Source organism: Rana temporaria, chromosome 4, assembly GCF_905171775.1.
Source record: "Rana temporaria chromosome 4, aRanTem1.1, whole genome shotgun sequence".
NCBI classification, from domain to species: Eukaryota; Metazoa; Chordata; class Amphibia; order Anura; family Ranidae; genus Rana; species Rana temporaria.
Genome location: NC_053492.1, coordinates 37191646 through 37480003, shown reverse-complemented (window position 1 = coordinate 37480003; position 288358 = coordinate 37191646). Strand labels below are relative to the sequence as shown.

Here is a 288358-nt window from a genome sequence, read left to right as displayed (position 1 = left end):
TGCACAGCACCCCGCACCTCTGGACCACTTTACATTGCACAGCACCCTGCATCACTGGACCCCTTTACATTACACAGCACCCCGCACCTCTGGACCTCTTTATATTACACAGCCCCCTGCATCACTGGACCCCTTTAAAATTACACAGTACCCTGCATCACTGGACCCCTTTCAAATACACAGCACCCTGCATCACTGGACCCCTTTACATCTCACAGCCCCCTTCACCTCTGGACCCTTTTACATTACACAACACCCTGCACCTCTTTACATTACACAGACCCTGCACCACTGGACCCCTTTACATCACATAGCCCCCTGCACCTCTGGACCCCTTTACATTACACAGCACCCTGCACCTCTGGACCCCTTTACATTACACAGCACCCTGCATCACTGGACCCCTTTACATTACACAGCACCCTGCATCACTGGACCCCTTTACATCTCATAGCACCCTGCATCTCTGGACCCTTTTACATTGCACAGCACCCTGCATCACTGCACCCCTTTTACATTACACAGCCGCCTGCACCTCTGCACCCCTTTACATCACATAGCCCCCTGCACCTCTGGACCCTTTTACACTACACAGCCCTCTGCACCCATTTACATTACACAGCACCCTGCATCACTGCACCCCTTTTACATTACACAGCCATCTGCACCTCTGGACCCCTGCATGTTACACAGACCCCCCTTCAGTGCAGACCCCCCTCAGTGCAGACACCCCCCCTCAGTGCAACCCCCTCTCAGTGCAACCCTCCCTCAGTGCAAACCCCCTTGGTGCAACCCCCAGTGCAAACACCCCCAGTGCAAACACCCCCCCCCCCTTAGTACAAACCCCCCCCTCAGTGCAAACCCCCCTTAGTGAAAACCCCCTCAGTGCAAACACCCCCTTAGTACATCCCCCCACCCCTTCAGTGAAATCCCCCCAGGTGCAAACACCCCCCCCCCTCCCCATTCAGTACCTCAGATCATCGCAGGCAGCACCACGGCACATGGACAGAGGGTCCCCTTGGCCCCTCTCCCTCTGTACACCTAAACAGAGAGGAGGGGGCTGTGCCTGTGTGCCGACTGCCGACCACCGCTAACAGCCCGTGGCTGTGAGAGGAGGGGATGGATGGTGCTGCGGTGTCACCCCGCAACCCCCCTCCTCTTGTACCGTGGCGCTCGGCGCTCCGATTCCGCGGCGCTCATCGCTGCAGTCGCGGGGGGAGCCGCCCCCCCCCCCCCCCCCCCTCCCCACATGTCGGCAAAAAAAAAATTTTTGGATGGTGTCACCCCTCTAGCGGGTGTCACCCGGGGCGGACCGCACCCCCCGCACCCCCCTAGGAATGCCTCTGCCTATCTCTAGCTCCTCATTGAGCCCCTCAGGTGTCATGTAATTTAAAGTAAATATCCAGAAGGACTACCGTTTACATAAACGGGTAAACCTTTCACCTTCTGGAATTGACATAGGTATAGACTCTATGCCAAACAGCTTCAAGCCTTTTTTTCTACCCCCGTGTGAATGTTTAAAATGGTGTGGAACACTATTCCTCTCTATTTGTTTCTCTATAAATCTCTGGTGTTCGCCAAAGCATGTACGCATGGCTTGTACCGTCCTACCCACATAGCGATAACCACATGGCTAACTCAACCTGTATATAACAAATTGGGTGCTACAGACCATGGCTTGTATGCATGCTCACCACGCAAGACTCCATTGCTGATGAAAAAGCCAAATCCAATAGAAAATCTATGGAAAGAACTAAAAATCAGAGGTCGGGATTCAGAGAGATTGTCGTATCTTTAGTGCGGCGTAGCGCATCTGATATGCGCTACGCCGACGTAACCTAGAGTGGCTCGTACTGTATTCAGAAAGGACTTGCTCCCTTTCTTACGCCGCCGTAACGTAAATGGGCCGGCGTAAGCCAGTGTAATTCAAATTAGCAAGGCAGTGGGCGTGTTGTATTATAATGAAGCGTGACCCCATGTAAATGCATGGCTGATCGAACTGCTTTATGAGGGGTAAACTTACGCCGGACGTACGCCTTACGTAAACGGCGTAGCTTAATGCGACGGGCGCAAGTACGTTCGTGAATCGGCATATCTAGGTCATTTGCATATTCAATGCGTAAATCTACGGAAGCGCCCCTTGCGGCCAGCGTAAATATGCAGCCAAGATACAACGGTATAAGGAGACTTACGTCGGTCGTATCTTGCAAAATTCAGGCGTATCTCAGTTCCTAAATACGCGCATAGATACGACGGTGCAGATTTGGACTTACGACGGCGTATCTGGAGATACGCCGTCGTAAGTCCTTTCTGAATCCTGGCCAGAGTTCATAGAAGAGGCCCACGGAACCTTCAAGATCTGAAGATTTGTGTGGAAGAATGGGCCAAAATCACACTTGAGCAATGCATGCGACTAGTTTCTCCATACAGTCTAGGTTAGGAAGTTGAAGATAAATGTGATTTGCCAGTCACTTCAGTCCTTTTCTCAGATGCTTTATTCAACAACTTAGTAGTAAAGGATAGAGGGTTAGGGGAAGTTCAGATACCTTAATTTTGCAGATCACTGAGGAACTTTAGGATCCAACAGACAATTGCCACTTTCTGTCAGCGGATCTTGCTCACCCGGATAGGCCTCTCTCACTGACCTAGAAGCCAGTGTGATGCACGGACAAAAGGCTCTGCCACAGACTTGAGTGATAAATAGAAACTCCTGGGTAATCCTCTGCCACAGGATTGTTTAGCCAGCAGTCAGTTACGTAAATCAGCTGCACAGTATTAGACCCCCTAGGCCAGGGGTGTCAAACTCAATTTCATCATGGGTCGCATCAGCATTATGATTGCCCTCAAAAAGGCCGGTTGTATCTGTAAGATTAGATTCTTCAGTGCATCCCCTCCCCTTAGAATTTAAGAGCCAACTCACCATCAGAAGTTGAGTCCCCCACTCTCCCTTACATCACAGTGCACCCCCCTTTCCTCATGCTGCTGCTGGGAAGAAGCTGGATGCATTGCATTAAAAGCAGAAAGTAAGGGTCTGGAGGAGGACCAGAGGAGGGCTGGAGCTCTCCTGCAGCTGCAGGAGAGGTGCGAGGGCCACATGAAATGCCCTGGAGGGCCAAATTCGGCCCGCGGGCCTTGTATTTGACACCTGTGCCCTAGGCCATCCGGCAATACTGTGAGGTAGGTTAACATGAGTGCATCCTTCAAGCAAGTCACCAGGCCTTGCCCGAGATACCAGTCTTTAGCTTGGTCCTCTCCAGCAAGGTCCTCCCCTGGAATGTTCTCCGCTTGAGTGGCTTCTTCCCGCAGGACAGACAGCACAGGACCACCTTCCGTTAAAGGGTCACTAAAGGATTTTTTTTTCCAGCTAAATAGCTTCCTTTACCTTACTGCAGTCCTGGTTTCATGTCCTCGTTGTTCGTTTTTGCTCTGATGTTGCTGTAATTCTTCTCTGTTCTGGACACTTCCTGGTTGTCTGTTTCCTGATGACCACAGTACTGGGAGATTCTGGTTTTGTTTTCTCAACCATCACTGCTCTATGGCTCTGTCTAGCACAGAGGCAGGATAACATGCAAAAACGAAACTAGATGCAAAAACTAAACTAGAGGCACATTATATGATTGATTTTTATCAATTTTTAATCAATTTTAAAAGGAATCAGTTAACTATTATATCTCTATACCCTGTAAACAGTAATTTCAGCAAAAAAAAAAAAATCCTTTACAACTCCTTTAACCACTTAACGACCCCTTCACGCCGATATACGTCGGCAGAATGGCACGGCTGGGCACATCAACGTATAGGTACGTTGTCCTTTAAGCCCAGCCGTGGGGTCTTGGGCGCGCTTCTTTTACCCAGTCCGAAGCTCCGTGACCACGGGACTCGCGGACCCGATCGCCGCTGGAGTCCCACGATCGGTCCCCGGAGCTGAAGAATGGGGAGAGCCGTGTGTAAACACGGCTTCCCCGTTCTTCACTGTGGCGGGGTCATCGATCGTGTGATCCCTTTGATAGGGGGACACAATCGATGACATCACACCTACAGCCACACCCCCCTGCAGTTGTAAACACACTTGAGGTCACACATAACCCCATCAGCGCCCCTTGTGGTTAACTCCCAAACTGCAATTGTCATTTTCACAATAAACAATGGCCCAGATTCAAGTAGCAATTGCGCCTGTGTAACCATAGGTTACGCAGCACAATTGCTGACTTGCTCCGGCGTAGCGAATGCTCCTGATTCAGGAACATCGCTACGCCGACTGCAGCCTAAGATATGACAGGCATAAGCCTCCTTATGCCTTCATATCTTAGGCTGCATTCTTGCGTTGGCCGCTAGGGGGCGCTCCCATTGTGATCAGCGTATAGTATGCAAATTGCATACTAACACCGATTCACAAAGTTGCGCGGGCCCTGCGTACGCAAGTTACGGAGTTTCCGTACGGCGTCTTTAGCGTAAGGATGCCCCTTCTAATAGTAGGGGCAGCCAATGCTAAAGTATACCGCCGTTCCCACGTCGCGACGTTCAAATCTTACGTCGTTTGCGTAAGTGGATCGTGAATGGCGCTGGACGCCATTCACGTTCACTTTGAAGCAAATGACGTCCTTGCGACGTCATTTGCCGCAATGCACGTCGGGAAAGTTTCCCGACGGAGCATGCGCTCTACGCTCGGCGTGGGAGCGCGCCTAATTTAAATGGTTCCCGCCCCCGGCGTAATCATTTACATTGCGCGCGCTTACGCCGGGCAATTTTGCCGGCGCGTCCTCGCAATTTACGGAGCTACTGCTCCGTGAATCGAGGGCAGCGCAAAATATTTGCGGGGGCGCAGGGCAAAATCGTTGCCCTGTGCCTCCGCAAATAAAGCGCAAATGTACCTGAATCTGGGCCAATGCATTTTAAATGCATTTTTTGCTGTGAAAATGACAATGGTCCCAAAAATGTGTCAAAATTGTCCGGTGTATCCGCCATAATGTCGCAGTCACGAAAAAAATCGCTGATCGCCGCCATTAGTAGTAAAAAAATTTTTTTATAAAAATGCAATAAAACTATCCCCTATTTTGTAAACGCTATAAATTTTGCGCAAACCAACCGATAAACGCTCATTGCGATTTTACCAAAAATAGGTAGAAGAATACGTATCGGCCTAAACTGAGGAAAAAAAATGTTTTATATATTTTGGGGGGATATTTATTATAGCAAAAAGTAAAAAATATTGCATTTTTTTCAAAATTGTCGTTCTATTTTTGTTTATAGCACAAAAAAATAAAAACCGCAGAGGTGATCAAATACCACCAAAAGAAAACTCTATTTGTGGGGGGTAAAGGACGCCAATTTTTGTTTGGGAGCCACGTCGCACGACCGTGCAATTGTCAGTTAAAGATCAGTGCTATAAAAATGCATTGATTACTGTGAAAATGACACTGGAAGTGAAGGGGTTAACCACTAGGTGGCACTGTAGGGGTTAAGTGTGTCCTGGGGAGTGCTTCTAACTGGGGGGGGATGGGCTGTGTATGACACAACAGTGATCACCGCTTCTGATTACAGGAAGCTGTGATCACTGTCCCGTCACCAGGAAGACTGGGGAAATGCTTGTTTACAATAGCATCCCCCCGTTCTTCCTCACTGTGAGACGATCGCGGGTATCCCCACAGATATCGAGTCTGCAGGACCCGCGGTCTGGCTTACGCAGTTCGCTTCTTAAAGAGGACGTATATATACGCCCTTCTGCCTGCCCATGCCCTGCTGTCGACATATATCGTCGTGCGAGCATGAAGAGGTAATCAAATGTGGAAAATTGTGTATTACCGGCACCAAGATACTATTATTAATATCCTTATTGAGTTGCAACCCTATGGGTTGGATATAAATTATGTATTGTAACGTGAATTGTGCTAACTTATATCATAATTATATATGAAATGGTGTAAATCAGTGGTCTCAAAGTACCGGCCCGCGGGCCATTTGCGGCCCGCGGACCAGTTATAAATGGCCCGCAGGCAGGGTGGAAGTGAGGGGAGCAAAAAAAAAAATTTTTTTTTTTTTTTTGAGCTGGCGCCATCTGGTGGTGAGCCATTGGTATTACAAGTTATTACCACCAGATGTGAGCTGGCGCCATCTGGTGGTGGCCGTTGGTATTACAAGTTAAGCATTACAAGTTAAACAGCAATTCTAATGTCATTTTACACTATTTTCACTGCCATATTCTTCCCTCTAATTAGAACCCCCAAACATTATATATATTTTTTATCCTAACACCCTAGAGAATAAAATAGCGATCGTTGCAATACTTTCTGTTACGCCGTATTTGCGCAGCGGTCTTACAAGCGCACTTTTTTGGGGAAAAAATTACACTTTTTTTAATTAAAAAATAAGACAACAGTAAAGTTATCCCCATTTTTTTTAATATTATGAAAGATAATGTTACGCCAAGTAAATTAATACCCAACATGTCACGCTTCAAAATTGTGTCCGCTTGTGGAATGCCGACAAACTTTTTTACCCTTTAAAATCTTCATAGGCGACGTTTAAAAAAATCTACAGGTTGCATGTTTTAAGTTACAGAGGAGCTAGAATTATTGCTCTCACTCTACCAATCGCGGCGATACCTCACGTGTGGTTTGAACACCGTTTACATATGCGGGCGCTGCTCACGTATGTGTTTGCTTCTGCGCACAAGCTCGTCGGGACGGGGTGCGTTTTCTGGCTCCTAACTTTTTTAGCTGGCTCCTAGATTCCAAGCAAATTTGTCAAACCCTGACTTACACCAGTGCTGGTGGTAATAATGCGCTCGCTGACACCAGTGCTGGTGGTAATAATGCGCTCGCTGACACCAGTGCTGGGGGTTAATAATGTGTTCGCTGACACCAGTACTGTTGTTTTTGAAGTTTGAAAGTTTGCATGCGGCCCCCCATGGCATATGAAAACTTGTCTTGTGGCCCTCAGGTAATTTGAGTTTGAGACCCCTGGTGTAAATTAATCCGCGCAATGGAAGCAAATATTGCCAGTGATTAATTAGTAATGAATATATAGGGTTTTGACACCCTTAGGCCCCATACACACGACCAAACATGTCTGCTGAAACTGGTCCGCGGACCAGTTTCAGCAGACATGTTCGGTTGTGTGTTGGCCCGAGCGTGCAGGATTCCAGCAAACATTTGCCCGCCGGGCCTTTTCCCAGCGGGCAAATATTCCTGGACTTGTTTTAAAACAGTCCGCTGGAATCCTGCCCGCTCGGACATGTTCGGTCGTCTGTACAGACCTACCGTACATGTCCGAGCGCCCGCCATCCCTCGCATGCGTCGAATGACTTTGACGCATGCGTGGAAGCATTTAACTGGCAGGCCCGCCCACGTCGCCGCGTCATCGACGCGGCGACACCACAGACACGCCCCGCGTATTGTTTACGCGCGGATTTCTGTACGATGGTTAGTACAGCCATCGTACAGAAAGCCCCGGGCAGACATGTACGGTGAAAACGGTCCGGCGGACCGGTTTCATCGTACATGTTTGCCCGTGTGTACACGGCCTTAGAAAAATTTAAAGCAGCTGCCTCTACGTAATTTATTTCACCTAGGTGAAATAATGAATTGAATGGAGTGTGGAAGTAGGGGTGGCGCTAGCTTAAATGATACATAAATATAATAAAAATAAAAAAGTGCAAAACTGATAATATTGATGATATAAAGTGCACTTGTGCTTGATATGTGCAAAAAACAAATAAATAAATGAATAATAAATATTAGAATAAATTAATAGGATTACATATACACTACAACCCTAGTCGTGCCCTCCGGTCAACTAACCAAAACCTCCTCCACATCCACAAGACCCGCTACAAATCTAAAGGAGAACGAACATTTGCAAGGACCACGGCTATGGAACGCTCTACCCACGGACATCCACGTGGAACAAAACCATCGGGCCTTCAGTGTTGAATTGCCGGTTTTGCCTGTGTAAAAGGGTGGATTGAAACACAGGCAAAACCAGCCCTTCAACACAGCCACTAGCCGCCCTCCGGCTGGGTTCACACTACTACACTACTTTCATCCTACTTTGCTCTGTGTTCAATGTTTCCCTATGAGAGCGTCTTGTAGCGTCCTACACAAGTCGGTCCGACTTTGAAAATGCTCCCTGTACTACTTTTGGTCCTACATTGATCCTACTTCAGGCCCATTGAATATCATTGAAGTCGGACCAAAGTAGTATCCTGTTCATGAAAGTAGGATGGATGTAGGACCAATGTAGGATAAATGTAGGACCGACGTAGCAGAGCAAAGTAGGATGAAAGTAGTGTAGTAGTGTGAACCCAGCCTCCAGCAGCGATGCACAATCTGAGGACTACGGCCTCCCCAGCTGTTTGTACAGGTTTAAATTGTGACTTTGAAATGGTATCTCCCATCAAGAGATACCTCCTATGATGTGCCCATGCGCCATGGTTACGTAAGCCCAGCTGATCGGCAAATCAGTTGTTGTGCTATGACGTACGGCGCATGCGCAGTTTGGCCGGACATTATTGGATGGGGGGCACTTCTCAACAGAACACCGGCCCAGCTAACAGCTGTCTTCATAGGAGAGAAGAAAAGGCCCCGTTGGTCGCACTTCTGAAATCATCTTTATTGTACAAATATTTCAAAAATGTTAAATGTAACATAATCACAGCAGAGGGAAAAGAAAGAAGATAACACTTTTCATGCTTGTCTAGCACTTATTCATAGCATTATAAGATATAAATAAACGTGAGACAAGCATGAAAAGCGTACGCTTCGTTCTTTTCCCTCTGCTGTGATCATGTCATATTTGTCATTTTATTGAAGGATTGTACAATAACGGTGATTTCGGAAGTGCGACCCACTGGACCTTTTCTTCTCTCCTATGATGATGTTCATATTTAATGTAATATTAAGTGATAACATCCAGGAGGGCAGATCAGTGACACGTTGTATGAGAGAAGGTTGGAGGATGTTTTCAGTGATCATACAGGAGGGGATATAGAATATTACATTCACAGTTCTGATTTAGGTTATAGAATTAGCTCTATCAGAGAAGGAGAGAGAGAGACAGAGGGCAAGAAAGAGAAGGGGAGAGAGAGATAGAGAGTAACTAACTGTTTACCTGGCACTGCAGAGAGACTACAAACTGTCCCTGTACCTGGAGATGCTATAAGACCTCAAAGACAGACAGACCCTGAGCGTGTACAGACTGAGAAGAATGTGAAAATTATTTTCACAAACTTACCCCTATTCGCCTTTATATTACCTATTACCCATACAAACTCAACTGCTTTAATCATGCTAAAATGTATTTGGTCCTAACAATAAAGCTTATTTGAATTTAATTGAGAGAGAGGGAGAGAGATAGAGAGGGGGAGAGGTTGGAGACAGGGGGAGTGGAAGAGAGGGGGAGAGGGGAGACAAGGAGAGTGTGTGTGAGAGAGAGGGGGGAGAGGAGAGAGGGATGGAGAAAGAGACAGAGGAAAGGAAAGAGAGGGGAAGAAAGAGAGAGAGAGAGAGCGAGAAAGAGAGAAACATAGGTAAAGAGAGAGGGGAGAGAGAGACAGAGAGAGGGAAAGCAGGAGAGAGGGGGGGGAGAAAGAGAAGAGAGAGGCAAATGGGAGAGAAAGAGGGGAGAGAGGCAAATGGGAAAGAAAGAGAGAGGGAGAGATGGGGAGAAAGAGAGGGAGGAGAAAGATAAAGGGAGAGAGAGAGAGAGAGACAGACAGAGGGAAAGAAAGATAGAGGGAGACAGATGGAGAAAGAGACAGAGAAAAGAGAGGGAGAGAGAGAGAGACAATAGAAAGAGAAAGAGAGGAAGGGAAATGGGGAAAGACAGAGAAAAAGAGGGATGGAAAGAAGAGAGGAGAAAAGAGATGGAAAGAAATAGAGAGGGGAGAGAGAGAGAAAGAAAGAGAGAGGGGAAAAGAGACAGGGAGAGGAAGACATGAAGAGGGAAAGGAAGAGAGAGAGAGATGGGGAGAGAGGGGGAGAACGATAAAGGGAGGGAGAGAGATAAAGGGAGAGAGACAGAGAAAGGGAGAAGGAGAGAAAGAAAGAGAGAGGAAGCGAGATGGGGAGAGAGAGAGAAAGAGAGGAGACAGAGGGAAAGAAAGAGAGAGGGAGAAAAAAGGAGAGAAAGAAGGAAAAGGAGAGAGAGAGACAGAGGGAAAGAAGTAAAGGGAGGAGAGAGAAAGAGGAAGGGAGAGAGGGAAAGACAGAGAAAACGAGAGAGAAAGAAGAGATGGAAAGAAAGGGAGAAGGAAACACAGAGAAAAAGAGGGAGTAAGGCGGATGGAGAGAGGGGACGAGAGAGGGAACACAAGAGGAAAGGGGAGAGAGAGAGGAAGGGAGAGAAACAGAGGGAAAGAAAGAGAGAGGGCGAGAGAGAGTGAGAAAGACTGAGAGACAGCAGCAAAGAAAGCGAGAGAGAGAGAGGACGAGAGAGAGACAAGGGGAAAGCGAGAGGGAGGGAGAGAGAGAGTCATAGAGAAAGATAGAGGGAGAGAGACAGAGAAAAGGAGAGAAGGAGAGAAAGAGGATGGGAGGGGGAGGCAGAGAGAGAGACAATAGTATGTATAATGTATTTAGAGTGGAGTGGATGTAGGTGTGCAGAGTGTGAGATGTAGGTAATATGTATGCTGTAGATGGAGTGGAGTGGTGTGTGGAGGTGGGTTGAAAGGTGACTTACCTGTCAATGTGGAGGTTCTGTCTGTCTCTGGCTGTACACTGACATAGGAAGAAGAGATCCTCTTTTTATCAGTCTTCTTATCATTATTTCTGAACGTAAATACATTTATAGTTTTGCACTAAAAGAAAAAAAAAACTAAACTAAGCTGCTGTGCTTATTTCCAATTAGATAATAAAACTTGACATATATAAAGTGCACTGCGCTACAAAAACCCTGCTTAATAAAATACTGATAAAAATGTGTTTATATTCTATATACTTTTATATGCGTTTTGGTTCTCTCTTTGCAAGTTAGGAAATTCAAAATTTTGGAAATTTGAATTTCGGAATATCAAAATTTCAGAAATTCAAAAATTTGAAATGAGGAAATTCAAAATTTTGGAAATTCGAACATCGGAAATTTGAAAATTGGAAATTCGAGAAAATTCGAAAAATTTGCTAAGGTGGAAATTCAAAAATTCTGAAATTCAAAAATCAGAAGTTTGAAAATCCAACATTTGGAAATTTTACAAGTTAGGAAATTCGAAAATTCTAAATTTTTAAATTAAAAAAATAAAAAAATCGGAAAAATCGAAAAGGGTTAATTTGAAAATTTGAAATTGGAAAATTTGAAAAATCGAAATTCAAAAATTCAAAAATTTGAAGTGAGGAAATTCGTAGGGTTAGGGTGTTTGGCCCCGTACACACCATAGAATCCATCCTCTGAAAAATCCCAGCAGATGGGTTTCAGCGGATAGATCCTATGGTGTGTACACGCCAGCGGATCTGTTTCCGCGGATATTTCTCCCATGGGATGGATTCCAGCAGATCGAATATTTGCTGACATGCCAAGCATATCCATCTGCTGGAATCCATCCCAACGGATGGATCCGCTGGTCTGTATAGACTCACTGGATCCATCCGTCCGAAGGGATCCCCCGCATGCGTCGTAATGATTCGACGCATGCGTGGAATTCCTTATATGACAGCGTCGCGCACGTCGCCGCGTCATAATCGCGGCGACGGCGCGACACGTCATCGCCAGAGGATTTCAGCGCGGATTTCAATGCGATGGTGTGTACACTCCATCGCATGAAAATCCGCCGAAATCCTCGAGAGCGTATTCGCGGATAAATTCTCTCGTGTGTATGGGGCCTTAGGGTTAGATGGTTGGGGTTAGAGGGTTAGGGTTAGGGTTAAGAGGTTAGGATTAGGGTAGGGGTTTGGGTAGGGGTTAGGGTTAGCAGTTAGGGTTAGAGGGTATGGGTTAAGGGTTATGGTTTAGGGTTAAAGGGTTAGAGTTAGGGTGTTAGGGTTAGGGGGTTAGGGGTAGGGTTATGGTTTCCCCTTGAAGAACAAGGCTAGGACTCAGGAATTGGAATAGGGACCTCCCCCAGAGGTTAAAGGTCAGAATGCGGGTTTCCAGAGGTCATTGGTCACAAGGCATGGCTGATCAACCCCCACCAAAGTGTACCACCTACCCCAACTAAGTCGGGGAATGAAAAAGTTGGAATACCGAAATTTCGAAAATTAGTAAATTCAAAATTTCAGAAATTTGGAAATTCAAAATTCTATATTTTGGAAATTTGAAGATAAGGTATTGGAATTTCCTTTCAAATTTGTCTGTTTGTGAACAGAACGAATACGAATTCATCCGAAGTTACAAATTATCCAAAATATCAAATGCTGCATCTAAACGAATACGGGATATCATTTTGCCCCTGTACAAATCATTAGTAAGACCTCATCTGGAATATGCAGGCCCCAGTTCTCAAAAAGGATATCGGGAACTGTAGAAAGTGCAGAGAAGGACAACCAAACTGATAAGAGTCATGGAGGAGCTCAGCTATGAGATAAGATTAGAGGAACTGAATTTATTCACTCTTGAGAAGAGGAGATTAAGTGGGGGATATGATCAACATGTACAAATATATAAGGGGTCCATATAGTGAACTTGGTGTTGAGTTATTCACTTTACGGTCAACACAGAGGACACAGGAGCACTCTTTACGTCTAGAGGAAAAGAGATTTCACCTCCAAATACAGAAAGGTTTCTTCACAATAAGAGCTGTGAACATGTGGAATAGACTCCCTGCAGAGGTGGTTCTGGCCAGCTCAATAGATTGCTTTAAAAAAGGCCTGGATTCTTTCCTAAAAGTACATAATATAACTGGGTACTAACATTTATAGGAATAACCGATTGCCTCTCGGGGGATCAGGAAGGAATTTTCCCCCCTGCTGTAGCAAATTGGATCATGCTTTGCTGTGGTTTTTCGCCTTCCTCCAGATCAACTGTGGGTATAGAATTTGTTATATGGGATTGTATGATATTATTATTATTATTATTATTATTATTATTATTATTATTATTTTATGGTTGAACTGGATGGACTTGTGTCATTTTTCAACCTGACTAACTATGTAACCCATAGGTAAGAATTCATTGTACCTTACTCCACTGACAGCCTGCATTTGAATCGATTACTTACCTATGATATTTGCCCAAGCTAGATTTCCAATGTTAGATAATGGATGCCATTGGTTTACTTATGATTATTTCTATCAATATTGATTGCAATTAGGATTATAGTTGAATTTATTTATTTATCTATTAAGTTTTTCCTAAAAAAAATCCCTCTGACTTTTGTGTTAGCAGATATTTAAATATATACAATCTAAAAAAAAAAAAAAATATATATATATATATATATATATATATATATATATATATATATATATATAATAAAATCAACCAAGTGAGTGTATTTTCCTACAATATTACCTTCCACACATCTATGTGATATCACGTATCATCTGCAGGTATTTATCGATCTATGTACAATACAATAACAATAATTAAAAAATATATATATATATATAAAATCAAATTTGTTAATTAATTGAATATATATAATCCCTTTAAAATTACATATTCATAGATTTTACTTCACATCCACTGGGTCTTTTCCCTTTTTTCAGCCCCAGTGGGTCTTCGGGCTCATCCCCCTTGGTGTGTGTGTGTTGGGGAGCTGGTTTAGCGTCTGGGCTCCTCCTTTTTGATGCCAGACACCAACATCTTACCAAAAGAACGCTACTACTGTTGTATTTCTGGGTTGAGAAATTGCAATCACATGTTTTTAAGTTTAACATTTTGGAAGGTTTGCTATACCATCACAATGTATGTAAGTGAATTTTTATGAACTCTACCTGATTTTATGTATATTTATAGACATTGTCAGAATATTGTATATTTATTTTCTTCAACACTTTATTTTAGAAGACAATCTCTTCTTGCTAACATTTAGCCCTGAAGAAGGAGACACACCTGTACTCTGAAACACAGTGGGTACAAGAATTATAGATTGTATTACAATGTAATGATGGTGACAAAATTGTAGACATGTCAAGCATTTCATGTTTTTTATGTTTTCTACCTATCATGTTTAATATATGTTTAATAAATACTTTAAAACTTTAAACATATCTTCAAATATATTGTGCCTCTAAAGTCCACCACAAGGGGATTGTTTATTTTCTCCTTAACTACTGCATGTGGCACTAAGAAATTTTTAGTATTGCCGACTTACAAATTTTATGACAGTGAGATGGTACAATTACTGCCTCCCCCTTCGCCCAAACAATGAGTGGGGTTTCCTGTTAAAATACATACCAGACCCATATCCTTGGTAAGTGTGCTTTTTATTTAACTATTTACTATGTACCCCTTACTCAATCAAATGTGGGGGGAGGTATCTGAGTGCCCCCTTATTGTTAAAGGAGGATTCCGGATTCTAATTATCCCCCAGTCTGCATACACCCACAACCACGGGGCTAGAATTGTGTGGGAAAAGTCCCTTGTCCTCAACAACATCGCGACAAGGTGTTTTATCAGGTGAAATGCTATTTGCAAGGAACTATCCCCATGTTAAGGGCATGTGGCCTTGTATGGTTTATGGGAGTGCACACTTGTATAGAATATGGGACTTGGGAGGGAGCCCATCGTTTTTTTTGTTTTTTTTTTCATGCACAGTGTATGTAAAGACCCGCTTCAGAAGACGTAAGAGAACGAAACGTGCGTAAAGCGGATACACGCACGCCCGCACGCACTTCCTGGATCAACCAGCTGATCATCTGGTGGAACGCACGCCGTTCCCATGCTGGCTCTGATCTTTATCTGTGGAGTTTTTGCTGTGCAGGGAAGCTTGACACTATACAGATAACTGTCTGCTTGCTTTCACAAGCATTCTATCTGGCCCCTGTTTTAGTTTATTTTTATAGTATATTTTATTTTATGTTTTTATGCTCATATACATTTGTATATACTGTTTCAGTATAAGCCTACGGCTGTACTAATAAAACCTATTCCCTGAAATTTGAACCTACTACCCTATGAGACCCTTTTTTTCCCTTTGGAGGAATTTGGCCACCCAGGACCTTTTTGCACCAGCTGGACTATAGGATCTATCTGGAGAGCGAGGACCCGAGTCGGTTGGATACATTCTACGTTCATGCACTTTACCCCTGCAGGGGTGAGTGTCTCTGGTGAGTAGGGACCCAGAAGGGGGAGCACCGGACCCACTTCGCATCACTGCACTATTGCATACTGTGATCACCTACCTGCTTGGAAAGTCACATGCTCACCTATTATCACCTTTGATACATCATTTGGACTGCTGTCACTTTATTTAAATATTGGTTCATTTATACGGACTGTTGCTATTTTAATACTTTTATTTTTATTTTTTGATTATATTTTTTGCATATTTTTTGGATATTTTTCATTACTGGACACCTTTTGGACACTTTTTCAGCACCCGTGCTGTTTGTTATCACCTTATATTATTTTCATTCAACGTTGATCATATTTATTTGCATTTTTGCATTAATTGATGTTATGTGTTGCATGTGGTTCTAACAATACCCATGTCATTTATTTTATCGCTGGTACATCACTTACTAACACTAGGAGGCACTATATCTTAGACACTATAATCACACACGTTGTTGAGGTCAATATAGTCTGTTTCATACCACCTCTGGGTATTACCAGCCTCCATATAGACAGCGCCACTACCCCCACACCATTGCCAATATTTTCTGTATCCTCTAGGGGATCACATTCTTGGGGGGGCTGCAGTCTCATATATTTTTATCCCTATTTTATGTTTGGTTTTTAATACTGTCACATATTTCCATTTAGTGTTTCCTAAGCGCGGCTACTTTCTATTCATTCAGTGTATGTAAAACCCAACTCAAAAATAACATATGTATGTGCTGCTGTATATATTAGTGAGTATATACTGTATTTCACACTGTGGGTACTTAAGGGGTACTTTTCTTATAAATTTTGTCTGGAAATCCTGCCAGTCATGTACTGTGTAAAAGTCTGCCACAGAGTGACAACGCTAAACCAATGATTAACATATCATCAGTGGTGTTGTCACCCTGCCATGCATGTTCCATCAGTGAGACTACAAGGCAGCATGCTTGTAGTCTCGCTGTAGTCAGCGCATGTAAACCTGTCTATCAAGTCTATACATGCCTCCTCAACCGTCCTTCCATGCTCAGTTTATGGCTTCCCACTGCAGTGACAAGGGTAGCCAATAAGCCACTTCTTCCACCTCCTGCAATAGAAACACTGCAATAGAGCATGGAACTTCGGTGTGAGCATGGAAGTTTTTCGGTGTAAAAAAGGGGGTTATTTACTAAAGTCAAATCCACTTTGCACTACAATTGCAAACTACAAGTAAAAAATGAACTTGAAATTGAAAACTTGGAAGTGCAGTCACTATAGATCCGAGGGGGACATGCAAGGAAAATAAAAAACAGCATTTTAGCTTGCACATGATTGGATGATAAAATCAGCAGAGCTCCCCCTCATTTCAGATCTTCTCCTCAGATTTACAGCGACTGCACTTCCAAGTGCACTTTCAGTGCAATTTCAAGTGCACTTTGCACTTGCAGTTTGCACTTGTAGTGCAAAGTGGATTTGACTTTCATAAATAACCCCCAATTTCACAAACAGTGATGATGCCTTGAGAATTCATACCTTGTCCATAGCCCTGGTTTGCCATAGGCTTTCCTATAGTGGTCATGTGATGCAATAGGCACAAAATTTAGAACAGTTTAATAAAGAGAAAAGTCATCATATTATTAGGGCAAGCTCCCATGATACCCTGCATGGTTGAAAAAGGCAAGGTCGACATCTGCTTCAAAGCCCAACTCTGGGAAACCAAGAAAACAAAAAATGAAAGTGTTACTAAACCCACAACAGTAAAATCAGTCTGTAAATGCAGTAAAGCATGCTTGTATATCTCACTGTGGAACCTAAAGGGATTTCTAGATTGTAAGCTCTAACGAGCAGGGCCCTCTGATCCCTCCTGTATTGATTTGTATTGTGACTGTACTGTCTTCCCTGATGTAAAGCGCTGCGCAAACTGTTGGCGCTATATAAATCCTGTTTAATAATAATAATGGGCCAAATCCTCAAAAGGGATACGCAGGCGGAACTGTTCAGCCTGCATATCCCTGTGCCTATCTTTGGAACTGATCCTCAGAAGCAGTTTTCCAAAGATAGGCAGAAGATCTGACATCTGTAAGACACTTACACTGTCAGATCTTAGGATGCAGTACCGCATCCGCCGCTGGGGGCATTTCGCATTGAAATGCCGCTTTGCGTATGCAAATGAGGACTTACGGAGATCCATAAAGCTTTTCAACTTTGTTTTTTCTGCGTAAGTTTACGTTTGCATACGTAAAATTAGGGCTGCTTTTACAAGGTGTAAACTGTTTACACCTTGTAAAAACAGACCTTTTTTTCGATCGCCGCGATTTTTTTTTAAATTTGATTTTTTTTTTTCGCCGTATCTTTTTTTAACCCGTCGCAATTTTTTAACCCGGCGCGATCCTCAAAACTCAGCGTATCGTAAAAAACACGCGATGCTCGTCGGGAAAAATGATGTCACGGGCATGCGTAGTACGTCCGGCGCGGGAGCGCGCCTCATTTAAATTGTAATCGCCCCCTGGAGAAGAGGAGCGCCTTGCGCCGGGAGAATTTAAGTTACACGGCCTGAAATTTCTAGGTAAGTGCTTTGTGGATCAGGCACTTAGGTAGAAATTTTAAGGCAGTGTAACTTAAATGGGAAAAGATAAGTTAGGCAGGATCTTTGAGGATTTGGCCCAATAATCCTATGCATTGTGTAAAAAGGCTGAGAGATAGTCCCCTCCCACTGCCTGTAAAAGCAATTCAGTGGCTGATCAGCCACTAGGATAGCTCTTACATTAGATGAAATTGCAGGTTGAAATTAAAGATATCTGGATGATGCCTGTAGCTAGAGTTGTGGCGAACGGTTCGGTCCGAGCTGAGTGCCGGCTGAACATTGGCTGTTCACCGATTCAATGAACACCCGAATAGTGTGGGCGTGCAACAGTTTTTTCGGCCTGCTGAGCGACCACTTTGCACTATGCCACCGCACAGTGCATTGGAAGCTATGATTGGCTGAAGCAATGATAGATTTGCACAATCAGGGCACAGAGCACTGTCAGAGCCATGATTGGAGAAAGTAATGATGACTGTGCCCAATCTTGGCTCATTGCTCTTAGTCTCACTCCACACTATAAAAATATCCTTCCCATAACGGCCATTTGCATTGTGATATTGGCGTGGAGATTGATAGAAGAGGTCTCTGTTCAGTGCTACTAGCGAGGAGTTAGTGTGCTATTGTGATTCTAGAATATCAGTTTAGTGTGAATCTAGTGAAGTGCAGTCTGAGTGTAGTTTAACCATTAATTTTTTCTTTAGTGTCAGTTTATTTTTTCAGGGCAGGTTTCCTGCAGTATATTTCAGTGCGTCAGTGTACGTTAACGCAGTATATTTCAGTGCGTTCGTGCACGTTTAACGCACTATATTTCAATGCATTACTGCACTTTTAATGCAGTATATTTCAGTGCATTACTGCACATTTAACACAGTATATTTCAGTACATTAGTGCACATTGCACACAGTATATTTCAGTGCTTTACTGCAGTATATTTCAGTGTCTTAGTGCGGGTTTAATGAAGTAAATTTGAGTGCGTTACTGCACATTTACCACGATATATATTTCAGTGCGTTACTGCGCGTTTAACGCAGTATATTTCAGTGTGTTACAGAACGCATTATGCAGTATATTTAGTGCATTAGTGCACATTTAACATAGTATATTTCAGTGCTTTACTGCATATTTAATGCAGTATATTTCAGTGCCTTATTGCGCATTTAATGCAGTAAATTTCAGTGCGTTACTGCACTTTTACCACAATATATTTCAGTGCGTTAGTGCACATTTAACGCAGTTTATTACAGTGCGTTAGTGCACATTTAATGCAGGATATTTCAGTTCATTAGTGCATATTTAATGTACTATATTTCAGTGCATTACTTCATGTTTAACACAGTATATTTCAGTGCATTAGTGCACATTTAACGCAGTATATTTCAGTGCATTATTGCATGTTTAACGCAGTATATTTCAGTGCATTAGTGCGCGTTTAACATAGTATTTTTCATTGCATCACTGCACATTTAACACAGTATATTTAAGTGCTAGTGCATGTTTTACGCAGTATATTTCAGTGCATTCGTGCAGGTTTAATGCAGTATATTTCAGTGCGTTTCAGCACGTTTAACGTAGTATATTTAATTGTGTCACTGCATATTTAACACAATATATTTCAGTGCTTTACAGCAGGTTTAACACATGGGGCCAGATTCAGGAAGCTATTGCGCCCGCGCAACCATAGGTTGCGCGGCGCAATAGCTGTTTTGCTCCCGCGTAGCGAATGCCCCTGATTCAGGAACATCGCTACGCGGACTGCAGCCTAGGATATGACAGACATAAGCCTCCTTATGCCTTCATATCTCAGGCTGCATTCTTGCGTTGGCCGCTAGGGGGCGCGGCCATTGTGATCGGCGTATAGTATGCAAATTGCATACTACTACCGATTCACAAAAGTTGCGCGGGCCCTGCGCACGCAAGGTACGGAGTTTCCGTACGGCGACTTTAGCGCAAGGTTGCTCCTGCTATAGCAGGGGCAGCCAATGCTAAAGTATAGCCGCCCTTCCCGCTCGTGAAATTTAAATTTCACGTCATTTACGTAAGTGATTCGTGAATGGCGCTGGACGCCATTCACGTTCACTTAGAAGCAAATGACGTCCTTGCGACGTCATTTGCCGCAATGCACGTCGGGAAAGTTTTCCGACGGAGCATGCGCTGTTCGCTCGGCGCGGGAGCGCGCCTAATTTAAATGATTCCCGCCCCCGGCGGGATCATTTACATTAGGCGCCCTTACGCTGGGCTATTTAGCATATCGCCCGCGCAATTTACGGAGCTACTGCTCCGTGAATCGCGGGCATATCAAAATATTTGCGTGGGCGCAGAGCAAAAATCGTTGCCCTTTGCCCACGCAAATATTGCGCGGATCTAGCTGAATCTGGCCCAGTATAAATAAGTGCGTTAGTGCATGTTTAACGCAGTATATTTAAATGCATTACTGCATATTTAACACAGTATAATCCAGTGTGTTAGTGCATGTTTAATGCAGTATATTTCAGTTCATTACAGCAGGGGTTGACAAATTTGCTTGGAATCTAGGAGCCAGGTAAAAAAGTTAGGAGCCAGAAAACGCGCCCCGTCCCGACGAGCTTGCGCGCAGAAAGCGAACACATACGTGACCAGCGCCCCCATATGTAAACGGTGTTCAAACCACACACGTGAGGTATCGCCGCGATTGGTAGAGCGAGAGCAATAATTCTAGCCCTAGACCTCCTCTGTAACTCAAAACATGCAACCTGTAGATTTTTTTTAAACGTTGCCTATGAAGATTTTAAAGGGTAAAAGTTTGTCTGCATTCCACGAGCGGACGCAATTTTGAAGCGTGACATGTTGGGTATGAATTTACTCGGCGTAACATTATCTTTCATAATATTAAAAAAAAAATGGGGATAACTTTACTATTGTCTTATTTTTTAATTCAAAAAAGTGTAATTTTTTCACCAAAAAAGTGCGCTTGTAAGACCGCTGCGCAAATACGGCATGACAGAAAGTATTGCAACATTTGCCATTTTATTCTCTAGGGTGTTAGGATAAAAAATATATATAATGTTTGGGGGTTCTAATTAGAGGGAAGAAGATGGCAGTGAAAATAGTGAAAAATGACATTAGAATTGCTGTTTAACTTGTAATGCTTAACTTGTAATACCAACGGCCACCACCAGATGGCGCCAGCTCACATCTGGTGGTAATAACTTGTAATACCAACGGCTCACCACCAGATGGCCCCAGCTCAAAAAAAAAAAAAAAAAAAAAAAAATTTTTTTTTTTTTTTTTTTTTGCCCCCCCTTCCAAGCCAAGTCGCCAGGGCCCCATTTCTAGTCGCCATGGCGACCTGGCGCCCGGGATTTGTCGAGCCCTGCATTACAGCATGTATAATGCAGTATATTTCAGTGCGTTAGTGCACATTTAACACAGTATATTTCAGTGCTTTACTGGACATTCAACGCAGTATATTTCAGTGCTTTACTGCACGTTTAATGCAGTATATTTTAGTGCCTTAGTGCGTGTTTAATGCAGGACATTTCAGTGCGATAAGGCATATTTAACGCACTATATTTTAGTGCATTACTGCATGTTTAACGCAGTATATTTCAGTGCATTAGTGCACGTTTAATGCAGTATACAGGGAGTGCAGAATTATTAGGCAAATGAGTATTTTGACCACATCATCCTCTTTATGCATGTTATAGCTGTATAGGCTCGAAAGCCTACTACCAATTAAGCATATTAGGTGATGTGCATCTCTGTAATGAGAAGGTGTGTGGTCTAATGACATCAACACCCTATATCAGGTGTGCATAATTATTAGTCAACTTCCTTTCCTTTGGCAAAATGGGTCAAAAGAAGGACTTGACAGGCTCAGAAAAGTCAAAAATAGTGAGATATCTTGCAGAGGGATGCAGCACTCTTAAAATTGCAAAGCTTCTAAGGCATGATCATCGAACAATCGAGCGTTTCATTCAAAATAGTCAACAGGGTCGCAAGAAGCGTGTGGAAAAACAAAGGCGCAAAATAACTGCCCAAGAACTGAGAAAAGTCAAGCGTGCAGCTGCCAAGATGCCACTTGCCACCAGTTTGGCCATATTTCAGAGCTGCAACATCACTGGAGTGCCCAAAAGCACAAGGTGTGCAATACTCAGAGACATGGCCAAGGTAAGAAAGGCTGAAAGACGACCACCACTGAACAAGACACACAAGCTGAAACGTCAAGACTGGGCCAAGAAATATCTCAAGAATGATTTTTCTAAGGTTTTATGGACTGCTGAAATGAGAGTGAGTCTTGATGGGCCAGATGGATGGGCCCGTGGCTGGATTGGTAAAGGGCAGAGAGCTCCAGTCCGACTCAGACGCCAGCAAGGTGGAGGTGGAGTACTGGTTTGGGCTGGTATCATCAAAGATGAGCTTGTGGGGCCTTTTCGGGTTGAGGATGGAGTCAAGCTCAACTCCCAGTCCTACTGCCAGTTTCTGGAAGACACCTTCTTCAAGCTGTGGTACAGGAAGAAGTCTGCATCCTTCAAGAAAAACATGATTTTCATGCAGGACAATGCTCCATCACACGCGTCCAAGTACTCCACAGCGTGGCTGGCAAGAAAGGGTATAAAAGAAGAAAAACTAATCACATGGCCTCCTTGTTCACCTGATCTGAACCCCATTGAGAACCTGTGGTCCATCATCAAATGTGAGATTTACAAGGAGGGAAAACAGTACACCTCTCTGAACAGTGTATGGGAGGCTGTGGTTGCTGCTGCACGCAATGTTGATGGTGAACAGATCAAAACACTGACAGAATCCATGGATGGCAGGCTTTTGAGTGTCCTTGCAAAGAAAGGTGGCTATATTGGTCACTGATTTGTTTTTGTTTTGTTTTTGAATGTCAGAAATGTATATTTGTGAATGTTGAGATGTTATATTGGTTTCACTGGTAAAAATAAATAATTGAAATGGGTATATATTTTTTTTTTGTTAAGTTGCCTAATAATTATGCACAGTAATAGTCACCTGCACACACAGATATCCCCCTAAAATAGCTAAAACTAAAAACAAACTAAAAACTACTTCCAAAAATATTCAGCTTTGATATTAATGAGTTTTTTGGGTTCATTGAGAACATGGTTGTTGTTCAATAATAAAATTAATCCTCAAAAATACAACTTGCCTAATAATTCTGCACTCCCTGTATTTCAATGTGTTACTGCACGTTTAATGCAGAATATTTCAGTGCATTACTGTATGTTTAACGCAGTATATTTCAGTACGTAGTTCATGTTTAATGCAGTATATTTCAGTGCATTAGTGGATGTTTAACGCAGTATATTTTAATGCACCTGTTACTTCTATCCAAAGTCTGCAAAACTGATCTCCTCAACAGCCGCTGAAATACAGGCCGGAGAGTACCTGAGGGACCAAGATGACGGCGGCAACGCAGCGAACAATTATACAGCAGCCTTCCCCACAGTCACAGCCTGATGATGTCTCAGCATACAGCCTAACAGGTGAGACAAATAAAATAACCACTCCCGTAGCTTCACTATCGCCTAAAAGTGTCATATTCTCCTCACAATCTGATGTGGACAAGGCTCTAGGGGACATGTTATTCAGTCAGGGGAGCCTGGATAATAGCCCTTCTTATGCATCCAACACGCAGGGTGCTCCACCACCCACTGAATATTCAGGGGACCCCATACTTCTATCCAGATTTTCCGCATTGCTTAACCAAGGCCTGGAAAAGGCCAGTAAATGCATAATTTATGATATTAAAATTGAATTCTAATAATTGGGAACCCGCATAGGAACTCTGAAAAACACATTAAACAATACTATTGCCAGGACCAACCAAAATTCCGATTGTATAGAAAATATCGACAGGAGATTGAATGATGCCTTAAACAAGATTGACGAATTGGAAAACTACAACTTCGGTGTCCGCGGGATTCCTGAAACTTTCACAGCTTCTGAGGCTATAGTCAAGGAACTGATTTTACACCTTATTCCGGATATACCTCCCCCAGATTGGAATTAGACCAAGCTCACTGGACCTTTACTGCACCCCAATCAGATGGTCTACCACGAGACATCATAGTAAAGTCTTACTACTATGCGATAAAGGAAAAAGTGATGGCTAAAGCAAGAGACATTGCAGACTTACACCTGAGAGATCACTCTATACAAATTTTTGCTGACATTTCGCCTACTACACTACAAAAATGCAGAGCAATGAAACCCCTCTTACAACCACTGATTGCTAATAATATCAAATATCATTGGGCCTTCCCGTTTCGACTAAACTTCACCTTCCGTAATAAAAAACACGCTTTTTCAACATTTTCTGAAGGTGAAACATTACTAAGAAGCCTGGGCTCGATCTCCACTGAATCTGGAGGTCCTCCCCACATCCCACAATTCAAAACCTCAAACCCCGGATCTCTACAGAACCCTCTGTCCCAAGTGCAACATTCTACAAGAAAACGCACCAAGTTCAAGGCTCAACCTCGGGATTTAATTTACTTTAATTTCCCCAATTGATCCTAGGGCGGGATCACAGTTGGAACAACTTTTAATAGTTCCTAAATCTAATGTTATATTTAGATCTCTCTATCTTTAGTACTAAAACTATCTATTAGTTTAATGTACAACCAATAAGAGACTTCCGTTCCTCATTATAATTTTTTTTTATATATTTTTAAGTTAATATTTTATTTTATTGCTGACAAGAGGTTTATACCTCTTTTTTCTCTTTTTATTTTCTGTTTTCCTTCTTTTTTTTTTTTCATTGTTGTTAAGATTCAATTATTACTAATAATCTGAGTGACTAATTCTAAAATTATTCTTTGCATTTTATAGGACTATATCTGTTCTGAATGTATATCCTGTTCCATCTCCCCTCACCTTTCTTTTCTTCTTTTCTCAAAACTGCATTTTCTCCTAGGCTCTAACCACTAGGTGAACTTCACTGGTTGGGCGATCCCACAACCATCCTCTGAGGTATTGGTGAGTGTGTTTATTCACCATGGTCACCCAAACTACGGACCTCCCCTTTAAAATTGTTACACATAATGTCCAGGGATTTAATTCTGTGGTAAACCGCAGAATGGCCTTTCAACACTAAAAATCCCCACACACTGATATTCTTTTCCTTCAGGAAATTAAGTTTTTCTCCAGATTATAATCCTAAATTTTTACACCATTACTATCCTCACTTCCTAACAAATGGTCCAAATAAGACTAGAGGTGTGGCAATATGTTTCTCCAAACGGTCCTCACTGGAAAAACAAATAAACGCCCCCGAAGGCAGATACCTGGCATTAACCACTTGGCGCCCAGAGGACCTGGGCTTTGTGGTACTTTGTGGGGCTATATCTGAATGATGCCTGAAGCTACAGGCATCATTCAGGTATCGGCATTTTCAGCCAGCGATTCCCTACACCATAGGAATGATCATAGTGGCTGTTCCGCCGCTTGATCATTCCTACGGGCGGTGAAAGGGGACGTCCCCCCCTCCCGCCGCCCTCCGGTGCTTCTACTGACTCACCTGTGCGATCGGTGAGTCGGTGACAGGAACCGCCGGCCCCCGGATGCAGATCACAGAGATTTCCGGCGGACCAGATGGTCGCCGAAGTCTCTATGATCGTCGGAGGCCGGGAGCGATGTTATGACGTCACGCCCGGCCTCTGCATTCAAAAAAACGGTGCCTCTTCGGCTGTGAAGTGGTGATCGTTTTTTTTTTGTTTTTTGTTTTTATCCTTCCCAGCCTAGTGGTGAGATGTGGTGTTTTATTGACCCCATATCTCACTGTAAAGAGGTCTTGTCATGCATATTCCTATTACAAGGGATGTTTACAATAAGAATAAAAGTGATTAAAAAAATGTTTTTTTAAACATGTCAAAATGTAAAAAAAAAAATATAGAATTAACAATAATAATATTTTTTTTTTAAAGTGCCCCTGTCCCCATGTGCTCGCACGCAGAAGTGAACACATACATAAGACCCGCCCACATATGAAAATGGTGTTCAAATCACACATCTGAGGTATCGCCGCGAACGTTTGAGTGAGAGCAATAATTCTAGCCCTAGACCTCCTCTGTAACTCAAAACATGTAACCAGTAAAAAAAAATTAAAGCGTCGCTTATGGAGATTTTTTAGTACCGAAGTTTGGCATCATTCCACGAGCGTGTGCAATTTTGAATCGCGACATGTTAGGTATCTATTTACTCGGCATAACTTCATCTTTCACATTATACAAAAAAAATGGGATAACTTTACTGGTTTTTTTTTTAAAACGCGTTTAAAAAATTGCTGCGAAAATACTGTGCAAGATAAAACGTTGCAATGACCGCCATTGTATTCTCTAGGGTCTCTGCTAAAAAAATATATATAGTGTTTGGTGGTTCTATGTAATTTTCAAGCAAAAAATTGCAAAAAAAGATGATCTTTACATGTAGAAACGAAGTGTCATGCCGCGTACACACGATCATTTTTTGGCATGAAAAAAATTTTGTTTTTCAAAAACGTAATTTAAAATGATCATGTGTGGGCTTCACATCATTTTTCAGGTTCTGAAAAACGACAAAAAAAAATTCGAACATGCTGCATTTTTTAATGTCATTTTCCAGGTTGTAAAAAATGATCGCGTGTGGGCTAAAACGACGAAAAAACCATGAGCATGCTCAGAAGCAAGTTATGAGACAGGAGCGCTCGTTCTGGTAAAACTACCGTTCATAATGGAGTAAGCACATTCATCACGCTGTAACAGACAAAAAAGCACGAATCGTCTTTTACTAACACGGAATCAGCTAAAGCAGCCCAAAGGCGAATGGAATTTTCCCTTTAAAGTGCAGTCGTACGTGTTGTACGTCACAGCGCTTTGCTAGATCATTTTTTTAAAACAATGGTGTGTAGGCAACATCGTTTTAATGATGAAGTTGGGAAAACTTAGTTTTTTAGACATGCTGAAAAACTAATATTTTTTTTCATGCTGAAAAATGATCGTGTGTACGCGGCATCAGAATTGGCCCGGGCCTGAAGCAGTTAATAGGTACCTAGAGGGCTCACAAGTTACCTTAATTTCTTACTATGCAGCCAACTATCTTTCTTTTGTAAGTTATTATATGCCGTGTCCCCTGACCTAAGGGGAGTTATTCTCTTTGGAGGAGGCTCCAACGTGGCCCTAGACTCTATCTCTGACAAAACAGGAAACCCTCATCTGCTCCACGACACTTCCCCAAGATTGGATCTAAATTAGCCAAAATGTTGCATTACCACAACCTGATTGATGCTTGGAGAGAATTAAACCCATCCAGGAAGGATTGTACATTCTTCTCCCATGTCCATAATACCTATTCCAGAATAGACCACATTTTCTGTCTGTTTTGATGTAGAACAACACCTCAAGGAATATTTCTATTTGAACAAATCAGAAGACACTTTCCCTGTGACTATTTGGGAAGCACACAAGGCCACAATTAGAGGCTATCTCAAACAAATAGCGTCCCAAATTAAAAACACTCCAACTCATTAATAAAGGAAAAAGAACGGGAACTGACTGATCTACTGACCCAGCACAAACAGTTCCCCGATCTAGACCTTAGAAACAAAATAGATTCCACTCGATTGGAATTGTACCTCTGTTTAACTACTAAAGCAGAAAAAAATCTTGGGTGTTGAAAGATAAGCCTGGTACAATATTAGCTTGCAAACTTACGCCACGGATTCGTCGAACTGTACTCCCAAAATTTAGACAGCACAATGGAAACTTGACACAAAACCCACAGATTATTATAGAGTTATTTCATTTCTACTATTCCTCCTTATACTCTGCACAGAAGGACTCTCCTCCCGGAGCCCTGGATGACTTTTTTAAGGATATGACTCTCCCATCTTTTTCAGATTCTCACCGTGAGATCTTGGAGGGGGACATTACCATAACAGAAACATTGGCCATAATAAAACAAGCCAATGCAGCCAAGACTCCGGGACCCGATGGCTTTTCAGCCTCTTATTATAGGAAATTTGCTCCACTGTTAGCTCCCCATCTACTAAAATTCTTCAATGCCCTTCACAACGGAGTGTCACTTGACGAAAACTCTAATAAAGCCCACATAAGTCTAATACCTAAGCCAGATAAAGATCATAGTGATGTGGCGAACTATCGCCCAATATCACTGATCAATAGCGACTTGAAATTACTCACATAAATATATACAAACTGATTTAATAAATTTCTAGCGCAATATATTCATATAGACCAAGTGGGATTTGTTATAGGACGACAAGCCGCTGACCAAATCCGACGGGCCATTGACTTGATCTCTATCTTACGCTCTAATTGGGATGGGCTGGGCACTAGACCAGGAATGCTTCTGTCATTGGACCTTCACAAGGCCTTTGACTCCATTTCCTGGCCCTTCCTCTTCCACATATTGAGAAAATTGAATTGCGGACCTACAAGTCTTATTAACACATTATACTCTAATCCTTCGGCTAACATTATTGCATATGGACACAAGCCAGATCTTCTACAGATAAGGAGAGGTACTCGACAGGGATGCCCTCTTTCACCTCTACTTTTTATTCTGACTATAGAATCAATAGCAGTGGCCATCCGGGCTAACCCCAACATTCATGGTATCTCTAGTGGTAGCAAGACACATAAATGTGCTTTCTTTGCCAACGACTTGTAATTATTTATAACAGATCCCATCACAACTCTACCCATCTTTATTTGCAACTCCATCTAAGTTTGAAACTGTTCCTGGATTACGAGTTAATCAATCTAAATCTGAAGCGCTAGACATAAACCTTCCTACCTCAATACGAGATGTAATACAACAATCTTTTCACTTTAAATGGTGTGCACTAGCACTCCCTTATCTTGGAATTAAACTCACTCGAGACGTTTCCACGCTATTTCAAATTAATTATACCCCCCTTTATAAATCCATTGAACTAGAATTAAAGGACTGGCAGACACATGGTCTTTCCTGGATGGGTAGAATATCAGCTATTAAGATGACAATACTCCCTCGATTCTTATATTATTTCTGATCATTGTCAATTCCGATACTATTCACATTCTTTAAAAAACTTCAATCACTAGTTTACAGATTAATTTGGGGTAGTAGAGGTTGTAGAGTGGCTCACTCCACTCTTTACATCTGCAAATGGAAGGTGGACTGGGAGTTCCCCACTTCTTGAAATACTATAGAGCTGCTCAACTGGTACAACTATACCAAAAACATACCAACCTGACTGGATACAATTGGAAGCACAAACCAGTCCCTCACTGCCTATGGACCTCCTGTTGTGGCTTCCAACAAGAGAATATCGGGCCATTTTAAGCCCTACTTTATCCCACTCCCTGCGTCTATGGGACACGGTGTGCAAATTATACCCACTGAGATCTCCTCATTCCTCTGTGGCTCTTATACTTCATAACCCACACTTTAAAAATCCCCAACAATTTTCATGGTGGGTTAACAAAGGCCTTTACCGGATAGCACACTTTATAGATCACAAAGGGATCAAACTACAAACTTACTTACGGGAAACATTACAGATGCCCCAGATGGAATCTTTTCGTCGACATCAAATTACTCACTTCATAAAATCCTTGTATACCGATCTGACAGATATAACCACTAGGACCTTGTTTGAAAATAAATGCTTAAGCAGACCTGATTCACAGGGAGGGATCTCGAACTCTATAACCTCTTCAATAGTCAACAGACCAAGCCTTCATACCAAATAGCATCTGAATCGGATCTAGGCGAAACTATAGAAAAAGAGGTTTGGGGACAGTGGTCGACCATGGTGCACAAAAGAATACTCAATACTTCCCTAGTGGAAGGAAATTACAAGGTGCTGTCTAGATGGCATTTAGTTCCAGTGAAACTAGCAAAAATGTATCCCGACATTTCACCCCTTTGCTTCAGAGGATGCAGACGAGAGGGAACCATGTTCCATGTCTGGTGGTCCTGTCCCAAGGTCAAGCGCTTTTGGATCAGAATTTTTACCCTGATCTACTCTGTGACAGGACAGAACATACCTAAAAATCCTTAAACGGCACTATTTGCAGACCTGCTAGATGAGACCCCTAGACATCTTTGAACTCTCATTTTTTAATTTTTCAGCAGAAAAAATTACAATAGCAAGAGCATGGAAAACTCCAGTAATCAATCTTGCACTAGTAAAACATACAATTTCTTGTATCATGGTCAATGAAAAATTGACCAGCATCCTTAAAGATAAACAGACCAAATTTGACAAGGTGTGGTCCCCCTGGATTAAATACCTCCAAGTCCCATAATCTCTGGATCTAAATAATGGGGAGATCTGGACCGAGTGAAATGACTCCTACTTTAGATTACTGACCTTTACTCTTCTCCTTTATATTTCCTTCCCTTCCTCCCCCTCTTCTTCCTTATTTTATCTTGATTAATTTTGTTCTACTTTATTTCCTCTTCAAGATAAATGTGTCTTTATATCAATATACTATTTGTATCCCAACAATATTTTTTTAACTTTTAAATAAAAATCTATTGAATCAAAAAGTTCCTTTTTTGCAGTTAAGCAGCAATGCCCATGTGGACTGTGCACTGTCTGTTCTGTAGGACTATATAGTTTTACAGAATTTCTAACAGAGCAGCACAGGGGACAAAAACTGCTGCCGAATTCTTATTTCTAAGTATGGCCTGATTCCAGTGTAACAACCAGACATATTATTGGCATTGTCAAAACTGTCTTCTGCAGTCTTAAAAATGCATATCTTCTTTTTTTTTTAATTCTAGCAGAGATGCAGACAGTACTTCAGCCTTGTGAGTTAAAAATCTTTCTGCCAGCTTCCCATAAAGGACATATACAATGCCTGCTGTTCCATATCTTGCCCCCCAAAAGCCTCCTTATAAATCCAGCACTGGTGGCATATGTATGCTGTGTATACAGTGAGTACACTCAGGTCCCTTAAAGGCCTTCCACTGTTAGCACAATTTTACCACACTCACAATTCAGCTTTTTGCTAGTTGTTTAGTTAAAGTCATCAGTCGGCATCCCTGTCCATTTGCTTACATTCAGCTGGCCCACTGGAGAATCTCTTGGCTAGCAGCAAAAATAATCTTGCATTATTGGCTGCTACAATGCCATGGGCCACCGGCATCCTAGCAACCTTCCATACAGTATTTATTTTCAGCCCCTATATGTCCTCAATCTTCTAGGTTAGATGATGGACAGCATAATTTAACCCACTTCCATACCTCCCAACATTTTGAGATGGGAATGAGGGACACCTACTAGCAAACATATGTAGGCCCCTGCCACACACCCTTAAAGGAGAATTAACCCAAAAAAAAATTAATTAAATCCACAAGGGCTTTTTGTTACCACTACTCTTCCTTTATATTGGCTATATTAAAATTTACAAATGCAGCAATTTAGAAATTGAATGAAAGGTTTAGCACTGGGAAACACTTTTTGAAAGATAAAAAGTTCATTTTATATAAAACTATATAGATCAGACCAAAATGAGGAACGATGAGGTGGAAAGAGGGACAGAGGGACATTCCTCCAAATCAGGGACAGTCCCTCGAAATCAGGGACAGTTGGGAGCTATGCACTTCCTTTGAGCCCAGGCATGAGCTCATCCCTCTGTCACTCTACTTTCTCCTCCTATTAGCATGCTTCTCGTTAGTACATGAACTGATTGGCTTATTATGCTGCTGTTTCCTTTCCCAGTCTGAGGTCCTGTTCACACCAGGGCGTTTACAATCCCAAAACGCTTTTCAAAACTGTCAAATCATACGACGCTTGTTCAGGTGCCATTGATTTTCAATGGTACCTTAATGAGGGTGCAATTCTGTAAACCGTATTGTGTGAAGCTTGACACTCAAAAAGGAGCAAGCTTCATGCGCTGCGGTTTGCCATGATTGCAGCACGATTTATCACCAGATAATGGTGGCAGAATTGCACCTGCGATTAGGTGCCATTGAAAATGAATGGCACCTGAAAAGGCATGGTGTGATTTTTCAGTTTTGCAGAGTGTTTTGGGATCGTGGGTAGAATCGTGGTGATGCCTAGTTGTGAATGGGGGTTGAGCTCTGCCAAGCACTGGACTATAAGAGACTGATACCAGGTCAAACTTGGGTACTTACACTGCTTCCATTAAAAAAAAAAAATACAGTCAATGATATATGAATGAATTGTGAGCTGCATTAAACTGTGTCTTTTGTATTTGATCTAGGATTTCATACATAAATTTGGTCATTCCTTGTGCCAATAATGTCACATTATTTATTTTCTCAGGGAATATTTTGACAAGATGGGATTTTCTCATGAGAAATATCCGGACAAAATACAATTAAATTGTCATCCTCTAATTGCTGCATCCATTACACCTTTGGAACAGTAAAGACCTGCAGCCACAGGGCACCTACTCCTGCCTGACTACCAGTAGAGTCAGCACTCCCTGAAAAGGGATTTCCAGCGAGGACCTGTCACATCACATCAGAACACAGTGACTGAGCAGGAAGATAAGGGTTCCTCTGAGGATATGGGAACTGGTGGAGTGTACTGCATGCACAACACTGGGACAGATGCGATCATGACACAATGTGGTATACTTTTATACTTACATATCATGAAAGAAATGGAAATTGGGTAAGTGGATTTAATGCCTGTATTTAAAAAGGTAAAGTGGACATTCACCCTTCCCACCCACTTTGATTGCTCTGAGTGAGTGAGTGAGTGAGTGAGTAACTTGTATAGCGCAGCAAATGCGAACTTAATCGCCTCAAGGCGTTTGGCATCCAGAGTTGTACAGATCTTTCAGAAGAGGTGGGTCTTTAGCTTTTTCCTGAATGCCCGATGGTTTTCTTCCAAGCGGATGGTCTCTGGCCTGGCTGGGTGTACATGGAGCAGCAATGTGACAAGGCCTGAAGTCTAAGGCCTAACCATTTGCTCATGGCTCTGTGATTTGGAGCTGATCAGAGGACACGAAAGGCTCTGATGTACCTGAGAGGAAGTGTTATGCCGTGTACACTCGATCGAAAAATCCGACAAGAAACTCGTGGATTTTTTTCCGACAGAATCTTGGCTCAAACTTGTCTTGCATACACACAGTCACACCAAATTCCGACTGTCAAGAATGCGGTGACGTACAACACTACAACGAGCCGAGAAAAATAAAGTTTCATGATTCCGAGCATGCGGAATTGCATACAGACAATCGGAATTTCCTCCAAGAACTTTTCTTGATGGATTTTACAAGAACCAGCTCTCAAATTTTTCTTGGCAGGAAATTCCGACAGAAAAAATACGATTGAGCCTACACACGGTCTGAAATTCCAACCAAAAGCTCACATTGGACTTTTCTTGTCGGAATCTCCGATCATGTGTACACGGCATTAGAGGTTACCCTGCCAAAGGGAGAGACTGTGGAAAACATGGGAAAGCGTTAGAGTCGGTTCACACTAGGGCGACACGACTTCCAGCGCAACTTTCAGATGCGACTCCGACACCACTTGAGCATGAACCACAGGGCGATCTGGGGCGATTTACAACACGACTTGAAGTCGTCTCCAGGACAGGAGACTTTCCAGTGGCCAATCAAACAACAATCAGCTCTAGGGGAGGGAGGGGGAGGGAGGGGGAGGGAGAGGTTTGCCTGAGAAATGTATGTTATCTTCCTGGAAAGTCGCTTCAGTTAAGACAGTGATCAGACTTGGATCAGACTTGGAGGCGAATTCTATTGAAATCAATGGGTACAAATCGCCTACAAGTCGGATTGAAGTAGTACAGGAATTTCTTTTGAAGTCGGAGCGACTCGAGTCGTGTGTATTAACACCGCTCCCATTCACTTGCATTGTTTTTCTCGACAGCGCGACTTGGGACGACTTGAGACGACTTCAAGTCGGATCCCAAGTCGCCCCAGTGTGAACCGGCTCTTAAGATGGACTCGTCCAGTCTATTCCTGCATATGCTGTGAGTGATGGTTGCTATTGGAGACTGCTGTTGCTAAGAAGGTATGAATTGTAGGTGGGGTGCAGTGTGTAATGTGGCAATAATTCACACAGCAAGGTGTAATGAAAAACTTGTATTGAAGTAATGTAGCAACAAACCTGGTGGAACAAACCCGGTTGAAAGGCAGCACAGCTGGGTGCACTCACGGTTTCCAGCCACATAAAAGAATCAGAGTCCAGAAAGACTGACAGCGTCTGTTGAGAGGGGCAGAATGCCAGGAATCCATAGAGATACCATGTTCCTTATGACTTCCTGTCCAGCTGCAGAGCCACTATGGTTGACTGCCACCTGCAGTAGAGAAAATAATCTGCACCTGCCTACAGGTAAAAAACACTGGACCAGCTTAAAGGCTCTTTTCTGTACTGCTATTCTGCTGTTTTTGTAGGAGTCTGCTAGTTCCTGTCTGCTTGTTCTGGGTATCCTGAGCCTTTACCCCTCTCTCCCTGAAATATTAATAAGCAATAAATGCCCTCTTGTTTTGTTCTAAAAGTGACTGGTGCCTATTTTTCTACATCTGTTCACATTCCTTCATGCCCAACTACCTAAACCCTGAAGTAAAATGTGAGCCCACCCTGTCCTGGGGGTCAGGGGGGTGCTACAGATCATTTCACTAATACCAATTTCTTCTCTCACTGGGCAAACCTCCTCATACTACCTGTATTCTTGCCTAGGTGAGAATGCCACATTTGCTATTACCAAAACCTGACACTACCTCTCCAGCTTTCCTGTCCCACAGTGGCCTCCTCTGGACTCACTCTACTAGACCTAGTGGATGAAAAGGAGGTGGTGTCGGACTTCTCCTCTCCTCACAATGCACCTTCCAGGTTCTTCCCACACCGTCCTCTCTTTCCCCCTGCTCTTTCGAAATGCACTGCATTCCTCTTTTCTCTCCAGCTTGTCTGAGGGTCGCAATCATTTATCGGCCTTCTGGACCAGTGTCACACTTTCTGGATGACTTCTCTGCATGGCTACGCTATTTTCTCTCCTCTGAAGTGCCTGCCATCATCCTAGGTGACTTTAACATTCCAATCAATGTTAATACTGTAACCACTTCTCAACTACTCAACCTAACCTCCTTATTTAACCTAACACAATGGACACAAACCACCACTCACTCCAACGCGGCAACACTCTTGACCTCGTATTTTCCCATCACTGCACTCCCTGAAACCTCTCTAACACCCCCTTTCCTCTCTCTGATCACAACCTTATCCGTTTCAAACTCTCCTTGTCTACTACCTCCCATGCTGCCAACCAACAAACCACTACCCGCAGAAACCTTCACAACTTCTACCCTTCCCTTCTTCACTCTGCTACTGATGGCCTTTGCGACAAAATCGCAGCCCTGTTCTGCCCAGATCTAACTACTTCCATCTACAGCAACACACTGTCATCTTCCCTAGACATACTTGTTCCTCTTTCTACACGCAGAACCAGGCCCCATCTGCCACAACTCTGGCAAACAGACGACACCAGAAGTCTCAAGAGACACAGCCATGCTCTTGGACGAGCATGGCATTAATCTAAATCCCTGCAAGACTTTACCCTCTACAAATTTGCCCTTCTCAAATACAACTCCTGCCTCCACACTGCTAAACAAAGCTTCTACAACTCTCTCATCAAAACCCTCTCATCCAAACCTCGTCAATTCTTTTCTACCCATAATTCCTTACTTCACCCTCTACTGCCCCCACCCACCAACTTGCTTACCGCTCAACAGATTGCCAACCATTTCAAAAGCAAAATCGACACAATTCGCATGGAGATATCCACACTCAATACTCTCCTCATTCTGACCAGTTACCACTGATGAAGTTGATAAACTCCTCTCCATGGCCCACCTCACTACCTGTCCCCTCACAGTTACTGCGACCACCTTCCCGCTCTGTCCTAAACTTCCTAACCCACATCTTTAACCTCTTCCTCTCCTCCGGCACCTTTCCTTCCCTGCTCAAACATGCACTGGTTACCCTAATACTTAAAAAAACTCTCACTAGACCCCCCTGCTTGAATAACTTAAGACCCATCTCCCTGCTCCCATTTGCCTCCAAGCTCATCAAACGCCTTGTCCATGACCGAATGAATCACTACCTCACGGACAACAACCTTCTCGACCCCCTACAGTCCGGCTTCCGCCCACAACATTCTACTGAAACTGCCCTACTAAAACTCACCAATGACCTACTAACTGCTAAAACCAATGGACATTACTCCATACTCATACTCATAGACCTCTCTGCTGCCTTGGACACAGTTGGCCACTTGATCCTCCTAAGCAAACTACACTCCCTTGGCCTCTGTGATTCTGCTTTATACTGGTTCTCCTCCTACCTATCTCAGCACACTTTCAGTGTCACTTACAACTCCATCTTCTCCACTTCTCTTACTCTTTCTGTTGGGGTACCCCAAGGCTCTGTCCTTGGGCCCCTCCTATTCTCACTCTATACCACTTCCCTGGGCCAGTAGATAATCTCTTATGGCTTCCAATACCACCTCTATGCAGACGACACCCAGATCTATCTCTCTACTCCTCAACTCACCCCTCGATCTCCTCACGAATCTCAAACTTACTGAATGACATATCGGTATGGATGTCACACCACTTCTTCAAACTCAATCTTTCTAAAACTGAGCATTTTATATTTCCTCCTTCCTGGTCCCACCCCCATGACTTTACCATTAAGATCAACAACACAACCATTGGTCCCTGCACACATGCCAGGGTGCTGGAAGTAATCCTTGACTCTGACCTCTCCTTCAGCCCCCACATCCAATCACTGGCTAAGTCCTGCCGCCTTAACCTCCGCAACATCTCCAGAATTCAACCCTTCCTGACTAATGACACCACACAGCAAATTATTCACTTCTTGATTATTTCCCACCTTGACTACTGCAACTCTCTCCTTAATGGCCTACCTTTACGCAGGCTATCCCCCTTTAGTATATTATTAATTCTGCTGCTAGACTAATACACCTCACTAACCTATCCATGACTGCTGCTCCTCTCTGCCAATCCCTTCACTGGCTTCCCCTACCCCACCGTAAAAAAATCAAAATGCTAACCACAACATACAAGGCCATTCACAACATTGCCCCCATCTACATTACCAACCTCATATGCAGATATCGCCCAAATCGTCCCCTCCGCTTCCCCCATGACCTCCTGCACTCTAGCTCCCTTGCTACCTCCACCCATGCTTGCCTTCATTACTTCTCCAGAGCCTCTCCCATCCTCTGGAACTCCCTGCCCCGGTATGTCCGATCAGCCCCATACCTCTCCACCTTAAGGAGATCCCTGAAAACTCATTTATTCAGGGAAGCCTATCCCACACCAACCTAACAACTGTCCCTGAGCCACACCCATCAAATCATTCTCCGTACCTATTACCTTTTGTACCACCACCCCCTCCCTTTAGAATGTAAGCTCTACGAGCAGGGCCCTCCTGTACATTCTGGAGGGACAGGGATGATGATCTCCTCCGGGGGTGAGGTGAGGAATCACATCCAGACCAGGGACAGCAGCCAGGTGAAGACCAGGCGAATATGTCATGGCCATGTGAATCTGGTGTATGCTTAACAGTTAACACTGCTCTGCAAGGATATGAGGATAAGACCATGTGAAATTAATATACTATAAACCTTTTCAATACCGCACACAGTCATATGACGTCCACAAAGGGGACATCCCCCCCTTCCGCCCCTATCCGGTGCTTCTCCGGGCTCTCAGGGGCCCGGCGCGATGATCGCCGTGCGCTGGATGGGAAGCATAGAGATGACTGGTGACCAGATGGTCACCAGTTATCTCTATGACCGTCGGAGGCCTGGGCGCAATGTGATGACGTCTCTATCACCCGTAAGTAAACAAACCGCAAATGAGATCTGTGATTTTTTTTTTTCACAATCTCATTCTTTCCAGCCTGGAGGATGTGAGGTCTTATTGATCCCGCATCTCTCCTTAAAGAGGACCTGTCACACACTATTCCTATTACAAGGGATGTTTACATTCCTTGTAATAGGATTAAAAGTGATCACATTTTTTTTTTAAAAAAGTGTAAAAAAAAAAAATTAAAACGCCCCTGTCCCCGGTAGCTCGCGCTCAGAAGCGAACTCACACGTAAGTCCCGCCCACGTATGTAAACGTCGTTCAAACCACACATGTGAGGTGTCGCTGCGTGCGTTAGAGCGTGTGCAAAAATTCTGGGACTAGACCTCCTCTGTAACTCTAAACTGCTAACCTGTACAAATTTTAAAGCGTAAAACTTTACTGTTTTGTTATTTTTTAATTCATGAAACCATTTTTTTTTTTTTTTAAAAAGGCGTTTGAAAAATGATTGCGCAAATACCGTGCAAGATAAAAAGTTGCAATGACCGCCATTTTATTCCCTAGGGTGTCTACTAAAAAAACATATATAATGTTTGGGTGTTCTGAGTAATTTTCTAGCAAAAGAATGATGATTTGTACATGGCCCATGTGTAATGGTCAGCTTGCCAGCCCAAGCAGCTTATATCCCCAATAAGGGGCGGGTCCCCACCAACATCATGAAGCCCCAACTAGATGGAAAGAGGGAATCTGCTCCATGCTCAGGCGTATTAACGCACTGAGCAGGGCATTCAATCATGATGCCGATGCACAGGAGGCAAGGCCCCGCCCCAAGCCTGTTTAAGGGGATAGTGGGGGAGGCGGAGAGACTGCTGTGCATCGCAGCCCCGGGGTCAGAAAACCGTCCTATCACCCCCCCATCTCCCCTACAAGGGGGCTCACCCAGGGCTGAAGGAAGTACACTATATTGCATCATATATACTATGTCTAATACCCCTACATTCCAGCAATAAGGGCCAGGGTGTATGAATATAGATATATATGGTGATTCAAAAGGATATTTATAGATATCACTGATTTAATTTCAGAGCATTTTACTCCTGATGATTGGTATGAGCCATGAAACATGCGTCAAGTATACATCGAACTGATGCCCAGACAAGTTTGGCTCACCATGAGCAATTGCTTATGTTTATTGAACCATTATGAATGAATGAGTGTTTTTATGTAACTGTATTGCTAGCCATGTTGTATTTTATTTTTTATAATAACTGTATACTCATACAATGTGGATCATAGTAAACTATGTTCTTTATTAATATTGACACTGTTTATGATGTGATTTGTAATTAATAAACAATTTAATGAATAATATGAATAAGGTATCCATTCTTCTTCATTTATCCATTCAGTGACATGCCTCATACAAAGTCCCATTTCTCTCTCTTTTCGGTTGTTTAACATCTTCTGTATCACGTCCACAGCCTCTGACCATCTCCTGTATCATGTCTGCAGCCTCTAACCATCTCCTGTATCATGTCTGCAGTCTCTGAGGGGGAGTTGGGAGAGGAGTCAAGAGTGGGAGCACCGCCAGGATGGGGCTCACGGGAGGAGTCAGATGTGTGTGGAACTTGGAGAGGAGACTATAGGATAATACCAGGGCCACCAAGCTGGAGCCATCTGACTGAGCCCTGGAAGGTGCACCTGAGAGATCAGTGACAGTGCTGCCAAGCCAGTCTGGGGGGGGGGGGTTGCTGATGTAAGGGGAGTGAATAGAATAATGTAAGGGGGCACTAATATAAATGCCCCCCCCTATATTAGTAACCCCCCTTACCTTAGTGTATTCACTGTACAGAAGGTTGTCTCTGATCACCAGAGTGCTCCCCACATCAGAGTTCCTGGCGTTCCCCTTTACATCAGAGTCAGCAGGATTCCCCCTTAGTGCAAGGGCAATGCTGCAGATCCTAAAGTAAGTGGGAACTCTGATGTAAAGGGAATGCAGTGGACTCTAATATAAGGTGGTCTCTGGTCGCCAGAGACTCCCCTTACATCAGAGTTTTTCCTTAGATCATGATCTGTAGCGTTCCCCTTTACATAAGAGTCGCCTTTCATTGTAATGGGGAATCCTGCAGACTCTGATGTAGGGGAGAACTTTGTGCTGGCTGGGTTATAGTAACCTGACCTTAATTTCAATGGAGAAATATGTTTTTTGACTTTTGTTTAATATTGCTAATAGCACTAGCTATATGTTTATAGTTAAAATATTGATATTTGCACTGTTTAGTACTAGAAACAGTCATTTTAGGCACTTTTTTTGCAGTGCCAGTAAAAAATTGCTGCTCTGCCAAAAAATTGGTGCCGTTTGTAAATTTTGGCATCCTGCCAGTTTCACTTCAGGGGGTTGGCAACACTGCTGCCAGCATTGCTGCAGAGGTTGAAGGGGTGGTGGGGTCAGCCTGTCAGTGCTCAGACCATACGCCACACACTACATCAAATTGGTCTGCATGGCTGTCATCCCAGAAAAAAGTCTAAAGAACATACACAAGAAAGCTGAAGCCAAGCAGACCAAAGACATGGATTACTGGAACCATGTCCTGTGGTCTGATGAGACCAAGATAAACGTAACCAGGCGGCAACCAGGTGGGGAGTACAAAGACAAGTGTGTCTTGCCTATAGTCAAGCATGTTGGTGGGAGTGTCATAGTCTGGGGCTGCATGAGTGCTGCCGGGACTGGGGAGCTACAGTTCAGTGAGGGAACCATGAATGCCAACATGTACTGTGACATACTGAAGCAGAGCATGATTCCCTCCATTTGGAGACTGGGCCGCAGGGCAGTATTCCAACATGATAACAACCACAAACACACCTCCAAGACAACCACTGCCTTGCTAAAGAAGCTGAGGGTAAAGGTGATGGACTGGCCAAGCTTGTCTCCAGACCTAAACCCTATTGAGCATCTGTGGGTCATCCTCAAACAGAAGGTGGAGGAGCGCAAGGTCCCTAACATCCACCAGCTCTGTGATGTCATCATGGAGGAGTGGAAGAGGCAACCTGTGAAGCTCTGGTGAACTTCATGCCCAAGAGGGTTAAGGCAGTGCTGGAAAATAACGTGTTTCGCACTGAGCTATGACTAAGCACTCGTTTCAGTGCGAAACGCGTCAGGGTTGGGTTTCATTTTAATTTTCTTTTAATAAAGGCTACAATATGTTCAGAGTGCGGCTATCCAGAGACAATTTTTGTTCCTGCTTAGCAAATTGACACTGTTATACAAGCTGCACACTCACTACTTTACATTGTAGCAAAGTGTCATTTCTTCAGTGCCGGTTCACACTACAGCGACATGAAAGTTGACATGACTTTGCGAGGCAACTTGAGGCAACTTCAAGTCGCCTCCAGGACAGGCAACTTTGCCAGTGGCCAATCAAACAATAATTAGCTCTGTGGGAGGGAGGGGTTTGCCTGATAAAACGATTTTCTTTTCCTGGAAAGTTGCTTCAGTTAAGACACTGATCCGACTTTGGAGGCAACTTCCATTGAAATCAATGGGCTGGATTCACAAAGAGTTACGCCGGCGTATCAGTAGATACGCCGACCTAACTCGGAATCTAAGCCCGTCGTAAGTTTAAGTGTATGCTCAAACTGAGATACACTTAAACCTAGCTAAGATACGACGGCCTGCGCCGTCGTATCTTAGGGTGCAATTTTTCCGCTGGCCGCTAGGTGGCGCTTCCATAGATTTGTAAATGACATGTAAATTACTAGATACGCCGATTCACGAACGTACGCTTGCCCGTCGCAGTAAAGATACGCCGTTTCCGTAAGAGGTACGCCGCGTAATGATAAAGCTGCCCCCTAGGTGGCGTAGCCAATGTTAAGTATGGCCGTCGTTCCCGCGTCGAAATTAGAAAATTTTACATCGTTTGCGTAAGTTGTCCGTGAATAGGGCTGGACGTAATTTACGTTCACGTCGAAACCAATACGTCCTTGCAGTGTACTTTGGAACAATGCACACTGGGATATGTACACGGACGGCGCATGCACCGTTTGTAAAAACCGTCAATCACGTCTGGTCACCAATCATTAACATAAAACACGCCCCCATCATCCTCATTTGAATTAGGCGCGCTTACGCCGGCCCCATTTACGCTACGCTGCCGTAAGTTAGGAGGCAAGTGCTTTGTGAATACAGCACTTGCCTCTCTAACTTACGGCGGCGTAGCGTAAATACGCTGCGGTAAAAATGCGCGGATCTACGTGAATCCAGCCCAATGGGTACAAGTTGCCTGGAAGTCTCCTTGAAGTAGTACAGGAACCTTTCCTGAAGTCAGAGCGTCTTCAGTAGTGTACATCAAGACAGCTCTCATTCACTTTAATGTAATTTTTTATGTCGCGCGACTTGGGGAGACACAAGTCGGATCCCAAGTCGCGGTAGTGTGAACGAGCACTCAGTGTTGTCACATGAAAAGATATAATAAAATATTTACAAAAATGGGAGGGGTGTACTCACTTTTGTCAGATACTGTATATATATATATATATATATATATATATATCAGTCCTGATCAAAAGTTTAAGACCACTTAAAAAATGGCAAAAAATCATATTTTACATTGTTGGATCTTAACAAGGTTCCAAGTAGAGCTTCAACATGCAACAAGAAGAAATGAGAGTGCGACAAAACATTGTTTGAGCATTCAATTAATTGAAAATAACGAATAAACTGAAACAGGCTGTTTTTCAGCTGATCAAAAGTTTAGGACCACACCTCCAAAAAAAAAACTAAACCCCCCCAAAACAGAAATCCAACTTTCAAACATGAACTCAGTAATGAGTAGCTCCGCCGTTATTGTTGATCACTTCAAAAATTCATTTCGGCATTCAGTGGCGGCTGGTGAAGTTTTAGGAGGGGGGGCGCGAGACCCCGCCCCTCCATGTTTGGTCTCTCCCACTTCTCATAAGCCACGCCCCTTATAGAATCTACCCACTCCGTCCCCTGTATTCCACTTCACATCACAAATCATGGTATATAGCGCAGCCTTACAGATCAGCGCAAACAAACGAAAAAATTACACTGTTAGTAATGAAGGACTCTAAATGGGCATGAGATTATCAGAGACTGCGGACATACTGCACGAGATTACCAGAGACTGCGGACATACTGCACAAGATTACCAGAGACTGCGGACATACTGCACAAGATTACCAGAGACTGCCGACATACTGCACGTGATTACCAGAGACTGCGGACATACTGCACGTGATTACCAGAGACTGCGGACATACTGCACGAGATTACCAGAGACTGCGGATATACTGCACGAGATTAACAGAAACTGCGGACATACTGCACGAAATTAACAGAGACTGCGGACATACTGCACAAGATTACCAGAGACTGTGGACATACTGCACGAAATTACCAGAGACTGCAGACATACTGCATGAAACTACCAGAGACTGCTGACATACTGCATGAGATTACCAGAGACTGCGGACATACTGCACAAGATTACCAGAGACTGCGGTCATACTGCATTGGGGGGGGGGGTAATACGGGCCGCTATTGTTGCCGAACATAAAAAAAAATATCTTAATAAGTGGTGTGGGGGGGCTTGCAATTGGATGCCTGTCGCTATTTTCATGAAATAAAAACAAATGGTAATAACCCGGTGGGGGGGTTTGCCGGTTGGTTTTGTGGTGCCGTTGATGGCGAACATTAAAAAAAATAAGCAGCGGGGGGGGGGGGGATATTGGTTTGCTGTTTTTGGTTGTAATATGCCAAAATGTGGAAAAAAAATGTCAAGGGGTATAACTACTTTTTTTAGGCACTGTATATTTATTAAAACATTTTAGGAGTTAGGTGTTTAAACATTCAGACTTCAGGTCTGTAAGAAAAGTAAAACTCTTTTGTCTATGAAGGTCAGGCAGTTATAAAAAAAAAACATTAGGAAATTTAGCTTGCTCCTTCTGCAGTAATTGAAACTATGAGTTACTCTCACAAAATCAGACAAATTATTTTACATAGAGGTTTACTGCTAAGAATTTTGGTGCAGATGCAAGGTCCTGTCAACGGTATGAGTGACTGTCACTGCAGACATTATGTATTTGTGTGTGGAGAGGAAGGGGAGCTGGGTGTATTAAGAATTGGCGAATTGCCGTTGATGCCGAGCATTTAAAAGAAATATAAATAAGCGGGGGGGGTTGATTTGTAAGCCGCCGAACGGCCGCTAATTTCGGCAAACTTTTAAAGTAAGTAATCGGGGGGGGGGGGGGGCTGGTGGATCCCGACGGATTGCCTTTGCTGCCAGCCGACCATTTAAAAACAATAAGCGGGGGAGGGGAGAGCCGCCGAACGGCCGCTATTTGCGCTGAAGTTTTACACAAGTTTGCTAAGTGTAGTGTAGGGCGAGGGGGATCTGGAGACGGCTTCCTTACCTGGCTGCAGGCTCTCAGTGATGCGTCCCTCTGAGTTGCATAGTGCCGACGTCACTTCATGATGTCGGCACTATCCACAGCATATACTGGGTGCCGTGCACCCGCCCGGCCACAAGTCCATCGCACCGGAAGCTGTGGCGCGATGGGCATAGCCACAAAGGCATTTTTTGCCTGCCAGTGTAGCACCTCGTTGGCAATCTTGTGATTGCCCAGACGTGGCGCTTATCGTACCGCACTGCGCCCGGCGCCCGTGCACGGGCACAGTGCACATAGGGACCTTTTTTTGCTTTTTTTTTTTTTTAAAGGGACATGTTTAAATAAAACATTTTTTTTTTTTACTGACTTGGGGGGGGGGGGGGCGGCGCCCGGGCGCCCCCTATGGACGGGCCGCCACTGTCGGCATGCTTGATGCAAGCGTTTCCATGAGGTGAGGTGTTGTCCATTTTTGTAAACTTCCCTTGCCATCCATCCCCAAAGGTTCTCAATTGGTTTTAGATCAGGGGAACACGCAGGATGGGCCAAAAGAGTGATGTTCTTCTCCTGGAAGAAGTCCCTTGTCCTGCGGGCATTGTGTACTGTAGCGTTGTCCAGTTGAAAAACCCAGTCGTTACCACACAGACGAGGGCCCTCAGTCATGAGGAATGCGCTCTGCAACATCTGGACATAACCAGCGGCCGTTTGACGCCCCTGCACTTCCTGAAGCTCCATTGTTCCACTGAAGGAAAAAGCACCCCAGACCATTATGGCGCCCCCTCCACTGTGGCGCGTAGAAAACATCTCAGGTGGGATCTGCTTGTCATGCCAGTAACGTTGGAAACCATCAGGACCATCAAGGTTACATTTTTTCTCATCAGAGAATAAAACTTTCTTCCACCTTTGAATGTCCCATGTTTGGTGCTCTCTTGCAAAGTCCAAATGAGCAGTTCTGTGGCGTTCAAGGAGACAAGGTTTTTGAAGACTTTTTATTTTGTTTTTGAAGCCCTTCAGTCTCAGATGCCGTCTGATGGTTATCGGGCTGCAGTCAGCACCAGTAAGGGCCTTAATTTGGGGTCGAGGATCGTCCAGTGTCTTGATGAGAGACCCTGCTTATGCAGTTCAGCAATCCGACCACGTTCAAAAAGGGAGAGTTTTTTTGCCTTTGCCATCACAACGTATGACTACCTGACAGAACATGACAATGAATCCACATCTTTGCACAGATTTGGCCTTTTAAAGGCATGTGGTCCTAAACTTTTGATCAGCTGAAAAACAGCCTGTTTCAGTTTATTCGTTATTTTCAATTAATTGAATGCTCAAAAAATGTTTTGTCTCACTCTCATTTCTTCTTGTTGAATGTTGAAGCTCTACTTGGAACCTTGTTAAGATCCAACAATGTAAAATATGATTTTTTTGCCATTTTTCAAGTGGTCTTAAACTTTTGATCAGGACTGTATATATTATAATGTATTGTGACAGTGATGTGCCTTACCATGGTGTTAGGGGACGTTGGTGTCGCCCAAGGTACCGCAGCGTGATTACAGCATGAGTGTGATCGAGCGTGAAGCTTGGATTTGAACAGTGACAGAATGTGGATGATCCCTCAGGGCAGACCATACAGAGGAAAAATTCCAACCTGCCCTCAGGTCTCACACCACTTTGAGTAAATATCTCCCCAGGGCCCTTATAGGAAGCTGTTGAGGCCAATCAGAGAGCCAGCGCAGAAATAAATTGCAGTATGTTAATGGAAGACAGTTAAAAACACACAAAGCTGCCCGAGGACTGACAGACAAGACGAGGAGCTAGAAGAGCAATGGGGGAGACACTGGCAGGAGAACAGAGGACGTGGGCAGACATATAGATATTTACAACCATGAGATTTTAGGAATAACGCTACTCTACAAATGTATACATGAATGGGAAGATATGACCGTCTGGGAAATAGAACGATTTTAGTCTTAGGAGATATTATATGATATTATAGCATGCATATTTTATGAACAGGCTCAGGATAAAATATACAACTATAGAATAATACCAAATGTATCGGGGCTCTGGACTGAACAGAATATATGAAGTTATAGGATTATAAAAAAATTACCCAGAGAACTGATTATAATGTAGATACAATAAAGTGATTATAGTATAGATACAGGGGGTGATTATAATATAGATACAGGAAAGTTATTATAATAACATTACAGGAAGATTATTATAATATAGAAAGGGAGGTGATTATAAAAAAAACAGAAGGTCATTGTAAAACAGATACAAGGAGGTGATTACAATACAGATACAAGGAGGTGATTACAATACAGATACGAGGAGGTGATTATAATACAGATACGAGGAGGTGATTACAATACAGATACGAGGAGGTGATTACAATACAGATACAGGGAGGTGATTACAATACAGATACAGGGAGGTGATTACAATACAGATACAGGGAGGTGATTACAATACAGATACGAGGAGGTGATTACAATACAGATACAGGGAGGTGATTACAATACAGATACGAGGAGGTGATTACAATACAGATACGAGGAGGTGATTACAATACAGATACGAGGAGGTGATTACAATACAGATACAGGGAGGTGATTACAATACAGATACAGGGAGGTGATTACAATACAGATACAGGGAGGTGATTACAATACAGATACGAGGAGGTGATTACAATACAGATACAGGGAGGTGATTACAATACAGATACGAGGAGGTGATTACAATACAGATACAAGGAGGTGATTACAATACAGATACAGGGAGGTGATTACAATACAGATACGAGGAGGTGATTACAATACAGATACAAGGAGGTGATTACAATACAGATACAAGGAGGTGATTACAATAGAGATACAGGGAGGTGATTACAATAGAGATACAGGGAGGTGATTACAATACAGATACAAGGAGGTGATTACAATACAGATACAAGGAGGTGATTACAATAGAGATACAGGGAGGTGATTACAATACAGATACGAGGAGGTGATTACAATACAGATACGAGGAGGTGATTACAATACAGATACGAGGAGGTGATTACAATACAGATACGAGGAGGTGATTACAATACAGATACAAGGAGGTGATTACAATACAGATACAAGGAGGTGATTACAATACAGATACAGGGAGGTGATTACAATAGAGATACAGGGAGGTGATTACAATACAGATACAAGGAGGTGATTACAATACAGATACAAGGAGGTGATTACAATAGAGATACAGGGAGGTGATTACAATACAGATACAAGGAGGTGGTTTTATGCTCTTATACATCAGTAAGGGTGCCAGAGTAAAGGCCATATAATTGGATTGTTCTGTAAACAGGCCACCATTGCAGTATTCAGTGTTATTTTTTGAAGTAACGAGACTGGTTCTTCCTCACCTTTCAGTGTAGATATCTAGGCACAGTATTGGGGTGACTCAGACTGTGGCATAGAGGAGTAAGCATAATAATATATAATAATAATATAACAGCACTCTGCGTATATTAAAGCTATCGTCTAAGGATGCAGCTGTGAAATGATGAGAAGCACAGATAGGTGAGATATAGCGGTTAAATAGAGGCAGAGAGAATGTGGGTGGTAGTTTTGGTGGTAGAAGCATAAGTTGAGGGTAGTAATATTACTGGACAGTATTAGTAAAGTGTAGTGAGGTGGTTGCAGAGGGTAGCAACTGGATTTGCACAGTGCCAGTAGACAGTAGTAGGAGAATAAGTGTGAAGGGTAGTAAATTGGAGTAGAGTGTAAGTATAATCAATACATTAATGGTTGTTGAGGAAGTGGAGTGTAGGCTGGTGCTCTGACTTAAATAGAGATATAGTTAGACTGAAGGGCAGCACAGTATGCCTAGTGGTGTTAGGACGGGGTGTAAGTTGTAGTGTGAAAAAAGGGTAGCTGATAGTAGCAGTGTGGAGGGTAGTGAGTGCTGGTTCACACTACCGCGACTTGTGATCCGACTTGTTTCGCCCCAAGTCGCGAGACATAAGAAATTCAATTGAAGTGAATGAGAGCCGTCTTAAGGTACACTACTGAAGTCGCTCCGACTTCAGAAAAGGTTCCTGTACTACTTCTAGGCAACTTGCACCCATTGATTTAAATGGAAGTTGCCTCCAAAGTCAGATATCTGTCTTAACTGAAGCAACTTTACAGGAAGAGAAAATAGTTTACTCAGGAAAACCCCTCCCTCCCACAGAGCTGATTATTCTGTGATTGGCCACAGCCAAAGTCGCCTGTCCTGGAGGCAACTTTAAGTCGCGTTGTAAGTTGCTCCAAGTCGCGCTGAAGTTGCCTTGCAAAGTCGCAAAGTCGCGTTGTAAGTTGCTCCAAGTCGCGCTGAAGTTGCCTTGCAAAGTCGCTGTAAGTCGGGTTGCCCCTGTGTAAACCGGCTCTAAAGGGAAAGAGAAGAGGGCTGCTCACATAAAACTGTGTGAGTGAAGGGCAATAAGTGGTGTAGTGTAATTGTAGTGTAATAAGTGCGGTATTGTGATTGTAGTGCAATAAGTGTTGTAGTATGAGTGCAGTTTAGTACGTGCTGTAGTGTGATTGTAGTGTAATAAGTGCTGTAGTGTGAGTGGAAGGTAGCAAGCGCTGTAGCTGTGGGCAGGTTGGTTGGTGTAGTTAGCTGTTTGCGGTGGAAGTTAAAAGCAGTGTGAGCAGATGGTAGTAATTACTTAGTTTTAATGTGAACAGAGGGTAGTTATTACTTACGGTAAGTTTAATGTGAACACAGGGTAGTAAGTGGAGCACTGTGATTTGACATATAGAAGCAGTCAGTGTGGGAAAAGCAGACAGGAGGTGAATGGCCATGGAGGAGCCATGGATCCGGACCATCCAGAGACTTTTCTACCCCATCATGTGTGTATTCGGTCTCCCAGGTGAGTCTTATCTATTAATGGCAGTAAAATATATATATATATATACACACACACACACATATACATATACAGTATATATATAGTGGGTATTAATTTACACAACCTCTACAAGGGACATACCAAAGTATAATTCCTGCTCATTTACTATCACTGAATTTGCTAAATTAGAATTGTCAAGTATTGCAAATCTATTCTATAGATGTCAGACATGTAGCAAAAGCAAGACAACCTTAAAATATTTTTGAATAAGTGTTGTACATGGAAGAGTAGATAAAAACTCCATAAGACAAAATGAATAAAAGGAGCATTAAAAAGCTGAGGGGGGTCACTAAGTGGTGAATTTTGGGGTGCCAAATTGATTGCGTGGTATGCAATTCTTTTTCCAATTTGTAATTTTTTTTACTTTTTCTTCTTTATACTCTTTTTTCCTTTTTTGTTTCCTTTATTTATTTTTTATATCACATCAGTGATTACTTTCAGGAGGCTTATTCAACTTGACGTTCATTTTCTGTCTCCTTCTCAGTTTTACATCATGGTGGTATCTTTTTCCTACACTTTATTAATTTCCCAGTTTCTACTATATTTAATAGTCAGAACATTTATAAAAAAAAGTTTAATAAAATCTTATTCTAGTCTATAATTTTTCTCTAGTCTTTATTCTCGGCCTCTTTTTCTCTTTTCCATACTAAACTAATCGGCCACCCTAGCACCCTCCATCATTTTCTCTAGGTATTTCTCAGATATTTTAAATTCCTTCCATTTTCCCCATAATTTATTTTATTTTTTAGTTTGCCCTTTTTCTCCACTACTTAGGTATTCCATTCAGTTATAGGATTCTATTCGCTCAAGCCATTGTTTGATGTCTGGTTTCTCTGTACTTAACCATTTCGTTGGTATGAGCCCTTTTGCGGCGTTCCCTCATGGTATGCAAAAAAATTTCCAATTTGTATTTTTTTTTACTTTTTCTTCTTTATACTCTTTTTTTTAATCTAGTGCATCTGTTTTTTTTTTTGTTTTTTTTCCTCCGTTGCCTTAATTTCATAATAGTTTCTGGTTGATGCAATTTATGAATCAGTTTGTATCAGTAGAGATGGTAATAAGGAAGACCCTCTCCAGTGACAAATCATGATATCCTTTATAGCTGTGATCTCTGGGGACTGTGAAGTGCGGCAGATGCTCCCAAACAACTTTCAGGAGGACCCTTGTGTGATGTCTCCAATAACATGGCACAGATGTGTTGTTGGACCTCCAAATAACTATTGATGACACCTGGGGCGTTTCTGTGTCTGTCCCTACAGGTCTTACCCAGGAGCTTAATCTCTAATTATCTTTCTTTTTTTAAACTATGAACCCAAAGAAGATATTAAACGCAGACATTTCATTTACTTAAAACTATACTCTGATAATCCCCTGGTTGTCCTAATTTAGCCTGTGATGGAAAAGGACAACAGGCTGCTTGTTGAAATTGTTAATCGCTCAAAAACATGTTTTCTTATTCTCACACAGACATTTGTGAATGTCTTAAGCCCTGTACACGCGATCAGTCCATCCGATGACAATGGTCCGAAGGACCTTTGTCATCGGTTAACCGATAAAGCTGACTGATGGTCTGATGTGCCTACACACCATAAGTTAAAAAAACGATCGAGTCCAACGCAGTGACGTAAAACACAATGACGTGCAGAGAAAAATTAAGTTCAATGCTTCCAAGCATGCGTCGACTTGATTCTGAGCATGCGCGGGTTTTTAACCGATGCGTTTGCGTACTAACTATCGGTTTTGACCTATCGGTTAGGCGTTCATCAGTTGAATTTTAAAGCAAGTTCTAAATTTTTGGACTGAAGGATAACTGACCGATGGGGCCCACACACGGTCGGTTTGGACCGATGAAAAGGTCCTTCAGTCCGTTTCCATCGGTTTTGACCGACCGTGTGTACACGGCCTTAGAAGCTCTAGTGAGCCATACGTAGAAAATTTAGAACAAAAGTAGATCAGTTAAAGTGTAACTCCACAAAAAAAAACAATCCCTTCTGAGTGCCAAATTTATATTGCGTTAATTTGCGTACTATGTTGCTTTGAAGAAATAGATGTTTTTGTTCCGCTATGTCCTTTGCAGACTGATTCTAAATCAGAGGGTCTGATTTATTACAATCGCCTGGGGCACTCTCAGTGTTATAATGAAAAAAGTTGCAGTGTCTGCATCTCATTGGAAGTATTTATCTCTTGGGGATTATCTTGCCAAAACTGAAATTTCTATTTCAGGGGATGCCTAAAATGTTACGTGTATTGTAGTGTAGGCTTCTGAGAAAATCTGTCAACCAATCAGCAGGTAGCTACATTTCTGGGGACATTCTGTACACTAGCAGTGTATGGAACGCTCTCCAGGTTGCCATATTGCATTTAATTTAGCAAAAAATTAAAGCGGCTGGAGATTAAAAAGTTAAGGTAATTTTTAATAATACTAAATTACAATATGGTTTGTGTAGCAAGTGTATATTCTATAATTTTTTTTATTTTTATCTGCTATTTTATATATTTTTTCCACAAAAGGGGAGTTATCCTTTAAACCCTGTAGATGCAGATTATGATATTCCAGTTGGTCCCTATTGGCTAGCTTTGCCTAAAACTGGTGGCCTTTTAGACTAAATAACCAGAAGTTTGCAAAAACATATAGTTCAGTTGCAATTTATATGCCTTGGATATGCTAGCAACAAAATCTCTCATCTATAAATTTCTGGCTCTGTTCCTGCCCACTCAGGAGTTATTGGTGCTCCTGCCCACCTTTGTATGTTCCAGCTCCTTCTGTTCCGTTCCCTATAATATAAAATACATTGAAAGCCAAGCAGGGATGCTGAAAGCTCCTCAAAATGGGCACAGCAGGGAAACAGACCCATGAACATGCACAGGGTAGGTGAGAACCCCTCATAATAGGCACAGAAAGTGTGCAACCCCAGAAACTCAGTGCAGGGATGGTGGGAACCTCTTATAACGAGCACTACAGGAGTGAAAACCTGGTGACATAATGCAGAGAAGGTGGTAACTAGGGATGAGCGAACGGTTCGGCCCGAGCATAAATTCGGCCCGAACTTTGGTTGTTCGGCAAACAACGAACAATATGCAGAGATCGGGGCAAATTCGAAAGCCGCGGAACCCTGTCAAAGTCTATGGGACACGAACATGAAAAACCAAAGGTGCTAATTTTAAAGTCTTATATGCAAGGTATTGCCATAAAAGTGTTTGGGGACCCGGGTCCTGCCCCAGAGGACATGTATCAATGCAAATTTTTTTTTTTTTTAAAAAGCCGTTTGGGACAAGTCACCATTTTTTAACTCTGTTTTTGTGAAATGGTAGGGATACAATGTACCCCAATACCAATTCAAATAGGGCATGTGGCCTGGTATGATTCAGGAGGGGGGACGTTCTCTCGTCCCCCCTCTTTTCCTGCGGCCTGCCAGGTTGCATGCTCGGATAAGGGTCTGGTATGGATTTTTGGGGGGACCCCTACGCCATTTTTTTTATTTTGACGCAGGGTTTCCCATAAAATCTATACCAGATCTGAAGGGACTGGTATGGATTTTGGGGGGGACCCCTACGCCATTTAAAAAAAATCGGTGCAGGGTTCACCTTAATATTCATACCAGACCTGAAGGGCCTGGTATGGATTTTGAGCGGACCCCCATGCAATTTTGTTTTACACCTTTGGTTCAGGGTTCCCCTTAATAATGGACTGGAGGGGACCCATTTTTTTTCAATTTGTTTTATGTATATTGCTGAGACCCGACAATACATTACAGCTGCAATCAGTTTTATATTACTTTTTTTCCTATAGAAATGTCATTTTGCTGCAGGACTGATCTAAACATGGGAAAGATGTGCTACTTTACAGGCATACTATAGACACCCCCAGGTACGAAATTTAAAGCAATATTTCATTTTTATTGTTTCACTTTAAGCATTATTAAAATCATTGCTCCCGAAAAAATGGCGGTTTTTAAAACTTTTTTTTTGCATTGATACATGTCCCTTGGGGCAGGACCCGGGTCCCCAAACACTTTTTATGACAATACCATGCATATAAGCCTTTAAAATGAGCACTTTTGATTTTTCATGTTTGTGTCCCATAGACTTTAACGGTGTTCCCGTGTTCGAACACATTTTTTGCCTGTTTGCGGTGCGAACCGAACCGGGGGGTGTTAGGCTCATCCTTAGCGGTAGCCTCTTAAAATGAGCACAGAAGGTGTACAGAGCCAGAGTCTTAGCGCGAGGATGGGAAGCTCCTCATAATAAGCATAACAAACAGAATTCAAGATTATTTTCTTATAAAATGATGGATGAAATCTGATTGGATGCTACTAAGAATAACTCCACTTCTAATATAATTTTCTTTTTATCTTTGTGTCTATTAACTCTTAGGCCTCGTACAGACGAGAGGATATCCGTTTCCAGCGGATAAATCCTCTGGCGGATTTTGATCTGATGGCTGTACACACCATCAGATCAAAATCCCAGCGGAATACATCCGCGGTGACGTGCCCGCGCCGTCGCCGCAACGTGCGCGACCCTGGAAGGTAAATACTTCCACGCATGCGACGAATCAATACGATGCATGCGAGGGATGGGATCGGACGGACTTATCCTGTGAGTCTGTACAGACGACCGGATAAGTCCGGCGGACTGGATTCCAGTGGATAGATTTTTTAGCATGCTAACAAATTTTTATCCGCTCGGAATCCGTCGGATGGATTTTTATCCGCTGGGAAATGTCCGCTCGGACGTACACACGACCGGATCTATCTGCTGGAACTGATCCGCGGATCAATCCCAGCGGATAGATCCGGTCGTGTGTACGGGGCCTCACAGGAGTTAATGTATTGCTATTTTTTGCACTGAATACAGAAGACAAAAGTAGACTTTGATGAGGGATCAGTAAAGTAATATAATGTCCAATAAAGATTGATTTCTCTCTCATTGCAGCCAGTATAGTGACCATGGCCGTCTTGTGGAAGGGGAACCTGGACATGTCCAAGTCCATTGTCTACTACTTGGTGTCATTGGCTGTTGCCAATATCCTCCTCATCCTGGTGGTGACCATTTTCCGGGACATCTTTTACTTCTATGTTGATTTTACACTTTACTGGCCCGAACCATCTTGCGGTGTCAGCAACTGGATATACTTTACTTGTGTGTACTCTCTAACATGGTTGACGGTAGCCTTTTCATTTGACCGTTATGTCATTGTTTGTTGTATGAAGTTGAAGCTTCGGTACTGCAGGCCTTCAGTCACAAGGTGGGTCATTCTTGGTGTTTACACAAGCGCTTTCCTTGTGGCCATGCCAACCTTCTGGATGTATGTTCCCATCCGTACCATCCAACCTGATGGTACCATCTTCCATATCTGCTCCCTCCACCGCAATCTGAGCTCCATTCCATTTCTGTCAGTCTACGACCATATCCAGACCACTGTGTGGATTGTCTTTCCTCTTCTGTCACTCATATTGACAAATGGCTTGACAGTGTGGCATATCAAGATGACCACCAGAGTGAGGCAAGTCCTGAAGACAAATGGGGGAAAGCAGTCAGATGATCCAGAGGTGTTACGCAGGAAGAGGTCTGTGACCTTGCTGGCAATGATCTCCATCTCATTCCTGGCTCACTGGCTGCCTAAGATGGTAATCAAAGTGGTAGAGAGGGTCACCTACCCACCAGTGAATCGATATGACTTCTACCACCCAGTGAATGTGGTAAGGATGCTCTGCAATATGCTGATTGTATTCAGCTCATTCAGTAATGTTTGCATCTACTCCCTCACTGTCACCAAATTCCGAGAGGAACTCTTTCGTGGGGTCAAGGTCTTCCTCTGCCGAATATCCACCTCATATTTCCCACCTTCTAAACCTATGAATGTATTTGCTATATGATGCTACAAGATGGACAGTCAATTGCTGCCTCATTTCAGAAGACAAAAGGAGATCAGAACTGAATTATGCAGACAAACATTTTCCTAAACGTAGAGTGGTATTTCAGTAGATGAACAACTGTTAGATCCACATTCATTTCTAAGACCTGCAGGATTGTTGTGTTTTTCTGGACAGTAAAAAGTGTGCAAAATATGTGTAGGTTTTAGTTTGGGTGTGTGTTTCGGGGTTGTACAGGTACAACTAATGCCGCCTACATGATCGGAAATTCCGACAAGAAAAGTTCGATGTGAGCTTTTGGATGGAAATTCTGACCGTGTGTATGCTCCATCAGACTTTTGCTGTCGAAATTTCCCCCAACAAAAGATTGAGAGCTGGTTCTCAAATTTTCAGACAGGAAAAAAATCCTATCCAAATATCTGATCGTCTGTAGCAATTTCCGAAGCGCAAAATTCCGACGCATGCTCGGAAACAATTTGACGCAACTTAATTTTCTCAGCTCGTCATAGTGTTGTACATCACCGCGTTCTTGATGGACGAAAGTTCAGAGAACTTTTGTGTGACCGTGTGTATGCAAGCCAAGCTTGAGCGAAATTCCGTCGGGAAAAACATCCAAGGTTTTTCCGACTAAAAATCCGATCGTGTGGCATAGGGGGTTGAGTGGGAAAAAAAGTTGGGCTTTGGTTCAATGTGGATGTCTTTACATCTTCTGTAAATGTAAATATATATTTAATGGCAAAATGTAACCTTTGTGCCTTGCAAAAAAATATATATCTGTCCTAGACTATACAGCCTAAAGTTTTTTGGGGGGATTTTTGCTGTGTATTTGAGGTCCATAACAGACCAACATTCCTAATCTATATGGCCAAATGTATGTGGATATTAGTCCAAATTATGGATTTCAGGTATGGATACTTTTAATGCTATAGCATACAAAGACATTTTAGACCAGGGGTCTCCAAACATTCTAAACAAAGGGCTGGTTTATTGTCCTTCAGACTCTTGGAGGGCCGGACTTTGGGCAGCGGGAGTGGAAATTTTCCTGGCATCAGTGGGGGTAAACATCTGGTATTAGGGGGAGGAATAGTGCCCCATTGCTGGTATCATAGGGAGGAATAGTGCCCCATTGCTGGTATCATAGGGAGGAATAGTGCCCCATTAGTGGCGTCAGTGGGAAAAATGGTGCTCCATTTTCGGTGTCAGATGGCAAAATAGGGTCTCGTATCAGTGGGAGGGATAGTGCCCCAAGGGCCAGATAAAGGCAAGCAAAGGGCCACAGTTTGGAGACCCCTGTTTTAGACCAGGGCTCAAAATTTCAAGTCCTGAGCTACTAGCCAGGCCTCAAGAGTTACTCGCCACCAGTTGCCCACCTAATTCATACACTGCCCTGCGCCTAATTGCACCCGTAAACACGCCCTCGTAGATTATCTCATGGAATGACAATGTTTTATGCAGAATCAAGTTACAAAATTAAATATTACCAACAACAACTTTAACAAAATGGGACAGGGCACTGGGGGCAGACCAGAGGGACAGGGCACTGGGGGCAGACCAGAGGGACAGGGCACTGGGGGCAGACCAGAGGGACAGGGCACTGGGGGCAGGCTCAGAGAGGTCATACTGTTAGGCTTAATGAGAATTGTAAGAAGAGCACCTGTGTACTGCTCTGCCTGTGCGCGGCTCACCAGACTACTTTTCCCGAGCATGCACCTTTCCTCTTCGGCTGCCAATCTCATCGGGACTCTAAGTGTAGGCACAGATTGGAGGGAGATTGGTCATGCAGCCCTGTCATCACTCGCCCCCAGCTTAAATCCACTCGCCAAATGCTAGTAGGCGGGTGGAAATTTTGAGGGCTGTTTTAGACTATTGTGCTCTTCCAACCTTGTGGTAACAGTTTGGGGAAGGCCCTTTTCTGTACCACCAACACTGTGTCCCTGACTCAACAGGTGAATATAAAAGTGCAAAAAAAAATAAAAGAATGGTAAAAAGTGATCTTGTTAGTTTTTTGTTCTTGCATTAAAATACACTTCAAAAACACAAATAAATATGTTGTCATATCCATTACAATCTTAAAATATAAAAACAAAGTACAGTGGCATGAAATATATTTATATGAATGAACTATGGCAATTATGACTTCTCTGTTTAGTTTCACTTTAAGTAGGCACAAATATAATGCAGTTTTGTTTTTACCCAGCAGGTGGCGATGCAGGATTGTAGTACTTTGTGAGGATACATTCACACTTGAGCGCAGCATATACAAGCAGTTGTAATTGTTTTTTTGTAGGTTTTTTTCACACATTTTAGGAGAAATGTGGAGCACACACACTTCTTTGGGGATGTTTTAGACTTTTTTTATGAGAGAGCCAAAAACACGTGTTTTAGTGCATTGTTTCAGGCATTCCTATTAATGTCTGTGAGACCAAAACTGTCAAAATCTGCCTGAAAATGAGCTTCTGTTGTTTTTCGAGCGATCAGGCGTGAGCACCATTTAAATGCATGACATTTTTATTGTTCACCATTTTCATAGTTGCCTACAGTCCTGATTTGCCTGGACATTCACAGAATTAAGACCTATGTCCCGGTCTAAATCAGTCCCGGGCAGAATCCCGGAGAATTAGGCTTTGTCCCGGGCAGGGGCAGACTGGGCCAGGAGTCTGATCCCTCATAAAAATCTGCACCCCTAAGCCGTCAACTGATGCGGTGTGAACATGGTCAGATGGTTAGCAAAGGTCTCTCTCGCTCCCTCTCTTTCTTTCTTTCTTTCTTTCTTTCTCCAAAAGAAATCTGACAGAAGTATCAACCTTTCTCCACTCCACAAAAAAACTAGAAACAATGGGCCAGATTCAGAGAGAACTTACGCCGACGTATCTGTTGATACGCCGCGTAAGTTCTAGGATGCGCCGTCGTATCTATGCGCCGTATTCTTGAAACCAGATACGCCTGAATTCTGGCTCCATCCGACCGACGTAAGTCTCCTACGCCGTCGTATCTTGGGTGCATATTTACGCTGGCAGCTAGGGGCGCTTCCGTTGATTTACACGTCGAATATGTAAATGACCTAGATACGCAGATTCACGAACGTACTTGCGCCCGTCGCAGTAAGCTACGCTGTTTACGTAAGGCGTACGTCCGGCGTATAGTTATCCCTCATAAAGCAGGGGTAAGTCATGTTAGGGTATGGACGTCGGAACAGCCGTCGGATTTTACGTTGTTTGCGTAAGTCGTACGTAAATGGGGCTGGGCGTAGGTTACGTTCACGTCGAAAACATTGAGCCGACGTATCTTAGGGAGTATATGCGACGTGATTCTGAGCATGCGCCGTTCATTCGGGAATTCATTTACATGGGGTCACGGCTAATTTTTTATACAACACGCCCACTACCTTCCTAATTTGAATTAGGCGGGCTTACGCCGGCCCATTTACGCTACGCCGCCGTAACTTAGGGAGCAAGTGCTTTGTGAATAGTGCTCTTGCCTCTCAGAGTTACGTCGGCGTAGCGCATATGAGATGCGCTACGCCCGCTGAACGATACGCCGAGCTACCTGAATCTGGCCCAATGTGTCTTGAAGTATACTCAAGCCTGAGTTTAAACTCCAAGGTCCCAGCACCTATTTTGAACTGCGAATGGGAATGTTCCCCCAAGGGGTTTTTCTAATAGCAAAGTATCACAACTGATCAATATGTAAAAAATCTTTATTAAGAAATTTTAATTCAAATCACATGTTGAACATTAAACTATGAGCTCTGTTTTTTTTTTACATGGTAATTATTGTAATGTAATGCTATGTATTTCTGTATTCTGGTATATATATTGTGTCCCATGACCAGAGCTCATATTTTAATGTTCAACATGTGATTTGAATTAAAATTTCTTAATAAAGATTTTTTACATATTGATCAATTGTGATACTTTGCTGCTGCTGCTGCTGCTGCTAAAAAAAAAAAAAAAAAAACCCTTGGGCGAACATTCCCATTAAAATTTTAGATGGGGTGTGCAGCTCGTTATCTCATATATGTGTCTTTCCTAGGGATGCACCAATATCGATACTGGTATCGGTGCCGATACTAGGCATTTTCATGAGTATCGGTACTCACGAAAATGCTCAGATACCGAAAACCGATACTGGAAGTGATGTCAGTTGGGGCGGGACACCTTCTGTAGGGTTAGAAAGTTGGGCCGGGGCACGGACATGGCAGCCGGTGCAGCCGGTTGGTATCCCGCGTGAAGCCGAACACAGTGCTGCTGCAGCCGAACACAACTGTGGTGAATTAACCCTCTTACATGGCAAGTGATTGGCTGGATTTTAACTACCTGAGGCCCGCGCTATAGCCAAATGACGGCTTCAGCGCGGACCTGAAAATCCAGGAGGACGTCATTTGACGTCCGCCCCTTTCCTCGCTCCTGAGCGCACAGCAGGGAAATTCTGTGCTGGCCGTGTCCCTTGGACACAGCCAATCACAGATCGCCGTGAATGGGCAATCGGAGTGGCCGTTTGGTATGCGATCTGTGCGGCCAATGAGAGATGATCTAAAATGTAAACATAGAGAGAGATCATCTCTCATTGCCGGCTCACAGAGACAGCGTCCTGTCAGGGAGAGAGGAGACCGATCTGTGTCCCTTAGGGACACAGATCGGTCACCTCCCCCAGTCAGTCCCCTTCCCCCACAGTTAGAACATTATTCAGGGTACACATTTAACCCCTTCCTCACCCCCTAGTGTTAACCCATTCAATACCAGTCACATTTATACAGTAATTAGTGCATATTTATAGCACTGATCGCAGTATAAATGTGAATGATGCCAAAAATGTGTTAAAAGTGTCCGATGTGTCCGCCATAATGTCGCAGTCCCAATAAAAATCACAGATCGCCGCCATTACTAGTAAAAAAAAAAATAATAAAAAATAATAATTCTGTCCCCTATTTTGTAGGCGCTATAACTTTTGCGCAAACCAGTCGCTTATTGCGATTTTTTTTTTTTACCAAAAATATGTAGAAGAATACGTATCAGCCTAAACTGAGAAAAAAAAAAGATTTTTTTTTAAAAAATTGGGCTATTTATTATAGCAACAAGTAAAACATTTTGTATTTTTTTTTCAAAATTGTCGCTCTTTTTTGTTTATAGCGCAAAAAATAAAAACCGCAGAGGTGATCAAATATCACCAAAAGAAAGCTCTACTTGTGGGGAAAAAAGGACCTCAATTTTGTTTGGGAGCCACGTCGCACGACTGCGCAATTGTCAGTTAAAGCGACGCAGTGCCGGAAGCTGAAATTTCACCTGGGCAGGAGGGGGGTATATGTGCCCAGTAAGCAAGTGGTTAAAGACACAGGCTGGATCTGGATGCAAGCGGGACACGGCGAGACACAGGCTGGTTGGGAGAAGGGCACAGCAGCAAGCTGTATCGGCGAGACACACCCTGAATGAGGGGTGACACAGGCTGGATGAGGGGTGACACGGGGACAGAGGCTGGATGAGGTGGGACACAGGCTGGAATAGGGGTTACACAGGGGGGACACAGGCTGGAATAGGGGTTACACAGGGGGACACAGGCTGGATGAGGGGGGACACAGGTTGGATGAGGGGGGACACAGGCTGCCCTCACTTACCCCTCTACTTCCCACCCTGCCCTCACCCCAGTCTCACCCAACTCTCTAACAACCCCCCCCCCCAAACCAGCCTCCCACCTATGAGATAGGTATCGTAATCGGTATCGACGAGTACCTGAGGTAAAGTATCGGTACTCGTACTCTGTGTTAAAAAAGTGGCATCGGTGCATCCCTAGTCTTTCCCATTACTATTTTGAACTGTTGGCTTGGCATTTTCGTAGGCCTAAATCCAAAGCAGTCAGGGGCAGATCCTCAAAGAAATTACGCGGCGTATCTCTTGATACGCCGCGTAATTTCAAATGTTGCGCGTCGTATCTTTGTTTTGGTATCCCCAAAACAAGATACGACAGCATCTGTGTTAGATCCGACAGGCGTACGTCTTCGCACGCCGTCGGATCTTAGATGCAATTTTTCGGCGTCCGCTAGGTGGCGTTCACGTCGTAATCCGCGTCGAGTATGCAAATTAGCTATTTCCGACGATCCACGAACGAACGAGCGTCCGTCGCATTTTTATAAGTAGTTTCCGTTCGGCTTTTTCCGGCGTATAGTTAAAGCTGCTATCTGGTGGCGTACTCAATGTTAAGTATGGCCGTCGTTCCCGCGTCTAATTTTAAAAATCTTACGTCGTTTGCGTAAGTCGTCCGTGAATGGGGCTGGACGCCATTTACGTTCACGTTGAAAACAATGACGTCCCTGCGACATCATTTAGCGCAATGCACGGCGGGAAATTTTAGGGACGGCGCATGCGCAGTTGGTTTGGCGCGGGGACGTGCTTCATTTAAATTGAACACGCCCCCTACCTGCCCAATTTGAAATCCGCCGCGAGAGATACACTACGCCGCCGTAACTTACGGCGCTAATTCACTGAGGATTCAAACCAAAGCCAGGTAAGTTACAGCGGCGTAGCGTATCTCGCATCTGCGCCGGGCGCAGCGGAGGTACGTGGATCTACCCCTCAGTGTTTTTTTGCCATCTGAAAACCAAGTCCGTAGTATTTAGTTGGTATAAAACGTGACAACAGATATCTTCTCTGTATGTCTGGTATCCTTACTGCATGAGTAGACAATAAAATGAAGAAGCAGCCAATGATCTCACAGCACAGGATGAGTGGTTTGTATTGAAAATGATTTATTATATGGTGCCCCCCTGCAAGATCTTTTTTAATAAGTCCTAGGTCTTTCATTGTTTACCATAAATTCTTCAGCTTTCGTTGGGCATACCTCACCTCTTTCTGACATTGTTGCTCTCTCCGTAACTGTTTGTTTTGCTCCAGCAGCTTCTTTTTCTGGGCCTGTAGGTCCCGGTATTGGTTGATAAGCTGGAGAAGCTCCTGCCTCAAAGTTTGGTTCTCTTCTTTCACCTTCTGACTCACATCTTGCAGGACGTTCTTGGCCTCCTCATGGGCCTTCTGGGACAGCTGGTTCAGCTGCCGTTCTGAGTTCTGCTGACATTCCACTTTTTGCCGCAGGAAGGCGCTCTTCACCCTCAGCAGAGACTCGGCATGCTTACCCCGGGAGGCCATCACTTCAGACTCCAGTTGCCTAATGAGTGAGATCTGCTCCTTCTGAATCTCCTTCATGGGTTCTAGCTCCTTCAGCTCTTTCCTCAAATTGGCCAATTCGGTTTCCCGCTCGAGAAGTTGATCTCTCATCTTCTTCTCTTTCTCTTGGAAGGAGGCCTCAAGTTTCTCTTTCTGCTTCCTGATGTCTTCCAGCTCTCGTGTGTTCTGGTCATTCAGGCTGATGATGGCATCCTGCCGCCGTTGGCTTCTTTTGCCCACGTACAATAAATATTCTTGACTCTCCACACGGACTCTTTCAGCCTCTTCCTGGAGGAACTCATTCTCTCGACGTAGCTGCTCCAGTCGTCTTCTCAGGCCATCGTTTTCAGCAATCAGGCGGTCATGTTCATCATGTAGACGCTCCTCTCTCTCGCTAACCACAACTTCTTTTCCGTCCCCGCCATCTTCAGCCTGTTCAGGGCTTGTCTTCCCAGAATCTTTTGCAGCTTTGCTCTGCGACTTCTTTTTTGGTGGCATCTGTGACATACATGAATAGAGGTTTAGTGACCATTTTATGATGAGATTCCATTACACAATTTCTCTACCTGGACTCCATAAAATAATAGCAACCAATGAGATTTGGGTGTTTTTCAGAACATTTGCAGTTATTATCTGTCAGTTTTGTTATAGAATTCATATTTACACAAGAGCCTTTTGCCGTGTACACACGCTCAGAATTTTTTACAACAAATGTTCGATGGGAGCTTGTTGTCGGAAATTCCGACCGTGTGTAGGCTCCAATGGACATTTTCTGTCGGAATTTCCGACAACAAAAATTTGAGAGAAGGTTCTCAAATTTTCCGACAACAAAATTCCACGCATGCTCTGAATCAAGTACGAGACGGAAGCACTCGGTCTGGTAAAACTAGCGTTCGTTATGGAGATAGCACATTCATCACACTGTTAGGCCTCGTACACACGACGGGACATGTCCAATGAAAACGGTCAGCGGCGGATTTTGGTCTGATGGCTGTACGCGGTGACGTGGGCGCGACGATGACGCGTCGACGTGCGCGACCCAGGAAGGTCAATGCTTCCACACATGCGTCGAATCACTTTGACGCATGCGAGGGCTTTCGGACGAGCGGACATGTCTGGTGAGTCGTACAGACGACCGAACATGTCCGACGGACAGGCTTCCAGCGGACATGTTTCTTAGCATGCTAAGAAACATTTGTCCGCTGGAAACCTGTCCGATCCGCCGGAAAATTGTCCGGTCAGCCATACAGACGACCGAACATGTCCGCGGAAACTGGTCCGCGGACCAGTTTCAGCAGACATGTTTGGTCGTGTGTACGAGGCCTAACAGACTGAAATCACAAGGCTGAAAAGCGCGAATCGTCTCTCACCAAACTTTTACTAACATGACTGGTATTGAACTTCCCTTTAATAGTGCCGTCGTAAGTGTTGTACGTGACCGCGTTCTTGACGTTCAGAATTTCCGACAACATTTTGCGACCGTGTGTATGCAAGACAAGGTTGAGCGAACTAACGTCAGAAAAAAATCCACGGTTTTGTTGTCGGAATGTCCGATCGTCTGTACGCGGCATTGGTCACTATAACAATACAGTGTATCCTATGCAGTGAGGATCAGGACCATTCTTAAAATTTTGATTCTGCTAATCCATGTAATCTGTGCCACCTCTCCAACACAACATGCAAATTCAGCAACTAGAACAGAACAGCCAACAAAGGGGTCTACTTATAAAGGATTTACTGTGCAATGAATACCCCAAAATGTTTAATAGACATTTAGCCATCTGTATTTTATAGTGTTTTCAAACAAGATTCAGTCTATGGGGTCTCCATTTAGTGATCATAATTTGGTATTTTCCAGAAATACCTCAATCTGGAAAACACTGCTTTATGCCACTAGTTGGAGCTGACGGTCACAGGAAATTAACATATTAGGTAAAATAAGGGGATTATGTGTATAGCAGCAGATATGCAATTGTTGTGTGTTTATGGAATCTCTCTGTTGTATTGTATGAGGATGGTGAAGGGTGAACCTTGTTTTAAAATGCTAGGTCAGCCTTTCTCAACTTTTTACTCCAGTGGAACCCCCAAAATAAATTTCAGGTTTTGAGGAACCCTTACTAAAACCAATTAATCTGAGGTCGAAAGGAAAAGCAGTCATTAATCCCTGTGAAAAAAAAATCCCTTGTGTGTAATCAGTCTTAGGGCTTGTTCAGATATGCTACCTAGGGGTGGTAAAAGCAGGTGGCTGAGCTGCAGTTTTAGTTAGAATGCATTAAGGTGGCCCCGATCCTCCTTATCTGGGGTTCTCCTGGCTCCTCCTCTTCACGAGTGCCCACACGGAGAGACGCATTCCATGGTGGCACTCAGGCGGGCCCGCTCCCGAGTCCTGCTACTGCGTCCATTGACACAGACAGCAGGACTCTGCCCCGACTCCTGTGTCACTAGATTTGATTGGCAGCAGCGAGAGCCAATGGCTGTCAGAGGAGAGAAGACAGAGAGTGTGTTTCTACAAAGTAGAAGCAGTGATCTGTCATCTCTCCTAGTCACTCCCCTCCCCACACAGTTAGAACACACTGAGGGAACACACAGTTAACCCCTTGATCGCCCCCTGGTGTTAACCCCTTCCCTGCCAGTGACATTTATACAGTAATCAGTGCATTTTTATAGCACTGATCGCTCTATAAATATGGTCCCAAAAATGTGTCAAAAGTGTCCATCGCAATGTCAGAATACCGCTAAAAATCGAAGATTACCGCCATTACTAGAAAAAAAAATGCCATTAATCTTTCTCATAGTTTGTAGACACTATGGGCCAGATCCACGTACAGCGGCGCATCTCTCCGCCGGGCGCAGCGTATCTAAGATACACTACGCCGCTGTAACTAATTATTTTTTTTCAAATCCTCAAAGAATTTGCGCCGTAAGTTACGGCGGCGTAGTGCATCTTTGGCGCGGCATTCAAATCTCTGTGATGGGGGCGTGTTTTATGTAAATATGTTGTGACCCGACGTTAACAACGTTTTTTTTTTAACTGCGCATGCGCCGTCCGTGGGGGTATCCCAGTGCGCATGCTCGAAATTAACCCGGAACAAGCCAATGCTCACGACGGTGACGTCATTCTACGCAAATCCCTATTTGCGAACGACTTATGCAAACGACGTAAAAAATTAAAAATGCGAGGCGAGTACGCCACCATATAGTAGCTTTAACTATATGCCGGAAAAAGCCAAATGCAAACGACGGAATAAAATGCACTGGCCGGACGTACGTTCGTGGATCGCCGTAACTAGCTAATTTGCATATTCGACGGAAACGCCACCTGGCGGCCGCCGAAAAATTGCATCTAAGATCCGACGGCTTACTAAGACGTACACCTGTCGGATCGACACGAGATGCCGTCGTATCTTGTTTTGTAGAGACAAAACAAAGATACGACGCGCAAAATTTGAAATTACGCAGCGTATCAAGAGATACGCCGGCATAATTCTTTTGTGGATCTGCCCCTATAACTTTTGCGCAAACCAATCAATAAACGCTTATTGCAATGTTTTTTTTACCAAAAATATGTAGAAGAATACGTATAGGCCTAAACATTTTGGGGGTATTTATTATAGCAAAAAGTAAAAAATATATCTGTAGCACTACCCACGAAGGAGCTGCTGGTTTGTTTTGGGTGACATGTTACCTCTATTCCTCCGCCGTCTGAGGTACACGATGAGAGTTGAGAAAAACTTCAATGTCCACACTTTAGGCTTCTTTTTCTTTGCTTTATTACCCAACGGGGTAAAAGAATAAAAGTAGTAGTTGAAGAGGTGGAAAGGGTAACAGGTTCAGGTGTATAACTTTGTTCGGAAACAATCCTGCTTCCAGCAATGTAGCTTTCGTCGCCACTCTAGCCAGAGCCGGTATTGTGCACCTGGATAGGCCTCTCTCACCAGCCTAGCAGCCAGAGTGTCACACGGAAACTTAGCAAAGTCTCTGCCACAGACCTTCCCAAAGATGGAGATGTATTCGGTCAAGAATCCTTCTCAACACAGGATTAAGCACCCGGATCTCTCTTGAATACACTTTGGTAATTCAAAACTGACAGACAACCATTATTCAGCCTCTCAGTAATTGTGCGTCCTTCGATGAAGTTCAAGGCCTCTCCTGAGATACCAGCCTCATGCTCGGTACTCCCCCAGACAGGTTCTTCATCGGGCGGCTTCCTCCCTCAGGATGGACAGCACAGGACCACTCTGCAACTGTAGACCCAGTCTGACTACCAGGCCTACATAGTAGATCACAACCCCGGACCAACGTGGTCCCGGAGCCAGGAACACTTGAACACGCACCGCCGGCCATGAGGGCCACACACAGGGGGTGGTGGGACGACAGCCAGGATCGGCAACGAATGGCGACGACCACGAACTAATGACGTCTGTCCCTTAAGTACTCTCCCCCAGCATGCACAGCGAGGCGATCAACCCCCACTGATTGGCTGCCAAGGAAAAACACCCAATACACCCTGACTTGACTGCTGCCACCCTTGGCCTGGGGTGGTACCAACACCCCAGACAACAATAGTGGTCACTCACAGTACTGCCATGGCTGGAACAGAGGCCCAAATTTGGTAAAACAGTACAATCAGAGGCAGTTAAATCTCTGATTACCCTCAAAATTTAAGGCAGCGCCAACTATGAAATTAGCAGGCCGCTACATATCTTTTTTTTTTTTTCTTTCAAAATGGTCGTTGTTTTTTTGTTTATAGTGCAAAAAAATAAAAATCCCAGAGGTGATCAAATACCACCAAAAGAACGCCCTATTTGTGGGGGAAAAGGACGCATATTTTGTTTGGGTACAGCGTCACACGACCGAGCAATTGTCAATTAAAGCGACACAGTGCCAAATTGTAAAAAGTGCTCTGGTCAGGAAGGGAGAAAATCTTCTGGGGCTGAAGCGGTTAATACCATAGATAATAACCCTCCAGCAGCAATAGCAGATAAATGCTTACATAATGCATTACAAAGTTAACTAAACCCATTAGGGGCAGATCCTCAAAGATCTGCACCGGCGCAGCGTATCTAAGATACGCTACGCCGCCGTAACTTACCTGGCTTTGGTTTGAATCCAGAAAGAATTTGCGCCATAAGTTACGGCGGCGTAGTGTATTTCTCGTGGCGTAAGGGCTCGGAATTCAAATGCGGCGAGTAGGGGGCGTGTTTCATTTAAATGAAACGCGTCCCCGCGCCGAACGAACTGCGCATGCCCCGTCCGTCAAAACTTCCAGGGTGCATTGCTCCAAATGACGTCGAAAGGAAAAGGCTAATTTGCATACTCGACGCAGAATACGACGTGAACGCCACCCAGCGGCCGCCGGAAAATTGCATCTAACACAGATGCCGTCGTATCTTGTTTGGTGGATACCAAAACAAAGATACGACACGCAAAATTTGAAATTACACGGCGAAATTACGCGGCATGAGCAAAATCTCACAAGAATGAGAGAGAGAGCTGTGCATGATGTCATAAGCCTAGGCTAATGACCAGACAATAAACAGGAAGTGGGCTGTATAAGGTATTTACTGGCAGAAAAAAAAAAGTTTTACTATCCAAAGTTATAACAACAAGGGCAGAAGATTTAACCACTTCCGCCCCTAAACATTTTGCTGGTCAATGACCGGGCCACTTTTTGCGATTCGGCACTGCGTCGCTTTAACTGACAATTGCGTGGTCGTGCGACGTGGCTCCCAAACAAAATTGGCGTCCTTTTTTTCCCCACAAATGGAGCTTTCTTTTGGTGGTATTTGATCGCCTCTGCGGTTTTTATTTTTAGCGCTATAAACAAAAATAAAGCAACAATTTTGAAAAAAAATAATATTTTTTACTTTTTGCTATGATAAATATCCCCCAAAAATATATAGATTTTTTTTTCCCGCAGTTTAGGCCGATACGTATTCTTCTACAAAAAAAAATTACAATAAGCGTTTATTGATTGGTTTGTGCAAAAGTTATAACGTTTACAAAATAGGGGATAGTTTTATGGCATTTTTATTAGTATTTTTTTTTTTTTACTAGTAATGGTGGCGATCTGCGATTTTTATCGGTACTGCGACATTATGGCGGACACTTCGGACACTTTTTTGGGACCATTGGCATTTTTATAGCGATCAGTGGTATAAAAATGCATTGATTACTATAAAAATGTCACTGGCAGGGAAGGGGTTAACACTAGGGGGCGCTCAAGGGGTTAAAAATGTTCCCTGGTTTTGTTCTAACTGTAGGGGGGTGGGACTCACTAGGGGAAATGACTGATCGCTGTTCATACTTTGTATGAACAGACGATTGGTCATTTCTCCCCCTGAAAGAACCGGGATCTGTGTGTTTACACACACAGCTCCCGGTTCTCGCTCTGTAAACGAGCGATCGCGGGTGCCCGGCGCCAAGGGCGAGCAGGGGGCACGCACCCCTAGTGGCCGCAAAGCAAAATCACATTTATATTACGTGATTTTGCGCAGCCGAGCCGACCTGCCGGCGGTGGGCGGTCGGCAAGCAGTTAATAGATGGAAAGATGAAAAATGACTGAAGGTCCGCTTTAAAATGGTAGTAAACCCTTCCATATACCCAGTGTAGTGACTGACCTTGGGTGATGCACAGAGATGAAACAAGCCCTTGTACAAGTTGTACCTTTTTATCTGCAGTGGTCTCTTCTCAATATCTGTTCAATGTGCCGAATTGATAAAGCCTATCTGAGCGTTCAGAAAAAAAGGGGGGTGGAGAGCTGAAGTCACACTCTGCAGAGTTCAGTGAAGAGAGCTTTGAGAGGTGATTGGAGGGAAGGAACTTCAAATACACTTCGGCCCGGATTCACATACATCGGCGCATATTAATATGCCCCCGTAGCGTATCTCTTTTACGCTACACCAGCGCAGTGCACAGAGGCAAGCACTGGATTCACAAAGCACTTGCTCCCACTCGCTGTTAAAGATACGCTGGGTTTCCTCTGCGTAAGCCAGCGTAGGTGGAAGTGGGCGTGAGCCATGCTAATGAGGCGTGACCCCATGCAAATGATGGGCCAAGCACCATAGAAGTACTTAAAATGAACGGCGCATGCGCCATCCTGTGGCTGCATCCCAGTGCGCATGCTCAGAATCACGTCGAAACAACTGCCTAAGATATGTCGAATCACTGCCTACGACGTGAACATAACCTACGCCTAGTCATATTCACGTACGTAAACGTAATCGACAAAAGATACGACGGCTGTGTTCCCTGGTCCATACCTTTGCATGAGTTGCGCCACCTATATGGGGAATAACTTTACGCCGGACGTACGATTTACGCAAACCGTGTATATTATGCGCCGGGCGCAACTACGTTTGTGAATTGGCGTATCTCCCTCATTTTCATATGTGCATAGAAAATCAATGGGAGCCGAAAATGCGCCCGGCGTAAATATGCGCCCACGATACGACGGCGTAGGCAAGTTACGTCGGTCGTAGGAAGCCTATTTTTAGGCGTATCTCAGATTGTGGGCACGGCGCACAGATACGACGGCGCATAGATAGACTTACACGGCATATCTCGAGATACGTTGGCGTCAGGGGTGGCAAACACAAGGCCCGGGAGACCTTGCCATGTGGCCCGCGCATCCGTGATGCGAACGGGGTCGATCCGCGTAGCACACCGCTGCCTCGGCCTTAGGAAAGGCCGTGGCTTCGGCCTAGCGCCGGAGCGGTCGGCCATCTTGGTACACCCGGCGGCGTCGGCTGCCTAGGTCCCACCTTCTGGAGCCTGCAGCTCCTATGATTGACATCCCGGAGATCCAATCCCCGGACTGCGGGACGTGTGACGTCCATCATAGGCGCCGCAGACTCCACAAGGCGGCAATTACAAGCCTCCTCCAGTCCATACCATGCACTGCAAAGATCCTGGCTCGGGTGGGGGCTCTCCTCTCCTTTCTGGCTGGCTGGCTGGCTGCATGTCAGGTAGGTGAAGTCAGTGTATGTCAGATAGGTGAGGTCAGTGTATGTCAGGTAGGTCCATGTGTGTCAGGTAGGTCCATGTGTGTCAGGTAGGTCCATGTAGGTCAGTGTATGTCAGGTAGGTCAGTGTATGTCAGGTAGGTGAAGTCGGTGTATGTCAGGAAGGTGAAGTCAGTGTATTTCAGGTAGGTCCATGTATGTCAGGTAGGTGAGGTCAGTATGTCAGGTAGGTGAAGTCTATGTATGTCAGGTAGGTCCATGCATGTCAGGTAGCCCATCCCATCCCATAATAAATAGCGGACACATAGTCTTACAGATACAACCGGCCCTTTGAGGGCAACCATACTGCTAATGCGGCCCCCGATGAATTTGAGTTTGCCGCCCCTGGCGTAAGTGCTTTGCTCCAGCAGCGATGTGAGAGAACTAAAATAAAAAGGAGAACATTCTTGGAAACAAGGCAAATGTTATTGATAGGGCCCACCGCTCCCCTGGAACTGACGTCACGCCCCGGCTCCCTGTGTGGCTGAGATACAGGAAGTGGAGGCATCTACCGGCACTACACCAGATCACAGCCATCACAAGTGATTTCCTCCCGGACGTTCCATGGTTTTACACACGCCATTTTATCTTCCATTGTGAGTATGTTTGCTCTACTTGCTCATTAAATGATATGCAACCTACTGCACTTAGAGTGGCACCTCTGTGTTTTCTCCCCCTTCAATCAGCTGGTGATCCCTCCTCTGTCACCTTTTTTCTCTTGGTGTCAGGAAAACTTGTCAGAAGTGACTCATGCTGATAGCAGAGGAACGAGGCAGCAGACAGAAATGACACTTTGCTCTGAATTGAGACAAGTACACACTATAGAGGGATATGCTTTGTTCAGATTTCATGTCTGAGGTTTAATGGGCCTGCAACACGCCAGTTCTCCCTTATTAGAGTGAAAAGGTGACATATCACCCCCTCACCGCCTGCATAGTTGCCAACATTGCAAAAAATAAATCCAGGACACTTTTTTGCATGTAGGCGGAGACTTGCTATAATTAGGGGGGCGTGACATTCATTTGTAGGCATGTCACACCCGAATAGAAAAATAAGGCAGAGTCCGTCCTTGCATCAGGTGCAACACGCACTACACTACACTGTTTACTACACTGATTACCACTACACTACACTACACTAAATTAATACACTACACCAGGGGTCCCCCCCATTTGTCAGCCCCCTCCACACTTGTGTCCGCATCAGAGTCCCCTCCACACTTGTGTCCGCATCAGAGTCCCCTCCACACTTGTGTCCGCATCAGAGTCCCCTCCACACTTGTGTCCGCATCAGAGTCCCCTCCACACTTGTGTCCGCATCAGAGTCCCCTCCACACTTGTGTCCGCATCAGAGTCCCCTCCACACTTGTGTCATCAGAGTCCCCTCCACACTTGTGTCATCAGAGTCCCCTCCACACTTGTGTCCGCATCAGAGTCCCCTCCACACTTGTGTCCGCATCAGAGTCCCCTCCACACTTGTGTCCGCATCAGAGTCCCCTCCACACTTGTGTCATCAGAGTCCCCTCCACACTTGTGTCATCAGAGTCCCCTCCACACTTGTGTCATCAGAGTCCCCTCCACACTTGTGTCATCAGAGTCCCCTCCACACTTGTGTCATCAGAGTCCCCTCCACACTTGTGTCATCAGAGTCCCCTCCACACTTGTGTCATCAGAGTCCCCTCCACACTTGTGTCATCAGAGTCCCCTCCACACTTGTGTCATCAGAGTCCCCTCCACACTTGTGTCATCAGAGTCCCCTCCACACTTGTGTCATCAGAGTCCCCTCCACACTTGTGTCATCAGAGTCCCCTCCACACTTGTGTCATCAGAGTCCCCTCCACACTTGTGTCATCAGAGTCCCCTCCACACTTGTGTCATCAGAGTCCCCTCCACACTTGTGTCATCAGAGTCCCCTCCACACTTGTGTCATCAGAGCCCCTCCACACTTGTGTCATCAGAGTCCCCTCCACACTTGTGTCATCAGAGTCCCCTCCACACTTGTGTCATCAGAGTCCCATCCACACTTGTGTCATCAGAGTCCCCTCCACACTTGTGTCATCAGAGTCCCCTCCACACTTGTGTCATCAGAGTCCCCTCCACACTTGTGTCATCAGAGTCCCCTCCACACTTGTGTCATCAGAGTCCCCTCCACACTTGTGTCATCAGAGCCCCTCCACACTTGTGTCATCAGAGTCCCCTCCACACTTGTGTCATCAGAGTCCCCTCCACACTTGTGTCATCAGAGTCCCCTCCACACTTGTGTCATCAGAGTCCCCTCCACACTTGTGTCATCAGAGTCCCCTCCACACTTGTGTCATCAGAGTCCCCTCCACACTTGTGTCATCAGAGTCCCCTCCACACTTGTGTCATCAGAGTCCCCTCCACACTTGTGTCATCAGAGCCCCTCCACACTTGTGTCATCAGAGCCCCTCCACACTTGTGTCATCAGAGTCCCCTCCACACTTGTGTCATCAGAGCCCCTCCACACTTGTGTCATCAGAGTCCCCTCCACACTTGTGTCATCAGAGTCCCCTCCACACTTGTGTCATCAGAGTCCCCTCCACACTTGTGTCATCAGAGTCCCCTCCACACTTGTGTCATCAGAGTCCCCTCCACACTTGTGTCATCAGAGTCCCCTCCACACTTGTGTCATCAGAGCCCCTCCACACTTGTGTCATCAGAGCCCCTCCACACTTGTGCCCCCCCCCCCGCACATTCCTTTCCCCACTATCGCCTGCTATAGATCTGTGTGAATAGCTTACCGGCCAAGTTAGAACCCCCGCGACTCCCGCAACTCGACCAGAGTCCGTACCTGCACTAAGTCTGATGACTCTGCAGGCCGGATAAAAGCACATAGCGGGCCGGATGATCAATCGTACCTCGGGGACCCATGAACTTTGCAGACCCATGAACTAGGTGGCGGCAGCGGCGGGTAGAGGAAGATCGCATCCCATCCACATGTTCAATGGATATCGGGGAGGGGCCGCCAAAAGAGAGAAGCCGATTGGCTGCCCCTCTCCTCTACACTGAACGTAAGAGGACTATAGGAAACAACACAGTGGCGGCGGCGGCCATTTTGGTGTAGCCGTTGTCGTTTTTTTGGCAAAAACATTTTTGAATTTCCCGGAACAAAGTCTCGGGACAAAAACAATCCGGGACAAGGGTCCTAAATCCGTGAATGTCCCGGGAAATCCGGGACTGTTGGCAACTATGACCGCCTGTCAAATACCCTCTGAATAGCGATCCACCATGGGTTGCTTTTCAGAGGGGTGGCAAGACCTTCTGCGTGTGAGGGTGACATTGTGACCAGCAGTGTAAGACGGGTTGTCAGAAGTTCTCTGGGACCTGAATGTTATTCTAGGGGTATAAATGGGATGTTACTCTGTGTACATCACTAATCCTCTATTATAAGAGATGTGGGGCTGTCTGGCTGGAAGATGTTATCATATGATGATAGTATAGGGATCATATATAGGAAGTAATGTACATTGTATTACTCACCCCCGGTCAGGAGGGATCACACCTGTGCTGGTACAATTTGTTCTGCACTCTGTGTATTCATCACTCTGCGTGTTACCTGGAGACCACAAACAAATCTCATTATCCACCAATCACTGCTGTCCAATTCCACCCTCCACCAATCACTTTCGTCCGACTCCGCCCTCCACCAATCACTGACTTCAAACTCCGCCCTCCACCAATCACTGCTGTCCAATTCCGCCCTCCACCAATCACTTCTGTCCAACTCCCTCTCCACCAATCACTTCTGTCCAATTCCCTCTCCACCAATCACTTCTGTCCAATTCTGCCCTCCACCAATCACTTCTGTCCAACTCCTTCTCCAGCAATCACTTATGTCCAATTCCGCCCTCCACCAATCACTTCTGTCCAACTTCCTCTCCACCAATCACTTCTGTCCAACTCCATCTCCACCAATGACTTCTCGTGAGCCTCCGTTTCACCCCATTCATCCTCCCCCTCCCACCCACACTCGGTAAACAGAAGGCACACCGTTATATCCTTATAATGTATATACTATGATATCAATCACATGTCTATCATTTATAGTGAAAGTGTCATTTACAGACTCTCCACCTTCTCCAGCGCACTTAAGCGCGCTCCTCTGCTCGTGGCCGCACATCGGCTGGAGAATTAGACAAGTTGGAATACCACCACGAGCATGCGCAGACTCACGCAGTGCGCACGCAGGAAAGCGGCTTTCTACGTTTAGTAACGCGCTACGTCACGCGTATACACCCACCAGCGTGCCGGGGAAAGAGTCTTTGGGTGTAGTAAGGTGGCCGCCGCCGCACACTATTGGTTAGTCATAGAAAGGGGGCGGTGCTTGTCTGAGGAGGCGGCAGAAGGGTGACGTGTCTGTCCAGAGCGGAAGAGACTCTACAGAGAGGTACAAGAGACATATAAGAGCCGGACACCGGGGAGAGGTAATGATAGACTGAGATATTGAGGTGGGAGAGGTAATAATACAGGGGGCTGTCCCCTCATGTCTGTATGGGGCTCGTCCATAATGAAGACATGTTGTGTTAGAAATGTATGACTTGTCTATGGAGGACTTCCAGGTAGGTGAGTGTTTCTAGGCATGGCTGTGTATTCAGGGCTCAGCTCTATGACAGGGCCTCTTCACTGGCTGCTGTAATCGGTGACCAACACTGGGGGGCGATGTGGAGTAGTGGTAAGGTACGCCCTCTGTCTGCATGAAATGATCACAGGCCACTGGACCAATCAGCTGCAGCCATGTGAATTCCCCTCCAATCACGCGTGACAACTGGGGGATGACCGTGATCTTTTTGGCCTAATATGGACCAATTCAATTAAAGCAACCCCATTGATTGAAGGTAGAACTAAAGACAACAGAAGGGGAGGGTTATAATCCCTGTGTCCTATTTGGGAGATTTCCTCCCACTTCCTGTCCAATAGCCAAAACAGGAAGCTTGTTTGCACACGGCTTCTGCTTGTTAAGAGCCGTGTGACCAGCAAGTTTCTGGAAAGCTTTTGGCGAATGTCCAGCAGCTTTGTCTCAGTCTATAAAGTGCCCCTTGGCTCCAGTTAGAACCCAATGGGAGTAGGGTCACCACCTGTCCGGGATTCACCTGGACAGTCCGGGTTTTGAATCATGTGTCCGGGTTTAAGTCCACCTGAAACCCAGACACATTCAGAGCAGACTGTGGCTCCCTCCATGCAGACTTGTGAGAGAGTCGGTCTATTGCGGAGGGATGAGGAGGACAGGAAGTGGCTGTTTATAGTGTGCAAACTCCTCCCATCTCCCGTAACAACCACAAAAAGGCCCCACCCTTCCACGTCACATACCAGTATACTGGCTGGCGCAGACCCCGGCCCTCTCTCATTATCTCTGCAACTGTATGCATGTCCGAGATTGTCACAGAATCAATCAAACGTATTCGCCAGCACACCAAGGATCGTCCAAAAAAAGCTTTATTACAAAAAATAACACATAACAAAGGTGCAATGTTTCGGGGTCACGTAGGTCCCCTTCAGGCACGTGATGATCGCGTGACCCTGAAACATTGCGCCTTTTATGTTTTATTTTTTTGTAATAAAGCTTTTTTGGACGTAATTGGATTCATATTTTGGTCAAATCGTTTTTTTTTTTTTTTTTTTTTTTTTTTTTTTTATTTTTTATTTATTTTTATTTATTTTTTTTCCATAGGTCAGCGCTCCGCGGACTACGCCGAAGCCACGGTCTCGCCTAAAAACCCTGCCTGCGGGAAAAGACCGCAGGGCCGCTCGTGGCGAGCTGCGGGCAGGATTTTTTAGGCAAGGCCGCGGCCTTTTCCCAGGATCGCAGCGGACTAGGCCGAAGCCAGGGCCTCGCCTAAAAACCCTGCCTGCACCCCGCCGCTTTCCTGAGAAAAGACCGCAGGGCCGCTCGCGGTGAGCTGCGGGCAGGATTTTTTAGGCAAGGCCGCGGCCTTTTCCCAGGATCGCAGCGGACTAGGCCGAAGCCAGGGCCTCGCCTAAAAACCCTGCCTGCACCCCGCCGCTTTCCTGAGAAAAGACCGCAGGGCCGCTCGCGGTGAGCTGCGGGCAGGATTTTTTAGGCAAGGCCGCGGCCTTTTCCCAGGATCGCAGCGGACTAGGCCGAAGCCAGGGCCTCGCCTAAAAACCCTGCCTGCACCTCACCTCTTTCATGGGAAAAGACCGCAGGGCCGCTCGCGGCGGGCAGGATTTTTTAGGCAAGGCCGTGGCCTTTTCCCAGGATCGGGGCAGACTAGGCCAAAGCCTGGGCCTCGCCTAAAAAATCCTGCTCGCCGCGATCCTGGGAAAAGGCGGCGAGGCTGGATGCCGCTCGCGCCCTTTTCCCAGGATCGTGGCGAGCTGCGGCAGGGTTTTTTTTAGGCGAGGCAGTGGCTTCAGCCTAATCTGCAGCCTTTTCCCAGAATTGCGGCGGACTAGGCCGAAGCTGTGGCCTTGCATAAAAACTTAGGACCGGCGTGGTGTCCATGGGGGGAAAAAAAACTTGTTTCCTATCGTGAATCAAGTTTTTTTAAATCGCTGATTTATTTTTTTGGCCTAAAATCGCCCAGCTCTAGTGTGCTGGCGAATATGTTCGATTGTTTGTCTCCAGGACCCAGCTTGTAATGGTTGCAGCACCCGCCATCTTGTATGAGCCATTTTACCAGGAACATGTGCGATTGGAATATTGATTAGACGGGATTGTCACAGGTCTTTTACATTCTTATAGTGTATACTACATGTAACGAGACCCTTGCTCGCTCGGTTCCGCTCCCCCGACACTCCTCTGCTACTATTGGATCAGATTGCAACGTCTGATGGTTCGGTCATCCAAGGCTCCGGGATCCGAACTACAGCTATGTGCCGTTCGGAATCCATTAGAACAAAACATCAGGCAGGCTGTATGTAAGTTCAAACAGGAAGACCTTTATTGGAAGCACACAACACACTTTTATACAGAATTTGGAACATCCCGCCCCCAACAACTGCTTTCCTATTGGTCAATTGTAAAGTACATGTAGTTCTCCTTCAGGTCCTCTTACCAATGCAAATGAGGACTTGAAAATGGGTTCAGCAGGGATTGGTCCCATAGCTTGAGTAGAAGGACTGCTATGTGTAATGAGACAGAAGCCCCAGGGGGCAATCAATGTATACAATAGCCAGACACAGAACAATGGAGCCGTCTGGAGCTTTAAGACAGGGCAGAAGACCCCCCACTGTGTAACAGATTTCAAGGAGGAACACTTCTGCATTCCAAGGTCCATGACACTACAAAAATACATATTTTTTTTTCTAAAGTGTTTGGGTTTAGCTTGAAAAAAAAAGTGGCAACCCTAATGGGAGTGCTGATTGTCACTTTAAATAAGCTTCTAGCAGGCTTCAAGTAGTGGCGAAGCCTGCTAGCATCTTCTTTAAAGTGGCAATCTGCACTTCCATTGGGATCTGTGGTCAACATTTTACCACTAGTGATGGGCTCAGGCGTGTTGGGATTGAGCCCGCCAGGAAGCCGTCGCTACACACCACCAATCGTAGGCAGTGAGGCGTTTCCCGACCGAAAGCTGCACACATACGTTGCTTATGATTGGCGGTGTGCAGTGCCGGCTTCCTGGCGGGCTCGATCCCAACATCACTATTTACCACTTCTCTACTGTGCAATATCTGACGTTTCTTTCCTACATGTAAACTTTTTTTTTTTTTTGCTAGAAAATTACTTAGAACCCACATGATTGATCATTAAAAATCGCAATCTTGATTCACCCCCCATCATGATCTTCATCCTGCATGTCCACAATTCATGTAAACATGTCCTTGGTCTGCTTGTCTTCTGCTTTCTTGTGAAGCACTGACAGGCTATCCTCTCACCCCTTCAACCTCTGCAGCAATGCTGGCAGCACTCATACGTCTATTTCCCAAAGACAACCTCTGGATATGACGCTGAGCACGTGCACTCAACTTCTTTGGTCGACCATGGAGAGGCCTGTTCTGAGTGGAACCTGTCCTGTTAAACCGCTGAATGGTCTTGGCCACCATGCTGCAGCTCAGTTTCAGGGTCTTGTCAATCTTCTTATAGCCTAGATAGGCCATCTTTATGTAGAGCAACAAATCTTTTTTTCAGATCCTCAGAGAGTTCTTTGCCATGAGGTGCCATGTTGGACTTCCAGTGACCAGTATGAGAGAGTGAGAGCGATAACACCACATTTACCACACCTGCTCCCCATTCACACCTGAGACCTTGTAACACTAACGAGTCACATGACACTGGGGAGGGAAATGGCTAATTGGGCCCAATTTGGAAATTTTAACTTAGGGGTGTACTCACTTTTGTTGCCAGTGGTTTAGACATTAATGGCTGTTTGTAGATTTTCTGTCCCCTCAAAATAACTCGCTGTTATACAAGCTGTACACTAGAGGTCGATCAGACAGATGGATACCAGCATGGATGGAGGGGAATTTACAAAGGTTTAATATGTGCTATTTTGCCCCCCCCCTGCAGACTTTATTGAATCTCTTTTTAAAGGGAAACCTTGCTGAGGCTGACAAGCTGGCATTGAGAAAATGGATGAGGATGACTCTGTGTGAGGATGAGAGTTACATTGTGAAGAGGATCTCCACAATGTAAGTCCTCTTCATCCCCACCCAGCACCATCCACCCCTCTCCACAACGCGTTCCCCGGCACCATCCACCCCTCTCCACAACGCATTCCCCGGCACCATCCACCCCTCTCCACAACGCATTCCCCGGCACCATCCACCCCTCTCCACAACGCATCCCCCGGCACCATCCACCCCTCTCCACAACGCATTCCCCGGCACCATCCACCCCTCTCCACAACGCATCCCCCGGCACCATCCACCCCTCTCCACAACGCATTCCCCGGCACCATCCACCCCTCTCCACAACGCATCCCCCGGCACCATCCACCCCTCTCCACAACGCATTCCCCGGCACCATCCACCCCTCTCCACAACGCATTCCCCGGCACCATCCACCCCTCTCCACAACGCATTCCCCGGCACCATCCACCCCTCTCCACAACGCATTCCCCGGCACCATCCACCCCTCTCCACAACGCATTCCCCGGCACCATCCACCCCGATTTCTAAATATCGGCATCGGACAGAGAAAAAACCCATATCAGTCGACCTCTACTCACTACTTTACATTGTAGCAAAGTGTCATTTCTTCAGTGTTGTCACATAAAAAGATATAATAAAATATCTAAATATCTAAAATACTATATATATATTTTTAGGGCAGGGGTCTCAGACTGGCAGCCCTCCAGCTGTTGCGAAACTACAAGTCCCATGAGGCATTGCAAGGCTGACAGTTACAAGCATGACTCCCACATGCAGAGGCATGATGGGACTTGTAGTTTTGAAACAGCTGGAGGGCCACCAGTTTGAGACCCCTGACTTAGAGAATAAAATGGTGGGTGTTGCAATATTTTATGCCATATGGTACACGCACTTTAATGAATTTTACTGCACACAAACGCAATATAATAATATATATATTATATATAAAAATTGCGTACGCCCGCGGGGGCAGCGCCAAACTACTGTAACCTAAAAATCTCTACCAGCAATGCTTTAAAAGCCTTTATAGGTTTAGATTTCCACAGGAAGTCTGGTGCTGGAATTATTGCTCTCCCTCTGACGTTCACGGCGATATTTCACGCGTGGTGCAGCAATCTTTTACGTATGCGTGCGTGATGGTGGGGTACTTTTATGTATTTATTTTAACACTGTCTCTTTATAAAGTTTTCATCTATTATTGCTATCAGAGGGAATAAACATCCCTGGTGATAGCATGGGTCATGACAGGTCCCCTTTATGGAGAGATCAAACTGAGATCAGTAATGTCTTGTTTACATCCTGGCAAAACCAGAAGTGACAAAATACTTGTCGCTTCAAATTTCTTAGACCATAGAGATGATCAGGGAAATTCTGGTCCTCAGTCATCTCTATGGTTACTTGGCTTCAGTTTCGGGTTTCCTGAGAGCCCAGAAAGGTAGGTGGGGTAGGTTGCTTGTCTGTAGCTGCAAGCATCCTCCTGGTGTTGTCACTCAAAGCCCAGAACGTCATGTGACCTCCTACGGGCGGGAGGTGGTTAAGGCACTATTGATGGTCACTTTAAACAAGCTGTGATAGAACTACCAGAAGCTTGTTGAAAGCCTGCTAGCAGCTTGTTGAACCACTTGACCTCTGGAAGATTTACCCCTGAATGACCAGACAATTTTTTTGCGATACGGCACTGCGTTGCTTTAACTTGACGATTGCGCGGTCGTGCGACGCTGTTTCCAAATAAAATGTGTGTCCTTTTTTCCCCCACACAATAGAACCTTGGTTTGATGTTTGATCACCTCACCTTTTTTTTGCGCTATAAACAAGACGCCCGACAATTTGGGGAAATTTTTTTTTCTACTTTACTCTGCTATAAAACGTATCCAATATAAAAAAAGTAACAAACAAATTTCTTCATAAATTTAGGCCAATATGAATTCTGCTACATGTTTTTGGTTGGGGGAAAAAAAAAAAACATAGTTTGTAGATGCTTTAACTTTTGGAATAAACCATCATACACTTATTGTTTTTTTTTTTTTTTTTTTTTAAACTAGTAAAGGCGGCGATCAGTGACTTTTATAGCAGTCTGTTATTGCGGTGGACATTCTAACACCAATATAGTGATCGGTGCTAAAAATGTTGCACTGTCACTGTACTAATGACACTGGCTGGGAAGGGGTTAACGTCTAGGGTGATCAAGGGGTAAAACGTGTGCCTAACTAGTGTTTGTGTGTACACTGTATGCTGCTTTTACTAGGTGAAGTAATCGTTTTTATTCCCATTTCCCTTTTTTATTCCGCTTTTATTTTCCACTTAGCGGGGCAGGGATGGATTTACTTTCCCTGCAGACAGGACATGGCTCTAATTAAAGGGTGCTGGTGGGCTGCTACACACAGGTTTTTTATTTAAATGCATAAAATGCATTAAGATAAAAAAAAAACTTTAACTTTTTATAACTTCTTTTACCACTTAAGCCCCGGACCATTATGCAGGTTAAGGACCTGCCCAGTTTTTGCGATTCGGCATTGCGTCGCTTTAACTGGCAATTGTGCAACGTGGCTCCCAAACAAAATTGACATCCTTTTTTCCCTACAAATAGAGCTTTCTTTTGGTGTTATTTGATCACCTGTGCGGTTTTTATTTTGTGTGGTTTTTATTTTTTGCGCTATAAACAAAAATAGAGCAACAATTTTGAAAAAAATGCAATATTATTTACTTTTTGCTGTAACAAATATCCCCCAAAAATATATGAAAACGTTTTTTTTATCCTCAGTTTAGACCGATACGTATTATTCTACCTATTTTTGGTAAAAAAATCGCAATAAGCATTTATCGATTGGTTTGCGCAAAATTTATAGCGTTTACAAAATAGGGGATAGTTTTATTGCATTTTTATTAATAATTTTATTTTACTACTAATGGCGGCGGTCACTTTTTTTTTTCGTGACCGACATTATGGCGAACACAACGGACAATTTTGACACATTTTTGGGACCATTGTCATTTTCACAGCAAAAAGTGCTATAAAAATGCATTGTTTATTGTGAAAATGACAATTGCAGTTTAGGAGTTTACCACTAGGGGGGGCTGTAGGGGTTAAGTGTGACCTCATGTGTTTCTAACCAGGGCTGTGGAGTCGGAGGAAATTTTGGGTACCTGGAGTCGGAGTCAGCAAACAATGCACCGACCCCCAACTCCTACTAAATTTAGATTGTCGGAACATTTAGGAGTCAAAACATTTATCTACCGACTCCACAGCCCTGTTTCTAACTGTAGGGGCTGGATGTGTGACGTCATTGATCGTCTTTCCCTATATCAGGAAACACACGATCAATGACACTGCCACAACGAAGAACAGGGAAGGTGTGTACACACACCTCTCCCCGTTCTTCAGCTCCGGTGATCGATCGCAGGACATCGGTGGCGATCGGGTCCTGCGGGCATGGTCACGGAGCTTCAGACCGCGTCGCGAGGGCTGGGCTTAAAGAGACACGTACAGGTACGTGATTGTGCCCAGCCGTGCCATTCTGCTGACATATATTGGCGTGAAGGGGTCCTTAAGTGGTTAAAGTTGAATAATGCCCTTGCTGTACCTCATGAAGCCTGACTGGAATACTCCCAGCATGTTGCTTAGGCCTGAATTACACATGTGCATTTTACAGATTTGCCCTACAGTCCATTTAACATGGTTTCCTATGGAACACGTTCTGTAGTGCAAATCTGCAAAATGGTCGGTGTGAATCAGGTGTAAGAGAGGCCTAGTAGTCACTGCTCACCTCCACTATCCCAGGAGTGAGCTCTTTCTCTGATTCAAACCCCTTCATGTGCCCTTTCCTTTCCCTGATACATTCGCTCTGCAAGGCCAGTGTTTGAGAGTTCATTCCTGTGATGATGGAGGTGACCAGTAATGAGTAGGCCTCGCTTGGCAACGATCTTGGATCAATCTGGGATTACAGTGAAACCTCGGATTGCGAGTAACGAGGTTAACGAGCGTTTCGCAATACGAGCATTTAAAAGAAAAATCCTGACTCTGTTTGCGAGTGTTGTCTCGCAAAACGAGCAGGATTCAAGCCACTGCAATGTGCAGTACCGCATTTGGCCAGAGGGGTGCCAGAGCCGTTTGAAAATACTCAAAAATTTCCAAGGCTCTCCGGCGCCCCCCACCTCTGGCCACATGCGGTATTGCATGCCATAGAAGTCAATGCAGAACAAATTATTTTCGTTTCCATTGACTCCTATGGGGAAACACGCTTTGATATGCGAGTGCTTTGGATTCTCCTGGAACGGATTATGCTCGTAATCCGAGGTTCCACTGTATTCCAGATCCTTTTATTTTTTATGGCAAGTTTATGTTAAAGTAACAAAAATCTATGCGGTAGTGTCTGTCACCGGAACTGAAGGGAGCAGGAGGAGGTGATCCCTAGAGATGGAGGGGTTACACAAAGGCTTTGGTGATGTGTAAGCTCTAATGAGCAGGGCCTACTGATTCCTCCTGTATTGAATTGTAACTGTACTTTCTGCCCTCATGTTGTAAAGCGCTGCGCAAACTGTTGGCGCTATATAATAATGTGTGCCGAATGGACTGATGACATTTCTGTCTCTCTGCAGGATGATCACAGACGTGCAACTCGCCATATTCGCCAATATGCTGGGGGTCTCCCTCTTCCTGCTGGTGGTCTTGTATCACTACGTAGCTGTCAATAACCCCAAGAAACAGGAATGAGGGGCTGGTGTCTGGATGCCGAATTGGGTAAGACCTGTGTGTATGGGTTGCTTTTGTATCCGATGTGCCTGAGAGCGATCACAGGACGGCTATGATGAATGAATCAAATAATGTTTTTAAAAATCACAGAATATATATATATATTTTTTCTTGCACGTATTTTTTATTTTTTTTGCTATTTTTGAGATATATATATGTGTATGTATGTAATGTTTGAAGAAATGTCAAAACAGCTTGACTACAACACTTTCACCCAGTTCTCTGAATCATTGATGTTTATTAGCAGACTTCAGACGGGCCTGTACATGTGCTTTCTTGAGCAGGGGGACCTTGCGGGCGCTGCACAATTTCAAACGCTCGTGGTGTAACATGTTACCAATTGTTTTCTTGGTGATTATGGTCCCAGCTGCCTTGAAATCATTGACCAGATTCTCCCGTGTAGTTTTGGGCGGATTCCTCACCATTCTCATGATCATTGAAACTCCACGAGGTGAGATCTTGTATGGAGCCCCCCAAGACCGAAGGAGATTGACAGTTATTTTGTGTTTCCTTCATTTGCGAAATAATTGCACCAACTGTTGTCACCCTCTCACCAAGTTGCTTGGCGATGCTCTTGTAGTCCATTCCAGCCTTGTGTAGGCCTACAATCTTGTCCCAGATATCCTTGGACAGCTTTTGTCTTGGCCCTGGTGGAGAGATTGGAATTTGATTTGCTTCTGTGAACAGGTGTCTTCTATACAGGTAACAAGATGAGATTAGGAGCACTTCCTTTAAGAGTGCTCCTAATCTCAGCTTGTTTCCTGTATAGACATAAATACAACAAACAAGTAACTGCCCCTACCTATGACTGGTCTATACAATAAGGAACGCTGGAAAGGGCACATATACATACAAAAACATGGAATATCCAGACTCAAACTTACCGACCAATCGGCAACCAACCAAATTCACCTGTCTAACAGTATGCGTTAAAAACAGAGGTTTCGTTGCACGCATTTGCAAATGCATGTGTAAGCTGCACGCCCCATCAAGGCTCTCTGTGTACTGCAGTCCTAACTATAACATTGCATTTTAAAGTGGAGGTTCACCCTAAAAACTAATTTTTAACATTAGACTAAGCATAGTAAGGGCATTTACTTTCGGCAGGTCTTTATTTTAATTTTTTTTCTCCGTACATACCTTTATATTCTGATTTGGTCCAGGGCTTCCGCGTTCTGATGACTCTGGGACTGGGCGTTCCTATCCCTGCCTCAGGATTCCAATGACTGCGGGACTGGGCGTTCCTATCCTTCGGTTCGATGATCGACGGCTTGTGAAACAGGTCCCCTGACGCACAACTTGCGTCACCAGATTTCTGGAAATAGCCGAGCTGCGAGTCGGCACTATACGGCGCCTGCTGATTGATAGGGGGATCAAATACTTATAAATTGATTTTCATTTAAATGAGTGAAATAACTTTTTTGAAATGCTTTTTATTTTTTGTTCTGTGTCTCACTGTTCTAATAAACCTACCATTAAAATTATAGACGGTCAGTGGGAAAATGTACAAAATCTGCAGAGGATCACCTACTTTTTCCCCTCACTGTATGCAGATCTGCACCAGATTTTGTTCTCTCCAGTTTTAGTAAATCATCCCCAATGTGGCTGCTAAAAGCCAGTTTATTGGTCCTATTAGTGATAAATCTGTGTCTTTGTTTTCCAGGTCCGATGTTTGGCGGTTCTCGTGTGATCGCAGCCAGTATGAAGCTCGCATTCCAGTGGCACGCCTCTGTCTGTACATATCTTCTGTAATGGCGACGATTTGACCATTGTTACCTTGTTTAGATCTGTTTTTGATATGTAGAAAGAGAAAATAAAGGTATCCCAATGAGAAGGGATATATTCTCTATACACCAATTCTCGCCTGCTTTGTAATTCCATCATTGGTCATTGTAAACTCAATCCACACTAAACTTAGAATGGCAAAGTGTACCCATTGAATAAGCATGTTCTTTATTTGAAAACTCAAATACCTTTTTTTTTCGCGGTGGTCACATGACTGCTTATTCTCCCCCCCTTTTTTTTTTCTCCAGCTAATAGGATTGGGGGTAGAGCCTCTGAACAACTCTTGGCACCTTGCATCAGTTTGGATTTCCATTCAGCAGAGGCACTGGAGGTTATTTACGAAAGACAAATCCACTTGGAAGTGCAGTCACTGTAGATCTGAGAGGGACATGCAAGGAAAAAAAAACAGCATTTCTTTATTGTACATCACGGGACACAGAGCGGCATATTCATTACTATATGGGTTATATGGAGTACCTTCAGGTGATGGACACTGGCAATCTCAAACAGGAAATGCCCCTCCCTATATAACCCCCTCCCATAGGAGGAGTACCTCAGTTTTTACGCCAGTGTCTTAGGTGTTGGTCATGGTTTAGCTTGCCTCCGCATCCTTGGGATTAGGTGAGCTAACCGGTTCTGTCCAAAGGCCTCAGCGCTAAAGTGGTCAGTAACCGGACCCCAAACCCTTGGGGTATAGCCCATAATGCTTTTCTTTTTAGAGAGCTGGGCCCAGAACTTAGAAACCTTTGGGGGCCTAATGTTTCTGTTGCCAGAGTGCTATATGGGCCCAGGACAGTGGATCCTTCATAGGAACCCAGGGCCTGAAGGTCTAGACAGCCCCACGGAGATGGGGGAAGATTGGGCCTCTTGCTTGGCAAAGTCCTGCGGCATGGAGCAGGTAAGTGAGGGGAAACTTGCGGAACTTGGTTCTTAGCAGGTTTTTCTGGGGGGTCACAGGGGACATGCCTAAAGTTATGCGCTGCATCTGGCAAAGTAAGTCACATATCTTAATGATAGGATGGCTCTATGTGTTGTTTCCCCATAAGAGGTGACCTCCCTGGTAGTATTGAAAAGCATTGAGTGGCTGTGTGTGTGTGTTAAGGAGAGCTGTGCTTACCTGCAAGCCTCCAGGCGATGCTGCATTGGTTCTTCCTCCTAGCCTGGATGACAGGCAAACGCTGGCCTCCTCGTGGGCTCCCTTCCCCCCACCCGTCGGCGGGCGCGCGCGTCCCCGTGTTATGAGCGCAATTTCGCGCCGTTAGCTGAGGGGGGAAGGGCGGGTCAGTTGGTTTAAGGAAGGGGCGGCCCTTCCTTTTCGTTCCATCAGCTCAGTCTATGCTGAAACTGAGGAGGAAGAGACCAGAGCGGCAGCACGGGGCGCCGAGGACACACAGTGGCCAAAAAAGATATTACAGTCTTCATAAGACTGTCTTGAAGCCTAGAAATAGGCTGTTCTTTTCTATCTCAGCAGTTTTTTTTTGGCAATACTACTAAGGGGGACAGAATGTTTTTTTCTTTCTTGGGTTTGAAAAAAAAAAAAAGAAAAGATCCATCAAAGGGAGAGAAGGCATTTTTTTTCCCCCAAACGGGTTTTTGGGCAATAATTGCTTATAGTTCCAAACACCGATAAGTTAGCGGGCGTACCTCGGTATTGTACCATGGCATCCGGGTCAGAGGGTACAAGAGGTGGGGATTCCCCCAGAGAGTCTGAGGTCTCGGAAAAAATTATGCCGCTGCTTTCCCGAGAGGGGGCCATCGGGATCTGGGGCTGGAGCTGGCTCGGGTCAGTCCAACCCTAGGGTGCTCACGGACGAGGTATTGTCCACCTCTTTAAAGGAGATGGAAAAAAGAATGGAAAAGATGATAACCATGGCTCTGCGGAGCAGAAAACGGAATAAATCTCCGTCGCCCGAGCGTGGACCCTCTGAGGAGGAGGTCCTTTCCTCAGGGGAATTGGAAGACCTCTTGGACAAAGACCAAGCAGGTTCGGAGATCGAGGATCCGGATACAGGGGAGTCTGATGCAGTCTCCCAAAGGGAGAGCTGGTGGGTTCAAGCCTTAACGGACTTGGTCCATAGTGCTTTTCAACTTGCCAGTACCAGATCTCCAAGTATCGACTGTTTCAGCTTTGGGCTCACTAAGGGCGCCTCAAAACAACGCAGTTTTTCCGATCCATCCTCTGCTAGAGGAAGTTTTGTTCCAAGATTGGATCAAGCCAGATAGAATCTTTTTACCACCTAAAAGATTCTCTGCCTTGTATCCTATGGAAGATAAATTTTCCAAGAGATGGGCAACCCCTTCGGTGGACGCAGCCATCTCATGTGTTAACAAGTCTTTAACATGCCCTGTAGAAAACATACAGGTGTTCAAGGATCCGGTTGATAAACGCTTGGAAGCACTACTTAAAAACTCCTTCACTACTGCAGGGGCAGTAGTGCAGCCAGCTGTGGCTGCAATTGGGGTTGCACAAGCATTATCGGATCAAACTAAGCAGATGCTTAAACTTATTCCTGCCCAGCAGGCAGAAGAATTTTCGGATGTCCCTAGGGCCATACGCTTTACGGTAGATGCGATTAAGGATTCTATCCAGCAAGCGTCACGTTTATCGTTATCCCTTATCCATATGAGAAGACTCTTATGGTTAAAGAGCTGGGAGGCCGAGCCTCCATGCAAGAAGCTCCTGGTAGGGTTCCCCTTCCATGGAGGACGACTCTTCGGAGAAGACCTGGATAAATACATTCAGACCATTTCAAGCGGCAAAAGTACTCTTTTGCCAACTAAGAAGAAGTTTCAGGGGCCTGCGTTTAAACGACAGCACTCCCCTGCCAAACAGTATCGACGGCCTCCTGCAAGATCAAACTTTAACTTCAATAGCAGATCGCAGGGCCAGGCGGCCAGAGGCAAGAAGCAGTGGTTTCGCAAACCAGCAAAACCAGCCCCCAAGCCGACCTTATGAAGGGGCGCCCCCACCCACGAAGGTGGGGGGAAGGCTGCGTCTCTTTTCAGAGGTTTGGGAAGCCAGCATTCCCGACAAGTGGGTACGGTCTTCCGTGGCCACGGGCTACAAATTAGACTTCCTAAGGTTTCCTCCTCCTCATTTCCAGGAGTCAAGGATTCCAAACGATCCGGAGAAAGGAGCCGCATTAATGACGGCATTAAATCATCTACTCTCCCAGGAAGTAATAATAGAGGTACCAGTCCTAGAACAGGGGCTGGGTTTCTACTCCAACCTATTCATCGTCCCAAAGTCCAATGGAGATGTCAGGCCAATTTTGGACCTAAAGATGATAAATGCATACCTAAAGGTCCGCTCATTTCGGATGGAATCCGTGCGGTCAGCAGCTGCCACGCTCCAAAAGGACGACTTCATGGCTTCCATAGACATAAAGGATGCCTACCTTCATGTTCCAATTTATCAGCCACATCAAAGATATCTACGCTTTATGGTGGCTTCGCGTCATTTCCAGTTCGTGGCGCTTCCCTTTGGGTTGGCTACGGCCCCCCGGGTGTTCACGAAGGTCCTAGCCAAGCTAAGGATCCAAGGGGTCACGATCCTAGCGTACCTGGACAACCTCCTAGTCATAGATCACTCGTCTCCTGGCTTGGAACGAGCAGTGGCCCTCACGGTCCAATACCTCGAGAGGTTCGGCTGGGTCCTAAATCGAGAAAAGTCAGCATTCCAGCCCACAAGGCAGTTGGAATATCTCGGCATGAGGTTAGACACAGAACAACAAAGAGTGTTTCTACCTCTGATGAAGGTCAAAGCCATCAGGGAATTGATCCTACTGGTTCTAAGCAAAAAGGAACCAACTATTCGCCTATGTATGCGGTTACTAGGCAAGATTGTGGCCACATTCGAGGAGGTACCGTACGCCCAGAGCCACACTCGCATCCTGCAGGCAGCCATCCTGTCAGCATGGAGCAGGAGGCCACAGGCCTTGGATATCCCTTTGCCGCTCTCATCAAGAGTCCGACAAAGTCTGTGTTGGTGGTTAGACCCTCAGAATCTAGTGAAGGGGAAGTCTTTCAGCCCAGTGGCTTGGAAGATAGTAACCACAGACGCCAGCCTGACGGGCTGAAGAGCAATTTTGGATGGTTGCACTCGCCAGGGTACTTGGGCAAAGCCAGAGAGGCAGTTGCCCATCAACATCTTGGAGCTCAGAGCTGCTCGACTAGCCCTCAGGGCTTGGACGTCCAAATTGCAGGGGTTCCCGGTGAGAATTCAATCAGACAATGCCACGGCCGTGGCATACATAAATCACCAAGGGGGAACCAAGAGTCAAGCCGCTCAGAGAGAGGTGAGCTTGATTCTCCTGTGGACAGAGGCTCATATGCCCTGCATATCGGCAATATTCATTCCAGGAGTGGACAACCTTCAGGCGGACTTCTTAAGTCGCCAGACTCTGTTGCCGGGGGAATGGTCTCTACATCCACAAGTCTTTCAGACACTCTGCCAAAGATGGGGAGTGCCGGACGTGGATGTCATGGCATCGAGATTCAACAAGAAGCTAGACAGGTTTATTTCCCGCTCAAGGGATCCGATGGCCTGCGGAACCGATGCGCTGGTTTGCCCTTGGCATCAGTTCAAACTTCTTTATGCGTTTCCCCCGCTCCAGTTACTACCCCGCCTGCTGCGCAGGATCAGGGTGGAGCATATACCAGTCATCCTGGTAGCTCCAGCATGGCCCAGAAGGGCATGGTATTCACTAATCCTGAAGATGGTAGTGGGAGACCCTTGGACTCTTCCTCTACGGCCAGACCTGCTATCGCAAGGTCCGATCCTCCACCCTGCCTTACGGCATCTAAATTTGACGGCCTGGAGGCTGAATCCCTGATTCTCAGGGGTAGAGGTCTGTCTCAGAAAGTAATCTCTACCCTAATCAGAGCCAGGAAACCGGTCTCTAGGGTGATTTATTACAGGGTCTGGAAGGCCTATGTAGGCTGGTGTGAGTCCAAGCGATGGCTTTCTCGCAAGTTTACCATCGATAGAGTATTACGTTTTCTCCAGCTAGGAGTGGATAAAGGACTGGCATTAAGCACAATCAAGGGACAGATTTCAGCTTTGTCAGTGTGGTTTCAGCGGCCGCTGGCCACCCACTCGCTGGTTAAGACCTTCATTCAAGGGGTCTTGCGTATTAATCCTCCAGTTAAATCCCCAATTTGTCCGTGGGATTTAAATCTTGTTCTGTCAAGTTTACAGAAACAACCTTTTGAGCCGTTGGCTGAAATTCCTTTGGTTTTACTGACAAGGAAGTTGGTATTTTTGGTCGCCATAGTTTCCGCCAGAAGAGTATCGGAACTGGCAGCCTTATCCTGTAAGGAACCATATCTTATTTACATAAGGACAAGGTCGTTCTCCGCCCTCATCCTTCCTTCCTACCAAAGGTTATATCCAGTTTTCATCTAAACCAGGATTTGGTATTGCCATCCTTCTTTCCTAAACCTACTTCCAGAAAGGAAGGGTTGCTGCATACCTTGGATATTGTCAGGGCCATGAAGGCCTATCTTAAAGCTACAGAGAAGATCCGGAAAACAGATGTGTTGTTCATTTTACTGGATGGGCCCAAGAAGGGGCAGGCAGCTGCAAAATCCACCATCTCGAGGTGGATTAAACAGTTAATCACTCAGGCCTACGGCTTGAAGAGGTTGCCTCCTCCGTTATCATTAAAGGCTCATTCTACTAGGGCCATGGGCGCATCCTGGGCAGCACACCACCAGATCTCTATGGCTCAAGTTTGCAAGGCGGCAACCTGGTCTTCTGTCCACACGTTTACAAAATTCTACCAGTTGGACGTAAGAAGGAATACTGATACAGCCTTTGGGCAGGCAGTGCTGCAGGCTGCAGTTTGAGACCCTCGGATTCCGGGGGCTCCCTTTTGAGTTAAATTTAAAAATTATTTTTCTCAACTAAGTTGGATTTATTATGATTTGAGTATATCTCTAAATTAAATCCTTTTGTCTTGGAGATGTTCTCCCTCCCCTCATTGTAAGCATTGCTTTGGGACATCCCATATAGTAATGAATATGCCGCTCTGTGTCCCGTGATGTACGATAAAGAAAAAGAGATTTTTAATACAGCTTACCTGTAAAATCTTTTTCTTGGAGTACATCACGGGACACAGAGCTCCCACCCCTCTTTTTGGGGACCATTTTGGGAGGCATACTGCTTGCTACAAAACTGAGGTACTCCTCCTATGGGAGGGGGTTATATAGGGAGGGGCACTTCCTGTTTGAGATTGCCAGTGTCCATCACCTGAAGGTACTCCATATAACCCATATAGTAATGAATATGCCGCTCTGTGTCCCGTGATGTACTCCAAGAAAAAGATTTTACAGGTAAGCTGTATTAAAAATCTCTTTTTTTGCTTGCACATGATTGGAAGATAAATTCAGCAGAGCTTCCTCTCAGATCTACAGTGACTGCACTCAATTGCAGTGCACACTTCTATTGCAAAGTGGATTTGCTTTTCGTAAATAACCCCCACTGTGTCATCCCAAATAGGAAGTCTGGCAGCAGACAGCCCACATCTCTCTGCCCGTGCAGTGATCATGCTACACAAGCAGAGCCCGCAGGGTTAACATTCTTCCTCTGACCTGGGGGGGGGGGGGGGGGTGCAGAGAAATCGGGGGATGCAGCTTCGGTTCCCTGTGCGGTCTGTCGGGCACGGCTTGCGCGCTTTTTGTTACTTGGTGAATAAATGTCATCAGCACACCAAGGATTCCTCAAAAGGGTTCAAAGCTTTATTCACATGGTACACATAAGGCAGTGTTTCTCAATTCCAGTCCTCAGGCCCCCCCAACAGGTCAGGTTTTCAGGATTTCCATTATTTTGCACAGGTGATTTGATCAGTTTCACTGCCTTAGTAATCACCACAGCCTTTTCATCTGAGGGAAATCCTGAAAACCTGACCTGTTGGGGGGGCCTGAGGACTGGAATTGAGAAACACTGACATAAGGCAAAGTTATGGAGCCACGCAAGGCCTCTTCCTCAGGCAAGTGACACTTCTATGGTTTCCAGTCGGTGGTCATTACAAAACCCGGTATTACTACAGCCATTTCTGTGTGTGTAATGTTGCATTTGACTTTTTGTTACTTAGAAAGATCCTCTACTCCGTTTTTATGATTTGCAGAGTGATGCAAGCACGGTGCTTAAATCACTCTGTTAATTCCTCCCATTGTTCAAGAAGTCAGTAAGCATGGGACTGTGCTTTGGTTAAAGTGATTTTAATTAAAAAAGAAAAACCTTATAAACATGTTATCCTTGCCTACTCTGTTGCAGTCATTTTGCACAGGGTAGTCCGGATCCTCCTCTTCTCTGGTCCCTGTCTGGAGCTCCTGTTGAGTGTCCTCGCAGCAGGCAGCTTACCATGGGGGCAGCAGAGCCACAGCTCTGTGTATCCATTTAGACATGGAGCTGCTTGACTTCACCCCCCTTTGACAGCAGCGGGGGGGGAGGGGGGGTGCTGCTGTGTCTCAGCCAATCGGGAGAGAGAGTCCAGGATGACCAAAGCGTTCATGGACATCACTGGATTGAGAGGGGCTCAGGTAAGTATTAGGGGGGCTGCCACACACACACACACACACAAGGCTTTTTATCTTAATGAATAGCACACAAAAAAAATCTGCCTTTACAACCACTTTAAAGGTCAGGTGAGTGAAAGGGTAAGCAACGCATACTTTGAGGGCCCTTTCACACTAATGTGGTACAGTAAGTAGCACACTTGTGTTGAGGCAGTCAAGTCATTTGAATGAGCTGCCTCATGGAATGCATGAGAAATGGTGTATGTAGCATTTTTGGCTGTGCAATGCGTCCCTTGGGGTGCCATTTAGAATCACCATTGGCCCCTTGTTCACACGGAACACAACTTTAAAATCCATGCAAGTTCATTTGAACTCGCACAATTTCAAAACCGCACTTGAAAGACATCGGTGCAGGTTCATGTACATATGTCTATTGAAGTCACCAAAAGTAGCGCAGGAACTGGGACGCTCCTATTGCCAGCAATGGACTCCAATTTGACATGTCAAATTGCACCGATGTGAATAGGCCCTGATGGGCTAATTAAATGAACCTGTTCCTTCTTTTCCCTGCATAGGCATACTACTTTCCTGAAAACTGAGGCCTATTTCTGATTACCATACAAGATCAACACTGTATTATATTAGAATGAATAAGTCCTTGCATGTGGCTGCATTAGTTTTATTTTATTTTTATCTGGTGATCCCACCAGTAAAACACTTCGGGCCAGATTCACGTAGGGAGCACGTATTTCTGAGCGGGCGTAACGTATCCTATTTACGCTACGCAACTTTGACAGGCAAGTGCAGTATTCTCAAAGCAAAGTTGCGGCGGCGTAGCGTAAATAGGTCAGCGTAAGCCCGCCTAATTCAAATATGGAACATGTGGGCGTGTTTTATGTTAATGTATTGTGACCCCACGTAAATTACGCTTTTTACGAACGGTGCATGCGCCGTCCGTGAAAGTATCCCAGTGCGCATGCTCCAAATTAACCCGCAAAAAGCCAATGCTTTCGACGTGAATGTAAATGACGCACAGCCCTATTCGCGAACGACTTACGCAATCGACGGAAAATTCGACGCTGGCCCGACGTCCATACTTAACATTGGCTGCGCCTCATATAGCAGGGGTAACTTTACGCCGGAAAAAGCCTAACTTAAAACGGCGTATCTACTGCGACGGTCGGGCGTACGTTCGTGAATTGGCGCATCTAGCTGATTTACATATTCTAGGCGTAAATCAGCGTACACGCCCCTAGCGGCAAGTGTAAATATGCAGTTAAGATACGACGGCGTAGGCGACTTATGCTGGTCGTATCTTAGCAAAATTCTGGCGTATCTGATTCTTTGAATCAGGCGCCAAGATACGCCGTCGTATCTGGAGATACGCCGTCTATGTCCTAAGGCAGGAGGAGCCTAACTGTTGGCCCGCGGTGTCCCCTCCGACGTGGCCTGCCACCTTCTGCTCTGGGATAGCGGGTCGGCAAGCCCAGAATGCCATCCCCGCGCATCAGTGAAAGCGGAGCCGATGCTTCCTGTACAGCGCCGACTCCTGTCACAGGCGGAGTGATACCAAATGTACTCCGCCTGGGACAGGAGTGATACAGGAAGCATCTGCTCTCTACTGCAGCCACATGCTTCCTCCAGCACTGATGATCTGGGAATAAGGTTTGGAAACCTGTGATCTGGGACAGCAGTACCAGGCCTGGAGGACAGAAAGCAGCAGCCAGTGATACCTGCAGGAATCCTGAGGAAGAAGTGAGGCTTGAGGTCCACAGTGCCTCATATGAAAGCAGCCTTAGGCCCCTTTTGCACGATCTGTAAAATTAGGTACTCCTCTCCATTCACCTCTATAGAGTGCCAGATGGAAAACAGACTTGTGTTGCTTATCCCCAGTCCAATCTGCCTAAAAGAAGGGGATCCTTTGGAGCGCCCATAGAGTAGAGCGGGTTGTGTCCATGTCTGTTCTGCATATTCAACCCTGGAGACACACCTGCTCCACTCATTGCGGCCTGCAACCGGTTACCAAGGCGCTAAAGTGGCTCTCGCTCTTCAAAAGGTTGGTCACCCCTGTCCTAGGGCGACAACATTCATTCAATGTACTGAAGGAGATTTATTAAAACTGGTGCAGTTGTACATGGTAGCCAATCAGCTTCTAACTTTAGCTTGTTCAATTAGGCTTTGACAATAAAACCTGGAAGCTGATTGGTTACTATGCAGAGTTGCACCAGATTTTTGTGTGCATATGTGTTAGTAAATCTCCCGCTGTATCGTGACAACAGAAATCGTACTATAATGCTCTGCACCTCTTCTCTTCTTCATAACAAAGGGACGTGGTTTTGTATTCCTCAGAGATAGCTGCAAACAATGCAACAGCAAAGGAAGATGACAGGATTAAAAGGCAAGTTTATAAAAAAAACAAAACGCTTTTAATGACCATTAAAAAGTGGATGTAAACCCCAATTTTTTTTTATGTCAATGTAGAAAATACGATTTCCTATCATCTGTGCACAGTCTTGCCACACAGAGTTAATCCAGCGCTGAGCAATCCTCTTTATTGTTCAGTGGAATAAAACAGACTTCCAGATAAAAACCAAAGTCCTTGCTTGAGTGACAGGTTATTTACATATCTCGTGCACTAGCTTGCAGACATGCACAGCTTCTGTAAAGTGCATATCCACTTTAAGGAGTAAATAAAGACGTTCATTGGTAGGGTTTGCAGCTACTTTAACAGTAACACAGGACAGCGGGCACAATTAAATACAACTTTATTTAAATATATTGCATTCGATTGGCCACTGCAAAGTACATATAAACACAGGACAATATTAAAATTCTTCACAAGAATCTCTTATTTACAAGGTGGAGATAAAATCACTCGAAAAGGAGCCGTCAATATATCAAACTTAGAAACAGGAAAAGTATCAGATAAAAGTTTTCAAACAAAAGTGTTCTCAAAGTGGGAATTGAGGAGTTCACAGAGCTGGAGGTTATAGAAAACGTTTCTGAGATCGGAGACCACGCTCTATAAAAACGAGTTGAGTAAACACAGTTTAGAGTCGGATTCATGAGACTAAAGTAGCAGCTTCTTCTGCATCCTTCACTAGAGGCCGACTCCACCCAAAACTCACACTTCACTTGAAATTGCTGGCTAACTGGTTCCAGAGGTGAAACTTCCCCACCAACACTCACAGTTCTGCTAAGACCATTAGAAGGCCAAATGACAATCGGGTTCTTCTCTGATGGATAATCCAGCTCTGAAAGGCCTTGTGGTAAAACATGAAGCCAAGAAAGTCACAGAATTGGCTGATGAAAACTGACCTAGTCTGCCCATCTACATAGTTTACTTTAAAGAGACCCTGTCACCAATTACATTTTTTTTTTTTTTATGTTTTCCATCCTGTAAATTATTGTTTTGACTTGCAATGTGCTTCTAAACTAGTACAACAGACTGCTAAAGAGCAGACTCTTCTAGAGTAAAGTCCCCTTTCTCCTTGCACATCACAGGTCTCTCCTCTTCTGGGAATGTCCAATTACTTTGTGCTGGCCCAGCTCCTTCATCCCCCATACATAACCTTTTATGTAGCTGCCAGGGAGGGGTAAAAGGGACTACTTATAGAGTATCACTTAAAGTGTAAGTTCACCTTTACAGAAAATCTGTGAGGTGAACTTACACTGGACCCCGTCCCCATCGCCCTCAATCCCGCTAACCTGGAGAGCGGCGATCTCCCGTTCTGACCGATCATACAGCCACTTTACCAGTCAGGGAATTAAAAATCCCTGCGGCTTTATCTCTCTGCAACCACTGTTCAGGTATTCAGGAGCTGGCTATAAGAATGCAATAGCCAGCAGTAAGGCCCCTTTCACACAGGGCAGTGGAGGTGCGGTGACGGTACAGCGGCGCGATTTTTAGCGCCGCTATACTGTTGTATTTACCGCGATATTTGTACGCTAGCGGTGCGGTTTTAACCCCCTGCTAGCGGCCGAAAAAGGGTTCATACCGCCCGCAATGCGTCTCTGTAAAGGCGCATTGCGGGCGGTATTACCGCGGTTTCCCATTAATTTCAATGGGAAGGAGCGGTAAACACCCCGCTCCTATACCGCTCCAAAGATGTGGCTAGCAGGACTTTTGGAGAGGTCCTGCTAGCGCACCGCTTCAGTGTGAAAGCCTTCGGGCTTTCAGATTGAAGCCTGCAGGGCACGATCTTTTCAGGCGGTATAGCAACAGTATTTTTAGCGCTGAACCGCCTGAAAAATGTGTCAGTGTGAAAGGGGTCTAAAGGGAGATCCGATACCAGAAACCAATACCTTTTGCGGTGCAATTTGAGCCCATACAAAATGAATGGACTCAAATCGCACTGCAAAGAATCGAATGCGATTTGAACTGGACTACAGTGCGATCCCTGTCTAAAACGCATGCAGTTCCCCCTACCGCTCCTGTGTGATTGAAGTATAGAAAGACAGGGAAGCGCCATCTAAAGCCTCATACACACAATCGGATTATCCAACGGGAATTGTGTGATGACAGACTGTTATCGGAAAATCCGAGCGTCTGTACGCTCCATCGGACAATTATTGTCGGATTTTCCGCCAACAAATGTGGGATAGCATGCTTTAAAATTGTCCGCCAACAAATGTGTGTTGTAGGATTATCCGATCGTGTGTACAAAAGTCCGTCGGACAAAACTCCAAAGTACAAACACGCATGCTCAGAAGCAATGCTCACCATAACACAACATTAGCAGAAGTTGCCCAAAGGGTGGCGCTAAAGAGCTGAAAAAACAGGTAGTTTTGTGTTTGTTGGCCGACAATGCTTTTCCATTTGTATGCAATACAAGTTCACAGCCAACTCCCTTCAGACAAAAGTCCTACGCTTTGTCCGCATAAAATCCGATCGTGTGTATGAGGCTTAAGAAGTGCAGCAATGGGCAAACACTTTATTAAAAAATGTTTACGTTATCACGACTCACATGTTAGAAGTATATAATATAATTTTGCATGTCAAATCCAAAAGCACAGCCGCTTGTGGTGCTCACTTTTTTCCTATACTCACAGGGGTCCCGGAACATCCTACATCTCCTCCAGCCTTGTAAGCACTGCAAGCGGCTGTGGTTTTGGATTCAACATGCAAGATATATTGGGCCAGATTCACGCAGCTCGGCGTATCTTTTGGCCGGCGCAGCGCATCTCATATGCGCTACACCAACGTAAAACAGGGAGCCCAGAACAGTATTCTGAAAGATCCCGCGCCGTACGTTGTGCCGGCGTAGTGTAAATCGGCTGGCGTAAGCCCGCCTAATTCAAAATAGGCAGGTAGGGGGCGTGCTCCATGTAAATTAGCTGTGACCCCATGTACATGAATTGCCGTCGCATGCGCGCACATGCTCAGAATCACGTTGCATATACTCCCTAAGAAACGTCGGCGCAATGCTTTCAACGTGAACGTAACCTACGCACAGCCCCATTCACGTACCACTTACGTAAACGACGTAAAATTAGACGGCTGTTCCGACGTCCATACCTTAACATTGGCTGCGCCTCATATAGCAGGGGTAACGTTACGCCGGACGTAAGCCTTACGTAAACGGCGTAGCGGGCGCAAGTACGTTCGTGAATCGGCGTATCTAGCTCATTTACATATTCTACGGAAGCGCCCCTAGTGGCCAGCGTAAATATGCACCCTAGATACGACGGCGTACTAAGACTTACATCGGTCGGATGAAGCAGGAATTCAGGCGTATCTAGTTCCCTGAATAGCGCGCATAGATACGACGGCGCATCTTTCAACTTACGCGGCGTATCTATAGTGAGCTGTGATAGTATAACCTTCTTTTTAAAAAAAAAATCAGATCTTCTTAGATGGCACTTACTTGTCTTTCTATACTGGGATCACACCGGAGCGCTGGGGAAAGCGGCATGCAACCGGAATCGCACCACATTGCTGTTCAAATCGCATGCGATTCTGTGCAGTGCAATTTAAGCCCATTCATTTGGTATGGGCTCAAATCACACCGCAAAGGTATCGGTGAGCACTTGACCGAAAGTATCGGTACTCTGGGATAAAAACAAAACAAAAACCGTTATCGGTGCAACCCTAATTCACCCCCGTTTATTGATGGGGAATCCACAGATAGATTTCTCTCAAGCCATTCCCGAACAGAGCAGGAGAAATGGTAAGTATCGGTGGGGAAGGTCACCTTTCATATTTCCCCGAATAGGAGACCAATTTCCTCCTCTAAGGTGCACAAAAAGCAGCCAGGGAACTTAGAAAAGAATACCTTGATGCTGGAGTCACTGCAAGATAACAAGCCTATGGGCCCATTGATGCTCTGCAGTGTTTATCAAAAATTGAAATAATAACACTGTTGGATGCACTGATTTATTAGAGCGGAACTAAACCCTCATTTCCTTTAGGCAAGAAAGCGGCCATCTTGGCCTCTGTTTGATCTGCAGTTGTCACGTGTGATCAGTTATGATACCAGCCAAATTGGTAAATCAATGGATTTAGTTCTGCTTTAATTAATGTCTTTCCAGTATTGGGTGGAGTGGCCATTGAACACCTTCAGTACCAGAATAAGCTTAAAAAACACTGACTAGATCCTTGAGCGATTCCGGAGGGTGACTACAATGTGACTCAAGTGCGTATGATACAACCCCACAGTGACCATACAACAACAGAGGGGGCACCGGGGAGGAGAGTTGTAGTGTAGGAATATAAACACTGTGGGGCGCTGTTGGTCCTATTCTCGTTGTGGTGGTTTAGCTCACCACGTAGCACCATAAATCTGCAGATCCACAGGCGGACCCCATCATCCCTCCGCGCAGAAGGACAGAACGCTCTGATAAGGAGAGAGACGAGTGGCATCTGGGGACACAACCGGGAAACTCTAAAAAAGAGACAGAATGGTCAACATTGAGGTCTGGATGAGTTTGGATATACAGATTATTATTATACAGGATTTATATAGCGCCAACAGTTTGCACTGCGCTTTACAACATGAGGGGAGACAGTACAGTGACAATACAAATCAATACAGGAGGGATCAGAGGGCCCTGCTCCTTACAGCTTACAATTAGGCATGTGTGTTTCGTTCCGAATCGAAATTCGGACACATTTTTCATTATTCGGACATTCGGATGCATACGAATTCCCGAATTGTAATATTAACGAATTTAACCGAATCCGAACGAATGTTTTCGAATCGAAAACCCGCAGACGAAATTCGATCGAATTCGAAAACAAATTCTATTCGAATCGAATTCGAAAACAAATTCTATTCGAATCAAATTTGAAAACAATTCGATTCGAAAACAAATTTGAATGAAAATTGAAAGCAAATTTGAATCAAAATCTAAAAAATATAAATCGATTTCTAAAAAAGAATACAATAAAATAGAATATAAAATAATAAAACAATATAATGAAAATCAAAGAATAGTAAAGAACAGAATGGAATTGAAGAGAATGTAATGAAATAGATAGAAGATACAATAGAATATGACCTGGCTTCTTCTATTTGATTACATTCTATTCAATTCCATTCTGTTCTTTACTATTCTTTGATTTTCATTCTATTGTTTTATTATTTTATATTCTATTTTATTGTATTATTTTTTAGAAATCAATTTATATTTTTTAGATTTTGATTCAAATTTGCTTTTAATTTTCATTCAAATTTGTTTTCGAATTCGATTCGAAAAGAATTTGTTTTCGAATGCGATTGAAATATTATCGAATCCGGTCGAAATATTTTCGAATCGACCGGATTTTTCGAATTCGGTCGAAAACGAACGTATTCCGAAAACGAATTTAACACATGTAACGAATCTAACTTAACGAAATTAATTAAATAACGAATTAAAACAAAACTAATTTTTCCCTTTTGCACATGCCTACTTACAATCTAGAAGGGAAGGTCAAGTGGAACAAAAGGTAATAACTGTGGGGGTTGAGCTAATGCAGAAAATGAAAATACAGTTGTTAGGTGTGGGTAGAATAGGCTTCTTGCCCTTTCGTTCTGGTTCTTGTCATTTCATTCCATAAAGTATTTTTTATGTCCTTAGGGTACCTCTGACAAGCCAGGGTGTGTTTTGTCATCCTTGTAGCATTTGGAAAAGAACATTTCTTCTCACAATATTTTCAAATTGCAGCTTTGCTCTTTGGAAACATTTCAACTGTGCAATTTCTTCTAACTCTAGATGTTGGTCTCTTTACTGAAAGGCGGAAATGAAAACCCAATTTACTGAGCAGACTATAGGGAAACATTACACTGTGATGGTGGGGAAGACTAATCGGAATCATTTAAAGGTTATAAAAATAAATTGATTTGTCAAATTTACCCTTATACCTTTCAATTAGGACCTGAGAGGACAGAAACTATAATCTGTATCCCAACAATCACCCAAACTGTAGGAGGTACAAGATGGAGCTCACAAGCAAACTAAACTGGAGCCTTTCCCCTGCAGTACCCCCCCTAGTGGCAGAAATGAAAATGCATCTTACTTGATAACTGCATTGATAAATACAGTGTTACTTGAACTGTATTCCTGGATTCTCTTTTGCTTCTCTTCACAAGAGTTTGACTGACAGCCTATGGCTTCTACTGCCCTTAGTGTCTCCTGGGAAAGCAGGAAATGAGGGAAGCAGTGCTGGAGCTACATGTTAGATGTAAACAGATTTTTTTTTTACTTGAATTTAAGTTCCATTCCTTGAAGTAGCATAGCACCCCAAAGGGGACCCCCCCCTACGCGTTTCAACTCGCTGAGTCTTCTTCAGGGGGTACAGTAATTGGATGCTACAAGATAAATATCAATTAATGACATGCATAGAATAACTACCGTATTTTTCGCTCCATAAGACGCACCTGACTATAAGACCCACCTAGGTTTTAGAGGAGGAAAACCTTGCGCTCGCGCTGACAGGCTGGGGTGCATTCCACCGCCGTATGCTTTTATAGAGGCCCTCAGCGACATAGTGACACATCTTAGATGGGCTGGCCTGTAGTTGGAAATTGTGCAAAGGGGTCTGGGAGAGTGGCAGGAGGGTGCTGTGAAGGAGAGAGGTCTGCCACATCCATAAGAGGAGAAGATACATCTGGCTCCCCAGAATCTATGCTGGGTCTAGATTTCACTGGGTATGTGTGGAGGGAGATAAGGGGGTTAACCTTCAGGGCATGGATGATATTTGCTCACCTGTAATGACAGGTTCTTCTGAGCCTGCACTTGCTGCTCGAGTAGGAAGGCTCTAGGAGTCCAGCAGCTGGCGGTGCATTATGATTCCCGCCTCCATTTTGGCAAAGCCTGCGCTGCATTGTCGGGTAGAAAGCCTATAATTTTTTCACTGGCAGTGGGTCTTGGCGGTGTCTCTGCATGTCCGGATGGTCAGCATGGTATGAGCAAGCCAGGAGGATAGATGGATCGCTGCTGGAGAGGTCCTGGGCTGTGATGTTGCAGCCGATTGCCTGGTGCAGATCGGTGCTCTGGATCTATGCAGCCATACTGCTCGGCGGCGTCTGGTCAGTATTCGCTCCATAAGACGCAGGGACATTTCTCCCCATTTTTTTGGGGTGAAAAAGTGCATCTTATGGAGCGAAAAATACGGTATATGCATACAAAAAACACATATCAATTATGTGGGTGTATCTTACAATGTGTAGATTGAAAAATTGTATGCAGGTTGTCTGCATACGATTTTTCATGTGCATGTCATTAATTGATATTTATCTTGTAGTATCCATTAATGAGAAGACTCCGAGTTGAAACGTGCAGGGGTCCCCTTTGGGGGCGCTATGCTCCTTCAAGGAATGGAATTGTTTCCATTTGTTTCTGTTTACATGTAACATATACTCTGCATGCATGTTCTTTTATTCTCAATATCTATTTTAAATTGCATGAATAAATAAACGTTTCTAGATTTGAATACACTCTGGGCCGGATTCAGATACATTGCTGTATCTGCCGGCGCGGCGTAACGTATGTCAGATACGGTACGCCGCCGTAACTTAGGGCGCAAATTCCCTATGCAGAAAGAACTTGCGCCCTTAGTTACGGTGGCGTAACGTATGTGAGGCGGCGTAAGCCCGCCTAATTCAAATGGGGATGTTGTGGCCGTGTTTTATTCAAATTTAAGATGACCCCGTGTTTTTTAAGCTATTTGTGAACGGCGCATGCGCCGTTCCTTGAAATATCCCAGTGTGCATTGCTCCAAAGTACGCCGCAAGGACGTATTGGATTCGACGTGAACGTAAATGACGTCCAGCCCTATTCGCGAACGACTTACGCAAATGACGTAAAATTTTCAAAACTCGGCGCGGGAACGACGTCCATACTTAACATTAGCTACGCCTCATATAGCAAGGGTAACTATACGCCGAAAAAAGCCTAACGTAAGCAACGTAAAAAAATGCGCCGGCGGGACGCATAGATACGACGGCCCGCACTCAGAGATACGACGGCGTATCTGGAGATACGCCGTCGTATCTCCTATCTGAATCCGGCCCTCTGTGTTCATATCGGTGCCTTTAAAGTCCATTCCAAATGTTTTTTCTTCTTCTTAGGATGTGGCACCTTTTGACACTTGGAAATCTTAGGCCTTACTGGTAGAATCTTTCCTTATGGGAGGAAGATGGAGAACATTGCATAGATATAGAAATGTCACACATTACCTGCTCTCCCATCTTTTTGCCAGGCTCACAGATGAACAGAGGATCCTCGGTTTTGGTGCGAAGAAGTGGCACTGAGCACACTGTCAGACTAGACGTCACCGCTGCCAGATCTGTGAAACAATGACACAATATTCAGAACATATATTGCTCCAGGCACACCCCTTACCGTTTTCCCTTTCCTCCCTTTCTTCTAGGCCCCATGCACACTGGGGTTTAGGTGTGGGCAGAGAGAAAGTCTGCCAGCAGTCTGACAGCTTCTGCGGCTGAACAGGGCTGTACATTAGCATGCTAATGTTTACGGCAGTATGCGCTCAGGGATGAATGTTTAGGACACAAGCAGTCTGCCTTCTAGGCATTCAGTCTGCCATCCAGCCGCAGGCTGTCACAGGGTATAGGAGGCTGCTGGCATGGTTGGATGGTGTGCCTGTGTCCTCTCTAGAGATTTTCAAAAATGTTGTAGTCATGGGAAAAAAATATTTTTTCCCCTGTTTTTGTTTCAGGGGAAAAAATGTACATTTTGGAAAAAGTTTAAAAACAGATTCAGTGTGGAGAAGTTGAAAGTGATTTTGTTACACTGGGAATGTAAAATACAGTGTAAAAAGAATTATGCTTGAAGTAAAAGTACACTCTGGAGGGAAAAGCTCCTTGCCCTTTCGTTCTGGTTCTTGTCATTTCATTCCATAAAGTATTTTTTATGTCCTTAGGGTACCTCTGACAAGCCAGGGTGTGTTTTGTCATCCTTGTAGCATTTGGAAAAGAACATTTCTTCTCACAATATTTTCAAATTGCAGCTTTGCTCTTTGGAAACATTTCAACTGTGCAATTTCTTCTAACTCTAGATGTTGGTCTCTTTACTGAAAGGCGGAAATGAAAACCCAATTTACTGAGCAGACTATAGGGAAACATTACACTGTGATGGTGGGGAAGACTAATCGGAATCATTTAAAGGTTATAAAAATAAATTGATTTGTCAAATTTACCCTTATACCTTTCAATTAGGACCCGAGAGGACAGAAACTATAATCTGTATCCCAACAATCACCCAAACTGTAGGAGGTACAAGATGGAGCTCACAAGCAAACTAAACTGGAGCCTTTCCCCTGCAGTACCCCCCCTAGTGGCAGAAATGAAAATGCATCTTACTTGATAACTGCATTGATAAATACAGTGTTACTTGAACTGTATTCCTGGATTTGCCTGTCTTCAGCTGAGAGAACTTGTAATCATTTAAGACTTTACATAAAGTCTCAGAAATCTTTCATTAACCACTTCAATACTGGGCACTTTCCCCCCTTCCTGCCCATGACAATTTTTAGCTTTCAGTGCTGTCACACGGTCATACAACACTGTACGTAAACTACATTTTTTATCATTTTCTTCCCACAAATAGAGTTTTCTTTTGGTGAGATTTGATCACCTCTGGGGTTTTTTTTTTTTTACTAAACAAACTAAAAAAGACCAACATTTTCAAAAAAAATAAATGTTTTCTTTGTTTCTGTTATAAAATATTGTTTTCTCTTTCACTGACGGGCACAGATGAGGCAACACTGATAAGGTTGTACTGGTGGGCACTGATAGATGGCACTGGATAGGGAGCACTGATGAGGAGCTACTGACAGGCATTACTTATTGACATCTGAAGGGCACTGACAGGCATTACTGATGGGGCACTGATTGGCACATAGATGGGCACTGATAGGCACTACTGATGGGACACAGACTGGCAGTTGAAGGACACCTCTCATGGAGGCTGTGCTGATAATCAATCTGACAGTGAGAGCCACCGATCCACTCTCCCTGTCAGCGTGAACCGAGGAAAGCCATTTACCGCACTTCCTGGTTCACGTTGTGATCAGCTGTGATTGGTCACAGCTGATCACGTAGTAAGAAGCTTCTATCATAGGCTTTTTACCACGATCGGAGATGCGGTGTGTCAGAGTGACACACAGCACCACCGATTGGCGCGAGCCAGCATATTATCCTGAAAGATGTCATATGATGTCCAGTCAGGATAACAGAACCACAACGGGAAGTAGTTAAAGGGGTTGTAAAGGTAAAACATTTTTTTTCCTAAATAACTTCCTTTTCCTTAGTGCAGTCCTCCTTCACTTATCTCATCCTTCGATTTTTCTTTTAAATGTCCTTATTTCTTCTGAGAAATCCTCACTTCCTGTTCTTCAGCCTGTAACTCCACACAGTAATGCAAGGCTTTCTCCCTGGTGTGGAGTGTCGTGCTCGCCCCCTCCCTTGGACTACAGGAGAGTCAGAACGCTCTCTACGTTGCAGATAGAGGAAGGAGCTGTGTGTTAGTGGGCGTCCTGACTCTCCTGTTGTCCAAGGGAGGGGGCGAGCACGACACTCCACACCAGGGAGAAAGCCTTGCATTACTGTGTGAAGTTACAGACAGAAGAACAGGAAGTGAGGATTTCTCAGAAGAAATAAGGACATTTAAAAGCAAAATGGAAGGATGAGGTAAGTGAAGGAGGACTGCACTAAGGTAAAGAAAGCTATTTAGGAAAACATTTTTTTACCTTTACTACCCCTTTAAGGTCTTCATGTTATTTAGTTTGAATACCATGTCACAGATATATTATCATTGTAAAAGAACATATTCCACATTTTTTGTGTGCAATTTTTCCAGAAAAAACAAAAAACTTATTTGGGGAAAAAACAGTTTTCCATGTTTTTTTCAATTTTTCTCTGGCCTTTTCCATTGCTACCCTCAACAACTAGGAATGCAGAGAACATTCCATACACTCTGCTGTGCATTACCCCCTACCATTGGGAATGCAGAGTAGATGCCATACAATGTGCTTTACCTTACCATCTACAATTGGGGTTGCAGAGTACATTCTGTACAATGTGCTGTACTTTACCCCCTACCATTGGGAATGCTGAGTACATTCCATACACTGTGCTGTACCTCACCCCCTACCACTTGGAATGTAGACTACATTCCATGCACTGTGCTGCACTTCACCTTCTACTATTGGGAATGCAGAGTACATTTCATACACTGCACTGTACCTTACCCCCTGCCAATGGGAATGCAAAGTACAATCTATATCAGTGGCGGTGCGTCCATAGAGGGCGCAGGAGCACCGCCCCCTCTCTCTCCTGCACCGCCACTGAATACAATACATAGATTCATGCATTGCATGAATCCATGTATTGTTGCTGCCGCCCACTATTCAGATGATCGGCCCCCTGGTGAGTGCTGGCTATCTGAATAACAGCAGCTGGTTGGCTTTGGAAGTGCTTATCAGAGCCAGCAGCTGTAATCGGCTTTCAAATAGTTAACCAGGGGACGCACAAGGGATGCGTTCCCTAGCTAACACTGACAGGCATCTCAGCCAATCAGGTTCACCGGTTCTGGATACCGGTAACCTGATTGGCTGAAGCGTCGTCGAGGGTGGGAGAATACATCGAGGCCCCCCCCCCCCCAAAAAAAAAATTGGAGCACCAGCCGCCACTGTTCTTTATACTATGCTGTACCTCTCCCCTTCCACATGGACTGCAAAGTACATTCTATATACTATGCTGTAACTCACCCCCTGCCACTGGGACTACAAAGTACATTCTATATCCTATGCTGTACTGCAACTCCTATCACTGGGCATGAAGAAATGGGTTTCATACACTGTGCTGTACCTCACTCCTTATCACTGGGAATGCAGAGTACATTCTATACACTGTGCTGTACTTCACTATCTACCACTCAGAATGTAGAGTACATTCTATACACTGTGCTGTACTTCACTATCTACCACTCAGAATGTAGAGTACATTCTATACACTGTGCTGTACCTCACCCTCTAGCATTAGGAATGCAGATTACATTTCAGACACCCCCTTACCTGTGAGTGCGCAGTGTTTCAGGGTCTGGTCCGCAGTGTATTTCCACACTCTAAGGATGGGGGAATCCCGCTCATTGGTGACATGGACGAGGCTCTGGGTATGCAGTAGCCCATTCCTCCGGACTGGGATCCGGCTGGGACGCACACCCAAACTTTCCAGAGACCTGTCAGAGAGGTTGGCAGTGAAATATATGACTAGCAAACTATACTGGGATTTCAGCTGCATAAAAACATCCATAACCATCCAAACCCTCTTCCACCAAACAGTGCCACTAAACCCCCTTAGAGGCCCTTCTCAACTGAAGGCCAGAAGAACTAAGTCTGCACATCCTTACAGCCACAAAGCAAGTGATTGCAAAGGCAGATTACCATTACTAGTAAAAACATATAACAAGTCCATAAATCTATCACATAGTTGGTAAATGCTGTACCATTTGCGCAAACCAATCAATATACGCTTAACCACTTCCATACCAGGCACTTACGCACCTTCCCGCCCAAGCCAATTTTCAGCTTTCAGCACTGTCTCACTTTGAATGGCAATTGCGCGGTCATGCTACACTGTACCCAAACAAAATTGGCGTCCTTTTTTCCCCACAAATAGAGCTTTCTTTTGGTGGTATTTGATCACCTCTGCGTTGTTTTTTTTTTTTTTGCGCAACAACTAAAAAAAGACTGAAAATTTTGAAAAAAAAATACGTTATTTTTTTCTGTTGATTTTTTTGTAAATACGTTTTTCTCTTTCAATTACGGGCACTGATATGGCGGCACTGATGGGCACCGATGAGATGGCACTGATGGACATCGATGAGGTAGTACTAACGGGCACAGATGAGGTGGCACTGATTGGCGGCGCTGGTATGCGGCACTGATAGGCACTCATAGGCGGCACTGATGGGCACACATAGGCGGCACTGATGGGCACACATAGGCGGCACTGATGGGTGGCACTGATGGATACTTATGGGTGGCACAGATGGGCATTGATAGGTGGGCACTGGGCATGGATGGGCACTGTGGGGTGGCACTGATGGACACTGTGGGGCAGCACTGATTTTCCCAGGTTGCCAGTCAGTGCCCATATGTGGGCACTGATTGGCATCTTTTTTATTTTTTTGAATGCTTTTTTTATTTTTTTTCAGACTTTTATTTTTTATTTTTTTGCAGGCTTTTTTTTATTTTTTGCCCACCCTGGTGGTCCAGGGTGGGCATCCCTGGTGGTCCAGTGTGGCGATCCGAGGGGGGGCTGCGCTGATAAACAATCAGCGCGAACCCCCCCTGTCAGGAGAGCCGCCGATCGCCTCTCCTCTACTCGCGTCTGTCATTCCTGTTTACATCGTGATCAGCCGTCATTGGACACGGCTGATCACATGGTAAAGAGTCTCCGCCGGAGGCTCTTTACCGAGATCGGAGATGCAGGGTGTCAGACTGACACCTCGCATCACCGATCGCCGCGCTGCACGCCCCCACGGGCGCGCGCGGCATGAAATCCTGCAGGACGTTCTGGAACGTCCTGTCAGGATTTCAGAACCACTTCCCGGACGTAAATCGGCTATAGGCCGGGCGGGAAGTGGTTAATGGATTTTTTTTTTATTTTTTTAACAAAAATTTGTAGAATACATATTGGCTTAAATTTATGAAGAACTTCATTTAATTTAATTTTTTTGGGATATGTACTATAACAAAAAAGTAAAAACTATATATATTTTTTAAATTAAAAGATAAAAACAGCAGAGGTGATCAAATACCACCAAAAGAAAGTTCTATTTGTGAAAAAAAAAGGACATCAATTTTATTTAGGTACAGCGTCACACGCCCACGCAATTGTCAGATAAAGCGACAGTGCCATATCGCAAAAAATGGCCTGTTCATTAAGGGGATAAATCCTTCCGGGGCCGAAGCTGAAGTGGTTAAACTGCGGGTGATTCGGCGTGTAATTAAAGTGGTCCGGTGGCGAATTCGCCACTGGATCACTTTTATAGGCAGCGGGAGAGGTGCCCCCCCTCCCTCCCGCCGCTTCCTGGTTGTCTCAGAGTTTACCGGACCTGTCGGTAAGCCCGGAGCCGATCCGATCCCCTGTGTGGCTGGGCAGGAAGCTGGGTGAGGGCAAGATAGGCCCCACTCGGCTCTATGCCCTTGAAGCAACGGAGCAACGTCAAACGTCACTTCTGCCCTCCAGCCTTAAAGGGATGATTATTTTTTTATCTCTTAAAAAGGCAAAATGTCTTTTTTGCTTTGAAGCGTAAATCTTCACAATAAAGAGGCCCTGTCATGCTTATTTATATTACAAAGGAAGTTTACATTCCTTGTAATAGGAAAAAACATGATAAAAAAAAAATTCAAGGGATAGTGGAAAAACAACAAGCAACCCCTTCCATTAGTCCCTGACCCTGTTCCCTCTCACCCTGCTGTATTCACAATAATATAAAATAAACAGTGGGTGGAGTGACTCTTTAAGGGTTTAAAAGAATAAAAAAAAAGATACCTGGAATAATCTGTGCTATGGCTGTTACTTCTTTTCTGCAAGTTCTAGAGAAAAAAAAAAGATAAAATAAGTTATACATACAGAAGTTATAGTAAAATAACAACCTATATTACATGTCTCCAGGCATGCTCAGTAAGGCTGGAGTTTAATCTGCTTATAATTGCTGTCTCTTAATTAGTTCTCCCAATCATCACTTTTCGAATCTGGTTTACTTTATATAGTTTTCTGTTTATATGTATTTGGATCATTTCCTGCCATGATGGTGGGTCACATCTTTTTAAAGCATATGTATGTCAAGTTTTATACAAAAAAAACTATTTATGCAATAAAGCTTTGTATTTTGAGGTCTGTGAAGTTTATTTGGCAAGTCTGTATTTTTCCACATTCCCTTGTTTTTAGGTTCTTATAGGAATGTGGTGCCTTCTTACTGGGTTTTAACTCTGTGACAGCCCAAAACACTGTATAATACAGAATAATCAAACAAAAAACAGACAAAAGTCATGGTTGCACGACAGCGATTTGATTTTTGAAGCCAATAATTCAACACAACTCCCATACAACTAGCATTTTTAGAGGACCAGTAGTGGCCAGGCTCCATAGCTATTTTGTGACTTTTGATGTTTAGGGGTATACAGTGGCAATGTGTCCATAAAGGGCGCAGGAGGGCCGTCCCCTCGCTCCTGCCACCTGTCTATCGCCAATAGATAGATTCATGAAATGCATGAATCTATCCATTGTCGCCGCTGCCACCCAATATTTAGGTGTCCGGCGCCAGGCATCTGAATTACAGCAGTGTTTTTTTTTTTGTTTTTTTTTTAAGTGCCTGATTAGAGCTGTGGGCTCTAATAGGCGTCCTGATTAAAGCCATAGGCTTTAATAGGCTTCCAAAGTAGTAAACAGCGGGCGCAATGCTGTGCGTTCGCTGTTTACTCAAGTGTTGTGTTAGGGAAGCAAATAAATGGCTTTCCTAACACTGACCTGTCTCTCGGCCAATCAGGTGCTTGGGTATGGTTACCTGTCACCTGATTGGCTGAAGCGACAGGTGCTGTGATTGGACGACTATCAGATGTCCAATCATAGCAGAGGACAGGAAGAGGACAGGAGAAGACATCGAGGACTCGGAGAGTGGAAGACAGCACCGTCACCCGATACAGGCAAGTGTCGGGCGGGGAATGCACACTGGCAGCAATTGATTGGGCACAGTAGCGGCAATTGATGGGGCACAGTAGCGGCAATTGATTGGGCACAGTAGCGGCAATTGATGGGGCACAGTACCGGCAATTGATGGGGCACAGTGGCTGCGCTTGATGGGAACAGTGGCTGCGCTGGTGGGCACAGTGGCAGCAATTGATGTTTTTTTTTTTTTTTTTTCAGTTTGTTTGCGCGCCCCAAAAAATTGTGAGCACCAGCCGCCACTGGGGGTATAGGACTTCCCTCTATCTCTATTTTTGCCCTGATTACACAAAGCGGGCATTCAGAGTACAAAGAACCACTCACATTATTCCCTGTAGAGGTTACACTTTAATATCCCTGACACCTGTCTATAAGAACATATGAAGCGTATACTAAATTTTCAAAACTTGGTGGCCATAACAGCCTACACTCTTCTGTGAAGCATTTCCACAAGATTTTGTATGGTGTCTGTGGAAATTTGTGCCAATTCAGCCAAAGGACCTTTTGCGAGGTCAGGTTCTGATAATGGATGAGAAGGCCTGGCTTCCAATCGGCATGTATAGGACTGGTTTTAAACAGAAGGTCATGTCTGAAAAGAAAAAAGGACCTTCTCCAAACTGTTGTTACCAGAAGAGAAAGGCACAATTTTCCAAAATGTCTTTGAATACCGTAGCATTAAATTAGAAGGAGAGACTACACAATAACACACCTCATGAATATAGGGAGAGAAAAAGGGGTACCAAAAAGGTAACCCATAGGTCGGACTTTAAAGGCACAATGAACAACGGAGAATATACAAAAATATTACAATATTTATTGAAAATAACACATGGTACATAGAAAGCATTAGAAAGAATTAAAAAAGCATATATAAAAAATATATGATAAAGAGTGAGCCCCTGTGCGTCAACGAGTTTTGCTGCTAAGCTTTGTCAGGACACATTCAGGGATCGTTGGGAAAGGAGAGAAACGGGTCTCGCTCTCTAGGATAAAACACATGTGTTATAATTTTGTAACATAGTAAATCATTACTATCCTCCCATAAGGTATTTCCGTTATTCTTGTCTTTTTGTGCCATGCTCTTCGCCTTGACAGGACGATGTTTTTTAAGATGTGTGTTACTATGTTACAAAATTATAACACATATGTTTTATCCTAGACAATGAGACCCGTTTCTCTCCTTTCCCAACAAACCCTGAATGTGTCCTGACTAATACTTTCTATGTACCATGTGTTATTCTCAATAAAAATATTTTTGTATATTCTCCATTGTTCATTGTGCCTTTAACCACTTAAGGACCGCTGCACGACGATTTACGTCGACAGAATGGCACGGCTGGGCATATGGACGTACAGGTACGTCCCCTTTAAGAGCCCAGCCGTGGGTCGTGAGCGCGCCACAACCAGCGCTCTCGCGAACCCGGTCCAAAGCTCCGTGACCACGCTCGCTGGGCCCACGGACCCGATCGCCGCCGGTGTCCCGTGATCGGGTCACAGGAGCTGAAGAACGGGGAGAGGTGAGTGTAAACAAACCTTCCCCGTTCTTCTCTGTGGCTTGTCACTGATCGTCTGTTCCCTGTCATAGGGAACAACGATCAGTGACGTCACACGTCCAGCCACGCCCCCCTACAGTTAGAAAAAACACATTAGTACACACCTAACCCTTTAGCGCCCCCTAGTAGTTAACCCATTCACTGCCATTTTCATTTTCACAGTAATCAGTGCATTTTTATAGCACTTTTCGCTGTGAAAATGACAAAAATTGTCCCAAAAATTTGTCAAAAGTGTCCGATGTGTCCGCCATAATGTCGCAGTCACGAAAAAAATCGCTGATTGCCACCAGTAAAAAAATAATAATGAATACAAATTCCATAAAACTATCCCCTACTTTGTAAACGCTATACATTTTGCGCAAACCAATCAATAAACACTTATTGCTATTTTTTTTAACAAAAATATGTAGAAGCATACGTATCGGCCTAACCTGAGGGAAAACATTTTTTTTATATTTTTTGGGGGAAAATTTATTATAGCAAAAAGTATAGCTCTATTTTTGTTTATAGCGCAAAAAATAAAAACTGCAGAGGTGATCAAATACCACCAAAAGAAAGCTCTATTTGTGGGGGAAAAAAGGGCGCCAATTTTGTTTGGGAGCCACGTCGCACGACCGCGCAATTGTCAGTTAAAGCGACGCAGTGCCGAATCGCAAAAAGGGGCCAGGTCCTAACCTGCATATTGGTCTGGGTCTTAACCGGTTAAAGTCCGGCCTACGGGTTACCTTTTTAATACCCCTTTATTTCTCCCTATATTTACCTATTTACGGATGTGGCCACGTGAGTGCTCTCTCTTATTCTCAACACACCTGATGAATGTTAAATTCCCATTGCTCTTATACTCCCCACATATCTTTTCTAATAAATCACTATCTGAATGCCTTACTTATAACGTTTTTACATGAGGTCATCTGTTTGGAAAGCTATAGCTATTCTGTGGCCTGTGGAGGACCAACAATCATTCTTCAATGAGCTGCACCAGTTTTTGCTGGCACGCGACCACACAGAACATCTTAAAACAAAGGTATTCAGTGATTTATTATAAAATATACATGGCGGTATCAGAGCAATGGGGAGGCAACATTTAGCAGAATTGTTGGGTTATTGTATACATTTTACTTCTATTTTGACTGTACCCTTCAATGGAAACATTGCAACTCAATCATTTGGAGGGGTGCCACCATATTTCTCGACATATTGTGAATGTGTGCAAGTGACATATGTTTCTGTTTGCTACTGGACAGCAAATCTGCCAGGTCTCTAAAATGACCATTTGGAGTGCAATTTACACACATCGGCCCGGATTCACGTAGGAAATACGACGGCGTATCTCCAGATACGCCGTCATATCTTGGCGCCTGATTCAAAGAATCAGATACGCCAAAATGTCTCTAAGATACGCCCAGCGTAAGTCTCCTACGCCGTCGTATCTTAACTGCATATTTACGCTGGCCGCTAGGGGCGTGTACGCTGATTTACGCCTAGAAATATGTAAATCAGCTAGATACGCCTATTCACAAACGTACGCCCGGCCGACGCAGTACAGATACGCTGTTTACGTTAGGCTTTTTCCGGCGTAAAGTTACCCCTGCTCTATGAGGCGTAGATGAGGCGTACCAATGTTAGGTATGGACATCGGAACAGCGTCAAATTTTTCACGTTTTATGTTGTTTGCGCAAGTCGTTCGCGAATAGGGCTGGGCGTCATTTACGTTCACGTCAAAAGCATTGGCTTTTTGCGGGTTCATTTGGAGCATGCGCACTGGGATACTTTCATGGACGGCGCATGCGCCGTTGTAAAAAAGGTCATTTATGTGGGGTCACAAGAAATTTAAATAACATACGCCCACATCTTCCACATTTGAATTAGGCGGGCTTACGCCGGCCTATTTACGCTACGCCGCCGCAACTTTGCTTTGTGAATACTGCACTTGCCTGTCAAAGTTGCGGAGGCGTAGCATAAATAGGATACGTTACGTCCGCACAAAGATGCGCTCTTCTACGTGAATCTGGCCCATCTTCTGCAATACATGCCCCTATCGTAGTTAAAGGAGCACACACACTGTTGCCAAGCTCCCATCCAATGACCCGACAAGAGTGTTTATGGATTGATGAAGGAAAGACACACAAACACAAGAAGAACATACAAGTTGCATATACAGGAAGTAACATAGTTAGTCAGGTCGAAAAAAGACATCTAGTTCAACCATAAAGGAAATAAAATAAAAAATATCGCACAATCCAATATACCCACAGTTGATCCAGAGGAAGGCGAAAAACCCCAGCAGAGCATGATCCAATTTGCTACAGGAGGGGAAAAAATTCCTTCCTGATCCCCCGAGAGGCAATCGGATTTTCCCCAGATCAACTTTACCTATAAATGTTAGTACCCAGTTATATTCTGTACATTTAGGAAAGTATCCAGACCTTTCTTAAAGCAATCTACTGAGCTGTCCAGAACCACCTCTGCAGGGAGTCTATTCCACATTTTCACAGCTCTTACTGTAAAGAAACCTTTCCGTATTTAAAGATGAAATCTTTTTTCCTCAAGATGTAGAGTGGCCCCTTGTCCTCTGTGTTGACAGTAAAGTGAATAACTCAACACCAAGTTTACTATATGGACCCCTTATATATTTGTACATGTTGATCATATCCCCCCCTTCTCAAGAGTGAATAAATTCAGTTCCTCTAATCTTTCCTCATAGCGGAGCTCCTCCATTCCTCTTATCAGTTTGGTTGCCCTTCTCTGCACTTTCTCAAGTTCTCCGATATCCTTTTTGAGAACTGGGGCCCAAAACTGAACTGCATATTCCAGATGAGGTCTTACTAATGATTTGTACAGGGGCAAAATTATATCTCTGTCTCTGGAGTCCATACCTCTCTTAATACAAGAAAGGACTTTGCTCGCTTTGGAAACCGCAGCTTGGCATTGCATGCCATTATTGAGCTTATGATCTACCAAAACCCCCAGATCCTTCTCCACTATGGATCCCCCAGTTGTCCTCCCCCTAGCATGTATGATGCATGCATATTCTTAGTCCCCAAGTGCATAACTTTACATTATGTATTATTGGTTTGTTTTACCTGAATAAGAGTGGCCCCGGGGTCTGGGCGGATGCGAGTCTTGCTGATGTCTCCTTCCCGTGAGCCTTTCCTGATTTGTACCGAGGGCTTTGTCTTGGAGATAAGACCGGTGAAGCCGCTGCCTACACAAAACACAAGTGCACAAAAATATGTCACCACCAACAGTATTGGACTTTATGGGCAATGTTAAAGTCTGGATATCTGGAGCACAATGACCAGATGCTGTTGACCATAGCAACCATGTTATTACCTCATCATTTCCTAACCTAGAATGATAATGAACTATAGAGGTCATAGTACTCTTTTAGACTTATAGAACAAGTCCAATTGAATGTGACTTACTACTAAGTCAAGGCCAGCCATACGTGGTTCGAATATAGAGTTTCAAACTGTTACTGGGCAGGCTGAATGTACCAAGTTGATCGATCCAATCAATCAATTACCCCCACCCTGTCTGCACTATCTGTGTTGATGGGGAAATTGTGCAAATGTATTCACTGAAACCATGTATGGCCTGCCCAAGACATTTCGTAGCTTATCCAAGCCAATTCTGAAACATACCCCAGCATTTATATCCTGACAGGTAGCATGGACACCTTAATCCAATTACCATGGAAAATGTCAATGCGCCCATTGTGGTGGAGTTTGGGAGGTCCATCGTCGCCTTTGGATGCCGAGTGTTTGTGCATGCTCGGCCTATAGTAACTTGGTAGCCCAATGTGAATTTAATATAAAATTATTTTGATTGTTTTGCATCATGGAGATTTTAAAATTTGTAGGAGGCTGCGAAACACGTTGGACCAAGTCAGAGGGAACATACAAACATCAACTTGTAATTTGTGCGGAATCTTTTATGGTTTTAATGTGATGTGTTTTGTATTGCAGAAATTGAGGTTTGTATTGCTGCAATAAAATTTGATATCTTTTACGGAATTTAATTGTCTTTTTGCCTCAGTATGAAGCCTTGAATGTCCCTTATTGCTAGGAAGGATTTGTTTCTGTTGGCATTGTCTATGACTTTTTTGGGATGTGGCATCATACATTTATTCTCCAAGACTTGGCATGAATATGTTGTCAAAGCAGATGTTGATTATCCTAGAACACAATGGGAGGTGTGAAAGTTGTGGAACCCCCTTGCTCTGGTTACATCATCCCATTCTTGATGACAGAAAGTCTGTATATGTGATATTCTTTTGAGTTACATGGCTGTAGAAGTGAATTGTTGTAAAATTTCTAAGGTAGACATGGTTTGGCATTTTATGTGGAAGTTAGATGGTGTTAAAGGACCCCCACCCCTGCTGAATGATGGTTGTTCCAGTTTGACATAGATGGCCTCTTTCATGCCTCTTGCAAAGCAGTTGTCCTCTCTTTCCAAAATGGGCACTTCACTGTCCTCAAAAGAATGTCCATTTTTTTTTTAAAGTGTAGGAACACGGTCAAGTGATAGTCTGTGGAATTTGCCTGCTATGATGGACTGTTCATTTGTTAAGAGGTTGTTTTGCCTCTTCAAAAGTGCAGGTCTTTACATTTCTCACTACACTGCATATGCCAAGTTTGTTTGATAGTGTTTGAGTGTTGGGTCTTTAGGATATACTGTACAAGCTTCTGTCTCAGTGTAGTGCTTGAAGTACACAAGGATGCAGTATTTGTTAAGGATCCTTTTAAGTTTTTCTGACACTCTACTTCCAAAAGGGATTTCTCCTTGTGCTGTACTTCTCCTCTCGGTTTAATTGCCCCATATTTTTGCTTGACCTTGTGGAATGTTTTAACAAAAGCTTCTCCTTTTAGACTTGTTCTTTCACAGTATCAAATGTTTTAGTTCAATCTTATTTTTATTGAAAAAAGGAGAGGTGTACAGTACACAAGTATAACGTTCGTTAATACTTAAAGGAAGAGGGACTAAGAGCAGCAAAGAGGGACCCGGGAAGAGGAGGATCTGGGCTGCTCTGTGAAAAACCAACAGCATAGAGGAAGTAAGTATAACATGTTTGTTATTTAGAAAAAAAACAAGCTTTTACAATCACTTTAATGTCCCAACTCCTAGAGGAGGTTAAAAATATTTTTTGAGTATACATCCGGGATGTTGGCAAGTAGACACCCGACCATACATTAGTGGAAACCGTTATTCCAGATCTGTTTTTGTGGGCATATAGAAAATGGTACCCCAAAGTAAATTGATAAAATCATATTGTTTGTTATACAAATATTAAACTTCTATATAGCATCATATCCAGAGTTTGCAAAATTAAGTTCAAACCTTTTTTCAATTCAACATCCACATGTAGGCTGAATATATTTTGAATGCTTCAAATATCTTCATCAGGAGCACATGTTCTACACTCCGTAATGTAAAATCAAAAGTTTCCATACAGATTACTGGAGTGAAAGTTCTGGTCTGGAGATCAATCCTGCCATCAATAGAGAGGATGCACAGAACACCCAAATCTTTGACCACAATAGTAATATGTATATTCCAATATAGTCCTCATCTTTTATTACATCACAAGCATAAAGCTTCAAAGAATAAAAAACAAAATATTCATACCAAAGTCCAAATAAGTCTTGGTCTGGAGTTCAATACTGCCATTCATAGAGAGAAAGCAACAGTACGTCCAGATCCTTAACCACAAAAGCAATATATGTAATCCAGGAAGTTTAATACTCAGCAGATCAAGATACTCCAAAAACCATCCCCCGAGCAGATCCTCAGATATTAATGCGATCTGTCTAGAGCAGACCTGGGCAAACTACGGCCCGCGGGCCGTATACGGCCCGGCGGACCTTTTAATCCGGCCCCCCCCGCCGCCAAAATCGCCGCCGCTGCCACGTTAATCACCGCGGCGGGGAACATTACAGACAGCGTTCGTTTGAACAGCTGTTTTCCCGCCGCGCATAGACACTCCCCCTTGGACGGATCTGTCCAATCGCGAGCAAGGGGGAGTCACATAGACACTCCCCCTTGCTCGCGATTGGACAGATCCGTCCAAGGGGGAGTGTCTATGCGCAGCGGGGAAAACAGCTGTTCAAACGAACGCTGTCTGTAATGTTCCCCGCCGCGGTGATAACAGTAGGCAGGGCCGGTACAAGGCAGGGGCGGGAGGGGTCACTGTGCCCATCACACGCAGCCACTGTGCTAACACATGCAGCCACTTGTGCCAACACATGCAGCCACTTGTGCCAACACATGCAGCCACTTGTGCCAACACATGCAGCCACTTGTGCCAACACACGCAGCCACTGTGCCACCATAAATTGTCGCCACTGTGCCCATCACACGCAGCCACTGTGCCAATCACACGCAGCCACTGTGCCAATCACACGCAGCCACTGTGCAATCAATTGTCGCCACTGTTCCCAAACGCAGCCACTGTGCCAATCACACGCAGCCACTGTGCCAATCACACGCAGCCACTGTGCCAATCACACGCAGCCACTGTGCCAATCACACGCAGCCACTGTGCCAATCACACGCAGCCACTGTGCAATCAATTGTCGCCACTGTTCCCAAACGCAGCCACTGTGCCAATCACACGCAGCCACTGTGCCAATCACACGCAGCCACTGTGCCCATCAAACGCAGCCACTGTGCCCATCAAACGCAGCCACTGTGCCAATCACACGCAGCCACTGTGCCAATCACACGCAGCCACTGTTCCCAAACGCAGCCACTGTGCCAATTACACGCAGCCACTGTGCCAATCACACGCAGCCACTGTGCCCATCAAATGCAGCCACTGTGCCCATCAAACGCAGCCACTGTGCCAATCACACGCAGCCACTGTGCCAATAACACGCAGCCACTGTGCCAATCACACGCAGCCACTGTGCCAATCACACGCAGCCACTGTGCCCATCAAACGCAGCCACTGTGCCATCACATGCAGCCACTGTGCCAACACACGCAGTCACTGTGCCATCAATTGTTGCCACTGTGCCAATCACACGCAGCCACTGTGCCATCAATTGTCGCCACTGTGCCCATCAAACGCAACCACTGTGCCATCACATGCAGCCACTGTTTAATCAATTGTTATTGATTAAACAGTGGCTGCCTGTCCCCAGCCTCTGTCCCCCTCCTGTGTCATGTCCCCAGCCTCTGTCCCCCTCCTGTGTCATGTCTCCAGCTTCTGTCCCCCTCCTGTGTCATGTCCCCAGCCTCTGTCCCCCTCCTGTGTCATGTCCCCAGCCTCTGTCCCCCTCCTGTGTCATGTCCCCAGCCTCTGTCCCCCTCCTGTGTCATGTCCCCAGCGTCTGTCCCCCTCCTGTGTCATGTCCCCAGCCTCTGTCCCCCTCCTGTGTCATGTCCCCAGCCTCTGTCCCCCTCCTGTGTCATTTCCCCAGCCTCTGTCCCCCTCCTGTGTCATATCCCCAGCCTCTGTCCCCCTCCTGTGCCATGTCCCCAGCCTCTGTCCCCCTCCTGTGTCATGTCCCCAGCCTCTGTCCCCCTCCTGTGCCATGTCCCCAGCCTCTGTCCCTCTCCTGTGCCATGTCCCCAGCCTCTGTCCCCCTCCTGTGCCATGTCCCCAGCCTCTGTCCCCCTCCTGTGCCATGTCCCCAGCCTCTGTCCCCCTCCTGTGCCATGTCCCCAGCCTCTGTCCCCCTCCTGTGCCATGTCCCCAGCCTCTGTCCCCCTCCTGTGCCATGTCCCCAGCCTCTGTCCCCCTCCTGTGTCATGTCCCCAGCCTCTGTCCCCCTCCTGTGTCATGTCCCCAGCCTCTGTCCCCCTCCTGTGTCATGTCCAAATAAGTCTTGGTCTGGAGTTCAATACTGCCATTCATAGAGAGAAAGCAACAGTACGTCCAGATCCTTAACCACAAAAGCAATATATGTAATCCAGGAAGTTTAATACTCAGCAGATCAAGATACTCCAAAAACCATCCCCCGAGCAGATCCTCAGATATTAATGCGATCTGTCTAGAGCAGACCTGGGCAAACTACGGCCCGCGGGCCGAATACGGCCCGGCGGACCTTTTAATCCGGCCCCCCCCGCCGCCAAAATCGCCGCCGCTGCCACGTTAATCACCGCGGCGGGGAACATTACAGACAGCGTTCGTTTGAACAGCTGTTTTCCCGCCGCGCATAGACACTCCCCCTTGGACGGATCTGTCCAATCGCGAGCAAGGGGGAGTCACATAGACACTCCCCCTTGCTCGCGATTGGACAGATCCGTCCAAGGGGGAGTGTCTATGCGCAGCGGGGAAAACAGCTGTTCAAACGAACGCTGTCTGTAATGTTCCCCGCCGCGGTGATAACAGTAGGCAGGGCCGGTACAAGGCAGGGGCGGGAGGGGTCACTGTGTCCATCACACGCAGCCACTGTGCTAACACATGCAGCCACTTGTGCCAACACATGCAGCGTCTGTCCCCCTCCTGTGTCATGTCCCCAGCGTCTGTCCCCCTCCTGTGTCATGTCCCCAGCCTCTGTCCCCCTCCTGTGTCATGTCCCCAGCCTCTGTCCCCCTCCTGTGTCATTTCCCCAGCCTCTGTCCCCCTCCTGTGTCATTTCCCCAGCCTCTGTCCCCCTCCTGTGTCATGTCCCCAGCCTCTGTCCCCCTCCTGTGTCATGTCCCCAGCCTCTGTCCCCCTCCTGTGTCATGTCCCCAGCCTCTGTCCCCCTCCTGTGCCATGTCCCCAGCCTCTGTTCCCCTCCTGTGCCATGTCCCCAGCCTCTGTCCCCCTCCTGTGCCATGTCCCCAGCCTCTGTCCCCCTCCTGTGCCATGTCCCCAGCCTCTGTCCCCTCCTGTGCCATGTCCCCAGCCTCTGTCCCCCTCCTGTGCCATGTCCCCAGCCTCTGTCCCCCTCCTGTGCCATGTCCCCAGCCTCTGTCCCCCTCCTGTGTCATGTCCCCAGCCTCTGTCCCCCTCCTGTGTCATGTCCCCAGCCTCTGTCCCCCTCCTGTGTCATGTCCCCAGCCTCTGTCCCCCTCCTGTGCCATGTCCCCAGCCTCTGTCCCCCTCCTGTGCCATGTCCCCAGCCTCTGTCCCCCTCCTGTGCCATGTCCCCAGCCTCTGTCCCCCTCCTGTGTCATGTCCCCAGCCTCTGTCCCCCTCCTGTGCCATGTCCCCAGCCTCTGTCCCCCTCCTGTGCCATGTCCCCAGCCTCTGTCCCCCTCCTGTGCCATGTCCCCAGCCTCTGTCCCCCTCCTGTGCCATGTCCCCAGCCTCTGTCCCCCTCCTGTGCCATGTCCCCAGCCTCTGTCCCCCTCCTGTGCCATGTCCCCAGCCTCTGTCCCCCTCCTGTGCCATGTCCCCAGCCTCTGTCCCCCTCCTGTGCCATGTCCCCAGCCTCTGTCCCCCTCCTGTGCCATGTCTATAACAAGTACTCGTACCAGTTGTCCAACAATGATATTTACTGCTTTTTATAAAGAAATACAATTGATTTTATGCAGTATTGAGTTTAGCCTTTTCGCCCGGCCCTCCAAAATATTTTTAGTTTCTCATGTGGACCCATCGAAAAAATAATTGCCCACCCCTGGTCTAGAGGGATGAGCATCTTGGTTGGATGGCGGGATTGAACTCCAGACCAGAACGGATTTAGATTCTTTCATGAATATTTTGCTCTTTATCTAGAAGGTAAAAGTGGAGGACTACATTGGAGATTTATTACATCTTTTGGACCACTCTCATATCCCCGGCTGTCCCCTTTTGGATTTGAGAATTTCCACTCCAGGAAACTTTGATTTTACATTACTGGGTTTTGCTATATGCATAATGTTTATATGTTCTCCTGATGAGGAGGTTTGAAGCATTTGCAATGCGCTGAGTCAACATGTAAATGTTGAATTGAAATATATGTGAACAACACTTTGCAAACCCTAGATCTAGTGCTATATATATCGTATTTATCTGCGTATAACACACACTTTTTCACCCTGAAAATCGGGTGCAAAAGAGAGTGTGTGTGTGTTATACACCGATACTTCAATTTGAATTTGGGCTGCCTCAGAGGGGCCGGGGAAGGGGAGGATGAGCGACATCCAATTACATACAGCGCAAATTTCTGGTTTACTCAGCAGCCTCTGTAATAGGAAGTCCCGTCCTGGGCCGGCATTGGTTTTGTCCATCATAAAAGCTGATCCAGGAGGTGGAACTTTGTATTAAAGAGGCCGTTGCGTAAACAGGAGATTCTGGCTGTATGTAATCTGTTTGTAATACAACGGCCCTCATCCCGCCCCCCTCCGTGTCCCCTTCAAGGCAGCAATAATCTGAGGTGAGGCTGCAGATGGGAACTGATCAGGCTGCATTGATGGCAATGGTGAGACTGCAGATGGGCTCTGATTAGGCTGCATTGGTGAGGCTGCAGACGGGCATTGATGGCAATGATGAGGCTGCAGATGGGCATTGATCAAGCAGTATTAATGGGCAATGGTGAGGTTGCACTGATGGGCACTGACCCTTATTTTTTTTCAAGGTCCTTTATTTAAATGTAATTTTTTTCCCCTGAAACTTCCCTCTAAAAATGAAGGTGTGTGGCCGATAAACACGGTAGCTGTAATATTTGTAGAATACATTTTATGAATTCACTTTGTGGTACCATTCTCTTTATGCACAGAAAAAGTCTATTGCTACAAGAAGATTTCAGTTTTACATGTATTTGAGGATGTGGACAAAGAACCTTTATATTTAAATCAATATTCTAGATAAAGTCTAACTAATGATTTGTACAGGGACACAATGGTGTCTCTCTCTGCAGTCTATACTTTTAATACAAGAAAATATGTTATTAGCTTTAGAATCTTTAGCCTGGCATTGCAAGACATTTTTAAGCTTATGATCTACCAGAACCCCCAGATCCTTCTCCATCATTGATTCCCCCTATTATGCATGATGTGCGTTTTCTAGCCCCCAAGTGCATAACTTTACATTTATCAACATTAAAGGAGTTGTAAAGGAAAATGTTTTTTCACCTTAATGCATAGATTCTATGCAATCTATGCATTAAGGTGAAAAAACATCTGCTGCTGCCTGCCCGAGCCCCCGTTATACTTACCTGACCCCTCGAAAGTCCCGCGCGGTCCCGATTTCCTCTTTGCCGCTCAGCCTGGCCGCTGATTGGCTAGAGCGGATGGATTGAGAGCAGCGTAGCCATTGGCTGGCGCTGCTGTCAATCACATCCAGTGACGCGGTGGGGCCGAGTGATACAGTGAGCGGCTATGGCCGCTCGCTGTATCACGGGAGCGTGCCCACAATTACTGACCACCATGCGAGCTCTCGCATGACTGCGGTGACTAATTGCAGGGAGGACCAGAGACAGCCGCCGAGGGACCCCAGAAGACATGGATCGGGGGCACTATGTGCAAAACGAACTGCACAGTGGAGGTAAGTATAACATGTTTGTTATTTTATTTATTTTTTCTTTTCCTTTGGTGACCCTTTAAACCTCATTTGCCACATAGTTGCCAAATTAGACAGAGCATTGAGGTTGGCTTGCAAGTTGGAGACATCCTGTAAGGACGTTATTCCACTGCATAGCTTGGTGTCATCTGAAATACTTCTTTTAATCCCAGACCCAATATCATTTATAAAGATATTAAAACAGTAAGGGTCCCAACACTGAACCTTGGGGTACACCACTGATAACCTTTGATCATTCAGAGTAAGAATCATTAACCACAACTCTCTGAATTCTGTCTTTTAGCCAGTTTTCTATCCATTTACAAACTGATATTTCCAGACCTGTAGACTTTGTGAATTTGCAACGGTGTCAAATGTTTTTCCAAAATCCAAGTATACCACATCCCCAGCAACCCCTTTGTCTAAATTTTTGCTTTCCTCCTCAAACAGAAATCAGATTTGTTTGACCAACTTCAATCTTTTGTGAATCCCTGCTGACTATTACTTAACCACCCAAGGACCGCCCGCCTGCAATGTACTGCAGAGCGATGTACCTGTATGCAGCTAGCCTCTCCTGGGTATGGGGTGCGTGCAACGACTCCTGCTGTGATTAGATACAGCAGCATTTTGTCGGCGGGTCCCGGCCAATGTTTCATGGCAGGGACCTACTGATTGGCTGTGCCCAATCACAGCCAAGAGTCCTGTGTTGACAATCAACGCAGAGCTCTGTATAGAAGGGACGCTCTCCGTTCTATTTCCTTTGCAAGAGGAAGAAACCGTTAGTAAAAAAAGGCACATAATTAACATGTGAGCACATACTTAACCCCTTGATTACCTAGGATGTTAAGCCTTTCCCAGCCAGTGTCATTAGTACAGTAACAGTGTACAGTATTAGCACTGATCACTGTATTAGTGTCACTGATCTCGTCAGTCAGTTGCCACCCAGTGTCAGATTGCCCTCAGCACTATCACAGCCCCACTAGCAGTTGCTGATCACCACCATTAGTAGTAAAAAAAAAAAAAAAAATTCCAGTATATAACCCATCATTTGCAGACACTAACTTTCACGCAAACCAATCAATATACTGTATACTTATTGATATTTTTGTTTTTACTAAAGACATGTAGCCAAATACATTGTGGCCTAAATTTTTGAAGAAATTCTAATTTTTTTATTTTTATTTTTTTTATTATTGGATATGGTTTATAGCAGAACGAAAAAATTTAGTTTTTTTTTCATTTATATAATAATAATAAAAAAAAAAACTGTGGTGATCAAATACCACTAAAGATGGCTCTATTTGTGTGAATTTTTTCTTTTTTTTATATAAATGGTGTTTGAGTACAGCGTTGCATGACTGCGCAATAACCAGTTAAAGTAGCACAGTGCCAAATGGAAAATAAATGGCCTGGTCATGAAGGGGGTAAAACCGTAAAATATTATTTTCTACCAAAAACTCATCTATATGGTCTTTTATTAAAAACTCTCCATTATCTTCCCAACTTTAGAAATTAAGCAAACTGGTCTGTAGTTACTTAATAAAGACTTTGATCCCTCTTGAAATATAGGCACCACACTGGCCCTACACCAAATTTAGCTGTACCATGCTAGTCATTAAAAAGGGGAAGTATAGCCATTTTGGCTATACTTCTTTGGATCACAGGAGTGCAGTTCGTTCTGCACTCCTGTGATCCATTTTCAGTCAATCCAGGTTTGGGAAAAATCCCAACTGTAAAGTCAGGATCCACCCAGATTCCTGGACCGACAGCTGGCTCAGCCTCTCAACATGCCGCTAAGAGTCTGAGCCAGCCCCTCCATAGTCCAGCACTCCAGTTAGTACTGGAGGGGCAGAACAGAGAGCTGGTGACTGAGTGTCACTGTTCTCTGCTCAGAGCCGAGGGGGGAGAACTGAGCTATCAGCAGTGTTTGATTTCTCAGTTCTCGGGGTAGAGCCGGCAGGGCAAAAGCTGTAGCTGGGATAAGTGCTACAGCCATCTAGGGCAGTACGATTTTTTGTTTTTTGCTAGTCCCATACTCTTCTTTTAAAGAGTCTCTAAAAACTGGATCAGTGAGGCGGTAATTGTCACCAAGGTAGGCCATAGATTACTCAATTTTTGAGTGTAGTGGAAGGAAACACACACTCAAATGTGTTGTGTTGATGGGAGACTTGCCCCCCCCCCCCTGCAGAGCTATTGTATTCTGCCAGCAGGGAGATATGGTGAGCCTTCCTGGCTGGCAGTAATGGTAATTCAGCCTGCCCATACATGGATCGAAAATCGACTGGTCTCTGCTGAACCTGCTGAATTTTGATCCATGTATGGTCAGCCTAAATTGCAGCAATCTGTAATATCCATTCAGCCGATCAGATTTCACTATGCTGTAAACCAATCAGCCGAATGCACCTGGTTGCAGTGAGTTTATAGATCACTATTAATAAATAAGGCCATGTATGAGAAACTGGTACACAAGAAATCACATGGCACATCTTACCCAACAAGACTCATAGGATAGTCAAAAATAAAAAGCAGTACAAAGCACCAACATATGATTTTATTGACACTAAATATAAAAAGGGTACAGAGAGAAAATGCACAAAACGGAACACATATCTGCAAGCAGTTATATAAAGCAGAACATAATAGCGTAGGGTGGAAAAGCGGAAGGGAAGGTTTACGGTTACAGCAGAAAGGAAAGCATGTCCCCATCAGAATCCATTATTATTCACTGACTGTGACTGATATTTCCTATCCACAATGGTCACCACAGCCCCCTACTTGGCAGCAGCACCACCAAAGTAGAAATGTCTTACTTTCTAAAGGGTTATTCCACTCAAAGCCAATAGGTCAGTCGTTTGAAAAGGAAGGCTGACAAGGCAAACTGCCTAACAACTTCTTGTATCTCTCAAGGAGGTTAATGGGATTTCAGCGATGGAGCCCCAAGTTTACACACATTAGCTATTAGCTGAGGTTTCCAATTAGCTTTTTGGTTTTGTGTCTGTTTTACATGTTAGAGAACACAACAGTAAAGGAAAAATACCCCAAAACGGACTGGAGCAGAGCCAGGAGCTACATGGGGAAGAAGTCATCCATGAAGTCCCAAGTGCCAAACAAGCACAAGGTGATTTTCGGGCAGTCACAGCTTTTATATGCAAAGATGACCAAATGGCTCAATGGAAACCACCACCAACTATTCTACTGAAAGCTTTTTTTCTATGAGAAGGCGAAGGCGGAGGGGGGATCAAAGTAAAACATTGTTGGAAAAAGGATATTGGAATATTGGAGGGTAAGGATTCCTTGAGAAAAGGTTGCTGGACAGCACCAAGAATATCAGCCTGCCGTAATGGGGAAAAAGGCAAGTTTGAAGGCATGAAGCGGGTAGAGTGCAAAACTCCAGTTTGTAGCTCTTGGAAATGCCACTCTAGACCCAGGTGTCAGAGAGTTTCTGGGACCAGATAGAGGGCAGACATCCACCCTTTCACTGGAAAGAGGCGTTGAAACCACACTTGGCTCACAAAATCATGTTCCTGCTTTAGATTTGAAACTGGAAGACTGTTCGGAATGCGAGAAACATTTCCTAACCTCTTAAGTAGTCCTATATGTGTGAAAGAGAACTAGAAAGCAGCAATAATCTGTCAGACTGTCACAGAAGCGGCTGCAAGTTGCATAGCAGGTCCACTAAGGTAAAAGGGGCTTTAAGAGGGCCTCTAATCTGCTCTTTATTAGATCCTTGAAAAACAGGGTTATCTCCACTGCAGCCACGAAGGACTTGTCAAGACAAAATAAGGCTGAATCTGCCAAAGGGACTGCCCACTCTTGCATGAAATTTTCCTTAATAGGATAGTTGAACAAAGCATTTTGAAGTAGTAGAAATATTTTCTGGGATGAGGCTAGTCCTCATAAAAGGACAGACTAAACCAACAAGTGGGCCAGGAAAGGTTTTGGTGGATACATTGAGGTAAGCAGATTCCAGATGCTCCAACTCTTAGTATCAATAAGGGTGGGAATGGTATCCTTAAGTTTGGATAAAACCTTTGCTACAGGTGTACCATCCTGATCGGATTCCTCAGAAGGAGAGGGATCCAACATGAACTATCACCTCCTTCCCCTCAAGTTAAACTCAAGAAGGGAAGTCGAAGAGGGGAAGTCCAAGAAGCATGGCTGTGACCCTCTGTTATCAATGGTCTTAATAAGGCCGGAGATTCTACCCCTGAAATCTTGACACTTTGGCAGAAAATTCCTCTATGGACAGGACAAAAGAAGTTTGTGTGGCAGATGGGCCAGAGGAAGGCAGAGAGTCAGATGGGGGGGGGGGGGGGGGAACAGTCAGAGCAAAGGGGTACTATAGCCCTAAGTAAACAAACTACTACTCCCGTCGGTTCCAAGTGCTGAGCTTGAGGTAGCAAGTCCATCTCAACCTTTTCCCTTGTGTTAGTCATCTGCCATGGTCTATGAAATAATGTCCCTGAAGGGGTACTTACGACCTGCATGGCTGTGGGAAGGGAGGCCAAGGCCTTGGTACCAAGCTTTGTAGGCTGCTGAGATTCTCAATGAGACTGTTGTGCTGTGGGCAATGGCGGAAAGCCAGAAGCTGTTGCAGGTTGGAAGGCGCAGCCAGAAAGGGGAAGAGAAAGGGCAAGGGGAAGGCAAAGTCAAAGGCGAAGGCGAAAAGAAAGGGAGAAGAATATGGCGGTGCAGGTGCAGTAAGCACCAGGTTACCTTAGAATCCCGCAAGTGCACTAAGGAAGGTCGCACAGGCGCATTAGAACCATTCAAATTTACACCAGTGCACATAATGGCACCAGATTCAAATCTAATCCTGAATAGCTGTGCAAGCTGAAGGGAAAGCTAGAGCTCAGCTTTAAGGAGCAGTGACTGGCGAAAGTTATTTCAGAGCATATCTCTGTGCGTGACTATACAGAGCTCTGTACCCCTTTGAAACTAGCATCTATTCAAACAGACAGGCGATGAAAGCCTCGAATGTGACTGGTAACAGTTTAAAAAAAATGTATGCAAGAGAACTGTACACATAAATATTTACAGTACTTTATAAAAAAAAAATCATTCTCATAGCACAAAAATATGCATAAACTTGTGTACAACACTGTACAAAATATACACAAATTCCAAAAATTATCACAAGGCAAAAAAATAAAAAAGGCATACGTTTTTTTGTCAAAATACACCATATACAATAATATCTACAGTAAAAGGAAATTTTTAAATAAAGCCCAACATTTTTTTGGGGGGGGGGGGGGAAGGCATGCAGTGAATCTAGTAGCTGGTGTGTCATACTACATATAAAACATATACAATACTTAAATTGCACATAAATCTTTACAAGTCTGCATGAATAAACTCCTAACACGTCTCAATATACAGCAATGGTGTCAACTTTCAAGAAAGCAGTGCAATATTCTAATAAATTCCAACTCAAACCTAAATTAATGTGCCCACTTTTGCACGTCATGGAGCAGGGTCTAGTCCCCTGGAGGAAATTCCTGCTCTGCTGGATCCCAGAGGCCACATCCTTCCCAACCCCCTCCTAGTAGGGCTTTTCCAAGCCGTCTGTGCCGAGAGCCTAGAAGCGTCTAATTGGAAAACCATATCGGGAAAGAAAGTCTTTATTGCCAGGACGCTTGGCTCTCTGGCTCAGTAAACTCGCAATGGGCAGACTAGAAGGAAGCAGGGAAGACAACCTCTTTGCTAGGAATTTATTCAGGAAACGTGCCTTGGAGACAGTTTTCAGGGTGGGCACCACCTTACACAGGGTGGAGGGATGGGCATGGTACAGACCTGACATGCTGAGTGACATCGGCAAGGAACAAGATGGCTTCTGTAGTGAAGTCCTTGGGCACCCTCGGTTGAGGAGTGGTGTGATCTGAGGTGCCTGGGAGCTGGAGGTATGATGGCTGCTTGGTGGGCTCTGGACTGCGGCTCGTAGTAATGACTGATGGTGTTGCCGCCTTTTCTCCTGAGCTCTCGTTTCTGCAAAACATACAACAGATCATTGTGGTAAAGAAAAACAATTATATATTTTACTATTGATGAAATTAAAATAAAGGGTGCTAATGTAAGGTTCTGTATAGGACTGCAGAAAGGTATGACCCGAAAAAATGATTGTTCTCCTGGTTCTTGGTATGTCTTAAGCCATGGGTCTTCAAACTACGGCCCTCCAGTTGTTCAGGAACTACAATTCCCATCATGCCTAATCATGTCTGTGAATGTCAGTGTGTTACAATGCCTCATGGGATGTGTAGTTCTACAACAGCTGAAGGGCCATAGTTTGAGGGTCCCTGTCTTAAGCCTTGTACACACGATCGGATATTCCAACAACGATTGTCCAACGGACATGTTCTGTCGGATAATCCGACCATCTGTATGCTCCATCGGACAACTGTTGTCGGAATTTCTGACCTGGACCTGAGCCCCGAATCTCCGTGGGCGTGATCCCGCATTGCTTTCCCCCAGCTCTTCATTGGATGATGGATAGTAGTGCAGCCAATGGCTCCTGCTGCCGTCAATCAAATTAATGACACGGCACGCCGGGGGCGGGGCCGAGTCATAAACTCGGCAGCTATGGCGGCCGACTGTATCATACAGAAGCGTGCTTCCCAGAGGGGGGTTAGCTCTTGCGGGGAGGAGCCGAGACAGCCGAAGAGGGACCCCAGAAGACGAGGATCGGGCCACTGCACAGTGGAGGCAAGTAGAACATGTTTGTTATTTTTAAATAATAGTATTTGAACCTTTACAACCCCTTTAATTATAAGTTAATATGTAAAATGTTTACGGTGGGGAGGTCGTACATGGCAACTGTAATGCCTTGGACACACGACCGTTTTTCACAACGAGAAAACTGCCATTTTTTATATTGGTGTGTATATTATATTGGTTATGTCGTGTGTATGCACCCTAGCAGTTTTCTCGACGAAAAAACTGCCCGCAAAAAAACTGAAACCAGCTCTCTTCTCTTTTTTCTCGTCGTGTTTCACCTCAGTCTTTTTCTTGTCGTGAAAAACGTTGTGTGCATGCATTTCCGAGGGGAATAAAACGTGCATGCTCAGAATCAAGTATGCAGCCCAAAGGGTGGCGCCATTTGAAAGGAACTTCCTCTTTATAGTCCCATCGTACGTGTTGTACATCCCTGCGCTTGGGTCGGATGTTTTTTTGCATGAAGGTGTGCATGCAAGTCACGCTGTGAAAAACGACGGGTTTTTGAACGTCAGGAAAAACAATGGTGTGTACGAGGCATAAGACTGGACCTTAAAAAGCTTCTCTTTTTGACGACCAAGGGGACAGGCCCTATATATATATATATATATATATATATATATATATATATATACACAGTACAGACCAAAAGTTTGGACACACCTTCTCATTCAAAGAGTTTTCTTTATTTTCAGGACTATGAAAATTGTAGATTCACACTAAAGGCATCAACACTATGAAGTAACACATGTGGAATTCTACATAACAAAAAAGTGTGAAACAACTGAAAATATATTTCATATTCTAGGTTCTTCAAAGTAGCCACCTTTTGCAGCAGACACATCTCTAGAACTGGTAAGAGGAGACTGTGTGAATCAGGCCTTCATGGTAGAATATCTGCTAGGAAACCACTGCTAAAGAAAGGCAACAAGCAGAATAGACTTGTTTGGGTAAAGAACACAAGGGATGGACATTAGACCAGTGGAAATCTGTGCTTTGGTCTGATGAGTCCAAACTTGAGATCTGTGGTGCCAACCCCCGTGTCAGAAAAGCTGATGTGATGGACTCTACATGCCTGGTTCCCACCGTGAAGCATGGAGGAGGAGGTGTGATGGTGTGGGGGTGCTTTGCTGGTGACACTGTTGGGGATTTAATCAAAATTGAAGGCATACTGAACCAGCATGGCTACCACAGCATCTTGCAGCGGCATGCTATTCCATCCGGTTTGCGTTTAGTTGGACCATCATTTATTTTTCAACAGGACAATGACCCCAAACACACCTCCAGGCTGTGTTAGGGCTATTTGACCAAGAAGGAGAGTGATGGGGTGCTGCGCCAGGTGACTACCTTTTGAAGCTCATCAAGAGAATGCCAAGAGTGTGCCAAGCAGTAATCAAAGCAAAAGGTGGCTACTTTTGAAGAACCTAGAATATGAAATATATTTTCAGTTGTTTCACACTTTTTTGTTATGTATAATTCCACATGTGTTCATTCATAGTTTTGATGCCTTCAGTGTGAATCTACAATTTTCATAGTCCTGAAAATAAAGAAAACTCTTTGAATGAGAAGGTGTGTCCAAACTTTTGGTCTGTGCTGTATGTGTGTTACATTTTTGCAGGCTGAACAAGATACAACTAATAAGATTCCCCAATCTACGCTAAACAGCGTGGATGGGGGAATCTCCACTGCCTGCTATTTTATTCTGAAAGACATGGCTGCCTGAATACCTGAACAGTGTCAACGTTCGGCCAATAATTTTTAACCCAGCTCCAATTAATTTTTAGATCTACTTTCCTTAAACCGGTGTTGACAGGGCCACCCATGGCTTGCATTTCGGCTGGTTCTGCAAAAATTGGCCAAAATTTGAGATGTGTAGTTCCAGCTTAAATTCTCTTAAACTTTCAAAACCACCTTTCACCATAAGCATCAAGTCATATTGAACAGTAAAGAAGGGTTTTATATTGAACATTAAACATAAAAAATAAAAAGGGGAGGGGGTTATATTTCCGCTTTAATAATCCTTAAAGCGGTAGTTCACCCTCTCGTACTTGATTTTACCATCGAGACAGGCATTGTATCGCGAGCTACAGTATGCCTGTCCCGATTTTTTTAACCCCGTACTCACCTCGTAGTCGTCCATCGTAGATTCCGGCTCCCGCGGGGAATGGGCGTGCCTATGGAGAGGGAGGATGATTGACGGCCGGCCCTGGCACGTCACTCTCCCCGAAGACAGCCGGAGTAGGTCTCGGCTCTTCACGGCGCGTGCGCACAGGCTATGCGCACGCGTCGTGAAGACCAAGCCTATTTCGGCTATTTCCGGAGAAGCGTGACGCGCCAGAGCCGGCCGTCAATCATCCTCCGTCTCCAGAGGCACGCCCATTCCCCGGTATCTTCGATGGACGACTACAAGGTGAGTATGGGGGGAAAAAATTCGGGACAGGCATACTGTAGCTCGCGCTACAATGCCTGATTTAAAGGTAAAAGAAAAAAAATTATTTTTTTTCCCGTCGATAGGGTGAACCCCCGCTTTAAATGTGGTGGCTTCTTTAGGCCCCTTTCACGTGGGCCATATCCAATCAGCAGAGGCTTTGTGAACAAAGTCCCAGCTGAATTGGAGCAGAACGGTACAGATGTCCCTTTTGTGACATTCGTGTCCATTCTGTTTTTTTTGTAGGGCAACAATTCTTTTTTCAGATCCTCAGAGAGTTCTTTGCCATGAGGTGCCATGTTGAACTTCCAGTGACCAGTATGAGAGAGTGAGAGCGCTAACACTAAATTTAACACACCTGCTCCCCATTCACACCTGAGACCTTGTAACACGAACGAGTCACATGACATCGGGGAGGGAAATGGCTAATTGGGCCCAATTTGGACATTTTCACTTAGGGGTGTACTCACTTTTGTTGCCAGCGGTTTAGACATTAATGGCTGTGTGTTGAGTTATTTTGAGGGGACAGCAAACTTACACTGTTATACAAGCTGTACACTCACTAACATTCATTTTAACTATTCTGTGTAAGAAAGATCCGCTTACTTCCCTATTTTCAGGCTGCTCTGGTCACGTTGTCTCCCCTGAATCAGCCAGCGCTGGCTGCAGGAGAAAGGAGAGCGCGCTTGACAATGGCTGGTAAAGACTGGAGTAGCGATATCACTCATAGGCTCCTATGGCCCATCTGTTGTCGGTGCTGTCTCCTCTCCCCTGCAGCCGGCGCCTGACACGCGAGTTGGATCATGTGACCAGACCAGAATGGGCTGAGAATTAAGTATGTTCATCTTTCTTACACAGGTTTGTCAGCATCAGTGTTTGGAGGTGGGAGGGAGCATTTTTAAGAGTATAGAAGTTGTGCCTGGAATTCCACTTTAAAACTCAACTCCAGGAAAAAATTTGTAAGAAAATAAATGGCTGCACATCCAGGAATTCCGATTGCCTTTTATCGTTCAAAGACACCAACACGAGGTCACGTAGACGCTTTTCACACAACCTTTTTGGTTTGATTTTTAATGATCCTTTGCAGTGGGGTCAGGGATGGACTGGCCATTGGGACTACAGGGAGTTTCCCGGTGGGCCGATGGCTCAGTGGGCCGGCTTCAGTGACAGCGGACCGCCGCCCCCCTCCGCTCCTCTGTCTCTCCCTTCCTGCAGCGCTCACCTCCTCTCCCTCCCCGCATCGCTCACCTGGGGGGAACAAAGAAGCAGAGGGAGGACCAGAGGAGCAGGGGGGACAACAGAGGAGCATGGGGGAGGGGACAGACTTCTGACTCAACAGCTATGGCCTGGGAGTTTCTCACTTCTGCCTAATCTTGTCCCATAACGGGGGGGCACCGAACTGATTATTTTCCCCGGGTGAAATGATGTCTAGCTTCCCCACTGGTACTTCCTATAAGAGTACCAGTACCAGCCGTTCTACTCTAATAAAGTAGAACAGCTAGTGAATGGGGAGAAGGGGTGCGGGTGGCCGGGGGGGGGGGGGGGAGAGGGGGTGCGGGTGGCCGGGGGGGCAGGGTGGTCGTTGTCTGGCCGCCATGGGAGAGACCTGTCAAAGTGGGCCAGTCTGGATGAAGTCCAGGGCCACATTTTTGTCCCAGTCCAGCCCTGAGTGGGGTTGTACACGCACTGCAAGGGTCAATTGTTTTGTTTTACTTGCCTAGATCTTCCGCTCCCCCCGGCAAATTGCTTTTCCCCACGTTCCGGCAGTGGACTGTCCCTTTAGAATCTTCCTACCCAATACAGGTGATGACACCAGCACCCAAGGCCGCTGCCACGTGAGGGAGAAGAAGCTGCGGGGACTGGTCTAGCTGCAAGGAGGAGCAAAGGAAAGGGTAAATAATTATTTGTTTGTTCCCCTAGACCAGGGGTCTCCATACTTTCTAAACAAAGTGCCAGTTTAGTGTATTTCAGACTTTAGGGGATCCAGATTGTGGCCATTGGGAGTAGAAAATATCTTGACTTCAATTGAATCGTGCCCCATCGCTGGTGTCAGTGGGAGGCATTGTGCCCCATTGCTGGTGTCAGTGGGAGGCATTGTGCCCCATCGCTGGTGTCAGTGGGAGGCATTGTGCCCCAACGCTGGTGTCAGTGGGAGGCATTGTGCCCCAACGCTGGTGTCAGTGGGAGGCATTGTGCCCCAACGCTGGTGTCAGTGGGAGGCATTGTGCCCCAACGCTGGTGTCAGTGGGAGGCATTGTGCCCCAACGCTGGTGTCAGTGGGAGGCATTGTGCCCCAACGCTGGTGTCAGTGGGAGGCATTGTGCCCCAACGCTGGTGTCAGTGGGAGGCATTGTGCCCCAACGCTGGTGTCAGTGGGAGGCATTGTGCCCCAACGCTGGTGTCAGTGGGAGGCATTGTGCCCCAACGCTGATGTCAGTGGGAGGCATTGTGCCCCAACGCTGGTGTCAGTGGGAGGCATTGTGCCCCAACGCTGGTGTCAGTGGGAGGCATTGTGCCCCAACGCTGGTGTCAGTGGGAGGCATTATGCCCCAACGCTGGTGTCAGTGGGAGGCATTGTGCCCCAACGCTGGTGTCAGTGGGAGGCATTGTGCCCCAACGCTAGTGTCAGTGGGAGGCATTGTGCCCCAATGCTGGTGTCAGTGGGAGGCATTGTGCCCCAACGCTGGTGTCAGTGGGAGGCATTGTGCTCCAACGCTGGTGTCAGTGGGAGGCTTTGTGCCCCAATGCTGGTGTCAGTGGGAGGCATTGTGCCCCAACGCTGGTGTCAGTGGGAGGCACTGTGCCCCAACGCTGGTGTCAGTGGGAGGCATTGTGCCCCAACGCTGGTGTCAGTTGGAGGAATTGTGCCCCAACGCTGGTGTCAGTGGGAGGCATTGTGCCCCTTCATTGGTGTCAGTTGGAGGAATTGTGCCCCATCGCTGGTGTCAGTGGGAGGGATTGTGCTCAATTGTTGGTGTCTTTGGGAGGAAGTGTGCCCCTTCATTGGTGTCAGTGAGGAGGAATTATGCCCCATTGTTGTTATTAGTGAATTAAATAGTGCTCCAAGGGCCAGATAAACAAAATCTGGGCCATCCACATGCTTAAAGCGGAGCTCCACCCAAAAATTTTGAACCCCCCCCCCCTCCGGTGTCACATTTGGCACCTTTTTGGGGGGGGGGGGCAGATACCTGTGTAATACAGGTATGTGGCTCCGACTTTCGGGCATAGATACCCAAGCCACCCGCCGGTATCTACGCCACTTCCTGCACCTTCTCCGTCTCCCCCGTTGTCTTTTGGGAGACACACAGGCTCCAGAAGACAGCAGGGACCAGTGGGATCACGCAGCGCGAGTCACGCATGCGCAGTAGGGAACCAGGAAGTGAAGCCGCAAGGCTTCACTTCCTGATTTCCTTACCGAAGATGGCGGCGGAAGCACCCTGGACAGGTAAATGTCCATAATTTCAGCAGCTGCAGTATTTGTAGCTGCTGACTTCTATTTAAAAAAAACTGCGAAACTCCGCTTCTGCAGAGGCGGAGGAGCGGTCACAGTGTAATAAACCTGGCGTTATTCTTCAAGCGGTTGTAATGGTAAATGTTTTTTCACTCAATGCATTCTATTCATTAAGGTGGAAAAAAATCTGAGTATTAGTAGCCCCCCCCCCCCCCCCCCCTGATTACTTACCTGACCCCTCGAAAAGTCCCGTGCCGTGAACGAGCAGGCTTCTCGGCCGTCTTCCCGGCTCATTCATTGGTTGATTGAAAGCGGCACAGCCATTGGCTTGCGCTGCTGTCAATCACATCCAACGATGCGGTGCGCCGGGGCCGAGTGATACAGTGAGCAGCTATGGCCGCCGGCTGTATCACGGGAGCGCGCCCGCAAGCACTCAACACTAGGGGTGCAACGAATCAAAAAACTCACGGATCGGATCGATCCTCGGATCAGGAGTCACGGATCGGATCATTTTCGGATCAGCAAAAAAAAAAAAAAAAGACAAATCTTGTTACACCCACCAGAGTTTTTGATTTCACAGTTCTTCTCAACACAAAACGGAGCTTATGTGCTTAAATACAGTGTTTGGAAATCCGACGGACTGTTTATTGCTAATGTGACAGAACACCTCTGATTTTCACATTTAAACAGTCCGTCAGATTTACAAATACTGTATTTAAGCGTATAAGCTCTGTTTTGTGTGGAAATAACTGCATCTCGAAATACTTTTATGTGCAGCCAAGTGGAAGTCGCAGCCCCATGTACGAAAGTGGTGTCACCAGTTCCCTACTGTGACCTGAACTATCCCAATCATCAGATCCCTTTAGTGTCATTGATTGGCGGGCTGAGTGTCTAGTGAAAATCCCCCCTAAGTGCTCAGTCCATACAGATCCCCCCGATCGCCTCCTCTCTCTTCTCTGGCAAGCAGCAGGACGCCTGGTGCGGCGGCGGCAGCGGCTCCCCGTGTGGATTCCTCAAGGTGCAGCCTGGAGCTCATCGCTGGGCTGTTAGGAGTCAATGACATATTGAGCTCAAGTGCCCACAAACTTCCGAGGAGCAGCCTGCATCCCCCGCGCCGGGTGGACCTCTATGGCCGCCGCTTCGATAGCTAGGCCGAAGCCGCGGCCTTTCCTATGGACCGGGAGGCACGTGGATCGCCGTGTGTCCCGACCCGAAGGTGCTGATCCGTACGGATCAGTTGCACCCCTAGTGACAATACTTGATGTGTTCCCACTGTCATATGGCATTCTTGTGCCACAGTGCCTACACACCATCACGGTTTTATCCACTAACCTCTTTCCTTCATCATTATATTTGACATGGAAGACAAAATGCTCCCATACAGGGGATTTAAATGACGCGGGGCATTCAAGCTCCTCCATTCGCCATGATCACGCTGTGTGTGGACTGAACATGCGCAAATTATTATTATTATTTTTTTTTTAGAAAACAATCCTCGGATCACGTGTGTGCGGTTCGGATCAATCTTTTTCGGTTCGGATCACGGATCAATGACGATCCGTTGCACCCCTACTCAACACCATGCGAGCTCTATTGCATTAAGGTGTGGAGTCCTTGTGAGGGAGAGACGAGCCAGCCGCCGAGGGACCCCAGAAGACCAGGTTCGGGGCCACTCTGCAAAACGAGCTGCACAGTGGAGGTAAGTATAACATGTTTGTTATTTAAAATATATATATATATATATATATATATATATATATATATATATATATATATATATATTCTTTAGTGATCCTTTCAGTGGAGGGACGGTATGACAGGAGATTTTTTTTTTTTTCACTGGGGAATTATTGTACTTTTTCTTTACGTTCCCAGATTTTACAACTTTCCATTCGGAACTTCTAAATAAAAAAAAAAAGGAGACAGAGAGAGGTGAGACTACAAGCAGCCATGTCCTGATCTATACATACAGGAATATGGAATGAGATCACCCAGAAACACACAGCAGACGGGAGATGTAAGCAGAAGATTTTATTGAGATTACAGAGAGAAACACAGGACAGAATCCACATTAATGAGACACAGGATGGGTCAGACATTGATATCATGAGATGAGGATGGAGAGAAAGAGGGGACAGACGATGGAGATACTGCAGTACTACGGCTGTTCTACTTGCGGAACCATGTTTTATTCTGTGAAGCTAGTTTTTGTAATCCGGGCCCCCCTGCCAGACAGCACAGAAAGGCTGTGTGACCTTGAGGCCCCCTACAGGCTGTGTGACCTTGAGGCCCCCTACAGGCTGTGTGACCTTGAGCCCCCTACAGGCTGTGTGACCTTGAGGCCCCCTACAGGCTGTGTGACCTTGAGGCCCCCTACAGGCTGTGTGACCTTGAGGCCCCCTACAGGCTGTGTGACCTTGAGGCCCCCTACAGGCTGTGTGACCTTGAGGCCCCCTACAGGCTGTGTGACCTTGAGGCCCCCTACAGGCTGTGTGACCTTGAGCCCCCTACAGGCTGTGTGACCTTGAGGCCCCCTACAGGCTGTGTGACCTTGAGGCCCCCTACAGGCTGTGTGACCTTGAGGCCCACTACAGGCTGTGTGACATTGAGGCCCCCTACAGGCTGTGTGACCTTGAGACCCCTACAGGCTGCGTTACAGTTGCGCCAATTCTCAGACCCGGACCAGTCTGTGAATGGAAAGCAAAGAGCAGAAGCATGCTGATGAGGTCATCACTCTGCCCTCTACCCCCTGCAGGAAGCTCTCTGTCTTATAAGGACAATGCCATGCAATGCAAGAGACTTGGTTTACAAGGCAGCCACCTCCTCTCTGCATGCTGCTCTACAATGTATTAAGAGACTGACAACCAGATTTGGCTATTTTTGCCAGCTATATATACTGTACCGATAAATTTCTTTTACAATAAGGCAGCTCATAGATAATGCATTATTCTTAGGGAAAAAAAATTCTCGATTTCCCCATCAACACAGTTGTTGGAGGAATCCTTCCCGCAGTGCTTTTGTGTTCTGCCAGCAGAAATCCTTTGTTTAGTGCTCCTAATTGAGGCAAGTACACTATAGAGGGGGATATGCTTTCTTTATATTTCACGTCTGAGGTTTGTTTACACCTATATATCATTATTATTATATATATGCGCAATTTTAAGTGTTACTAAACCTACAACAGTGCATTAAAGCATGCTTGTTATACTCACTGTGGAACCCAAGGTGTTAATCCTCCATATTGTGTAAAAAGCCTGTTTGATCCTGTCTTCTCCGATCCTCCCCTTCTTTCACGGTCCCCAATCTATCTGCTGATAGTACAGAGCCTTGGAGTCACTCTGCACATGCTCAGTTTGGTGTGTATTGCTAGAGAGTTTTTTCTGGGGAAGGGTGCATGTGATCACAGGGCCAATCAGCACTGTGCAGACAGAGGGTCAGGGGTCCTGCAGTCTCATAGGATAGTCAGAGGAGAATAAAAACTCCTCCTACAAGCTTTCCCAAGACACTGATAGAAGTTACAAGACTGCTATATACTGCTGATGAGAAAAGGTATTTAGTAGGGATCGACCGATATAATTTTTTTTGGTGCCGACACAGTACCAATATTTCAGCCACCTCTCCTGCCGCATATATTTTGTATATTTGGAAAAAATTTAATTACACTGTAATTTTACATTTTTAATCACCGTTATTGTTGTCACAAGTAATGTAAATATACTTTGTGACAGTAATAGGCAGTGACAGGTCCTCTTTATGGAGAGATCGGCGGGCCTACAAGACCTCAAACCCCTCCTCTGCATTTCAAAGTATTCAAAACGTCAAGATCGGCGTTTTTGAATACTTTATCTTTTTTTTTTTTTAAACAGTCGCTTTTAAGAAGCCAGTAATCGGGGAAATTATCTCATGGCATCGCTTCCGAATTACTAGATCCAAGACCCGAGAGAAGCATCGGCTGGTTGCTCTGGCCTCCTGGTGGGAAAGGAGAGCCCGGGCGAGCGGCAGATGTTCCCTCCCGCTGCTTGTAAGAAGCTGAGCTGCCTCGGTTGTTAATAACAGCCGACCGTCCGCTATAAACAACGGTACCCCTGCAGGCATCACCCCAGTACAACCACTTGAAGCAATAAATAGGTAAAGTTTGAGACCGATACCGATTTTTCAGAAAATGCTGATATCGGCCGTCGATAATCGTCCTTCCCAATAAAACAGTCGATCCCTAGTAGGTTATATTTACAGTGGAACCTCAGATTATGAGCATATTCCGTTCCAGGAGAAAGCTCGTAATCCAAAGTACTCCCATATCAAAGCGAGTTTCCCCATTGTCAATGGAAACGAAAATAATTTGTTCCGCATTGACTTCAATGGCATGCAATACCGCATGTGGTCAGAGGTGGGGGGCGCCGGAGAGCCTCGGAAAACAGACGGAAAGGCCTTAGGACAGCTTGGCTGACCTCAGCAAACCTCGGAAACTGAGTATTTCTGTGTCTTTCCGAACGGCACCAATTGGCTGAAATTGGCGCAGCTCGGCTCTGGCGCCCCCCCCACCTCAGGTCAAATGCGGTACTGCACACCGCTTTGGCCTGAATCCTGCTTGTTTTGTGAGACAACACTCGCAAACCGAGTTAGGATTTTTAAAAATACAGTGTTCGTATTGCAAAACGCTCGTTAACCGCGTTACTCGCAATCCGAGGTTCCGCTGTACTAAAATAATTGCATTTCCATGTTCTGTGTGCGGTGGGAAAACAGATATAGTGAATGCAGGGTCCTGGGTTTAGTAACACCTTAAAAAAAAAATGTATACTGTAGATGAGTTTTAGTAGATATATTTCTATACGCACATAAGTAATTGTATAACCTTCCCGGGATAATTGGAAGACCTTTATGCTTTACTGCAAAGACAAAATTCAATACAACCCCCCCCCCCCCCCCCAAAAAAAAATATCAAAATAAAATAAAAAAGTGCAGACCAGCAACCTGAAACCAATGTACCATGTACTGATCACATGATATTCCGGGGTCAGATCCCACAAAGACTGGATAACATATGAGATCTCAGAGATGGATCCCACACAGACTGGATTATTTCAGATCCCAGGAACAGATCTACAGGCGGGTAGATTATATGATATCCCAGATGCAGGTCCAGAATGGGTCATTTGAGATCCCAGAGACAGATTTCACATAGAATAGATCACAAGAGATCTCAGAGATAGATTCCACACAGACAGGAGTATAAAAAATCCCAAAGATCAATACCACACAGACTTGATTATTTGAGATCTCAACGGCAGGTACCCTGCAGACTGGATTAGATGAGATCCCAGAGACAGATCTCCAACACAGACTATGGGCTAGATTCAGGTAGGGGGACGTAAGTTTGTGCGGGCGTAGCGTATGTTATTTACGCTACGCCGCCGCAATTTAGAGAGGCAACTGCAGTATTCACAAAGCACTTGCTCCCTAAGTTGCGGCGGCGTAGCGTAAATCTGCCGGCGTAAGCACGCCGAATTCAAATTGTCAAGAGGTAGGCATGTTTTAATGTAAATAAAACATGACCCCGCGTAAATGACGTTTCTCACGAACGGCGCATGCGCCGGCCGTGAACGTATCCCAGTGCGCATGCTCCTAATCACGTCGCAAATAGTCAATGCTTTCGACAAACGTAATTTACGCAAAGCCCTATTCGCTAACGACTTACGCAAACGACGCAAAATTCGATGCTCGCCCGACGTCCATACTTAACATTGGCTATGCCTCATATAGCAGGAGTAACGTTACGCCGGAAAAAGCCTTACGCAGACGACGTAAAAAAATCCGCCGGGCGCACGTACGCTTCTGAATCGGCATAGCCAGCTCATTTGCATATTCTACGCTGAAATCTATGGAAGCGCCACCTAGCGGCCAGCGTAAATATGCAACTAAGATACGACGGCGTAAGAGACTTACGCCAGTCGGATCCTAGCCAAATTTCGGCGTATCTTGCTTTCTGAATACAGAAAGAAGATACGCCGGCGCAGCTTTGAATTTACGCGGCGTATCAATAGTAAGTAGGTTATATGAGAACCCAGCTCCTAGAGGGGGGGATTATATTGAGAGGACGTGGAAAGCCCCCCTCCCACAAAGACTGATCTATATTAATAAGAGATGGTCATATGCATAGAAAACAAAACAAAATTATAAGATCACAGTGACAGATCCCACACAGATCAGATTATAGATCATAGTGACAGATCCCACACAGATTAGATTATAGATCACAAAGCCAGATCACACCCATGGGCCGGATTACATCAATCACAAAAGGCAGATCCCTCAATAGGTTATACCAAACCCCAAAACCAGATCAAAAACACTCCACACTCAGAACTGGATTACACAGATCGAAGAGATCCCTCACACACATGCAGATTGCATTAGACAGATCTACCAAACAAGCCGCTGGACAGATCCCACAGACACTGGATGAGCTCAGTTGATCACACAGAAGTAGCACACAGCATGCACCATATCAGATACAGTGCCTTGAAAAAGTATTCATACCCCTTGAAATTTTCCACATTTTGTCATGTTTGAGATTTTATGCGATAGACCAACACAAAGTGGCACATAATTGTGAAGGGGGAACGAAAATGATAAATGATTTTCAATTTTTTACAAATAAATATGTGAAAGGTGTGGGGGGCATTTGTATTCAGACCCCTGAGTCAATACTTTGTAGAACCTCCTTTCGCTGTAATTACAGCTGCAAGTCTTTTTGGGGATGTCTCTACCAGCTTTGCACATCTAGAGAGTGACATTTTTGCCCATTCTTCTTTGCAAAATTGATCAAGCTCTGTCAGATTGGATGGAGAGCGTCTGTGAACAGCAATTTTCAAGTCTTGCCACAGATTCTCAATTGGATCTAGGTCTGGACTTTGACTGGGTCATTCTAACACACGAAAAGTCTCTGCTCTAGTTTAGGGGTCTCCAAACTAGACCTGAGGGCCAGATTTGGCCCTTTACTAGCCTTTTCCAGCCCCTGGGGCACTATTCCTCCCACTGACACTAACAAGGGGGCACTATTTCTTCCATTGACACCAACAAGGGGGCACTATTTCTTCCACTGACACTAACAAGGGGGCACTGTTTCTTCCACTGACACTAACAAGGGGGCACTGTTTCTTCTACTGATACTAATGATAGGATATTATTCCTCTTACCAATAGGGGCACTACTCCTCCTCCTACTGAGACCAACCTTGAGGCCATATTTATTGTCACTGATGCTGGGCTCGGCACATTTGCTGTCTTGGCTGGCCACAATTCGGGCCTCCTAAAGTCTTAAGAACAATAAACTGGCCATTTGTTTGAAAAGTTTGGAGACCCATGCTCTAGCTAAACCATTCCATTGTAGCTCTGGCTGTATGTTTGGGGTTGTTTTCCTGCTGAAAAGTGAACCCCTGCCCCAGTCTCAAGTCTTTTGCAGACCAACAGGTTTTCATCCAAGATCCATCCATCTTCCCATCAACTCTAAATAGTTTCCCTGTCCCTGGCCTGCTCAAGAAAAGCATCCCCACAACATGATGCTGCCACCACCGTGTTTCACGGTGGGGATTGTGCGTTTAAGGTGATGTGCAGAATTAGTTTTCCGCCACACATTGCGTTTTGCTTTTAGCCCAAAAAGTAAAATTTTGGATTTATCTGATCAGGGCACCTTCTTCCACATGTTTGCTGTGTCCCCCACGCTTCTCGCAAACTGCAAACAGGACTACTTACGACTTTCTTTCAACAATGGCTTTCTTTTCTTTTCCATAAAGGGCAGATTTGTGGAGCGCACGACTAATAGTTGTCCTGTGGACAGATTCTCCCCCCTGAGCTGTGGATCTCTGCAGTTCCTCTATAGTTACCATGGGCTCTTGGCTGCTTCTCTGATTAATGTTCTCCTTGCCCGGCCTGTCAGTTTAGGTGGACGGCCATGTCTTGGTAGGTTTGCAGTTGTGCCATACTCTTTCCATTTTTAGATGATGGATTGAACAGTGCTCAGTGAGATGTTCAAAGCTGGAGATATATATATTTTTTTTATAACCTAACCCTGCTTTAAACTTCTCCATAACTTTATCCCAGACCTGTCTGATGTGTTCCTTGGCCTTCATGATGCCGTTTGTTCACAAAGGTTCTCTAACAAACCTATGAGGTCCTAACAGAACAGCTGTATTTATTCCTGAGATTAAATTACACACAGGTGGACTCTATTTACTAATTAGGTGACTTCTGAAGACAATTGGTTCCACTAGATTTTATAGTTAGGGGTATGGGAGTAAAGAGGGCAGAATACAAATGCACGCCACACTTTTCACATATTTATTTGTAAAAAAAATTAACCATTTATCATTTCACTTCACAATTATCTGCCACTTTGTGTTGGTCTATCACATATAATCCCAATAAAATACATTTTTGGTTGCAACATGACAAAATGTGAAAAATTTCAAGGGGTATGAATACTTTTTCAGGGCACTGTACATGTTTCATGAATACGCCCATGGCACACAGATCTAGGAGGAGACTGACCATTCTCTGCATTGTACAAATAAAGAAGACCACTTCACAATGTGTAATCACAAAAAATGAAGAGGAACTCTAGGTCAAACTGAAATAGAAAAAAAGTGAACCATTTTACATGCCCAACAATTTACAGTTCTGTGCAGCCATGTAGGCATCACCTACTGCCTTGGAACTACAACCCCAATTCTACAAAAAGTTGGGGCACCGTGTAAAATCAGCATAAATATAGAACGCAACGATTTGAAAACCTTATTGTGACAGAACCCACTGTCACCGTGTGTTTTGGAAGGGACTGTGGGCTGGCCTCTTACACAGAGATTATGGCCCAGAAGAGACTGGAGACCTGGAGACAAGCTGGCATTGAGATAATGTAATGCTACATCCCTTCTAGACCCCCCCCCCCTCTTGTTGCTGTGTCTAATTGAGTTGGTAAATGGCACATAGACAATGGTCTGGGCTGGAGACAGCTCTCCGCAGGGGATGTGTATTGAGGGGCTGTCTGCTTACTATAATCCCTTTGGGCCGGATTCATAAAGAAGATACGACGGCGTATCTCCTGATACGCCGTCGTATCTCTGAGTCCGGCCGTCGTATCTATGCGCTTGATTCATAGATTCAGGTTACGCATAGATATGCCTAAGATCCGACAGGTGTAAGTGACTTACACCGTCGGAACTTAAGCTGCAATTCCAGGCCGGCCGCTAGGTGGCGCTTCCATATCTTTTACGCGTCGGATATGCAAATGAGCATTTACGCCGATTCAGAAACGAACGACCGCCGGTGCTTTTTTTTTTTTTGTCGTTTGCGTTCGGCTTTTTCCGGCAGAAAGTTACCCCTGCTATAGCAGGGGTAACTTTCTGCCGGAAAAAGCCGATAAGTAAGCAGGGGTAAGCAGGGGTAAGTGCGGCGTATCCTATGTTAAGTATGGGTGCCGTTCCCGCGCCGAGTTTTGAATTTTTTACGTTGTTTGCGTAAGTCGTTCGCGAATACGACCGCACGTAATTTACGTTAACGTCGAAACCAATGACGTCCTTGCGACGTCATTTGGAGCAATGCACGCTGGGTAAATTTGCGGACGGCGCAATGCGCTGTTCGATCAGCGCGGGAACGCGCCTGATTTAAATACTACACGCCCCCTAGCCGCAGAATTTGAATTCCGCTGGGGGAATTACGATACGCCACCGCAACTTTAGAGGCAAGTGCTTTCTGAATAAAGCACTTGCTTCAAAAAATAGCAGCGGCGTAACGTAAATCAGATAGGTTAGCGGATCTTTAGATCCGCGTAACCTATCTGAATCTAGCCCACTATGTTTAACTGTAGTCTGTTTCAATGTACAGGTGTTCCGTTCCCATTGGTTCTTCCTTGTCCCCTACCCCCTCCCCTCTATGACAAGGCAAAGGGGAATTTTGAAACTGATGGCAGCAACAAGTCTCACAAAAGTTGGGACAGGGCCATGTTTAGAGCATCTCCTCTTCTATTAACACTTTGTAAATGTCGGGGAAATGAGACGACCAGGTGCTGGAGTTTTGGGAGAGAAATGTTGTCCTATTCTTGCCTGATATAGGATTCCAACTCCTCAACAGCCCCGGGTTTTATTTTTCATTTCAAGATGCGCCAAATATTTTCAATTGGTGAAAGGTCTGGACTGCAGGCAGACCAGTTAAGCACCCAAACTCTTCTTCTATGAAGCCATGCTGTTGTCATAGATGCAGTATGTGGTTTAGCATTGTCCTGCTGAAATATGAAAAATATGTCACTTGAATGAGAGCATATGCTGCTCTAAAACCTGAATATATCTTTTAGAATTGATGGTGCCTTTCCAGGTGTGCATGCTGCCTATTCTTTACACACTAATGCAGCTCCACACCATCAGAGATGCAGGCTTTTGAACTAAGCGCTGATAACAAGCCAGAAGGTCACTCTCCTCTTTAGCTCAGAGCACGTGGCACCCATGGTTGCCAAAAAGAATGTCAAATTTAAATATGTCTGACCACAGAGTAGTTTTCCACTTTGCAACAGACCATTTTAACTGAGCTTTGGCACAGAGCATTTCTGGATCATGTTTGGATATGGCTTCTTTGTATAATAGAGCTTTACCTGGCATTTTTGGATGGCACAGGGAATGCTGTTCACAGACAGAGATTTTTGGAAGTATTCCTGAGCCCATGCAGTGATGTCCATCACAGAATCATGCCTGTTTTCAATGCAGACTCACCTGATAGCCTGAAGATCACGGGCATCCAATAGTGCGTTTCGGCCTTGTCCCTTACACTCCAGATTCTCTGAACCTTTGGAGGATAATATGTACTGTAGAGCAGTGGTCCCCAACCTTTTTGGCACCGAGGACCGGTGTTGTGGCATAGAATCGGGCCAAGGCCCGGGGGGTTGGGTTATTATGTAGCTTTTCGCAGGCAATTTGTTGAGGAAATGGCTGGTGTTAGTGCTTCAATCATCACAGAACAATGGCTGATATGGTGTTGGGATGATTGAAGTTCTGTCATTGCATTGTAATGTAAAATTAAATAGTTCAAACTCACCATAATGCAGAATCTGCCACCAGATGCAGTTTGTCACTTGCCTTTTTCGTGTGACACCTGTTCAGGAGAGTGCATACCGTATTTGCTTCAGGGCTCAGGATACTGCACAGAGTGAAGGGGTCTGGAGTGCGTGGGGCACAAAGTGCAGGGGTGCATAATACAGAGTGCAGGGGTCAGTACACACCACCTCCTCACTACAAACCCCCAGTACAGACCACCTCCTCTCCTCAATACAGGCCATCTTTTTAGTACAGACCACCTCTTCAGTACAAGTCACCAGAACTAACCACCTCCTCGGTGCAGACCATCTCCTCAGTACAGACCCCCGGTGCAGACCATCTCCTCAGTACAGACCCCCAGTGCAGACCATCTCCTCAGTACAGACCCCCAGTGCAGACCATCTCCTCAGTACAGACCCCCAGTGCAGACCATCTCCTCAGTACAGACCCCCAGTGCAGACCATCTCCTCAGTACAGAACCCCAGTGCAGACCATCTCCTCAGTACAGACCCCCCAGTGCAGACCATCTTCTCAGTACAGACCCCCAGTGCAGACCATCTCCTCAGTACAGACCCCCAGTGCAGACCATCTCCTCAGTACAGACCCCCAGTGCAGACCCCCAGTGCAGACCATCTCCTCAGTACAGACCATCTCCTCAGTACAGACCATCTCCTCAGTACAGACCATCTCCTCAGTACAGACCATCTCCTCAGTACAGACCCCCCAGTGCAGACCATCTCCTCAGTACAGACCATCTCCTCGGTACAGGCCACCTCCTCTGTACAGACCCCCAGTGCAGACCATTTCCTTTGATTTCCATTCTGGGCGGAAGTGCCGTATTCCAGTATTGCAGCCCCGCTGTGTGGGCGGAAGTGCTGTGTTCCGGGCGGGCGGCGAGAGATGATCGGCTATGACTAAGCATTAGTTGTTAATGCGAAACGCGTCAGATGTCTATCCCACTGTATGCTGTTGTGTGCTGTGCATTTTTCCTTTTTACAATAAAGAGCACGTCTTTTTTCAACAAGACTTTTTGGAGTGCGGCTGTCCATCCATTCTCCCACCTGCTTAATCTCATCTCTCTGCTCCCGCACCTCGCTGCAGTGTAGCAGCCCCGCTGTGTTGGTGGAAGTGCCGTGATCCAGGCGGGCGGTGAGAGATGTCATCTCTCTGTTTGCCCGCCGCCGCACCAAACACAGTGCAGCCTTCGCGGCCCGGCTGCAAATAGCCCACGGCCCGGCAGTGGGCCGCGGACCGGGGGTTGGGGAACACTGCTGTAGAGGATGATATATTTAAAGTCTTTGCAATTTTAGGTTGAGGAACATTATTCTAAAATTGTTCAACAATTTTTAGAGGCAGTTTTTCACAGATTGGTGACCCTCTGCCCATCTTTACTTCTGCGACACTCTGACTTTTTAAGATGCCCTTTTTATACCCAATCAGGTTACTGACCTGTAGCCAATTAAATGAATTAGTTGCAAAATGATCTTCTGGCTCTTCCTTGTTGGTGCCACCTGCTTTTCCAGCTTTTTGTTGCCCCGTTCCTACTTTTTTGAGATGTGTTGCTGCCATCAATTTCAAAATGACCTTATTTTTTTCCCAAAATGGTCCATTTTCTCAGGTGTATAAATTTGATGTGTTTTCTATGTTCTCTCGTGAATAAAATATGGGTTTATGAGATTTGAAAATTATTACATTGTTTCTATGTAGATTTTACATATTCTAGAAGAGGCACCCATGATGCAGGATTTCCAGCGTGCCCAACTCCTAAGCGCAATTCAGAAAGGTTTAAAATTCCATCGGGGAGCAGCATGAAAGTGTTGGTGAATGCGTCCGATTCATGTACCTGCCAGAAACAAGTACTTACATTTTTCAGAGTGTTCCTATTGGACACTTCCACCCCAGTCATTCCAACAGGCGCATGGCCAAGGAATTTTGTACTAGAGGTGGGCCTACTTACTAGAAGTGGGTGGAGCCCGATGGGAAACCGAGGCTAGATCCCCACCGAGTGACATATTTCCCCATTCTGAGCACTGCCATATCTAAAGACTAGCATCAAATTGGCAGAAATGACCAATCAGAAATGATCTGATCTGTCCTGGAACCACTGATGGAGAAAAGGCAGAAGAGCAGCGATTTCATATCCCCGCTCAGCACATGTACCATTCAAAGAATGCTCTGTGTTTTCTGAATGAATGCAAAGCGATCTCCGATTGGATGAGGTGGGGCAGTCATATCACACAGAGACCTGTGTATTTCTGCAGCTTTCCAAGTGCCCTTTTTCACACTTGACTGCAGCTTTCAAACTCAACTCCAGCCAAAAACAACAAAAATTCAATTAGTCTATTAAGAGGTAAAATAATAATCTCAGTTTTTGGTGTAACATTTACATTTAATCCAAAAATTCTGCCGCAGTACTTTTCTTTTTAACACTAGATATAGCCAGTCTGATGGCTGGCATCATTCAACGCACTTCCTCTGAGCCCAGGTAAACCCTGGACCTGCCCCCAGCCTGAACTGGGCAGTAAAAGGAGAAGCTCATCAGTCTGTTTTCTCCTCCTATATACATGTCAGCACATGAACTGATTGATTCCTTGTGCAGCTTCGCCCTGTCACCCTCCAGTCCCTATTGTACAAATCCAAGTACTCCTTTTATTTAAGAATAAATAAAAAAAAAAAGTATTTAAAAGGGACACTAAAAGGCAAATTTTTTTTGTTTAAAAATAACAAACATGTTATACTTACCTCCGCTGTGCAGTTCGTTTTGCACAGAGAGGCCCGGATCCGTGTCTTCTGGGGTTCCTCGGCGCCTGTCTCTGCTCCTCCTCGCAAAAGCTTTCCACGTTCACGCGAGCTCCCTCGCATGGTGGAAAGCTTTTGCGAGCGCGCTCCCGTAAAACAGCGGCGCCCATAGCCGCCGACTGTATCACTCGGCCCCGCCCCCAGCACGCCGCGTCATCCGCTATGATTGACAGCAGCGCCAGCCATCGGCTGCGCTGCTATCAATCCTCCCAGCCTAGCCAATCAACGGCCAGGCTGGGAACCGAATAGGAAGACGAGAACGCGCATAGGATAGGATGCATTAAGGTAAAAAAACTTTTACCTTTACAATCCCTTTAAGACTACGTGATATAAGATATTCGCTGTACTCTTTATGCATACCATGTTTAAATACAGATCAATAAAAAAAAAAAAGTTACTGCTTGCATATAAAAAAAAAAAAAAAAAAAACACCATTTACAGACATAATAATGATTATCGATGTGCATTAATTTGTGCCTTTTGTATCAGTCTAGACTAGAGGTTAGCTTTAAATCTCATGAAGCATTAATTTTAATTGTACACAGAATGGTTCCTTCCTTCCGCTCCCCTCAACAGAGACATACAAAACACCACATTAAAACAAAAAAGTGATAATGAGTATGCGGTAAATTCAGTTGGTCACTGATACAAAATCCTAAGTCGGGGAAAAAAATAAAATATATTGTACAAGACGAGCAACCAAAGCAGAGTCGTTTAAATACCCTCCATGTGTTTTGCTTTATTGGATAGAATAAATAGCCAAATCCTCCCGATTAGATTCCTCATTAGGAAGGTGCAAATTGCCTGTCACCATGAAGAAAATAAAAACCTCCACTGGAAATATAGAAAGCCATGGATAAAAAACACAGAAGGAAGTTGAATCAAAAACCAAAAGCTGCAGGAGAGCATAAGAGTCACCTGCAGGCGGAAAAGCAAGGAGCAATTCTCCAGGCTGCAGACAATAAGGCGAGGGCAAGTATACAGTCCAGACTTGTAAATGACAGAGATGCTGCTAAACCCGGGTGACACCGAGGCTGCTCTTCAACTCTGCTTGGAACAAAAACGCCAGATGTACTCTAGAGGGGTGAAGACGGGCGACCAGCACTGAGCAGAGCTCAGCTTACCTCTCACGGGTCCCAGGAATCGGTGGCTGCCCTTGGGTGGACTCTGGCTGCTGCTGGAACAGACGAAGGTGAAGCTGGGGCAGGGTTTGGTCGGGGGAGAATTCTGCTGACTGCTGCTGCTGGTAGTAGTGCCGTTGCTGTAACTCCGCGATCTGGTCAGACTGTTTTCTGACAACGAGGAGCTGGAGGAGAATAAGCAGAAACAAGCTTAAAAAAATGGCAGTGGATCTCCTACCCTTACTGCACCAATATGTTCCAGTTCTCCCCAGACTGTGTAAAGTCCTAGCCAGGAAGTCCTTGCCAATTGAGTAGGTTAAGCCCTGGTTCACACTGCTGCGATTTTCATGCAACTTCACAGTTTAAAATTGCATGACAAGATCCACTCCGGCAAAGTAACCGTTCAAATCACTGCGACTTGCATAGACCAGTGTTTCTCAACTCCAGTCCTCAAGGCGCCCCAACAGGTCATGTTTTCATGCTTTTCATTAATTTGTACAGGCGATTTTATCAGTTTCACTGCCTTAGTAATTGCCACAGCCATTTAATCTGAGGGAAATCCTGAAAACATGACCTGTTGGGGCGCCTTGAAGACTGGAGTTGAGAAACACTGGCATAGACTTCTGTTAAATGAAGTTGCAAGCCGCAATGAAATCGGGAGGTGCAAGTCGCACTGATCTGTGGCCTTGAAAAAACGCTGAAGTAGCGCGATTTTCAAGCCGCACTGGTGTGAACAAGGGCTTAAAGCAGGGCTCGACAAACCTGGGTGCCAGGTCGCAATTACGACTAGAATTAGCGACCTGGAGCAGCACAGCTGGGGTAACCTTTCTCCGTGTGCAATGACCCACCCCCCCACGATCGTGCCGGCTGGGAATTGAGGCCACAGCTTTGCAGCCTTCTACAGGCCTATGCTTCTTTCTGGAATCGTGCCCCCTATTGTGGTGGCCGTTGGTATTACAAGACAACCAGCAATGCGAATGGAGCTTCCCTGCCTGTTTTCATTGCCCAACAATCTCCAAACATTATATATATATTTGTTATTCTAACACCCTAGAGAATAAAATGGCGATCATTGCAATACTTTCTGTCACACCGTATTTGCCCAGCGGTCTTACAAGCGCACTTTTTGGGGAACAACTACATTTTTTAAAATTAAAAAAATAAGATAGCGGTAAAGTTAGCCCAATTTTTTTTATACTGTGAAAGATAATGTTACGCCGAGTAAATTGATACCCAACATGTCACGCTTCAAAATTGCACTCGCTCATGGAATGGCGACAAACTTTTACCCTTTAAAATCTCCATAGGCGACATTTAAAAAATTCTACAGGTTGCATGTTTTGAGTCACAGAGGAGTTCTAGGGCTAGAATTATTGCTCTCGTTCTACCAATCGCGGCGATACCTCACATGTGTGGTTTGAACACCACTTTCATATGCAGGCGCTACTCACATATGTGTTCGCTTCTGCGCGCAAGCTCGTCGCGACAGGGCGCGTTCCTGGCTCCTAACTTTTTTAGCTGGCTCCTAGATTCCAAGCAAATTTGTCAAGCCCTGGCTTAAAGATAAATAAATGTATTCCTTCCCTGATCTAAACAGGCCAACTCACCCCCTCCCCATAGTTATACATGCCCTCATCTAGGACCTTTAGCCTTTGGAGTTGGTTTCTATCCTGTAAGCTGGCAATGATCGCTGCCCATAGACTTCTTTGGGGCTAGGGATATAAACAGACACCCAGGCATTGCACACAGATAGGAGAAACACATACACAATATTAGTATAATGTTCAGTGCTAAGCCATCTGATGAAAAAGATTAATGTTTATAATTTAAATGAAAAGGCATGCATCTGCATTAGACATGTGCACTGCCGAAAAAATCGTTTTTTTCGTTTGTTATTTTCATTTTTTCGGAAATTCGGGGGGGGGGGGGGGGGAAATCGTTTTTGTTTCATTCGTTTTTTTTTTTTTCGGAAATTCAGGAAAATCGAAAAACATTTTTTTCCGTTTTATTCATTTATTTGCTTTTTTCGGAAATTCGTAAATTCGGGAAATTCGGAATTTCGAATTTTCGGATTTCCGAAAAAGCAAAAAACTAAAAATTGAAATTTCCCGAAAAAAAAGAAAATTAAAAAAATAATTTTCGGAAATTCAAAAAATTCGGAAAATTTCGGAAATGAAAAAATTCGGAAGTACGAAAAAATTCATTCGAAATTTCTAAAATTCTAAAATTAAAAAAAAAAGAAAATTCCACAATTTCGGAAACTCCACAATTTCGAAAATTCAGATTTTTTTAATTTTCGAATTAAAAAATTTTTTATTTTAAAAAATTTTCAAAAATCGAAATTTCGAAAATTTTAAAATTCGAAATTTGAAAAATCGAAAATGAAAAATTCGAAAAAATAAAAAAAAATGAAAAATTAGACATTTCTAAAATTGAAAGATTCGAAAATAAAAAATGAAAAATTGGAAATTTCGAAAATAAAAAAAAAAAGAAAATTCGAAAATGTAAAAATTCGGAAATACGAAATTGAAAAATTTGAAAATTCGAAAAATTTGAAATTGGAAAATTCGAAATTGAAAAATTCGAAATTTTGAAAATCGAAAATGAAAAATTCTGAAATAAAAAAAAAAAAATGAAAAAATCAAAATTGAAAAAATCGAAAATGAAAAATTTGAAATTTCTAAAATTCGGGATTTTTAAAATTAAAAAAATAAAAAAAAGAAAAATTGTCGTATTTACGAAAATCCGAAATACGAAAATTTTAAAATTCGGAAATACGAAAAAAAATTAATTCGGAAATACGAAAATTCGGAAATTAAAAATTCGGAAATTAAAAAATTCGGAAACTCGAAATTTCGGAAATTGAAAAATTCGGAAATTCGATTTTTCGGAAGTCCGAAAATTTGGAAATAAAAAATTTGTTAAAACGAAAATTCGAAATTAACGAATTTCCGTTAAAAAACTAATTATAAACTAAACAAATTGCACATGTCTAATCTGCATGCTGATACAGGAAGGTGCAACCATGTGAAAAATTAGTCTCTAAATGGAGGCTGCGTCAGGTACAGGCTGGGGAACCTGATCACTGAACAAAAAGGAAAGCAAAAGGAGGAGAGAGAAGCACCAAGCCAATCCTTTAAACAGTTTAGGAATTTCTTCAATATATAAGTATAAAACAACACTTAAAACTTTTTTTATACTTATATACTGTACAGATCAAACTGTGAGCAGTAAGATAACACTGGGGCCGCTGTGCGTTAGTGGTAAACCACTGCTCGTTTTAGCTGCGCTTTACTGATGTATAAGTGGCGCTTTTTTCGCTAGTGGCTGAAAAATGGGTTAAACGTGCCCATGCTGTGGCGCTTTTAAAGCGCTCACCATTAAATTTCAATGGGCAGGGAGTTTTGGGAGCGCTGTATATCGGTTTTAATGTACTTTACAGGTGCTATTTCTAGTGCTAAAATGCCTGAAAACTGACGTAGTGTTAACCTCTTCCATACCGGGCAGTTATACACCCATCCATACCAGGCCTATTCTGGCACTTCTCTCCTACATGTACAAATCATAATTTTTTTGCTAGAAAATTACGCAGAACCCCCAAACATTATATATGGTTTTTTAGCAGACACCCTAGGGAATAAAACGACGGTCATTGAAACCTTTTATCTTGCACGGTATTTGCGCAATAATTTTTCAAACGCCTTTTTTTTGGAAAAAAATTGTTTCATGAATTAGAAAAATTAAAAAACAGTAAAGTTAGCCCATTTTTTTTGTAAAATAGGAAAGATGATGTTACACCGAGTAAATAGATACCTAACATGTCACGCTTTAAAATTGCGCACACTCATGGAATGGCGCCAAACTTCGGTACTTAAAAATCTCCATAGGCAACGATTTGAAATTTTTTACAGGTTACCAGTTTAGATTTACAGAGGAGATCTAGGGCTAGAATTGTTGCTGGCACTCTAACGCACGCGGCGATACCTCACATGTGTGGTTTAAACGGCGTTTACATATGTCGGCGGGACTTGCGTGTGCGTTCGCTTCTGCGCGCAAGCTACCGGGGACAGGGGCGTTAAAAAAATAAATTTTATTTCTTTTTTTTTTTTTTATATATTTATTTCTTTTTTTACACTTTTTTTTAAATTTTTTTTTTTTTTGATCACTTTTATTCCTATTACAAGGAATGTAAACATCCCTTGTAATAGGAATGTGTGTGACAGGTACTCTTTATGGAGAGATGCGGGGTCAATAAGACCCCACATCTCTCCTCCAGGCTGGAAAGCATGAAATCGGTGAAAAAAAATTCACCGATCTCATGCTTGCTGTTGCTTAGCAGCCGCAATCGCGGCTTTGTTTACTTACGGGGACCCGGGCGTGACGTCATCACATCGCGCCCGGGTCCTCCGACGGTCATAGAGATGACTGGTGACCATCTGGTCACCAGTTATCTCTATGCTTCCTGCGCGCGCCGGACGATTCGTTCTCCGGGCCCCCGATGGCACGGGAGAGCCCGGAGAAGCACCGGATGGCGGCGGGAGGGGGGGATGTCCCCTCCCGCCGCCTGTAAGAACGATCTAGCGGCGGAACCGCCGCTATGATCGTTCTTACGTTGTGCAGAATCGCCGGCAGTTTAGAAGGATATCTGAATGATGCCTCTAGCTGCAGGCATCATTCAGATATCCCCCCACAAAGCCCAGGACGTCATATGACGTCCACTCAGAACGGCAGAGGTTCTTTGTGGACGTCATTTTACTATGGGCTGGTAGGGAAGTGGTTAAAGGGGTTGTAAAGGTAAAAAAAAAAAAATCCGAAATAGCTTCCTTTACCTTAGTGCCGTCCTCCTTCACTTACCTCATCCTTCCATTTTGCTTTTAAATGTCCTTATTTCTTCTGAGAAATCCTCACTTCCTGTTCTTCTGTCTGTAACTCCACACAGTAATGCAAGGCTTTCTCCCTGGTGTGGAGAAAACCTTGTGAGGGGGGGGGGGGGAGCAGGCAAGTCAGGACACTTTCTACTTTGTAGCTAGAGAAAAGAGCTGTGTGTTAGTGGGTGTCCTGACACTCCTGCTCGCCCCTTCCCCCCTCAATAGGCTTTCTCCACACCAGGGAGAAAGCCTTGCATTGCTGTGTGGAGTTACAGAACAGGAAGTGAGGATTTCTCAGAAGAAATAAGGACATTTAAAAGAAAAATCGAAGGATGAGGTAAGTGAAGGAGGACTGCAAAGGACTGTAAAGGAAGATATTTATGGAAATAATTTTTTACCTTTACAACCCTTTTAAAGGGGTCTAGAGAGTACCAATCTCAGTAACATACAAGACTGTGTATGGGAAGGTGTACTTTGCTGTGTAACACATCAGACTGTGTACAAAAAGGTGTACTTTGCTGTGTAGCACATCGGACTGTGTACAGAAAGGTGTACTATGCTGTACTTTCTGCTATAATACTTATCCCAAGGAAAATGGGAAATTTGGTAAAAAAAATCCCAATAAGCGTCTATTGATTTGTTTGTGTCTACAAACTACGGGATAGATTTAGGGACTTTTATTTATTTATTTTTACTGGTAATGGCAGCGATCTGTGATTTTTAGCAGGACTGCGACATTGCGGCGGACAAATCTGACACTGAGTGAAACTTTTTGGGGACCAGCGACACTGGCAGGGAAAGGGTTAACACCAGGGATGATCAAGGGGTTAAGTGTTCCCTAGGGAGGTGCTTACTAACTGTGTGGGGCAGTGTCGCACTGAAGGAAAAGAGAGATCCGTGATTCAGCTTAGCTGAATCACAAGATTTCTCTCTTTCCCTTCATGACAGATCTGCTGTTTGTCTTGTTTACACATGCAGGCGGCTAATTTGTCTCTCCTGTGAACGATCGGTGGGTCCCTCATTGGCTCCTGCTGTGTCCACCCACATTGGGAGCGGCGCGCCCCATAAACCGCGTGCACGAAATCACATACAGGTACGCGATTTTGCACAGGCGGGCCCCCCTGGCGCAGTAAATGTACGTGGGGCGGTCCGGAAGCAGTTAAAACTGCACTGTATCTGAAAAATTTACTACACAATGCTTACTAGATGGGTTTTGGTGGGGTCTTTGTTCCTTTCTTCTTTGACCCCCCGTTGGTAGTGGTTTTGGTGTTCCTGACATGTTTCAGCACCCAGGCCCTCAGGTTGGAAAGGCTGTTATACTCGGACATGATAATACGGGGCCAGGGGTTACTTTCCTCCAGATCCAATGCTGCGATGGCCACAGCTCGGCCCACCTAGGAATAAAAAAACAATTTTTTTTATATATATATTAAAATTATCACAATCCTACAAAAGTTCACCAAACCCCCCAAGCCTCATAGTAAGAAATAGGAGTATATGAAAATATACATACATTCTACATACACAGGCTCTGTTGCCATTTTGCACGGTCACCTTTTCCATGCAGTCACTGGAAGGGGCATCCCCTGATCACCAGGGTAGGGTTGCCACATCATACCTTTAATCCAGGAAACACATTAATTACACAGGTTCTGTGGCTGATTAAAGTGGTAATTAAACTCACTTGGTGCCTTATCTGCATTAAATCAGCCTCAGAACCTGTGTAATTCATATGTGTTCTGGATTAAAGGGATGATGTAGCAACCCTATACCAGTGGTCTCAAACTGGTCGCCCTCCAGATGTTGCAGTACTACAAGTCCCATCGTGCCTCTGCCCATGTGAGTCATGCTTGTTACTGTCAGCCTTGCACTGATTCGTGAGAACTGTAGTCCTGCAACATCTGGAAGGCCACAAGTTTGAGGCCACCCCTGATCTATACTCACCTTACCTGCAACTTCATTTTCCGCCACAGCGGTCACTAAAATCAGCTGTGTTGGCAATTTGGGGAAGCAGTGACATCACGCACCTGGGTCTAGCAATTGGCCCAGGCACCACCACAGTAACGGGTCACATGCACCCTCATATTCCCCAGAGGCACTAAGCATTGTTGACAACTGTAGAAGAGTCAGGGGGTTGTGATGAAAACATATAAAAGTTGTATATAAGGGGGTCGTGGATGGCCTTTGCAGGGACGTGGTAACTGACCTGCATGGGCAAGGTGATACAGTCTCTTTAAGGAGGGGGAAAAGTGAAAAAAATTGCTCCATTGATGTTTAGAATGTTATAACACCAGCTGTTGTGCACGCTTTCCTCGGTCTAATCCTCTGAATAGTTTGTATGACTTTCAAAAACGCAATAAACATCACACAAGTGGATGCCTCTCACCTTTGCACAGCATGTCTCCTCCCTCAGCAGTCACCTCATCGACGCACCGCAGTACATTCAGCTACGCCCGCCTCCTCCAATAGTACAGCTGCCGTTCAGCTCCGCCCGCCTCCTCCTATAGGCTGCCATTCAGCTCCGCCCGCCTCCTCCTATAGGCTGCCATTCAGCTCCACCCGCCTCCTCCAGCAGAACTGCCCATTCAGCTCCGCCCGCCTCCTTCTATAGGCTGCCATTCAGCTCCGCCTGCCTCCTCCTATAGGCTGCCATTCAGCTCCACCCGCCTCCTCCAGCAGAACTGCCCATTCAGCTCCGCCCGCCTCCTTCTATAGGCTGCCATTCAGCTCCGCCCGCCTCCTCCTATAGGCTGCCATTCAGCTCCGCCCGCCTCCTCCAGCAGAACTGCCCATTCAGCTCCGCCCGCTTCCTCCTACAGTACTGAGCAGGGGGGGGGGAGCTTGGATCCTCACAGTGCAGGAAATGTAACCCTTTTGCGGGACTGCGGGAATATGCAGTCAGTGTGGGATAATCCCGCAGAATCCGTGCTTGTTGGGAGGTATGCAACGGTAGTTCCTGCACTACTTTTGCCAATTTTGGGTGCGCCTTCAATAGACATCAGTGAATAAACTTACACAGATGTCTTTCAGGTAGCACCTGAAATCGTGCTGACCTGCTACTTTGAAATCATGCGACTTCAAGTGCAATAGCACAATTTCAAAGTAGCATCAATGTGAACAAGGGCTTATTGTCAAAGCTTAATTGAACAAGCTGAAGTTAGAAGCCGATTGGTTACTATGCACAGCTGCACCAGATTCATTTACCATTTCTCTACCAATGTGTACTCTACATGAGAAGCCGACAGCGAGCTTTTCTTTTGGCGACACGGATGGTTTAGTTCTCCTGACCGCAGTTTGACTTTTGTTACAATGCCCAGTCATGTCAAAACCTGTTGGCCAATGCTTCATAATAGGGCAAGCTGTGACATGTCCTCTTTGCATTATTAACTTTATGTCATTATGTCCCTGGCACCAGAGATTCAGAGAGTGGACACACAGAGACTACAAGTCTGTTTCACAGGGTGAGATTTATACACATGATGTGCCACACTCTGAACTTTGACACTCTGGTAGAACCAGCCCTAGAGCCTCATATATACGTTAGCTTTAAAAAAAATGAAAGCAATAATAAAGCAGATCTGTCATTTCCAAGTGCAGTTTCAGTTGTCCTTGGTCAACTGCCTGCAACCATTTTTAGGATCACCAGTAACCAATTTAGGCCCCTTTCACACTATTGTGACTTCAAAGTCGTGCAATTTTGCCACGATTTCATGGAATGCCTGTGTAACTCACATCAAAAGTTGTACCAAAGTAGTGCAGGGACTACTTTGAAGACGGCACGTCGTACTAATATGAATGGTTGTCATTGGAAATCATGGGGAACGACTTGTCATGCTACTTTGCAGTCCAAAATCGTGGGACTAGTCATACAAGTGTGACTAAAGGGGCTTTAAGGTAAAACTTTACAGAAAAATAAAAATGTGCGAACAGGCAGGTTTTTGTTTTATTTATTTTTTAACAAGTTCTACAATGGATACAGAGGATTGCATCAAGCAACAATTTAGGAAGAGAAATGAGCAATATACACTTTTTAAGATCCTGGATCTAGAGGGGCACAGGTAAGTGGGCTAGAGACCCAAAGGTTCCCGATTTTATCAACCACTTGTGGTTTCTTCCTAAGTTTAAAAGTAAGCTTGTATAATGGAAGACTAGCATTAATAATCAATTTCAACCAGGTGTCGGTTGTTCGAGGAGAGAGCCCTTTCCGAGTTAGTATGATGGTTGTTCTTGCATAGAAGTAACTGATACATAGTAGGGGAGGGTTTAGCCTATTTGGAGGCAATTACGTCCCCAGATAGGCTATTTATTGCTGAAAAGACACACTATTGAGGTAATTTACACCTTGCACCTTAATTTAAGGTTTTTCACCTTAAAGTGGATGTTTTTTTTATTTTTATTTTTTTATGTCACAATGTCGAGTATAAGATTTCCTATAATCTGTGCCCAGTCTTGCCACGCATAGTTAATCCAGCTCTGAGCAATCCTCTTTTATTGTTCAGTGAAAATTAACAGACTTCCAGATAAAACCATGTCTAAATAAAAAGTCCTTTCCTCTCTCCTTGCTTTGAGTGACAGGTTATTTACATATTTAGCTTGGACATGTTTATCATATGTTATGTTATGTTTATCATAATATGAGGTGATTCACAGTTTATTGTATATTACCAGGATGTGTTATGTGGGGGAGGGGTGGATTTCTCACTTTTTATACTGTGGATCACCTCATTATGATAAACATAACATATCATATGATAAACATGTCCAAGCTAGATATGTAAATAACCTGTCACTCAAAGCAAGGAGAGAGGAAAGGACTTTTTATTTAGACAGGGTTTTATCTGGAAGTCTGTAATTTTCACTGAACAATAAAAGAGGATTGCTCAGAGCTGGATTAACTCTGTGTGGCAAGACGGCACAGATTATAGGAAATATTATACTTTACATTGTGACATAAAAAAAAATAAAAAAAAATGGGGTTTACATCCACTTTAATGCATTTTATGAATAACCTTCTGCGCTACTGCAGCCACACCAGAACCCTCCTTTTTCTTACCTGAACCCAATCAATCCAGCAACGAGCACGAGGCCAGCAGCTTCAGCCGATGTCTCGGGTTCTCACTGGATAGACTGACAGCAGCAGGAGCCATTGGCTCCCGCAGCCGTCAATCAAATCCAGTGACATGGGACCTGCCCCCCCCCCCCCCCCCGAGTCTTGCTGTCTGTGTCAATGGATGCAGCAGCAGGACTCGGGAGTGCGCCCACACAGGTGCCCCCATGGAGCAGGAATGACATTTTTGTTATTTAAAAAAAAAAAAAAAATGAAAGCTCATTGGTTTCTATGCAGAGCTGTAGCAGGTTTTTACACGCCAGTTTTAGTAAATCAACCCTTGTGTGTCTTTTCTAAAAAAAAGGATTACCTGTTTGCAATCTTCTTGACAATGTATAACCATGTGCAGGAGTTGCATCATCCCGGCATGGCCAATCAAGATGGTCAAAGATGCCAATCCCTAATTATTTGAAAATGCAAGGTCCAAGATCCCCATCTTTTTTACACATGGACAGATTCTCCCTGGATTTTTGCATCATGCAAAGTATTGATGTTTCTAGTTAATTCCTGGACACACAAAATTCTATTTTCTCTAAATGCAACTAAACCGATTGCACCTAAACACAGGTAAGCACACAGTGTGAATGGCATCATTGAAAAATCATTACATGTATTTATGGGTTTGGAAATGTCCTTTAAAACCATCAAAATGCAGGCCGTTTACCTGCTCAAATATGTCTGTGGTAAACTTGGGAGGGAATGCTGGTGGAGGTGGTGGAGTGGCTCGTCCGTTGTCATGGCAAGCCACAGGGATGGAGTTTACACATCGGCCCGTGTTGTAATTACACTCCAAGGTATAACTGAAACAGAGGAAAAAGAGTGCAGTTAGGTAAAGCTTTGGTATTTCTGAAGAAATTCTGTGATGAAAGTCTGGTCTCACTTGAATATTGGCAAACTTTCTAACTGCCAATTACTGAATTAAGACCTCCTGCAAAAACTAACACACAATTAATAAAGCCTATCTCTGCTTGCTGAATTAATTCTCACAAGATGGCCAAAATTAGGTATTAAGTCAGGGAGAGGGAGAAAAAAAGAAAGAAAGAAAGAAAGAAAGAAAGAAAGAAAGAAAGAAAGAAAGAAAGAGAGAGAGAAAGGAAGGAAGAAAGAGAGGAAGGAAGAGAGAGAGAGAGAGAGAGAGAGAGAGAGAGAGAGAGAAAGGAAGAAAGAGAGAAAGGAAGAAAGAGAGAAAGGAAGAAAGAGAGAAAGGAAGAAAGAGAGAAAGGAAGAAAGAGAGAAAGGAAGAAAGAAAAAAAAAGGAAAAGAAAGAAAAAAAGGAAAAGAAAGAAAAAAAGGAAAAGAAAGAAAAAAAGGAAAAGATAAAAAGAAAAAGAAAGAAAGAAAAATGGAAAAGAAAAGAAAGAAAAAAGGAAGAGAGAGAGAGAGAGAGAAAGTTTCAGTGGTGCAACGGATCATAAATCAGGCCCCATACACACGAGAGGATTTATCTGCAGATACGGTCCAGCGGACCGTATCCGCGGATAAATCCTCTCGAGGATTTCAGAAGATTTCTATGCGATGGCGTGTACACACCATCGCATTGAAATCCCCGCTGAAATCCTCTGCCGATGACGTGTCGCGCCGTCGCCGCTATTATGACGCGGCGACGGGCGCGACGCTGTCATATAAGGAATTCCACGCATGCGTCAAATCATTACGACGCGTGCGGGGAATCCCTTTGGACGGATGGATCCGGTAAGTCTGTACAGACGAGCGGATCCATCCGTTGGAATGGATTCCAGCAGATGGATTTGTTGAGCATGTCAGCAAATATCCATCTGCTGGAAATCCATCCCAGGGGAGATTTATCTGCGGATAGATATCCGACGGAGTGTACACACCATAGAATCTATCCGCAGAAACCCATTTGATGGGATTTATCTGCGGATAGATTCTATGGTGTGTATGGGGCCTCATCTGTGATCCAAACGGGTCACCATATGCGGATCGGCACAGCACATGGTCCGCAGAGCTCCGCTGCTGCCTTGGCCATAGGAAAGGCTGCGGCTTCGGCCTAGCTCCCAGAGCGGCGGCCATCTTGGGCCACCCAGCGGGGGCCTAGGTGAGCTTAAAGCGACGCGCTGACGTCATCACCCGGCCTCAACTGCTCAAGAAAGAAAGAAAGAAAGAAAGAAAGAAAGAGAGAAAGAAAGAGAGAAAGAAAGAAAGAAAGAGAGAAAGAAAGAAAGAGAGAAAGAAAAGAAAGAAAGAGAGAAAGAAAAGAAAGAAAGAAAGAAAAGAAAAGAAAAGAAAAGAAAAGAAAAGAAAGAAAAAAAAAAAGAAAAAAAAAAAAAGAAAGAGAAAAAAAAAAAAAAGAAAAGAAAGAAAGAAAGAAAGAAAGAAAGAAAGAAAGAAAGAAAGAAAGAAAGAAAGAAAGAGGAAAGAACGAAAGAAAAGAAAAGAAAAGAAAAGAAAAGAAAAGAAAAGAAAAGAAAAGAAAGACTCAAAAGTTATTATATATAAAATGATTATATAAAAGTCTGGCAGAACTCACAGTCCTGGGACCATGTCTAGAGTGGTGTCGTGTTGTTACCTGCGGATAATCCCTGTGGCCTTGTGCACAGCTACCCGTCCACTGCCCTCTTTGGACTGGCCATCTCTCTTGTCTTTTGCATACATGTTCTTCTCAGAGAAATTGCAACCCATGAAATCAAAGTGGGCAGAGTTCAAGGAGATGAGTTTGGGGTACAGCATGTTCTCCACCTGAGAAAATCAAATTCACATTATAGGGGTCTGCGCACAAGTCTTCTTTTTCTTCACGCAAAATCGACATCGACAGACAGATAAAAAAAAAAAAAAAGGAAGTGCTTGGCAGGCATTTTAAACTCAGCTGAAAAGGTTTTATATGCTTTAGTATGCATGAAGCCCATCAGAAAAACAAGTAGTAGGTCTCAGTGAACCTGGTTTAATGTGAGACCAGAGGACAAACCCGAGATAACATTTTACCCATTTTTATCAGTTACTGGTAAGCACTGGTCAGTTTTTGCAGGAACACATCGATTTCATAATCTGAATCTTAAATCCTGTACCAGGGAACAATTACTTTATGTTTGGGGATTACATATTTTTGCAATTACAGGGAGCTGCAATGGGCAGTCATATTGTTCCTCCTTATGGCAAAGCACGCATGGATATGATAAAGGATATGTATATTTACTCTAATCCTGTTGTATCATTGTCCTCTATGGCTTTGATTAATAGGCAACATATGTGTTATATAGGATGGTGATCAGGTCTCTCTGGAGAACTTTCATCACACAGAATATTATTTATTCCAGGTTTACTGCTCAGTATGCAGCATAGCAGAGAAAACATACTATTCCTAGACGCCAGGATTGCCATCTATGATGGAGATGTGATAAGGGACTTCATACAAAATGTACAAGGACAGAAACCAGATATTACATAGAAAATGGTTTCAAGTGATTCCACATAATTGTTAATCCTGGTACACACCACTATTTATTTTTTGATCAACCCAGCAGGGGAAACAAAAAGGCAGCGGCCGGCTTGCAAACTCCTATGGGCAGGTTGCGGGTCCTGTATCATCTCTGCATCAGAGCGACTTCCACCATGCGGCTCCTCCCTCCTCCTAGGCATCCAATAGGATTGCCTGTCCTTTCAGCCGATCAGGTGACCGGTGTCAAAACCTGCTTCCTGATTGACCGGGAGGAGGATCAGTGTTACACCGATTATCGATTCGCTGTTGTATCACACCTGGGTGGGCTCAGAGCGCACTCTCTGTGACCCAAGCCCACCCTATATTAAAGCCTATTAAAGCCTCTGGCTATAAATCGGTGCTTCAAAAAACAAAACAAAAACAGCCCCTCCGCATTGGAATCCATGGTCCGGTGTCCTGAAAAGCACCGGACGCATGCATAGGGGAGGCGGCGATGGACCGGGGGGGGAAATTATCGGACGGTCCACCCATGGTGTCTAGACAAGAGGTCTCCAACTGGCAGCCCGCCAACTGTTGCGAAACTACAAGTTCCATCATGCCTCTGCCTGTGCCTTTGGCAGTCATGCTTGTAACTGTCAGCCTTGCAATGCCTCATGGGACTTGTAGTTTCGCAAAAGCTGGAGGGCCGCCAGTTTGAGACCCCTGGTCTAGCCTTAGCAGTCTAGTAAAGAGGGAGTGTACAATGGACAAAATGGTACAAAAACTGATTAAACGATGAAATCCCATGAAAAAAAACCTGCGGAGGAGGAAAAGATTTAACCACTTAAGGACCCGCTCCTGTACATATACGTCGGCATTTTAAAGATGGTTATCTGGGTAACCACCAGTGAGCCGTCCTGTGAACGATAAGTGGTCTCCGCAGCGGATTCACCGCAAGATCACCGTTATCGGCAGCGGGAGAGGGGCTCCCGCCGCTCACCGCCACTTACCGGAGCCGTCTGCCTAAAGTCAGCTGCATGTGCACGAGCCGTCGGATATAGTTCGAACACTAGCAACTATATAGGTCACGAAAAGTACTGATCCCAGAGACCCATAGCAACCCAATAGGGTTACATAACAAAAGAATAACAAACCTATTAAGTGCAAGGCTCCAATAATGAAACCCCAGTTTATACTGGTAAATAAAGGAGATGGATTTAGGCCTCTGATGTATTAAAAGTTTGATATTCTGCCCACTTTTTTATATTTAATTTCTATTTTACTGGTGCTAGGCAGAACAAAAAACAAATTCTTGCAAAGTTAGCAGGGTATAGATTTAATCATTAGTAACAAAGGTGGCCCCTGTCTCCACCTATACCTGGCCTTCACAGCAAGGAGCACACGCATGAAAGACGAAATCTGAGAAAATTCCCAGCGCAACTTACCAACCAGAATGCTCACCAACCGAATTAACCTGTCCAACAGTTTGCGTTAAAAACAGGGGTTTAGTTAGCACACATTTGCAAACGCATGCGTAAGCTGCAAGTCCTCTTCAGGTCACTGTGTATTGTTTGCAATCCTAACACTACTAAATTTATGACACAGTAGGACCGCATGCATTCTAATGGATAGATGAGGTGTAGGTGGGCCTGGAGGTAGCCCAGTCCTCCTTAAAAGGAACAGGGGGCACATTGGACACCCAGCACATAGGCAGCAAAGATGCCCAGTGTGTCCCCTGACCAAGGTGTTAGGACTGCAAGCAATACACAGGGTGCCGCGAAGAGGCCTTGCAGCTTACGCATGCGTATGCAAATGTGTGCCAACTAAACCCCTGTTTTTAACGCAGACTGTTGGACAGGTTAATTCGAGCAGACTGGTTGGTGAGTTGAGCTGGGAATTTTCTCTGGTTTTGTCTTTCATAGATTTGATCACTGCCTGCTTTCTCACGAGGGGGATTTCCACTACTTACTTGTTTAGAAAAAGTGTTCTGTCCTTCCAGACTAGAGTTAAAAGGTTTGTCCACCTTTACAGAAAAAAGCTGTAAAAAAGGTGAACACTGAACATCCTCACTCCTCACTGTACTTACCACTGGGGTTGCCACCCAACAGTAAGGGGTTATCAAAATCTTTACTCTTCTCTGTCAGCCTTTTCAGGATGGGCTAGATGTAGGGTTGTCCCGATATTAGTAGCTCTATCGATACCGAGCATTTGCCCAAGTATCTGTACTCAGGCAAATGCTCCGATGCTTTACCCGATACCTGGACAATCGGGGATGATCGTGCGGTGGTGGGGGGAGTTACAAGTACTGATCACCCTGTATAGATTTCAATAAAGCCTGACAGCCGCTTCTCATTTCCAGTGCAGCTGAGGCTGCATAAAAAGGAACTGGGGAACCTGTGTCCTTAGTCCCTTTCCCTGTCTCAAAGGGGAGATGTCAGGTGTCTGACACATGTGCCACTGTCACGTGACATTAAAAGAACAAAAGTATTGGTAATCGGTATCGGCAAGTACTTGTACTTAGTCTTAACGTGGTATCGGGGCAACCATAGCTAGATGGATTCTGATTTATTTAGCACCATCAATGTGACGGCACTGACCAATCACAATCCATGTGGTCCGTTTCCAAAGGGTTGTATAGAGAAGAGGAAGATGAGCATGGATTTTGAAATCCCCGGACCACTAGAGCGGCTATGGGGGTGTTGACAGCTGTGCAATAACAGGCAAGGCAAGTACAGTGGGGACCCAAGGGGTGAAGAGAGTATCCAGTGTTCGTTCACCTTTACAGTTTTTCTGTAAAAATGAACACTTTATTGTATGACAGATGTTCCACCCTTCCCAGTTTTATCTAAAACACAAGTCGTCCTAACTCAAGTTAAAGGGGTTTTCCACCCATTTTTTAAGTTTATTAAAAGTCAGCAGCTACAAAAAGTGTAGCTGCTGGCTTTTAATAAACTGACACTTACCTGCTCCAGCGTTCCAGCGACGCGCCGGCCGGGGGTCCGCTCCTCTCCCCCCCTCCCCGGCGTCTTCATTGTCACTGTGGGCACCCGGCCGTGACAGCTTTCGGCTTCACGGCCGGGCACCCAGTGCGCATGCGCGAGTGGCACTGCGCGCGCGGCCCGGCGCTGCGCTGTTTGATTGGACAGGCGATCGCCTGGGACCTGTCACGTGTCCCAGGTCGATCGCCTACAGGGAGGGGCTGCCAAAAGGCGATATGACGTATCGCCTTAGCAGCCCCTCAGCGGAAGGAGGAAGTGGGACAGGAAGTCCCCTTCTTCTGAAGCCCCCACTCCCCCCCCAAAAAAAATTACATGCCAAATGTGGCATGTAAGGGGGAGAGGAGTGGGTTAAGAGGAAGTTCCATTTTTGGGTGGAACTTCTCTTTAAGCTTGAAAAATAATCGACTACCATCATGGTGCTTTTCATCAATATTCAAAGAAACATGATAATGTGGTTGCTCACAATTGGGAAAACTTGGTAGCACGTTAACAACAATTAAAATGTTCTAAATTGTTACATGTATGGCCAACGGTTTCCAAAAGAATAACTTTGCATTTTTTTTTAAGAATGGCATGCAAGAAGCTCATAAACACAAGTTTGATATTACATGGGGTCATGGGGTACATGACTCTGGATCTCACCTGGTCATTCTCTTCGGAGAAGCAATTCCCATACATGAAGCACCCTCTCTTAGAAGCATGACCATGTAAGTCCACATAAAAGGCAATGCCACTTTCCTGAGGGGGGATGGAAGGTGTAGACTCCGTGGTCAGGTCACCACACCAACTGTTCTCACACTGCTCAACCACCTCAGTCTTGAGGTCCGGCCCCAAGACCCAATCCTCCTTTTCCCTGATAAAGTCCGGGAGCCCCGGCACAATGCTGGTGTCTGGTGTGAGGCCCTGAGATGACGTGATGTATGGACCCTCTCTGCCCATACTGTTCAACAGGTTGTTGGTTTTCTCCATATCGGTCAAGGTGACCTCAGTTGAAGGCTGTGACTGGGAATGGTTTGAGGTTTTTGGCTGTAAAGTAACGCTGGAAGTTGACAGAGATATGGAATTCCTCCAATCAGGATCCGTGGGACACACTCGGTTATGAACGTGGTGGTAGAGAAGGATAGACTTTGCTCCATAGACTGACGGGTGAAGTTCAAAGTCAGGGTTCAGATACTGGCGGTTAAGGTTGACACCCCGAGTATCAGTCCTACAAAAAACAGAGGGGGTCAGGGGTTGTATAAACTTATGGTAAACAAAAGAATATAGCCAATGATATTTGGTTTATTTTCTCACAGTGCATCTTAAAAAGTGCAGCAAGTCGGATAGTGCCGGCCTCATTCCCCGGCTGAAGGATGTCTAGTACCATCAAGTTGTTTCTCCCCCCCAGCCTGACTGTCCCTGGCTTGTCAGGCTGGGGGGGACCATTCCCCCCACACGTTCTCGACGCAGGACTTTCTCCCCCCCCCCAGCCTGACTGTCCCTGGCTTGTCAGGCTGGGGGGGGGGGGGGGGACCATTCCCCCCGCACGTTCTCGACGCAGGACTTTCTCCCCCCCAGCCTGACTGTCCTTGGCTTGCCCCTTTCATTCATTGGATTTCAGTTCTATTAAAGTGGTTCTAAAGGTTAAAGGTTTAAAAGAAAAAAAAAAAACCTTGTGTGCGTTTCCCCATCCTCCTTGCCTGTCAGCTCGTTTCTATGCGTCTCCGTCTCGGCCCTCCACCCCTCGCCACGATTAGTAAAATTAAAAATGTTAAATGCTCTTTGCTAGCCCCTCTATTATATCCTGGCATAGCGCAATGCATTAGGCTTTTATAAAAAATGAGCTGTAAATATGAATTTAGCGCGATCTTGAGGCCAGTCACGTGACTCTTGGCCGGTTTCCAGGGGCTACTGCAGAAGAGGCTGAGCGGCCATGTGATCTCCCCAGTTGATGTCAGAGGGAGATCGCAGCCCCTTCTGCAGAAGTCATCCATCGGACCTGTACAGCGGCCGCGAGTCACGTGACCGGCCTGAAGACAGCTCTAAATTAGGTATTTACAACGCTCGTTTTTTTTAACCACCTCCCACCTGCCCGACGACTTTTTTACGGCCACAATGTGGCTCTTAATTGCCGGGAGGCCTCCAGCCACTGGGGGGGCGTGCGCACACTCCCGCCGCATCACTCAGGTGCCGATGCGTGTGCCTGGCAGCCGCGATGTCTGCCAGGCACCCGGGATCAGCAGTCACAGAGACAGGGTGTGTAAACACAGAGATCCACGTCCTGTCAGGGAGAAGAGACAGATGATGTGTCCCTTGTATATAGGGATACCTAGTCTCTCCCCTCCCCCCACAGTTAGAAACACTATGCAGGGCACACATTAACCCCTTCCTCGCCCCCAAGAGTTAACCCATTTCCTGCCAGTCACATTTATACAGTAATCAGCGCATATTTATAGCACTGTTCGCTGTATAAATGTGAATGGTCCCAAAAATGTGTCAAAAGTGTCCGATGTGTCCGTCGTAATATCGCAGTCCTGACAAAAATCACAGATCGCCGCCATAACTAGTAAAAAATAAATAAATAAATAAAATAAAAAAATGTCATAATTCTATCACCTATGTTGTAGGCGCTATAACGTTTGCGCAAACCAATCACTATACGCTTATTGTGATTTTTATTTTTACCGGCCTAAACTTAAACTTTTTTTAATTGGATATTTATTATAGCAAAAAGTAAAACATTGATTTTTTTTTTCAAAATTGTTGCTCTATTTTTGTTTATATCGCAAAAAATAAAAACCGCAGAGGTGATCAAATACCCCCAAAAGAAAGCTTTATTTGTGGGGAAAAAAAGGACGTCAATTTTGTTTGGGAGCCACTTCGCACGACCGCGCAATTGTCATTCAAAGCGTGACAGTGCTGAAAGCTGAAATTTCGCCTGGGCAGGAAGGGGGTATATGTGCCCAGTAAGCAAGTGGTTAAAAGACTAATGCAGTGCGCTATGTCAGGTTCTAATAGGGGGTCTGGCAGTGTTTGAGTTAAATGGGTTAACAAACACTTTAATAATGGTAAACTGGACAAATAGAAAGGGTGAAAGCAATGAAAACTGACAAATACGCTAATCCCTAGCTCCAGTTTTTTTCTTTTTTACACTACATAGGACAGGAGAATCTCTACCAGATTTAAATTGAAAAGGTTACTCCACTCAGAAGCAATACTTTTTAGGCAGGGTCTGGTAGGCTGAATCATCTGCTGGCTTCTAATATGCTTTGGGGAACCAGCAGTGAGATCTCCTTCCTGTATTTCTGATCTCACTTCCTTCTACATGTAAAGTCCAGCAGGGAGACTACAAACCCTACATATTAACCGCTTAACGACCGCCGCATGTACATATACGTCGGCAAAATGGCACGGACAGGCAGAACGACGTACCCGCACGTCGCTGCCTTTCCGCGGATCGGGACCCCCCCCCCCCCCCCGGTACATGCGGTGGTCGGTAAACCTCAGGGAACGATCCGGGATGAGGGCGCGGCTATTCGTTTCTAGCCGCCCCCTCGCGATCGCTCCCTGGAGCTGAAGAACGTGTGACCCCTTTTTAGGGAGACACGATCGATGACGTCAGCCGTACAGCCACACCCCCCTACAGTTGTAAACACACACTAGGTGAAACATAACTCCTTCAGCGCCCCCTGTGGTTAACTCCCAAACTGCAACTGTCATTTTCACAATAAACAATGCAATTTAAATGCATTTTTTGCTGTGAAAATGACAATGGTCCCAAAAATGTGTCAAAATTGTCCGAAGTGTCCGCCATAATGTTGCAGTCAAGAAAAAAATTGCTGATCGCCGCCATTAGTAGTAAAAAAAAATAAAATAATAAAAATGAAATAAAACTATCCCCTATTTTGTAAACGCTATAAATTTTGCGCAAACCAATCGATAAACGCTTATTGCGATATTTTTTTTACCAAAGATAGGTAGAAGAATACGTATCGGCCTAAACTGAGGGAAAAAAATATTTTTATATATGTTTTTGGGGGATATTTATTATGGCAAAAAGTAAAAAATATTGCATTTTTTTCAAAATTGTCGCCCGCAGAGGTGATCAAATACCACTAAAAGAAAGCTCTATTTGTGGGGAAAAAAGGACGTAATTTTTTTTTGGGAGCCACGTCGCACGACCGCGCAATTGTCTGTTAAAGCGACGCAGTGCTGAATCGCAAAACCTGGCCTGGGCATTTAGCTGCCTAAAGGTCCGGGGCTTAAGTGGTTAACCAAAGACGATGAGTAGATACTGAAATATTACAGAGTACCCAAGTACCAAACAAAACATGAAATACCCATTTTAAATAAAATTACTTCTGGGGGGCGGTCTGGCACAATTATTTCAAATCCAACTCGAATGGATTAGAATGGAGAAAATGAAGTAGAACATCAATCCTGGCTTACCTGTAGTGTCCCTTGACCACCCCATCAGGGTTCAGCATAGGGATGAGTTTGAAGACAAACATGCGGCGCAGCATTGCGGCCCGTGGATCATCCTGTCTCAGAATAAACTGCAGGAAGCCATTGAACACGAAGCTGGATGGCGTCTCCCCGGGATGAACACGGCTGCTCAGGAAGAAAACCTGCCAACAAAAATCACACAAAGGAAAGGGCATCACCCACACAGCTCATTTTTTAGCACTTTGTCTTGCATAACGCTTTCACCAGTTTACATGTACATTGTGACAGTCTGTACTTCAATTCTCTATTTTAGTTATACACATTCTATCCCTGATAGAACTTTAAACAGAATCTGAACCCTGAAAGCGGTGTGCAAATAATATCAAAGCTGCCACCCGATTACTGGTGACTGGAGAGGTAGTGATCAAGGAGCAGAGATTGATGAATGAAGCAGAGAGATCTTTGCACTGCAGGTCCCCAGATACAGCTTCCTCTCCAGCAAAGAGAACAGAGAGCAGTACAGAGAGCAGCACAGAAGTGACCCCACCAAATCTCACTCCAAACCTGGCGAGACTAGCACTTGGAGGCAGCAGTGCCTTAGATAATCTCATACTGCAGATAAACAGCAGGGTATACACGTTTTTTTTAAATTCATGGATGAAAAAAAAAAAAAGCAAGACAGATTCCTGTATCAACATAAACTGTGTGCCATGCAGGGATCTCCCCTGCCGCGCTATTATATGTTGACAGGGGGGGCTCTAAAGGGACTATTTTCCCCCCGGCAGAATACATTGATCAGAGATGCAGTCACTGGCTGAAAGTGCTGATCGAATTCTGGGTTTTCCAATAGGACAGTGTGACAAAAGACGGTCATTAGACCGACTTCTGTTGAACAAACCACAGTATTAACGGATCGAAAGTAGGTTGGTTCTTGCTGGGCTGGCTGCTTTTCTGCGAATACCCTGCTTAAAGTGTTACTAAACCCAGGACCCTGCATTCACTACATCTGGTCTTCCACAGTACACAGAAATGCAATTATTTTAGTAAATATAAACTGATAAATACCTTCTCTCGTCAAAAGTATATAGCAGTCTTGTGACTTCTTTAAGTGTCTGGGTAAAGCTTGTAGGGGGAGTTTTCATTCTACTCTGACTGTCCCATGAGGCTGAAGGACCCCTGATCCTCTGTCTGGACAGTACTGATTGGCCCTGTGCTGATCACATGCACCCTCCCAAGGGGGAAAAAAAAACTCTAGCAATACACACCAAACTGAGCATGTGCAGAGTGACTCCAAAGGCTCCGTCTTATCAGGAGATGGATTGGGGACAGTGGAAGAAGGGGAGGATCAGAGAAGACAGGCTAAAAAAGGGATTTTTAATACAGCTTACCTGTAAAATCCTTTTCTTGGAGTACATCACGGGACACAGAGCGGCATATTCATTACTATATGGGTTATATGGAGTACCTTCAGGTGTTGACACTGGCAATCTCAAACAGGAAATGCCCCTCCCTATATAACCCCCTCCCATAGGAGGAGTACCTCAGTTTTGTAGCAAGCAGTATGCCTCCCAAAATGGTCCCCAAAAAGAGGGGTGGGAGCTCTGTGTCCCGTGATGTACTCCAAGAAAAGGATTTTACAGGTAAGCTGTATTAAAAATCCCTTTTTCTTTATCGTACATCACGGGACACAGAGCGGCATATTCATTACTATATGGGATGTCCCAAAGCAATGCTCACAATGAGGGGAGGGAGAACATCTCCAAGACAAAAGGATTTAATTTAGAGAAATACTCAAATCATAATAAATCCAACTTAGTTGAGAAAAATAATCTTAAATTTTAAATTTAACTCAAAAAAGAGGAGCCCCCGGAATCCGAGGGTCTCAAACTGCAGCCTGCAGCACTGCCTGCCCAAAGGCTGTATCAGACTTCCTTCTTACGTCCAACTGGTAGAATTTTGTAAACGTGTGGACAGAAGACCAGGTTGCCGCCTTGCAAACTTGAGCCATAGAGATCTGGTGGTGTGCTGCCCAGGAGGCGCCCATGGCCCTAGTAGAATGAGCCTTTAATGATACTGGAGGAGGCAACCCTTTCAAGCCGTAGGCCTGAGTGATTAATTGCTTAATCCACCTAGAAATGGTGGACTTTGCAGCTGCCTGCCCCTTCTTGGGCCCATCCGGTAATATGAACAGCACATCTGTTTTCCGGATCTTCTTTGTAGCTTTAAGATAGGCCTTCATGGCCCTGACGATATCCAAGGTATGCAGCAACCCTTCCTTTCTGGAAGTAGGTTTAGGGAAGAAGGATGGTAATACCAAATCCTGGTTCAAATGAAAACTGGATATAACCTTCGGTAGGAAGGAAGGATGAGGGCGGAGAACGACCTTGTCCTTATGAAAAATAAGATATGGTTCCTTACAGGATAAGGCCGCCAGTTCCGATACTCTTCTTGCGGAAACTATGGCGACCAAAAATACTAACTTTCTTGTCAGTAAAACCAAAGGAATTTCAGCCAACGGCTCAAACGGTTGTTTCTGTAAACTTGACAGAACAAGGTTTAAATCCCACGGGCAAAGCGGGGATTTAACTGGAGGTTTAATACGTAAGACCCCTTGAAGGAAGGTCTTAACCAGCGAGTGGGTGGCCAGCGGCCGCTGAAACCACACTGACAGAGCAGAAATCTGTCCTTTGATTGTGCTTAATGCCAATCCTTTATCCACTCCTAGCTGGAGAAAACTTAATACTCTATCGATGGTAAATTTGCGAGAAAGCCATCGCTTGGACTCACACCAGCCTTCATAGGCCTTCCAGACCCTGTAATAAATCACCCTAGAGACCGGTTTCCTGGCTCTGATTAGGGTAGAGATTACTTTCTGAGACAGACCTCTACCCCTGAGAATCAGGGATTCAGCTTCCAGGCCGTCAAATTTAGATGCCGTACGGCAGGGTGGAGGATCGGACCTTGCGATAGCAGGTCTGGCCGTAGAGGAAGAGTCCAAGGGTCTCCCACTACCATCCTTAAGATTAGTGAGTACCATGCCCTTCTGGGCCATGCTGGAGCTACCAGGATGACTGGTATGTGCTCCACCCGGATCCTGCGCAGCAGGCGGGGTAGTAACTGGAGCGGGGGAAACGCATAAAGAAGTTTGAACCGATGCCAAGGGCAAACCAACGCATCGGTTCCGCAGGCCATTGGATCCCTTGAGCGGGACATGAACCTGTCTAGCTTCTTGTTGAGTCTCGATGCCATGATATCCACGTCCGGCACTCCCCATCTTTGGCAGAGTGCTTGAAAGATTTGTGGATGCAGAGACCATTCCCCCGGCAAAAGAGTCTGGCGGCTTAAGAAGTCCGCCTGAAAGTTGTCCACTCCTGGAATGAATATTGCCGATCTGCAGGGCACATGAGCCTCTGCCCATAGGAGAATCAAGCTCACCTCTCTCTGAGCGGCTTGACTCCTGGTTCCCCCTTGGTGATTTATGTATGCCACGGCCGTGGCATTGTCTGATTGAATTCTCACCGGGAACCCCTGCAATTTTGACGTCCAAGCCCTGAGGGCTAGTCGAGCAGCTCTGAGGTCCAAGATGTTGATGGGCAACTGCTTCTCTGGCGTTGCCCAAGTACCTTGGCGAGTGCAACCATCCAAAATTGCTCCCCAGCCCGTCAGGCTGGCGTCTGTGGTCACTATCTTCCAAGCCACTGGGCTGAAAGACTTCCCCTTCAGTAGATTCTGAGGGTCTAACCACCAACACAGACTTTGTCGGACTCTTGATGAGAGCGGCAACGGGATATCCAAGGCCTGTGGCCTTCTGCTCCATGCTGACAGGATGGCTGCCTGCAGGATGCGAGTGTGGCTCTGGGCGTATGGTACCGCCTCGAATGTGGCCACCATCTTGCCTAGTAACCTCATACATAGGCGAATAGTCGGTTCCTTCTTGCTTAGAACCAGTAGGATTAATTCCTTGATGGCTTTGACCTTCCTCAGAGGTAGAAACACTCTTTGTTGTTCTGTGTCTAATCTCATGCCGAGATATTCCAACTGCCTTGTGGGCAGGAAAGCTGACTTTTCTCGATTTAGGACCCAGCCGAACCTCTCGAGGTATTGGACCGTGAGGGCCACTGCTCGCTCCAAGCCGGGAGACGAGTGATCTATGACTAGGAGGTCGTCCAGGTAGGCTAGGATCGTGACCCCTTGGATCCTTAGTTTGGCTAGGATTGGAGCTAGGACCTTCGCGAACACCCGGGGGGCTGTAGCCAACCCGAAGGGAAGCGCCACGAATTGGAAGTGACGCGAAGCCACCATGAAGCGTAGATATTTTTGATGTGGCTGATAAATTGGAAGATGAAGGTAGGCATCCTTTATGTCTATGGACGCCATGAAGTCGTCCTTTTGGAGTGTGGTAGCTGCTGACCGCACGGATTCCATCCGAAATGAGCGGATCTTTAGGTATGTATTTACCATCTTTAGGTCCAAAATTGGCCTGACATCTCCATTGGACTTCGGGATGATGAATAGGTTGGAGTAGAAACCTAGCCCCTGTTCCAGGACTGGTACCTCTACTATTACTTCCTGGGAAAGTAGATGATTTAATGCCGACATTAATGCGGCTCCTTTCTCCGGATCGTTTGGAATCCTCGACTCCTGGAAATGAAGAGGAGGAAACCTTAGGAAATCTAATTTGTAGCCCGTGGCCACGGAAGACCGTACCCACTCGTCGGGAATGCTGGCTTCCCAAACCTCTGAAAAGAGTCGCAGCCTTCCCCCCACCTTCGTGGGTGGGGGCGTCCCTTCATAAGGTCGGCTTGGGGGCTGGTTTTGCTGGTTTGCGAACCCACTGCTTTCTGCCTCTAGCAGCCTGTCCTTGTGATTTGCTGTTGAAGCCGAAGTTTGCTTTCGCAGGAGGCCGTCGATACTGTTTGGCATTAGAGGGCCCCTGCCCAGGGGAGTACTGTCGTTTAAACGCAGGCCCCTGAAACTTCCTCTTAGTTGGCAAGAGAGTACTTTTGCCATTTGAAATGGTTTGAATGTATTTATCTAGGTCTTCTCCGAAGAGTCGTCCTCCATGGAAGGGGAACCCTACCAGGAGCTTCTTGCATGGGGGCTCGGCCTCCCAGCTTTTTAACCATAAGAGTCTTCTCATATGGATAAGGGATAACGATAAACGTGACGCTTGCTGGATAGAATCCTTAATTGCGTCTACTGTAAAACATATGGCCCTAGGGACATCCGAAAATTCTTCTGCCTGCTGGGCAGGAATAAGTTTAAGCATCTGCTTAACTTGATCCGATAATGCTTGAGCAACCCCAATCGCAGCCACGGCTGGCTGTACTACTGCCCCTGCAGTAGTGAAGGAGTTCTTAAGTAGTGCTTCCAAGCGTTTATCAACTGGATCCTTGAATACCTGTATGTTTTCTACAGGGCATGTTAATGATTTGTTAATACATGAGATGGCTGCGTCCACTGCAGGAGTAGCCCATTTCTTGGAAAATTTATCTTCCATAGGATATAGGGCAGAGAATCTTTTAGGTGGTAAGAAGATTTTATCTGGCTTGTTCCAATCTTGGAACAAAACTCCCTCTAGTAGAGGGTGGATCGGAAATACTGCATTGCTTTGAGGCGCCCTCAGTGAGCCCAAAGCTGAAACCGTAGACACCTGGAGATCTGGTACTGGCAAGTTGAATGCATTATGGACCAAGTCCGTTAAGGCTTGAATCCACCAGCTCTCCCCTTGGGAGACTGCTCCAGACTCCTCTGTATCCGGATCTTCGATCCCTGAACCTACTTGGTCCTTGTCCAAGAGGTCGTCCAATTCCCATGAGGAAAGGACCTCCTCTTCTCAGGGTCCGCGGAGATCTAATCCGTTTACTGCCCCGCATAGCTGTGGCTATCATTTTTCCCATTCTTTTCTCCATCTCTCTTAAAGAGGTGAGTAATACCTTGTCCGTGACCATCTTAGGGTTGGACTGACCCGCGCCAGCTCCAGCCCCAGATCCCGATGGCCCCAAGGCTCCCTGTGGGGAAAGCAGCGGCATAACTTTGTCCGAGACCTCAGACTCTCTGGGGGAATCCCCACCTCTTGTACCCTCTGACCCGGATGCCATGGTACAATACCGAGGTACACCTGCTACCTATTGGTATTTGGAACTATAAAAGTTAATTGCCCAAACACCTGTTTGGGGGATAAAAAAATGCTTCCTCTCCCCTAGATGACTTTTCTTTTTTTTTTTTTTTTTTTTCGTTTTTGTTTCAAATCCAGGAAAGAAAAAACATTCTGTCCCCCTGAGTAGTATTGCAAAGAAAAACTATGAGATGGAAAAGAAACAGCCTATTTCTAGGCTTGAAAAACAGTCTTCTGAAGACTGCAATATCCTTTCTGGCCACTGTGTGTCCTCGGCGCCCCGTGCTGCCGCTCTGGTCTTTCTTCCCCAGTTCCAAAGTATTGAATGGAACAAACAAGGAAGGGCCGCCCCTTCCTTAAGCCACTGACCCGCCCTTCCCCCCCCAGCAATCTCAAACAGGAAATGCCCCTCCCTGAGGAGGAAGACTGAATGGAGCATCGCCTGGAGGCTTGCAGGTAAGCACAGCTCTCTGACACACATATATACTTTTATATCACACAGGCCCCACTCAATGCTTTTCCAACACTACAAGGGAGGTCACATCTTATGGGGAATAATACATATAGAGCCATCCTATCTTTATGATATGTGACTAGTTTGCCAGATGCAGTGCATAACTTTAGGCATGTCCCCTGTGACCCCCCAGAAAAAAACCTGCTAAGAACCAAGTTCCGCAAGTTTTCCCCTCACTTACCTGCTCCATGCCGCAGGACTTTGCCAAGCAAGAGGCCCAATCTTCCCCCATCTCCGTGGGGATGTCTAGACCTTCAGGCCCTGGGTTCCTATGAAGGATCCACTGTCCTGGGCCCATATAGCACCCTGGCAACAGAAAACATTAGGCACCCAAAGGTTTCTAAGTTCTGGGCCCAGGGTCCAGCTCTCTAAAAAGAAAAGCATTATGGGCTATACCCCAAGGGTTTGGGGTCCGGTTACTGACCACTTTAGCGCTGAGGCTTTTTTGGACAGAACCGGTAGCTCACCTAATCCCAAGGATGCGGAGGCAAGCTAAACCATGACTAACACCTAAGACACTGGCGTAAAAACTGAGGTACTCCTCCTATGGGAGGGGGTTATATAGGGAGGGGCATTTCCTGTTTGAGATTGCCAGTGTCAACACCTGAAGGTACTCCATATAACCCATATAGTAATGAATATGCCGCTCTGTGTCCCGTGATGTACGATAAAGAAACAGCCTTTTTACACAATGTAAAATCCCTTAGATTAAACCCTTAGGTTCCACAATGAGTATAACAGGCATGCTTTACTAGATACATAGACTGATTTTACTGTTGTGGGTTTAGTAACGCTTTAAAGTTATGGTAAAGCAGTGCTAGGCACAGAAGTTCAAAGCTATTTTTCATGGCAAGCCCAAGATATAAAGCTAGGTTAATATTTTTAGTTTATCTCTAAATGGGAGAAAATGTCCAAATCTAAGACATCTTATGTAATATTAACCACTTAAGGACCGGACCAATATGCTGCTACATGACCCAAGGGTTTTTTACAATTCGGCACTGCGCCGCTTTAACAGACAATTGCGCGGTCGTGCGACGTGGCTCCCAAACAAAATTGGCGTCTTTTTTTTCCCACAAATAGAGCTTTCTTTTGGTGGTATTTGATCACCTCTGCGGTTTTTATTTTTTGCGCGATAAACAAAAATATAGAGCGACAATTTTGAAAAAAATTCAATATTTTTTACTTTTTGCTATAATAAATATCCCCCAAAAACATATAAAAATGTTTTTTATCCTCAGTTTAGGCCGATACGTATTCTTCTACCTGTTTTGGTAAAAAAAAAAAAATCGCAATAAGCGTTTATCGATTGGTTTGCGCAAAATTTATAGCGTTTACAAAATAGGGGATAGTTTTATTGCATTTTTATAAAAAAAAATTTTTTACTACTAATGGCGGCGATCAGCGATTTTTTTGTGACTGCGACATTATGGCGGACACTTCGGACAATTTTGACACATTTTTGGGACCATTGTAATTTTCACAGCAAAAAATGCATTTAAATTGCATTGTTTATTGTGAAAATGACAGTTGCAGTTTGGGAGTTAAACACAGGGGGCGCTGAAGGATTTAGTGTTCACCTAGTGTGTGTTTACAACTGTAGGGGGGAGTGGCTGTAGGACTGACGTCATCGATCGAGTCTCCCTATAAAAGGGATGACTCGATCGATACGCCACCACAGTGAAGCACAGGGAAGCCGTGTTTACATACGGCTCTCCCCGTTCTTCAGCTCCGGGGAGCGATCGCGACGGAGCTCCCCAAGGGAATCCGACCGCCGCATGTAGCGGGGGGGGGGGGGGTCCCGATCTGCGGAAAGGCAGGGACGTACAGGTACGCCGATGTGCCTGTACGTGCCATTCTGCCGACGTATATCTACATGCGGCGGTTGGGAAGCGGTTAAGTAAAACCATTAAAGTTACCAACCAGCAATATGCATGGATATAGGTGTAAAAGAGACCAGCTTGATGTGTGAACGATTTCAAACATATTGTTTCTGTGTGTAAATGCAAATATGTGTATTCATACATTTTTTCCTGATTTGACATGCAATGCTTTTCTGGTGCCTTTGGCACCAAAATCTTGGCTCTCACACAGCAAGGATAACGTGAATCCAAGCACACAATCACTGATCACATTAAAGTGGTTGTAAAAGCAGAAGGTTTTTTACCATGGACTCCTGCTGCTGCCAATCACAGCCAGTGAAGATGAGTGAGAGCACAGCTTTGTCCTATCCCCATATGTGAATGGACACACAGAGCCAGCTCGGGAGCGAGCAGGTACGAGTGCCCCCATAGCAAGCGGCTTGCTGTGGGGGCACTCAGCAAGGGACCTGAGAAGAGGAGGTGCTCTGTGCAAAACCATTACACAGAGCAGGTAAAAAAAACAAGTTTCTTAGTTTAAAAAAAAAAAGTTTGCCTTTCGGATAACTTTAAAGCCCTATACACACACAATCGGATAATTGATGGATTTTTTCGTCGGATATCCGATGAAGCTGACTTTCATCAGTCTTGCCTACACACCATCAGTCAAAAATCCGATCGTGCCAAAACGCAGTGACGTACAACACTACGACGAGCCGAAAAAAATTAAGTTCAATGCTTCCGAGCATGCGTCGACTTGATTCTGAGCATGCGTAGATTTTTGTCCGATGGAGTTCCACACAGATGATTGGATTTTTCTATAGTTTTTTTATCCATAGGAAAAATTAAAAACATGTTCTATTTTTTTTCACCGATGGAAAAAAAAAAATAATGGGGCCCACACACAATCGGTTTGTCCGACGAAAACAGTCCATCGGTCTGTTTTCATCAGACAAACCGATCATGTGTACACGGCTTAAAGCTCAATTCCTAACAGCCTCTCCCCTCATATTTATGCAGTTGCAGAACAAAAGATTAAAGGACCCCAGTAATATGAAAATAGTTCATCCGTCCCCCCCACAGCTTATAGATCTTGTTACATTAATATATTGCCACTATATACCTTTTTGTGTGATCTGTATACCACGGTTACATGATAAACTGCACAGTTTCTTCAGTGCTGAGAGTTCTGGAAGGAGGGAAATTCCACTGCAGCCTGTATACACGCCCACATGTGTGATATCAATATCATGTGATCTGGCTAGCTCTGAGAACAAGTAAATGTTCTCTCCAGCATAAAAAAGACACAACTGAGCATGTGCAGGTCAGCTACCCTGCCTGTGTTAGCTGGCCTTCCACAGATAAACATTGCAGGGAGGGGGGAGGATCTATGCATACAGGATAAAACAACCTTTTTACACAATGCAGCGGATTAACCCCTGAAGTTCCACAGTGAGTATAACAAGCCTACTATGCTGCATATACAGACTGATGTTACTGTTGTGGGTTTAGTAACACTTTAAAGGGTTATTACCATCTTCACTGGAAAGATTGTGCATTACTCCCTGTCCTTGTCAAACCTCTATCACTCAGAGGGGAATATTCCCAATGGGAAACAGGACACAGGACATTTTTTCCTCCACTGGACGCCTTTGCTCCAGGGAAGTAAAAGGCAGCATTAAAAAAAAAAAAAAACCACAACACCTAAAGCTGTGTTTTGCATATGATATTATGTGCATTTAGTGCTTGGGCATTCATGCATTCCATTGGCCAGAATATTCATTTATTCTCGCTATGGAGATGAATTAATGGATGCTCAAGAGCTAAAGATGCATAGCGCTTAAGCATGTCAGGCAGTTTTTACAGCAAAATACTGCTGCTCCTGAACATGCTGGCACAGGTTTTTTTTTTTCTACCTCTAAATGCCTATGTGTGCAAGGACACATAGGCCAACGTAGAGGAGGCAGGGAAAAAAATACCGGTAATAAAAAATGTAAGCGCCCAAAGTGGCATTTTTGGCATACTGTGTGCATGAGGCCTGAAACCTGACTGTGGATTTTACACAGTTCTATTGTTTCTAAATAGAAGGTCTGCATCCAGACTCACCCTCTTCCCAGTATATCGGTATGGACGTGGATTGGAGCGATCTGGGAAGAGCTTGTCCAGCCGGGGCTCCCGTTCTTCCGTCATCCCATGACTTGAGCTGATGGTCAGCAGGTCCACGCGGAGGCCGTCCAGCGAGTGGCAGAGCAGCTCACGGTGATAATAAATGGAGTCTGGGGAACTGCTGGAAAGAGAAGCAAGAAAACAGTCAGTTGGTGTATGATAAGACCACAGTGCAAACCAGAAGATGTCGAGAGTTTTGTAGAAATTCCATTATAAATGATACATTATAGCCTCACTGGACTGGATATTTTCCGTTAGCCGTATAATTGCGTATCTCCCTTTGTGCTGGGAGCGCTCTGCACAGACCGAGCTCTCACACACCGGGCCCCATTCTAACGATCGAGACACGGAATGTCCAATTCAGGGACATTCAGGGTCACCGGATTTCTGTGGTAGCCTCTGATTGGCCATCACAGTGATCAGTCGCTGTGAAGCCCGTCCTCGTGTTTTCTGTCTCTTTGAATGGACAAGCAGAGATTTTGTTTCTCTGTCCCTGCAGTTATAAAAAAATGAAATAAAAAAAAAAAATAGTGTGTAGAAAAAATAATAAAAAAAGGTTTGATCTTGGTAAGCGTCAATGTGTTTTAGGCAGGAAAAAAGCTAAAAAAAAAAAAAAGAAGAAGAAGCAAAATGCGCACTATTCTTCTGGCCTGTACTACGGGTACAAACAGCAACTAACATACACATGTGTGGCATTGCTGCGATCGTCAGGAGAAGGAGAATTTATTTTGGGTTGTGGTTTTGTGTTAGGTTATGATATTAGCAAGAAATATACACTTAAATTGGTTGTAAGCTCCAAAAGAAAAAAAAAAACAACCTGCGAGACAAAGGCATAACGAGTTTGTATGCATTGCATAATAGCCCATTATAAAAAATACTTACCTTAGATCGAAGCTGTTACAGCAGTCCCCACATACTGCTGTGACCGGCGACATGGATCCCGGAGTTATTTCAGGCTTCGGGGGCTCCGGCACTGTGATTGGCTGCAAGCGCGCCAGAGACGCTGGTAATAGCACAGCTCCTAAAGAAACAGCACGAGCTGTGCCATTTTTTTCAGTGTGCATGTGCCAATGACGTCTACACATGCGGATGCAGTGACTAATTGTGTTTAGGAGATATTCACAGTACCCACAGGTAAGCCTTATTATAGGCTTATCTGTAGGAAAAAGTGGTGTAACAGGGTTTACAACCACTTAAAAAAAAAAAAAAAAATGAATTAACTATTTTGGCCCAGTATTTTTATTGAAGTTTTGCAAAGAAAGACATGAGTAACATGCATGAGATAAATGTATGGGTGTCTGTTATACAAGCAAAACATCGAAACGCGAAGGCTAGCCCATTTTTTTTTTTTTAAATAATAGAAAACAAATAATAATAAAAAAAAAAACAGGAGATATTCATTATCATTTACCACCAAATGAAAGCCCAATATGTCCTGAAAAATAAAAAAGTTATAAACCACCTGGATGTACAAAGTAGTTGTGATGAATTGTACAGGTTTACTAAACACGCAAATTTGGGATTCAGCATTAAGATTTGTTTTATTCTTATGCCGCGTACACACGACCATTTTCAATGGTCTAGAAAAAACGAAGTTTTTTTCAACCCGATTATTGTTAAGCCTGCCTTGCCTACACACGATCATTAAAAAAAAATTCTCTAAGCGCGGTGACGTACAACACGTACGACGCCACTATAAAGGAAAGTTCCATTCGAATGGCGCCACCCTTGGGGCTGCTTTTGCCGATTTTGTGTTAGTAAAAGTTTGGTGAGAGACGATTCGCGCTTTTCAGTCTGTTACAGCGTGACGAATGTGCTATCTCCATTACGAACGCTAGTTTTACCAGAACCAGACACTCCCGTCTCATACCTTGCTTCTGAGCATGCACGTTTTTTCACGTCGTTAAAGCCCACACACGACCATTTTTTACGACGTTAAAAACGGCGTAAAAATTTAGAGCATTTTCTAAATTTTTTATGCCCATTTTTCATGTCGTGAAAAATGCTCTGGAGCCCACACATGATCGTTTTTAATGACATTAAAAAAAAAGAATATTTTTACATCCCGAAAAATGGTTGTGTGCATTAGATGCAAAGGGGTTAAGAAAAAATATAAATAATTATGTGACATTAAAGTAATTTTTTTTAATAAAAAACAATAAAAGAACTTGCAAGGATTATGTTTAAAAAAAAAAAAAAAAAAGGAAAAATCTTCTGCGTTTACTTTAAAAAAAGTTCCCACTGACCATGCTGACACACTCCCCGTTTCTAAGTGTTCCTCTTATGCCACACTGGACCCATGCAGCCCCGTAGGGTTCCCCTCTATGTGCTCCCGCTCTGTACTACTGTACGTACCATGCTCACAGACTCGCACATATAGGTAGTGCACGGTGGCAACGTATGATTTTTGATCTTTGTATCCCTCGATCCTCTGGGTGTGCTGCACTCAGAATGCTGAAACGCTTTAGTACAGAGCAGGAGAGCGCAGGTACAGGGGACACCAATGGAACTCTATAGGTCCCGGGACAACATATAAAACAGGGAGTGTGCCAGCACAGCTGGGGGACACTTTCAAAACTGAACAAAGTAAATGCCTGCAAGTTCTATTGTCTATTATATGAAAAATAACAAAAATAAAAAGACTGATGTGACTTGGAAGTAATATCTACATTTCAACAGCAGTAATTTCCTAATTTTAGGTTAGTCGCTCCTTTGCAAAACATTAGCTATCCCCTGCAACATCCTTAACCACTTAAGACCCGGACCAAAATGCAGCTAAAAGGACCTTGCCCCTTTTTACGATTCGGCACTGCGTCGCTTTAACTGACAATTGCGCAGTCGTGGCTCCCAAACAAAATTGGCATCCTTTTTTTCCCACAAATAGAGCTTTCTTTTGGTGGTATTTGATCACCTCTGCGGTTTTTATTTTTTGCGCTATAAACAAAAATAGAGCGACAATTTTGAAAAAAATGCAATATTTTTTACTTTTAGCTATAATAAATATCCCCCAAAAATATATAAAAAAACATTTTTTTTCCTCAGTTTAGGCCGATACGTATTCTTCTACCTATTTTTGGTAAAAAAAAAAAAAAAACGCAATAAGCGTTTATCGGTTGGTTTGTGCAACATTTATAGCAGTTACAAAATAGGGTATAGTTTTATTGCATTTTTATAAAAAAAAAAAAAATTTTATTACTAATGGCGGCGATCAGTGATTTTTTTTGTGACTGCGACATTATGGCGGACACTTCGGACAATTTTGACACATTTTTGGGACCATTGTCATTTTCACAGCAAAAAATGCATTTAAAATGCATTGTTTATTGTGAAAATGACAATTGCAGTTTGAGAGTTAACCACAGGGGGCGCTGATGGGGTTATGTGTGACCTCATGTGTGTTTACAACTGTAGGGGGGGTGTGGCTGTAGGTGTGACATCATCGATTGTGTCCCCCTATAAAAGGGATGACACGATTGATGCTGCCGCCACAGTGAAGAACGGGGAAGCCGTGTTTACACGGCTCTCCCCGTTCTTCAGCTCCGGGGACCGATCGCGGGACTCCAGCGTCGATCGGTTCGCGAGTCCCGCAGTCTCGGTCATGGAGCTTCGGACCGGGTCGCGGGAGCGCGCATCCGCGACCCACAGCTGGGTACTAGTACAGGACGTACCTGTACGTACATGTGCCCAGCCGTGCCATTCTGCCGACGTATATGTGCAGGAGGCGGTCCTTAAGTGGTTAAACATACCAATTTTTAAAATGTTTAGTTTTGCAGTTTTTTAGGTTTAGATTGAGTGGTGAAGAGTTAGAACTCATGGCAAGTCACTGACTTACAAGTACTTACAGTAGTGGTATCAGTATTCCTGATCTACATACCGTATTTATTGGCGTATAACACGCACCCTAACTTTAAAAAGGAAAAAAAAAAATTACCACAGCCCCCTGCGTATAACACGCAGGCACAGTTTACCCTCTATTTTCAGGGTAAAAAGTGAGTGTTATACGCCAATAAATACAGTAATTGTTTTAAACCAATGAGTCGCTCAAAACAGCCAAGCTCGGGGACGTACCTGCCAGGAGACATCAGTCTGCAGTCACTGAATCGGTCATCCAGGCCGGCCAACATCTCCTGGCTCTCCTCGTATGAAAACGGAAAACAGAAAGCAAAGTATGTTGTGGCTCCACGGCAATCCAGAAAACGATGTGCAAAGGACAAGACAAACTGGTTGTCCACCATCTGAGGAAAGAACCAAAGGTCTCAGAAAGAGGTTTTACATTATAGCGATATTAAACACTCAGTTTATACGAACACTTACAACAGCTGATTGTAACGGGAGGGCCCGGGGGAACCCAGAATCCCTTGGAAAGTATGAGATACCCTTGCTTCAGCTCCCCATGCACCACTTATGTCTAAATCACCCTATGTCCATTAGGGGCATGGGGTAGCTGAGAAATTATATCCTGGACTACTTCAAATGGGACAGTAATATTCATTAAAGCGGGAGTTCACCCGAAAAACAATTTTTAACATTAGATTGAGGCTCATTTTGGGAAGCAGAATCGGGTGTTTTTTTTTAAATCGAAGCTGTACTTACCGTTTTAGAGATAGATCTTCTCCGCCGCTTCCGGGTATGGTCTTCGGAACTGGGCGTTCCTATTTGATTGACAGGCATCCGACGGTCGCATACATTGCGTCATGAGTAGCCGAAAGAAGCCGAACGTCGGTGCGGCTCTATACGGCGCCTGCGCACCGATGTTCGGCTACTTTTGGAAAATCGTGACGCGCTGTATGCGACCGTCGGAAGCCTGTCAATCAAATAGGAACGCCCAGTTCCGAAGACCATACCCGGAAGCGGCGGAGAAGATCTCTCTCTAAAACGGTAAGTACTGCTTCGATTTAAAACCCGATTCCCCTTGACAAAATGAGCCTCAATCTAACGTTAAAAATTGAGTTTTTGGGTGAACATCCATATTAACAATATCTCTCAAGAAATATGAAGATGTTATCCCCTGTGTGCTGTGAGGTCTATGCCCAGAAAGTATAAACTCCCAATATGGGCATTCCAGGAAGTCAATGTAACAGACCGACTGCCCATTGCTTAACGAGGCTCAACTCCAGCCACCTGTCTATCTGTTGTAATGTAAATGAGTCCAGGCTAACTTCCAAGGATCTTTTCATTGTGGCTTGTGCTAATTGACACTGTATTGTAGGAAGGAGTCGTGTGATAATGTGTATTGTAGTTTAGGAGACAGCAAGTATAGCCTAAAGGTCATGTCTCCGAGTCATCAGCTGCTGTAAGGGATTAGTTAATTAGCTCATGTTTGTTAGGTTTGGTCACAGGTGTATTTTCAGAGTAATATGAGCAGGATATGTATACACCTCCTCTCTAAAGCCCTGTACACACGATCGGATATCTGATGGAATCTAATCCGATGGATTTTTTCATTGAATATTCGATGAAGCTGACTTTCATCAGTCTTGCCTACACACCATCTGTCAAAAATCTGACCGTGCCAAAACGCGGTGACATAAAACACTACGACGTGCTGAGAAAAATTAAGTTCAATGCTTCCGAGCATGCGTGGATTTTTGTCCGATGGACTTCCACACAGACGATCGTTTTTTTCTATTGTTTTTTTATCCATAGGAAAAATTTTAAACATGTTCTATTTTTTTTCACCGATGGAAAACAAACCGATGGGGGGGCCCACACACGATCGATTTGTCCGATGAAAACAGTCCATCGGTCTGTTTTCATCGGACAAACCGATCGTGTGTACAGGGCTTTACTGTATATAAGCCTGTGGTCTCTCATTCCTGCTTGAACCTCATACAGAGCGTCGTCTCGTATTTGGGGGAGAATTATACGTATGGGGTCTTATTCGGCTGGTTGGAGTGTCTAGTAGCTGCCTTGTGTTCAGGAATGGAATATCCTTAACAATGTTAACCCCTTTCATACACGGGTTTTGTTACACTGATTTAATCACTTACTGAATATGCAGATTCTTTACCCTTTACTCCTTGCCTATATACGTGTCTGAACTAGCGCCAAGATCACTGCTCTAGATTTCCTAGGTTTTCAGGGGGGCTCCTTTCTCTTCCAGCATCCTATGGAGCCAACCTTGCATGCAGTAACCTCCTACACTGTGTGCATCCATAGAAACACTCAGCACTATAGTCTTGGATGGCAAGGCACTCCCCTGACCCTTTCTCCCCCTCTCTAAACTACCAAAATGGCTAGAGGCCACACTGTCCACCGTAAACACGGAAGTTTAGGAAAGTAGCACAGAAAGCTGTAAACTGTAAAGGCTGGTATATGAATTGTAACAAATAGTTTCCTGTGAAATATTTCATGGAGCTCAATGTGTTAAATTAAAAAATGCTGAGAATTTAATACTACGGGGGGGGGGGGGGGGCGGGGGTGCTAAAAACGCATGCTTTTCTTCATGGCCACAACAGGAATTAAACCCCCTTTGTCTTGTCCTCTTGTACCTCTAATTCAATGGGAGAGCAGAACAAACACATGCAATGCACACAGTTGCGGCGCAGTCAATCTGAAATCCACTCAGCTCCTAACTTCCTTTTGAAGTTCAAGTGGTTGTAAAGGGATTTTATATATTATATATATATATATATATATATATATATATATATATATATATATATATATATATATATATATATATATATACACACACACACACACACACACACATACATACATACACACACACACACACACACAGTCATGGCCGAAATTGTTGGCACCCCAGAATTTTTTCCAGAAAATAAAATTTCTCACAGAAAAGTATTGCAGCAACACATGTTTTGCTATACACATGTTTATTCCCTTTGTGTGTATTGGAACAAAACAAAAAAAGGAAGGAAAAAAAGAAAATTGGACATAATTTCACACAAAACTCAAAAAACAGGCTGGTATAGCAAAACATGTGTTACTGTAATACTTTTCTGTGAGAATTATTTGATTTTCTGGAAAAATTTCTGGGGTGCCAACAATTTCGGCCATGGCTGTATATTAATATATATATTATATATATATATACACACACACACACAAAAAAGTGAGTACACCCCTCACATTTTTGTAAATATTTTACTATATCTCTTCATGTGACAACACAAAGAAATAGAAAAGGGGGCCTGGGGTCACCCCAGAAGTACCTCTGTCAGAAAGGAGAAAAGTTTGGACAATCTCTGTACCTCAAGGACACAAACAAGTGTATAGGTGACCACAGCCCCCTTTTCTATGAATTTATGGATGATGGAACCCACTCCCCACCTTAGAAAAACTCCCAACTGAGCAAATACTCCAGTGACAACACTGAAGAAATTACACTTTGCTACAATGTAAAGTAGTGAGTGTACAGCTTGTATAACAGTGTAAATTTGCTTTCCACTCAAAATAACAACACACAGCCATTAATGTCTGAACCACTGGCAACAAAAGTGAGTACACCCCCAAGTTCCAAATTGGGCCTAAAGTGTCAATATTTTGTGTGGCCACCGTTATTTTCCAGCGCTGCCTTAACCCTTTTGGGCATGGAGTTCACCAGAGCTTCACAGTTTACTACCTTGACTCTCGAGAGCTTTCCACTCAGTTGGTGGGTAACAGTCTTGGGAGATGTAGTTTTGTGGGCTGTGCCTACGTTAATAGAAACTGACCTACCAGCAGTTTACCTGCTCCTGCAAGGAGGAGTTTTACAAGTCTGTTGAGGATGTCACAGGGAGTAATAAACTGTTTTTGGGTAGAGAAATAATGTAAAAGGAAGGATGTGCAGTAGAGGATGGGAGAAGGATGCATATGGGTCATGCCTAGACAAATTCTAACCGCTTCCCGCCTGGCCTATAGCAGAATGATGGCCGGACGGTAATTCAGTTATCCTTACTGGGCGTCATATGATGTCCAGCAGGATAACAGCCGTCGCGTGCCCGTGGGGGCGCAAATCGCGGCAATCGGTGGTGCGGCATGTCAGTCTGACACACCTCTACACCAATCTTGGTAAAGAGCCTCTGACGGAGGCTCTTTACCACGTGATTAGCCATGTCCAATCACGGCTGATCACGATGTAAACAGTAAGAGCTGTTGATCGGCTTTCCCTCACTCACGTCTGACCGACGCGAGTAGAGGAGAGCCAATCGGCTGCTCTCCTGACAGGGGAGGGGGTCTGTGCTGATTTTATATAAGCGCATACCCTCCTCGGATGTCTGCCCAGGACCACCAAGATGCCGCAATGGACCACCAGGGTTGGCCACCACACAGGACCACCAGGTATGCCACCCTAGACCACCAGGGAAATGCCAATCTGTGCCCAGGCAGCTTCCAATCAGTGACAAAAAAAATGCCTTTCAGTGCCACCAGTGATGCCCATCAGTGCAGTTCATCAGTGCCACCTTTCAGTGCTGCCCATCAGTGCCGCCTATCAGTGCCCATAGAAAAAACCGCATAGGTGATCAAATACCACCAAAAGAAAGCTCAATTTGTGGGAACAAAATTATAAAAATTTAGTTTAGTGGCTTGGGTAGGAAATGCCTGTTATTGAAGTAGTTAACCTACATCAGCTAATTAAAGCTCATCAGAGGGGATCGTGACACATGATTGATCAGGGATTGGCTGGACAAGACTGGACAAGTAACTTGAGCTCTGTACCTGGAAGGTGGGTCTGTCACGGACACGTTCCCAGCGTGATCTAATAGGGACAGTGCGGACGAATGGTGCCATGCCCTGTGCATACAGCTTACTCTGCTTGTTCATGTTCATGATGTTTATCTTAATAAGCTTTCCCGGAGCGCCTCCTCGTACACTGAAATAGAACCATGACCTGCCAGAAAATAAAAAAAGATGTTACAGAGACCATTCCATACATTTCCTACATAGAGAAAGAGCAAGAGCGCGAGCAAGAGCGCGAGCGCAAGCGAGAAAAAAGAGCAAGAACGCAAGCGAGAAAAAAAGATCAAGAACGCAAGCGAGAAAAAAAGAGCAAGAGCGCAAGCGAGAAAAAAGAGCAAGAGCGCAAGCGAGAAAAAAGAGCAAGAGCGCAAGCGAGAAAAAAGGGCAAGAGCGCAAGCGAGAAAAAAAGAGCAAGAGCGCAAGCGAGAAAAAGACAGAGAAAGAGTGCGAGAGAGAGAGCGAGCCATAAAGTGCGAGTAAAGGAGTGAGTAGAAAGAGAAGAAAGAATGAGCAAGAGAGCGAGAGAGAGCAAGAGAGCGCGAGAGAGAGCAAGAGAGCACGAGCGAGAGCAAGAGAGCGCGAGCGAGAAAGAGCAAGAGCGCACGAGCGTGAAAGAGCAGGAGCGCACGAGCGAGAAAGAGCAAGAGCGCACGAGCGAGAAAGAGCAAGAGCGCACGAGCGAGAAAGAGCAAGAGCGCACGAGCGAGAAAGAGCAAGAGCGCACGAGCGAGAAAGAGCAAGAGCGCACGAGCGAGAAAGAGCAAGAGCGCACGAGTGAGAAAGAGCGCACGAGTGAGCAAGAGCGCACGAGTGAGCAAGAGCGCACGAGCAAGAGTGCGAGCGAGAAAGAGCAAGAGAGCGCAAGAGCAAGAAACAGCAAGAGAGCGCTAGCAAGAGAGCGCCAACAAAAAAAAAAAGAGCAAGAGAGCGCAAGTGAGAAAAAAGAGCAAGAGAGCGCAAACGAGAAAAAAAGAGCAAGAGAGCGCAAGCGAGAAAAAAAAAGCAAGAGAGCGCAAGCGAGAAAAAAGAGCAAGAGAGCGCAATCGAGAAAAAAGAGCAAGAGAGCGCAATCGAGAAAAAAAGAGCAAGAGAGAGAGCGAGAAAAAAGAGCAAGAGAGAGAGAGCGAGCGAGAAAGTGCGAGTAAAGGAGTGAGAAGAAAGAATGTTTGCTCAGGTTATGCGTTTTCCTAATAAGAGCTAAGAAAATAGAAGCATTATATATTGTAAGTAAAAATGATACAAGGTACAGTATTCTAGATGATCGTACCGGTTTCCATTCTCGTACTCCGTCTCCGCACAGTCCGGTTTGGTCCAGACATTAAACTCATAGTCCGTACTCTGTGATGACCCACCGAACGCCGTGCTGTTGCCCCCATTGGAATTCTGACCCTCGCCATCTGCGTCCAATCGCTCAACTTTTTCTACCCGATCCAAATTTCCAGAGTCAAACTTGGAGCTGAAGAGTAACCCCCCGCAGCGGACTTCCATCACTGCGTGGTGGCAGCGGGAGAGGGCATTCTCTAAAAAACAACAGGGAGAACTCAGTATAAAAATGGTTTGTGATCTTCATATGGCTACAAATCACTTTACAAAGAACAATGACCATTCACCCCGATATACCAGACATAAAGACACGTATAAAAGGGACAATATTTGGTTTGGAGCAAATTTAGCATCTACCTCCTAGCTTAAAGGGGTTGTAAAGGTAAATGTTTTTTCACCTTAATGCATCCTATGCATTAAGGTGAAAAAACATCCGACGGTACCGCCCCCCCCGAACCCCCGTTTTACTTACCTCAACCCTCGAAAGTCCCGCGCGCATCCTCGTGATCCTCTTCGGTTCCCAGCCTGGCCGTTGATTGGCTAGGCTGGACGGATTGATAGCAGCGCAGCCATTGGCTGGCGCTGCTGTCAATCACATCCGATGACGCGGCACGTCATATATATTTTTTGGATGCAATTTACATTTGGGACCAAGTTGTGATTATTCATCACGGTCCTAAACGTTAATATTAAGTATATGTATTTTTTGATTATTTATTCTGCAATTTCAGAGACACTGTTTTCCCTGAGGAAGATAATAGTGTATATCCATAAAATTAGAAACGCGTTGGATCAGCTGTCTGACACCTCCAGGAACCTCTACTCTAGGTCCTTGAGGTCCAAATGCAGATATTGTTCATCATCTCTACATATGCACTGTCATTCTATGTACTTGTTTTTAATCCTATCACCTTTGTGGTGTATGTCTGTATATATTTTTGTGATTGAAATTCTTTTTTTTTTTTTGTGTAATTTTTCTATATTAAATTTATATTTTTTATATATATTTTGGAATTTATTCATTGCCCACAAAATCCCAATTTTTGGAGGCATTCTCTCTTTTTTACCTCCTAGCTTAAAGCGGGAGTTCACCCGAAAAACAATTTTTAACATTAGATTGAGGCTCATTTTGCGAAGGGGAATCGGGTGTTTTTTTTTTTAAATCGAAGCAGTACTTACCGTTTTAGAGATAGATCTTCTCCGCCGCTTCCGGGTATGGTCTTCGGGACTGGGCGTTCCTATTTGATTGACAGGCTTCCGATGGTCGCATACTTCGCGTCACGAGTAGCCGAAAGAAGCCAAACGTCGGTGCGGCTCTATACGGCGCCTGCGCACCGACGTTCGGCTACTTTCGGAAAATCGTGACGCGATGTATGCGACCGTCGGAAGCCTGTCAATCAAATAGGAACGCCCAGTCCCGCAGCCCATACCCGGAAGCGGCGGAGAAGATCGCTCTCTACAACGGTAAGTACTGCTTTGATTTAAAAAAAACACCCGATTCCCCTAGACAAAATGAGCCTCAATCTAATGTTAAAAATTGAGTTTTTGGGTGAACCTCCACTTTAAAAACCTTCCGTTGGGTGTCACAATCCTGATGCCTGTGCTGTAGACTTTACTGCATGTTTCAGGCTTTGTGTAAAATACACGCAAGTCAGCCAATATACTTTTACTGGCAGCTCGCGTGTTGACATTAAATGCAATGCTGCTACGCAAGGTACCCGCTTCCCCCAATTCTTACTTGGGTGAGAACTACACCAACTCGTCCCATCCCCCACAACCTCCGGAACACGTCATGCATCCCCCAAGTACCTGCAGGACCAATCAGAAAGCACTGCTCGACCACACAAACATGCAACAGGATCCACAACAGCAGCACTGGGGATCCGAAGCCCAGCAAAGGATCAGCTCCAGTGAAGACATTGCTGAGCTGGTAAGGGTCCGTTTGCTAAAAGTCAGAAGCTAAAGTATTTGTACCGGACTGAAGTTCCTCTTTAAGCCCCTTTCACGCGGACGGACCGTTAGGATCCACCCGTCAGTTTTTCAGGTGGACACGACTGGACCCTTCATTGCCCGATATGCGTCTGTTGACATCCGATCCCATCCGCTAAAAATACATAGACGGGTGATCCATTCTCCCTCCATCTGGCGGATCGGATCGAATGACAGTCGAATGTAAAAAAAGGACAGGTGGTCCGTTTACATCTAACCACCCATAGAATAAAGCAGGCTGCATCCGTGTCCGCTACATGGACCTGTCATCTGCCTGCCCAGTGGGCATCAGAGGACAGATCCCTCCACTGAGCAGGCGGGGTCCACCCACGTGAAAGAGCCCTAAAATGTAAATACTGGCCCAGATTCAGCATAGCTTGCGCTATATTTGCGGGGAAACAATTTTGCCCTGCGCCCACGCAAATATTTTGCGCTGCCCTCGATTCACGGAGCAGTAGCTCCGTGACTTGCGAGGGCGCGCCGGCAAATTTTCCCGGCGTAAGCGCGCGCAAGTTAAATGATCCCGCCTGGGGCGGGAATCATTTAAATTAGGCGCGCTCCCGCGCCGAGCGTACAGCGCATGCTCCGTCGGGAAACTTTCCCGACGTGCATTGCGGCAAATTACGTCGCAAGGACGTCATTTGCTTCAAAGTGAACGTGAATGGCGTCCAGCGCCATTCACGAAGCACTTACGCAAACGACGTAACATTTGAACGTCGCGACGCGGGAGCGGCGGTATACTTTAGCACAGGCTGCCCCTGCTATTAGAAAGGGCAGCCTTGCGCTAAAGTAGCCGTACGGAAACTCCGTACCTGGCTTGCGCGGGGCCCGCGCAAGATTGTGAATCAGTGGTAGTATGCAATTTGCATACTACACGCCGATACACAATGGGAGCGCCCCCTAGCGGCCCCCGCAAGAATGCAGCCTAAAATCTGCGAGGCATAAGAGCCTTATGCCGCGCAGATTTTAGGCTGCAGCTGGTGTAACGAGGTTCCTGAATCAGGAGCACTCGTTACACCGGAGCAAGTAAGCAATTGCGCCGTGTAACTCATGGTTACACGCGCGCAATTGCTTCTTGAATCTGGGCCACTGTCAATTGTGCAGATTAAAAAAAAAAAAAAAAGAAGTTTTAGGCCTTATGCACACTGGACGTTAAAATAATGTTATAAAACGTCAGTAGCTTTGCAGTGAGTTTTTCAACTTTTTTCCATGTTTTTTCAATAGCGTTTTTCCGCGTTAGCATTTTTTTGCGTTTTTTTGTCGAAGAAAAGAAAAAATTTTCTTCAGTGGATGAAAAACGTTAAAACACGCTGGTGAGTGATGTTTTTGAGCGTTTATCAGCGTTTTTACACCTGAAAAACGTCTCTCAGAACCCACTAGTTTTTTTTTTTTTTTTTACTTTCCTAAAAAACGCTACTGCCGAAAACTGCTGATAACAGCCTATGTGTGCATGGACACATAGGATAACATGATGGAGAGTTTATTGACAGTAGAAAAAAACGTCTACTGCCAAAAAAAAGCTGCTGTAAAAATGTCCGAAAACGTCCAGTGTGCATGAGGCCTAAGGATCCACAATGAAGCTCAGGAGGAGATGCGGCCTTGTGCAGCTTCCATAGGAAAAGCCAAGGGGGCAGATCCACAAAGCGAGTACGCCGGCGTATCTACTGATACGCCGGCGTACTTTCAAATTTCCCGCGTCGTATCTTTGTTTTGAATCCTCAAAACAAGATACAACGGCATCTGGGTTAGATCCGACAGGCGTATGTCTTCGTACGCCTTCGGATCTAAGATGCAATTCTTCAGCGTCCGCTGGGTGGCGTTCCCGTCGTTTTCCGTGTCGAGTATGCAAATTAGCTATTTCTGACGATCCACGAACGTACGAGCGGCCGTCGCATTCTTTTACGTCGTCTCGAGTCTGTTTTTTTCGGTGTATAGTTAAAGCTGCTGTTTGGTGGCGTACTCAATGTTAAGTATGGCTGTCGTTCCCGCGTATCATTTTTAAAAAATGTTTTCGTTTGCGTAAGTCGTCCGTGAATCGGGCTGGACGTAATTTACGTCCACGTCAAAACAATGACGTCCTTGCGACGTAATTTAGCGCAATGCACGGCAGGAAATTTAGGGACGGCGCATGCGCAGTTCGTTCGGCGCGGGGACGCGCTTCATTTAAATGAAACACGCCCCCCTACTCGCCGATTTAAATTAGGCGTCGTTACGCCGCGAGAGATACACTATGCCGCCATAAGTTACGGCGCGAATTCTTCCAGGATTCAAACCAAAAAAAGTTACGGCGGCGTAGCGTATCTCAGATACGCTGCGCCGGGGCAGATCTTTGTGAATCTGCCCCAAGATCTGCATATCCCTTCAGCTGCCCATATCTCTGGATCTACTCTGTTTTGATGTGTGATATTTTATTCATAGTAACTTGCTGCTTATGTGGTTTGCCATCATATTGTAATATGTAAATTAAAGCAAACTTGTACTGGGATAAATACGAAAGCTGCCATTGTTGAACTCCTGAAAATACTAGTTGCCTGGCTGCCTGTGGTCCTCACACATTTTGAACTAGTAAAAAAGCATGCCGCTAATAAAGTCAGAGGACAGTCAGGACTGCTTAATCTTTTTGCTGCCAGGAGATGTTTTTGCACACGTTTTAAAAAAAAAAAAAATTTAGCCCTGAAGATGTAAAACCCCCAGGCATTACATATTTTCTGAAAGCGAACAAGCTATAGAATAAAATAGTGGTGGTTCCACATTTTTAGGTCACACAATATTGCTGCAAAGGTCTAGGAAATGTAGAATTTCTGTAAAAAACACACCAAAATGAATTTTAAAGCGGAGGTTCACCCTAATATGTTTACATCTGACCAACTTCCTTATAGTTGTAAGAAGCACAGTCCGCAATTATTATTATTTTTTTTATGCCGCACATACCTTGTAATCAATCTTTTCAATCTGCTTCTCCCCACGGGAGTAGGCGTTTCTATGCCTAAGAGGATCGTCATCTGGGAGGTCGGCCAGATGATTGACGGCTGTCCCCCCCGGCGGATAAGGCCCCGCCCCCCGTATTTCTTAGGTGCGCACGAGTCACATCGTTTCCGGAAAAAGCCGAACATGCAGAGCGCAGGCGCCGTATAGAGCCGACTTACATCTCTGCATGTTCGGCTTCTTTCGGAAACCCCGTAACTCGTGCGCGCCTACGCAATACAGGGGGCGGGACGTCAATCATCTGGCCGATCTCCCAGATGACAATCCCCCTAGGCATAGAAACACCTACTCCCGTGGGGAGAAGTACTTAGAAAACATGGATTACAAGGTACGTAAAAGGATAAAAAAAAAAAATTCCAGACTGTACTTGTTACGAATATAAGGAAGCTGGTCAGATATACATGTCAATTAGGGTGAACCTCCGCTTTAAGGCAGCCAAACACAATAAATTACCCACATTTTTCATAAAATACGAAAAGAAAAAGACGAGTAAATAGATACCCAACATGCCAAACCTTAAATTTGTGTGTTCCCCGTGAAATGGCGACAAACTTTAGTACCATACATTTTCTATAGGCGACGTTTCAAAAGCCCCCTATGGGTATCAATTTAGTGTTACGGAGAAAGTCTGGTGCTAGAATTATTGCTCTCACTCCGGTGTGCGTGACAATATGTAACATATGTATCACAATCAAGGTTTTCACACGTAGGTGCCTCCGACACATGTGTTTATGTTCGAATGTGGAGGTGGGGGGGCTCAAAAATGTTGGTGGGGGATTTATGTGCTTGGGTGTAACAATTTTTTTTCCAAAAAAATACATTTTTACTTCATTTTTTTTCCCCACCCATCACATGGAGACAAAAAAGTCCCCTATGTGGTGTTTTTTTTATTATTATATAGGCGACAGGGTCTAAAAGACACTGCATGTCTCCTCTGGGCTCCACTGAATGTTCTGCAATGCAGATCACATTGTAAAACATTCCTTCCTTATGCTAGCTGAGGACACACAGAGAGGCTGACCCGGAAGTGACGTCATAGAAGTCGCTTTCCAGATCACAGAAAGAAGAAGGGGAGGAGAGCAGACTTGTGTCTACTCTTCTCCCCCCTCCAGCCACCGGCACCCGCCATGTTGGTTCCTGGGTTGCCATGGTGGGGGGCCAACACCAGGGGTGTGTGTGAGCAATCAAGCGGCAGCGCAGCTGCCCGAATGCTTTTACTTGACACTTTTACTCTTTTGTTTTGTTTCACTTGACAGGCAAGAATCTGCCTGTCAGTTTCAGCTGCAGCTACCGGCAGCCCGCCCCCCCTCCCCTGTCAGGTCTTTACGGACCTGGCAGCAAAAGGGTTAAGACTTGTATACACAATGAGAATATCAGACGAATGATCGTCCATGTCTTTTTTTTTGGCATGCATAAGTCAGCATTTTTCTTCCTCCAAACACAGCCAATCAAGTTAATGCCAAAGATATCAATTTTGGTCTCATCTGACCATGTGCCTTCTTGAGGAGGGGGACTCGCCCTGTTTGGTAGACTATGACCACAAGAATACCATCTCTACAATTAAGAACGGAGGTGGAAACATTATGCTTTGGGGCTGTTTCTCTGCTAAAGGTACAGGGCGACTTTGCCGCATTACGGGGCCATGTATTGTAAAATCTTGGATAAGAACCCTCTTCCCTCAGCCAGAACACTAAAGATGCGTCGTGGATGGGTCTTCCAGCATGACAATGACCAAAAAATTACCACCAAGGCAACAAAGGAGTGGCTCAAGAAGAAGAACATTAGTCATGGAGTGGCCTAGCCAGTCTCCAGACCTTAATCCTATAGAAAATTTACGGAGGAAGGTGAAACTTCGAGTTGCCAAGCGACAGCCAAAAAACCTTAAAGGATTTAGAGAAGAAAGAGTGGACCAAAATCCCTCCTGAAATGTGTGCAAACCTGATCACCATCTATAGGAAACATCTTACCTCTGTGCTTCCCAACAAGGGTTTCTCCACCAAATACCAAGTCATGTTTTGCTTGGGGAACAAATCCTTTTTTTACTCACTAAACTGCAACTCAAATTTATAACATTTATATGTTTTTTTATGGATTTTTGGTTGATATTCTGTCTCTAGCATTTAAAATACACCCATGATAAAAAATATAGACCAGGGATCTCCAAACTACGACCCTCCAGCTGTTGCGGAACTACACGTCCTATGAGACATTGCAAGACTGACATTCACAGACATGACTAGGCATTGTGGGAATTGTAGTTGCTGAACAACTGAAGGGCCAGAGTTTGAGGACACCTGTTATAGACCCTTCATTTTTTTTTTTGCAAGTGGGCAAACTTACAAAATCTGCAGGGGATCAAATAATTATTTCCCCCAATGTATCTGAATGTGACAAAACCCCCTGTGCCTCGACACATACATTATCCCTTCACAGACCCATGTTAATCTTCACTGTTTAAGAACAACATGTTTAGCTGGATTCAGAGAAAGCGCCGCAACTTTAAGGCGGCGTAGCGTAACGTATTTACGCTACGCCGCCTTAAGTCAGAGAGGCAAGTACTGTATTCACAAAGTACTTGCCTCCTAACTTACGGCGGCATAGCGTAAATGGAGCCGGCGTAAGCGCGCCTAATTCAAATTAGGATGAGGGGGCGTGTTTTATGTTAATGGGGGGTGACCCGACGTGATTGAAGTTTTTTACGAACGTCGCATGCGCCGTCCGTGTACATATCCCAGTGTGCATTGCTCCAAAGTACGCTGCAAGGACGTATTGGTTTCGACGTGAACATAAATTACGTCGAGCCCTATTCACGGACGACTTACGCAAATGACGTAAAATTTTCAAATTTCGACGCGGGAACGACGGCCATACTTAACATTGACTAGTCCAGCTATTTGATTGAATAACTTTACGCCTGAAAACACCTTACGTAAACGGCGTATCTTTACTGCGACGGGCGCACGTACGTTCGTGAATAGGCGTATCTAGTCATTTACATATTCTACGCCAAACTCAACGGAAGCGCCACCTAGCGGCCAGCCTAAATATTACACCCTAAGATACGACGGCGCAGGCTGTCGTATCTTAGCTAGGTTTAAGTGTATCTCAGTTTGAGAATACACTTAAACTTACGACGGCGCAGATTCAGAGTTACGTCGGCATATTTACTGATACGCCGGCCTAACTCTCTCTGAATCTGGCCAGTTATTTACAACAGCCTTGTTATATGGAGACAGCACTGCACTAATATGCATGCACCCAGACACCTGGACTGGGAACCCACATGGCCTGTGCCACTTCCGGTCAAGGGGGTATGCTGCTTCCAGTCATGGCCTTCGCCAGGCACAAAAGGAGAAAGGGAACCAAGCTACCACCTTCCTGTCTGAGAAATGATCTTGGAGGGCCATCTTGCAGAACATCCTACTAGCTGCTCCCAGTGCAGCCAGGTAGGTAAAGATGTGGGTGGAACAAAAAAAAAAGTCAGAGAACAGAGGTGTCCCTCCAGAGAAAACACAAAAAACTAACCCATTTAGCAGTTTATTAGTAAAGTTTATTGGATACGTGCTTCCTGTTCCTGTGGGAGGAGGTGCTTTCTCCTGGAAGACAAACGGGGAGAATTCTCATACGACAGAATACAACTTCAGAAGTGATGTAATGTGTTGCATTGTATTGCAATGTATTCCTTAGTTTCCGGGCATGCGTGGTCTTGCTCTTCCGATTTTTCTGTATTTGTTCCATTTGTCCCTTCGGATTATTTTCCATGAATGGTTGTGATCGGCTTTCAAAAGCTGTGTACTAAAAGATCCGATTATTGTACGATCGCTCTGAAATATCGAATTTTAGTCCGATTTGTCGATTAAGACATTAGCGTGTCTCCAAAGTTGCACGATTTCCGCTGCGACTTTGGAGCGTGACTTTGATCCGACTTTATGCTCAATGGATTAAAGTTGCATCAAAAGTCGCACCAAAGCAGTACAGGCACATTTTCTAAGTCGCACCAATTTGAATAGGTGCCATTGAAAAGAATAGGGTGCGACTTTGAAAATCAAATGTGAATGGAGCTTTAAAGTAATGAAGTCGTTGGAGCGACATAACTGATATTTAGCCACTTCCTGCCCAGCCTATAGCAGAATGACAGCCGGGTGGTGGTTGCGTTATCCTGACTGTCTGATCACAGTCGATCACGATGTAAACAGGAAAAGCCGTTGATCGCGTCTAACAGATGTGCGTAGAGGAGAGCCGATCGGCTGCTCTCCTGACCGGGGGGGGGGGGGTGTCTGGGCTGATTGTTTATCAGTGCAGCCCCCCCCCACCCATCAGAAGCCCGCCCAGAACCACCAGGGTCCCGGAATGGATCACTGGGCATGGCCACCCCACTGGACCACCAGGTATGCCACCTAGACCACCAGGGAAATGCCAATCTGTGCACAGGCAGCTGCCATTCAATGCCAAGGCAGCTGTTAGTGCCCACCCACAATGCCTACCAGCGCCACAAGGGATGCCTATCAGTGAAGCCTTTTAGTGCCCAGTGTCATCTATCAGTGACATCCATGAGTGCCGCCTATCAATGCCCATCAGTGCTGCATATAAGTGCCGCCTTATCAGTGCCCATCAGTGAAGGAGAAAACTTACTTATTTACAAAATGTTATAACGGAAACAAAAAGAAAAGCTTTTTTTTTTTTTACATTTTGGGTCTCTTTTTTTTTTTATTTGTTTATCAAAAATAAAGACCACAGAGGTGATCAAACACCACCAAAAGAAACCTCTATTTGTGAGAACAAAATGATAACAATTCTGTTTGGGTACAGTGTAGCATGATCGCGCAATTGTCATTTAAACAACGTCAGCGCTGAAAGCTGAAAATTGGCTTGGGCGGGAGCGGGGGGGGGGGGGGGGGGGGGGGGGGGGTAATTGCCTGGTATTGAAGTGGTTTAAAAAAAAAAAAAAAGAAGACAATCCACCTGTTGAACACCATGACCTTGTGTTTACCTTGCCATACCAATATGCTGCCTGGGAACCCATCCCACAAAAAAGACATACAAATTAATGGGAGGATTTCAAATGGTTCAAAGCCACGCTGCTAAGCACCAAGCAAACGTCCTTTTCTCACCAAGAACAAAGAACTAACGACAGCTTAGACACAGAGCTGTCACACAATGGAAGATCATATAACGCATGTCATACCATACTCCATGATCGGGTATAGGGGACATACCTACCCCCTAGAAGCAATGACACCAATATGACATCACAACCTCTCAGGGCTCGTTCACCTCGGTTTTGACAGATTGATTGTTTGCAAGTTAGTCGTTTGTCCTCCATAGGTTGGACTTGATTTTTCAAATTCACCTACTATAACTAATTGCTTGTCCATATAGAGTTGATAGTCTACTCTCAGATGGATTTTCATTTTGCATATATTCATGTTTTGCATTTGTAATGAATTATGCATACACTGTCAATGCAATTTGGATTATTTGAAATGTGTACGTGTGTGGTTGCAGCCAACCAGTGTCAAACAGTCCCCTTTTAACACTAAAGCCTCGTATACACGATCGGATTTTCCGCAGACAAAGCCTCCGACATTTGTCCAAAGGGCGTTGGCCAGGAACTTGTCTTGCATACAAATAGCACACAATTGTCAGCCAACAAACACGAATGTAGTTATGTACTACGTGATTTTTCAGCTTTAGCGCCACCCTTTGTGCGCCTTCTGCTAATGTTATGAAAAGAAATGGCTGCACATCCAGGAATTCCAATTGCCTTTTATTGCTCAAGACACCAACACAAGGTCACGTAGACGCTTTTTACACAAACATCTGGTGCTTAATCAGTAATGATTAAGTACCAGATGTTTGTGTGAAACGCGTCTACGTGACCTCGTGTTGGTGTCTTTGGTGTTATCACTTTGAACAATAAAAGGCAATCGGAATTCCTGAATGTGCAGACATTTCTTTTCTTAGAAGTTTCCCACAGAGGTGGGCCGGGGCTGGCACTCTGAGATAATACACCTTAGGTTATCATACACCTGGAGCAGCGGCTCTTTTTCTTTGTATATTCTGCTAATGTTATGTTATGGTAAGCATTGCTTCTGAGCATGCGTGTTTGTACTTTGGACCTTTGTCCGATGGACTCTTCACTGGGTTGTGTCGCCCCGGTTTTTAATGCCGCCTGTCCCTGGACCTGGTTCTTGGTCCTCATCCCCTCTCCAATTTCCATCTTCCCCTTCCACTCCGCATTCGCAACCAGCTTCGTGCGCTTGGGGTAATGCTCTCTTTGCTGGAGATACATTCCTCCCACACGATCGGATCATCCGACAACAGACCACTGTCCGCGGGAAAATCCGTCAACAATTGTCCGATGAAGCGTACAAAAACGGTTGGATTTTCCGCCAACAGGCTGTCAACACACAATTCCCGTCGGAAAATCTGATCGTGTGTACGAGGCTTTAGTCCCTCTTAAATTTGTATTTACTAGGCTGGGTGCCATTTTGCCCCTTTGCCTGTGGTATCTATATTTTGAAGTAATTTTTTCCGCCAAGCCCTTGGGTGACTGCATGGATGCCCCAGGGTCTTCACTGGGTTTTGTCGCCCCGGTTTTTCATGCCGCCTGTCCCTGGACCTGGTTCTTGGTCCTCATCCCCTCTCCAATTTCCATCTTCCCCTACGCATTCGCAACCAGTTTCGCTCGCTTGGGGTAATGCACTCTTTGCTGGAGATACATTCCTCCCACCTATTGGTGGTGCAGAACTTACCCCGTGGGACCTAGAGCACTAGGACTTTGTGGTTTTGAGGCAATCACGGTGATGGCCCATGCGCGGTGCGTCATCACGTCTGCACCTGCCCACCTTCCACGTTGTATGGGTGGGAGGCATATAACGGTCGACGTTCCAGCTTCCAGAGACATGCGGGCACACACGCAAACCACAGGATGATATAGGTTGGCCCTTTTTTCTCTTCATGTTGAACTGGATTATCAATTAATCTTTATGACTGCAGACTGTGCCTTGATGTCCTCATTTGAACACAAGTTGAGAGATGATTCATTGACTAGTATTCTGAGAAAATACATTCTCTTGTTTTCACTCTTAGCTTAAAGCGGAGTTCCACCGAAAAAAAAAATAATAAAAATTATAAGTCAGCAGCTACAAATACTGCAGCTGCTGACTTTTAACCCAAAGCCAACCTGTGCCTGGCATCTTTAGTAAGGGAAACAGGAAGTGAATCCTTGTGGCTTCACAGCCTGGTTCCCTACTGCGCATGCGCAAGTCACGCTGCGCGTCTTGACTGGTCCTTGCTGTCTTTTGGGATCTGTGTGTCTCCCAGAAGACAGCAGGGGGGGGGGAGGAAGAACGGAGGAGGAGCCAGACCGGTATTAAAACGCTGCGGATTCTGTAGCTTAGTCTAAGTAAGTGTGTTGACTTTTTTTAAATGAGAAGTTCCTAGTTTGCACTAAGACATTGGTACTAGTTATTGGTAATGGTTTTGCTTATATTTTTAGTCTGGTCCATGTCCGCCTCCTATGACCACCTGTAGATTTGCAGTGGCTATAGCATGTCACGATTTACTGAGTACATTTGTTCATTTTGCTATAAGTGTAATTTCAGAAATACGGGGTAAGCATGCGGGATGGAGCAATACATATACACATAAGTTTCATTCAATGCTTTGTATACATGTATTTTTTTTTGTCATTATACAATATTTATTGTATGTTATTTGTATTTCTTGTTTATGAGATGGCTGAGACCCCAAGCAGATGGCAAACCCTGAGTAAGCCCAATAAAAGGGCGAAACATGTCGGGATCCACATCTATGCCGCTCTAAATACAGTAATTCACACATCATATTTATGGGTTATAAGCCTATGTTTTTAAATATATTACTTTAGATAATTTTGTTAATAAATATTGAAGATTCTAAAATTATTTTTCTGGCTTGATTTCTATTGCACCATTCTAGTCCCATTTAATTAGTTCTGCCTCTTAAAAAAATGTTGGCAGAACAGCGGTTGCATCCAATCAGCCAATGTCTGATGCCCCATAAACACAAGCGGGTTTTCTGATGGGAGAACTGCGAGTAGAGCTTTTGGCCAGGAATCCTGGGAGTATGTATGCTCCCTCGCAGTTTTTCTGAAGGGAAAACTGGCAAAAAACTCCGGGCAAAAAAAAAAAAAAAAAAGGAGAGAGAACCTGCTCTCTTTTTCCCGCCAGGATTCACAATGAACTTTTTCCCGTCGGAAAACCCGGCCGTGTGTACGAGAAAACCAGCGTTTTTTTGGCAGTTTTTGTCGTGATTCCCAAGGAAAAGCTCTCATCTGTGTTTTCCCAATGGGAAAATCGATCGTCTGTACAGGGGAAAAGTAAAGTAGAGAGCAGACTCTCGGTTTCCCCCTCGGGATTTCAGATGGATCTTTTCCTGTCGGGAATCCCGCTTGTGTGTACGAGGCATGACAGAATACAGTAGCCCAGCAAGGGAATTTGTCCATCCTTGCTGTATAGTGTGGATGGAGGGATCAGATTTATTTTGGTTGAATGAAAATATATATAGTGTATGGCCAGCTTAACTAGGTCACTAGGGAACCTGCACTGCATTATGGTTCCAGTTTATGTGGCTAGGATGGGTACACTACACACCCAGGTTCATAGGGCCAGATTCACAGTCGAGATATGACGGAGTATCTGAGATACTCCGTCGTATCTCTCAGAGTATCCATGCGACTGATTCATAGAATCAGTTACGCATAGATATCCATAAGATCCGACAGGTGTAATTGTTTTACACTGTCGGATCTTAGGATGCAGTACCTCGGCCGCCGCTGGGGGGAGTTCGCGTCGTAAACCAGCGTCGGGTATGCAAATTAAGAGTTACGGCGATCCACGACGGATTTTTGCGTTCGCTACGTCGTTGGTAGTCAAGTTTCCCGTCGCAATTTTAGTCGTTATTTGACCTGCCCTAACTTTACACAGCAATCGTATTGCTGTCTAAAGTATGGCCTTCAATCTAAACTACTGATGGAAATCCCCCTTCCTCATGTGTGGCATATTTATTGAATGGGCTGTCAACGTATATAGATCAATTATTCCGATCATAAAAGACTGATTGGAAAAAAAAAAATCAAATTGCTTAACCAAGGCCTTATTCACATCTATGCATTTTTAGTGCTTTTAGAATTTTGCACTACAGAACGTGTTCCATAGGAAACCATGTTAACCACTTAAGGACCCCTTCACGCCGATATACGTCGGCAGAATGGCACGGCTGGGCACGTACATGTACGTAGCTCTTTAAGCCCAGCCGTGGGGTCGCGTGCACGCGACCCGGTCCGAAGCTCGGTGGGCACGGATTTTGCGGACCCGATTGCCGCTGGAGTCCTGCGATCGGTCCCCGGAGCTGAAGAACAAGGAGAGCTGTGTGTAAACACAGCTTCCCCGTTCTTCACTGTGGCGCTGTCATCGATCGTGTGTTCCCTTTTATAGGGTAACACAATCGATGATGTCACACCTACAGCCACACCCCCCTACAGTTAGAAACACAAATGAGGTCACACATAACCCCTTCAGCGCCCCCTTGTGGGTAACTCCCAAACTGCAATTGTCATTTTCACAGTAAACAATGCATTTTTAATGCATTTTTTGCTGTGAAAATGACAATGGTCCCAAAAATGTGTCAAAATTGTCCGAAGTGTCCGCCATAATGTCGCAGTCACAAACTATCCCCTTTTTTGCAAACACTAAAAATTTTGCGCAAACCAATCGATAAACGCTTATTGCGATTTTTTTTACCAAAAGTAGGTAGAAGAATACGTATCGGCCTAAACTGAGGGAAAAAAATTATGTTTTGTATATTTTTGGAGGATATTTATTATAGAAAAAAATATTGAATTTTTTTTTAAAAAATTGTTGCTCTATTTTTGTTTATAGAGCAAAAAAAAAAACGCAGAGGTGATCAAATACCACCAAAAGAAAGCTCTATTTGTGGGAAAAAAAGGACGTCAATTTTGTTTGGGAGCCACGTCGCACGACCGCGCAATTGTCAGTTAAAGCGACGCAGTGCCGAATCGCAAAAACTGTCCGGGTCCTTTAGCTGCCTAAAGGTCCGAATCTTAAGTGGTTAAATGGACTGTAGTGCAAATCTGCAAAATGCACTAAAAATGCATAGGTGTGAATCAGGGCCAAGTGTGTGTATGGCCACCATAAGACAAGACAAAGCTCTACCAATGAACCTGTGCAGTACCAGTTATGTTTGTTCATATTACAGATTTCTTGATGACAGGTGCCCTTATCTATTGGAACTGATGAAAGACCGACAATGTACTGTAGATCCGTTTTACGTCACCCTTTCTTACCCACCATTACATGCTGGGTTATGGTGTCCTCACATGCAGTCCTGTTATCTTCTACAGCCTGGATAAGAAGCACACAGGGGAAAATACAATTATTTATACATTTTATAAAGCAGAAGAGTAATATATTTATTTGTTAAAGCGGGGGTTCACCCTGTTAAAAAAAAAAAAAAAGTTTTTTTTTATTAGACCATTAAATTCGGCATCGTAGCGCGAGCTACGGTATGCCGGTCTTACATTTTTTATCCCCGTACTCACCGTGCTATCGATGATTGAAGAATCCGGGGAATGGGCGTTCCTATGGTGAGAGAAGGTGATTGACGGCCGGCCCTGGCACGTCACGCTTCTCCGGAAATAGCCGAAATAGGCTTGGCTATTCACGGCGCCTGCGCATAGCCTGTGCGCAGGCGTCGTGAATAGCCGAGACCTACTCCGGCTGTCTTCGGGGAGCGTGACGTGCCAGAGCCGGCCATCAATCATCCTCCCTCTCCATAGGCACGCCCATTCCCCGCGGGAGTCGGATTCTTCAATCAACGATACCACAGTGAGTACGGGGATTAAAAATTTAAGACCGGCATACCGTAGCTCGCGCTACGATGCCGAATTTAATGGTCTAATGATGGAAAGGAGGGTGAACTACCGCTTTAAGCAGTGACATGAGTACATTTTATAAATAAATATATATAATTATATAAATAAATAAAAAAAAAGTAGGTCATCACTCTGGAATGGGCATGCACACGATCAGAAAAAAAAATACCACTTTCCACGCGATCGTAAGATAATCTGATCGTTCGTACAGAGCTTTTGAAAGCTGATCACGACAGTTCATCCAATTGGACAAGCATGACAATTTTTCTCATACGGTATCAGATTGTATGATTTTCGTTTAATCAGTAGAGTTGTTGTTCGAAAATACACATCCACATTTTATTCTGTCGTAACTTTAGTACTCTTTATTTTCGGTACGAGATCAGCATGCAAAAAAAAAAATATACAATAACGGACGATCAATCATCCGATAATCTCATTGTGTGGCTGCATAAGGTCTCATTCACACGGAGCGGACCGTTTCTGGGTCCGCTCCGTGTGTCTCCGTCGGCTCAGCGGGGATCCCCGTTGAGCTGTCGGCGGATAGGGCGGTCCCCGCACACAGTGCAGAGACCGCCCTGTCTCAGCTCCGCTCTGCCCTATGGGGAACTGGATGCAGACGGACCGTCTGTCCGTCTGCATCCCTTCCGTTCCGCTGGACGGAAGAAAAATAGGGGTTTCTTCCGTCCGAAAACCGGATCCCGACGGACGCGGACGTTAGCGGATGCTCCATCCGCTAACGGACGCGATCCCATAGGGATGTATTACAATTCCGTTAACAGACTTGTAATAACGGACAGGCGGAGCGAACGTCTGAAAGGGGCCTTAGGCCCCATACACACGAGAGGATCGATCCGCTGAAATTGATCCGCTGACCGGTTTCAGCAGATAGATCCCCTGGTGTGTACAATCCAGCGGATCTGTTTCCGTGGATTTTTGTCCCCGGGGATGGATTTCCAGCAGATAAAAATTTCCTAACATGCTAAGAAATCTATCCTCTGGAATCCATTCCAACGGATTGATCCGCTGGTCTGTACAGACTCACCGGATCAATCCATCCGAATCCATCCCCCGCATGCGTCGTAATGATTCGACGCATGCGTGGAAGTCCTTATATCACAGCATCGCCGCGTCATCATCGCGGCGACGCGTCACAGCGGACGGAATTCCGCGGGGATTTTGATCTCCTGGTTAGTACAACCAGGAGATCAAAATCCGCCAGAGGATTTATCCGCGGAAATGGCCCGGAGGACCGTTTCCGCGGATAAATCCTCTCGTGTGTACTAGGCATTAGGCAGGCTGTGTTTGCAAGCAAACTACCTCGTCCACGTATGATGACGAGTCTCCATAATTTAAAAAACTGAAATCCAATGAATGAAAGAGGCAAGACAGGGATAGTCAGGCTGGGGAGGAATTCTGCGTGCCCCCAGCCAGGAAGTGAGGTGGGCTCTATTTGATTTACAGCAGCTTCTAATGCACATTTTGTGGGAATCTCTCTATATCTATCGCTCAACATTCTAGTTGAAAATGCCCATTGTTTACAGATCTCTATAACTTAAGGAGAAATTTACAAATAGGACTGAATGACTCATCCCAGTAACACCACCCTAATCAGACTGCTCAGACCAAAGTTCCGATCTGACAAATTGAGACAGAAAAACAGACAGTGTCTACCGTGCTGTCTCTTAAGCTAACCCATAGTGCTCTGTAAAGTCCTCAAAGTATATTTGTGTGTATGTTGCAACGCTTACTTCCTCCTCCCCATCTATATGAGAGAGAACAGGTCTGGTATTTGGCAGCACATATGCTGCATTGCATTGTGGGAAGGGAAGGGGGAATGTTTTGTGTTCCTCCATTACCCGAAGTACTTGGATTTTAAAACGTGATAGTAGCAAGCAAAAGTGTGGTGGGCAAAGACGCTACTTGTAGTTAATTTCCCCCTAATACATAGCGATTGGACAGTAGGGGGTTGGTAGGAGATGGGTTTACCTTCAGCTGCTACTGTAGCTGCTGACTTAATATTAGGGTGCTTGCCGCCCAGGGGGATAATAAAAAAAAATAAAACACCACACACAAAAAACATTTTTTTTTAATCAAATTTATTTTAACCACTTCAGCACCGGAAGAATTGGCTGCCCAATGACCGGGAATTCTTTTTCGATTCGGCACTGTGTCGCTTTAACCGACAATTGCGTGGTCCTGCGATGTTGAACCCAAACAAAATTGACGTCCGTTTTTTCCCCACAAATAGAGCTTTCTTTTGGTGTCATTTGATCATCTCTGCAGTTTTTAATTTTTGCACTATAAACAAAAAAAGCGACAATTTTGAAAAAAAAATATATATTTTGTGCTTTCCTCCCCAGCCAGTGTCATTAGTACAGTGAGAGTGTACAATATTAGCACTTACCACTGTATTAGTGTCACTGGTGGAGTCAGTGTCAGTTCCTACCCAGTGTCCGTTAGTGTCAGACTGGCCGCCGCACCACAGTCCCACTACAAGTTGATGATCACCGCCATTAGTAGTATAAATTAAAAATAAATAAATAAATAAAAATCCCAGTATACATATACCATAGTTTGTAGACACTATAACTTTCATGCAGACCAATTAATATAAGATTATTTTGTTTTGTTTATTTATTTTTTATTACCAAAGACAGAATACATTTTGGCCTAAATTATGAAAATATTTGTTTTTTCCCCCCCAAAATTTTCAGACTTTTTTCATTTATATAATAAACAATAAAAAAAACGCACAAGGAGACGACAACAGAAGTAGCCTCCCTATTTCTATGAGCGCAGGGTTGCTATTTGAAGAGCCAGTCTGGCCAGGTATGAACAAAGCAGGAGAGCTGGGAAACTCCGGATTCCGATTCTAATTCCCCTCTGTGTGTTCTGGCCACCTGTCTAGTGTGATGGAATGAAAAGAATGGACAGTTACTATGAACACTATACTATGTGTCTCCTTACATAAAAACATTACACACTATAGCCATCGCTATGCAACAACCGCCCAGCACTAATGAAAGGACACAGCCTGGTAATATCATGGCAACCCGAATACAGCCAATGCAGAGTAAAGGCTTGTTCACACAGGCGGCCAGGGAGGTAGATAACCGCTTGCAAACCGTATAACTTACATATACGGCAGCAAGGCGGCTCTCCTACACAGCATCACATACCTAGTACGAGATCCTGCATTTCCAGGTGTGGGGTGCATAGGCGCACCAGCTGTGATTTTACACAGCGGGAGCTGATCTGCAGGGAACCACGGACTCGATGTCCAACGGCACCCGCAGATCATTAGGCCGAGAGCCAGAACGGTGATCTGCCCATGTTAACAAGACAGATCACCGTTCTGCCAGTAGGGAAGGCATTAATCTTTTGTCTCTGCAAAGCAGGAACATGGATCTAAAGGGTCGGGGCTTAACCCTCATAAATGCCAGACATCCGCGTGCATTGCACGTGGTTTGCGGGGCAATTACAGTGCAGCCCCATTCACCTGAATAGGTTGTGTTTGATGGCCAGTAGTGCCTGCTGAATGTGACAGGGGGTCTCATTCCTAATGTGCCGTGGGGGTAGAAAATGTCCCGGGCCCAGCATCAGCGAGAATAAACATGGCCTCTGGGTTGGAGGAATAGTTCCCCCATCACTGGTATCAGTGCGAGGAATAGTTCCCTCAATGTTGAGATCAGTTCGAGGAATAGTACCCCAATGTTTAGATCAGTGCGAGGAATAGTAACCCCAATGTTGAGATCAGTGCGAGGAATAGTATCCCACTGTTTAGATCAGTTCGAGGAATAGTTCCCCAATGTTGAGATCAGTGCGAGGAATAGTACCCCAATGTTGAGATCAGTGCGAGGAATAGTACCCCAATGTTGAGATCAGTGCGAGGAATAGTACCCCAATGTTGAGATCAGTTCGAGGAATAGTTCCCCAATGTTGAGATCAGTGCGAGGAATAGTACCCCAATGTTGAGATCAGTGCGAGGAATAGTACCCCAATGTTGAGATCAGTTCGAGGAATAGTTCCCCAATGTTGAGATCAGTGCGAGGAATAGTACCCCAATGTTGAGATCAGTGCGAGGAATAGTACCCCAATGTTGAGATCAGTTCGAGGAATAGTTCCCCAATGTTGAGATCAGTGCGAGGAATAGTAACCCCAATGTTGAGATCAGTGCGAGGAATAGTATCCCAATGTTGAGATCAGTTCGAGGAATAGTTCCCCAATGTTGAGATCAGTGCGAGGAATAGTACCCCAATGTTGAGATCAGTGCGAGGAATAGTACCCCAATGTTGAGATCAGTGCGAGGAATAGTACCCCAATGTTGAGATCAGTGCGAGGAATAGTACCCCAATGTTGAGATCAGTGCGAGGAATAGTACCCCAATGTTGAGATCAGTGCGAGGAATAGTACCCCAATGTTGAGATCAGTGCGAGGAATAGTACCCCAATGTTGAGATCAGTGCGAGGAATAGTACCCCAATGTTGAGATCAGTGCGAGGAATAGTACCCCAATGTTGAGATCAGTGCGAGGAATAGTACCCCAATGTTGAGATCAGTGCGAGGAATAGTACCCCAATGTTGAGATCAGTGCAAGGCAAAAATGGCAACAAGTGCCCTGGACTGAGGAGTCAAAAAGTGAAATATGTGACTGTAGTTGGGGTCAGTTTGTTTGCAAACGGCTGGAGAGTGGAGAGGGTACATGAAGAGACAGAAGGATTTGAGGCAGCCTTCATCCACAGAAGATCTGTGGTTGGTTCTCCAAGATGTTTGGAACAACCTACCTGCCCAGTTCCTTCAAAAACTGTGTGCAAGTGTAACTAGAACTGATGCTGGTTCGAGGGCTCGTTCACACCATACATGCATGAAGACGGATGGGAAAACTGAGCAGATATCACTTGAGGAGACATCAGCTTTCATGCATGTTTCAGTGAGTTTTTTTACACGTTGACATCAGCTTTCACGCACGTCAGTTATATGTCCTGTTCACACCAATGTTGATGACTGTTTTTTTTCCTGTACAGAAAACTGCATACATGTAGCCGATTCCTGCGCAGAAAAAAATCTGCACGTTATGATGTGAACAGGTCACAGAGAACCATTGTTTTCTGTCAGTCCTTGCAGAACACGTGCAGAAAAGGACGTCTGGTGTGAACGAGGCTTGAAGACAAAGGGTGGTCACTATTGATTTGGATCTCTTTTCTATTCACTCACTTTGCATTTTATTAATTGATATAAACTATTAACACTTCTATCCCTGAAAGCATCCTATATGTACAGCATTTCTTTCTAGTAGTGCACAAAAATGAAAATTTCGGTGCCGAAACTGAAAATTTAGGGTGCACTTGGCCGAAAACCAAAACTGAAGTGGACAGTTTTTTTGCACTGACGTCAATATGGGGGCCAGCACTGGATGGATGCTAGTTTTCCAGCATGCCCGTTCGGCCGGTTTCTGTAGGACAGGCTTATGTTCACATGGGCCAAACGTCGGACAGGCTTATGTACACACGGGCCAAATGTTGGCCGGTTTCTGTAGGACAGGCTTATGTACACACGGGCCAAACGTCGCTGGTTTCTGTAGGACAGGCTTATGTACACATGGGCCAAACGTCGGACAGGCTTATGTACACACGGGCCAAACGTTGGCCGGTTTCTGTAGGACAGGCTTATGTACACACGGGCCAAATGCTGGCTGGTTTCTGTAGGACAGGCTTATGTACACACGGGCCAAACGTCGCTGGTTTCTGTAGGACAGGCTTATGTACACATGGGCCAAACGTCGGACAGGCTTATGTACACACGGGCCAAACGTTGGCCGGTTTCTGTAGGACAGGCTTATGTACACACGGGCCAAATGCTGGCTGGTTTCTGTAGGACAGGCTTATGTACACACGGGCCAAACGTTGGCCGGTTTCTGTAGGACAGGCTTATGTACACACGGGCCAAATGCTGGCTGGTTTCTGTAGGACAGGCTTATGTACACACGGGCCAAATGTTGGCTGGTTTCTGTAGGACAGGCTTATGTACACACGGGCCAAATGTTGGCCGGTTTCTGTAGGACAGGCTTATGTACACAAGGGCCAAACGTCGCTGGTTTCTGTTGAACTAGCCGATATTTGGATTGTGTGCGCCAGGCTTTACAGTGTCTTTATCCCTACATTATTCCTTTTCTAACATACAATAGAGGGAGGTTTCTAAAGGTTTAACCCTTTGTTAGGACAGTGTTCAAATCTAGCTTACAGCGAATGAAGAACTGGGAACCCATTACAGACGGGGTTAATCCTGTTAAAGTGTTACTAAACCCACAACAGTAAAATCAGTCTGTATATGTGCATGCTGGTTATACTCACTGTGGAACCTAAGGGGTTAATCCTCCACATTGTGTAAAAAAGCTGTTTGATCCTGACTCCTCCTTTCACGGTCCCCAATCCATCTGATAGTACAGAGCCTTTGGGGGTCACTCTGCACATGCTCAGTTTGGCGTGTATGATTAGGGGTTTTTTTTTTTTTCCCTTGGGAGGGTGCATGTGATCGGCCAATCAGCACTCCTCAGACAGAGGGTCAGGGGTCCTACAGCCTTATAGGACAGTCAGAGGAAAATAAAAACACCTCCTACAAGCTTTAACCAGACACTGATAGAAGTCACAAGACTGCTACTGTATATACTGCTGATGAGAAAGGGTATTTAGCAGTTTATATTTACTAAAATAGTTGCATTTCCATGTTCTGTGTACTGTGGGAGACCAGATATAGTGACTACAGCATCCTGATTTAGTAACATTTTAAACATTACTCCACAACCCCCTCCAAAACAACACAGCAAGGATTGTTTAGCAAGAAAAAAAAAAAATTGTAGCCAGCATTTTTCAAATACTTTAGTACCGCTATATTAACAGGAACATGTAACAAATATAAAAGTAGGTGTTATCCCAATCTGGCTGCAAAGGTGGAAATACACTTTAAAGTCAGATAAGGAGTAGAGAAGTGGCTATGGAATGGGAGGGGAAGAGCCAGAGGTGAGAACGATCGTAAAACTATGGGGTAAGGATTAGGAGGGCTGAGCTCCACATCTCCCAATAACATGCAAATAAGAATATTTTTGGCCCCACTTACCAAAGACTGACAGGTTAATCTTCAGCCATTATCTATGGGGAGAGGGTGCAGCTCTGCACCAGTGATGTCCTTGGAAGAGCGATGGCACCGATGGGTGATCACACACAGTCAGCACCACCACACCATAGAGATGGATGGAATCACACACTACCAGTAATCCACATGACATCACCCAGCTCCATTCTCTGCTGAGTGTTTTTAAAGGGAACCTGAAGCCTTTTTATTTTCTTATAGGCCCAGTTGCATTAAAACCAATGTTAACATGAATTAAAGAAGAACTATTATTAACCACCTCAATACCAGGCCCTTTCACCCCCTTCCTGCCCAGGCCAATTTTCAGATTGCAGCACGTTGAATGACAATTGCGCCGTCATGCAACACTGTACCCAAAATACATTTTTTCACACGGAGCTCTCTTTTGGTGGTATTTAACCGCTTGGCGAGCAGCCGCCGCAGTTTTACGGTGGCAGGTCGGCTCTGCTGGGCGAGATCACGTAATATTACGTCATCTCGCCGAGCAGCCAATAGGGGCGCGCCCCTGACGCACCGACACACAGCTTCCGTCAGGGGGAGAAATGCCCGGTTGTCTGTTCATACAATGTATGAACAGCGAACAGTCATTTCCACCCCCCCTTCAGTTAGAACAGTGGTCATCAACCCTGTCCTGCAGGGCCCACTAACAGGCCAGGTTTTATGTATTACCTTGGGGAGATGCAGTCTAGAATACTGCAATCACTGAGGAGCAAATGAGATCACCTGTGATGTATTTCAGTTATCTTGCAAACCTGGCCTGTTAGTGGGCCCTGCAGGACAGGGTTGATGACCACCGAGTTAGAACACACCCAGGGAACATACTTAACCCCTTCCTCGCCCCCTAGTGTTAACCCCTTCCCTGCCAGTGGCATTTTTATAGTAATCAATGCATTTTTATAGCACTGATTGCTATAAAAATGCCAATGGTCCCAAAAATGTGTCAAAAGTGTCCGCCATAATGTTGCAGTACCGATAAAAAAAAATAAAAAAAACGCTGATCGCCGCCATTACTAGTAAAAAATATATATTAATAAAAATGCCATAAAACTATCCCCTATTTTCTAAACGCTATAACTTTTGCGCAAACCAATCAATAAACGCTTATTGCGATTTTTTTTTAGGAAAAATAGGTAGAAGAATACGTATCGGCCTAAAATGAGGAAATATTTTTTTTTTTTATATATTTTTGGGGATATTATAGCAAAAAGTAAAAAAATATTCATTTTTTTCAAAATTGTCGTTTTATTTTTGTTTATAGCCCAAAAAATAAAAACCGCAGAGGTGATCAAATACCACCAAAAGAAAGCTCTATTTGTGGGGAAAAAAAGGACGCCAATTTTGTTCGGGAGCCACGTCGCACGACTGCGCAATTGTCAGTTAAAGCGACGCAGTGCCGAATCGCAAAACGTGGCCTGGTCTTTGACCAGCAATATGGTCCGGGGCTGAAGTGGTTAATCACCAGTGGGTTTTTTATATTTTGCTAAACAAACTACGATTTTCTTAGTTTGTTCTAAAATTTTGGAAATTAGTAATTGTTGTTTTTCCCAGATGGGCACGGGAGAGGCTGCACTGATAATCAGGGCACTGAGTGTAAACCACGTGGTCACTGTGTCCTAACAGACTTGCCAGTTATCGGCACTCCTTTCCTCATACAGACTGTATGCAAGGAAAGGACTACCGATAAGATCGGCAAGTGTGTTTACATGTGATCAGCTGTGATTGGACACAGCTGATCACATGGTAAAGGGTAGCTGTAATTGACCATTTACCGTGACCTGTGATCAGCTGTGTCCAAAAGAACACATCGGTTACAGAGCGTGTGTGGAGGCTAGCGCAGTTGGAAGGATGTCCTCCCAGAACTGGAGAGCTGTGCTGTAGCCATCTTTCAGCTATAGCGCAGTCCAGAAGTGGCTAACCACTTGCCAACCAGCCTCCACAAATTGGCTCTATTGCGTAAATCGCCGTAGGTGTACGCTGCTTTGTGTAACAGATACAGCGGCGTGCGTTGTGCTAACGCACGTAGCCGGCAGCCGCAATGTCCACCCGCCATCACTCAACAGATGACAATGTAAACATACAGATCCCCATTCTGTCAGGCAGTAGAGAGTGATCGTCTGTTCCTAATAATTAGGAACAGCGATCTCTCTGTACTCCCAGTGCACTTCCCCCACAGTTAGAAACACCTCCCTAGGGGACACATTTAACCCAATGATCGCCCCCCTAGTGTTAACCCCTTCCCCGCCAGGGACATTTATACAGTAATCAGTGCCTAAGCAATAAATGTCACTGGTCCCAAAAAAAGTGTCAAAAGTGTTCCAATCTGCCTGCCGCAATCATGAAAAAAGAAAAACCTCAGTGGTGATTAACCACTTAAGGACCGCTTCCTGCAGATATACGTCGGCAGAATGGCACGGCTGGGCACAAGCACGTCCAGGTACGTCCTCTTTAAGTGCCCAGCCGTGGGTAGCGGGCGCGCACCTGCGACCCGGCCCGAAGCTCTGCGGCCGTGGGACCCGATCGCCGCTGGAATCCCCGGTTGGTCCCCGGAGCTGAAGAACGGGGAGAGCTGTGTGTAAACACAGCTTCCCTGTTCTTCAGAGTGGCAGCTTCATTGATGTGTTCCCTGATATAGGGAAAGACGATCAATGACATCACACGTCCAGCCCCGCCCCCCTACAGTTAGAAAAACATATGAGGTCACCTATAACCCCTACAGCGCCCCCTAGTGGTTAACTCCCAAACTGCAATTGACATTTTCACAGTAAACAATGCATTTTTACAGCATTTTTTGCTGTGAAAATGACAATGGTCCCAAAAATGTGTCAAAATTGTCCGATGTGTCCGCCATAATGTCGCAGTAAAAAAAAAAAAAAAAAAATCGCCGATCACCACTATTACTGGTAAAAAGAAAAAAAAACAACAATACATAATCATAATAATGACATAAATCTATCCCCTATTTTGTAGACGCTATAACTTTTGCGCAAACCAATCATTGCGATTTTTTTTTACCAGAAATTTGTAGAATACATATTGGCCTAAACTGATGAAGACTTTTTTTGGGGGATATTCATTATAGTAAAAAGTTAAAAATATATTTTTTCCCCCAAAAAAAAGAAGGACAGCAATTTTGTTTGGGTATAACGTCGCACAACTGCGCAATTGTCAGTTAAAATGAAGCAGTGCTGTATTGCAAGAAATGACCTGGTCATTTAATGGGGAAAATCCTTCCGAGGCTGAAGTGGTTAAAGGGTTATGGTCATCATACAGTGACTAGACGAAAAAAAATCTCCAAAAATCTGTACTTTGGACCGTTCGTTATTTTTTTGCCCAGTTAATGGAAATATTTCTAAGGAATAGGTTGGAAAACGTCTGTAAAAAAAATACCTGTATTAGACAGTAATCTGCTCCCTCCTCCCCCCCTCAAAAGTGCCAAATGGGACACCAGGGGGGGGGGGGGGGGATTCCAAAAATCAGAATCTAGTTTTGGGTGGAACTTCGCTTTAAGCACTCTGACCTGAAATCTATGGGGCAACAAATGTCCAAATCTACCCGATAAGCAGATCCTGTACATCAGGGCTCGACAAATCCCGGTCGCCAGGGCGACTAGAAATAGCCTCCTGGCGACTTGGCTTGGAAGGTGGGCAAGTCCCCAGCTCTTCCTTGTGTGAGCTGGCGCCATCTGGTGGTGGCCGTTGGTATTACAAGTTAAGCATTACAAGTTAAACAGCAATTCTAATGTCATTTTTCACTGCCATCTTCTTCCCTCTAATTAGAACCCCCAAACATTATATATATTTTTTATCCTAACACCCTAGAGAATAAAATGGCGATCGTTGCAATACTTTCTGTCACGCCATATTTGCGCAGCGGTCTTACAAGCGCACTTTTTTGGGAAAAAATTACACTTTTTTTAATTAAAAAATAAGACGACAGTAAAGTTATCCCCATTTTTTTTTTTTATATTATGAAAGATAATATTACGCCGAGTAAATTCATACCCAACATGTTGCGCTTCCAAATTGCGCTCGCTCGTGGAATGCCGACAAACTTTTACCCTTTAAAATCTTCATAGGCGACGTTTAAAAAATTCTACAGGTTGCATGTGAGTTACAGAGGAGGTCTAGGGCTAGAATTATTGCTCTCGCTCTACCAAACGCGGCGATACCTCACATGTGTGGTTTGAACATCGTTTACCTATGCGGGCGCTGCTTACGTATGTGTTCGCTTCTGCGCGCAATCTCGTCGGGACGGGGCGCGTTTTCTGGCTCCTAACTTTTTTTGCTGGCTCCTAGATTCCAAGCAAATTTGTCAAACCCTGCTGTACATTATCTAGCAACAAGTGCATGAGTACTCAGGTGTAAACAGGTAACATTTAAAGCAGAAATAAACCCTCCTATTCTTTACAGCGGCCATCTTAGCCTCTGTTTGACCTGCAGTTGCCATGACGCTGCACATGTGATCAGTTCTGACACCAACCATTTGATGGCATGACAGTTCATTTGACAGCCCAAGCAAATGTGACAGTTTTGATTCACAGCACACCTTGATTGGTCACCGTTTGGCATGACAGATAAACTGATGGGTTCAGTTCCACTTTAGAACAATGGCATGTTAAAGCGGTTGTAAACCGCATAAACAATTTTATTTTATTTTTTTCAAACCTGCAAGGCAAAAGACATAAGCAGCTAGTATGCACCACATACTAGCTGATTATGAAATACTTACCTCGGAACGAGGTGAAGAACACTTACCTGGTCCACGCCGAGCAAGATGTCATCTTGCTCCGGCGTGTCTTCCGGGTATCGCCGCTCCAGCGCTGTGATTGGCTGGAGCGGCGATGACGTCGCGCGTGCGCGGGAGATTTAAAATCGGCAAGGGTCGGCGGCTGCCGGTCCTTTCGCCGTGGATTCCCTCCTGCGCATGCGCCGCTGCAATCAGTGGCGCATTGCGAGGGGAATATCCCCTAAACTGTACAGGTTTAGGAGATATTCTTTATACCTACAGGTAAGCCTTATTATAGGCTTACCTGTAGGCAAAAGTCAAAAAGTGGGTTTACAACCACTTTAAGTGTTTTGTAGCTTCAAGCTACAGAATGCTCAGGTGTGAATGGGGCCCAAATGTGTAGAATGGAATAGAACTTTTCAATGCTCACGAGACAACTTCTTTTCATTACATAATCTAAATCTGGTGATCCTGTCATGAAAGACCTTCTTCAGGCACTTCCTGTTATAGGGAGACAACGCTCGGTCCCTGTCTCCCATTCATTTCTGTGTCTCTGATAGAGACAAGTAGCTGTTTCTACACGCATTTTTCAGACATAGTCCACTGTTGTCATCAGAAAACCCGCCCTGAAAAATTCCTTGCAGACATTGCTGGACTATGGCAGACTAAGGCCCCTTTCACACGGGGCGGATCAGTAATGATCCGCCCCGTGAACCTCCACTTGCTCAGCGGGGATCGCTCCGTTGATCCCCGCTGAGCTGGCGGATGACAGGGCAGTCCCCGCACACTGTGCAGGGACCGCCCTTTCTTTTCTCCGCTCGGATGAACACGGACCGTATGTCCATGTTCACCCAATCCGATCCGCGAGACGGATGGAAAAGTAGTTTTATCCTCCGTCACACTTTGGCGGATCGGAGCGGGTCGGATGTCAGCGGGCATGTCACCGCTGACATCTGTGGCTCCATAGAGGAGCACGGAGCGCCCGTTCAGGTCCGCAAAAATAACTGACAGACGGACCTGAACGGGCAGCCCGTGTGAAAGAGCCCTAAAGCCTCGTACACACGATCGGATTTCCGTCAGACAAAGCCTTGGACTTTTGTCCGAAGGGCGTTGGCCGTGAACTTGTTCTGCATACAGACGGCAGAACTTTGTCAGCCAACATTCACGAAACTACGTGCTCTTTAGTGCCACCCTTTGGGAAACTTTTGCCCAAAGGGTGTTGTCGGATTTTCCGATCGTATGCACAGAAGCCCGTCGGACAAAACTCCAAAGTACAAACACGTAGGCTCAGAAGCAATGCTCACCATAACATTAACAGAAGTTGCCAAAAGGGTGGCGCTAAAGAGCGGAAAAATCACATAGTTTCATGTTTGTTGGCCAACAATTATTTGCCGTTTGTATGCAACACAAGTTCACGGCCAACACCCTTCTGACAAAAGTCCTACGCTTTGCCCGATGGAAATCCGATCGTGTGTATGAGGCTTTAGACAGACTCCAAGTGCATATAGCAATTCTATCACGAGCCTCTCTATGATCCTCTGTCATCAGGTACATACAAGCTCCTCTAACATGCATAGGGGTCCTTTGTCAGCGCTCATGCATGTAGCTCCCTCACCACGAGCAATGGCTGTAGCTCCTATTATCAGGAATAAGGATGAGCTTTGGGTTTATTCTGAACTGAACACAGAAGGAAGCCGTCACTCCCACCTAATTAACTGTAGACAGGGCATTCCCCACACCGCATGTACACAACAGGGTGGGGATAGGATAGTGTGACATCACTATCCTAATATGACCATATTAGGGCAAAAGACATGGATCCAACATGGCCATATATTGGGTCAATGATGTCACAAGCATTTCCTACGCCTTTGTGTACGTGCGGCTACAGGGAATGACCCGGCCATAGTAGATTGGACGGTGGTAGGTGCGAGTGACAGCTTGAACACAAGTCCAGAACAAACCCGGGCTCTTCCCTAATGAGGACCCCAGAGGTGGACTGACCATTCGGGCACTGCCCGAGGGCCCCATGCCACTGGGGGGGGGGGGCCCATCAGGGTTGTCAGCCTAATGTAAAACCAGGGACAGTATGTAAAAGTCTTCTTTTTTTCTTTTTAAATCCCAAGATTATAGCTGCCCTGCCTCTCCAGTACCTTTTCAGTGTATGTATGTATACTGTGGCCCAGATTCACGTAGAAGCGCGTATCTTTGTGCGGGCGTAACGTATCCTATTTATGTTACGCCTTCGCAACTTTGACAGGCAAGTGCTGTATTCTCAAACCAAAGTTGTGGCGGCGTAACGTAAATAAGCCGGCGTAAGCCCGCCTAATTCAAATGTGGAAGATGTGGGCGTGTGTTATGTAAATTTAATGTGACCCCGCGTAAATTACGCTTTTTAAGAACGGCGCATGCGCCGTCTGTGAAAGTATCCCAGTGCGCATGCTCCAAATGAACCCGCAAGCAGCCAATGCTTTCGACGTGAACGTAAATGACGCCCAGCCCTATTCGCTAACGACTTACGCAAACAATGTAAAATTTTCAAAATTCGACGCGGGAACGACGTCCATACTTAACATTGGTACGCCTCATATAGCAGGGGTAACTTTACGCCGGGAAAAGCCTAACGTAAATCGGCCGGGCGTACGTTCGTGAATTGGCGTATCTAGCGGATTTACATATTTCTAGGCGTAAATCAGCGTACACGCCCCTAGCGGTCAGCGTAAATATGCAGTTAAGATACGACGGCGTAAGAGACTTACGCCGGTCGGATCTAATACAAATCTATGCGTAACTGATTCTAAGAATCAGGCGCATAGATACGACGACTCGGACTCAGAGTTACGACAGCATATTTGGAGATACGCCGGCGTAAATCGTACGAGAATCCGGGCCAAAGTGTGTATACTGTGTGGCCCCATAATCGATCGTCGGTAAGACAGCAGGGACGTGGAGCTCTGTGTGTAAACACAGAGCTCCACGTGCTGTCAGAGGAGAGGAGACCGATCTGTGTCCCTTGTACATAGGGACACAGCATCGGTCACCTCCCCCAGTCAGTCCCCTCCCCCCACACAGTTAGAACACACCCAGGATACACATTTAACCCCTTCCTCACCCCCTAGTGTTAACCACCTTCCCTGCCAGTCACATTTATACAGTAATTAGTGCATTTTTATAGCACTGATCGCTGTATAAATGTGAATGGTCCCAAATTTGTGTCAAAAGTGTCCGATACGTCAGCCGCAATATCGCAGTCTCAATAAAAAAAAAAAGAATTAAAAAAAATCATAATTCTGTTCCCCATTTTGTAGGCGCTATAACTTTTGCGCAAACCAGTCGCTTATTGCGATTTTTTTTTTTTTTTTACAAAAATACGTCGAAAAATACGTATCGTTTTTTTTTTTTTTTAAATTGGGATATTTATTATAGCAACAAGTAAAAAATAATTTAAAAAAATATATATATGACGCTCTTTTTTTGTTTATAGCGCAAAAAATAAAAACCGCAGAGGTGATCAAATACCACCAAAATAAAGCTCTATTTGTGGGGAAAAAAGGACAACAATTTTGTTTGGGAGCCACGTCGCACGACCGCGCAAATGTCAGTTAAAGCGGCGCAGTGCCGGAAGCTGAAATTTCGCCTGGGCACGAAGGGGGTTTATGTGCCCAGTAAGCAAGTGGTTAATAGTTGCATCATTCTACTTACACGGCTCTGGGAGTACACAACTGTGTATCGTAAACCCACCCCCCAGGTGTTCTGCATGCAGATCCCCCAGCATGAGCCTTGGATGTAACCCCGATTGTCAGGACCCATAAATGCAGCTTCTCTACTACGGAGCATTAGGTATGAGCTCAGGCATATTCTAACCATAGCCTGAACCCATCCGAGTGAGCCTATCAGGAAGCTGCCACTTATACTGGGCCAATCATAAGCAGCCACAGCATTCCATGCCTTGCAGCTGTAAATATACAAGGGGCGTGTATACATGGGGCAGGGAGTGCCTCGGCCAATTAGGATTGGCCCAGTACAGGTGACAGCTTCCCGATAGGCTCACTCAGATGGGTTCAGGCTATGGTTAGAATGTGGCTCATCCCGTGATAGTTCTCATCAGGACCCATGAATGTAACATGCACCGCTACAATCTTTGTGCAGCACCCCGACCACTTATCAGATTTGTAATGCGATACCTTTCAGTTTAGTATCCTGCAGCTCTTTCACCATGAGCCATGGATGTAGCTCCTGTTATCAGAGCTGCACCATTCTGTCTAAAATGAGACTAGAAGATAGATCACAATTCTCTCACCATTCTCGCGGCGTAACATCATCTTTGACATTAAAACAAAAAATTGGGCCAACTTTACTGTTTTTTTTTCATTGAAGTGTATTTTCCCTAAAAAAAATGCATTTGAAAGACAGCTGGGCAAATACAGTGCGACATAAAATATTGCAGAAATTGCCATTTTATTCCCTAGGGTCTCTGCTAATATATAATAATGTTTGGGGTTGCAAGTAATTTTCTAGCAACAAATATTGATTTTAACTTAAGAAACAAGTATCAGAAAAAGATTTAGACTTTAAAGGGGAGTTCCAGCCATTTGTATGTTTATTAAAAGTCAGCAGCAACAAAAAGTGTAGCTGCTGGCTTTTAATAAACAGGCACTTACCTGCTCCAGCGACGCGCCGGCCGGGGCTCCGCTCCTCTCCCCCCCTCCCCGGCCGGCGTCTTCATCTTCAGTGTGGGCACCCGGCCGTGACAGCTTTCGGCTTCACGGCCGGGCACCCACTGCGCATGCGCGAGCGCGAGCGGCGCGGCACTGAGCATGCGCGAGCGGCGCGGCCCGGCGCCGCGCCGTGTAATTGGCCAGGAGATCGCCTAGGACCTGTGACGTGTCCTAGGCGATCGCCTACAGCAGCCACTTCCTGAAGGCGACTAAGCTTAGTCCCCTACAGGAAGGAGGAAGTGGGACAGGAAGTCCCACTCGTGCTGAAGCCCCCACTACCCCCCCCAAAAAAATGACATGCCAAATGTGGCATGTAAGGGGGAGAGGAGTGGGTTAAGAGGAAGTTCCAAATTTGGGTGGAACTCCTCTTTAAGTTTAACCACTTCCCGCCCGTTCAATAGCATATTGACGTCCGGGAAGTGGTTGTGAAATCCTGACTGGACGTCTATTGACGTCCTGTAGTATTTACTGGGGGCGCGCAGCACGGCGATCGGTGATGCGAGGTGCATTTCCGATCTCGGTAAAGACCCTCAGGCGGAGGCTCTTTACCACGTGATCAGCCATTGTTGTCAACCACGGCTGATCACGATGTAAACAGGAAGAGCCGTTGATCGGCTCTTCCTCACTCGCGTCTGACAGACGCGAGTAGAGGAGAGCCGATCGGCGGCTCTCCTGACAGGTGGGGTTCGCGCTGATTGTTTATCAGCGCAGCCCCCCCTCAGATGCCAACACTGGACCACCAGGGAGTGCCCCCCAGTGCAAAAAAAAAAAACACAATCGATGCCAGTGCCCACAAATGGGCACTGACTGGCAACATGGGCACTGGATAAAATGATGCCCAGCAATGCCATCAGTGCCACCCCTCAGTGTCTATCAGTACCACCCAGTGTCCATCAATGTCCATCTATGCCCACCTATCAGTGCCCATCTGTGCCACCCATAAGTACCCATAAGTGCCACCCATGAGTGCCCATCAGTGCCGCCTATGAGTGCACATCAGTGCCGCCTATGAGTGCCCATCAGTGCCGCCTATGAGTGCCCATCAGTTCCACCCATAAGTGCCACCCATGAGTGCCCATCAGTGCCGCCTATGAGTGCCCATCAGTGCCGCCTATGAGTGCCCATCAGTGCCGCCTATGAGTGCCCATCAGTGCCGCATACCAGCGCCGCCTATCGGTGCCCATCAGTGCCACCTCATCAGTGCCCTTAATTGAAGAAGAAAACTTACTTATTTACAAAAAAATTTACAGAAAAAATAAAAACTATTTTTTTTAAAAAAATGTCGGTCTTTTTTTAGTTGTTGCACAAGAGATAAAAATCGCAGAGGTGATCAAATACCACCAAACGAAAGCTCTATTTGTGGGAAAAAAATGATAAAAATGTCATTTGGGTACAGTGTAGCATGATCGTGCAATTGTCATTCAAATTGCGACAGCGCTGAAAGCTGAAAATTGGCTTGGGCAGGAAGGTGCGTAAGTGCCCTGTATGGAAGTGGTTAGAACTTCCTGCATTTACACAAGTTTCTCCCTTTGATCTATTCTAAGGCCTCATTCAGACGAGGCGGATCCCTCGCTACGGAGTCCGCCAGCTCAGCCGGAGATCTCTCCGTTGATCTCCGCTGAGCTGGCGGATGACAAGTCCCTCTCTGCTCACTGAGCGGGGAGGGGCTTGTCCAGCACCTCTGTCTCCTATGGAGAGATCGGAAGAAAACGGACAGCATGTCCATTTTCATCAGATCTCACCCGATCTGATATGGACGGAAGGCGATGTATCGCCATACGTCTAATTTTAGCGGGTCGGATATCAGCAGACATGTCACCACTGATATCCGACACTCCATAGGCTTGCATGGAGCAACCATTCAGGTCCACTGAAAAAAAAAAAAAACTGACAGGTGGACCTGATGTGAAAGAGGCCTAGGAAGGAAGCATTAGTTACAATGTTTCATGTTGTTAAAAACTTGGCAGACTGCCCAGATATTTTCTTTTGACATCTGATAAGTCTCTACTTTATATGAAAGAATCGTCAAACTCTGCATTGGAGATCGTCAGGGGGGTGAATCGAGATCACAATTTTTTAACAAATAATTGTGCAGCTCTACCTATTATCAGGACACATATGAAGCATGCAGCTCGTCTACCACAAGCTGTGTATGCGATACTTCTCAGTTTAGTATCCTACAACTCCTCTATTATGAGCTATGGATGTATCTCCCATTATCAACACCCAGAAATCTAACACACAGCTCCTCTATTACTAATCATGTATGCAATATAAAAACTTCTCAGTACCCTACGGCTCCTCTACCATGGTGGTAGGGCTGTAGCTCCTATGATCAGCAACCATAAATGTAATTTGCAGCTCCTCTACTACTAATCGTGTGCAATGTGAAACTTCTCAGCTTAGTACCTTACAGTTCTTCTACCTCAAGCCATGGATTTACCTCTTATTATTAGATCCCATAAATGTAACATGCAGCTCTTCTACTACTGAAGATATATGCAATGTGATACTTTTCAGATTCATACCCCTACAGCTCTTCTACCACGAGCCATGGATGGACCCCCTTTTATCAGCACCCACAAATGTGACGTGCAACTCCTCTTCTACTCATCGTGTATGCAATGTAATACGTCTCAGTTTAGTTTCCTACAGCTCCTCTACCATAAACTATGGATGCAGCTAATATTATCAGGACCCCTATATACGCAACAAGCAGCTCGTCAACCATAAGCCTTGGATGTAGCTCCTAATGTCAGGGTCACATCTCTACTACTAATCCTATATACACACACACAGTGTGAAATCTCTTAGCTTATTATCCTACAGCTCCTTTACCATGGAGGTATGGATACAGCTCCTATTATAAACACCCATAAATGTGACGTGCAGCTCCTCTACTACTCATCATGTATGCAATGTGATACGTCTCAGTTTAGTTTCCTACAGCTCCTCTACCATAAACTATGGATGCAGCTCCTATTATCAGCATCCATAAATGTTACATGCAGCACCTTTACCTCTAAAGATGAATGCAATGTGAAATGTCTCAGTTTATCATCCCATAGCTCCCTCTCCATAAGCTATGGATGTAGCTCCTATTATGAGGGCACTACCACCAGCCGCGGACGCAGCTCCTACCACCAGCCGCGGATGCAGCTCTATCTACCCGCAGCTCCTTCTACCACCAGCCGCGGACGCAGCTCCTTCTACCACCAGCCGCGGACGCAGCTCCTTCTACCACCAGCCGCGGACGCAGCTCCTTCTACCACCAGCCGCGGACGCAGCTCCTTCTACCACCAGCCGCGGACGCAGCTCCCTCTCCATAAACCATGGATGTAGCTCCTATTATGAGGGCACTACCACCAGCTGCGGATGCAGCTCCTTCTACCACCAGCCGCGGACGCAGCTCCCTCTCCATAAACCAAGGATGTAGCTCCTATTATGAGGGCACTACCACCAGCCGCGGACGCAGCTCCTTCTACCACCAGCTGCGGACGCAGCTCCTTCTACCACCAGCCGCGGACGCAGCTCATTCTCCATAAGCTATGGATGTAGCACCTATTATGAGGGCACTACCACCAGCCGTGGACGCAGCTCCTTCTACCACCAGCTGCGGACGCAGCTCCTTCTACCACCAGCTGCGGACGCAGCTCCTACCACCAGCCGCGGATGCAGCTCTATCTATCACCAGCCGCAGCTCCTTATAGCACCAGCCGTGGATGCAGCTCCTTCTACCACCAGCCACAGCTCCTACCACCAGCTGCGGACCAGCTCCCTCTCCATAATCTATGGATGTAGCTCCTATTATGAGGGCACTACCACCAGCCGCGGATGCAGCTCCTTCTACCACCAGCCACGGATGCAGCTCCCTCTCCATAAACCATGGATGTAGCTCCTATTATGAGGGCACTACCACCAGCCGCGGACGCAGCTCCTTCTACCACCAACCGCGGACGCAGCTCCATCTACCACCAGCCGCTGACGCAGCTCCATCTACCACCAGCCGCAGCTCCATCTACCACCAGCCGCAGCTCCATCTACCACCAGCCGCAGCTCCATCTACCACCAGCCGCAGCTCCATCTACCACCAGCCGCAGCTCCATCTACCACCAGCCGCGGACCAGCTCCCTCTCCATAAGCCATGGATGTAGCTCCTATTATGAGGACACTACCACCAGCCGCGGACGCAGCTCCTTCTACCACCAGCCGCGGACACAGCTCCTTCTACCACCAGCCGTGGACGCAGCTCCTTCTACCACCAGCCGTGGACGCAGCTCCTTCTACCACCAGCCATGGATGCAGCTCTTATTATAAGCACCCATAAATGTAAAATGCAGCTCCTCTACTACTAATCATGTATTACAGTGTCAAACTTTTTAGTTTAATACCCTACAGGTCTTCTACCACGAGCCATGGATGGACCTCTTATTATCAACACTCATAAATGTGACATGCAGCGCCTCTACTACTCATGAATGCAATGTGATACGCCTCGGTTTATTTTCCTGCACATCCTCCACCATAAACTATGGAAGCAGCTCCTATTATCAGGACTCATAAACATAACATGCAACTCTATTACCACTAAAGATATATGCAATGTGAAATGTCTCAGTTTAGCATCCTATAGCTCCCTCTCCATAAGCCGTGGATAGAGCTCCTATCATGAGGACACATCTGGGGCATGCAGCTCTTCAATCAGGCATGCAGCTCCCCTACTACTAATTATACATACATTCTGAATCTTTGCAGTTTACTATTCTACAGCTCCTCTACCACCAATCCTTTAATACAATTTGAAACCTCTCAGTCTAGTATCCAACAGCTCCTCTACCACTAGTCATGGATGAAGCTCCTACTGACCCACAAACATGCAGCTCGTCTACTACTAAAAGATGTATGCAATGTGATAATTTAGTATCCTATATCTCCCTCCACCATAAGCAATGGATGCAGCTCTGTGATTATGCGTGCAGCTCCGTCATTGCGCCTGCAGCTCCGTCATTGCGCGTGTCTTGATTGTGTGTGCAGCTCCGTCATTGTGCGTGCAGCTCTGTGATTGTGCGTGCCTTGAATGTGCGTGCAGCTCTGTGATTGTGCGTGCATCTCCGTCATTGTGTGTGCAGCTCCGTCATTGTGCGTGCAGCTCCGTCATTGTGCGTGTCTTGATTGTGCGTGCAGCTCCATCATTGTGCGTGCAGCTCCGTCATTGAGCGTGCAGCTCTGCGATTGAGCGTGCCTTGAATGTGCGTGCAGCTCTGCGATTGTGCGTGCCTTGAATGTGCGTGCAGCTCCATCATTGTGCGTGCAGCTCCGTCATTGTGCGTGTCTTGATTGTGTGTGCAGCTCTGTCATTGTGCGTGTCTTGATTGTAGGTGCAGCTCCGTCACTGTGCGTGCAGCTCCGTCACTGTGCGTGCAGCTCCGTCACTGTGCGTGCAGCTCCGTCACTGTGCGTGCAGCTCCGTCACTGTGCGTGCAGCTCCGTCACTGTGCGTGCAGCTCCGTCACTGTGCGTGCAGCTCCGTCACTGTGCGTGCAGCTCCGTCACTGTGCGTGCAGCTCCGTCATTGTGCGTGCAGCTCCGTCATTGTGCGTGCAGCTCCGTCATTGTGCGTGCAGCTCCGTCATTGTGTGTGTGTGATTCTCCTCCCCCATAGCTCTGTGTAGTACGGCCCTCCCTGTCACACATTGACACTGGTGTCTTGCCCTATACTGAGAAGTGTCCATCTATTTAGCCATGACACCATGAATCTCCTCCATCATGGGCCCAATATCCACCTCCTTCGATCATGACTCATCTCTGCAGCTCTTTACCAGTGCATGCATCTTCTCTATTAGTCCTGTACACAGTATGACGCCTCTCAGCCATTTCATACGTGCATCACGTCCCCGCAGCAGTCACACACGTACGAGCTCTGCACACATCCCCTGTCAGCCCCGAATCTCACCTACCGTAACACCCGAGCTCGGTACTGCGTCCTCTCTCAGCTGAGTCCGGTGTAACCCAAACAAATCCCCCTCCCTCCCCTCTCCGAGCCAGACAACAACACCTCGCCCTATGATTGGTCCGCCCAACCACCCATCAGCGCCCAGCTCGCTCATTGGCCACCCAGCCAGCACTTGTGTTCCAAGCCTCGCTGTCAGCTCACATCCCAGGGAGAGTTTAGCTGCTATGGCAACCTTGGAGTGCAGGGGCGGGACAGAGGCGGAGACGTCACCCAGGGAAAGCAGTTGGGGGGGGGGGGTTCTCCTCAGTGACAGCTGCTGCTGTGGCTGACCAATCAGCGGCCTCTGTGACTGCCCTGATGTTCCCTAGCCAGAATGATCTATTTACTGGAAGCAGAGGACCTATAGAATAAAATTGTTGTCATTTTGTTATAGAGATGATATCTCTGCAACTGTTTATAAAAGCTGCATTTTCATACATAAAATTAATAATAACAGTAAACACAAAGGCAATAAAATCCACACATTTAAAAAAAAAAAAAAAAAGCTATGCAAATACTGCTTGACATAAAAATTTGCAACGATTGTCATTTTGTATATAATGTTTTGGGGGTTATAAGTAATTTTCTGGGGGGGGGGATACTCCTTTCAACTCAGTGCCAGAAAAGGCTTGATGTTTCATGTGGATAGTGTAATAATTTTGTTCATGCTCATGTTTATTTTTTTTTATTTTTTATAAATTCTTTATTTTAGTTTTTCTTTCACAAAGATATTAAAGCGGATGTTCCGCCAAAAAGAAATATTAAAAGCCAGCAGCTACAAATACTGCAGCTGCTGACTTTTAATATTAGGACACTTACCTGTCCTGGAGTCCAGCGGCGTCCGCAGCAGAGGACGAGCGATCACTCGTCACCCTGCTGCTCCCGCCTCCATCCACGCTGAGGGAACCAGGAAGTGAAGCGCTCCGGGCTTCACTGCCCGGTTCCCTACGGCGCATGCGCGAGTCGCGCTGCGCCTGCCGATTGGCTCCCGCTGTGTGCTGGGAGCCGAGTGTTCCCAGCACACAACAGGGGGGGGGGGCAACGGGATGTGACGCAATGCCCCCCTTTTTTTGGCCGTGAATGCCGGGCCGGAAGTGGGTGCAAATACCTGTCTTTAGACAGGTATCTGCACCCCCCTCCCCCCTGAAAGGTGTCAAATGTGACACCGGAGGGGGGGAGGGTGCCGATCAGCGCGACTTCACTTTAGGGTGGAGAACCGCTTTAATACATGATTTCATAAAATAAATCTATACAACAGTTCTGTTGTTTTAACCACTTCCCACCCCGTCAATAGCAGATTGACGTCCGGGAAGTGGTTCTGTTAACCATGACTGGACGTCATATGACGTCCAGCAGGATATCACCCGCATCGCGGCGATCGGTGGTGCGGTGTGTCAGTCTGACACACCGCTACACTGATCTCGGTAAATAGCCTCCGACGTCCATCATCAGTGCTTATCAGTGCCACCTCATTGGTGCCGCCTTATCAGTGCCCGTCAGTGCAGCCATATCACTGCCCATCATTGAAGAAGAAAACGTACTTGTTTACAAAAAAAATTAACAGAAACAAACAAAAACTTTTTTTTTTTCTAAATTTTAGGTCTTTTTTTATTCGTTGCGCAACAAATAAAAATCGCAGAGGTGATCAAATACCATCAAAAGAAAGCTCTATTTGTGAGAACAAAATGTAGCGCCTGTGTACTTTCAGTACAGGTGCTATCCTAAATTTAGAGGGGGATGAGAGAGTTAGTTAACTCTCATCCAGGTAATTTGTGTAAATTAAAGCGGGAGTTCACCCATAAGACAATTTTTTTCAAAAAATCCCCTTAGATGGATGCTCGTTTTGTCTAGGGGAATCGGCTATTTGTTTTACAATATGATCCGTACTTACCCGTTTTCGAGATGCATCCTCTCCGTCGCTTCCGGGTATGGGTCTTCGGGAGCGAGCGTTCCTTCTTGATTGACAGTCTTCCGAGAGGCTTCCGACGGTCGCATCCATCGCGTCACTAGTAGCCAAAAGAAGCCGAACGTCGGTGCGGCTCTATACTGCGCCTGCGCACCGACGTTCGGCTTCTTTCGGCTACTCGTGACGCAATGGATGCGACCGTCGGAAGCCTCTCGGAAGACTGTCAATCAAAATAGGAACGCCCAGTCCCGCAGCCCATACCCGGAAGCGGCGGAGAAGATGCATCTCGTAAACGGTAAGTAATGCTCATATTTTAAAACAACTAGCCGATTCCCCTAGACAAAACGAGCATCCATCTAAGGGGAAAAAGTTTTATGTAGGGGTGAACCCCCCGCTTTAAGCCTCTGTTTCAGCTGGGCTCTATTGTGTGTTCATTCTGTGTTCCTGAGGTGCCTTTCCACCCCGGGGCGGCAGGTGGCAGCAGTGGAGTTCAGTCTGGAGCGCCTCTTGCCAGCAGCCAATCAAGAGGGGTTTTCCCTCGCGGGGAATGCTGGGGGAGAGTACTTTAGGAACAGACGTCATTCTGGCGGGGTTCGTCTTCTTCTGGTTCCGGGTGCGGCACCCACCTTTAGGGTGACCACACATCACGGGCCCCGGAGATATGGCCTACCAGGCCGGGGCGCACGTGCTACGCGGTGTTCTTAGTTCCGGGACCCTGATGGCCTGGAGCAACTGAAGCTATGGTGGGGCCCCAGCAATCGGCTGGGTCTCCAAATTCTGAGAAGAGATCCCAAGCGAGTTGTGCTGTTCAGTGGGGAGTCAGTCTGAGGAGAGCCAGAGAGGCAGGCGATCCAACAGGGCCTAGACAATCCACTGGGGATCAAGGTGACCAGACACTGAGAGGTTGGATGTCAGCAACATGTCAGTCGGTGACCAAGTGAGAGCTACCTGAGGGAGATTCAGGCACTAAATTCACTGGGAAGATTCACTTCATAATTCTATGTTCGGGGGAAGGGCCCGTGGCAGAGGTTCCTCCCTGATATTCATTTGCACCAGGTCTGTGGCAGAGACTTGTTTTTCTTCCCAGTGCTCCGAGTGATACCCTGGCTACCAGGTCGGTGTGAGAGGCCTGTCCAGGTACACTATACCGTCTCGGCTGGAGGGGCGACGAAAGTAAAGTGTCATTTTGAAGCAGGACTGCTTCTGTTCTGTTGGGCCTGAATCTGCTATTCTTCCTCCTCACCCATCTTTGATCGGTCTACCTCCAGTTTACTGTTTGCCGTGTTGGGCGAGAATAAAAGCACAAGAAAGATACCTGCTGCTCAGACATTCCATTATTGCTGCTCTCATCTATCTACCCCTAGACACTCACAGAGGTAACACGCCATCCCAATCTATAACCAGCAGCTCCTGCGGGGGTAGCGCTACAAAAATGATAACAAATTTGTTTGGGTACAATATAGCATGACAGCGCAATTGTCATTCAAAGTGCGACAGCGCAGAAACCTGAAAATTGGCTTGGGCAGGAAGGTGCGTAAGTGGCGTGCCTGGTATTGAAGTGGTTAAGAACAACATCTTCTTTGCAATAAAGTGGTTGTAAACCCCTCCTTACAACTTGCACCTACAGGTAAGCCTGGTGTAGCGCTACCCCCGCAGGAGCCGCTGATCAGATTGGGATCGGCGTATTAAGTTACCTCTTTTGTGTGGCTTAGTCTAGGGGTGATACTTATGAATGCAGAATAAAGAGCAAGTGTCCAGACATTAAATAGATTTTTCAATGCTTTATTCCAAGGCCCAACACGGCCAACATCAACATGGCACACAATAGAGAAAGGTTGATGAGCTAGAAGAGAACTTTAGTATCAGGCCCTGGATATGAAAGAAAGCAAGTCTGCTCTCAGCAGCAACTTAAAGGGGAGTTCCACCCACATTTTCACTTTTTAAATATAAATACCCCTGTAATACACAAGCTTAATGTATTCTAGTAAAGTTAGTCTGTAAACTAAGGTCCATTTTGTTAGGTTGTTAGAGCATTTAAATAGTTTATAATCTAGAAATAGACCGTGGCCATCTTAAGTGTGGGCATCATGAAGCCAGACTGTATGACTTCCTGGATTTCAGCTTTGCATATCTCGCACATGCTCAGTGCACAAGCAATGTAATAGGTTTCAGTCAGGTTTGCAAGGACTACTGGGAAACATGATGCCTATCCCAGAAACCCTTGCAAATAGCCTAGGCAAATAAGGAGGATGAAGTAATGAAGGACTACAAAATAAAGGTATTTACAAGCAACAAATTAAATAAAAATTGTCCATTCTGAACACTATGAGATTAGAGCATGCAGCACAGACAAACATAAAAAAATGGGTGGAACTCCACTTTAACCACTTAAGCCCCGGACCATATTGCTGCCTAAAGACCCAAGGTGTTTTTACAGTTTGGGACTGCGTCGCTTTAACAGACAATTGCGCGGTCGTGCGACGTGGCTCCCAAACAAAATTGGCGTCCTTTTTTCCCCACAAATAGAGCTTTCTTTTGGTGGTATTTGATCACCTCGGCGGTTTTTATTTTTTGCGCTATAAACAAAAATAGAGCGACAATTTTGAAAAAAATTCAATATTTTTTACTTTTTGCTATAATAAATATCCCCCAAAAACATCTATAAAAAAAAATGTTTTCCTCAGTTTAGGGCGATACGTATTCTTGTACCTATTCTTGGTAAAAAAAAATCGCAATAAGCGTTTATCGATTGGTTTGCGCAAAATTTATAGCGTTTACAAAATAGGGGATAGTTTTATTGCATTTTTATAAAAAAAAAATGTTTTACTACTAATGGCGGCGATCAGCGATTTTTCGTGACTGCGACATTATGGCGGACACTTCGGACAATTTTGACACATTTTTGGGACCATTGTCATTTTCACAGCAAAAAATGCATTTAAATTGCATTCTTTATTGTGAAAATGACAGTTGCAGTTTGGGAGTTAACCACAGGTGGCGCTGTAGGATTTGGTGTACACTGTGTGTGTGTTTACAACTGTAGGGGGGTGTGGCTGTAGGAATGACGTCATCGATCGAGTCTCCCTACATAAGGGATCACTCGATCGATGCAGCGCCATAGTGAAGCACGGGGAAGCCGTGTTTACACACGGCTCTCCACGTTCTTCAGCTCCGGGGAGCGATCGCGACTGAGCGGCTAAAAACAAATAGCCGCGCCGTCGTCCCGGATCGCTCCCCGAGGGGACCCGACCGCCGCAAGTCGCAGGGGGGATCCCGATCGGACCCCCGACCCACGTCTAGGCAGGGACGTACAGGTACGCCAATGTGCCTGTACGTGCCATTCTGCCGACGTATATGTACATGCGGCGGTCGGGAAGGGGTTAAAGCGGAGGTTCACCCGTATATATGACTTTTTCCCCTTAGATGGATGCTCGTTTTGTCTAGGGGAATCGGCTAGTTGTTTTAAAATATGAGCCGTACTTACGGTTTACGAGATGCATCCTCTCCGTCGCTTCCAGGTATGGGCTGCGGGACTGGGCGTTCCTATTTTGATTGACAGTCTTCCGAGAGGCTTCCGACGGTCGCATCCATCGCGTCACGATTTTCCGAAAGAAGCCGAACGTCGGTGCGCAGGCGCAGTATAGAGCCGCACCGACGTTCGGCTTCTTTCGGCTACGAGTGACGCGATGGATGCGACCGTCGGAAGCCTCTCGGAAGACTGTCAATCAAGAAGGAACGCCCGCTCCCGAAGACCCATACCCGGAAGCGACGGAAGAAGATGCATCTCGAAAACGGGTAAGTACGGATCATATTTTAAAACCAATAGCCGATTCCCCTAGACAAAACGAGCAGGAATCTAAGGCTAAAATAGAAACAAAAACCGAATTGGGTGAACTCCCGCTTTAAGGTAATGAAGATCGGATTGAGTCAGTTCAGATAGTGTCACCACTGACAGTTTACACATACCTGTCATGCAGTGTGGTGACTGGATCCCCGATGGTTCATCTAGGCTTCCCGGACAACCTCTCTCTCTAGGTTCTCCCCGAGCCAATTCCCCACCGTACAGCTCCCGGCTTAGGATCCTTTCAGCAGCAGATTTGGACCCAGCAGGTCGCTGGGGCCCCTCTCAAAGTTAGGGTGAAGCTACGCACATGGCGAGACCTCGGCCAAGCAGGCCACGGTGGCGGGGCCCATGGATGCGCGTACCCTGAAGGTGGATACCGCACCTGGAACTTGGGCCCTGCACATAACAGCACTACTCCTGGCGGTTGCCACAGATATACCTCCTCCCAGCATGCCCAACGAGGGAAACTCACCTCTGATTGGCTGCTGAGGAGAAGGCAGGTCTGTCAGAGTCCCTCTAGCGCCAACTGTCACCCAGGGGTGGTAACACACCCCTGGAGCGCAGTCTGACCCACAGGACAACTCCAAACTGACAACAGCCTAAATTTCCATAAATTGTGAATGGGAGTAAACTAACCCTCCCATTCTTACTAAATTTTAGTGTAACGCCCATACTGGAAGTAAGGGGGCACTACACTAGATTAAGGCTTACCTGTAGGTGCAAGAAATATCTCCTTAACCTACACGGTTAAGGAGATATTTGCAGTAAGGACTGCACCGATGTCTACGGTGCAGGCGCACTAAGCATGCCATTTTTGTGAATGGGGCAATGGGGGGGTTAATGTCGTAATCCCGCGCATGCGCGGGAGTGACGTCATCGCCGCTCCAGCCAGTCACAGCGCTGGAGCGGCGATACAAGGAAGAAGATCGTAGGAAACATGGCGGCGGCGGCTGAGAAGACCGAGGAGAACTTCAGGGGCTTTGATCTCAGGTAAGTCAATTATAATGAGCTAGTATGACATGCATACTAGCTCATTATGACTTTCTCTTGCAGGGTTTTAAAAAAAAAAAAAAAAGGTTGAGGGTTTACTTCCTCTTTAACATTAGTTACTCTTTCACCAACAATAACAGTTTTTAAGTTCTCATTTGACTATCTCTTTAATCACACTTTTTATTGGTCTACTATAGTCCCATATCTTTGTTCTATTTTCATTACCCTAAGCTAGGGTGACCAGACATCCCCGGTTTCAGGGGACAGTCCCCGGATTGAGGACACTGTCCCCAGACCAAGTCTGTCCCCTGTTTTGTCCCCGGGTTGTATTTGAACAGGGGCTGGGGCAATTTCAAAGACAGTCAGTGCAGAATTAAAAAAATTATAATTCTTAATTACACGCCCCCGCTCTGCCCCTCCTACTAGCTTAGGGTAGGGTTGCCACCTGTCCAGGATTCACCCGGACAGTTCGGGTTTGGAATCATGCGTCCGGGTTTCAGACTACCTGAAACCCGGACACATTATTCAGACAGGACCAGGGGCAGACTGACAACTCATGGGGCCCCCGGGCAAAAAGAGATTATGGGGCCCCCAGGCAATAGATTATGGGGCCACACAGTATAGATACACACACAAATTTACACACACAGTATACATACACACAGGTACTGGAGAGGCAGGGCAGCTATAATCTTGGGATTTTTTTAAAAACTGATTTTTACATACTGTACCTGGTTTTACTGAGGCTGGCAACCCTGATAGGGCCCCCTAGTGGCATGGGGCCCACAGGCAGTGCCAGAGTGCCCGAATGGTCAGTCCGCCCCTGGAGTAGGGTTGCTGGCTGCAGTTGTCTAAACCGAGGGTGTTGCGCTCTTATTCACGCTTCCCAAAGCCAGCACTAACAAACCATGCCCCCCCCCCCCCCGCCAACACAGATGGGAGAGGAGAGAGGGCTCGATCTGCTCCTCTTCCTTCCACCCCTCTGTGTCTGCCCACACTCCTCAGAAAAGGAAAGTGAGGGCCGGAAATGTGAAGGTCAGCAGCCTCATACCTCCAGATGAGAGGTGCTGACTGCCAAGGGGCGGGTAAACTCACCATTCATCATTAATCATTCTCTCTCCTGCCTCTGAGAGAGTACACCAGGGTAAATCAGGGTTCTCAGAGCACCCCTCACTTTACAGTACCCTTTTACATCAGAGGCCACAGTGTTCCCCTTATATAAGAGCCCTCTCCGTTCTCAGTGTTCCCCCCTTAAATCAGGGTTCCCAGAGTTCTCCCTTACGTCAGAGTCTGCAGAGTCCCCCCTTAAAGTGAAAGGGAACTCTGCATATTCAGATGTAAAAGGGGAACTCTGTGGACTCTGATGTAAAGAGGGACTCTTGTGATTAACTTCATATGATTAGAAATGTTATTTAATTGCAAAATATATGTATAGTTTATACTGTAAAAAAATTAATAAAAAATTGCTGTGCGCCACTAAAGTGTTCGGGTTTGACTTGAAGAAAAGGTGGCAACCCTAGGGGGAGTGTATTTTTTTCCATTATCTGTGCCCCTTTCTGATGATCATGTGCTGGTTGGAGCGGAGGGAATATTTCTTCAGTTCCGATCACATGTTCTTCTGCCTTGGCTCAAGTCCCGGCCTGCTGCCTGCCTGCTTATCTTCTTGCCTTCCCTGGGGGAGTGATCTTCCTCCCCACCCAGTAGTAGCTGGGGCCCGGAGAGTAAAACTTGACAGGCTGTGAGGCTGGCGGCGACGGGCAGAGAGTCGCTGATTGTTGCCATTACTAGGAAAGAAAAAATATGTTCCCGGATTTCATTTTAAAAATCTGGTCACCTTACCCTAAGCTAGGGTGACCAGACATCCACAGTTTCAGGGGACAGTCCCCTGATTGAGGACACTGTCCCCGGACCAAGTCTGTCCCTGGTTTTGACCCCAGATTGGATTTAATAGGCAATTTCAAAGACAGTCAGTGCAGAATTAAAATAAAAAAAATTGAATTACACACCCGCGCTCCGCCGTGCCTACTAGCATAGGGAGGTTGTATTTTTTCCATTATATGTGCCCCTTGCTGATGATCATGTACTGGTCGGAGCGGAGGGAATATTTCTTCAGTTTCGGGCGCATACCCATTCAGCTTCCCTCGCATGTTCTTCTGACTTGGCTCAAATCCTGGCCAGCCACCTGCCTATCTCCCTTGCCTTCCCTGGGGGAGTGATCTTCCTCTGCTCCCCATCCAGTAGTAGCTGGGGCCCAGAGAGTAAAACTTGACAGGCTGTGAGCGGGCGGCGACGGGCAGAGAGTCGCTGATTGTTGCCATTACTAGTAAAGAAAAAATATGTTCCCGGATTTCATTTTAAAAAAATCTGGTCACCTTACCCTAAGCCCCACCCTGGTTATACCCCAATACAAGAAGGAAAGGTATTGTAGCGCCCACTACCTTTTGGTATGTGCTAAAATAGTGTTCATTTGTTTGAAACCTTCAGTGCAGGCAAAATCTAGTCAGGCCTATGCCTTATGCTAGGCCTGGTTGTTTTGATCTGGGACTGGGAGTGTCAGAGTAGCAGTGGGTGTGGCCACCTGTGCTCAGGCTCTGGAGCTCCTCCCCTGCCTTCAGGAGAATCTTCTGGAAGGGGGCGGAGCTGGAGGCTCTGAGTGACAGGCATCTTGTGTGGCAGCTCTGCCAATCCCCAACTAGGGTTGGCAGGGGGCGGGTCTGCTATATAAGCTGAGGTAACATGCCACTGGGGGGGAAGTCGTGAGAGAGAAGAAGATGGGGCAGTAATCTCTGTGTGAGGGGCCCACCAGGTGCTGAGGAGAAAGTCCTGATGGAGGCCACCTTTCTTCAACACCGCATAGGAGGAGTTCAATAGAAAGGAACCTGGAACTGTTATTGCTTGGCTGTGCGGTTGAACCATGTTTCTTCCATGGAATCGAGGACCATGGAACAGGTCAGTGGGTACATGATAGCAAGTGATGGGACCAGAGCAGTCCATTGAGGAGGCTTGGGGATTTTTGCTGTTGCCCCTAGTAACTGAAAGCCACAAGGGGGTGTCTTAGATGGGATGTTGCATGGTCAGTCCTACACAGCAGGATATTACAAGGAGGGACTCTAACCTTATCTCATCTCAATATGGAAGGCTGTGGCCCGGGGAACTCAGCCTTTCCATCACTGGACTATTTGGGCCTAGTAGCCAGGCAGTTACCATTTGCAGTATAGAGACTGTGGGATAAGAGGGGGGTGTATGAGGATACCTTCCGGACACAGGGCTGGCATTTGGATAACTGTTCATCACCACAACAGTCATTCAGAGTGACTTATCCTAAACAGGGCAGCATGAAGGGAGCAATAGTCTGCAGTGATGCAGTTCAAATACAATCTTTGCTGTGCCTATATGTAATATAGAGAGTCCATGGTTTGCGATAGATGTCTTCCTGCTCCCTTAAAGCGGGGGTTCACCCTATATAAAAAAAATGTGTTTTTTTTTTTCCTCTAGCATTAAATTCGGCATAGTAGCGCAAGCTACAGTATGCCTGTCTGTATTTTTTTTATCCCCGTACTCACTGTGTAATTGTATATTGAAGATTCCGGGGAATGGGTCTTCCTATGGAGAGGGAAGGTGATTGACGGCCGGCCCTGGCACGTCACGCTTCTCCGGAAATAGCCGAAATAGGCTTGGCTCTTCACGGCGCCTGCGCATAGCCTGTGCGCAGGCGCCGTGAAGAGCCGAGACCTACTCCGGCTGTCTTCGGGGAGCGTGACGTGCCAGAGCCGGCCGTCAATCATCCTCCCTCTCCATAGGAACGCCCATTTCCCGCGGGAGTCGGAATCTTCAATATACAATTGCACTGTGAGTACGGGGATAAAAAAATACAGACAGGCATACTGTAGCTTGCGCTACTATGCCGAATTTAATGCTAGACTGTTGTTAAGGAGGGTGAACCACCGCTTTAACGTCATTGTAAGATTTTTCCATTAGTTGAATTTTTGTTATTTTAGCAAACCATTCTGATCTAGTAGGAGAGACATTACTTTTCCATAGAGCTGGAATACATGCCTTTGCTGTCGAAAGTACCGTATTTATCGCGGTATAACGCGCTCCCGCGTATACCGCGCACCCCTAAAGTTGCCCCGAATCCTGTGGAAAAAAAAATTTTTTTTTGTACTTACAGTTTTGGTGTCTTGCGCGGCGTCCATCGGCGGCCTCGTCGGGTCCGTCAGCGGCTTCGGGTGTCCTTTTCCTCGGGTGCGGCGTCCGTCTGCGGCTTCGGGTGTCCTCTTCGTCGGGTCCGTCTGCGGCTTCGGGTGTCCTCTTCGTCGGGTCCGGCGTCCTTCTGTGGCGTCCTCCCCGCTCGTTTCCCGCGCCGAGTTTGAATACTGCGCCGACATATACAGAGCGCAGTACACTCGTGTATTGTTGGCAATGCTCGGCTCCTCCCGTGCTGACGTCCTGGATGGCTGCGCTGCTCTCATTCGCTCTAGCCAATCAGCGGCCAGGCTGAGCGGCGAAGAGTATCGCGGGACTTTCAAGGGGTCCACGTCCTGTTAGGGAGAGGAGACCAATGGTATGTCCCTTGTACGTACATCGCTTCTCTACCTTTTGGCTAAGATCAAGTGTAGTATCTTTTCTTATCAGTTGCCAGGAGGTGGTGCTATGCTGACCGTCCCTAGTACCCGGCGAGGGAGAAAGGGATGGCGGACGCTAAGCCTGCTGGCGTGGAGGTGGAAGCCTTCTGATTTGGACGGAGAGGCATGAGGTCGAAGCTGGAGGGCTTGGCCTCTGGCCTGGATTTGGTGGTGCCTGCCCCAGTCAGTTGTTCGGGAGAGAACCCTTGCTCCTCTTTTCGCCGGGAGGAGCGGTTAGTATTTCCCGAATGTGATTAGGTGGGAGGGATGGGGGTTGTGGGTAGTAGTCTGCTTAGGTGGGCTCTCCCCGACCTCTTCTCCTACCTTCCTGGCTGGAAAGGGTGCTGCTGGTCTGGGCCGGGGGTCAGGGACCATTGAAAAGCATGTGGAGATGGTGCCCCTGGAGTGGCAGTCTAGGGGTGCCATACATTGCACTAGTGTTTGAAAGGGGCACTCATCGTGTGGCACCTTAGGTCACTGATCTCCACATACACCTTTTTGACACCTGCCTCTAGGGCCGAGCCTTTTGGCTAGGACCAGGGGAATTTTTGTTTCCTGGCCGGAGGACCGGCCAACGTATTGCACGTTGGTCACTTTCCACTCACCTCTCCCACCTTCCTTCTCCCCCACTTTCTTTTTTATTTTACCTGTTTGTCACGTTTTTGTCTTCTTTTTGTTGGTGCACTGCACTTTATGTGTGATGAGTAGGGCGCTGGTCCTCGGGCCTGCTCTGAAAGTCTTGGGAGTGGGCAGACATGGCCTTCTGGCTTAGTTCGCCTGCTCTTATGGGGTCTCCCTTCGGGGGAGCCTCACCGAGGAGGGTTCTGTTTCGGCAGACCCTCCAAGGATGTTGGGTCCGTATGGCTTTGGCTGAACGGACCACTGTTTACTCGAGTCTCTGCCAGGAGCCTAACGCCCCGGGGGATCAGAGTTGGGTCCTTTTCGGAGGACCAATTGACGCAGCACCCGTCAGTTTTTTGTGTCACTCTTTGTGTGTGTGTGCACATTTTTCTGCACGCCACAGGCTTTTCAATAGAAAAAAATAAATAAAATGGGGACAACCATCGGTCACCTCCCCCAGTCACTCCCCTCCCCCACACAGTAAGAATCACTCCCGGGGTACATATTTAACCCCTTGATGCCCCCTAGTGTTAACCCCTTCCCTGCCAGTCACATTTATACAGTAATCAGTGCATTTTTATAGCACTGTTCGCTGTATAAATGTGAATGGTCCCAAAAATGTGTCAAGTCCATAATATCGCAGTCGTGCCAAAAATCGCAGATCGCCGCCATTACTAGTAAAAAAAAATAATAAAAATAAAATAATAATTCTATCCCCCTATTTTGTAGGCGTTATAACGTTTGCGCAAACCATTCACTGTTTTTTTTTTTTTTTACCAAAAATATGTAGAAGAATACGTATCGGACTAAACTGCCGCCGCAACGTATTTTTTTTTTTTAGAATCCACAAAGAATTCACGCCGTAAGTTACGGCGGCGTAGTGTATCTCTGGCGGCGTAAGGGCGCGGAATTTAAATGGATGTAATGGGGGCGTGTTTTATGTTAACCACTTAACGCCCGCCGCACGCCTATTTACGTCCACGGAATGGCACGTACAGGCAGATGGGCGTATATATATGTCCTTGCCTTCTAGCGGGTGGGGGGTCCGATCGGGACCCCCCCTGCTGCGGGCGGCTTACCTCGGGGAGCGATCCGGGACGACGGCGCGACTATTCGTTTATAGCCGCTCCGTCGCGATCGCTCCCCGGAGCTGAAGAACGGGGAGAGCCGTATGTAAACACGGCTTCCCCGTGCTTCACTGTGGCGGCGTATCGATCGTGTGATCCCTTTTATAGGGAGACTCAATCGATAACGTCAGTCCTACAGCCACACCCCCCTACAGTTGTAAACACACACTAGGTTCACAGTGGTTCTCAACTCCAGTCCTCAAGGCGCCCCAACAGGTCATGTTTTCAGGATTTCTTCAGATGAAATGGCTGTGGTAATTATTAAAGCAGTGAAACTGATCAAATCACCTGTGCAAAATAATGGAAAACCTGAAAACATGACCTGTTGGGGCGCCTTGAGGACTGGAGTTGAGAAACACTGCACTAGGTGAACCCTAACTCCTACAGCGCCCCCTGTGGTTAACTCCCAAACTGCAACTGTCATTTTCACAATAAACAATGCAATTTAAATGCATTTTTTGCTGTGAAAATGACAATGGTCCCAAAAATGTGTCAAAATTGTCCGAAGTGTCCGCCATAGTGTCGCAGTCACGAAAAAAATCGCTGATCGCCGCCAATAGTAGTAAAAAAAAAAAATTTTTATAAAAATGCAAAAAGTAAAAAATATTGAATTTTTTTCAAAATTGTCGCTCTATTTTTGTTTATAGCGCAAAAAATAAAAACCGCAGAGGTGATCAAATACCACCAAAAGAAAGCTCTATTTGTGGGGAAAAAAGGATGCCAATTTCGTTTGGCAGCCACGTCGCACAACCACGCAATTGTCTGTTAAAGCGATGCAGTGCCGAATCGCAAAACCTGGCCTGGGCATTTAGCTGCCTAAAGGTCCGGGGCTTAAGTGGTTAATACATCGTGTTAACAACGTAAACAACTTTTTTTTTAACTGCGCATGCACCGTCCATGGGGGTATCCCAGTGTGCATGCTTGAAATTAACCCGGAAAAAGCCAATGCTTCCGACGCTGACGTCATTCTACGCAAATCCCTATTCGCAAACGACTTACGCAAACGACATAAAAATTTCAAAATTGTACGCGGGCCATACTTAACATTGAGTATGCCTCATAACAGCACCTTTAACTATACGCCGGAAAAAGCCGAACAAAAACGACGTAAAAAAATGCGCCGGACGTACGTTTGCGGATCGCCGTAAATAGTTAATTTGCATACTCGATGCGGATTTCGACGGAAACGCCACCTAGCAGCCGCCCAAAAAATTACATCTAAGATCCGACGGCGTACTAAGACATACGCCTGTCGGATCGATCCCAGATGCCGTTGTATATTTTGTGGATACAAAACAAAGATGCGACGCGGGAAATTTAAAATTACGTTCATCTCCACACCCATTGCTTCTGATTTATTGTAATTTACCTTAAAGTTGGATAGCCCCTCATACTTGCGTATCTCAGATAGTAATGAGGGAAGGGACAATGCTGGAGAGGTTATAAAGAACAAAGGATCATCCGCATATGCGGCAAGTTTATGTCCCTTCCCTTTTGATGTTTTGCCCCTGATATCTGAATTGGCAATTATTGATCTTAAAAAGGGGTTCCAGCATCAGGATAAAAATGATAGCCGATAGTGGACAACCCTGTCGTGTTCCATTGCATATGGAAAAAGGTTCTGACAGTATGTCATTTAGCTTGACCCTGGCTTTGGGGAAGGAATGACCCAATTTTGCATCCCCTTCCTTAGTCCTATAGGTTGCATAGTAGCTCTCAGAAAGGTCCAGTCTACCCTATAAAACGCTTTTTCTGCATTTGTGGATATAAGCACTAGGGGAAAAACTTGAGAAAAATGTATAGCACTTATGACCCGTTGCGTATTTTCTCTACTTTCTCTCTCAGGGGTGAATCCCACGTGATCAGGATGTATTAGAGGGGATATACAGCAATAGTCTATTTGCAAGTATTTTCGTGAGAATCTTTAAATCCGCATTTAGCAATGAAATTGGACGGTAACTTGAACATTGGGACGGATCTTTCACCTCCTTGGGTATTACTGTTATATGAGCATCGTTTGCCCTCGTATCGAATTAAACGGCGCCAAAAATCTTGGCGCCCGTTTTTCAGAGACGGTCTTTTAATATCGCAGGGTAAACCCGTCCGGGCCAGGGGCCTTGCCCAGTTTTAGAGATTTGAGGGCAGCTGCGAATTCTTCTGTGGTAATTGGGCCATCTAGACTCATCTCTTTTGATACCAAACAATACAGGAACAGGATACAGGAACAACAAGCGCCCAGAGGCGATTAAGTTCGCATGTGTTGCGCTATATAAGTTTTTCATTCTTTCATTCATCTATGTCCTCTGCTGACTCATCCGGAAGTCTCTGCATTCCCGACGCGCCATCCCCTCCATTCCATTGTTGATCCTCTCATATAGGCTTGCATAGTAATCTCTTTTGCTCATGTTTCTTCTATACACATAATATTTAGTACAGATCTCTATCTGTATGAAGCGTTGGTGGTATAGTGGTGAGCATAGCTGCCTTCCAAGCAGTTGACCCGGGTTCGATTCCCGGCCAACGCAAGCACACATTTTCTTCCCCTCTCTTGTCTAATCTCAAATAAACTATATTTATTAATGACATGTTTGTTTAGTGTTGCATGCCACCTCCTATGATAAACAATTATTCTTGGTTTGAATGAGAATAACACACACATAGTGGTTACAGAATTGTGTCACTACTGACTCCTCCCAGAGTCAGCTTCAACTCCTTCGATAGCTCAGTTGGTAGAGCGGAGGACTGTAGAGGAAAATCACTCAGGAATCCTTAGGTCGCTGGTTCAATTCCGGCTCGAAGGAAGCTTTTTTAATTTTCTACAGCTCCAAGGTTTTAACCTTTGTTCCCATGGATAATGCATTAGTCATAGTTACACCATATGACGTCGAACACATTTTTAAATGTAGTACAAACTCGTATATAAGAAAACTGAGTGCATTTCAAAGAGTCTGGTTTAAACTATTGTGCTACTTTCATGTGCATTTAAAAAAAAGCATGCTGCATTTCTTTTCACTTGAAAGCAAATGGAATGCCTTGCAAAATCATGTAAATCTAACTTGGTAAAAAAAAAACAATGTACATAAATAATGCCTGAGGCTCCATTCACACCTGATCGAGGGCTGAATGAGCACCGATTCCACCCCCGCGTTTTCAAATTGCTGCAAAAAGCAGGGCGTGTTTGCGATGCCATTACTTCGTAATGCCACCCCAATCGTTGTGCGATTTTGCCGCAATCGTTGCAGTCCAATTGCAATGTGAAGAAGCTTGTATTCCTTGTTTTGCGATTAGAGTAGTTTACCACGTGACAATCGCAGCAAAATTGTAGCGCAATTGGAGTGCCAATAACCACTTCAGCCCCGGAAGAATTAGCTGCCCAATGACCGGGTCATTTTTTGCGATTCGGCACTGCGTCGCTTTAACTGACAATTGAGCTGTCCTGCGACATTGTACCCAAACAAAAGTCCTCCAGTCCACCCCCCCCCCACACACACACACACAAATAGAGCTTTATTTTGGTGGTATTTGATCATCTCTGCGGTTCTTATTTTTTGCACTATAAACAAAAAAAGAGTGAACATTTTGAAAAAAAAACACAATATTTTGTACTTTTTGCTATAATAAATATCCCCATTTATAAAAAAAAGCAAATTTTAATGCCAATATGTATTCTTCTACGTATTTTTGGGAATTAAAAATCACAATAAGCCTATATTTGGTTTGCGCAAAAGTTATAGCATCTACAAAATAGGGGATAGATTCATAGCATTTTAATGTATTTTTTTTTACTAGTAATGGCGACTTTTTTTTTTTTTTTTTTAACACATTTTTGGGGCCATTGTAATTTTTATAGCGATCAGTGCTATAAAAATGCACTAATTACTATGTAAATGACACTAGTAGGGAAGGGGTTAACCACTAGGGGGTGATCAAGTGTGTTCTAACTAAAAGGGGGATGTGACTGATTAGGGCAGTGGTTCTCAACCTGGGGTCGGGACCCCCTCGGGGGTCGAATGACGATTTGCCAGGGGTCACTAAATCCTGGGCTGTTCCTGAAGCCCGCGCTGCTCTCCCAGCCTTTTCGCAGCCACCCGGCATGGCTGGGGGTCAGTGACTACAGGCCAGCACTGCCACTCATCCCAACTCCCCCCAGCAATGGGACCATTGTCATTTCTCTTCCGTTCATAGACGGACACAGCCTTCTTTGACATTAGGGTTATGCTTCTTCCTACCAGGAGAGTTTAGGCAGAATTTAACAGCACTTAAAGTGTTAAAACCTTTCCTTTGTGCCGATCCTCCCAGGGGGCGTGGCTCCCCCAGGCATAACCCACACCTTGCTCTAGGAGCCTCAGTCTTTTTCTGCCTAATGACAGGAGAGGAGTCAGGCACTTCTAGAGTCCTGTACTCTGGAGTTTTTTTCTTGCGATTTTTCTCGCTTTTATTATTTTATTCCTGGATTTTTTTATCCTGTGAATCTTCTATCAACAGCCGACTGGGTGACAGGCTGGGTCCTCGACCTTTGTGGTCCCCCCATGTTCGGCCATCGAGCGTGTGCCGGCCCTTAGCTCAGCTTTGGGACGTCCACGACAGGCCCTGTTGCTCCAGGGGCGGCCGGGGAACTTCGGTTCTAGGGCACACATATGACCGGTCTCTATGGCCTTGACACAGTGTGTCTGGCCGACAGCCATGCCGTTTACAGACGTTGGTTCTGTCTGGGATACCTCCAGCCGGGTAGTCGCAGGACGGCTAAGTAGTGGCCCCTTACTCAGGTAAGTGGTCTGGCTGCAATGTTCCATGGGGAGGTCGACTGAGGGTTTTTTCCCTGCTTTCCTCTCTCCCTCCTTCCCTTGTGGGTAGCGGTGAGGGTTTTTTTTTCTGGGGCTCATATACACCCAGACCCGTGTGTGTAGCGGGGGCTGTGTGTTGTCACTACAGAGGGCTATGGTGTTCACTGCAGGGCCTTTCATGTGTGTTGTGAGGTGATTTTTTTTGTGCTGACATTTGCTGTGTCACTGTCTTTTTAAATGCTGCGCAACGGCCGCCATTTTACCGGAGCCCCGCTCTATATAGCTCGGCGGCCATTTTCCTGTGGTCCTATGCGGTTTTCTCAGCATTCGGCGGCCATCTTGCTTTTTCGTCTGCCTCGTGTGATGGCTTTGGCGCTGCAAAAGACCGCGGATCTGTCTGAGGAGAAGACAGACACAGCGTTGCACGGCTTCTCAGCACACCTTGTCCTTCTCAGACCGCGCTGCACCGGGTGTGGTGGTGAGTACCAGGGGCCCCCATACTCTGCAAAGGCAGCAAGGAGGTGACCAGTGGGGGTTTTTTGTCCTGTTTTGCAGGGTGGGTGACTCGGCGCTGACACTATGGAACCTGAGCCAAGTCTCCCTCTCCAGCTGTGCCTGAGTTAACCCTTAACGTCCCTTCCCCTGCCACATCTGTTATGTTGGCTGTCCTGGGTTTCTTGCCAGGTTTGAAGCAGCTAGTGCCCGGATGGGGGGTAAAAAGCGCCCCTCCCTGAGCCTGCTTCTGGGGATGTCTCTGACACAGAATCGCTGTTTTTCTGGTTCTGTTATGTCAGAGGCTGCGGGCTTAACCCACATGAATAGTGAGGATGACTCTGCTGCAGAGTCAGTTGCTGGCAAGAATTTGTTGGAGCTCTTGTTTCTGCGGTGCGTGAGACTCTAAAGTGTTTCCTTGTGTTCCTTATTTGGACAATATGTTATACAAGGAATGGGATGCACCGCAAAAAGTTTGTCAAAAAACTTTGCAAACCCGTTACCCCCTTGAGGGGGACTTTTAAAAAAAGAAAAAAAAAAGTAGGTCTCTCCTCCGCCAGTGGACTCCCCTGTGTCCAGACTGCGCAAGGCCACCATGTTGCCTGTGGAAGGGGCTCCTGCATTTCAGGATCCCGCTGATAGGAAAATGGAGGCCGTGGCCCGCTCCCTATTCACGGTGGTGGGTTTGGCGGTTCAGGCCCCGACTGAAAGATCGATGCTCCTGCTGCAGGAGCTGGAAGAAGGGGAAGCTTCCGTGTCCTCTAGGGACCTGGCTGAACAATTGGTTCAGGGTCAGAAATTTCTCGGCGGCCATGGATACGATCCGGGGCTTCCGTCTATGCAGTGGTTCTGCGCCGCCTTGTGTGGCTGAAGAGCTGGTCTGCGGTCTAGTCCTCTAAGGAGGCCTTGGTGATGGCCTTTAAGGGTGAACAGTCCTTTGCTTAAATCCCCGCCTCGGGGTAGCAGCGCACCTGATACCGCATGCCTAACAAGTCTGCGGACATACCTGCTTCCGCCTGAAGGTCTGCTCCCGCCCGTGTCTCGGGTGGGAGACTGGCTTTGCACATTCGTGGCTCGGTGGAGGTCTCTCCTCTCCGACCGTTGGGGTTGCGAAGTGGTTTCCTTGGGGTACAAGATTGAGTTTCTCTCTTGTCTGCCAAACCGTTTTTTTCCCTCCGGTTCGCCGGTTGGCTCTGTCAGGGGCTGTCCAGGATCTTCTGGTCAGGGGAGTGATTGTGCCAGTTCCCTCGTTGGAACGGTCTCAGGGGTTTTACTCCATTCTGTTTGTGTCATCTCTGGATTACCAGATTCAATTGAGTCATCTGCTCATGTCTCCCCTGGTGTGGTGGCTGGCGTTTCCGGTGCTTCGGGCCGGAAAGTAATTTTTCTGCAGGCCACTGGACAGTGGTCACGACGGATGCCTGCCTCTCCGGTTGGGGAGGGGCGCTTGGGGCACCCAGTCAGCCCAGGGGCACTGGACTCAGTTGGAGTCATGCCTACTGATCAACGTTCTGAAGCTCCGAGCAATCAAGCTTTGCCTTGCCAGGTGGTCCCTGGATCTACAGGGCCGACAGGTTGGGATCCTGTCCGATGACGTAGGTTGATCATCAGGGAGGCACACGGCGTTCTGTTGCAGCGACGGGGGTCGCGCACATTCTTTCGGTGGGCCGAAGGGTCCGTATCGGCTGGGTACATTCCGGGAGTACGGAATTGGCTAGCCGACCTAAGTTGCACTACACTGGGCCAAGGAGAGTGGTCTCTCCACCGGCAGGTGTTTCTGGGTCTGTGCCAAAAAGTGGGGCACTCCGGACGTGGACCTTCTAACGTCCCGTCTCTATAGGTAGGTGCCACATTTCGTGGCCAGGTTTAAGGACCCGTGGGCGGACACGTCAGGCGCGTTGGTGGCTCCTTGGGGTCACTATCGCCTACTTTACACCTTCCCTCCTCGGAAGCTTCTTCCTCACCTGCTGCGCAGAGTGGAAGCTGTAGGGATTCTATCAATCCTGATTGCCCCAGATTGGCCGCGTCGCTCCTGGTACGCTGACCTGGTGCGTCTGGTGGCAGACGCCCCCTAGCGTCTTCCCCTGGGAGTTTATCTTCTGTTACAGGGTCCGATCTTCCACCCTGTTTCACAGCCACCGGCTTTAGCGGCGTGGCTGTGAGCCAGGGGCTGAAGGACCGCGGCCTATTGGGCTCGGTGGTCTCTACCGTGCTGCGTGCACGGAAGTCTACCTCACGTAGGATTTCTCATCATGCATGGAAGGCCTACATCTCTGTGTGTGAGGAGATGAAATGGCACCCTCGTACATACGTGGTGTACAGGGTTCTGCTGTCTTTACAGCAGGGAGTGGTTCGGGCTCTCGCCTTAAGTACGGTTAAGAGCCAGATTTCTGCTCTGGCTGTTTTTACTTGCAGCGACCCTTGGCGTCGCACTCCTGGTTGCGTACGTTGGGAAAGGGGGTCTGGCAGGTGGCCCCTCCGGTGCGCCCTCCATTACCCCCATGGGACTTGAATTTAGTCCTTTCGGTGCTTCGGGATGCTCCCTTGAGGACATTCGGGAGGTTTTTTGTTTGTTGTCACAAAAGGTGATTTTATTTCTGGTAGCGATTACCTTGATCAGACGTGTGTCTGTCTGATCTGGCGGCCTTGTCTTGCAAGGCTCCCTACTTGGTCATCCGTGAGGATGTGGTGGTGCTGCTGCGGCCGCAGCAGTTTTTTTCTCCCTAAGGTCGTTTTGGCTTTTCACATTGATGGGGACATTGTTCTTCCATCCTTATGTCCTCGGCCGAAATGCCAGGAGGAGGCCACTTTGCATCCTCTGGATGTGGTTCGGGCCCTACGAGTGTACTTGTATGTTACGGTTCCGTTCCGGAAGTCGGACTCACCGTTCGTGTCGGTGACTGGCCCTACAAGAGGGCCTGGCAGTCGTGTCGGCCACCGTTCCTAGGTGGTTCCGACGGAATGTGCTTCAAGCCTATGCCCTGAAGGGGCGTGCGCCCCCCTTTCGGGTTAATGGCGCATTCGACCAGGGCGATCGGGGCCTCTTGGGCTTTCCTGCATCATGCCTCTGTGTTACAGCAGTGTTAGGATGCATCCTGGTCGTCAATCCACGCTTTTTCAAAGTTTTAGGTGGATGTGTGTGCATCTTTTGATGCCTCCTTCAGCCGCAGGTGTTACGGGCGGCAGTTTATGACTGGAGTTTCTCCGTTGAGCAACTCCGGTTTTTGTTTGGGGTGTAGCCTGGTTTGCTGTTTTATTTTCCCAACCCTCGAATTTTTGACACTGCTTGGGGACATCCCTAATGTCAAAGAAGGCTGTGTCCGTCTATGAACGGAAGAGAAAATAGGATTTTTGTACTCACCGTAAAATCCATTTCTCTGAGTTCATAGACAAACACAGCACCCACCCCTCCTTGGTTTGTACTGCTTGTTACGGACTGAGGCTCCTAGAGCAGGGTGTGGGTTATGCCTGGGGGAGCCACGCCCCCTGGGAGGAGCGGCACGAAGGAAAGGTTTTAACACTTTAAGTGCTGTTAAATTCTGCCTAAACTCTCCTGGTAGGAAGAAGCGTAACCCTAATGTCAAAGAAGGCTGTGTCCGTCTATGAACTCAGAAAAATGGATTTTACGGTGAGTACAAAAATCCTATTTTTCACAGCGAAAAGTGCTGTAAAAATGCACTGATTACTGTGAAAATTACAATAGCGGTGCAGGGGTTAACCACTAGGGGGCGCTAGGGGAGTGATTCTTACTGTAGGGGGGCGTGGCTGGACGTGTGACGTCACTGATAGTCTGTTCCCCCATTATAGGGAACGACGATCAGTGACACTGCCACAGAGAAGAACGAGGAAGGTGTGTTGACACTCGTTTTCCAGCTCCTGTGACCGATCATGGGACACCAGCGGCGATCGGGTCCCACGTGCGCGGTCATGGAGCTTCGGACCGGGTCGCGAGCGCGCTCGACCCACGGCTGGACACTTTAAGGGCAACGTGCCTGTGCCCAGCCGTGCCATTCTGCCAACGTATATCGGCATTAGGCAGTCCTTAAGTGGTTAATGCGTACCTTGCTCCGCTTGCCAAGGGGTGCAAACTTTAGGAAACTTCCATGAACAATCTGCTGGCTAGCTTGCCTGTAAATGCTGGAACAAATGAGGGCCTGCTTTTCTCGCAAACTATAGAAGGAGGAAGTGTCTGATTAGAAGATTCCCCAGGGGAAAAAAAGTAAGGCAATAAAGGTTCCACCTGACAGTCAGTGCTGAACCAAGATTTAAAGTGACAGGCTGTGGAGCAAAAGTGGGAAAGACCCGGGCAACATACCAGCGGCTCATGTGGGGGTAGCTTTCCATCTGTTTGAAATGGAGTAAGGTCAGCACTGTGGCGCCAGCTGGTCATGTGAAATTTGTGGGTGGACTGCTGTGCCCAGCATGCTGAACTGACTTGTAACTTAGCCTGCATTCACACTTGTGTAGTGCACAAACACATGCAATTTTTAGCACTTTCAGGAAATGTACAGTCATGCGTCGTGCTTTTAATGCCATTCATTGTTAACACCCCAGAGAGCTCATTCAGATGGTGTAACGGACACAGGCATGCTGCCGAGACAGTTATAATCTTCGTGCAGGGGGACTACAAGGAACTGCATGGCTTGTCACAAGTGAAGGTACCACATTGTATTCTGAGCTCAAAGGGTTAACTGGACAAGTCTCTTTCATTGCTGGAATGCTAATGAACCCTCTTTTGTGTGCAGGTAAACAGCCCCCCTGTGAGGTGTATGCTGATGGGGATTATGTGTGAGTGATAATTGTTTTAAAGGTTAATTGAATTCTATGTGCCTGGCCAGGAAATGTTAAGTGGGGTGAGGTGCCGAAGAGTCTAGAAACTGGCCAAGTGATTAATTCAAGGAGATGTCATTGTTTCAGGGGGTCTGTGTTGAAGCCCCCTACTGGGAAAAGGGGAGGGTGGAAACTGTCATTGTTCTTGTAACAGTTGTAACCAGATATAAGCAGGTGAAATATGCCAAATAAAGTCAGTCTACTTGACCCTTCAAACGTAGCACGTCTCGTTTCTTGGAAGGGCGTTCGATGGGATATACCGGCGGTACCTGCATATCGCAGCTTGCCAGGGAAAAGGACGTCTCCAACGGCCGATACCCCTCACTACCAGTGGGTAGCCGTTACAGATGGGTACTTTGTTTGGCCTGCAGGCGAATGGACACGCATTGGCTGTATGGGCCCTCACTTGTACCTGTACGCAGGGACAGGTGCATGGACCCGAAGCAGAGCCTGTACAAACAAGACTGTACATCCTATCTTGTGTATCTGTTAAACTCAGCTGAGTGGGTGAGTCTATACAGGCAGTGTGTTCATTAACAAATAAGGGCTGCATGGAAAAAGTTCAGCACTAGGACAGAAAAGTAAAGAAAACGCTCTTCATGCAGGTGCAGTCTACTTTCTCCACTGCGGGTGGCGTTTAACCACACAGTGACTTTGCAGAGGGAGAGGAAGTCAAGAGGAACATGGTTGTGTGCGCTCTGAGCCAGGCACCTACATTACCTATAGGTAGAGCTGGCCCTGATTATGGGGTAGCAAAGGGTATCAAAAATAAAAGTGTAGCCATGCTTGACTGTGCTTGTAAGGTTGTGTGTTTTCCCCGTCATCCTTTATCTATAGTCATATCTATAGTCATATCCCTTTAATGCTGGGCGCCCTGTCATCATATTTGTGAGCCTAACACAACAGATTGTGGGATTAGTGGTTTAGTGCCCAGCAAATTCCATCACACCATCATACATCTGGACTACATTTCCCAGGGATCCTTGCTATCATGAATGAGACTTCTGGAACAGACTATAAAGGAGCCTGGAGATCCGCCTCAAGCTCTCTTCCTCCTGGGCCTTGTGAGAAGCGCAACTCTCTGTTTCGGGGAGAGAGAGTTTGCGGCCTCCCACGCGGTCTTCAGGTGATTCCTGCCCGGCCTATGAGGGCCTAGCTCTGCTTGCCGTTCTTCAGACCTCTGCACGGCATGGATGTAAACCCTCCATACACCCAGTGAAGTGAACAGCCTCAGATGATACATAGAGATGAACCAAATCTTCCTACGTAGGTTTTACATGTATATCTTCTGTCTTCACATTTATATACTGTTTAGAAAGTTCAGATTTTGTTAGGAGATGTTCTCTTCCTGTTTAACACAGAGTGTGATGTCTGGGCATACAGTCAAGATAGCTAAAATTGCTGATTGGAGGAAAGGCACACACCCCCTCTCCACATAGGCAGAGAATCTCAGAGGTGTTTTGTAACAGGGCCAGCTCCCTGCTAATCTATTTTAGCAACCTCCCCTGACAGAACAGTCAGGGTGCTTTTATCAGGCGCATAACAGAGGAACGGGTCAGGAGACAGGTACGGGATTTGGCTCTTTGAAATGAAATAACAAAATTCTGCAGATATATGTGCCCAGTTTAAATTTCATGAATTTGGTTTACATCCACTTCAAGGTGGTATCTCATTGTACATGCATGAGTGTTCTATGTCCACACTGTAAATCCAAGCAGCCCTCTAGGGGGCCGTGCTACAAAAGTAAAATGGGGAGGGAGGAGAAGAGAGAGAACTGTAAGGAGAGGGAAGAATAGCTGTATGAACCTTAACTCTAGGTCCAAGGGGACCATACTTTGTCATTCCAAGGACATCCTTGGTAAATATAAGTGATCATGTACATAGGTAGGGCAACATCCACTATTGCTTCCCAGGAGGACAAGAGGTCCACTTGAGGAGGATTTATTTTATTTTCATAAAATAGGAAATGGGAGATTTTCAATTTGGCAGGGTGGGAATGCTAAACATCTTCATGAATCCCCAGAAGGGCCAGGGGAGCAGGGAGTGCATAAAAGACAAAAGGGACACAGAGGGCATGATATTCAGTGTAAAACTTTAATTGCAGGAGCTTCCTGTAATAAAGACAGGTCACTGCTGCTCTCTCTCCTTGTGCAGGGAGACTGGTCTTGTCTCCGCCCCCTCCTATAACACAAGCTATGTAAAGCACAGTAATTATGTGGCTGATAATTTTACAAGTGTAGCAAAGACTCTAGCCTCCTCCAGTCTGAGAACCTTCAGGGCTAAAGATAGCTGACATCCTTCTGTATGTAGTGGGTTATGAGGCATAGTGGGTGCAAAGTGGATAAAGATATTGGGCACCAGACACTTCTTGGATGTAAAAAAAGGTTTTATTTCTCTTAACAGACCTTTTTATATTTTGAGGGGGAAAGAGGGTTAGGGTCAGGACACCCTTGAGTAGTTGCAATTTCAATTGGCAGACTCTCAAACCTCAATAGGACAGCCGTACAGGGAAAGGCCAAGCGCCACAACTGCACATGCAGGATTGCTGTCTCCTATGGCAACAGTCTTTAACCGTTCCTAACACAAATTGCTACAGTCCTTTGCTTCACTACAACTTCTACTTGTAGTTTTCAGCCCCTTGAGCTCCTAGTCTCTCACTGGACCCTCTGATTCACTGACTTTGAATCCCTGGAGCTCCTCAAAGCTTTGCTGCGGTATCTCCCTTAACCACTTAAAGTGGAGGTTCACCCTATAAAAAATGTCTAACACTACATCCAGCACCGTGCTGCATATAAAATGACACTGACCTTTATTATTTTTTTTGCCGTAGATATCGCTTACCCGTGGAATTCACCGCGGCTTCCGGGTAGGGAATCCCGCGGGAGTGGGCGTTCCTATTGTCATGCCAATTGATTGACATGCTAAACGACGGCGCACACATCGCGTCACGACTTCCCGAAGGAAGCTCGGGTCGGCTCGGCTCTATTCGGCGCCGGTCAGTGTCATTTTATATGCAGCACGGCGCTGGATGTAGTGTTAGAAATTTTTTATAGGGTGAACCTCCACTTTAAGGACAGAAGGTGTTTTTCAGATTCGGCGTTTACAAGACTAAAACATTTTTTTTGCTATAAAATTACTTAAAACCCCCAAACATTATATATATATTTTTTTCTAACACCCTAGAGAATAAAATGGCGGTCATTGCAATACTTTTTGTCACACCGTATTTGCGTAGCGGTCTTACAAGCGCACTTTTTTTGGAAAAAAATCACTTTTTTGAATTAAAAAATAAGACAACAATAAATTTGGCCCAATTTTTTTATATATTGTGAAAGATAATGTTACGCCGAGTAAAATGATACCCAACATGTCACGCTTAAAAATTGCGCCCGCTCGTGGCATGGCGTCAAACTTTTACCCTTAAAAATCTCGATAGGCGACGTTTAAAAAATTCTATACGTTGCATTTTTTGAGCTACAGAGTAGGTCTAGGGCTAGAATTATTGCTCTCGCTCTAACGATCGCGGCGATACCTCACTTGTGTGGTTTGAACACAGTTTTCATATGCGGGCGCTACTCACGTATGCGTTTGCGTCTGCGCGCGAGCTCGTCGGGACAGGGTGCTTTAAAAAAAATCATTTTTTGTTTTATTTATTTTTATAATTTTTTACACTGAAATAAAAATAAAATAAAAAATGTATCACTTGTATTCCTATTACAAGGAATGTAAACATCCCTTGTACTAGAAAAAAGCATAACAGGTCCTCTTAAAGCGGGGGTTCACCCTGTTAAAAAAAAAAAAGTTTTTTTTTATTAGACCATTAAATTCGGCATCGTAGCGCGAGCTACGGTATGCCGGTCTTACATTTTTTATGCCCGTACTCACTGTGCTATCGATGATTGAAGAATCCGGGGAATGGGCGTTCCTATGGTGAGAGAAGGTGATTGACGGCCGGCCCTGGCACGTCACGCTTCTCCGGAAATAGCCGAAATAGGCTTGGCTATTCACGGCGCCTGCGCATAGCCTGTGCGCAGGCGCCGTGAATAGCCGAGACCTACTCCGGCTGTCTTCGGGGAGCGTGACGTGCCAGAGCCGGCCGTCAATCATCCTCCCTCTCCATAGGCACGCCCATTCCCCGCGGGAGTCGGATTCTTCAATGAGCGATAGAACAGTGAGTACGGGGATTAAAAATTTAAGACCGGCATACCGTAGCTCGCGCTACGATGCCGAATTTAATGGTCTAATGATGGAAAGGAGGGTGAACTACCGCTTTAAATATGAGATCTGGGGTCAAAAAGACATCAAATCTCATATTTAGACTTAAATGCAAAAAATAAATAAAAATGTTGTCATTTAAAAAAATGACAACAAAAAAATTGTCTCTTTAAGACGCTGGGCGGGACTGACGTTTTTACGTCACTTCCGCCCAGCAAAGCTATGAGGACGGGTGGGGGCCATCTTGCCCTCACTCGAGTCCTCACTGATCAGGCAGCAGCACCCGATCGCCTCCGCCGCTACTGACGGCTCCGGTAAGCGACGGAGGGCGTGGGAGAGCGGCGGGAGGGGGGCCCCTCTCCCGCCACCCATAACGGCGATCTTGCGGCGAATCCGCCACGGAGACCGCCGTTATCGTTTACACGCCCGCCCACTGAAGAGATGGATATCTCGGTTGTGGCAGCAGCTGCTGCCGTTACCGAGATATTCATCTTTAAAAACAGGACGTATATATACAGTGGGCGGGCGTTAACCGGTTAAGCGTCACCTACGCTTCCCTGCTGGGTCCCTAGCTTGGCACTCCAGATACTTCTCAAGCTTCACCCCTGCTAACCATCTCTGCACCTGGCTTGACTCACAAGGCTGCTCTGCAAGCGTCACCTCTGCTGGTTGGGTCCCTGACTTGATCCCTGCCTGAAGTTTCCAGATTCTCCACCTTCAGTTACTCACTGTGGTCCCTGGTAAAGGTGGTTGGTCCCTTAGTGGCGACAGCTTTCCTTCTACCTCTGACTACGACATGGTTCTCCGACCAGCAGAACTGTCAATTATGGATGGCCTGCAAGCTGCAATCCCAACCATGTGCTGCCCTCTTACTTCTGGATAGACCCTCACACAGCCTGGCAGCCTGGGGGGAAAGCACACGTCCACCCAGACAGCTGTTCAGGTGGCACAGAACACAGATCCCCTCGAATATTTAGGTTCTCCCAACAGGCCAAGGAAAACAAGAAAACCCTTGCCCATTGGCTGAGATACCCCATATACCCATAACCTGACCTTGGGTTGCCCTACGCGTATCTAGTACCACCAAGTACCCGACCACCTAGCGGTAGAAGAGAAAAGTGCAAAAAGGCCAAACTTAGGGAGAAATCTATGGATCTCTAGCAATTGACCAGGGTAAGTACTCCTGGCAAGTACATTTTTGAGGAGCTTCCTGACTAAACCCCAGGGTGCTACATAAGATAAGATCTGGCTTTGCAAATTAATTTGGAACACACAAATTGGATATATTTCCTTTGTGGCTATCGAGAAATATAATTGGATGCTTTTGTGCCTGGCATGCAACTTTAACCACTTGCCGACCGCGCACCGTCGATATACGTCCACAAGGTGGCTCTGCTGGGCGAGAGCACGTAATATGACGTCCTCTCTCCCAGCCACCACTAGAGGCGTGCGCGCGTGCCCCCCCGCTCGCCCCCGACTCCCGTGCGTGTGCCCGGCGGGCGCGATCGCCGCCGGGCACACGCGATCGCTCGTTACAGAGCGGGGACCGGGAGCTGTGTGTGTAAACACACAACTCCCGGTCCTGTCAGCAGGGGAAATGCTGATCTTCGGTTCATACAATGTATGAACCGAGGATCAGTGTTTCCCCTAGTGAGGCCACCCCCCCCCCCCCCCCCCCCCCCCCCCACAGTAAGAACACACCCAGGCATACTTAACCCCTTCCCCACCCCCTAGTGTTAACCCCTTCACTGCCAGTGGCATTTTTATAGTAATCCAATGCATTTTTATAGCACTGATCGCTATAAAAATGCCAATGGTCCCAAAAATGTGTCAAAAGTGTCCGCCATAATGTCGCAATACCGAAAAAAAAATCGCTGATCGCCGCCATTACTAGTAAAAAAAATATAAAAAAAATGACATAAAAATACCCCCTATTTTGTAAACGCTATAACTTTTGCGCAAACCAATCAATAAACGCTTATTGCGATTTTTTTTTTTTTTTACGAAAAATATGTAGAAGAAAACGTATCGGCCTAAACTGAGGAAAAAAAATGTTTTTTTATATATTTTTGGGGGATGTTTATTATAGCAAAATGTAAAAAATATTCATTTTTTTCAAAATTGGCTCTCTATTTTTGTTTATAGCGCAAAAACTAAACCGCAGAGGTGATCAAATACCACCAAAAGTAAGCTCTATTTGTGGGAAAAAAAGGACGCCAATTTTGTTTGGGAGCCACGTCGCACGACCGCGCAATTGTCAGTTAAAGCGACGCAGTCCCGAATCGCAAAAAGTACTCTGGTCTTTGGGCAGCAATATGGTCCGGGGGGTAAGTGGTTAAGACAAATTTGTACTAAAAACAAAAAAAAGCTGCTTATTAACAAACACCTCATTACACTTTGCCTTGGACATGTGTGTTTCAATAGACATAAGGTATGTTTATGTAAAGAATTTCAGCAGCACTTTTTACAATGTGAGTGAGATAAAGAATAAGACGTAGTCGGCAGGATTTGAACCTGCGCGGGGAGACCCCAATGGATTTCTAGTCCATCGCCTTAACCACTCGGCCACGACTACATACATGAAAGCTCTGAAATGGCATGTACATGCATGCACAAAATTGCACACGTGCATAAATATTGTGAGTGTACATGTCCAGAGATCTTTTGTTGTGGTGCTTTCGCATGCTGCCATGAATAGGCACCAGGAAAGGAAAAATACCGAAAGGTAAGCACAGTATTCAATATTGCATTATATCTGAGCCGAAGCTCAGGGTTTTTTTTTCGTGTTCTCTTTGCTGTGAGAGCCTGACTGGGTAGGCCGAAAAAAAAGAAACACAAAGACAGGCGTTTTGTACACTAAAAAGTATTTCTCTTATCGCCCATGGACGGACACGGCTCCTTAAATCTTGACACTTGGGTTATGTTCCCTGTTTACAGGAGAGGACTAGGCAGAAACATGTTAGATAATTAAATACATGTTACATTAACAGAGTTGAACATTCCCGCCCAGGGGGCAGTCCCTCCAGACATAACCCTCCTCCCTGCAGCATGCAGCCTCAGTTTTGTTCTGCCTAGCAAAGGAGATGGACGTATGGCTCCCTTTGGGCCCAGCGCCCTGAGGAGAAATTTCTATTTTATTTTACTTTTTCTTGAAGAATCTTTCAACTGTCGGCTGAGACAGGCTGGATAATATAGATCCTAGTAGTCTACTCAGTCCGACCAGCGAGCGTGGGCACACCTTTGCAAAGAGTCTGGGTCTGGGAGTCAGTATCTGGTCCTTCCCCAACATGCTGGTGGTAACATCAGGTGTTAGCACCTGGGATTCCCACAGAGGCTTTATTGTTAGCCCTGGACACTTTTGTGCCAGGGTGGGGGCGGACTGCGGATGGGCGGGGGTTAAGAGTGCCCCCTCCCCCCGTTATCCCCTGGGAAATGCTCTGTTATGGAGCCGTGGACTGGGTACCTGGGTCGGTGCAGGATAAGGCATTTATGGGTGCGCTTCTCACTGCTGTAAGGGACTCTCTTAAGCTGGATAGTGCAGCTGGGTTTCCGCCGAGGGCTCAGTCTTTTTTGGATCACACAAATCAGACAGCTGTGTGTAGGTTTTTTCCTTCTGTGCCCTTCTTTGATAATTTCTTAGATGCAGAATGATAAAAGCAGCTGAGGGCTTTTGTAGTCCCTCACCGCCGGGCGGTTCAGTGCCCCTTTGAGGAGAGCCCTCTCAAGAGGTGGGCTTCTTCTCCGGTGGTGGACCCTCTGGGTGTCATGTATAGGTGACCACTCTCCCTATTGCAGGAGGCCTCGCTTGTATGGATTTTTTTTTTTAAAAGCCTATGGCGTGTGAACACACCCAAAAACTCCACCCGGTGCAGAAAAAATGTGCACACACATAAAGAGTGTTCACAAAAACGTGCAGACGGGTGCAACGTCAAGTGGTCCTCCTGTGAAGAGGGACCCAAACCCTGATCCCCCGGGGCGTTAGGCTCCAGACGGGGACTGAGGTACTGTGGTCTGAGCAACCGAAGCCGACGGAGACCCCATGAGAGCAAGTGAACTAAGCCAGAAGGCCATGTCCGCCCACTCCCAAGACGTTCAGGGCTGGCCCGAGGACCCGCACCCTACTAATCACACAGTGAACAAAACGTGCACAAACAAAAATAAGACAAAAACGTGACAAACATAGGCTTAAAGTAAATAAAGTGGGGGAAAGGGATAGTGAAGAGGAGAGTGAAAGAAGTGGTCATTGTGATCAACAATGACCAGGCCCTCCGGCCAGGAATAACAAATTCCTCCGGTCCTAGCCAAAAGGCCCGGCCCAGGAGGCAGGTGCTAAAAAAAGTGTGTATCTGGTGCAGTGACCGTGGTATCTTAAATCAATGTGTCCCTCACACACAGTGATCTTCAGATACCCCTGGACTGCCACTCCAGGGGCACATGCACCATAGGCTTTTCGTTCCATATCCAACCCCCCAACCGGCCAGTGCAGCCCTCCACCCCTGCCAGCTAGAGAGCCCTTCAAGGTTTTCTTGGGGAGAACTGCCGCTCAGGTAGCAGCCTCCACCAATACTAGCCCCTCCATACCCTCCGTCAACCCGGCGGATTTGCATGGTCCTACCCCGTTCGACCACACAGGGCATTACCAGCTCCTCCTACCGGATCGTTGACAGAGATAGCACTTACGCCAGCCAGCCAGAAGGCCAGACTCTCCTCACCAGAAGCACCCTTCCAGATGGCTCAGGCTCAACCATGGGCCAGCCCCCAGTAACTGTCGGACAGCACAGCATAGTCCCTGCTGAAACCATCCTTCCAGGTGCAATGACATCATTGGATTGCATCCACCCTCCCCATGTAGGAGGTGCTTCAGCGCTCCGCTGACAACTGATAAGAACAGATACCACACCCAGTCCTAGCCAAAAGGCCGAGAAGGGACAGGGAAGACACCACGATCAGCACGGCCTAGAGTGCAATGGCCGAGCCTTGCCCTGGGAGAACCACCTTCATGATCATGGTGTCTCTCCTGCCAGCTAAGGCTGGGTTCACACTACGGTTTTCCCGTCCGTCAGCCGCATACGATTTATATGAAAAAACGTATGCGGCTGAAACGGACGGGAACGTATGGAACCGCACACATGTGCGTTTTCCATTGACATTAATGTTAAAGGAAAACGTATGCGGTTGCCATACTGTTTCAAAAACGACCGCAAAACCGTGGTTGAACACGGTTTTGGGTACGTTTAAAAAACGTTTTGCCAGCAAATCGTACCCACCCGGATGCATCTGAGTGCATACGATTTGCAATGCATTCTCTATCTATACGTTTTCCCGTCCGGGCCCGTACGTTTTCAATACTGAAATCGTATGCGGCTGACGGACGGGAAAACCGTAGTGTGAACCCAGCCTTATATAGATCCTTGTAGTCTACTCAGTCCGACCAGCAAGCGTGGACACACCTTTTCAAAGAGGCTGGGTCTGCCACGCCATACCCCATGACTCCTGGGGTGGCCGGTGAGCTTTGCTCCGAGGTCCACATATGACTGGGCTGTGGTGTTGTCTCACTCACAGTGGACCGGGCCGACAGCTACCTCCATTGCGATTGTAGTTCTGTCAGGAATGCATCAGCGAGTCCTCGCTTGGACGGGTAAGTACAGTCCCTCCTGCTTCGGTGGGTTGGTACGGCTGGGCATTCCTGGGGTTCGGGGGACCTCTTCTCCCTTTCCTGCTCCTTTCCCTTGCTGCATTGCTAACATTGCCGCTGTCAGGGGGGGGGGGGGGGGGGGCCTTCCTGAGAGGACTGTTATCTGGCCTGTGTTTTTTTCTTTTTTGTATTGGGCTTTCCTGTGAGGTAAAAAGCCCTGTGATGAGCACAGATGTTTATGATTATACTTCAGCGAGTAGTTAGACGCTGACTGATTGGTGACAACTGTAATTTTTATGCTGTATCTGTGTCTTATCCTTAAATAAAAAAGCCCTAGGAGGCTTTTCCTGTTTAAACACAGGTCCCTGCAGAAGTTGCCTCATGGTTCTTTTCCTCACAGGCAGCGCTGGGCAGTCTCCTCCTGAGGGAGTCCCCTGGTTACCCCTGGTCAGCACAGCAAGTGGGTGAGAGGCCCTGAATAGGGCTCTAGAAGCTTTTGTCTATTTGTATGGACAGGTGTGCATATTATAATACACACTATGTAAATATTGGAGTCAGTATCTGGGTCCTTCCCCACATGCTGGTGGTGGCAGCAGGTGTTAGCACCTGGGATTCCCACAGAGTTTTATTGTTAGTCCTGGACACGTTTGTGCCAGGGTGGGGGTGGACTGCGGGCGGGGGGTAAAAGAGTGCCCCCTTCCCCCGTTATTCCCCTGGGGAATGCTCTGTTATGGAGCCATGGACCAGGTACCTAGTAAAAAAAAAAGCAGAATAAGGTATTTATGGGTGCGCTTTTTACTGCTGCAAGGGACTCTCCTAAGCTGCATAGTGCAGCTGGGTTTCCACCGAGGGCTCGGTCTTTTTTGGATCACACAAATCGGACCGCTGTGTAGGTTTTTTCCTTCTGTGCCCTTCTTTGATCATTTCTGAGATGCAGAATAAGGAAAGCCGCTGAGGGCTTTTGTAGTCCCTCACCGCCGGGCGGGAACCCCCACTTGTATGGATCTGACTGATAGAAGATCCGAAGTACTGACCCGTTCCATGTTTACCATGCTGGGGTCTGGCTTGCGGCCTATTGTGGCCACTACTCTGGAGTCTCAGTCGGCGCTGGTGCAATTTTTTGGGAGGTTTTTCAATTGCATTGAAAACTCCCATTGGCGGCTATTTTGTCGTAGCTGCGCTATGGCTTAGCTTACATTGCGCTGGCCATTTTCCTGTGGCCGCATTCTGAACGCTCAGCGGCCATCTTGGAGTAGTCCTGACCCCTAGTGCTGTATACAACTCACGGAGTGAGCATTTTGCACCAGACAGTGGAGGAGCACTGACTCTCTCCTGAGGTTATTAGGCTAGCGGACCAGCTGGTCCAGGGCCTCATATAGGTCTGTGATGCTTCATTGTATGCTGCGCCCTTGTTATCCAGGGCTTCTGTTTCAGAATGTTTTTTTGCACACGGTGGTGTAGTGCCTTACTCCATTACTTCGCAGTAAGATAGTCATTGGTTCGAATCCGGACACTGACACCAATCTGCCTGGAGCTTGCATTGTCGCTCCCTGTGTCTGTGTGGGTTTCCTCCGGGTACTCCGGTTTCCTCCAAAGGCATCTGTGCATACACCTACATAATATACATACACACTATGTGTGTTTATTATTTAGGGGCAACCCTCCCAGGTCGTCAAAGGCCCAGCTGGGGGACTAATCCGTCCCTGTGTGCGTAAGCCGATCACGCCAGCACCCAAATCCTGCCAATGTATGTAGCCTTCCCTCCCTGTCTCTAGGTGGGAGGGGCGGCTTGCAGGTTCACAATTCGGTGAAACCTCCCTGCTCTCCGACCAGTGGGTCTGCGAGGTGGTCTCTTCGGAGTACTAGATAGGGTTTCCTCTTATCCCGGCCCGTCGGTCTGCCTTGGGCAGTGTGGGATTTGCTAAGCTGCGGGGTCATTTTGCCTTTCCTGCAGGACGAGAGTTTTGGGGTTTTCTATGGGCCTCAGGCCCTAAATACCTTTGTGAACGTCGGGTAGTTCCGCATGGAATCCATTTGTTCGGTGGTAGCTGCGCTCCATCCGGGGGATGCCCTGACGTCCTCGGTCATCAGGGACGCATACATGCATGTCCCGTTTTGCGCATGTCAGTGTTTTTTTCTGTGCTTCGTGATGAGAGAGAGTCTCTGTCAGCCTGTGGCCCTCCCTTTTGATCTGGCGTCAGCACCATGGGTTTTCAGCTAGGAGCTCGCACTTATCCTAACTTTGTTGGGACAGCGAGGCTTTGCCTCATTGGCTACTTGGACGACTTTCTTCTGAGAGCAGCTTCTGTCTCTGGATGGGTTATTCCCATTCAGACCCTCTGATTCGGGTGGGTGTTAAATGTTTAGGCCAGAAGGTGTAGCTCAGTGGCAGCAAGCCTGCCCTCCATGTGTGCGACCCAGGGTTCAAATCCTGGGCATGCTAGGTTCTGACTCAGCGTTGCAGTATCTAGGGTTGGTCCAGACTCCTCGGTGGCAAGGGTCTTTCTTCCCCTGGAGAAATTGCAGACTCTTCAGTCTGTGGTGAAGGTATTGGCATCACGCAATCAGTCTTCTCTCTGGGCGCTCCTTCAAGGCGGTACTGTATGCCCAGTTCCACACCCTGGTTTTCCAGGGGAAATACTGTCCAGGTGGTAAAAATCTCTTGTCTCTGAAATCAGATTCCGGTGCGCCACCTAGTCAGTCTCTCGTGACAGAGATCCCCGACTCTTGGGTCCGGGAAGTTGTTTCTTCCTTCCAGTGGTCGGTGTTTACGACGGATGCCAGCTCACGGGTTGTGAACCGGGGGGTTCACAAAACTGGGGGGTTCACAAAACTGGGGGGTCCAGTCGGCCACACCTCCCTGAATGTGTCTGGTCTCGGTAGCTACCCAGGGTCGGGCCTGGGTGGGAGACCGCCTGGGAATTCATTGTCCTATTTTAGGCGATCAGGCTATGTTTCTCCTCGTGGTTGACCGATCTGGTTTCAGCCGGACGACGCCACGGCCGTGGCTTCGGTCTACCATCAGGTAAACCGGCAGGCGGACTACTGGAGTCGCCAGATGCTGGACCAGGGCGACTGGCCTTTGTGCTTGGGGTGTTTCGGCTCTCTTGCAGGAGGTGAGCCTCGCAGGGCATGAATCTCCTGGCCGCTCGTCTCCGCCGCAAGGGTCTCAAAGTTAGTGGCCAGGTCTAGTGATCTGGTACAGACGCGTCAGTCGCGCTGGTGGCCCTGTGGGGTCTGTATCGGCGACTTTTTGCCGTTCCTCCATGGTAGTTGCTTCCTCGGCCACTCCACAGAGTGGAGGCTGATGAGATCCCGATGATTCTAATCGCTCCAGATTGACCTTGGCGTCCTTGGTACGCCGATATCGGGCGCCTGGTAGCGGAGGTACCCTGGCAGTTGCCAGGGCAGGAGGTTCCTCTGTCTCGAGGTCCCATACTTCCTCCTGTTGTACAGTCACTGACTTGCTCAACATGGTTATAGGAAGCCAGACTTTAGGTGACCGGGTCTGTCTGACTCGGTCATCTCAACAATGCTGAGGGCACCGTAGTCTTCTTCCAGGGGATCTACCGTCGCACCTCTCTTGGTGCGAAGGAATGGAGTGGCGTCCACGGACGTACTCGGTGTCCAGGGTCCTGCTTTTTTTTTTTTTTTTTAAAGCTTGGAATGGATCTAAAAATTGCTTAAAGCACCGTTTGGGGGCAGATTTCAGCCTTGGCTGTGTTCTTTCAGTGGCCTTTTTGCGGCCCGTTCCCTTGTGGGTCCCCTTTTTTTGTGTGCAGGGGGTTTGTCATACACTTTCCCCTCTTGGCTCTTCCCCCATGAGTTTTGACTCTGGTGCTCTCGGTTCTTCAGGAACCTTCCTTTGGAAACATCAGAGAGATTTTGTCTTGACACTATCTCAGAAGGTGGCCCCTTTAGTGGCCTTTAGAGGGGTTTCTGAGTTGGCGGTCTTGTCTTGCAAGCCGTCATGCTTGTTCCTCCATAAGGATTAGGTGATGGTGCACCCGCAACCTTCCCTTCTTCCGATGGAGGTTTCGGCCTTTCATACTTTAGGCGTGGTACGCGCTTTGCGGGTATACTGGCCTACTACGGCTCCGTTTCGGAGCTTCTGACTCTCTTTTGTGTCGGTGTCTGGTCCACAAAAGGGCTTGGCGGTCTCGTCGACCACCATTTCTTGGTGGATCAGGCAGACCGTCATACAGGCCTATGCTCCTAAGGGGCGGGCCCCCCTTTCCGGTCACGGCACTTTCGATCAGGGCAATTGGTGCTTCCTGGGTTTTTTCCGACACCACGCGTCGGTCTCACAGGTGTGCGAGGTGGCGACTTGCTCGTCCGTTCACGCTTTTTCCAGAATTAACATGGTTGCTGTGAGTGCATCTTATGATGTTTTTTTCAGCCGCTAATTTTTGCCGGCGGCTGTTTAAAGTTGCACCTCCTCCGTTGAGTAGCTCTGCTTGTTTTGGGGTGAAGTTAAAATTGGTTTTACTGATATATTTCCCACCCCTCGTTTTTTGACACTGCTTGGGGACGTCCCACTTGTCAAGATTTAAGAAGCTGTGTCTGTCCATGGACGATAAGAGAAAATAGGATTTTTTGTACTCACCGTAAAATCCTTTTTCTCTGAAGTGGACGGACACAGCTCCCACCCCTCCTTTTTAGGTTTGTACTGCTTGTTACGAACTGAGGCTGCATGCTACATTGAGGAGGGTTATGTCTGGAGGGACCGCCCCCTGGGCGGGGCTGTTCAACTCTGTTAATGTAACATGTATTTAACATGTTTCTGCCTAGTTCTCTCCTGTAAACAGGGAACATAACCCACTTGTCAAGATTTAAGGAGCTGTGTCCGTCCATGGACTTCAGAGAAAAGGATTTTACGGTGAGTACAAAAAATCCTATTTTGCCTAAAATTAATGTCTGCAAGATAGACAGAATAGTGTAATGATTCTGTTAAAGCGGGAGTTCACCCAATTATATATTTTTTTTATCTTTTCCCCTTAGATGGATGCTCGTTTTGTCTAGGGGAATCGACTAGTTGTTTTAAAATATGATCCGTACTTACCGTTTTCGAGATGCATCTTCTCCGTCGCTTCCGGGTATGGGTCTTCGGGAGCGGGCGTTCCTTCTTGATTGACAGTTTTCCAAGAGGCTTCCGACGGTCGCATCCATCGCGTCACTTGTAGCCGAAAAAAGCCGAACGTCGGTGCGGCTCTATACTGCGCCTGCGCACCGACGTTCGGCTTCTTTCGGAAAATCGTGACGCGATGGATGCGACCGTCGGAAGACTGTCAATCAAAATAGGAACGCCCAGTCCCGCAGCCCATATCCGGAAGCGGCGGAGAAGATGCATCTCGTAAACGGTAAGTACGGATCATATTTTAAAACAACTAGCCGATTCCCCTAGACAAAACAAGCATCCATCTAGGGGGAAATAGTGTCATGTGCGGGTGAACCTCCGCTTTAAAAAACCTAAGTAAATACCTATTAAATTCTTTCATCTATATCACCTCCGGCGTTCTAGTTTCTGTTCTCACATTCACTTCCTGGTTTGCGGCGCTCGTTCATGTAAGAACTACATTTCCCAGTATGAATTGCGGCACGCCCAGTAATTCACACCTCCTTGAAGTCTCTAACACGTAGAGAGCGTCCTGCTGCACAGATGTAGTTCCCAGGAGGGGGCGAGCACGTCACTGACCACCGCAGTAAAGCCTCCCTTCACAGAGGTGAGTAACAATCAGACAAGCAGGAAGTGAACAGAACAGAGAAGAAATAGAGCAACTTCTGAGCAAAAACAAACAATGAAGTGAAAAGAGGAATGTCTGCAGGTAAAGAATGCTTATTATGGAAAAAAAAAATTCCTTTACAACCCCTTTAAAGAGTCAGGAGGAATTACATCAAGGTAACATAGCTTTACCTTAGACGTGTGCTAAAGTTCCCATAGACATATGCTGCTGAAATTCTTTAAACAATATAGCTTTTTCTTTTTTTTTTTTTTTTATGGTATGAACAAAAAACGTAGTCGGCAGGATTTGAACCTGCGCGGGGAGACCCCAATGGATTTCTAGTCCATCGCCTTAACCACTCGGCCACGACTACCTGGCTGAAAGTGCCCTAAGGAGCCTGCTTCTGAAAAGATGGGCCACGCATTGAGGATTGGTCTCGCAACTTGCTTTGCGGCTGGAGCCAATTGGATCCACACATTAAGCTGTACAAACTGTGTAGGTGGAGACACCGTGATATGAGTGGTCATGGGGTCCTGTGGAGCGTTAAACTCGTTTGCAATTCATTTAGTTCCGAATTCGTTTAACAAATTATTACAAATTAGGCTGCTTTCACATTGAGGCGTGCAGCCGCGGTGACGGTATAGCCGCGCTATTTGTAGCGTGGCTATACCGTCGTATTTACCGCGATATTCGGGCGCTAGCGGTGAGGTTTTAACCCCCGCTAGCGGCCGAAAAAGGGTTAATACCCCGGTATTACCGCGCTTTCCCATTGATTTCAATGGGAAGGCGCGGTATAGGAGCGGTGAACACACCGCTCCTATACCGCGGTAAAGATGCGGCTAGCAGGACTTTTAGAGCGCTCCTGCTAGCGCACCGCTTCAATGTGAAAGCCTTCGGGCTTTCACATTGAACACTACAGGGCAGGTTTTTTCATGTGGTATAGCAGCACTATTTTTAGCGCTGTACCGCATGAAAAACGCCTCAATGTGAAAGGGGCCTAAGTTGATTTCAGAATTTCAGAACTTTTAAATTTCTGAATTTTCGAATTTATGAAAATGCTAAATTTCGGAAATTTGAAAATGAGACATTTCGGACATTCTAATTTTTGGGAATTCAGAAATTCAAATTTCGGAAATTCAAAAAGAATTGAATTCCGGGTTTTCAAATTTCCGAATGTTCGAATTCTGAATTTTCAAATTTCCGAAAAAAGCTAAACAAATGAAACGGAAACAATTTTTTCGGCAGTGCACATGCCTAATTGGCTTAAAGTGACACTAAATGTTCACTTTAAAAAAAAAAAAAAAAAATGTCATACTTGGTTCCACTGTGCTGTTCGTTTTGCAGAGTGGCCCTGAACATCCTCTTCTGGGGTCCCACGGCAGCTCACGCGGCTCCTCCCCGCATCAGATAACCCCCTCTGGGAAGCTCTCTCCCAAGGGGGTTACCTTGCGGTCGATAGCCGCCGAGTGTATGACTCGTCATTGGATTTGATTGACAGTAGCGGGAGCCAATGGCTGCGCTGCTATCAATCCAATGAACAGCTGAGAAGCAGTGGAGAGCGCGATGCAGGATCGTGCCCACAGAAATTCGGGGCTCAGGTAAGTAAAACGGGGGGGCTGGGGGGCTGGACAGTGTGCAAGGTGTTTTTTCACCTTAATGCATGGGATGCATTAAGGTGAAAAAACACAAAGCTTTACAACATCTTTGAAGGCCAAAAGCACTTTTAGCTGGTTTATAACCTTACCAGCAACTAGCTCTGGTGAGTTCACTGAGTGAGACTGGCGGCGGCACATAAAGGGTGTTGTGGCAGCACTTTTTAGAATTACAAGGAGTTCAATCATGAATAAAGAGCACATCTTTCAGTGGTTTTGTGGAAGTTTACATTTATTATTGTGGCATGAAATATATGGACTTTTATACTGGACACTTTTTTATTCTCTTTGTGTTTCTTTTTTATAGCGGTTGTATAGTCCGTCTTTTTTTTTATTTTTATTTTTTACCTACAGGTAAGCCTATACTTAGGCTTACCTGTAGGTAAACAAATATCTCCTAAACCTTTACAGTTTAGGAGATATTCCCCTCGTAATGCGCCGCTGACTGCCACGGCGCCTGTGCACAGGAGATTCTCGGCTGAAGGCCCGGCAGACGCCGGACCTTGCCAGAAAGAAGTCTCCCGCGCGCATGGGAGGGAGTGATGACATTTAGGCTCCAGCCACTTACAGCGCTGAAGCCGCGATACCCGGAAGACACGCCGAGGCAAAATGTCAGCTGCCTTGCCGTGGACTGAGAGGGATACAGACGCCTCGTTCTAAGGTAAGTATTTCATATTAGTTCATTATGCCTTTTCCCTTACAGGTGTAAAAAAAAGTCAGCGGGTATACAACCGCTGCAAGAGGCACTTTATTACAGCAGTATGCATATTTTTTTAATGAATTTATTACTGATATTGTATTTGATAGATTGTACTTTTTTTTTTTTTTTTATGATATAGTCGTATGCAAAAGTTTAGGAACCCCTGACAATTTCCATGATTATCATTTATAAATATTTGGGTGTTTAATCATCAATTTCATTTTGATCTATCAAATAACTGAAGGACACAGTAATATTTCAGTAGTGAAATTAGACAGGTGCATAAATTTGGGAACCCCAACAGCAAAACAGAAAAATCACATCAATATTTAGTAGAGCAGAAATAACAGCCTCTAGACGCTTCCTATACCCTGTAATGAGTGTCTGGATTCTGGATGAATGTATTTTGGACCATTCCCCCTTACAAAACATCTCCAGTTCAGTTAAGTTTGATGGTTGCCGAGCATGTTCAGCCCGCTTCAAATCACCCCACAGATGTTCTAAAATTCAGGTATGGGGACTGGGATGGCCATTTCAGAACATTCTACTTGTTCCTCTGCATAAATGCCCTAATAGATTTTGAGCCACGTTTTGGGTCGTTGTCTTGTTGAAATATCCAGCCCCGGCGTAACTTCAACTTTGTGATTGATTCCTCAACATTATTCTCAAGAATCTGCTGATATTGAGTGGAATCCATGCGACCCTCAACTTTAACCAGATTCCCAGTACCGGCACTGGCCACACAGCCCCACAGCATGATGGAACCTCCACCAAAATTTACTGTGAGTAACAAGTGTTTTTCTTGGAATGTTGTGATCTTTTGCCGCCATGCATAACCCCCTTGTTATGACCAAATAACTCAATCTTTGTTTCATCAGCCCATAGCACCTTATTCCAAAATGAAGCTGGCTTGTCCAAATGTGCGTTTGCATACCTCAGGCGACTCCGTTTGTGGCGTGTGTGCAGAAAAGGCTCCTTTCCCATCACTCTCCCATACAGCTTCTCTCTGTGCAAAGTGCACACAATTGTTGAAGGATGCACAGTGACACCATCTGCAGCAAGTTGATGTTGTAGGTCTTTGGAGGTGATCCGAGGTCTGTTTTTGACCGTTCTCACCATCCTTCACCTTTGCCTCTCCAATATTACAAGAACTGTGCCTGTGGTCTTCCATTTCCTCACTATGTTCCTCACAGTGGACACTGACCCCTTATATCTCTGCCATAACTTTTTGTAGCCTTCCCCTAAACCATAATGTAGAACAATCTTTGTTTTCAGGTAATTTGAGAGTTGTTTTGAGGCCCTATGTTGCCACTCTTCAGAGGAGAGTCAAAGAGCAAAACAACTTGCAATTGGCCACTTTAACCACTTTACATCCCGGCAATTGACAAAAGACAGCCACAAGGTGGCTCTCAATTGCCAGGAGGACGTCTATGGACGTCCTCTGCTCCTCCAGCCACTGGGGAGCGAAGTGTCGATGCGCGTGCCTGGCGGCCGCGATGTCTACCGGGTGCCCACGATCAGCGGATACACAGACAAGGACGTGGATCTGTGTGTGTAAACACACAGATCCACATCCTGTCAGGGAGAGGAGACCGATGCTGTGTCCCTTGTACATAGGGACACAGATCTGTCACCTCCCCCAGTCAGTCCCCTTCCCCCACAGTTAGAAACACTATGCAGGGTGCACATTTAACCCCTTCCTCGGAGCTCTGTGTATCCATTCAGACACAAATCCCCCAAACTGGCCCCTGTCCCCTCTCCCCCCCGTCGCAGCAAATCAGGAGGAGTGTACTGGATGGAATGCATTAAGATAAAAAGTCTGACTTTACAACTCCTTAAAGATAGACATGTGCTGAGGTTTCCATAGACATAAGCTATAATTATCTCTAAGAATTTCAGCAGCTTTTTTTTACAGTGTGACCAAGTTAAAAGAGAGGACGTAGTCGGCAGGATTTGAACCTGCGCGGGGAGACCCCAATGGATTTCTAGTCCATCGCCTTAACCACTCGGCCACGACTACCTAGCTGAGAGTGTCACAAGGAGCCTGCTTCTGAAAAGATGGGCCACAAAATATATGCTTTTATTATATCTTTTTATGTGACAACACTGAAGAAATTACACTTTGCTGCAATGTAAAGTAGTGAGTGTACAGCTTGTATAACAGTGTCAATTTTCTGTCCCCTCATAATAACTCAACACACAGCCATTAATGTCTAAACCACTGGCAACAAGTGAGTACACTCCTAAGTGAAAATGTCCAAAGTGTCAATATTTTGTGTGGCCACCATTATTTTCCAGCACTGCCTTAACCCTCTTGGGCATGGAGTTCACCAGAGATTCACAGGTTGCCACTAGTCTTCTTCCACTCCACCAAGACAGACATGGCGAGCAGTCAATCCTGCAGCCAGTAAAACACAGAACAGACCAAAACAATCACATGCAGCTACACTGATTAAAGTGAGCAAGAACTAAATTTATCTAACATGGCACCTTTCTAAGTTAAAGGACAAGTGTCGATCAAATGGAAATTTTCCAGCAGTTCGTCGATCATCGTTTCATGAACTGGCCACATTTCTATATATGACCAGCTTAAGTTTTTCAACTGGTAATTTTTCCAAATTCCATAACTAAACTAGAAAATGCATTTCCTGAGGAAAATGCGTGGGAATGCTGAATTGCTGAGCCCACACCAAAGCCATTCACCATAACCACTATACTATCTTTGGGACACACAGCTCCTTTCTCTGGGACACACAGCTCCTTTCTCTATCTGCAAAGTAGAGAGTATCCTGACTTCCTGGTCGCCCCTCCCCCTCAAGAGGTTCCCCCTCCCCCCCAGGTCAGTGAGGAGGACTTCACTGAGGTAAAGAAAGCTATTTAGGGAAAGAAATACCATTACAAATGCTTTTAATTCACATACCAAATACGTGAATAAGTCTTCAAACAAACCTTAATAAATCCACAACCGTACATGCGATCGATACAGCGACTTCACCGTTTGAAAGACATGGCCCTTGTGAACACATCGATATGAAATTTATGTTGATAAACTTAAAAATGTGGCCATGTTAGCGATTTAGAAAAGAGTGTCTTTGTGTGTTTTGCAGAAACATTTTAAAGACGTTTTAACATGACGGTCAATGGGAGGAATTTTGGGGCTCTTGTCCTTTAATAGCTCCTGGAACTAAAAGTCAAATGCCTATCACAAAACCGATCACATTGCCTGGAACCAGACAAAAATACCTACGTTTTGATATATATATATTGTGTATGACAAGTAGATCTTGTGGGCGTGAGAGCAATTTGTTCCCCCTTTTTTTAAAGATAATTATTTTTTTCAATGATCTGCACTGTAATGATCACATGACACACTGTAAAGCAGCTCCATAGGAACACATTATAAGCGATAACATTTTCTGAAAAAAACACTAAACGTAAATTGCTTTTTCACAAAAACCGTAAAAGATATCAATCCGAAAAGTCGTAGCCGGATAGCTGAATATTTTGTGACTGTTTTAAAGTTTGTTTGGTGTCTGTAAGTGAAAGTATGAAGGAGCTGAAACTTTTGGCAGCACGTGAGCTTTGAAGCGGTAAAAAGGATGTTCTCATTGACTTCAATGTTAAAAAAAAGTGTCTAAAAGCTTATTATTTTAAAAAGTATAAATAGTACAAAAAAACTTGAAGTCCCATCGTTAGCTGAACAAGATGAACATTTTAAAAGTTGAATGGTCTCAATCGCTGAAAGTATGCAGAAGTTACGCAGAGCCAAAAAACTTACGGAATAAAGGATAAAAAGAATAATAAACTAATATCAATACTGGGAATGCTTATTAAAGCATTCCCACTAATAAATGTACAGATATCAATACTGGGAATGCTTATTAAAGCATTCCCACTAATAATTGAAAACAATGTACTCCACGTGTTATTATTCTTAAACGGGGATTAATGACATAAAAGTAAACGTGTAATAACCCAACCCCACTAAATATAACTTATTACTTTAAAGTTTTTTTTTTTTTAAATAACAAACATGTTATACTTCCCTCCTCTGTGCAGTTGTTTTTTCAGAGCAGGCTGGATCCTCCTCTTCTCGGGTCCCTCTTTGCTGCTCCTAGTCCCTCCCTCCCTCCTTTGAGTGCCCCTCAAATGGCGCCCCTGCTGTGTCGCAGCAAATCAGGAGGAGTGTACTGGATGGATTGCATTAAGATAAAAAGTCTGACTTTACAACTCCTTAAAGATAGACATGTGCTGGGTAGGGATGAGCTTCGCATTCGACTCAAACCCATGTTCGAATCGAACATTGCCTGTTCGATTGTTCGTCGAACAAAACGGGTCGTTCGCGCCAAATTCGAGTGACGCGCCACGACCCATAATTCACTGCGGCATTGCGCGCTGATTGGCCAAGCATGCACTATGACCCGCATGCTTGGCCAATCACAGCGCGCAAAAAACGGAGAGCCATAATTGGCCAAAGCCAGGGTGGCTTTGGCCAATTATGGCTCAGGGCTTTAGCACACGCCCCACACTATAAAAGGCCGCCTGATGGGCGGCCTCGTGTAGTGTGTTCCAGCGCTGGTTAAAGATCAGACAGAAGACAGGTTATATTTTTTTTTTTCTAGCTAGATAGAGCAGGCAGCCTAGTCAGTTAAATTTACAGTGTGTAGAGGATATATATACATCCCAGGAGTTGTACATATATTTATACACTGTATAGTATAATTAGATTAGTCCTTCCAAATCTCTCAGGCAGTTGGTTGTGCTAGCTGCAGTGTTTTCACTCACGTGTTGTATTGCCCTTGTGCTCAGTGCACCTAAACCCATTTGGTTTATAGTGCAGGTGTGCTAATCACTGTGCACCTAGACCCGTTTGGCTTATAGTGCAGGTGTGCTAACTAAGTACTTTGCACCTAAACACACGTGGTTTATAGTGCAAGTGTGCTAATTACTTTGCACCTAAAGCTACGAGGTGTGTGTACTGACTTTGTCCTCTACAGGCCATTATGTCTGGAAGGACAACAAAGAGAGGCAGAGAGTCACGAGGGCAAGCAGGCTCTGCATCTAGAGGCAACAGTGCTGGTGGTGGACACGGTGCATCTTCTTCAGCACGTGGCCGTTGCACACGCTTGTCCTACTTTTCGGGAGCTGGCCGTGTTGAGCTTCAACATGCAGACAAATTGGTAGAGTGGATGACCAAGCCATCCTCATACTCTCTCACCCAGGCTCAGGGTACTTTGTCTGGCAAATTGGCTGCCAAGGCATCCTCTTCCCTCTGCTTAATGGCATCACTTACTCCTTCCCTAGTCCCACCATGTCCTCCTGCGGAGTCCCCCGAACTGTTTCAACACAGTGTTGGGTACATGCTGCATGAAGATGCGCAGCGTTTTGAAGGCTCCAATGATGGAACACAGATAGAGGAAGGCAGTAATGTGAGCCCAGAGAGAGGGGGTGCCCGAGAGGGACAGCAATCTGGCAGTCATGTTCTCCCAGGTGCAGCATACTGCCAGGTTTTCGACAGTGATGAGGGAGGGGATGATGAGGTCACTGACTCTACGTGGGTGCCTGAGAGGAGGAGGAGGCACAGGCACATCTCCAAAGAGGCAGGATGCCCTCCAGGGCACAGCTTAAGGGCAGCACACCAACTGCATTACATCGCAGAGCTACGCCTGTGCAGGGCGCTGCTGTGTCTCAGCGTTACTGTAAAAGTTCTTTGGTGTGGGCCTTTTTTGAGACATGTGCATCAGATGTCTCAAGCGTATCTCGCGTGGCCAAAACATCACCCGCTTGGGCAACACATGCTTGACCAGACATACAGTATAACATCAACAAAGTCCGCGCTCGTGGTCGTGGATATCCACAATGTAAAATAACCCAAATAATGTTGAGAGAAAAATATAGGAAACTGAATTATTGGGAAAAACAATCCTTTTATTATTAGAGATCAACTTTAGCACTGTAATGAACAGTCCATGTGCAATGGTATAACAGGCTAATTTATATACATCTGATGTAGTGTTCGCCACCAGCAGATTCATGGGGTCAGAGCTCACGGATTCAGTCACCATGCCATCAACAAATGGAACACACAGTACCTTTAGGGGCAGATGGAAGAGAGGCGATGGTAAAGAGATGGTCGTCACACCATCAACAGGGACCTGACCTCGGGTGATCCGCGTAGCCTCAAAGTGTCACCGCAGGATGGTAGGAACAGGATCCTCCAGCGAATCCAACAGCCGGGGACACGGCGCGATGAGGTCTGTGAAAACGGGCGCTTGTTCCGTAAGAGCGCGCTGACGTCACACGTCTGGGACGCCGCTCAGCAATCGAAACAGTCAAACAAGGATGTGATAGGTGCCCTCTGGTGGGGAATTCGTAGAGTGCACGCTCCCATACACTGTGATGGAAAACTGCCAGCGGAAAAAAGCTTTAAAATGAAGTTGATAATAGCAAAATTTAAAATTTGGATGGAATTTCCATAAGTGGGGGGGATAGGTATATGTCTTGACGACGCGTTTCGCGCTTCAAAGCGCTTTTTCAAAGTCAAGTGTACATGGCAAAAGCCTAGATTAAATAGTCTAAAATAGGGGAGGGGTAATAATGGGAGGAAAAGGAAATGAATAAAACTGGGCATGTTAAAAGAAACCAAGAGCTTTAACCCCTTCCAGGCAAAAAACTCATAAGATTATACGTATATAAATAAATAAAAATAATAAGTAAACTAAACACAATAAACAAAAATTATATATATATATAGAACTATATATTAGCAATGCTATTACATACATAGTAATGAAAATAAATCATAATAAGGATAATAGGAACCATATAGCAGAGTCATGCCATCTAGTGGAATATTAAGATACTAGTATAAACTGCATATAGTTGTAAACATATTATTAGACCAGGAGAAATGTGTTCCACTAGAGAATATACTCTGTGTGTACAAAGAGCGCAAACTAAATGAGGGTACTGGTCTCAATTTCTTCGTTTAACCCCTTCCGGGTACCATTATTTCCGCAGCACTGGACTATTTACCTCATACCCCACAAGTCTTAATTTTGACATTTGGGTCATGATTTTTCTCATTGAGCGCTAGTGAATTTTTTGTGTAACAAACATACAGCATGTCGACCTGCCATGCAGTTCGTTGGCAAGCATACCTGAAAGACCCACACCAAAGAACAAAGTGGACCTCCCCTTGCCCCTCATCAGCTGGGATCTCCAACCCCACTATACCCTCAGTCCTCTCTGAAGCCTGCACTGATAGGACTGAAGGTGTAGAATTAGGTGTGTCACAACCTAGTAGTACATGCAGGCAATCTACTATCGGTACACCGATGTCAGATTGTACCAGCCAAATTTCCCTGCCCCAGCTGCTGTAGTGCCGAAAGAAGTACTCTCCCAGCCATCCACATGCCCAGCGGTTGAATGCTAGCTTAGCGAAATTGCTAGCACTTCAACTGCTGCCTTTTCAGTTGGTAGATTCTGCTCCCTTCCGTGAGTTTGTGGAATGTGCGGTACCTCAGTGGCAAGTTCCCAAACGCCACTTTTTCTCACGGAAGGCGATCCCGGCTCTCTACCGCCCTGTGGAAGGCAATGTCCATGCCTCGCCGGACAAGGCGGTCAGTGGTAAGGTGCATATCATTGCTGAATCATGGTCCAGCAGGCATGGACAGGGACGTTACCTCTCTTTCACAGCGCATTGGGTGACTCTGCTGGCAGCTGGGAAGGACGCAGGGCAAGGTACAGTAGTGTTGGAGGTTGTTCCTCCACCACGCCTCCAAAACACTACTACTGGTTGTGACACGCCTCTCTCCTCCACCCCCTTCTCTTCTTCAGTAACGCCCCTGTCGTTCTATGTAACGACCCTGTCCTTCCTTCTAGTAGAACGAGCGATGTTGCATCGAATCCTCGCATCTGCGCTCCGTTCTGTGAGACCTCCGCGTCACTTCCGGTGCGCGGACGTCTGCGCTCCACGCTGGAACGCGGAAGCGCGTCTTGGCGTTCCCCGACTCCTTCCCTCGCTCTGGGGCTATTTAAACCCTCAGAGATGGCGGCAGGGTGTTCAACGAAAATAGTGGAACGCCTGCCGCCACCTGAGAACCTGGACCAAGCCTCCTGCTCCAAACACCTGGGATCCTGGCAGATTCGGACACCACGGCACCCTATTGCTCCAGGGACCATACCCGCAGCTAAAGCAACCTCTGAGTCACCTGCACACTAGCAACCACCTTATGGGTCAGCATCTTCCTTTAGCTTCACTCCTGGATGATCCCAAACAAGCCTCCATTACCAAAGCACCGGATCTTCTCAGCATAACCGCAAGTATCCTGTCAGAATAACAGCATGCAGTAATGTCTATTTTCTGTGCTGATTAATGAATGGGACTTTAATGGCTTGTCTTACCTTCTTGCATACTAAAGTTGCTCACCATGATCTGAACCCAGTGTATTTGAATCAAGAGCTTAACGTGGTGAAGATCTACTAATTGTGCTAGATGTTACCCCACTCAGTATTATAGTATTATGTTCAAGTGACTCTTTATATACTCAGTGCTTATGAAGTAATAAGCATCTTCAAACACCTGTTTGTTTCTCAATAGAGGTTGTGATGACTTGACCCCAAACTTTCAGCATATAATTGAGAGAACTGGTGGATCATACCTGAGAAGCCGCTGCAGCTGAGATCCAGAGTCCTAACATCTTCTTCCTCTGTGGCCTCTTCCTGTGCTGATGTGTCCTCGGAACCAGCCGTGCTCCTTAGGCGTACATAGGGCTACGCAGGAATGCAGGCAAAGAGATGCCATGCGGTGCTACAGCTGGTGTGCTTGGGAGGCAGGAGCCACACTGGGGCAGAGGTTCTGTCAGCTCTGCAGGGGCAGGCTCAGAGGTGGTTGACGCCACGCCAGCTTAAGCCAGGAATGGCACCAACCTCCTCTCTGCCCTGCGACAGAGACAACTGGCCCATGTGCCCTGTTTTGCTCATATCCTGAATTTGGTGGTGCAGCCGTTCTTGGGCAGGTACCCGGGCTTACAGGATGTCCTGAAGCAGGCCAGGAAAGTCTGTGTGCATTTCTGAAGGTCATATAATGCCAGTGCTCAGCTGACAGACCTCCAAAGGGAATACAACCTGCTCAAGAACCGCCTAATCTGTGATATGCCCACCAGATGGAACTTTACATTGACCATGCTGCAGCGGCTGCACACGCAGCAGAGGGCCATCAATGAGTACCTGTGCCAATATGGCAGCAGAACTGGGTCAGGAGAGCTTGTTTTTTTTTCCCCACACCAGTGGGCCTTGATCAGGGATGCATGCACTGTCCTGTCACCATTTGAGGAGGCCACAAGGATGGTGAGCAGTGACAGTGCATGCATCAGTGAGACTGTCCCTCTTATTCACATGTTGGAGCACACGCTACGTGGAATAATGGACAGGGCCCTTGAGGCAGAACAGAGGGAAGAAGAGGTGGACTTCCTTACCTCTCAAGGCCCCCATTATCCAGCAAGTGGTCCTGCTTGCCCGCATAGCACACAGGAAGAGGAGGAGGAGGATGATTGTATCATCAGCATGGAGGTGGAGCCTACCACTCAGCATCAGCAGTCTTAAAGGGATCATTTACAATCCCAAGGAACCCATGGACTTTTACGTGGCTGGGATGAGGTGGCTGCGGATCCTGACGTCCTCAGTGACCCAGAGGACTGTGCCCCAAATGCCTCAGCAAACCTATGCTGCATGGCCTCTTTGATCCTGCAAATTCCTGCGTAAGGATCCTCATATTCGTGGTATCAAGGAGAGGGATCATTACTGGCTGGCAACTCTCCTTGATCCACGTTACAAGAGTAAGGTTGCGGACCTTATCTTGCCATCGCAGAGGGAGCAGAAGATGAAACATCTTTGGGAGGTCTTGCAGAAAGGTCTGTGCAACGCGTTGGAAGATAAAAAGCCGCGCCAAAAAATATAATATAAAATATAATATAAAATAAAAATAAAATAACTCAATACAACCAAAATGTTAGGATTGAGCCCAAAAAGTCTATAGAAACCAACAAATGCATTAAGTGTTGGTAAAGCTGATTGACACTGTTCCTTGAACTGCAGGTGAAGACTCCATAGAGGCTAGCACATTAAAATTAAACTTCTGAAGCTCCAAACCACCAGGTGACATGCATACAATCAGTGTCAGCCCTCCACCGCGATAGTAAGCAGCTTACCAGATGGCAAGCTTTTCAGACGTTTGGCTATAGCCCAGCCACGGCCTTTTTCACAGATATATGGTGTGGACATTGATTAAAAAATAGTAAAAATTCACGGATGCCTTTTGGGGATTCTATGCCCCCTAAGGGGCTCTTGTTTTTTGATTGACGGTTTTTTCTAGTGCCATTTAGGCCTAAAGGTCGTTTTTTTTTTTTTAGCATCAATGGCATCTTAGTTGTTGCCTAACACTTTATTTAATGATCTAATTTTGCTTTTAATTATTGGCATTTAGATCAAAGTTTTGCAACAACAAACCTACAGTCCTTGTCTTGTTTGCACCGCCTGTATACTGCTGTTCAAAGTATATAGGGCCAAAGGGGCTTGTAATGACCTAGGGGGAGGGGGGCGGGGAAACCCATGCTATTTTTCTCAGTGATTTTCATCCATATTGCAGGGACCAAACATTACATTAAAGCCGCAGTCATAAATTACTTTTTTTCTTATAGTAATCTTATTTTGTGCAGGGACAGTTCTAAACACGTACCACTACTATAGACACCCAGCAGGTACGATATTTAAAGGAATTTTTTTTTTTTTTCACTTTAAGCATCATTAAAATCGCTGCTCCAGAAAAAGACAGTTTTTAAAACTTTTTTTTCCCATTGATACATGTTCCATGGGGAAAGACCTGGGTCCCCAAACCCCCTTTTTCCAACAATAACTTGTGCATTGGGCTTTAAAATGAGCACTTTTGAATTCGAACATTCGAGTCCCATAGACGTCAATGGGGTTCGATACGTTCACGCGAACGTTAGGTCTGTTCGAAGGTTCTGGTGCGAACCGAACATGGGGGTGTTCGGCTCATCCCTAGTGCTGAGGTTTCCATAGACAAAAGCTACAATTATCTCTAAAAATTTCAGCAGCTTTGTTTACAGTGTGAACAAGTTAAAAGAGAGGACGTGGGGGCGTGTCCTGGCTATGGAGGAGTGAGGACGTGTGTGTCTGCTGCTCCGTTCCACCGCCGCACATTATCACAGCTAAGAGAGTGAAATCTCCGCCGAACACCTCCTAGGATGTCACACAAGAACCGGGCATCCTCGCAGCCCCCCCGGGCAGACCGCACAAAGCAGGGACAGCTGGATTCCTTCCTCACGGAGCCAAATAGGAGCGGCCGCGAGACCTCCAAGATGGCGCCGGCCGGGAAATCACAGCACGCAGCGCAGGCTTCACAGGCTGCCACGTCTCGATCCCAGCTACAGACATGCTCACCTGTGCCTTCCCCGTCGCTGGTGAGTGACCCGACGGCCCCGATTTCCCCGAGCTCGCCCTCCTCACTACTGGGCCTGTCAGAGGGGCCTGACCCTCTGGAAGACGCGGACATCAGACGCCATATTTGGGCCCTCCCTACCAAAGCAGATTTGGAGCGCTTTGCGGATCGGGTCGAGAGGGCCCTGAAGGAAGACGTGGCCCAGCTCAAGGCTGACACTACCCACCTAGGTAACAGGGTGGAAACCCTGGAACAAAAGCTGGAGGATGTGCTCCCAGTCATCTCCCAACTACAAGAAACATGCTCCGCTCAAAGTCACCAGATAGAGGCCCTGTTGTGCCATTTAGATGACATGGAGAATCGCAGTCGCAGGGCGAATATCCGGATACGGGGCCTGCCTGAAGCGACAAGCGCCAGAGACATTGTTCCTACCCTGGAGGACATATTTAAGGATATCTTGGGCCTGCCTGCCACTGCTGTGGTGGAAATTGACCGCGCGCACAGAGCTCTCAAGCCCCCGTCCCAAGATGTGAATAACCCGCGCGATGTCATATGCAAACTCCATAAATATACGCTTAAGGACCGTATCATGCAAAAAATGCGGGGTAAATCCCACTATGATTTTGACGGTGCGCACTTGTCCTTTTACCAAGACATTTCCAGACGCACTCTCATGCAGCGACGGTTGCTGCGGCCTCTCCTGGTAGCCCTACAAGAAGCAGGCCTGTCATACCGATGGGGTTTCCCCTTTTATCTGCAGGCCACTAAAGAAGGCAGAACTGTGACCCTTCGCACGAAAGATGACCTACCGCACTTCTTATCTTCCCTCGACCTGGACCCGGTGGACTTCCCAGACTGGAGGACCTCTTCGGCTCTCCCCACTATCTCCCTTCCACCCTCAGGTCCTTGGCAGACAGCCAAGCGCAGGAACCGCAGAAGAGGACGTGGTCAGCGCATCTCTGAATCCTCACAGGGCCCTGATCCGGTTGGAGACTGAAGAACTTTTGGACATAGGCTCACTATGCAGCTTCTTCCTCCCCTTCTCTTTTTTATTTTTACATCTCCGGCTGGAGATGCTGGAAGAATCCTGACATTGGCACGCTGACGCCCGCCTACCACAGGCCTGGCGGTGCTTGTGCCCTTTGTACCTGCTTCACTAGTGATTTTACGGCTCCCTGCCCCTCTCACCCTCACCACCCCAAGTCTGACGCGGTGGACGATGGCGGATGCCCCCCCTCTCCCTCTTTCCATGTTGGCCACGTTCCCCCAGTAGGCCACCCTCTCATTTTGGGTACTGATCCCCATTGGGATCTTGGACTGGGGTCCGAGCCCCCCCTCCGTAAGGACTGGGGTCCCGGACAGGGTCCATAGTGATTCCGTTAGACTGTTTGGCCTAGGCCATCTTGTCATGTTTCCTATGTCTTTACGTTTTTTTGATGCTTGTTTTTTTATCTCCCTCCTATCTCTTTTCTATGCCCCCCTTTTTTCCTCTTCTCCCTCCCCCTTCCCTCGTCTTGCCCCCCTCTCTCTTCTTCCTAGGTGCGTCTTACTGCTCTGCCTTCCACACCGGGCGCCTCGCAATGATCAGCAACTCCATTCTCTCCGACTCTACCTATGGCCACCCTGCAGGTAAGCTCCTATAATGTTCGAGGCTTGTGCTCTCCTCACAAACGTAGCAAGCTTTGGGGGGAGTTGAAGCGGCTGAAGGCACAGGTGGTGTTCCTACAGGAGACCCACTTCACGCCACGGTCGCTACCCAAGCTCCCTAAACATCTTTTTAGCCAGTGGTTTCTTAGCACGTCTCCGACCCCTAAGTCCAGGGGTACAGCTATTGCCATACACCGGTCGTGCCCTTTTCAACCCACTGATACCCTGATTGACCCTTTAGGTCGCTATGTGTTCTTAAAGGGCTCCCTAGCGGGACATATATACACGTTAGCGTCCATCTACGCCCCTAACACAAATCAGTTGGGTTTCCTTGATTCTACATTGGAACGATTGGGGGAATTTAGAGAGGGCTTCCTGATCTTGGGGGGAGACTTCAATGTCAGCCCTGACCCCTTGCTGGACACGTCCCACGCTAGACCAACGCATTCTCATGCGTTCCTTAAGCATTTTCGCAAATCCCTTCAGTCCCTCCTGCTGACAGACAGTTGGCGCTTGCTACACCCCACTGACCGTGACTTTAGCTACTATTCCAAGGTACACGACGTTTATACCCGCATAGACCACTTATATGTGGACCGGAACACACTGGAACTCCTGCAATCTGCCTCTATAGGCTCGATCACCATCTCAGATCACGCGCCGATTTCTGTCGTCCTTGCTCTTCCCTCGGGATCGCGACGCTCCTGGACATGGCGGCTCAATGATAACTTATTAGACGATACGGGGGTGGCGGGCGAAGTCTCGGGTACCTTGTCCCATTACTTCTCTGAAAACTCTACAGGAGATGTGAGTGAGGGCACGTTGTGGGAGGCCCATAAGGCCGTGGTTAGAGGGGCATTGATCTCTCAGGGGTCCCGGTTGAAGCGGGAACGCATGGCGGACTTTCACAGGGTGTACACCGCCCTCCAGAAGGCTGAACTCCACCATAAGGCGACGGGGGGACCAGAGGCACTGAGTAACTTGACTGAGCTGCGGGAATTGCTCCTGCGCCTTTTGGACAGACAGACGCACAAACGATTCCGCTACATGTCCCATAAGTTCTATGAACATGGGAATAAATGCGGGCGCATGCTAGCGCGAGCGCTGCGAGCTCGGACTGCGCAGATGCATGTCCACAAGCTGTATTCCCCTTCGGGGGAGCCGACGGTGCTGTCCTCTAAAATTGCCGCGGGCTTTCGGGACTACTACGCCACTTTATACAACTTGAACTCTGGACTCCCCCCCTCGGCGTGGGACACCAAGCGTCAGGCGATTCGAGACTACTTGACCTCGTCGGGTCTCCCTTCACTCACGGACGATCAGTCTTCAATCTTAGAACAACCAATTACCCTGTCTGAGCTCAGACTGACAGTTAAGTCTCTACCCAATGGGAAGAGCCCGGGCCCGGATGGGTTCACTAAGGCCTACTATGCGACATTTCTCTCCCATTTAGAGGCACCCTTGTTGAGTTACTTCAACTCTATAGCAGAGGGCAAAACAATTCCCCCGGAAGCTTTATTAGCTCACATCACGGTAATTCCGAAAGAGGGCAAGGACCCAGCCGCTCCACAGAGTTACCGCCCTATTTCGCTCCTCAACCTGGACGTGAAGATACTAGCAAAAATTTTGGCTAATAGGCTCAAACATCTGTTGCCCGGACTTGTGCACCTTGATCAGACGGGCTTTATTCCAGGTAGGGAAGCCAGAGACAACTCCCTGAGAGCGATTCAGCTTATACACTGGGCCCGCTCCCGCACAGACCCCCAGCCCTACCTTATCTTATCAACCGATGCCGAAAAGGCATTTGACCGGGTTGATTGGTCATACATGCAGGAGGTGCTTAGCCATTTAGGCCTGGGACCCCGCATGTATGCTTCTGTCTTAGCTCTTTACTCTGATCCATGTGCACAAGTGAAGGTGAACGGTACCCTTTCTTCCCGCTTCCCCATCAGGAACGGCACGAGGCAGGGCTGTCCTCTCTCACCCCTCCTTTTTGCTCTGGTGCTAGAGCCTTTGCTCCGCACTGTTAGAGCAAGCGGTGATATTAAGGGTCTGCAGGTCGGGAATGTGGAGCATAAGCTTTCGGCTTATGCTGATGATGTCCTTTTCCACCTAGAGAACCCCCTGATCTCGTTGCCGAATCTGTTGAAGGAACTTAAACACTTCGGAACCCTATCCAACTTTAAAATAAATTATGGGAAATCTGAGATCCTCCCCGTTAACTTGTCACCGGATCTAGCGAAGAGACTTAAGGACGCCTTCCCATTTTCATGGGCTAAGACATCTCTGCGCTATCTAGGCGTACAGCTCACAGATAGATATGACGCCCTATACAATGCCAACTTCCCCCCCCTGCTAGCCGCAATTAAGGCGGACCTTTCCCAGTGGACTCGCACTGCCTTCACCTGGCTGGGCCGGGTGAACGTGGTGAAAATGAACGTTTTGCCCCGCATCCTTTTTTATTTTCAGATGCTTCCGATTCGATTGCCCAGGCCGTTCTTCGACCGCCTCTCTAGCATGCTAACTGAGTTCGTTTGGAATGCACGTAAGCCCCGAATAGCTCTTAAGATGCTGAAACGCTCTAAGGCAGAGGGGGGATTGGGATTCCCTGACGTTAGGCGATATTACAGAGCGGTGGCTCTTCAGAGGATACTCAATTGGCGTTTCCATACTCACTCGAAACTCTGGGTGTCACTGGAGAAATGTCTTGCGGGACGGAACCTATCATACGCACCATGGTTACAGCGGGAACACAGGGGACTTTCAGAGACGACTTCCCCATTGACGAAGCATGTACTTGCGGTCTGGGACAGAATGAATGTTGCGCTTCAATTGTCTCCCCCTGTGTCGCCGCTGGCC

At 45.8% G+C, this 288358-nt stretch overlaps 4 protein-coding genes, 1 long non-coding RNA gene and 6 other non-coding genes across 15 annotated transcripts; 4 read left to right on the top strand and 7 right to left on the bottom strand.

Moving 5' to 3' along the window:
* Positions 1–48334: 48334 nt before the first annotated feature.
* Positions 48335–55129, top strand: LOC120935283 (probable G-protein coupled receptor 139). The gene is made up of 2 exons (XM_040347426.1): positions 48335–48887; positions 53862–55129. Exons 1-2 carry the CDS (start codon positions 48812–48814, stop codon positions 54803–54805), a joined length of 1020 nt encoding a protein of 339 aa, XP_040203360.1. The 5' UTR covers positions 48335–48811; the 3' UTR covers positions 54806–55129.
* A 6395-nt stretch (positions 55130–61524) lies between these two features.
* CCDC166 (coiled-coil domain containing 166) lies at positions 61525–74114 on the bottom strand. 2 transcript variants are annotated; one of them, XM_040348259.1, is made up of 3 exons: positions 74051–74114; positions 73457–73532; positions 61525–62451 (listed from the first exon to the last, which is right to left on the bottom strand). In XM_040348259.1, exon 3 carries the CDS (start codon positions 62449–62451, stop codon positions 61600–61602), a length of 852 nt encoding a protein of 283 aa, XP_040204193.1. In that variant the 5' UTR covers positions 73457–73532; positions 74051–74114; the 3' UTR covers positions 61525–61599. The 2 variants fall into 2 exon arrangements, with proteins under 2 accessions (XP_040204193.1, XP_040204192.1); XM_040348258.1 differs by lacking the exon at positions 74051–74114 and having other exon boundaries at positions 73457–73627.
* Positions 74115–74297: 183 nt separating this feature from the next.
* On the top strand, positions 74298–85133 carry OST4 (oligosaccharyltransferase complex subunit 4, non-catalytic). The gene is made up of 3 exons (XM_040348260.1): positions 74298–74400; positions 83123–83264; positions 84940–85133. The coding sequence occupies exon 2, from the start codon at positions 83124–83126 to the stop codon at positions 83235–83237; it is 114 nt and encodes a 37-aa protein (XP_040204194.1). The 5' UTR covers positions 74298–74400; position 83123; the 3' UTR covers positions 83238–83264; positions 84940–85133.
* Positions 85134–98391: 13258 nt separating this feature from the next.
* Positions 98392–231293, bottom strand: AGBL5 (AGBL carboxypeptidase 5). 4 transcript variants are annotated; one of them, XM_040348254.1, is made up of 18 exons: positions 231213–231293; positions 208081–208134; positions 192699–192951; positions 191411–191582; positions 186812–186978; positions 182684–182864; positions 172090–172268; positions 168304–168868; positions 163817–163986; positions 161951–162086; positions 157383–157573; positions 151315–151496; positions 129521–129712; positions 115395–115516; positions 109586–109629; positions 107101–107264; positions 103244–103353; positions 98392–99466 (listed from the first exon to the last, which is right to left on the bottom strand). In XM_040348254.1, exons 3-18 carry the CDS (start codon positions 192917–192919, stop codon positions 99389–99391), a joined length of 2874 nt encoding a protein of 957 aa, XP_040204188.1. In that variant the 5' UTR covers positions 192920–192951; positions 208081–208134; positions 231213–231293; the 3' UTR covers positions 98392–99388. The 4 variants fall into 4 exon arrangements, with proteins under 4 accessions (XP_040204188.1, XP_040204191.1, XP_040204189.1 ...); XM_040348257.1 differs by having other exon boundaries at positions 182684–182861; XM_040348255.1 differs by having other exon boundaries at positions 231209–231256.
* Positions 138331–139639, bottom strand: LOC120936128. The gene is made up of 2 exons (XR_005748594.1): positions 138946–139639; positions 138331–138864 (listed from the first exon to the last, which is right to left on the bottom strand). It is a non-coding gene; the product is annotated as an uncharacterized LOC120936128 (long non-coding RNA).
* A 15520-nt stretch (positions 231294–246813) lies between the features above and the next one.
* Positions 246814–246885, top strand: TRNAG-UCC. Its single transcript has one exon. It is a non-coding gene; the product is annotated as a tRNA-Gly (tRNA).
* A 186-nt stretch (positions 246886–247071) lies between these two features.
* TRNAY-GUA lies at positions 247072–247161 on the top strand. Its single transcript is given in 2 exon segments — positions 247072–247108; positions 247126–247161. It is a non-coding gene; the product is annotated as a tRNA-Tyr (tRNA).
* A 14013-nt stretch (positions 247162–261174) lies between these two features.
* On the bottom strand, positions 261175–261256 carry TRNAS-AGA. The gene has a single exon. It is a non-coding gene; the product is annotated as a tRNA-Ser (tRNA).
* Positions 261257–263557: 2301 nt separating this feature from the next.
* LOC120938513 lies at positions 263558–263713 on the bottom strand. Its single transcript, XR_005749097.1, has one exon. It is a non-coding gene; the product is annotated as a U1 spliceosomal RNA (small nuclear RNA).
* A 6617-nt stretch (positions 263714–270330) lies between these two features.
* On the bottom strand, positions 270331–270412 carry TRNAS-AGA. Its single transcript has one exon. It is a non-coding gene; the product is annotated as a tRNA-Ser (tRNA).
* A 3917-nt stretch (positions 270413–274329) lies between these two features.
* TRNAS-AGA lies at positions 274330–274411 on the bottom strand. Its single transcript has one exon. It is a non-coding gene; the product is annotated as a tRNA-Ser (tRNA).
* Positions 274412–288358: the final 13947 nt, after the last annotated feature.

What these genes read in the sequence shown, in the direction of transcription:
- AGBL5 (XM_040348254.1), bottom strand. Translation starts at nt 192,919, where the DNA reads ATGGAAGTCCGCTGCGGGGGGTTACTCTTCAGCTCCAAGTTTGACTCT. An exon ending in AGACTGATGTCTCCTGGCAG is followed by an intron (nt 182,865 to 186,811) that starts GTACGTCCCCGA and finishes TTCTCTTTCCAG; the next exon opens with CAGTTCCCCAGACTCCATTT. An exon ending in GAAACACTGCGCACTCACAG is followed by an intron (nt 103,354 to 107,100) that starts GTAAGGGGGTGT and finishes ATTGTTTCACAG; the next exon opens with ATCTGGCAGCGGTGACGTCT.
- OST4 (XM_040348260.1), top strand. Translation starts at nt 83,124, where the DNA reads ATGATCACAGACGTGCAACTCGCCATATTCGCCAATATGCTGGGGGTC.
- LOC120935283 (XM_040347426.1), top strand. Translation starts at nt 48,812, where the DNA reads ATGGCCATGGAGGAGCCATGGATCCGGACCATCCAGAGACTTTTCTAC. An exon ending in GTGTGTATTCGGTCTCCCAG is followed by an intron (nt 48,888 to 53,861) that starts GTGAGTCTTATC and finishes CTCTCATTGCAG; the next exon opens with CCAGTATAGTGACCATGGCC.
- CCDC166 (XM_040348259.1), bottom strand. Translation starts at nt 62,451, where the DNA reads ATGCCACCAAAAAAGAAGTCGCAGAGCAAAGCTGCAAAAGATTCTGGG.